A 288,358-nucleotide genomic window follows, 5' to 3' on the forward strand; every position below is an offset into this window, starting at 1 on the left:
TATTTTGAGACTCTGAAAAACTTTTGATGCAACATTGGTAGAAATATAATATCTTTGTCAAAAAATGAAAGCAGAGCACTCGTGTACTGAGCCTGGACCAGGAGCCAGGAGCCTGGACTGGGATCCCAGAGCTGAGAGCTGGGAACCGGGCAGGTGCATGGAGAGGCCTGGAGGGCACAGTGGCACAGAGATCAAGCCCTGAGCCTTTGGAGTGGGAGCACTGACTCCAAGACCCTAGACTACAAGAGAACTAACCCTTCAAGTTCAAGTTCAAGTTCAAGTTCAAGTGAAAGTCGCTGACCCATGTCTGACTCTTTGTGAACCCATGGACTTCTCCAGTCCATGGAATTCTCCAGGCCTGAACCCTAGTGAGTATCAAATAGTGAGAATGCATACAAAAGACACCACTTGAATAAAACACTGGGCATCACCCAACCACCAGTAACACCCTGTGCAGGACTCCTTATCTAAACAACAAACAAAACAAAAATACAAACCCAATCATCAGCAGACAGGATTGCCACCTCACTCAGCCTTACCATTCAGAGGAAAAACAATCAAAAACTCTGCACAAAACATATAGGTTTTGCTTACACAAACCTATATGCAGCTTACACAAACCACTGGATCAATCTTAGGAAGGCAGAAACCAAAAGAAAGAAAGAATTCAAACTTGAAGCCTGGGAAAAGAAGACCTCAAACACAACAAGTTAAAAAAAAATAATGAAATGCCAGAGAAATACTACACAAATGAAGGAACAACTTAGAAACACAAAAGTCCAAATAAATTAAGAGGAAATAGGCAAACTACCTGAAAAAGAATGCAGAATAATTATAGTAAATTTGATCAAAAACCTTGAAAACAAAATGGAGAAAATGAATCAATTAACAAAGAATTAAAAGAATCAATTAACAAAGACCTAGAAGAATTAAAGACTAAACATACAGAGACAAATAACACAGTTACTGAAATTAAAAATACTTTGGAAGGAATCAATAGTAAAATATCTGAAGCAGAAGAATGAATCAGTGGGCTAGAAGATAAAATGGTGGAAATAACTTCTGAAGAGCAGAATAAAGTAAAAAGAATGAAAAGAATAGAGGATAGGCTCAGAGACCTCTGGGACAATATCAAACACAACAACATTCGAATTCTAGGGTCCCAGAAGAAGAGAAAAAGAAAGGGTATGAGAAAACTTTGAAAGAGATTATAGTTGAGAATTTCCACAACATGGAAAAGGGAATAGTCAATCAAATCCAAGAGGCACAAAGAGTCCCATACAGGATAAAACAAAGGAGAAATATGCCAAGACACACACTAATCAAACTAACAAAGACTAAACACAAAGAAAGAATATTAAAACCAGCAAGGGAAAAGCAACAAGTAACATTCAAGGGAAATCCCATATGCTTAACAGCTGATCTTTCAGCAGAGACTCTGCAGGTCAAGAGGGAATGGCAGGATATATTTAAAGTACTGAAAGGGAAAAATCTACAACCAAGATTACTGTACCTGGCTGGCATGGATCTCATTTGGAATTGATGGGGAAATAAAAAACTTTTCAGACAAGCAGAAGTTGAGAGAAATCAGTACCACCAAACCAACTTTACAACAAATGTTAAAGGGACTTATATAGTGAAGAAATACAAGGGAAGGAAAAATAACAAAATCAACCCCAAACAATTAACAAAATGGCAATAGGAACATATATATCAATAATTACTTTAAATGTAAATGTATTAAGTGCTCCAACCAAGAGACAAAGACTGGCTGAATTGATATAAAAACAAGACCTAAATATATGCTATTTACAAGAAACCCACTTCAGACCTAAAGACACATATAGACTGAAAGTGAGAGGATAGAAAAATATATTCCATGCAAATGGGAATCAAAAGAAAGTGGAGTAGTAATCCTCATATCAGACAAAATAGACCTTAAAGAAGATTACAAGAGATAAGGAAGGACAATACATAATGCTCAAGGTATCAATCCAAGAGGAAGACCTAACAATTGTAATTATCTATGCACTGAACATAGGAGCACCTCAATACATAAGAAAAACACTAGCAGACATAAAAGGAGGAATTGACAGTTACACAATAATAGTAGGAGACTTTAACACCCCACTCATACCAATGAACAGATCATAAAAACAGAAAATTAGTAAGGAAACACAAGTCTTAAATTATACATTAGATGAGAGGAATCTCACTGATATTTTCAGGACATTCCATCCAAATGCAGAAGAATACACTTTCTTCTCAAGTGCACATGGAACATTCTCCACAGTAGACCACATCTTGTGTCACAAATAAAACCTCAGTAAATTTAAGAAAATTGACATTGTATCAAGCATCTCCAACCACAAAACTATGAGATTAGATATCAACTATAAGAAAAAAGCTGTAAGAAACACAAATACATGGAGATTAAACAACAAATTTCTATGTAACCAACAGGTTACTGAAGAAATCAAAAGGGAAATAAAAAACTTTTGGAAACAAATGACAATGAAAACATGACAACTCAAAACTATGAGATGCAGCAAAAGCAGTTCTAAGAGGGAGTTCAGTTCAGTTCAGTCACTCAGTCATGTACGACTCTTAGCAACCCAGGGAAAACAGCACGCCAGGCCTCCTTGTCCATCACCAATTCACGGAGTATACCCAAACTCATGTCCATTGAGTTGGTGATGCCATCCAGGTATCTCATCCTCTGTCATCCCCTTCTCCTTCCACCTTCGAACTCTCCTAGCATCAGGGTCTTTTCCAATGAGTCACCGCTTTGCATCAGGTGGCAAAAGTACTGGAGTTTCAGGTTCAACATCTGTCCTTCCAGTGAATATTCAGGACTGATTTCCTTTAGGATGGACTGGTTGGATCTCCTTGCAGTCCAAGGGACTCTCAAGAGTCTTCTCCAACACCACGGTTCAAAAGCATCAATTTTTTGGAGCTAAGCTTTCTTTATAGTCCAACTCTCACACCTATACATGACTACTGGAAAAACCATAACCTTGACTAGATGGACTTTTGTTGGCAAAGTAATGTGTCTGCTTTTTAATATGATGTCTAGGTTGGTCATACTTCTCCTTTCTAAGGACTAAGTGTCTTTTAATTTTATGGCTGCATTCACCATCTGCAGTGATTTTGGAGCCCCCAAAAATACAGTCTGCCACTGTTTCCCCATCTATATGCCATGAAGTGATGGGACCAGATGTCATGATCTTAGTTTTCTAAATGTTGAGCTTTAAGCCAACTTTTTTACTCTCCTCTTTCACTTTCATCAAGAGGCTCTTTAGTTCTTCTTCACTTTCTGCCATAAGGGTGGTGTCATCTGCATATCTGAGGTATTGATATTTCTCTCCCAGCAATCTTGATTCCAGCTTCTGCTTCATCCAGCCCAGCATTTTTCACAATGTACTCTGCATATAAGTTAAATAAGCAGGGTGACAATATACAGCCTTGACGTACTCCTTTTCCTATTTGGAACCAGTCTGTTGTTCCATGTCCAGTTCTAACTGTTGCTTCCTGACCTGCATATAGGTTTCTCAAGAGGCAGGTCAGGTGGTCTGGTATTCCCATCTCTTTCAGAATTTTCCATAGTTTATTGTGATCCACACAGTCAAAGGCTTTGACATAGTCAATAAAGCAGAAATAGATGTTTTTCTGGAACTCTCTTGCTTTTTTGATGATCCAGCAGATGTTGGCAATTTGATCTCTGGTTCCTCTGCCTTTTCTAAAACCAGCTTGAACATCAGGAAATTCACGGTTCACGTATTGCTGAAGCCTGGCTTGGAGAATTTTGAGGATTACTTTACTAGCATGTGAGATGAGTGCAATTGTGTGGTAGTTTGAGCATTCTTTGGCATTGCCTTTCTTTAGGATTGAAATGAAAACTGACCTTTTCTAGTCCTGTGGCCACTGCTGAGTTTTCCAGATTTGTTGACATATTGAGTGCAGCACTTTCACAGCATCATCTTTTAGGATTTGAAATAGCTCAACTGGAATTATATCATCTCCACTAGCTTTGTTCATAGTGATGCATCCTAGGGCCCACCTGACTTCACATTCCAGGATATCCTGCTCTAGGTGAGTGTGAGTGATCACACCTTCATGATTATCTGGGTCCTGAAGATCTCTTTTGTACAGTAGTTCTGTGTATTCTTGCCACTTCCTCTTAATATCTTCTGCTTCTGTTAGGTCCATACCGTTCCTGTCCTTTATTGAGCCCATCTTTGCATGAAATGTTCCCTTGGTATTTTAATTTTCTGAAGAGATTTCTAGTCTTTCCCATTCTATTGTTTTCCTCTATTTCTTTGAATTGACCACTGAAGAGGGCTTTCTTATTTCTCCTTGCTATTCTTTGTATATCTTTCCTTTTCTCCTTTGTTTTTTACTTCCCTTCTCTTCACATCTATTTGTAAGGCCTCCTCAGACAGCCATTTTGCCTTTTTGCATTTATTTTTCTTGGGGATGGTCTTGATCCCTGCCTCCTGTACAATGTCACGAACCTCCATCCATAGTTCTTCAGGCACTCTGTCTATCAGATCTAGTCCCTTGAATCTATTCGTTACTTCCACTGTATAGTCGTAAGGGATTTGATTTAGGTCATACCTGAATGTTCTAGTGGTTTTCCCTACTTTCTTCAATTTAAGTCTGAATTTGGCAGTTGAGTTCATATCTGAGCTACAGTCAGCTCCCGGTCTTGTTTTTGCTGACTGTATAGAGTTTCTCCATCTTTGGCTGCAAAGAATATAAGCAATCTGATTTCATTGTTGACCATCTGGTGATGTCCATGTGTAGAGTCTTCTCTTGTGTTGTCGGAAGTGGGCTTTTGCTATGACCAGTGCATTTCTGGGAAAAATTCTGTTAGCCTTTGCCCTGCTTCATTCTGTACTCCAAGGCCAAATTTGCCTGTTACTCCAGGTGTTACTTCCTACTTTTGCATTTCAGTCCTCTATAATGAAAGGACACATTTTTGGGGTGTTAGTTCTAAAAGGTCTTGTATGTCTTCAAAGAACCATTCCACTTCAGCTTTTTCAGCATTACTGGTCGGGGCATAGATTTGGATTACTCTGATATTGAATGGTTTGCCTTGGAAATGAACAGAGAACATTCTGTTGTTTTTGAGATTGCATACAAGTATTGCATTTTGGATTCTTTTGTTGACTATGATGGTTACTCCTTTTCTTTGAAGGGGTTCTTGACCACAGTAGTATATATAATGATCATCTGAGTAAATTCACCCAGTCCAGTCTGTTTTAGTTCACTGATTCTTAAAATGTCCACATTCATTGCTGCCATGTCCTATTTGACTACTTCCAATTTGCCTTGATTCATGGACCTAACATTCCAGGTTCCTATGTAATATTGCTCTTTACAGCATTGGACCTTGCTTCTATCACCAGTCACCTCCACAACTAGGTGTGTGTGTGTGTGTGTGTTTGCTTTGGCTCGGTTTCTTCATTCTTTCTGGAGCTATTTCCACTAATCTCCAGTAGCATATTGGGCACATACTGACCTGGGGAGTTCGTCTTTCAGTGTCCTTTTTGTTGTTGTTGTTGTTATTCTTTTTCCAGTTGTTTTAGGTGTAAAGTTAGGTTGTCTATTTGATGTTTTTCTTGTTTCTTGAGGTTGGATTGTATTGCTATTATAACATTGAAAACACGACAACTCAAAACCTGTGGGATGCAGCAAAACAGCCCTAAGAGGGAAGTTTATAGCAGTACCATCCTTCCTCAAGAAACAAGAAAAACGTCAACCTAACTTTACACTTAAAGCACCTGAAAAAAGAACAAAAAGAACCCAAAATTAGTTCAAGGAAAGAAATCATAAAGATATGAGCAGAAATAAATGAAAAAGAAATGAAAGAAAAAATAGTAAAGATTAATAAAACTAAAAGCTGTTTCTTTGAGAAGATAAACAAAATTGAAGAACCTTTGGCCAGACTCATCAAGAAAAAAAGAAGAATCTAAACAACAAAATTAGAAATTAAAAAGGAAAGGTTACAACAGACAATGAAGAAATACAAAGGACTATAAGAGACTATTATGAACAACTGTATGGTAATAAAATGGATAACCTGGAAGAAAAGGACAGATTCTTAGAAGTTTCATACCTTCCAAGACTGAACCAGGAAGAAATGGAAATTATGAACAACCCAATTACAAACATTGAAATTGAAGCTGTGATCAAAAATTTCCCAAGAAACAAAAGCCCAGGACCAGATGGCTTCACAGAATTCCATCAAACATTTAGAGACGAGCTAATGCCTATCCTTCTAAAACTTTCAAAAAAGGGGAGAGGAAGGAGCACTTCCAAACTCATTCTACGAGGTCACCATCATCCTGATACCAAAACCAGACAAAGATAACACAAAAAAAGAAAACTATAGGCCAATATCACTGATGAACATAGATGCAAAAATCCTCAACAAAATTTTAGCAAACAGATGTCAGCAACACATCAAAAAGCTCATACACGATGATCAAGTTGGGTTTATTCCAAGGATGCAAATGTTCTTCAATGTACAGAAATCAATCAGTGTGATATACCATATTAACAAATTGAAAGATAAAAACCATATAATAATCTCAATAGATGCAGAAAAAGCCTTTGACAAAATTCAGCATCCATTTATGATTAAAACTCTTCAAGAAATGGGCATAGAAGGAATCTAACTCAACATAGTAAAGGACATATATGATAAGCCTACAGCAAACATTATTCTCAGTGGTGAAAAACTGAAAGCATCCCCCCTAAGATTAGGAACAAGACAAGGGTGTCCACTTTTCTCACTATTATTCAGCATAGTTCTGGAAGTTCTAGCTACAGAAATCAGAGAAGAAAAAGAAATGAATCCAGATAAGAAAAGAAGAAGTAGAGCTCTCACTATTTACAGATGACATGATGCTGTACATAGAAAACCCTAAAGATGGTATCAGAAAGTTACTACAGCTAATCAATGAATTTAGCAAAGTTGCTGGATACAAAATCAATATGCAGAAATCACTTGCATTTCCATGTACTAACAATGACAAATCAGAAAGAGAAATTAAGGAATCAATCCCTTTCACTATTGCAACAAAAAAATTAAATATCTAGGAATAAACTTACCTAAGGAGACAAAAGAGCTATACACAGAAAATTATAAGACACTAATGAAGAAATCAAAGATGACATAAACAGATGGAGAGATTTTCCATGTTCCTGGATAGGAAGAATCAATATTGTGAAAATGACTATACTACCAAATGCAATCTAAAGAGTCAGTGTGATCTCTATCAAAGTACCACTGGCATTTTTTGCAGAACTAGAACAAAAGATTTCACAATTCATATGGAAACACAAAGACCCCGAGTAACCAAAGCAGTCTTGAGAAAGAAGAATGGAGCTGGAGGAATCAACCTTGCTTACTTCAGATTATACAACAAAGCTACAGTCATCAAGATAGTATGGTATTGGCACAAAAACAGAAATGTAAACCAATGGAACAATCAGAAAGCCCAGAAATAAACCCATGCACCTATGGGTACCCTGCTTTTGACAAAGGAGGCAAGCATATACAATGGGACAAAGACAGCCTCTTCAGTAAATGGTGCTGGGAAAACTGGACAGTTATATGTAAAAGAATGAAATTAGAACACTTCCTATCACTATACACAAAGATAAACTCAAAATGGATTAAAGACCTAAATGTAAGACCAGAAACTATAAAACTCTTAGAGGAAAATATAGGCAGAACACTTGATGACACAAATCAAAGCAAAATCCTCTGTGACCCACCTCCTAGAATAATGGAAATAAAAACAAAAGTAACCAAGAGGGACCTGATAAAACTTCAAAGCTTTTGCACAGCAAAGGAAACTATAAGCAAGGTGAAAAGACAACCCGCAGAATGGGAGAAAATAATAACAAATGAAAGAACTGACAAATAATTATTTTCCAAAATATACAAGCAGCATACAACTCAATGCCAGAAAAACAAACAACTCAATCAAAAAGTGGGAAAAATGCCTAAACAGACATTTCTCCAAAGTAGACATACAGATGGCTAACAAACACATGAAAAGATGTTCAACATTGCTCATTATTAGAGAAATGTAAATCAAAACTACAATGAGATATCAGCTCACACCAGTCAGAATAGCCATCATAAAATGTCTACAGACAATAAATGCTGGAGAGGGTGTGGAGAAAAAGGAACACTCCTGCACTGTTGGTGAGAATGTAAACTGATACAGCCACTATGGAAGATGGTATGGAGATTCCTTAAAAAACTAGGAATTAAACCACCATATGACCCAGCAATCCCACTCCTAGGCATATACCCTGAGGAAACCTAAATTGAAAAAGCACATGTATTCCATTGTTCATTGCAGCACTATTTACAATAGCTAGAACATGGAAGCAAGCTACATGTCCCTCAACAGATGAATGGATAAAGAAGTTCTGGTACATATACACAATGGAATATTACTCAGCCATAAAAAGGAACACCTTTGAGTCAGTTCTAATGAGGTGGATGAGCCTAGAACCTGTTATACAGAGTAAAGTCAGTCAGAAAAAGAAAGATAAACATCATATTCTAATGCATATATATGGAATCTAGAAAAAATGATGCTGAAGAATTTACTTACATGGCAGCAGTGGAGAAACAGACATAGAGAATAGACTTACAGACATGGGGAGAAGGGAGGAGAGGATGAGATATAAGGAAAGAGTAACATGGAAACCTACATTACCATATGTAAAATAGATAGTCAATGGGGATTTGCTGTATGGCTCAGGAAACTCAAACAGGGGCTCTGCATCAATCTAGAGGGGTGGGGTGGGGAGGGAGATGAGAGGGAACTTCAAAAGGGAGGGGATATATGTATACCTATGGCTGATTTTTGGTGAGGTTTAACAGGAAACAACAAAATTCTATAAAGCAATTATCTTACAATAAAAAAATAAATTAATTAAAAATAAATAAATATGACTTTTAAAAACAAGTTATTTGTGAAAAAAATAAACTTATTGAAAATAAAAAAGTAAAAGCATTGCATGCATAAATATGCCACTGCAAAACATATTAGCTATATTTAATAAAATTTTAAATGCAGGATTTTTTTTAATTTTAGCCTTTGCATAAGCTAAAATTGTTTGATTCATTACTTAAAATTGAATATAAAGACAAAGAGAACTTTGAAATGCATACCTTGAAGTATTAACAAGTACTCAGCTCTTGATGTAAATGCCAGAGGAAAAAAAAAAAGTTCTGATGAACTCTCTACTGCTGAAAAACAATTGTTGCTGAATAGAATTATAAATGCCACTAAGATAATGTTTTATCCTAAAGCAGAATAATTTTAGTGCCATTTACTTGCTATGTGAATTTTGGCCCAATAGTTATAAAATATTGCTCTAGAAATCATTTAGGAAGGTGGTACCACTGTGTAACTTTCCAGTTCACTCTTGTGTCATAATGTTTTAGGTTAGAAATTGTCCAGGAAATAATATGCTTTAACTATTGGAGTCTTTTTTTTTCCCCATCAAATTATGGTGCCATAAGTTTTCATTTTCCCCAGTGCCTTTTCTGCTATAATAATGGCTTGAGGATTTAAATCCTGTGCTGTTATTGTGACTTCAAAGCCTTAAAACTGCAATTGAATGAGGCAGTTCATCTGTCATTATTCAAATATGAAGCAATTATGATGAAATAAAGATAAAATTCCATTGAGAAATACTCCAATCAATTTTCACTTATATTTAACTAGAAACATAAAACCACTCTTAGAAGAGTAAGTTTAGGTAATAAAATTGAAGAATAAAAAAGCATGAATTACTGATCTATAACTGTGTCATTTATGGAAGTTGCAAGGCATGTAAATAAAAATGTCACCAATATTGAGTGAAACTTTGGTGCATGATAAAAACAAAAGAAAACAAAAGCCAAAAAACAAAACAGAACAGAACATAAAACTCCACTTATTACTTAACTGCTCAAAACAGTACCTAAACCTATGTTCCCCACCAGAAGTCTTATAGATTATTTATGTTTTTAACAAATACACCCACCCTAGTCAAAATAAAATTCAGTGAATTTATGGGATGTTTGTTTTCTTTGAAAAGATGCTAAATGTGGTGAAGGACATGGCATGACATCAGACAAATGAACTTTTTATTTTTTTAATCTGACTTAGTATTTTATATTCCCTCACTTGTACCAACTTCATTGTTTTATGACTCTGTTATCTTTCACTTTAATATTTCTTTTTTTAATCTAAATTTCAGTATTCCACTTGCTTAAATTAATAAAATCGATCCAAAGAGTCATCCAATGGAATGCTCAACTATGTTCTAAAATGAGCTAAAAATAGAAGAAAAGTAAAATACACAGCACTGTGTCATATAAGAATACTATAAACATGTCTTACTAACCATTCTTCCATTAATTTAGAACATTTTTATTAAAAAAGTTTTCATGTTCATCTTAAGTTCTCATGCTATTCAGTCATATAAGTACAGTGTTCTACTTTTAGTTAGCATAATTTATTTTTATTTTTGCTTTACATATATAATTTCTGAATATAGCATGTGTCTATTAAAAATTTGTATCTCAGTTATCCAAAGATTACATTCAATTAATAAAAAATATCATAAGTATATTTAATATTTCAAGTGAACAAGGCATTCCATGAATGCCTACTATGTTCCAGATCTCTGTCCAGTACTTAGTAAATACATCAGGACCAATACAATAGACAGGAATGAAAACAGGGAAGTACAAAACTACAATGGAAACACAAATAACTACTTAATTTTACTATGAGAATATTTAGATTGCTCATATTTTCCTGCTATGGGATGTAAGGATAATACCCTTTAGCAACAATTTCAATAGCAAATTAAGCAAGACTCAGGCAACACTTTGAAGAGTAGAAATTAACCAGGGGACAAGGCATGAGTAATGTCTTCTAAGTATAGACTCTCAGATGGCACACATCAAGAGAAAGCACAATTAATTCTGGAAGAGCAGTTTGGAGGAACAAATGAATGATGAAAAAAGAGGTTTGAAAGGGTTTCAGAACCAGATATTTACTCTGTCCCCAAATCCCTGGAAATAGTGACAGTTCTAAAATGGAATTCAACTAGAAACTACTTGCTTGTTATAATTTGGCTATAATGTGGAGAACTCAAAAGGTAGGATATGCCTCCAGACAGGGAAGTGTGTAAGAGGATCATTTTCATGAATCCAAGGCAAAAAAAAAAAAAAAAAAAAACAAAAAACAAAGAAACTGAATAAACTATGATTCTGACAATGGAAATGGAATATTATAAAAATAATTATAGAAGTGGTAGGAGGTTTTGTTGTTCAGTCACTCAGTCATGTCCAACTCTTTGTGACCCCATGGATTGTAAATGCCAGGCTTCCCTGTCCTTCAGTATCTCCTGGAGTTCGCTCAAACACATGTACATTGAATCAGTGTCATCCAATAATCTCATCCCCTGTCACTCACTTCTCCTCCTGCCCTCAGTCTTTCCCAGCATCAGGATCTTTTCCAATAACTTGGCTCTTTGCATCAGGTGGCCAAAGTATTGGAGCTTCAACCATCAGTCCTTGCAATGAATGTTCAGAGTTGACTTCCTTTAAGATTGACTGGTTTGATCTCCCTGTTGTCCAAGGGACTCTCAAATGTCTTCTCCAGCATCACAGTTTGAAAGTATCAGTTCTTCAGTGCTCAGCCTTCTTTATAATCTAACTCTCACATACATACATAACTACAGGAAAAGCCATAGCTTTGACCATACAGACCTTGGACAAAAAAGTGATGTCTGCTTTTTAATCACTGTCTAGGCTTCCCTGATGGCTCAGGGGTAAAGAATCTGCCTGCAATCCAGGAGACCAGCTTCAATGTCTGGGTCAGGAAGATCCTCTGGAGGAGGGCATGGCAACCCACTCTAGAATTCTTGCCTGGAAAATTCCCATGGACAGAGGAGCCTGGCAGGCTGCAGCCCATAAGGTCGCACAGAGTAGGGCATGACTGAAGCAGCTAAGAAGCAGCAGCAGCAGCAGGTTTGTCATAGCTTTTCTTCCAAGGAGCAAGCATCTTTTGATTTCATGACTTTAGTCACCATCTGCAGTGATTTTGGAATCCAAGAAAATACAAGTTTGTCACTGTTTTCAGTTTTTTCCCCATCTATGTGCAATGAATTGATGGGATCTGATGCCATGATCTTAGTTTTTTACAGTGTTAAATTTTAAGCCAGCTTTTTCACTCTCCTCTTTCACCTTCATCAAGAGGCTCTTTAGTTCCTCTTCACTTTCTATCATTATAGTGGTATCATCTGTATATCTGAGGTTGCTGATATTCCTGCAATCTTGATTTCAGCTTGTGCTTCTTCCAGCCCACCATTTTGCATGATGTACTCTGCATTTAGGTTAAATAAGCAGGGTGACAATATGCAGCCTTGACATGCTCCTTTCCCAATTTGGAACCGATCCATTGTTCCATGTAAGATTCTAACTGTTACTTCTTATCCTGTATTCAGGTTTCACAGGAGGCAGGTAAAGTGGTCTTGTATTCCCATCTCTTGAAGAATTTTCCAGTTTGTTGTGATCCATACTGAGAAAGGCTTTAGTGTAGTTAGTGAAACAGAAGTAAGTATTTTCTGGAATTCCATTGCTTTTTCTATGAACCAACCAATATTGGCAATTTGATCTCTGATTTCTCTGCCTTTTCTAAATCCAGCGTGGACATCTAGAAGTTCTTGGGCATGTGCTGTTGAAGCCTAGTTTGAAGGATTTTGAGCATTATCTTGCTAGCATGTGAAATGAACACATTTGTGCAGTAGTTTGAACATTCTTTGGCATTGCTGTTTTTTGGGATTGGAATGAAAACCGACATTTTCCAGTTCTGTGGCCACTGCTGAGTATTCCAAATTTGCTGGCATATTAGTGCAACACTTTAACAGCATCATCTCTTAGGATTTGAAATAGTTCATCTGGAATTCCATCACTTTTGCTAGCTTTGTTTCTTAGTAGTGCTTCCTAAGGCCCACTTGACTTCACACTCCAGGATATCTGGTTCTAGGTGATTGACCACACCATTATGGTGTATCAGTAAGACCTTTTTTGTACAGTTCTCTGTGTATTCTTTCCACCTCTTATTAATCTCTTCTGCTTCTGTTTAGTCCATACCATTTCTGTACTTAATTGTACTCATTTTTGCATGAAATGTTCCCTTGGTATCTTTAGTCTGTCTCATTTTATTGTTTTCCTCTATTTCTTTGCATTGTTCACTTAAGAAGCCTTTCTTATCTCTCTTTGTTGTTTGGAATTCAGATGGGTATACTTTCCTTTTTTCCTTTGCCTTTTGTTTATCTTCTTTCTCAGATATCTATAAGGCCTCCTCAACAACTATTTTGCCTTCTTGCATTTTTTTTCGGGGGGAGGTGGTGGTGGATGGTTTTAGTCACTGCCTCCTGTACAGTGTTATGAACCTTTGTTTATAGTTCTTTAGGCACTCTATCAAATCTAATCCCTTGAATCTATTTGCCACTTCCACTGTATAATCACAAGAGATTTGATTTGGATCATACCTGAATGGCTTAATGGTTTTCCCTACTTTCTTCAATTTAAGTCTGAATTTTGCAGTGAGGAACTCATGATCCAAGCCACAGTCAGCTCCAGGTCCTAATTTTGCTATAACTATATAGAGCCTCTCCATCTTCGGCTACAAAATATATAATCAATCTGATTTCTATAGTGACCATCTGGTGATGTCCATGTGTAGAGTTGTCTCTTGTGTTGTTAGAAGAAGGGTAGCATTGATAGAATTGGCACTATTGATTAAATTCAGTTATTGATTAAATCTGGAAACTTGAGGCTTAAAGGACATTCCATCAATGACTGGCTTGGGCAAATGAATAGCTGGTAAGGTTATTAAATGACATAGAGGACACAAGATGAAGAATAGAAACAAAGTTTATTTGGGAGCAGTTATAAAGACAGCAAATTTAATTCCAACCATATTGAGGATGAGATGTCAGTAGAGTTTCACTGTAGATTTGTGTAAGGATAGGAAAAGGAACACAGGAAAGTTGTGAAGACCAACTGGACGATAAAAAGACTAGGTGTTTGGAGGGTAAGTGGTGCATTAAAATTGGGGTTGGAGGTAATGGAAATAAATGTGGCATTTATTTAGATTTCCTCAAATGCCTGGTTCAATATGAGTGGTATTACATTCAAATCAATTTAGTTGAAGAATACAAAAACTTGTTTAAAAGGTTCTACTAAGAATACTCAGCATTTTGGTAGAGAATAATTCCAACATTAAGGATCTTTCAGTACTCTCTGTATGATCGGAAGAAGAACTGTTTCCTTTTACCACTGAAATCAGACACACTGGGCTCTAAAGTCTGGTTGTTCCTAAGACTTTGTCTTTATCCTTTGTCAAGTTCCTTAACTTCTTTAGTGGCTCCACAGCAATAATACTAGATAGAAGTATTGCAATGACTCTTTGCAGGTTATTGAAAAGCAGGAATGAAATAAAGTATGTATAAATGCCTAGTGTATTTTAGAATTAATGCCTAACATATAGAAGTGCTGAAAACTATACATTGCTAAAGGGTTCATTTTCCCCTTCCTCTTCAAAAAAATATCTCTTCTGCTTTAAGTACTAAATAACATAAATCTGTGTTGCCCTAAAAATTTTTTTTGCTCCATTCATTCAACAACTATTTTCATAGGAGTTTCCACATGTATAGGGTAATGTCTCATTCATCTAGGACTTGCAAACAGTGCTTGCAACAGCTTATTATATACTAGATAATATAAATTCAGCAAAGACAAAATAACAAAACAGCAATAAAAGCTCATTTTAGGAGGATAAAAAAAGGGATGGTGAAAGAAATACCTGTGTAACAAGATCTGGATTGTCCACGAGATCATCTGTTTCTTGTTTGCCTAGAATATTTATAATAGATGTTTAAAAAAAGAAAACACGCTTGAGGTCCATCAGATCTGGCTTTAAATTCTCGTTGCACCAATATTAGCAACATAACTATGGGCATAGCTTAGCAATTGTCAATCTTCTAAAGTTTATAGAATACCAAGATAATGTGAGGAGCTTTCAAGCTCATAAGTCTTCAGATCTTGATTGGAGACACTTTTCCATAGGAAAAAAAAGCAAAATCAAATTTAATTCTCAGTGTGGCTTATAGACCTTGTTTCATTGGAAAATTTGGTAATGATATGACTTAAATCTAATAACATGGTCTAAATGTCAACACTTTTTAAGTTAGGAAGACTGTTGAATCCTCTTTATATACATGGGGAATCCATTAGAATCCCAGATAAGGATCTATTCCTTTATGGTCAATATATTCACACTAGAAAAGTGAAAGCAATTCCAAAAATTTCAAGGGAAGGTAACCACCAAAACCGAATTGGGTGACATAACTGAGTCATTATTTGTAGCACTTTTTTAAACCTGAGAAGATATAAAATTACTATATAAAATGTTTTAGAAAAACATGTCTATGATATTTTGCCATTGTTGTTAAGTAAACTATGCACACTTGCTGTTTTAAATATCTGAAATGTTTTGGAGAGTTTAGCAGATTTAGCCAAAGAATTGATGCTTTTGAACTGTGGTGTTGGAGAAGACCCTTGAGAGTCTCTTGGACTGCAAGGAGATCCAACCAGTCCATCCTAAAGGAGATCAGTCCTGGGTGTTCATTGGAAGGACTGATGTTGAAGCTGAAAGTCCAATACTTTGGCCACCTGATGCGAAGAGCTGATTCATTTGAAAAGACCCTGATGCTGGGAAAGACTGAGGGCAGGAGGAGAAGGGGATGACAGAGGAGGAGATGGTTGGATGCCATCATCGACTCAATGGACATGGGTTTGAGTGGAATCCAGGAGATGGTGATGGACAGGGTGGCCTGGCGTGCTGCGGTTCATGGGGTCGCAAAGAGTCAGACACGACTGAGCGACCAAACTGAACTCAACTGAACTGATACTTATGACTCTAGTTAAAATATACAAAGTGAAAACCAATTTCAACTTGAGATCTTAAAATCTCAGCAAGCTCATGTACAGTATTGGAATGTGCACTGGCATAGGTTTATTCTATATTAAAATTTGATTTAGTAAATTTTATAAGAATTATATAATTACTTACATTTTTTTCGGGCAATGTAAGTCTTTAAAAATGAAATCAAGTATTACTGAATAAATTCACAACTGTAGTTTAAAATGTTTAGAGAATCTAAATGGAACCAATATTAATGAAATACTTCTTATTTGAAACTTTTTTCCCCTAGAAAATTTAGTTATGTACACTAATCAGATTTTATTTTTAGATTATTAAAAATTCTAAATCAGACAATTTTAAGCTTTTCTTTTGATATATATACATGGACATACACATAAACATATACGAAAGAGTGTAAGATGTCTTTTTTAAGCCATTCACAGAAAGGGAAAGATGTTTAGTGAAAGAGGTGAAAGATCATTGAACTCTTGACTACTGTTTGGCTGAGTGGGATGACAACTGGTTTCCCAGAAGAGGTCTTAATACCATTAACAGTTTATCTGAAAATTGCTTAAGCAGTTCATCAGGAATGCTAATTTCTTCCCAGAAGGAGGTTGTGAATTAAAAAGTCTGTCTCAGACCAGGTTAAGGATAATTTTCCCTTTATAAATCTTTTTCATTATTAAGTTTATTAAATTTTATGGAAACACATAAAAAATAAATTTTGAGAGCTGATTCTAGTAATTAAAAAAGAACTAGATTAAAAAAAATTTCTCTTTTAAACAAAAGAAACTTCAGATTAGACTTTTAGTTATACCAAAACCACCTTCAAGGATATGCCACATCCCCAAAAGCTATGGGGATGTGGCATAGAGAGATAAGCTATGCAAAAGATATGGCAAAAGAGATAAGATACGCACTTATCTCTCAGGGTTAGCTGTTTGCATAGACTTCTGAATATGTGTTTCCATGAGTGTGTATACCTGTGTTTGTGTTTGTGTGTATACATATATATGTATGTATATACTCAAATATATTGGCTCTGATAACAGTTTTACATGAAATGTGAAGTTTTGGTGGCTTGTCAAAAAATACACACATGTACCCAGGCTTGTTAAAAGATCAGAAACCATTCAGGGAAACGGGGAATCAAGATGGTGGTGGCAGGAAGGAGATCATTAACCGACTTCTTTTCATGATAGCTGAACCTGACATCTCTCATACATCTACACACCCAAGCTACAGGAACTAGAAGTGATTGGTATAGGAAATACTAGACTATCCCACTTATATTTGATCCCAAATCTTTGATCTTGTTTTTCTGACCCAAGTGTTTTATCTTTGTTCTCAGACTTTGATGTCTATTTCTTACTCTTTAGCTGCAAAACTCTCATTCCTCAAAACAACGGTTAGTGGATTGTTGGGGACAGACCTCTCTAAGTGAGTTTCTGTGGCTAGCTGAGGTTGGGCCTGCTCCTAATTGAGCTCTCTGCTCTAGCGTCTTGTCTCTATGACAAGGATGTTGGGACTCCATACAAGGGACCGCGATTGGAAGGCAATTCTGATGGGTCACTGTAATCTAGACTCCCTGTGCAACTGGTTCAGAATTTTGTTTAATCTGTATTAAATTTCATTTTCTCCATCAGCACAATCCTGCTTCCTCTACCGTCCCTCCACTCCACACCCACAAACACATGTTCATCTCAAGAGCATTTCACATAAAACCCTTACAGATAAATTTCCATCTGAGCCTGTTTCCTGCAACTTTGAACTTCAAAGAGAACATGGGTGACCATCTAAAAAATTCTTTTCAGATTTTTTTAAATGTAAGTTTCCATGTTACTTTTTCCATACATCTCACTATTTTCAGATTTTTAATCATAAGAGCTAATAATTATGTAGCTATTAAAAAGGAAGGGGCTTCCCTGGTCACTCAGATGGTAAGAATCTGACTGCAATGCAGGAGATCCAGGTTCAATTGGTGGGTTGGGAAGATCCTCTGGAGAAGGAAATGGACATTCCAGTATTCTTACCTGGAGAATTCCATGGACAGAGGAGCCTGGCAGGCTAAAGTCCATGGGGTTGCAGAATCAGACAAGACTGAGCTGCTAACACTTTCACTTTTCATGCCAGTTAAAGTTGACAAGTTACCCCTGTGAGGATGTCTGGAAAGAGTTGGTGATGGAAGAAGACATTATTTTTTGAATTTCTAATATGAAATAGATTAAAAATCAATTATAGATTAGATGAAAGTTTGTGGGTAGAGTATGACTACTCTGTTTCTCCTAATTTCCTGCCTATACATTTATTTCAAAACTTGGTGGGCTACAAGAAAAAACTAGTGTATACCTGAGGACTGAGGGACTTAGGGTCTGGTGAACTGAGGTTCAAGGTGGTACTGATTCTCAGAGAATATCTCCACTTTTCCATAGGCTTCAGGAGGTGGGGCTAGGTTAGTTTCACATATTTTGAATGGAAAAATGCTAAAATTATTCATTCCTTCTCCTCAAAGATAATGCGAGAGTAGTGGAAACAGGTGTGGGGAGACAAAGCAAGGACTCTCAGAGGTGGACCACCTCTTCCTGGCTGAGATGGAGGCTCGTGTATGGAAAGAGTTTCTCCTGCACTTCCAGAAAATCAGTGAATAGATCTTACTTTCCAGGCTGACTCTCCCATATTTGAAACATGTAGTGATTGAAGCCAGAGAATCCCCTGAGATGCTGTTCTGTTTTCCAACAGTACGGAAGCAAGTTTCTCAGACAGCAAACAGAATGACCAAGAAGCACCATTTGTTATTTCCACTGAGAGGGTGGTGTAGTAGTTGAGGACTTTGGAATCCTTACATAAATAGTATAGAAGAAGGAGGAAAAATAGCATGCATAGAGTGGCAACTTCAGGGTTCTCATGCTTGACTATGCTGGTCCTGAGTTTGTACATCTTTAAGATGTGGGTAGTAGAATGGATGTAAGGGTTCCACTGACCCCTAGTCTAACTGCAGATCTTCAAAGAAGGTGACATTTCAGAGACTTATTTTCTTTTTTTGTTTTGTTTTTATTTTTAATTGGAGGATAATTGCTTTACATTGTCGTGTTGGTTTCTGCCATACAAAAAAGCGAATCAGCCATATTATGTATCTATTCCCTCCCTCTCCACCCTCCTTCCCACACCACCCTCATCCCATTCATCTAGGTCATCACAGGTGAACACTGGGTTCCCTGTGTTATATAGCAGCTTCCCACTAGTTATCTATTTTACACAGGGTGTTGTGTGTATGTCAGTGCTGCTTTCTTGATTTATCCCACCCTCTTCTTCCCCCACTGTGTCTGCAAGATTGTTCTCTATATGCAGACCTACATTCTCTATATAAGTTCAGTATGGATAGTTCTTTTCTGCATCATTGGAAAATGAGATACTTTGGTTGACTTCTACATAAAGTTTATGGCTTATATGTTGGAAAACTAAATATTTGAAAATACTTATAAAAAATAGACCTTGTCTTCAAACACTAGAATCCCATCAGTGTGGGTCATGCTTGTGTACCAAGAAGCATCTATAAGGTGAGGGATTGCTGTCAAATGTCACCTTCCACCTGGGTCTTCAGAATATTCAGTAGAGTGGAGGGCTGCATCAGTCACCCAAACAATTAGACTGTTTTGTATGTTTAGTCTTTTTTGTTTGAGTACCATTTAGTTGTTTTTGAAAGTGAATCTTGGTAGACGCAGTGACACCTCTGTCTTTATGTAATGCTGTTTCCTTCCTCACTCTCTTGCTTCTTCCATTAATGATAACCAATGAGGCTGGGACCTCTGAGAATTTCAAGCAACTATAAAAGAGAAGATGTCATTTATCACCTTAGGTGGGATTAAAACTCTTCCCCCTGTTCACTTTCATAAAACTTGGTACAATAAATGCACTTTTGTTTAGCTCCTTCTGGCTTAGATTTAATCATATTAATGTCTATTTCTGATTTTCACTTCTCTGGAGTAGCGATCATGTTTTTACTATTTCAATATCTATTTACAGTGTTGAACGTATGGCATTTTAAAATATTTAAAAATTCCAAAACAAGATGTTTAATGATGCCATAAATTAGTCCCTTATAGTTCTGTGTCTAATTTTCTATCCTTATAAATAATATTTGCATAAGTCTGCCTGAAGATATACTTTGTGAGTATATCTGCATTTTCTTGTTATCCTTATTTTGCAAATGGGGAAATTAAGGTACACAGAGACTAAGTAATTTACCCATGACCCTAAACTAGTAAGTGACAGAGTTGAAAATTTAACAGAATACTATAACTCCTAAAATGACATATTCAATTGCCACATAATATAGACTCTCAGCACTTAATCTGATATGTTTGGGTCTACTTATTATTTAGAATTTAGAATTTTTTTGGATTTATAAAGCAATAAGATATATTCATCACATATTGCATATCACTTCCAGTAGGTCTAAGACAGTATCACTTGGGCTCAATAAAGGACAGAAATGGTATGGACCTAACAGAAGCAGACGATATTAAGAAGAGGTGGCAAGAATACACAGAAGAACTGTACAAAAACAATCTTCAAGCCCCAGATAATCACGATGGTGTGATTATTCATCTAGAGCCAGACATCCTGGAATGTGAAGTCAAGCGGGCATTAGGAAGCATCACTACCACTCCAAAGCTAGTGGAGGTGATGGAATTCCAGTTGAGCTATTTCAAATTCTGAAAGATGATGCTGTGAAAGTGCTGCATTCAATATGTCAGCAAATTTGGAAAACTCATCAGTGGCCACAGGACTGGAAAAGGTCAGTTTTCATTCCAATCCCAAAAAAAAACAGTGCAAAAGAATGCTCAAACTACCACACAATTGGACTCATCTCACATGCTAGTAAAGTAATTCTCAAAATTCTTCAAGCCAGGCTTCAGCAATACATGAACCGTGAACTTCCAGATGTTCAAGCTGGTTTTAGAAAAGGCAGAGGAAACAGAGATCAAATCGCCAACATTCGCTGGATCATCAAAAAAGCAAAAGAGTTCCAGAAAAACATCTATTTCTGCTTTATTGACTATGCCAAAGCCTTTGACTGTGTGGATCACAATAAACGGTGGAAAATTCTGAAAGACATGGGAATACCAGACCACCTGCCCTGCCTCTTGAGAAACCTGTATGCAGGTCAGGAAGCAACAGTTAGAGCTGGACATGGAACAACAGACTGGTTCCAAATAGGAAAAGGAGTACGTCAAGGCTGTATATTGTCACCCTGCTTATTTAACTTCTATGCAGAGTACATCATGAGAAATGCTGGGCTGAAGGAAGCACAAGCTAGAATCAAGATTTCTGGGAGAAATATCAATAACCTCAGATATGCAGATGATACCACCCTTTTGGTAGAAAGTGAAGAGGAGCTTTTCTTTTCATCAAGAAAAGCCTCTTGATGAAAGTGAAAGAGGAGAGTGAAGAAGTTGGCTTAAAGCTCAACATTCAGAAAACTAAGATCATGGCTTCCGGTCCCATCACTTCATGAGAAATAGATGGGGAAACAGTGGAAACAGTGGCTGACTTCATTTTTTTGGGCTCCAAAATCACTGCAGATGGTGATTGCAGCCATGAAATTAAAAGACACTTACTCCTTGGAAGGAAAGTTATGACCAACCTAGATAGCATATTCAAAAGCAGAGACATTACTTTGCCAACAAAGGTCCATCTAGTCAAGGCTATGGTTTTTCCAGTGGTCATATACAGATGTGAGAGTTGGACTGTGAATAAACCTGAGCACCGAATAATTGATGCTTTTGAACTGTGGTGTTGGAGAAGACTCTTGAGAGTCCCTTGGACTGCAAGGAGATCCTACCAGTCAATCTTAAAGATCAGTCCTGGGTGTTCATTGGAAGGACTGATGTTAAAGCTGAAACTCCATTACTTTGGCCACCTGATTCGAAGAGCTGATTCATTGGAAAAGACCCTGATGCTGGGAGGGATTAGGGGCAGGAGGAGAAGGGGACGACAGAGGATGAGATGGCTGGATGGCATCACTGACTCGATGGACATGGGTTTGGGTGGACTCCCGTAGTTGGTGATGGACAGTGAGGCCTGGCATGCTGTGGTTCATGGGATCACAAAGAGTTGGACATGACTGAGCAAGTGAACTGAACTGAACTGAACCAAATATATGAATATTCACACTAAGTATAATAAATAGAAGCAATAGATATAGCCTTCTGTAAATACTGATCAACTGAATTTGGACCAGATCTGGTTTTGTGCTCAAATGAGTTAACACCCTTAATTTGCAGGTTTGAGTTCCCTCCCAACCTTATTCCCAGTTGCTTCATAGGGCTTTCAAGCAACAGACTTTTTGGAATCGGGGGTAAGAATGTTATATATTTGACTTGACTGAGTCATAATATTTAAATTCTTACTCTTTCACTTTACCAGCAAGTTATAATTTATATGCCAATTTAAGACTTTTTGAATCCTGTCTATAGTCCACAACACTAGGGATTGACCCAAGTGTTCTAATTATCTTTAGGTGTTTAACAAATCATCTCAAAATCTAGAGGCTAAAATTAATACACTTCAGGAATGCTTGGTCCAGAGTTTGGTATATCTTATATTCTTTGTGACTTCAACTGAGGATATAGTTACATTCAGCTGGCAAGTGGACTCCTGTAAATGGGTCACATTTTAAATGATTTTATTTTTTCTCTTATGAGATATCATAAAGAACATTTCAATAATACAGAAACCAAGAAAAAAAAAAAAACACAGAACAAGCATTATAACAAAATTAAAATTTTCCAGTGAAATTGTTGTCTGTAATAATACTTTTTCATCTTCACACACTTACTAAATAATATGTAAAATACTGACACCTAATGTTAACTTTATGTATTATGTCAGAGAAAAAAACCAGTATCCTGAAATAGAATTTAGAAAGCTACTGAAACTTATGGTTAAACAAACAAAAAAAATCCTAGTTTTTCAAAATAAAATTATTTGACTATCTGGTGTGCTAATAAGATACTGTTCTAAAAGTTAAAAGTAGAAAAGGCAGCTTGTATACATTTAATGTGTACAGTGAAAACCATGGGTGCACAACTGAACTGGAGATTAATGTCATGAATGTATTATTGATAACACCTCAACAAAGTAATGTTTTAACGCAGAAGTCAGTGAACTTTTTCTGTAAAGGACTAGAAAGTAAATATTTGTGGATGATGGTATTGTTTTGTGGATGAAAAGGTCTTTGTGACAACTATCCAACTCTGACCTTAGAGATTAAAAGAAGCCATAGATAAAACATGGCCAAGTGAATGTGACTGAGTTCTCACTCACCAAAAAAATAGTTGGCAATGGAATCTGAATTTTATATAATTATCATTTGCATGAAATATTGTTCTTTAAAAACTTTTTAGCCATTTGAAAATATATTAAAAAATTTTTTTTAGCTTACATGCTAAACAGAAGTAGATGTTGGACGGGATTTGGCCCACAGGCCATCGTTTGCTGACCCTGGTATATGCCTTGTAGTTGAATTGTCAATGCAGGACAAATAGAGAAACACTTCTCTCCCTTGGGGTGAGAACTGATTGAATAAAAGGAACATTCAAAGATCCAGTAGATGTTTTGGTTGAAAATAATTACTACTCATCTCAGCCTGATGTTGCCTTGTAGGCTATTTTATGTTCACTGGATTAGCCACAGGAAAATTCAAAACTCATTTTTAAAACTGCATTCACATATATGCGTTAGTATACTGTATTGGTGTTTTTCTTTCTGGCTTACTTCACTCTGGATAATAGGCTCCAGTTTCATCCACCTCATTAGAACTGATTCAAATGTATTCTTTTTAATGGCTGAATAATACTCCATTGTGTATATGTACCCAATACAGTATACTAACGCATATATATGGAATTTAGAAAGATGGTAACAATAACCCTGTGTACGAGACAGCAAAAGAGACACTGATGTATAGAACAGTCTTATGGACTCTGTGGGAGAGGGAGAGGGTGGGAAGATTTGGGAGAATGGCATTGAAACATGTAAAATATCATGTATGAAATGAGTTGCCAGTCCAGGTTCGATGCACGATACTGGATGCTTGGGGCTGGTGCACTGGGACGACCCAGAGGGATGGAATGGGGAGGGAGGAGGGAGGAGGGTTCAGGATGGGGAACACATGTATACCTGTGGCGGATTCATTTTGATATTTGGCAAATCTAATACAGTTATGTTAAGTTTAAAAATAAAATAAAATTTAAAAAAAAAAAATTAAAAAAAAAAAAAAAACAAAAAAAAAACTGCATTCACAAATTAATGTACTTTTTCACTGTTGTTTCATCAAACTATGTAATAGGAAAACTGGAAAAAATATTTTAAAATGTTAGAAAAAATTTTTGACCTTTTAAATAGGAAATTTTGTCTATTATGTTTCTCAAAAGACAAGCTAATTTCTACCTGAAGCCCTTTCAGACCTTTGTTTAGAATGTTCTTTCCCCACCTTAGGTTCCTTGTTTCTCATCCTTCTGGTCTCATTTAATCAATTCCTCAGTGGAGACTGTCCCTGACCAAACTGTGGATGGAAATTTATCTTGGTCAGTCTTCTATTGCACTCTCTGTCCTTTTTCTTTATGACCCTTACCAAAACTCTACTCCTTTACTATCTCTAGAGTGTATCTACATTATGGCTGCCTCCCCAGATTCTGAGCTCCCTGCAGCTGGGATGATTGTCCTTTTTCTAATCCCTGAACTTAGCATGGCGATGTGTCTGTAACCAGGGCTCAGTTAATAAGGGCATACCTTGGAGTATTATGGGTTCAGTTTTGCTGTTGCTGCTGCTAAGTCACTTTAGTCGTGTCCAACTCTGTGCGACCCCATAGACGGCAGCCCACCAGGCTCCCCCGTCCCTGGGATTCTCCAGGCAAGAACACTGGAGTGGGTTGCCATTTCCTTCTCCAATGCATGAAAGTGAAAAGTGAAAGTGAAGTCGCTCAGTGTGTCCTACTCTTTGCGACCCCATGGACTGCAGCCTACCAGGCTCCTCCGTCCTAAAGTGAATATCATAATAAAGCTAGGCACATGGAATTTTTTTTCTTGTGCATATAAAAATTATGTTTACACTACAGTGTAGCATATGCAATCGCATTATGTCTATAAAAAAGTACACATTTTAATTTTAAACTATTTTATTGCTAAAAAAATGCTAAGCATCATCTGAACCTTCAGTGAGTCATAGTAACATCAAGGATCAATGATCACAGATCACCATAACAAATATAAAACAATGAAAAGGTCTGAAATAGTTGTGAAGATTACAGAATGTAATCAGAAACAAAGTAAGCAAAAATTGTTGGGGAAATGGCCCCAAGTAACTTGCTCAATGCAGAGTTTCCATAACACTCAAGTCTGTAAAAAAATATATGCAATGAAGTGAAGTGCAACAAAACAAGTTATGCCTGTACTTCTAAAGGATGAATACGTGATTCATAGAGTGTTTAGTTGAAATGCATCTTCTTTTAGAGAGATGAAGTCTGAAAGACTAATATAATTAAGGCTAAATTAAGAAATAGAAAGATGGCAGATCAAAAGGGATAAGGTAGGAACATGGCAAGATGACTTTAAGGCAGAAAAGAAACCAGATATATCATTGCCTGTGAAAAAGGCCTTATGGTAGAACTTCAAAGTTTACAAAATGTTTATTTTTCTGAGAAGTGAATAAAGTAAGTAATTTTATTTTAGTTTACATATGAGGAAATGAACTCGCAAACTTAGGATTTTATGAGTTTACCATGCATATTAAGAAAGGTGGGGAAACTGCAGAAAATAAAATACATCAAATTATCAGTGTGCTTCAAGAGAGGAAATAATGGATATTGGTTAAGTATTTGAGCTCTAGAGACAAACCCAGAGTTGGGTCCCAACTCTGCTATTTTTCAGTTGTTTGATCTTATCCTCTCCTGCTTTATCTAGAATTTGAACAAAATAATAGTATAAGAACCCTATATCTCACAAGGTTGTGATAGGGATTAAATATAACATGTTTAGACAAGTCTGGCACATGTTAAGAAAACAATTAAGTAAAATCTTTATTGAGCTATTATTTATCATGATATCCATTAGATAGCTATTAGATAAAATAATGAAACCAGTTAGAAAAATGTGAAGTTTTTAACTTCTATGATCAACAGAAATGAGTAAGAAAGAAACAAAAGTAATTTTTGGTTGGACAAGAGTTTGTTTTCACTAAGGACTTCTCATTTTTTCAAATATTTTCCATATCTCAGAGATTTAATCACTTGTGCTACAGTGATTCGCTCACTCATTCATTCGATATATTAAGCTCTGTGTTAAAGACATTCCCAAGTGAATGACTATATTGTCAAAGATACTCAACTTGTTCTAGAAGGAGAAGCTTCCAGGCAAAATAAAAGTTTCTATCGATTGGAGAAAGTGAATTTAAATTAACTAAAGAGGTAAAGATAAATGAGCAATATTCAAGGTATTGGTGTACCATAGCTTGTTTGATCATTCATTTGTTTAAAGATATTTGAGTTGTTTTCAGTTTTTATCTACTATGAATAAAGTTGTTATAAATACTTGTGTAACAATTTCTTTACATGAACATAAGTTTTAATTTCCCTAGTGTAAATTTCCCAAAGTACCATTACTGGTTGTATTATATGCATATTTTAAGTTTTAGAAGCAACTGCTGAACTATTCTGCAGGGTAGATTTACTATTCTATATCCTAACCATTAGTGTATTGGGGATTAAATTTCTATGCAGCCTTAACAGCATTTGATATTACATCTATTTTTTGACTGTAGCCATTTTGTACTTATTTTTGTATTAACATAGGTTACACAGCTTAGGCATTCAATATATAGTAAATATAAAAATACCTACAGTATGCAGGATTCTGTAATAAGAAATGATTCTTTGCTAAATTTCTAAACATTGCAAATAAAATGAATTTTATTACAAATGTTTCAAAACAAAGAAATTTACTCTCTCAGTTCTCTTAATCCATTGTCACTTCTTTTCCCCTACATTATTCTTTTCTGTCTTTCATTTTCTCTATGTAATAAACTATGAATATAATTATGAAATATTCCATAAGCTATAAATAGCTCATATTGAGTTGGATGAACAAAGGACTATAAATATTTTTTTATCATATAGTTTTCCTGTACTCAAACTTTGCTTGCTAGACATGTCTTTAAATGTTGTCATATGTTTGACAGCAAAGACTGGATTAAATTTTGTCCCTCATTCAATTTTCTCTTTCAGTCATCACATACACATATACAAACTCACTCAGGTTAATCTTTTTCATAAAATGTATCTTATTCAAAATTTTCAGGATGTACCTAGATTTGCAAAGATAAATATATTTCATTGAGATTCTTCCTTGAGTTTCTGATATTCAGAATAAAAGCATTTCTATTCCTGCACTAGATATATGATGTTATACATTATCATTCCCTATCTCTCCTCTTTTTCAGATTATGCATGTTAAACACATAAAAGGAAGAGTAGGTTTCTATTTATATGACACCATACCTCCTAAACTTGCTCAAGCTTGGATTACAGTATGTTGTCTAGCCTTCTCCAGAAATCTTCCTTTTCGTTTACAATAATAAAAATTCAATTTTTGGTCCACATGTTTAAAATGTTTTAAAGCTGCCATTCACTAACAGCCTTAGTTTAGTTACACACAAACTGTTTGAATGCCATCAGAACTTAAGTTACAGCTTTCTTTCTAATTATGAGCCATACATTATTGTCTATATCATCCATGGAATAAACAGCTTTTGTACTTGCCAAAAGAATATCTGGAGGTGTTCTTATTTACATTGTATGTTGAAAATATAAATACAAACAAAATCATGGTTTAGTATATGTTAAAATTAATAAAACCACCACAAACAAACATTACCTCTTATTTTTCCTTCTAATTAGCATGTCTTTAAACATAGTTGGTTTTTGAAACAAACCAAAAAAAGATGTCCTTAACCTCTAATGAGGACCAAAAAAAAAAAATAGTGTCAGTTTTGTTGAAATTTTGGACTAATTAATTGTATATGAAAGAATAAGGACATATCTTAAAGCATGTTGAGAATTTAGGATTATCTTAATATTAAATTGAAGCATAGAGGGCATACATGCTATTATATGAACATACCAAAGCAGATATAGGACCAATATTCATCTGAAAGAATAAATATTCACATAAGTATTTATTAGCCTTCTGACAAATATTAATTAGTTTGAAATCAGTTTTACTGTCTTCATTTCTTTGGTGAATGAGATTCTGCTTTTTAGAAATCCATTTTAATTCATATCTTAGGCATATGTTCATATACTGATAGTTACAATAGACAGAAGTTAATCTTTCATAATTAAGCATAATTAATGAATGCTTTTGTTTAGAAATTAAATAGTAAGAAACATAGTTTAAGATAGTTTTATTCTAATGATAATTCAACTTTTAGTTTTTAAAATAATTATTCTTATTTCTTGACTAAATTCTTTATATTGCACAGTGTATCATGTATTTTTTAAAATTATTTTGTCAAAGTAACTCATGAAAATAGTTAACAGTAACCCTGAACTGCCAGCACTACTAATGTGTGCCACACTCTATTTAAATTATTCTGTGTATTAAACTGATTAATATCTGACAACCCTGTGAAGTAATCCTATTATTATTGTCAAATTTTACAAAAGGGAAATGGGAGCACAGAGCATTTATGTCACAAGATCACATAACGAGTAGGTGGTAGACCCAATATTTGAACCCTGTATCTTGGTTTCAGAGTCTGTGAACTTAACTCTTACAGCACACTTCTTTGCATGTTTCAACTTTTATATCCAAAACAGCAGTCCTCTGACCCATCAACACTTACTATTAATTCCTGTCCTGCTAAACAAAGGGTGGCAACTCTGAAACACTTTAGCTGTCTCTACCTATATTGAGTTCCATATTATTCCATAAATATGAATTTATAGCTATTTCTTCATCTTCAAGTTTGCAACATTATTTTTTCCTACCATGAAAATTGAGGGTTTAGTTATAGATCTCCCTCCTCTACGGCCCATGAACACATATGCACAAACATACACATTTTCTCCCCCCATCCTCCAAATACAGTGAAATTATAATTTATATTACATCAGTATTCATTGTTTGCATGTTTATAACTTCATAGATATTATTTATAGCTGGTGTTGTGTGCATATGAAAGAGTCACGACATATGTTAGAATATATTGAGAATGTAGCATTTTTGTAATATTAAACTGAGAAATAGAGGGTTTATCTTCTATACCACATGGTTTACTCTAATAATGTTTCTTTTATTGTATAATCTTATTTTTAGAGTTAATAATTATCTTATTTTACATTTGTTCAGTATTGTTGTCTGTTTACTAATTTGAATTCTCAAATTAGTTCTAATAGAATTTTAAACTCTTATCAGGATAGTGAAATAAAAGAAGTGTTAGGTATTTCATCAGTTTGTGTATGTGAGAGAGAGAGAGAGACAGACACAGAGAGAAGTAAATATCCGCATCTTGGAGCCCTTACTCCAGTCTGGAGTGGTTCTGCTCTAGGACTGTGGTCATGAGACCTCTCTTCATGCTCATTAGGGAATCTCATTGCCTCTGTGTGTGTGTGTACAGAGGCATGTGAGTACAGGCTGCTCAGGCTTTTCCAGTAGCTTCTGAGAACTAGTACATGGAAAGAAAACATTCTAAAACCTTGCTTACCTGAAAACATCTTTATTCTGTCTTCACGTTTAATTAACAGTTTGGGTTGCAATCAAAATCTCAAATGGAAATAACTTTTTATCTAAATATCAAAAATATCCTCCATTATTCTCTATCTTTCAGATTTGGTAGTAAGAATTTCTTCATCATGATTGCTGATATTTTTAATGTAACAATTTTTTTCTATAAAACTTGTTAGAATCTTCTTTATATCCCCTGTGTCTTACATTTTTCCCATAATGTGATTTATACTTAAAAAATATATTATGTTTATTACTTATTGAGCCTCTTCTGAAAGCACATCTTTGTTTTGGGAAAAGTTCTTGGGAGGAGTTTTCTTTTTTTGATAATTTTTCTTCTTTTTGTTTTCTCTCCCCTTTTATTTTACAGCCGCTATTAGATGGGTGTTGACCTCTAGTTACCTCTAACTATCTTTTTGTTTTACTTTTGAGACAGTTCTTCAATTTTATAGTCTAGAATTTCCTTTGAATTTTTTATTTATGATATTATATAAATTTTCTTAATTTTCAAGGACTTTTTTCTTATTCTCTGAATCCTTTTAATTATATAGTTTTCTTGTTTAAAGATTTTTCCTTTCTATTGGATGATTTTTAACTGCAGCTTCCCCCCCCTCCCCCCCTTTTCTTATTCTTTTTCTTCCTTTTTCATTGTATTGCTTATTTCCTGTTTGTTCTTTTGGGTTCTATTCTGAATTTTGAATGTTATTGTTCAGTGTATGGTGATACTTCATAGCTGTTCATTTAAAACTCGGAACTCTAAAAATCAAGGGCAACAATTTTGTACAGGGGCAGAACTTTCTGATTGGTGGGCAGCACTATGTCACAATGAGACCCATGTAAAGATTTGTAGTTCCTATCAATTGGACTAGACAGTTTTCCCAGTGAGAGCTCTATAATCCTATTCCTGGGTTGGGCTGGAAGGGGAACTGAACAGGACCCTGGGTGCATGTATAATTTCTTGGGAACCAAGCAGAGAAAAGAGAACAAGGGCTTTCACCATTATTGCAAAATTTTACCAGATCACTCAACTTTTCGTTAAATGGTTCGTCTATCTTCTCAACTGTCCTCATGCCCCTAAGTCTTAGAGTTACGAGAGTTGATCCTTTCTAGAAAGTGAACTCTTGTCTTTGTGGGTGTAAGAAGGTGGGATTTACATGCGTATATCCTGGTATACATAAATAACAGGCACCTCCAATTCCTAAACATTTCAATGGCTTTGACCTGAATTAGATTAATATTTTTTGATAGCCTCCCTTCTCATTTTGGCAACTATATTTCAGTTTTCTTTGTCATGGTAAGTCAGCTGACTTTCCAGTTTTGAAAGTGTACTGATATCTTCCATACACTCTTGACCCTTATCATTTTGAGGGTATTTCTATGTTTATGCACATTTATTAATTTGCTATCATTTTGTGAGATGGATGGCTATTACCTGGAAATATAGATTAGTATACAGTAATTTTGCCCCCCTAAAATGATGTTACCCAACTTTCCCAAAGAAATTAATTTAAAACATTTAGTTTTCTCTTATTCTTATTTTATTTTTGCTTTTCTAACACAAATACACATTGAAATCTTTAAAGAAGAGGGAGTTTTCTGATGGATAGGTAATCACATGGGTACTGGGTATTGAACTGCACAGAGTGCATGAGTTGATCACAACAAATGTGCCAGTTTTGACTGGATTGAAAGCCATTCACAGGAAGCTTTTCTTCAATCCTCCTAAGTATTGTTGAGAGAAAGAGATATAAGAAAGAGAAAGTTAACAAATATAGGTTATAAAATACATGTAACAAGTTTGTTATAAAGTAAGTTAGTATGGCCATCAATACAACCAAATAACAGTTATGAAATAGCAATATTATTTAGAATTCAGTGAAAAATGTGACATTTGGAGTCAGTTCCCAAATTCAAACAGTCTGGTTCTGTTGTTGCCACCTAAAAAAAGACTGTCTGCAATTCTCTCTTTCTGTTCTTTTTTTTTCTTCTTAATTGCCATTTTTTTCCCCAGACCAGCTGTAGCATCTATGTCCTGACTTTGATCCAGCTACTTACGTTAACCCATAGAGAAAATGTCTCCCATAGACTCTGCATATATCACTGCAATGTCTCCATTCTTGACAAGCTTGCTGTTTTAGCACAATAGAGTGCAAGAACAGCGGCATGAAATGAAGCTCCCACATACTGGGAAAGAGTAAATTAAGACCTCTGTTTAGTAAATATTGGCACTCAAATGCAGTTCTTTTCACCTAAAATAATATGAGTATATGTGATTGAAACTGCAACTGAGGCCCAGAAATCCAGTGTTAGTTAGCTTCTTTGTTTTTCGTGAGAAGTCATGCTTTAAAGTATTATTCTCATTTGATTTAGGATATTAAAGTAGGATGAAAAAAACAAATATGCAAATACCATGTAAGATATAATATTCCTTGCAAAAATCCATCATAAGGGAATTATGGAAAACAACTTTTTGACACATGGGGGCAGAGGAGATTGTTTCTATCATGAGAATATGTAGTGGGGGATATTAAAAAAATGATCTTATTAAAAGCATGAATTTTGAGGCAAATATCCTGGATTCTCAGCTAAGTCATCACTGTTGATAGTTTTTTCTTAATTTTCAAACATTAAAAAAGTATAGAGAGTTTCAAACATTATCGTCTAGTTTTAAAATTGTCAAGATTTTGCAACACTTTCCCCCTTCTTTCTTTCTTTTCTTCCATCCATTCATCATCTTCTTGGGATAGGATAATAATGACCCTGAAAGATGTTCATGCCTTAATCCCCAGAACGTGTGTATATCTTATATTATATGGCAGAGTAGAATAACGATTGCAGATGGAATTAAGGTCGCTAAAAATAGGGAAATGATCCTGGCTTGTCCAGCTGAGCTCATTGCAATAATAAAGGCCCTTAAAAGCAGAACAACTCAGAAGAGGAGAGTTAGAAGGAGTTGTGATTATGAAAGAGCCATCAGACAGATGCAACATTGCTGTCTTTGAAGACAGGAAGGAGACCAGAGCCAAGGACTGGGACAGTCTCTGGAAGCTGGAAAAATCAAGGAAATGGATTTTCCCCTGAAGTCTTCATAAAGAGATATAATCCAGTTAAAACCTTGAGTTTGGTCTAATGAAGACTCATGCTAGATTTCTAACCTGCAAAACTCTTAAGATGATAAATGTGTGTTGTTAAAGCCACTAAGTTTGTTGTGACTTGTTCAGCATCATTCTTTTTTGGAGGAGCACTGAAGGGGACCAGGGGAATTTTAAAACAAATTCCAGACTTCATGTCATTTTATTTCTTTGTACATGGTATATATATTTAGATATATTAGGATCTTCTTATATCCACAGTGGCTATCCACAGCTAACAAATTGAATAAAATTATTTTCTCATTCAAATGTTATCTCAGCAACATATTTTTTATAGTTGGTCTTTGAATGAAGATCCAAACCAAGTCCACACCATATATTGCATTTGCTTGCTTTGTCTCTTCAGTCTTATAATCCAGAGTAGTTCTTTCTCCTTTACCCTTTCCTTATTTTATTCATGCTGTGATTTGTTGAAGAAATCCAACCAGTTGTCATGTAGAATGACCCGTAGTTGCTTCTCTGTTGGGTCATTTAGCTTGTTCTTCCATTCCTTATGTTGTTGTAAAACTAGAAAATAGCCCTAAATGTTTTACTGGACTCAGGTTTATTATTTCCTAAGTATATAGCTAAAGAGCCTCTTGATGAAGTGAAAGAGGAGAGTGAAAAAGCTGGCTTGAAATTCAGCATTCAGAAAACTAAATCATGGCATCAGATCCCATCACTTCATGGCAAATAAATGGGGAAAAAATGGAAATAGTAACAGACTTTATATTCTTGGGCTCCAAAATCACTGCAGACAGTGACTGCAGCCATGGAATTAAAAGACACTTATTCCTTGGAAGAAAAACTATGACTAATGTAGATAGCATATTAAAAAAGCAGAGACATCACTTTGCTGACATATGTCTGTATAGTCAAAACTATGGTTTTTTCCAGTAGTCATGTATGGATGTGAGAATTGGACCATACAGAAAGCCGAGCGCTGAAGAATTGATGCTTTCAAACTGTGTTGATGGAGAAGACTCTTAAGAGTCCCTTGAACTGCAAGGAGATCAAATCAGTCAATCCTAGAGGAAATCAGTCCTGAATATGCATTGGAAGGACTGAAGCTGAACCTCCAATACTTTGGCTACCTAATGTAAAGATCTGACTCATTGGTAAAGATCCTGATGCTGGGAAAGACTGAGGGCAGGAGGAGAAGGGGATGACAGAGGATGAGATGATTGGATGTCATCATCAACTCAATGGACATGAAATTGAGCAAACTCAGGGAGATAGTGAAGGACAGGGAAGCCTGGTGTGCTGCAGTCCATGGAGTTGCTAAGAGTGGGACACAACTGAGCGACTGAACGACAACACTATATTGCTTAAGTGGTTCTATCTGCTTAATACTGCATCACCTCAGGCACATAGTAAGAAGTTGCTCCATTTTTAGCAGTACCAGTGGTAATCAGTGAGTTTAGGTGGTAACAAGCCAATTCTCCCACTATGGACTTTCTTATCCACTTTTCCTAAAATGTTTGATCTTTGCTGAACTAATTATTCTAGTAATAACTGAAAATGAGTTATATCCTAAATCTATTATTCCTCAAGTATTAACTTTAATTTTTTTGTTTTATAAATGAATGTTTTTCCAAAGTGGAAACAAGTATTTGCAACATGCTACTATATTTACTACATGTAAAAGAGAGAAATATACATGTATTTACCTATGTGTATATCTATCTATCTATCTATATATGTAAAACAATAGAAGGGGTAAACCAAAGCATAAAAGATATGTATAAATAGGGGGAGGAAATAGGGAAAAGGGAATAAGGAGAGAATCCAGACTTTTCTGAGTATAGCTGGCTTGCAGATTTGGGTTCAGATGGGAAACGCGTGTATACCTGTGGTGGATTCATGTTGATATTTGGCAAAACCAATACAATATTGTAAAGTTAAAAAATAAAATAAAATACAAAAATTTAAAAAAATAAAATTATCTGAGTATATTACACAATTCTAAAATAACTTTTAAATTTAAAAGGGAATTTATAAAGATTGAAAAGTTGATTCCAAAGTGGTGAACCTAACTATGTATATAGTTCTATACATATAATCATACAGAGCACAACCACACAAATAAGAGTTATTACAAGTGCCTATTAAACACAGTAATCTGACTATTCCTAGTGAAACATATTCTAAGGAAAAAACAAAAAGTTTCTAAAACTTAACTCTTAACGTGTTTTCCAAAACTTAGCTCTTAACGTGTCTTCACTGTATTGTTTATAATAGCTTTAGTATTACTAATTCTAAAACTATATATATATAATATATATGCATGTATTGAATATATATACAATAGTATATAGTGTATATGATAAAACTAAGAATTAATATATAATTAGAACCAAGGTTTCCAGCACAATAAATAAAATATAAAGTAGATTAAGTAAAAGTTTTGTTATCCTAGGTTAAATTGAAAATATGAATATGAAATAAAGATGTAATTTCTCTTAAAAGATGTTTATTTCCTATCCTCTTTAACTCAAAATTGTGGAAGTAATGATCAACCCAATTATAATGAGAACTCTTACAGTTAAGATTATAGTTTCTAAATACCATTTTTTTTCAAAAGAGATGGAATATTTTTAAAGAAATTGGTGATGTCAAGTTTGAAGTAGGAAATATTCAAAGTAAGCCTACATCTTGTCAATTAAAAAGCAATGAAGCTATCAAAAAATAGCCAAGGTAATGTCAAAAGGATTCAGGAGCCACTTGAAACAGTCAAAAATTGGAATACTAGATCATTAATAAAAATAATAATTGCAATAAGCCAAACCACAGCAAAAATGTTTAAATCCTTTAATTTATACTAATCCTCTTTATCATTTTGTTCTTTGAGAATATTTTGCTGAGATTAAAAATGAATTTACTAGAGGGCCAGGTACATATCTCACAGCTTTATCAAACACATAATGCAGATGCTAACGGTTCACAGAAGCAACCTTCTCAGTAAGAGAGTAATACCCCAACCCAGTGATTGCTGTGTTGTTTTATGATGTGCTTTCGTGGTGTGTGTGGATTTTTTTCTTAAGATTATGCCAAAATCCATTTATAAATACTTAAAAATAATTACTCGAACAATCTCAATTTATGAAACAAAGATATAATGGAATTTGAATGTAAACCCATATAGTTTTGGATGAAACAATATGTTGAAAGTTATTGAGCAGAAAATAGCTGTAGAGAAAACTTATTTCTTTAATTTGAAAATAAGTTATTGACTTTACATCCAGCCTTTTCTCCAGTAAGTTTTGTATAATAAATACAATTTAGCATTACATAAACAGACCTGTGTATTACTATAGCACCCAAGGGTATCGTTATAAAAGAATTGATATTTATATAGATATGCATGAGTTATTGAAAAAGTAAGATTTATTTGTCACATGTTATACTTAAGAAAACAAGAAGCATATACACTGTTTTGGTTTTCAGTCATAAACCCGCACTCGACTGTTCAGCATGTTGTAAGGGATTCGATACCAGATAAAAAAGAACAAAAGAAAAACAACCACCAAAAAAGCCTTCTAAAATGAGATGGCATGAAAGTGAGAAATTCTTAGAACCCCAAAATGAATTAAAACAGGAACCTGGGAAGTAAGCAAAGATCAAAGTAAGCTCAGGATCAAAGCATGGCTTTCATCCTGAGTATGTGCCAAATCCCAGAGTCACTGAGCTTCAGAGCTGATAACTAAATAGGACATGAGATAGGCCTAGAGTGGTCAAGGTAAGTATGCTGATAGTAGAGCCTGGCATAATATTGACAACCAAAAGGGATCAGCAAGAAAAATTAATTATCTTCTGAAGATTTGTAAATATTAATTGGTCCCCACATGGATTAGCCTGTCCAGTTCCATGCTGTTCATGTGATTTGAAAAGCCTGAAAAAAAGTCACAAGTGACCCAGGGCAACTGGCCAAAGCAAGCACAAATATCTTTCAAATAATACACTTTAACCCAGTTCTTGAAGAATTTCAAAAGGTCAAGATAAAGGAGCACCATAAAGTTAACAATTGCAATATATACAAGGAAACTAGCATTTTATGTGAAAACCAACAGAAACAACTGTAAATTCATCATATATTAGATATGGAATATAAAATTCTTGGGCTTCCTTGATGACTCAATGGATGAAGAATCTACCTGCAGTACAGGTGACACAAATTCAATCCCTGGGTCAGGAAGATTCCCTGGAAGAGGACATGGCCACCCACTCCAGTAATCTTGATGGGAAAATCCCATAGCCAGGGAAGTCTGGCAGGCTATAGTCCAAGGGATTGTGATGAATTGGACATGACTGAAGCGACTGAGCATGCACACACATAAAATATTAATATTTATGATTATTAAGAGTAGCTAACGGAAATGCTGTCTTAGACTTAGTTCCCAAGGAATAGACCTTCAGACAGGGATTTGGATAAATATGTTTTACTGAAACAATTATCACTTATCACACACACACACACACAAAGGAGAAAACAGAAAGCAAAAGAGGCTAGACAAGTGTAAAACCCAGGAAAAAATTCTGGTTCTGGTTTAATCCACAAATTAAGAATGTTGTCTGAAGCATTAACTGGTGTGGTTTGTGTGTGTTCATTTTTTTTTTCCTTTTCTTTTTGTGTGGAAGCTAAAGATTTTATTCTCTGTTATTTTAATAATAATAATAATAATCACCTTGGCTGTTTTAACATGCACACATGACGAAGGCAATCAACTGCTACCAGTGGCAAAGGTAAGGAGCATGGAAATCTTCATGTTCTACTGGTTGGCATGGAAACTGGTACAATCACTTTGGAAAAGTTTGCCAGTACACAGCGAAGTTGAACATGTGTTTGGCCTGTGACTCAGCACTTTCACAGTTGTGTGTCCTGGTTGTACTGTTGAATGTGTACACTAAGATTGTTAATAACAGCATTGTTGCAATATTACAGATGTTTGGAATAACTCACGTCTTCATCAGTAGTAAAACGAATTAACAATTTCAATTATATAATAAATTACTGAGCAGCAATGAGAATGAATGAAAAATTATGTCTAACAAATGAATGAATCTCCAAAAATAAGAAGCTGAACAAAAGAAGCAGAAGAATATATACAGTATGATTGCTGCTGCTGCTAAGTCGCGTCAGTCGTGTCCGACTGTGCGTCTGTCCATAGACGGCAGCCCACCAGACTCCCCCGTCCCTGGGATTCTCCAGGCAAGAACACTGAAGTGGGTTGCCATTTCCTTCTCCAATGCATGAAAGTGAAAAGTGAAAGTGAAGTCGTTCAGTCGTGCCTGACTCCTAGCGACCCCATGGACTGCAGCCTACCAGGCTCCTCCTTCCATGGGATTTTCCAGGCAAGAGTACTGGAGTGGGTTGCCAGTGCCTTCTCCGACAGTATGATTAAATTTATATAAAGTTCACACAGGCAAGTTTGGCTAGTATATTTTTATGGGTAAATATGTAGTTATAAAATTTTAGAGAAAGGAAATGATTAACACAACATTTAATTCAATGATTATCTCTTTAGGGAGAGAGGGGGATGCAAGTGGGAGAAAGTTAGTTTCTAATACTGTTTCTCACCTTACCTGATGAGAACAGAGTGCTAATTATGCTTTGCAAACACAATTTGATGTAATTCTGATGTAATTAACATGAAATACTTTGGAACTGAAACTGATAAGTGCCTTCATACACCTTCTTTTACTCAACCATTTAGTGAATACCCTTAAGATTTTTCTCTCATAATATCACCATTTATCTTCATAGAAGAAGTTATAGTTTGTGAGTGTATATTTACTTGGATGTTTATAGGTTTATAATCTATTTCCCCACTAAGCCACCTGTCCTCTGCGAGCTGAAGCTATGTCTTTTTAGTGTACCACTATGAGGTTCAAAAACTGTTTCTTCTAGATAAAGTCATTTATGGTCAGATTTTAAGGTCTTGAGAATTTTTCCATCTATGAGGAGGAGTTTTGCCAAAAGTGGAGGTGGAAAGCACTTCTAAAGTAATTATGCAACTACTCAGCTAAATGAGATAACATATAAATAGAATAGCAGAATACATGGTATGTAGGAAGTACTCCATAAATATCAGTAGTTGCTGGTGTTGGTGTCGGAGCTCTGCAACTTTTTATTTAACTCTGCCATTCAAAGTGGTTGGCTAAGTTAATTTGTTTCATCATGGGCAATAATTACATCGTACTTACTTTTTCTTGCTGCTTATGTACAGAAGTGTGGAATATTTTGCCAATTCATGAATAGTGTTTATGGCATCAACAGCTAAAAACTAAGGGAATCTTACAGGGCTGAATGTAACTGCAGTTTTTTTTTTTTTTTTTTTTCACAGTGAATAAGAAAAGTCTGTAGATTTGGGACAGGGCTTCACAGATGAGCACTTTTTTCCTAACTCTGGTCCTCAACTGCAAGAATCTTTCTGTGATTTATTTCACTCTTTTACAGAAGAGAAACATCTAAATAAAGTCTTTTATCCAGAGTGATTCCTGTTAAACAAAAACAAGAGATTATGATAACATTAAATAAAAGGACATCCATGAAAAATGGATTAGGACACAGGAGTGAGTAAAGAAATCAATTTAATGAACTCCAACCAACATTTGTTGTGATGACATAAAGTAATGAATATTAAAGCACAGGCAAATAATTTATGCAACTTTTGCTTCTACTATGTATACAACTTTAAAACCAGATCTAGGATGATATATACTCAGTATTGGAGAAGGCAATGGCACCCCACTCCAGTATTCTTGCCTGGAAAATCCCATGGACCGAGGAGCCTGGTGGGCTGCAGTCCATGGGGTCGCTAAGAGTCGGGCACGACTGAACGACTTCACTTTCATTTTTCACTTTCATGCATTGGAGTAGGAAATGGCAACCCACTCCAGTATTCTTGCCTGGAGAATCCCAGGGACAGAGGAGCCTAGTGGGCTGCCGTCTATGGGGTCGCACAGAGTCAGACACGACTGAAGAGACTTAGCAGCAGCAGCAGCAGCAGCACACTCAGTATGAGAATCATGGCAGCATCAGGGATGGTAACATGAAAGAATGGCCAGTGGCAATTTTAAGAAGCTGTTGAATGAAAGTTGAAAGATATTTCTTCTTTATTGGATGTTAAAATGTGGTTAAAAGTTGTGTATTAGAATCGATGAAGTAAGGCATGCACAAATTACCCCCTGGTATTAAATGCATTTCTTAGTATAGATCATGACCAAAGTATTTGAACGCCACTGCCCTAGAAAATGTATTTTGTGTCCCTTAGATTGGCCTTAGGTGGAACATTGTAAAAAGCATACATTCTTCAGACTGTTCAATGGCAGTACCTATAAGAAATTGCTTGGAAAATTAAAATTAAAGTAATATTTCTAAAATTGATACAAAAATTTCTACATACATATGAAGTTGTCATTCAAATTATAATTAAACCAACAGAAAACATTTCATTAACTATGAAATGTGACAGATAATCAAGACTGTGTACATGATACTTGCACCAATAAATATTTTGATTCACCAAACACCAAGAAGTTCAACAGCCATAGAGATCTCAAGACCACAGGTCCTTAGCAAAATTGTCATGTTTTCTATAAAGTATGCAATTCATTTCCAGTTAATTGTAATCAGTTTTTAAATACTTCCAATAATTAAGACTTGAATAATAGTAATCAAGTAACTGCAGGCTTTCCATTTTATTTGCTTTAGTTGCTGTGGAAAATACTGCTATTTTATGTTTCTACAGAGCCAAGTACAGAAGTGAGCAGATTGATAAATTTATAAACATCATGGAAAGAATTGTAGAGAGGAACTGGAGCCACTCGAATGCCATCTGGCTCCCGTTTGTCACACTGTAGGGGAAACAAAAAGTAAAGCCACAATAATGTTAGCATTTTTCACATAATGGAAATCTGCATTCAAGAGAAACTTACATAAAACATTCATACTGATTACGCTAAAATTTAATATGTAAGAATTTTTTCACTTTAAGTAAAACATCATGTTTGGGTTATTTGAAGCTATCCTCTTAATAATAATTAAAATATTAATGGGTTGGTACATTAATGTCTGAAGTGCTTTCCTGAAGTGCACTCATCCTTTATAAGCATCCAATAGTTTGGGTATGTAGTTTATCTGCGGGGAGACCCTGAAGAGACTGGAACCCTTGCACACATTTCAATGAATGAGAACTTCACTGAGATCTGGAGAGTTTTAGTCAATTATATTTCCATTGAATTCAATAATCCTTAATCTCATGAATTAGATAATTCAGCTGTCTGAAGATCACTGTGACTCTGTTGTTAAGAAACACCCCTACAGGCTAGACAACATAAAAAATGATTTGTGTTTGCTGGCACTTTTAATTCGATAACAACTTTTGAGGTAAGTATATTTGATTCCAATATGGATGAGAAGTCTCAAGTCAATAGATGTTTACCAACTTTCACAGGAGCACATGGCTTGCAAATGGTAGAATGTTATTTGGATTGCTGATATTCTATGTGTCTCCAAAAACTGGGGAAATCTCTCCTAAAGGTTTGGAAAACTGAGTGCAGTATTTTCTAAATTATATTATCCCTGGAAATAGATATCACTATTTATCCTGTAATTGCTCATTAAACAATTATTAGTTCTCTTCAAGAGACAAAGAGGACTATTTTAGGCACAATAGTAAAAAAAAACAACAAAAGAATATATTCCATACAATGTTAATACTCTTAAGATGTGTCTACATGTCTTTCTTGACTGCAGTGAACAGGTTAAAAATAACTCATTTCAATCAAACTAAACAAGACTAATTTACTTTTTCTTCCTCTACTATATTGATGTGTTCTTTAATTCCACTTACTCCACAAATTTATATTGGGGTTTTCACTATTTTTTTTTTTCTGCCCAATCTATAATGAAAAGAATGGATAAGTTACAAAATACTGTTTCCTACAACAAAATCTGTCGTGTTTTCCCTTTTATCAGAAATAACAGATCTCTGTGTCTTTAGTTAACAGAGTGCTGAATACTTAGTTGGCACTTAATTTATCCTCACTGATCAAAATTAAGTATCATAGAAAAATGCATAAACTGAAAAATTCAAATTTTATCCTCAACATTTGCAACCCATAGAGAAAACCTGGTAGGAAAACAAGAGATACACTTACAACCACTCCTCTTTTTTCTAGTTCTTGGATAATGTGTTTTATTGGAATAGAAAATGTTAGGGTTAGCTGGCAGCCACGTTCCGCTATACAGGATGGAGTAATTATGTTCACGACTGTTTTCTTGCTTTCTGCTTTGTCCTGGATAAAGTACTGCTTGATCATGTATTCCAGATAACCAGTTAGCAAAATAGATTTTCTCCTCAGTGCTTTCATAGTTGCTTGTTTAAAGATCTGCAGAATGAGAAACAATCAGGTTCACAGTTTCTTGTTGATTTATCAAGTAAAAATTAACTGTAAATCACATATAAAAAGGAAAGGCCTGCTTCTGACCTTTCCAATAAAACTTTCCAATTTAGATAATCTTTTCCTAAAAAACATGTCTTTTAAGTACGGTGCCATTAAAAATTGAACACAAAGTTTCCATGATAGATTAGCTGTACAAATGTTGTTTAAACAATACTTGCAAAAGCAGAAAAAATAAGTTAACATAATGTTCCTTCAGAGCTATTTTAAATTAGCTTCATAGAATTAGTACAAGTAAAACATACCTTAATAAATGGATTTAAATTTTATAAATGTCAGACTTTTTCCTCCAAACATTTTATACAATTATAGTCAAGAACATTTTTGTCTATTCCTGTATAAAGTTTGTTTAGTCCACAAAAAAGTACAGTAAGAGTTCAATGCTTATGTGGAAGGCAATGTTACCAATATTATTCATAATCATTTTAACAATTTCTAAATCTCTTTCAGTTTAACAGTAAGAAAACAAGGAGTTAAAAATGATGCTAAGTTTTGTCAGGCAGGAAAGCAAATAATGTTAGATAGTGCTTATATGTTACTGAAGCATTTGTATTGAAAGCATTGAAGTCTTTCTTTTTTTCTTCTTTCATCATTTTTTTTTTCTGCTGCTAAACTCTTAACACTGGTGTGAAAACACTGCCACTTGCTTCTTGAGGTTTCTTATATTAAGATGAGTGACAAGGGCACACAATCACTGGTGTTGGAACATTAGGGGTCAGCACAGACATGCTTTTTTAGCTTATCTCTTAAGGTCAAGTAGAGTTTAAAAATATATCCTACATATAAGAACTGAATGAACTGCAAACAGAGAATGATGCACTGGCAGGCCACTTAATGTCCCTTTTCTGTATCATGGTAGGCACAGAGCAAAAATAGGGTCATTTGGTGATATCTATACTTTATGAAGTCTATGAAAATAGTTCTTTCTGTATATACACATGGCATGTGTGGGTAGGCATTCTAATAGGACTCAAACTGTCCAGGCATAGATTTTCTTGACCTATTGCAGAGGGTATGTATTTGGCTGAAGGAGAAGATGGGAGTTATATTTAAGTTAATATATTGAAAGAAGAGAGGAGTATCAGACAGTAGAAAGGTATCTGTCTGTTTCCCCAACCAGACCTCATGGACTGTGTCTGCAACCTGGAAAGACCTCAGCTGAAAGTAGAAGCTAATATCTGACATATTCAGTGCAAAAAATGCTGCTTTAGTATTCAGGTAACCCTCGTTACATGGAGTTTGGTAGCAGGCATCTCTTCATTTCCTGTGTAAAACAAAATGGCCATCAGAGAGCCTGATTCAAGAATCAACTTTCTCACAGAAGACAGGAGCAAGGAACAGATAAAGTGTGGTCCACCCAGTGGTCTGTCAGGCTTGGAATTAAAAACAAAAACAGGAATCTTTCCAAGCTTCTCTTTGGCGATTCATAGTACTTTGAAGACATTTTAATTATTTAAGTAATTCTAGTAAACTTTCTGGGTCTGCTTTGGGTCCCATAAGGTGCAGATGGGGGCACTGTGTAAATTAGTACTTTTAATGACATTTCACTTGTATTCATAAGTCAGTAAGACTTTGGGGGATATTAAGATTATAGGGTTTTTTAAATGAAGTTTTGCTCTTGCAGATTTGATAACAAGAAAGCAAATGTTTTTCATGACAAATATCTTGATTTTAACATATCAGTACTCTTTGTTAATAATCAAATAATGTTTAAATGTAAAACTATTTTCCACATTACAACTATAACAAGAGAAGCTGCATTCTGAAGTGGCTTTAAATTCTTCTCACAGGGTGTAAAAGTCTCTTCAGAGGCCTCAGTTAAACATATTAAGAGGGGATAATAGGAGTTAACAGTGAAGTAGAGTAAATGTCCCCCACAGCCTTTTTTTTTTTTTTTTACTTCTCATTATTTTCGTGCTCTCAACAGTGTGGAAATCTTTTTTTCTTTTATTTAATTAGGAAAAATGAAAAGTGTAGTTTGAAAATATTCAGCTTATAACAGAACTCTTGGCAGAATTTCCACTACTTAGGTTATTTTTCTTACTAGCTAAAATAAATTCAAAGTTAGAAAAGTTAGATAATTTTAAATAGGAAAAATAAGTATAACATGATGTTCTCAACTCTTAAGTTCTGAAAATTGGGTGCCTAATAACTTTCTGAGGAAATGCAGAGTACATTTCTTCTGACTTGCCCTATATTTTAATTGAATGCTCTAATTTTATATTTTGAAGCTATTTAAATAATTATATTGCCTACCTGTTGTTATGTATAAATAGGATCCTTCGAAATAAAATATAAGTGCTGTTTAATGTCATGTTTACTAATTGGAAGATTGAGGTGACCTCTGAAGTAATCTGGTTCAAACATCTTTATTAAAAGGTTGAGGCAAAAGAATTCAAGAGTAGTTATCATTTGTTTAAGGTCATACTTAGTGCCACAGTAAGGGATGGAGTATTTGCCTCCTGCTTCCTACCTTATTCTTCCTCTTTATCTACAGTATTTTTAAAATTGTTGCATAAATTATTAAATAGATAACAGTATAAAGAAACCCGATTTCAGTTTGAAACTGATTATAAGGTGTTATTTTTCATCACATGCCTCAATCAAATACACATTGTGAACAATGCCATAACTCATTTAAAAAAATTCTTTGTATTACAAATCTGTAATCATATCGATGTGCATCAATTCATTTTTTTTGCAATTTTTATTTAATATTTATTTATTTGGCTGTACCAGATCTTTGTTTTCGCTCACAGGAATGTCAGTCCTCGTTGCGGCGTGCAGCATCTTTAGTTGTAGCATGCAAACTCTTAGTTGCAGCCTCTAGGGTCTAGCCAGGCCCCCTGCATTGGGAGCGTGTAGTATTAGCCACTGGACCACTATGCTATGCTAAGTCGCTTCAGTCGTGTCCGACTCTGTGTGACCCCATAGACGGCAGCCCACCAGGCTCCCCTGTCCCTGGGATTCTCCAGGCAAGTACGCTGGAGTAGGTTGCCATTTCCTTCTCCAATGCATGAAAGTGAAAAGTGAAAGTGAAGTTTCCTAGTCGTGTCCGACTCTTAGCAACCCCATGGACCGCAGCCTACCAGGCTTCTCTGTCCATGGGATTCTCCAGGCAAGAGTACTGGAGTGCCATTGCCTTCTCCAACTGGACCACTAGGGAAGTCCCAATATATATCGATTCTTAAGTATAAAATCTCTCCTTCAGTTGGCATTTTACTGTGTAAGAATACTTTTCGAATGGGAAGTAGAGATAACAAATGTTTGATTTGTGTGTTTATTTCTTTTACTTACTCAAACTTCGACTAATCTCCTATATTCAAAATTTTTAAATAAATAAGCTAAGTGCTGAATCTGCTAATTCATTGATAGTCATATAGCAAATTCAGAAGCATTTGAAAGACTTTAAAGTTACCTAGAGAATGGGAAATATATTATTTTGTAATTTCAGAATTTTGCAATTTATAATGGGGAATAAGAATTTAGAAAATACTTTCTTTAACTTAAGGTTTGATTATTTAAAGATAATTTTGGTAAAAACATAGCCTCAACAGTGAATTGTTTAATAAGGTATTTCCATGAGGCTGCAGAGAAATACTTAAGTGATGAGAAACTCAAGAGAAGTGTACATCCCTTTTCTGGGGCTTTAGGGTCATTTTCTTAGGTTTAAGTTTAGATATTAAAGTAGAAGATACATCAGTTTTCAGATTCCAGCTGAGAATAAAAATCATATCTAGGTGACTGTTATATAGTGTGGAGCAAAACTATTGGTAGGGAAAATAGGAATCTGTTTTTTTCTGTGGCAGAAGAGGTGAATACTGAAGTCAGTCCACTGCAAAGAATACCGATGAGTGTCTAAAAGACATTTTCTAGATATGGCTAGGAAATAATTTGCAAAGATGAGTAAAATCAGAGGAAATAACTTTAAGTGCTACTTCTTTCTAAGGTATGCTTTTGTGCCTTATTTCTTTTCTCCTTATTGTATTAATAATTCATCTTCTCCCTGATATAAGTTTGCAAAGTTTGCAAAGCGTTATTTTCTTAAAAAACAAAAATGTTTAATGGAACTGTGCCTCAGGCTGAATATTTTAAAAACAAGTCAAATATCATTATTTGGTTTGCCAACCAGATTTAATCACTTCCCCACCCTTCCCCAAATATAATTTGTATCACTGAGAAATCTTGTTACTGGGTCTATTTCAATGCAAAACAGAAAAATCTGCCAAAACCTGAAAATAGCACAAGCTCCATCTAGTGGTCACATTGAGTAGGTGTTTTTTTTTTTTTTCAAATTGGGATGAAATGAAACAAGTTGATTACTACTATCTACTGGTGAAGCTGTATAAAAACAGAGGAACTTGACACTGCCGTCCAGTGGCCAGAATGAGAAGTTGCTGAGAATTATCACAGAGTTCTAGAATTTTAGATTTGGAAGAGATTTTGAAAGTCTTTATCTAGTCACTCATGCTGGAATACGGCACAACAGAATTTCCTAAACGAGATGATTTTAGGAGGCTTTCAATACTTTTAAAAAATAAAATTTTTATTTTAATCTCTATATATTTAAGATCTCTATTAGAAACATATATGTATATTTACTTAAAATATACCTTATGTATATAAAATATGCATTTCTTTAATATGTGTATTAATACCATTATCATATTTGTTGTTGTTTTAGTCACTAAGTTGTATCTGACAACTCTTTTGCAACCCCGTGGACTATATAGCCCATCAGGCTCCTCTGTCCATAGGATTTCCTAGGTAAGAATACTGGAATGAGTTTCCATTTCCTTCTCCAGGGAATTTTCCCAACCCAGGGATTGAACCCAAGGCTCTTCCTGTGTCTCCCGTATTGCAGGCACACTTTACTACTGGGCCACTGGGGAAGCTCATTATCATAGAGTATATAATTATTAACAATATATATTTACTTAGATAAATTTTTGTCTCAATCTAATGAATATGAAATGAATGAAACTAATTTATGAAATTAATTAATTTATAAATGAATGAAACTAATGAATATCTGATATCCAAATAATTAGAAGACGTGTATATGTATATGCATATACATGTATATGCATTATTCAGTTCAGTTCAGTTCAGTCGCTCAGTCGTGTCCGACTCTTTGTGACCCCATGAATCTCAGCACACCAGGCCTCCCTGTCCATCACCAACTCCCAGAGTTCACTCAGACTCACGTCCATCGAGTCAGTGATGCCATCAAGCCATCTCATCCTCTGTCGTCCCCTTCTCCCCTTGCCCCCAATCCCTCCCAGCATCAGAGTCTTTTCCAATGAGCCAACTCTTTGCATGAGGTGGCCAAAGTACTGGAGTTTCAGCTTCAGCATCATTCCTTCCTAAGAAATCCCAGGGCTGATCTCCTTCAGAATGGACTGGTTGGATCTCCTTGTAGTCCAAGGGACTCTTAAGAGTCTTCTCCAATACCATATTTCAAAAGCATCAATTCTTTGGCGCTCAGCCTTCTTCACAGTTCAACTCTCACATCCATACATGACCACAGGAAAAACCATAGCCTTGACTAGACGGACCTTTGTTGGCAAAGCAATGTCTCTGCTTTTGAATATGCTATCTAGGTTGGTCATAACTTTCCTTCCAAGGAGTGAGCGTCTTTTAATTTCATGGCTGCAGTCACCATCTGTAGTGATTTTGGAGCCCAGAAAAATAAACTCTGACACTGTTTCCACTGTTTCCCCATCTATTTCCCATGAAGTGATGGGACCGGATGCCATGATCTTCGTTTTCTGAAGGTTGAGCTTTAAGCCAACTTTTTCACTCTCCACTTTCATTTTCATCAAGAGGCTTTGTAGTTGCTCTTCACTTTATGCCATAAGGGTGGTGTTATCTGCATATCTGAGGTTATTGGTATTTTTCCTGGCAATCTTGATTCCAGCTTGTGCTTCTTCCAGTCCAGCGTTTCTCATGATGTACTCTGCATATAAATTAAATAAACAGGGTGACAATATACAGCCTTGACATACTCCTTTCCTATTTGGACAGCCTTGACATACTCCTTTCCTATTTGGAACCAGTCTGTTGTTCCATGTCCAGTTCTAACTGTTGCTTCCTGACCTGCATATAGGTTTCTCAAGAGGCAGGTCAGGTGGTCTGGTATTTCCATCTCTTTCAGAATTTTCCACTGTTTATTGTGATCCACACAGTCAAAGGCTTTGGCATAGTCAATAAAGCAGAAATAGATGTTTTTCTGGAACTCTCTTGCTTTTTTGATGATCCAGCAGATGTTGGCAATTTGATCTCTGGTTTCTGCCTTTTCTAAAACCAGCTTGAACATCAGGAAATTCATGGTTCACGTATTGCTAAAGCCTGGCTTGGAGAATTTTGAGGATTACTTTACTAGCATGTGAGATGAGTGCAACTGTGCGGTAGTTTGAGCATTCTTTGGCTTTGCCTTTCTTTGGGATTGGAATATGTATGTATAAATGAATAGTTATAGGTAAGTACCTAGATATATAGAAATAATAGACATATGCATGTCTAGAAAACCAAACTGACCCTTTGAGTATTATAATTTCGAATGAGACTACTTCAAGTAAAAATATGAATGAACTTAAAGAAAAATACTAAGCCAGTAACAGTAAAGATTACACATGGATATAATGACATAGAAACCCCAATAAGGGGGAGAATATACCCTATCTCATGGGACAAGCTTACTTAGTCTCTGCTTTACTCTGACTATTCATACTTCCCTCACCCCTTAAAGTAAGTCCTCCTATAATTTTGCCATATGGCACTTTGTCAGCTCACTGACTCACAGAACTAGAAGAAATGAGGCCCCAGTAATCACAACATTGTCCAACACATGATAATTTTTTAATAAATGTTTGAATGAGTGAATTAACCAAGACTTAAATATTTCAGGCTTATTTTCCATATAGAAAGACTAATAGAAGATCCAGTGACTCATTCAAGTTCACACAAATTCTAAGTGGAACTAAATATACGTCTCCCCAACTAAGTTCTATTGAACATTAAGTACCAATACTGTGCCAAGCCTTGTGCTGGGGGCTGGAGATATAAATAAAGGGTGACATGAGCCACAGTCACTCTCCTGTAGGAGAACCCTGCCCTTTGTTCAATGTTTATGCACAGTGCATACTAACCTAGCTGATTAACAGATAAAATATGACAGCATGTCAGAATCAGATAAAGAAAAGGTGACAATGTGGGAAGTTTGATGCATAGATCACTTACCTCTAAACTAGCATGTAAGGAACAGACCAACAGAATGGGAGGATTTGAGATTCGGAATCCATTGACTCCAGGGATTAACTGCAGTTCTGAAAAATTAATATCACTTTTATAGGATGTATCTAAAAAGTGTCCTTTATGGATATTTTAATGACAGTAAAGTAGAAGGAAAAAAATGTAAGACTTAAAAGCTTTTATTCCCAAGAGTTTTGAGATAATTAAAAGAAACTTCACAGACCTAAAATACTGGTATATTTTTCCTTCACCTGCAACTTCCATCTTGTCTGCCCCTGTAATAGGGGCAGGGTGGGCACACAGCTTCTAGTGCGAGATTCTTAGCAGGCAGTTAGAGGTCCCGCTGTGTTAACAGTCAGCCTGGCAGTGGTGCTCGTAGAGGAGAGCACAGTGAGAGACGGATCGGTGCCTTAGGCCTTGGAACTGGCAGGTGAACTGGGGGCCCCAGGGCTGCATTCCACAGAGCTCCAGCGCTCTCGCTACAGCCGTCCGCCAGTCGGGCCCAGGCCTTGATGCAGCAGCAAACCTCTCCCTCATCCCCACCTGAGACCTAATGGCGGTGCAGTCTCCATGGGTCACAGTCCACAGAGGCTTCCAAACCAGAAACCATGTCAATGACAGCAAAATATCAAGACTTGAATGGCTTGTAATTGTAATACCCTCCAAAGGCAGAAATGTGAGTGAAATGATGTATGAAGCTGACTTTTAACGCTAGAATTACTACATCAAGTGACTTCTCTTAGAAAAGAGGAAAAAATGTGGTTTACAAAAATGATCTGCCTAAGAATATATTGAAAAGGTAAGTTAATAACAGACAATATTGTCATATAATTAATTATATTGAATAGCTGCAAGCTAAATCCAATAGTTAAAATGACTAGTTAGAGCAAATTGAAAACTAATACTGACTTAGAGTGAGAGAATTTTCTGGGTCTTTAGATATTCATCTAATGAGGGCTAGTCAGACTGCGTCCTATGGGTCACATCTGGCCCGCTCCTTATTTTGTAAATAAAGGTTTATTGGAACATAGCCCTGTTCACCTATTTATATATTTCTATGGCTGCTTTAGCACCACAATAGCAGAGCTGTGCACTTGCCACAGTTAGCCTCCAAAGCTTAACATATCTACAGTCTGAACCTTCACAGAAAAAAACACTTTGCCCACTCCTGATCTAATCCAACTTCCTTATTTACAGATAAGAAAACCTATTACAAACAATTTAAATAACTGTATAAAAGAGCTCATGATTCAGCAGCTAAGATAAAATATAGCTTTCCTGATTTGACTCAAAGGACCCATCTTTATCCTTTGCATCTTGGTTGGTGCAAATGTGTATATATATAACATCAAATCTCAGGATTGGAAGCAGTCTAAAGGATCAAGTTTAAGATGATTTCTCAGAACATTTAGGAAGTTTTCTGTATCCCATGTGACGGAAGAATAAAGTCACTCAGGAAAGAGAAGTAGGGCAGTTTAAGAACTCCCTGCACTAATTATGTACTTTAATTTCTACCCACTGGGGTTACTGTTTGGTATGTGGTGAAAGTGGGCTTATCAGGTGGTACTAGTGGTAAAGCACCAGCTTGCCAATGCAGGAGACATAAGAGATGCAAGTTTGATCCATTAGGAGGGGGTAGGATCCCCTGGAAGAAGGCATGGCAACCCACTCCAGTATTCTTGTCTGGAGAATCCCACTGACAGAGGAGACTGACAGGCTACAATCCATAGGGTGGCACAGAGTTGGACATGACTGAGTGATTTAGCACACACATAAGCATGCTGGTGGCAAAAGCCACAAAAGGAGGACAATTTGGGAAAACAGAGGGATAAAATTGAACATTTATTAATTAGTATGCTTCTTGGTTTACAGCTTTGAACATGTTTTACCCTCAAACCAAACTCTGAAATAGATATTATTATTCACATTAGATACATGAGGAGAAAATTAAAAGTCCAAAATGATCAAATTTGTACAGCATCACGAAACCAATAAACGTGATACCTAAGTCTCTCTGGGCCTGACTATAAGGACAATGATTCCTTTCTGTCCCCGCTGTCTGATGGTTTAGGTACTCCGTATTGGTGAGACCTGAATTCTGTATTTTAGATTTTGCTTCTTCTTATTTCCCTATAAAAGGATAGACTCAAAATCATGCTAAAATCTATGAATACTTAGTCTTACATTGAGGAAATGTCATTCCTTATTTTAAGTATTCTTAGTGGCATTTTCAAAGTGCACTTTCCATGAGGCATGCATATTACATATCATACAAAGATGAAAACTGAAATAAACTTAAAATAAAATGCTTGTGAAGTAAAGTTGAATATACTTACTGTTATCCATGTTAAATCTGGTGCTTAGTTCATGGCCGAACCATCCCACTAACCTAAAACATATATAGTAACATTAGAGATTTTGGTCTATAAATATAGTCAGAATTAATATAGGACTCTTGGGCCTTCATATTAAAATCATTTGTGATATGAGTCATCAAATACTTAAGCATATAAATGCTATGTGATATCATAATACAGTTAATATTTATAACCTCAGAGAGAGAATAAAAATCAATTTTTTTCATATTACTGGTTATATACTTGCAAAGTTAAATAATCTGAAGAGCTATATTTAATGACCTTGTTGTTTAATATAAAATGAACAAAAATGTTGTTTCTTTAGATTTTAAAAAAGGTGAAAACAAAGAAAAGTGATTAATACAGTAATGTATTCTTTTTACAATAGGAATCCTAAAGGGAAATGACATAAAAATAACCTCTAAATTGTTGAAATTTTAATAATTTTCTAGAGAAATTGGTTACTTTCAGAGTTTCATAAGAATGTTAATTGGCCAGACATAAAGTATAAAATATACAGGAAAAATCATATGTATGTGTGTGTACTTATTAGATAAAAATTACAAATAGTATGAAGAAAATATAAAGTTTGAGAAAGAGACAAATACAGTATTCTTGATATAATCAACTCTTCCTAAATAAAATGCTAGTTTTAACACTGCCAAAATTAAAAATTCCAATGTACTTTTTTTTTGAAGTTGGCGTTTTTTTTATGTTTATATAGAATACATGAGTAAAAATAATAAATTTTGAAACAGAGTATAAAGGTGAATATGCTCTACATTACATGTGAAAGTGAAAGTTGTTTAGTCATGTCCGACTCTTTGCGTTTCCATCCATGGACTGTCCATGGAATTCTCCAGGCCAGAATACTGGAGTGGGTAGCCTTTCTCCTCTCCAGGGGATCTTCCCAACCCAGGGATCAAACCCAGGTCTCCCGCAATGCAGGTGGATTCTTTACCAGCTCAGCCACAAGGGAAGCCCAAGAACACTGGAGTTGGCAGCCTATCTGTTTTCCAGGGGATCTTCCCGACCCAAGAATCTGAACTGGGGTCTCCTGCATTGCAGGTGGATTCTTTACCAAGATATCAGGGAAGCCCATATTACAAAATTCATTAAATAAATGAGGATAGTACTCTCACGAGAAGCATCAGGGAGACAAATGGAGAGTGACAGAAAATATAAATGGTCCTCAGATCATACAATTATATAATAAGTGATAAATGTAACATTTGAAAAAATGCAAATGTGAGGAAAATATATTCACATATTTATTTGATTTTTAAAAGTAGAATCTATGAAAACCAAATAAAATATAAAGGATAATATCATATATTCATACACATTTAAATTCTGTATTAAAAAGATGGACAAAATTAAAAGGACCCAATGATGGGGAGAAGGACGCTATTTGCCACATTTAAAAGAGTTTGCACCAAGTTTTTTCATCAGAGAAAGGGTAGTATCCCCAAAGCTGCCCAGTCGCAAAGCATGCACGGACATTTATAAAAAGAGAAGTGCAAATGCTCCATGAATTCCAGGAAGAAAAAAGCTCAATGTTAGTAAAAATTGAAAAATATGAAACCACATAAAGATGAAAGATACTAAATTGGCAAAGTTATTTAAAATTTAGATGTCTTTTTTCATCAGGGATTCAGTAAAAAATAAATAAACTCTGTTCAATAATGAGTATAATAAGTAATAAAATCTTTATGAAGTACAGTTTAAAAAATATAAATTAAAGCTATGTACAGTTTTCTAAGTACTTTTACTTTTTCAGATTCATGCGAAAGACTACTTGGATGCACTAAATGTGTGTGCTAGGACAATGAGCACAGTACCCTTTACCGTGTCACAGCAACCCCAGCATCTTGTAAGAGAGATAAAATAAATTATACCATGCTTATGTTATGAAATATTATACCATTTAAAAAATCATATTTGAAAGAATATATATTCAAAATTATAAAATAGAGATAACAATATTTAGAGTTTGATCTTAGGATAAACATATATTGCACGCATTTATATGTAATTATGGCCAAAATTTTAACTTCTGCTTTATTCACATCCAACTCACACCTGGACGTAATGGGGAAACATCAAAAGTGCTTTCTTTAATGTTAATATTTTGCAGCTGAAAATTGAAAAATAGATAGTTATCACCGCTTTAAAATTTTACAGTTGTGGACCTGGTATGTACAAAAAGATAACTTAGCATGGTAGTCTGGTACAAAATTAATATGAGAACTAAATATCTGTTAATAAATTAATATGAGAACTAAATTTAAGAGTGAAATTAAAAATTGAAATTGAAAGCAAACTGGTATATTAACAAAAAATATTTCAGATTTACATAAATTTTTTAAAATATTCCTGAATCTGAACAAGAACATCGAGTTGAATAATTTTCAACATCAAGAAAAATGTCAGTTCTCCTTGAATTGGTGTATACATTACATAATCCCAATAAAATATACAAATAGATTTTATTTGTTTTCATTTAGGACTTGCAAGCTAATTCTAATGCCATATGGGAAATAAATAATAGTAAAACATCCCTAAAAAATAAGAGCAATGAAGTTGAATATTTCTACAAAACATTATAACATTATAAAATGTCAAAATGAAAACAGTGATCAAATCTATTAATATACTATTCATCATATTAATAAAACTAAAGAGAAAGTTATAGGATCATCTCCATAGACCAATAAATCATAGGAAAAAGTTGTATCATGTGACAATCTCTTTTTTAAAAATCATTTGCAACTTATGTCATAAGAAGCTAAACTTTCTAGTATAAAAATACCTAGAGATCATAATGCAAAAGTAACAGCCCAAGAAAAATGACCAACATAGACAGAAAAAGGAAATGGCTCTCAATTATTTTTTAAAAGGGCCATCCATTTATTGTTACGAAAAATACAAATTAAAGTTAAACTGAAATGCAATGGACTTGAACGTGGGCAAACTCTGGCAGATGACAGGGGACAAGGAGGCCTGGCATGCTGCAGTCCACAGGGTCACAAAAAGTCAGACATAAACTTGGTGACTGAACAACAACAAATAACCATTGCCTACCTCTTAAAGTGGCAAAAATTCCAAAGTTTTATTAAGAACTCTATTGATATTAACACATTTTATAAGTTTCTGTCATGTATTCTTGTTGGAATACGTATTATAGATGTGTCCCTCTAGAGAACAAATGAATAACAGTTGTGGAATTTGCAAATACATATAGTCTTTGACCTGGAAAATTTACATCTGGGAGTTCAGCTCTTCAGAAGAACTTGTCCAAGTACGAAGTGAATTTTGCATAAGTATAGTCATTGTATAACTTTCAGTAATAATCGAAGATTGAAAATAGCCTGATCTGTCTTCAATAAAAGACTAGTTTTATAAATTATGGCAAATTTATATTGTAAAATATCATATAGGAATTACATCAGAAGTGAATAGAAAAGGATTCTGTGTCTTGAAAGGGAATGATTACAAGAGACCAGAAACCAAAAAATATATTAGGATAGGACATATAGTATTTTTATGAACTAAATAATTAACTTTTTAATTTTTTCTTCCTCAACTAGAATGTAAGTTCATGAGATCAGGGACCAGCTCTTAATGTTTGTAGAGGAGTGTTTTTAATGCAAATGATGTGAGGTATGGTAAATGGTTGATAGGGGAAGCATGAGTTAGGACAGCTGAACCAGGGTGGTGATGGTCAGGGGAAGCTCTGATGAGCAAAAGAATGTGTATATTTCAGCACAGAGAAAGGAAAGAGTGTTCCAGATAATCAAAACAACATGTTCAAAGACCGAACACATACATAGACAAGGAGGGCAAATTTCCCACCACCTTCCTTCTCCACTTTTATTTTTTTTCTTTCTATACAGGTGGATTTTAAATGAATCTTCTGATTTTTAAATCTGGTTTACTAAATTTCTAGATGTGCATTTAATATTCAACTTAGGAATTGTTGTCAAATGATTTTTCCAGAATAAAATACTAAAGCTTACTAGAAAATTTATAGTCCATTTTAGGTTCTACTCCTTCTTTGTATGATATTTCTCAGTCCAGTTCAGTTGCTCAGTCATGTCCGACTCTTTGAGACCCACAGTGCATGCACCCATGCACTGGAGATTGCTCAAACTCATGTCAGTCGAGTCGGTGATGCCATCCAACCATCTCATCCTTTGTCGTCCCTTTCTCTTCTTGCCTTCAATCTTTTCCAGCATTGGGGTCTTTTCCAATGAGTCAGTTCTTCACAACAGGTGGCCTAAGGATTGGAGCTTCAGCATCAGTCCTTCCAATGAATATTCAGGACTGATTTCCTTTAGTATTGACTGGTTTGATCTCCTTGCAGTCCAAGGGACTCTCAAGAGTCTTCTCCAACACCACAGTTCAAAAGCATCAATTCTGGTCCAACTCTCACATCCATACATGATTACTGGAAAACTCATAGCTTTGACTAGACAAATCCTTGTCGATAAAGTAACATCTCTGCTTTTTGACACGCTGTCTAGGTTGGTCATAGCTTTTGTTCCAAGGAGCAGGCAGCTTTTAATTTCACGACTGCAGTCACCATCTGCAGTGATTTTGGAGCCCAAGAAAATGAGTCTCTCACTGTGTCCATTGTTTCCCCATCTATTTGCCATGCAGTGATGGGTTGGATGCCATGATTGCCAGTTTCCCTTGTTTGAAAAATCTGCCTTCAGGGATAATGTACTGACATATATTGTTTGGAAAAAAATATTTGGGGTGGTAAAAGAGAAAAACTTTGAAGGCTTTAATTAAAATTTTTCTCATCATTTACAAATATTTTCCTAAACTTTCTTATCCAGAGTGAATCAAATTTTACTGTGTTAGGTTCATTTGTTAGGTGGAAAGCTCCAAAGGATATATATAGTACCCAAACCCCTTTTAACTTTGAGTTCCAAGACAAGATTTTGAAACTTATACAGAGTCAGTAGTATTTAAAAGCCAAGGCTTCTGACTTGCAATATATAGACATTTTTGAATTCTGATTATCATATCTCATATGGTAGCCCAGAATAAAGTTTATGCTATGAACAGCAAAAAGAAAAGAGAGTGGAAGAAACAAAAAGTATTTCTTCCATTTCCTGTTTCCCATGATTAACATAATGTTCTGAATGCTGAGGAATGAGAAGCTTCAGAATGGGAAGAGAAAGACTGGATTCATACTCCTAATACAGAACTGGCTACACTCCCTGCCCAAAGTTAAGTTCTAGGGGATAGGAGTTGGGAAGGTTGAGAAATCAGTGGGAACTCCAGATACATTCAGGGGATCTATAGATAGAAAACTCTTGCAACATATTCCCTCAGACCTACTAGGCAATAAAACCATTTGTAAGAATTCTTCCAGGCCAGGTTGGTGCTGTAGTCTTCATATAAAAATGTTAGCAGAATGGACCTGTGATAGCACTTTTACTTATAACTTAGGATCATATTAACTCAATAGACCCAAGGTAGTATCCTGAAATTCCAGTGCCACCAGAGAAGAGAATTGAAGGGACTAAGCGATTCAGTATCCCCAGTGGAACTTGAGATAAAGGGCATATTGTCATGATAGTTCCATAGACATCTTGGAGGGTGCAGTAGTAATGGAAGCAGATGACCAAGGGAGTGCCAGGCACAGTTTAATGGATCCCAGAGTTGGCTGTGGACTGGATATCTCTCTTTTATCTATGTCTGTGTACATCATTCACCTTTGCAATCTTAAATGGTATCCTAAGGAGAAAAGGACAAAAAATAAAACAAACAAACAAACAAACAAAAACTCTGAACAGACAGAGCTTAAACTCTGTAATTACTGAGAAAAATAACAAAAGTCATTAAGTATACCTCCAAGTTACAAGATTGAATTTCCTGCATCAAATGAGTTGATAGACGAAAATAAAGAAAATTACTTGTGTACCTAAGTTTGTAACCTGATGACATTTACAACTTTTAAAACAATTATCAAATTTCTGATGATAACTGGAATCAATAATAAAATGAAAAATATATTTGTCAAAGCTTTCACGTGCTTTGTATTAAATACTCAGAATCAGGACATATCTTAAGTTAATTTGAACATGTAACTGAGCTATACCAATGAGATAAAGTGAATGGAAAGCAAAAGCACTGTGCAATTTGTTTGAGGTACTTATGTTTATCATGATGTGAATTTATTGAAAACTTATTCTTTCAACAAGTAGGGAACTATGCTGTGTACTGAGATTAATATTCAGTTCAATTCAGTCACTCAGTCGTGTCCGATTCTTTGCGACTCCATGAATCGCAGCATGCCAGGCCTCCCTGTCCATCACCATCTTCCAGAGTTCTCTCAAACTCATGTCCATTGAATTAGTGATGCCATCCAGCCATCTCATCCTCTGTCGTCCCCTTTTCCTCCTGCCCCCAACACCTCCCAGCATCAGGGTCTTTTCCAATGAGTCAACTCTTCTCATGAGGTGGCCAAAGTACTGGAGTTTCAGGTTTAGCATCAGTCCTTCCAAAGAACACCCTAGGCTGATCTCGTTTAGAATGGACTTCTTGGATCTCCTTGCAGTCCAAAGGACTCTTAAGAGTCTTCTTCAACACCACAGTTCAAAAGTATCAATTCTTCGGCACTCAGCCTTCTTCACAGTCCAACTCTCACATCCATACATGACCACAGGAAAAACCATAGCCTTGACTAGACAGACCTTTGTTGGCAAAGTAATGTCTCTACTTTTCAATATGCTATCTAGGTTGGTCATAACTTTCCTTCCAAGGAGTAAGCGTCTTTTAATTTCATGGCTTCAGTCACCATCTGCAGTGATTTTGGAGCCCAAAAAGATAAAGTCTGATACTGTTTCCACTGTTTCCCCATCTATTTGCCATGAAGTGATGGAACCAGATGCCATGATATTCGTTTTCTGAATGTTGAGCTTTAAGCCAACTTTTTCACTCTCCTCTTTCACTTTCATCAAGAGGCTTTGTAGTTCCTCTTCACTTTCTGCCATAAGGGTGGTGTCATCTGCATATCTGAGGTTATTGATATTTCTCCTGGCAATCTTGATTCCAGCTTGTGCTTCTTCCAGTCCAGCGTTTCTCATGATGTACTCTGCATATAAGTTAAATAAACAGGGTGACAATATACAGCCTTGACATACTCCTTTTCCTATTTGGAACCAGTCTGTTGTTCCATGTCCAGTTCTAACTGTTGCTTCCTGACCTGCATACAGGTGTCTCAAGAGGCAGGTCAGGTGATCTGGTATTCCCATCTCTTTCAGAATTTTCCACAGTTTATTGTGAAGGAATTAAGAAAGGAATTTTAGCTTTAATGAAGTAGATTTATTCACTTTCATTTAGTATAGAGGCATTGATTATTGTTTTATTACTTTTATCTTTTGAAAGAAAAGAAAAATACTGCAGTTTGTTTGTGAAAATTTCTGTAGTTACAAATTAAAAATCAATGTATAAGCAGTTTTGCACATAAAGCTTTCTGTTGGAAATGAATTCAAAATTTCCTCTTGGCATTATGCTTTTTAAAAATCTGAGGCAAATACAGTGGCTGTGAAATAGGGTCATAAATAACGGCAAATTTTCCCTTTTTTTCAACGGCTTCAAAATAAACATTGGGAGAGTACTTCAATACTTTTTTTTTTATTATTTAGCAACTTATCTCTAATTTTCTGTATTCATTAAAAAGACTAGGTATTTGTCATTTTTGTTTGTGTAGTGCTACTAAAAAATTCAAGAGTATGAATTATGATTGCTGGATATATCTGACAGAAACAATCAAAGACCTAGTGTATGAACATGGTATCACAGGAGGAAATAATAGCCAATGCTTGAAAGTACTGATGGGAGAAGGCAATGACAACCCACTCCAGTACTCTTGCTTGGAGAATCCCATGGACAGAGGAGCCTGATAGGCTGCAGTCCATGGGGTCGCTAAGAGTTGGACACAACTGAGCGACTTCACTTTCACTTTTCACTTTCATGCATTGGAGAAGGAAATGGCAACCCATTCCATTGTTCTTGCCTGGAGAATCCCAGGGATGGGGGAGCCTGGTGGGTTGCCGTCTATGGGGTTGCAAAGAGTCGGATATGACTGAAGTGACTTAGCAGCAGCAAAAGTACTGATGACATATTCATAACCCAAATCTGAAAGGAATAAGTAGGAAAAATGTGTTCTTCTTTAGAAAAAAAAATACTTGGATCTGATTCTATAACTGCGATCAAGGCGTCATTTTTATGCTTTATTTACTGAATCCATAAAAGTACTTTAAATTTTTATCTGAAAAAGTACAAATATAATATTTTAATTGTTTCCAATTTGCCTCATTAGTTGATGATGATATACCTCTTTTGAATTTATTCACTAAAGAGATTGTGTTTTACTATCCAGTGGCTTGGTCTTCCCAGGTGGCTCAGTGGTAAAGAATCCACCTGCAGTGAAAGAAACATTGGTTCAATCCCTGGGTTGAGAAGATCCCCTGGAGAAGGAAATGGCAACATACTCCAGCAGTCTTGCCTGGGAAATCCCATGGACAGAGGAGCCTGGCTACAGTCCATGGGTTGCAAAAGAGTCAGACACAACTTAGCAACTAAGCGACAATAATCCAGTGGCTTATTACAAAAGATTCTGGGACTAGTGCCGTTGAAGATTCTAATTCTTTATCATCCATCACCCTTGGCCCCTACATCTATGTCACTTTTGGATGAAAATTATATCATCCTATATAACATTTCAGAGTAGTCTAGCTAATCAGATTATCTGTTTTCATGCCAACAGGAAATCCTATTCAAAAGACATGACTGGGCAAAGCTTTTGCATAGTGAACTGCTAAGAAAAAAAGGGCAGAAATGAAGACATGTTTGCTGGAAAACTGGGCAAGATTGTCTCAGTCACTTTACTTAATCTGCAACAACATACTGAGGTAGGTATTGTTTCTCTCATTTTATGTTTGAAAAAGTAAGGCTTGCAGAGTTTGAGTGATCATCTAAAGGAACATAGCTAGTTAAGCCCATATCCTACCCAGTAAGTGAGCAGGAATACTGACCCACAGTTAGAAACTGTGTTTGATATACACATCCTCAGAAATAAGTTGAAGGAGGGAGTTCAAAACAAGTGATATACACATCCTCAGAAATAAGTTGAAGGAGGGAGTTCAAAACAAGTATCTTAACGAACCAATAAACTAGTAGAACCCGTGATCATCAGGGCCTAGAAGCTGAGCAGAAGAGCAGAAGCTAAAATTAAATAGAGTAGACTCAACTAGAGTAGAGTAAAATAGTTTAATGGAAGTTACCATGAAGCTAGAGTTGATGCTTTTAATAAGTGACTCATTTCTGTAATTTATAGTACTAATTAAATTACATTAAAAAATTAGGCTTATTAGAGTTTTCCTATATTTCAATCATTAATTCTTCAAAAGTAGTTAATGACACACCTTGCTAGAAGCAAAAGATAGAAATAGTAGAGTGAACTAAAATAGAAATTGTTCCTTCCCACAAAAAGCTTAAAGTCTTTGGGTATGGGTGAGAAGCTAATTAAACAAATATTAATTCAACAAAGGGTGGGTGCATAGTCCCCCATCTTTGTTTCCTGGTGTTTATGACATTATGAGGCCCAGTATTAAGAACTGTGGGTGGGACCTGTGACTTTTCATCAATAATAATGGATTCAGGTGAAATAAAGTGGAAAGAACTGAGAGAGGGAAAATGGACCAAAACCTAGGCATTTGATAGTAAACAAGAGCTAAAGAAAGCAGAGTTGTTGACAGATTTTGTTAGGAGTGAGATATTGAGTGGATTTAAATACTGAAAAAAATGAAATTGGAGACTCAGAAAGGGTGAGGAGTTTCAGTTTCATCAACCTAGTTATTGAACTCATTAAGAGAAGTGGAGTAAGAACAACAGAAGAAAGAAAACAATGACTCTTTATAGAGGCTTTTTATACCGTAATTCCCTAATGATTATCACTCTGGGTCAGAGTGCTTCAGAGCCGGAGGATCAAATGTATGGCAGGAAAGTCTAATATCTAGATGTGACAGTAACATCATTGAATTCTGTTAACAAAGCAATAACTTGAAGAAAATATTCATCAGAAGAATTCAACAAACCATAATATAAACACTTTTACGATTATGAAAAAATAGGATGGAGGAGATCTTCCATGTTGTGTGTGCTTCAGAGTCCTGAAGTCAGTAGTGGTTAATGGTTTCTGTTACTGATTTTTCACGTGATGCTTTTCTTCATTGAATATTTATTCTGATATAAAGTATTAATAATTGTCATATTCTTGTAATCGTTTGTAGTATAAATAATCTTAATGAAATTCTAAATGTTATTTCTATGAAAATAATTGCAGCTTTCTAAATTTAATCACTCTATACTTTTACATGATAAAAATAATAATTTAAATGGCATATTACAACAAGAGAATGACACTTTGTCTTATTAAAATTTCTTTTTACACTTAATTCCTTGTGAAGTAAAAAATCTTAGAATCTCTTCTTTACTTTCTGAATATTCTGAATATTTTCATGATAAACACCATCAATGATATATTTTTAATATAAGACCCCATACTCATATAACTTTTACCATAACTAGATTAAAATTTTGAAAATCACTGTTAATTTAAATAAGAAAAGGAAAATATATTTTATTAAGATAATATGTTTGAGAGATAAATCTTTTCCCCATATTATTTTCCAAATAATAAAAATGAACAATGTGAAAACAAGTGATTGACTGTCCTCAAACCTTAAGCAAAGATCTTGTAAAAATACTCAAAAAGAATTTGACTTAGGAATATGTGAGTTCTTCCTGATTTAGGTTCTCATAAGTTTTTTTGTTAATTTTGAGAGCAACAAAAACAAATGTTAATTGAGATTTCATTATGTCAGACATAGTTCTAAACAATCACTTAATCTTCAAAAGAATCATATAATGTAGATAGTGTTATCATCCTCATTATAAAATGAGAAAACTGAGGTTCCAAGACTCTGTATAAATTGTCGAAGATAATACAATTATTGGTCCTTGAAGCCCAAAATGTAGATATGGCCCATCATGACCAAGTATATTCATAAACATATGCAAAATCACCTGAGACAGTTTTTTTTTTTTTTTAATTCATCAGGGATTCTTTAAAAAAAAAAAAGCAATATTCCTTAGATTACTTAAATACTACACTTGGGGTTCTGACCTAGCAAAACACCAGGCTAGATGACAGCCACATTCTATTTACATACAATGTTTCTCCTGCAAAAAAAAAAAAAATATTCCTTCTGATCTTTGATAATCTCTGTAGTCATTTCCTCTTCTTCAAGGAAGAGGTTCAATGTGTGAACCTATGGATCTAATACAGTGAATCTGAATAAGCATATCAATCATATATTGCACCTTGAAGCCTCAACAAATGAAATGGGGACTGTTTAAAGTCAATAAAGAAATGATTATTTCAAAGAATATTTATTCAAACTCAAAATACATTTCAAAAAACCTCTGGGAAAGTTAAATTCATTTTAAAACCCTCACCACTTGGAATATAGGAAAGGTAAATCAAAATGCAAAAGAAATGTAATAAAAGCTTCTGCACAACAAAGGAAACTATAAGCAAGGTGAAAAGACAGCCTTCAGAATGGGAGAAAATAATAGCAAATGAAGCAACTGACAAACAACTAATCTCAAAAATATACAAGCAACTCCTACAGCTCAATTCCAGAAAAATAAATGACCCAATCAAAAAATGGGCCAAAGAACTAAATAGACATTTCTCCAAAGAAGACATACAGATGGCTAACAAACACATGAAAAGATGCTCAAAATCACTCATTATCAGAGAAATGCAAATCAAAACCACTATCAGGTACCATTTCACACCAGTCAGAATGGCTGCGATCCAAAAGTCTACAAGCAATAAATGCTGGAGAGGGTGTGGAGAAAAGGGAACCCTCTTACACTGTTGGTGGGAATGCAAACTAGTACAGCCACTATGGAGAACAGTGTGGAGATTCCTTAAAAAACTGGAAATAGAACTGCCTTATGATCCAGCAATCCCACTGCTGGGCATACACACTGAGGAAACCAGAATTGAAAGAGACACGTGTACCCCAATGTTTATCTCAGCACTGTTTATAATAGCCAGGACATGGAAGCAACCTAGATGTCCATCAGCAGATGAATGGATAAGAAAGCAGTGGTACATATACACAATGGAGTATTACTCAGCCATGAAAAAAAATACGTTTGAATCAGTTCTAATGAGGTGGATGAAACTGGAGCCTATTATACAGAGTGAAGTAAGCCAGAAAGAAAAACACCAATACAGTATACTAACGCATATATATGGAATTTAGAAAGATGGTAACAATAACCCTGTGTACGAGACAGCAAAAGAGACACTGATGTATAGAACAGTCTTTTGGACTCTGTGGGAGAGGGAGAGGGTGGGATAATTTGGGAGAATGGCATTGAAATACGTATAATATCATATATGAAACGAGTCGCCAATCCAGGTTCGATGCACGATACTGGATGCTTGGGGCTGGTGCACTGGGATGACCCAGAGGGATGGTATGGGGAGGGAGGAGGGAGGAGGGTTCTGGATGGGGAACACATGTATACCTGTGGCGGATTCATTTCGATATTTGGCAAAACCAATACAATACTGTAAAGTTTAAAATAAAATAAAATTAAAAAAAAATATATATATAATGAAGAAAATTAAAAAAAAATAAATGAAACTTTAGCATGAATTCTAATAAGCAAATATTCTAAAGCTAATGAAGTAAAATTAAAAACCATTAAATTAGGTTATAAGTAGCTATTATCACAACAGGCTCATAAATAATGTCTATGAGCTGAATATGAATAACAAAAATTAAGATGCTATATCATCATACTTGGATAGAAATTTTAATCTCTTGCCATCAAAAATTAAAAATCAAACAGGGAGTTAATTTACTTGGAATGAAGATATTAGCAGAATTTTGAGAGGAGTTGTTGGAAGAGATCCAATAAATAATAAAAAAGTAAAGATTTTAATAGGCTTTTTGTTCTTTGAACATCATAAATTTCCTAAAAGGATTTTCAAATAAGTATTATCAAATGGAAAGCAGCACTTATAATAAAGGCATCTTTGAGACGTGATATTCAGATTCAGTAAGAGGAAACCACCAGGGATCCACCGAATATGATTTTGGATGCTAAGAGTTATAAAATGAAATATCCAAATGCTCCTTGATCTCCTTAGCAAGACTTTAATGGCAGAATCTCCAGTATGAATCCGTAAATATTTCATGCGCTGAATTAGTTCAAATTATTCTGCAAACCCCTTACCTCTCCTCACTCTATAACTCACCAAAACTAAACAAAACAGCTTATACCAGTTTTCCTGACTTCTGTTAAAAATGCAATTAATCATTGGAACACATTCCAACATATAAAGAAATTAGATCACAGTCTTTTCTAAGAAAGTATATTTGCATAAAAACTGCTTTCATAATGTCCTTTATTTGGCAGTTTATTACCATACATTTAATAATTTAAGTCTGTGCTTAGAAATGTAAACTTGATTGGGAGCAAGTTTCTTCTTTTTTCCCTTTTCCTTTACATCTTCTCTTCCCTTTTCCTCATTTTCTTTTTTCCTACCCTCCCACCCCTCTTCTCTTATTTTTCTTTCTCTCTTTGTCTCTTGAGGTCACAAGTTAGAATTAAATACAATTGTCTTACTGCTTACATGACTTCAAAAAATGTGTTGAATCAACAAAACTGTTACAGCATTACAAAAAATAGAACATTTGGGGTATAGCATAATTGTTTATTTTTAAACAAAATCTGTAATAGCAATTGTAGATAAGTTTGAATGCCTGTCATATCCTAATGTCCTCTAAAAGCTAGTGTGTGTGTGTGTGTGTGTGTGTGTGTGTGTGTGTGTGTGTTAGTCACTCAGTCATGTCTGACTCTTTGTAACCCCATGGACTATAGCCCACCAGGCTCCTCCATCTGTGGAATTCTCCAGGCAAGAATACTGTAGTGGGTTGCGGTTTCTTCCTTCACTTCTATAAGCTAACCTCAAGTGAAAGGGTAGTACTTAAAATCCTCATCAAATAATCAAGTTTCACAGAATCAAAAGTTTCTTAAAGGTTGTTTTATTCAGGACATAATGAGAAATTTATTCATTCAGGACATAATGAGAAATTTATTCATTCAGGACAGAATGAGAAATTTATTCATTCACATCGCTTTTATATAGTCTTAATTTTCATAATAAAATTTTTTGGCAGCTGAACTTTAAGAAATGGGAAGAGGGCACTCTTCCATACTTGAGAAAAGACAAAGATGAGAAGATTACAGTAAAGTTTGTTACAAATTTGTCTCAACTTACTGGGCTTTACTGTATCCACCTATTACATAAAAAAAAAAAAAAAGGAAGGGAAGAGGGTCATCAGACTCATAAATATGCATAGATTTCCATTAAACTGGTTTTAGTTTCTGAGTTATCCTTATCAGCAGTTTGCCTTTTTCAAAGCTTCATATTTATTCCTAGAGAATCAGAGTTTAAAAACTGGAAGCGAATCTTAGAGATGTCCAGGTGTAACTATTTATTTTTCCCATAATTAAACCAAGACCTGGAAAGGTGTTGAGAGTTGAGCCCATTTGTTTTTAAGATAAAAATCAAACTTCTAACTTGAAACACAAGGACCTCGATGATCCTGCCTAGAACACCCACCACTGCCTGTTCCCTCTCAGTCTGACTAAAAGTTAGGATTTCTCCAGTCAATAGGAAAAGGTTTCTCCAATTTCTCTCTCTCTTTTCCCTGTCACACTGAATGATAAATTCCAAGACGATATTTCTGAATTCCGAGTGTTTTCATACTGCTTTGCCTAGTAGATGCTCAAGAAATATGTTTGTAGTTGATAAATGAAACAATAGTATGCCATTTGAGTAACTTAGCATCATTTGAACAGACATAAGTCTTTAATTCTCCCCTCATTCCTGCCCCTCTAGCCAAACTTTTCTCTATGTCCTCCCAGTTCATTTGCTCAGTCATGTCTAACTCTTTGTGACCCCCTGCACCGTAGCACGCCAGGCTTCTCTGTCCATGGGGATTCTCCAGGCAAGACTACTGGACTGGGTTTCTATGTCCTTCTCCAGGGGATCTTCCCAACCCAGGGACTGAACCCAGGTCTTCTGCATTGCAGGCGGATTCTTTACTGTCTGAGACATCAGGGAAGCCCTAGAAGCCTACAAACGTCTCATCACTTCCTCTGCTCTCCCCTGCTTTAAATTGTCACCTCTTGTCTTCTTTCCTCAATGGCTCCCCAGCAGGTTTTCCAAAGTCCACCATTACCCTCTTACAATCTGTTCCCAAGAAAGCCACCAGAATGATCATTTTAAATTTGCTACATCATGCCACTTTTCAGGCAAAATAGGAATGGATGCCAAGTCTTTACATTGCCTTATAAGGATCTGCACTTCCTGGACCATTTTGTCTCACTAATATACAATTTGCTCAATCTGCTCCAGCCATGCTGGCTTTCTCAACACACTCGTGTCTTTGAGCTTTTGATAAAATACTCCCACTGCCTGGAACCCTCTTCACTAATAATTGTTTGGCACACCTCCTTCACCTCTTCATCCATATCATATTTCCCAATGATGAGCCTTCTTGAATGCCTTTTAAATACTGTGCATGGCCAAGTTTTCTAGATTATTCTTATACCCCCTTTTCTGTCCTGTTTTTCCAATTATCCATAGGACTTATCAATTTTAAATGTATCATGCAATTTGCTCTGTACATACTCCGTCTGTCCTTAATGGAATGTAAGCTCTATAAGAGGAAGGATTCTGTGCTTTATTTATCCATATATCCAAAAGATTTTTTTTAAATGCCTGGATTATAGTAGATGTTCAATAAATATTTCTTTAATGAAGGTAAATGTGGTACAGGGACATAATTCAGCCATGCCTGAAAGGATTATAAGTCAAAAATTTTCCATAATGTTCAGTGACAATATTAACTTCTTTTCATGTACAATTATATACTTTTTTTCCTGTCTTTCTTTTTAGTTATTCCAAGTTACTGTATCTCACACGCTAGTAAAATAATGCTTAAAATTCTCCAAGCCAGGCTTCAGCAATACATGAACCATGAACTTCCAGATGTTCAAGCTGGTTTTAGAAAAGGCAGAGGAACCAGAGACCAAATTGCCAACATCTGCTGGATCATCAAAAAAGCAAGAGAGTTCCAGAAAAACATCTATTTTTGCTTTATTGACTATGCCAAAGCCTTTGACTGTGTGTATCACAATAAACTGTGGGAAATTCTGAAAGAGATGGGAATACCAGACCACCTGACCTGCCTCTTGAGAAACCTGTATGCAGGTCAGGAAGCAACAGTTAAAACTGGACATGGAACAACAGATTGGTTCCAAATAGGAAAAGGAGTATGTCAAGGCTGTATATTATCACCCTGCTTATTTAACTTATATGCAGAGTACATCATGAGAAACGCTGGACTGGAAGAAGCACAAGCTGCAATCAAGATTGCCGGGAGAAATATCAATAACCTCAGATATGCAGATGACACCACCCTTATGGCAGAAAGTGAAGAGGAATTAAAGAGCCTCTTGATGAAAGTGAAAGAGGAGAGTGAAAAAGTTGGCTTAAAATTCAACATTCAGAAAACTAAGATCATGGCATCTGGTCCCATCACTTCATGGCAGATAGCCGGGGAAACAGTGGAAACAGTATTAGACTTTATTTTTGGGGGCTCCAAAATCACTGCAGATGGTGATTGCAGCAATGAAATTAAAAGATGCTTACTCCTTGGAAGGAAAGTTATGACCAACCTAGACAGCATATTAAAAAGCAAAGACTTTACTTTGCCAACAAAGGTCCGTCTAGTCAAGGCTATGGTTTTTCCAGTGGTCATGTATGGATGTGAGAGTTGGACTATAAAGAAAGCTGAGCACCGAAGAATTGATGCTTTTAAACTGTGGTGTTGGAGAAGACGCTTGAGAGTCCTTGGGCTGCAAGGAGATCCAACTAGTCCATCCTAAAGGAGATCAGTCCTGGTTGTTCATTGGAAGGACTGATGTTGAAGCTGAAACTCCAGTACTTTGGCCATCTGATGTGAAGAGCTGACTCATTTGAAAAGACCCTGATGCTGGGAAAGATTGAGGGCAGGAGGAGAAGGGGATGACAGAGGATGAGATGGTTGGATGGCATCACCGAGTCGATGGACATGGGTTTGAGTGAACTCCGGGAGTTGGTGACAGACAGGGAGGCCTGGTGTGCTGCGGTTCATGGGGTCACAAAGAGTTGGACATGACTGAGCGACTGAACTAAACTGAACTGAACTGACTGAAGCTCTATCCTTCTATAATCGGCCAAGGTGTTTCTTCCGCCTCCACTGACAGTCTTTTCTAAGCAAGCAATCCAGTTGTATGCCAAATGCAAACAAGGGTGGTCTGAGCAACTTGCCTTCAGGGAAGTAAGATCAGTGGGTATGACATGAGCATGGTTTCACAGTACATAAGTATCCCAGTAAATTTTTAGGTCATCTCTCACAGTGAAGTATTAATATTGTTAAGCTACCATGCAGAAGGAGAAGAAAGGCTTGGGAAAGAGGAACAAAATTGCTAAAGTTCAAGTTGATATTAGAATAGGAAAGGTGGAGCTACTGTATAGGAATGAGGATCAGGGAAAGCAGTAGATATAAACTATAACAAACAACAAAAACAAAAACAGAAGCTCAACTAAAAATAAAAGAAGGAGCAGTGAGAATCTAAATCTAAGCAGTTAGCAAAGAGCATATTTGAAGGAAAAGTAAACTTATGGCTAAGTGATAGAACAGACTCAAAGGCGCTAATGACGATGAAAATCTTGACAAAATGGGATGTTTCAGCTTGTGAATTGTGCATTCATTCCTTGTCAGCAATGAGTTTCCAAGCATGACTATTTCAAGGCTCAATATGGCCATAACATTAGATAGGTAAAATATTAGCAACTCACTCTTAGTAAAGAAGGTCTTTATCAATTCTTAATTTGTTAAAAAAAAAAAAAAGAAAAAAAGTATTCACAATAGCTCTGCTGTGTTCTAAGTCAACTGATTTAATGCTACTTTGGAAAGGAGTTTGAGGAGCTATGGGGATTCAATTCCTTTTCATCCACTCATTTGCCCAATCATATGGAAATATCATTATGAGAGAGTGCTTTACTTGGTTCTGATACATATTCAATTACATCTTCAAATCTTACTCAAAAGAAGGCTTGTTAAAATATGTCCAGTGAGCTAACAGTATGATAAACATAGTTACAAAAATTCCTGATATTATAAATTTTGGTTATTGAAAATTGTTTCCTGAAGATTCAGAATAGTATGTTGTCCTTACATGAGCTAAATCAATATTTTATTGGTGTGAAATCTTCATTAACAAAAATTTTCTGCTTATCATTTCTTGAAATCTACTATTATTTTAAAATATTGGTTTATAATCCTCTATGGTGATATTGATGCTAAAATCATAAAACACATCAAGATTTCTGAACTTAGGACTTTAGAAAGAACTATTTGCAATGTTGATTAAAGTTGATTAATACTCATGAAGGATTTTTAAAGTTGTCTATAGCTGGTTTCATGGATATATTTAGTCTTTGTAGAAGCATATGGAAATGCATATTAAATTTGACAGTATTTTGCAAATCATACTCACTTCAGAGTAACTTGCAAAGTAGAAATGCTTTCATATGCTAGAAGATGGTTTGTCTATTATGCTGAGAGTAAAGAAAGAGCTATGTATTCAACAACAAAATAAAGAGATATATATATATATATATATATATATATATATATATATATATATTCTCTGGCATTGTGGCTTATGATAATAAAGGAAGATCAGAAGGACAATGTCCTGTACTTTAACATTTAGAATTATGTGATGGTCACTTTTTCAAACCATCACACTGGACATACTAAAATGAATTCTCACAAAGATCACAGGCACCCTTAAAAGAAAACAAAGAAGATTCAAATGGTCATTTTCTGTCTAGGTTTCCATACTAATGCCAAATCTTCTGAGACTTTGACCAAATCTGATTGGAACAGAGATTTAGAAGAGAGTAAAGGCAATCTATCTTTACATGAACTTATCATGATGAAGACAAACCTCAACACTAGATAAAAGGATAATTTCCACTCAATCAAATTCTCTCCTCTGGGGTGGAGTTAAAAAGAAGTGACCAAAGAGAAACTGATTCATAGGAATTCAGACCTTTGTTTTGAGTTATGCGTTACAAGCATTTTTGTGGCCTGTGAAGTTAGCCCAGCTCAGTCTTGAAAGCATCAGGACCCAGTGGCTCTTGTGCAATGAGTAGTTTCCCACGCTGCCCCACACAACATGTATCACTGCACCTCTTATAGAGTCAGATGGATACATGTGTTTTCTCAACAAGAACAAATAAAGTTTAGTAATGCTGCTGCTAAGTCCCTTCAGTCGTGTCCGACTCTGTGCAACTCCATAGATGGCAGCCCACCAGGCTCCCCCATCCCTGGGATTCTCCAGGCAAGAACACTGATGTGGGTTGCCATTTCCTTCTCCAATGCATGAAAGTGAAAAGTGAAAGTGAAGTCGCTCAGTCGTGTCCGACTCTTAGCGACCCCATGGACTGCAGCCTACCAGGGTCCTCTGTCCATGGGAATTTCCAGGCAAGAGTACTGGAGTGGGTTGCCATTGCTCTTCATATTTTATATTAAAAAAGAAACTTTTCATATTCTGAAGGTCATTTTAGGGACAAAACTTGAAGTAATTAAAACAAGAGCTGAAGCTCTTTGACAAGTTTATATTTTGTGTCTAAAGGAGTCACTGACCTGATAAATCTTCAGGGACACTAGACTGCAATTTTCGAAGAGAAAATAAATTTTGAGGTTTCAAAGGACTTCAATTTTCTCATATTAGTGATTATGTCATCATTATCCGAGAATAGTGATTTGCAAACAACATTGACTTTAATGTAGTTTTATACTGATAATTACTCTTCCTGTTTTCTATTAAGAGTCAGGATTCCCTTATCTCTTGAGTTGAGAAAATCAGATTATTTATTGAAATTATTCTCAACTGTGATCATGCCTCAGTACATAAACATTATTTTTATGATCACAGCTTAAATTCACCACACTCAAAAATTATCTGGATGATTTGCATAATAAAAAAGTCAAGCTTTGAAGGTGAGGAGTAAATTCTAAAAAAATAATTTTTAGAATTATTGATCTAAAATGGTTTCTGAATGAAGATAGGAATGATTTATGTGTCATGAATCCATAGGTGAGTTTTCTCCAATCATATTGTCTTCCTTTGGATCCTTTACACTGATGATTTGGAGACTAGGATTTCTCATAGGTATAAGCCACTCATGAGCATGGCTCTGGAACTAAGTGAGACTATGAAGCAAACCTGCTTTTACTACTGTTTATAATTTCTAAAATACTGTAGAAAAGAGATAAAGAGCAAGATTATGATCCTAGGCAGACTTTTAAATGTTAAGTCAATAACTCAGATTCCGTAAGAATTCTATCAAGTGTATAAAAAGATCACTTGACATATCCTTTAAAGAAAGGCCATTTAAGTAATTCATTATACTTCCTTAGATTTATGAAACTAATCGAGTGAAATCTCTCTCAGAGGCAACAATTTTAGCTTTCAAAGTAACAGATTAAATTTATGCACTTAGTTAACATAGCATTCCATTTTGCAGAGGAACAGTATCTGTAAATTTCACCACAAACTTCTTCAAGCTTGTCCAAAGGAGGTCTGAGTTATCTATCCCTTCACTGTTCCTATGGTGATACATGAGAATTCACCCAGCAGTTATTTAGGAATTGCCTTGTGGCACATATTCTAACCCTATATTACCTATCATTTAAATTGTTTATTCAACTATTGAAACAACATCTTTCCAAATGGGTTGTATGATTTAAAAAAAAATGCAGCATCCTATATGTATTTCTATATATGAAAGTCTCCTGTACAAAAATAAATGGTTATATTTGCTCATGCCTCCTCAAATGACTGAGAAACATTGTCTTTACTTGATAAAGCAGTGAGCACCTTAGAAAGGATATTTGTGTTGGAGTAGGATAAAATGGAAGCTTCATCATGCTTAATTCATAAGATTGGAAAAATATATGGATCTATTAGAAGTCCTCATTATTTGCTAGGCTTCCTTTCTGACTCAACTGGTAAAGAATCTGCCTGCAATATGGGACACCTCCCTGATTTGGGAAGATCCCCTGGAGAAGGGAAAGGCTACCTACTCCAGTATTCTGGCCTGGAGAATTCCATGGACTATATAGTCCATGGGGTCATGAAGTGTCGGACAGGACTAAGCGACTTTCATTTTAAAGAATCCACCTGCCAGTGCAGGAACTGCAGGAGCCCTGGGTTTGATCCCTGGGTGGGGAAGATCCCACAGAGGAGAAAATGGCAACCCACTCCAGTATGCTTGCTGGGATAATGCCACGGATTAAGGATCCTGATGGGCTAGAGTCCATGGGGTCTCAGAGTTAGGTATGACTGAGTAACTGAGCACGCATGGAATACTGGGAAAAGGTCTTTTAAAATAGAACTATTTTAAACCAGTAACCATACTTTTGTAGTAAATAATGAAGGAAAAAAATAAAAGATTTGATTGGGATGCTTTTGAAAAATAAAACTTTAAATTGTATAACAAATTTAATTTATAATTTGACAAAACTTACATTAAAATCATAATATGCAAATTATTAAAAAGAATGAGTAGTAAATCAAATGTTGATTTTTTTTTGGTGTGCTTGACAAATGTCATGGTAGCAAGCTAGAATCTTTTTTGTGTTATATTTAACTTTTTAGCATGAGCATAAAGATGATCATTTCCACAAAAGTTTTGAAGCATTCATCAGTTCCTCTTAATCCCTCATATTCAAGTCATTTGATTTTGAATTACCATGCCCAATTTCCTCTACTTCGTTTGTTAATGCTTTTGACTCTAACATATTCTCATTGTTCATGATTTTGTGATTCAGCAGTTCTTCAGTATAACTTGCATCATGAAATGCTGAATCTCTTGAAAAATTTTACTTTACAATTCATTTGCATAAAATTTTTACTGTGTTATAACATTCTATAATCAGCAAGAGACCAAAATATTTTTTATAATAATGCATAGAGATAAATGTTAATACTAATTGAGAAAGGGTGTTTGGTAAAGGTTAATTTTATAAGTGAGTACTTCACAGTTTTTACTTTCCTACATTGTCATGTATCTTTCGGGATTAGAATAATACTTTGATAATCAGAAGGTCTTGCAATTTGCAATCGGATAAAAGTAAGGGATAGAAAGTAAGCAAGTCATAAAGCTGGAAATACAGTTGGTATCTTCTGCAATTGTCTGTATTTGGTATCATTACAGAGGATGAGATACACCTGAGTTAAAAGGACCAAGGGTTGAGGCATTGAGGGAATCAATGAAAAAGTGAGAGAGTCAACTTATCAAATACAGAAAAGCAATCACATATATTGGAGCAGAAGCAAGGGGAAATGATACACTGGAAGATTAGGGCTGTGGGAGGTAACGTAGGGCTGTGGGAGGCAACATTAAGGACAAAGGGGTGGCCAAGTACATGTAATATGGCTGTCTGACAGGGCAGGAAGTTGTGGCTAAGATGCCATCCACGTTAATTCATACTGAACATCTAACTCCAGAAACAAGCTAAATGCATAGAATAAATGCCCTGGGAGGTCTGAGTCATAGTTTAAGGATTCTGTGAAAACTTTCACTGAGAAATACATTGATACTGGCCTATCCCATTTGCAAGTATCTGGAGTCTGGTGAATTCACCCACCTTGCTACCACCACTGACACTCCCTCATTCTCCCAGTCTTTAATACCAAGACCTTCTATAGATACTAGAAAAAGCTGTGATAATTAGTATGTCAGAAAGAATCACAGAAACCAAAACAGGGTTTAAGTTATAGATGAGTTTGGGTTTGTGGTATTCTCCAGCATTGCCTGGGGAAGGAAGTATAATCAGATATATCATCATCACACCCCAGAACAAGTAGATGATCTCTCTCTATAACATTAATTTTTCCGTTGGGTCAAGCGTGAAACATGCTTATAATTTTTAAGCCATTTTTATAAATTTTCTTGATGCTGATTTTTATCCTTAGACTTTCTTATATTGTTTTATGTGTCTATTTTTTAAGTTCCCAAATAATAATAATAGTAGTAATAATTTATACTTCTGAATTTAAAATTTGCCTTTCCCATGCACTGATGCAGCCAGCCTCTTCTGCTGGTTCTTTTTAACCTGCAAATTACTTATTACAATAAAGGAGATGACTCAAGCTCTTAATAAAGCCTTAAAAAGTGTCATCTCTACTTAAAGCCTTCAATCAAATACCTCTAGCTGTTTATGGAAATGTATTGGCATGATTTGAAATGCTAGCATTTTCAAAAAATTATCAGTAGGCTCCATTCTTGACCACTCAGAAAACTTAAAAAAAAAATATACTAGGGGAAGCAAGAATTTCAGGAGAGCTAATATATGAGAGCATTTGAAAGATTCTTTATGTCAGCATGGAAAGTGAAGAACAGTAATTTTCTAGTATGTATGATTTCACTGGATAGAGTAAAAAAAAAAAAAGTAAGCCACAGAAAGAATCTTAATAACTCACTCCTGTTTTTTGCTAGAGTCTCTCTAAAAAAACCAAGAAGCGATGGGTGGTGTCTTGAATTGCAGTCTGTGGGCTTTTACAAAAGAATCATTTTACAGGCTTCACATATGTTTGAATCTTCTAAAATAAAAAAGGTTAAGTATTGATCTAAAGTCTTTCAGGAAGGTCAACACTTATAAAGTTAAAAGAAAAATGCAAGATTTTTAAGGACCTGAAATTCAGGAGACTTGGTTTCTATCTCTGGGTCAGGAAGATTCCCCTGGAGAAGGGACTGGCTCCCACTCCAGTAATATTTTCTTGCCTGGAAAACCCCATTGACAGAGGAGTCTGGCAGGCTACAGTCCATGGGGTCGCGAAGAGTTGGATATGACTGAGCGATTAATGCTTTCACTTGAAGGATTTCTTTAAAAGGTGATATGTTTCTAATGTTTGAATTCTTACAGCTAAAAGTATTTCCTTCAAAGTGCAGAGCAATAATTATTAACTGTATACACTAAAATTGTCAGACATGAAGTACAAAAAACACAAGATGACATTTACTCAGAACCAGTCCTTATTTAGTATAATTATTAGCTACAGATAAGGTTTAGAATATGATACTGGAATGGGAAAAACGTGATGATAAACTAGGAAGAAGTCAGATTACAGCTGAGATTAATGATTTGAATTATAATGCTTAATACAGTAGATTGACACTGGCCTCTACTCATTATTTTTATTGACAAAGTGTTCTTGGAAAAAGTCTTAGGTCACCAATTTTGAACAATGGCCAAAATGCCTATTTAAATAAACAAAAAATGGTGAAATTTCTTGGTACAGATGTAATCTGCCAGTTGCTAATGGGAACATCATATAAAAGATATTTTTAAATTATTCACTTAATATTAAACTTTCAGAATTCAGGGTTACAAGTTCCAGGATCCACTCCCATAGTACCCTTCTTCTCAACCTTGATAAACATTTATGCATTTTGTTTAACGTTGTACCTAAAATGCATCTAACGTTAACTTCCACCTCCATCCTGTCCTACCTCTTTATCAAAGGCTTTGGCTACATGATTATTGCACTATAAATATATGGTCAAATGATAGAAAAAAATTATACTTTAAGCATAGATAAAGAATGAATGGACCAGGAAAGTTATGTGTACTATTTATTTGAAATAACATGTTTAGCCACTAGATGTCACCCTTTTTTAAGCACAAAGTTTACTCCATAAAGTTAACAATAGTAATTACATTGCACTTAGGGTAGAAGTTGGTACTATTGGAACTAGTCCCTCTAATGTCACATAAAAAGAAACTTTAACAACTGATAAACAAAGAAACAACAACCAGTGTTTCCTATAAGAAGGACTACCTGAGTCAGACTGGTTTGAGTCTTGTTGATCTCCCAACTAGATACTTAAAATGCAACAGAAATTAATAGCATGTGATTTTCAAGCTGTACAAATAGAAGATTGTACAAGCATGGCTCTTGTATAAATATAACATGAACACATATAAAGATCTCAATCAACTCATAATTAGCGGATGAGCCAGTAAGATGGTGAGGCCAGTACAAGACAGAATTCCAGGAATAGAGGCTTACAGGCGCAGTCTGAGCTTGGCCATAGGTACAAAATTCTTTAATATCCCAAAGGTCACAAACCATAACCTTTAAGGGTATGTTTCCTGCTTGAGGAGAAATGATCTCTACTAGGCAAAATTCTACAAATTAACATGCAACTTCACAGCAAGGCAAAAAGATACTTACCCTAGATGTATGGATCACCTATCATGCTTCAGTGGCTGTGCTGTTTTACATGCATTATCCTATTTTAACCTCATGATAACTTTCTATGAGGTAGATGCTTATGTTCTCTTTATCAAGAGACTAGAACACTGAGAAATCAAGAACATTCTTCAGGACCAGCAGGTGAGTGATCAGGTTAGAATGTAAATCTGCTCTGTCTGTATGGTCTTTCTCTTGGGAGCACAGACTTAACACTTACCTACTGGAGAAGGAAATGGCAACCAATTCCAATATTCTTGCCTGGAAAATCCCAAGGACAGAGGAGCGTGGTAGGCTACAGTCCATAGAATCACAAAGAGTTGGACACAACTGAGTGACTTCACTCACTGGGTCTAGAGGATGTTGGGATTCTATACGATGAGGCACGTGCAGGCACACTACAGCCCTTCTGCTCTCTCTCTCATCCATGAAGGTCAAATAATGGTAAAAGAACTCTGAAGTGCAATAGAGATGCTGTAAATTCAGAGTTTAACTGCTAATGCTTGCATTCTCTAGAATTTGTGTACATTACTTACCATATCCCTGCTTCCCTTTGCCGATTCCTCTAGTGCAGTTTAAAGAAGTGGAGAGTTGGAAATGCTCAGGGTGGTGAGTTTTCACACAAAGGCAGGCAATATCTTACATACCATCTATGTGGAAAACACTTAGGCTAGGTAAAATGTTATCAATGGGGTTGTTTATAAATGAAAAAAAAAACAGACTTTTTAAAACTTGCATGGTAGTCCTATAATATACATTTTATATTCTTTTCAGATAATTTGGGACAAGGGGAGAAATCTAATGTTGTCATTGTTTAGTTGTTCATGTCCAACTGTACTACCATGGACTGTATCCCTCCAAGCTCCTCTGTCCGTGGGATTTCCCAGGCAAGAATACTGGAGGGAGTTGCCATTTCCTTCTCCAGGGGATCTTCCCGACCAAGGGATTGAAACTGCGTCTCCTGCTTGGCAGGCGGACTCTTTACTGCTGAGCCAACAGTGAAGCCCATAGCTAAGATATTCTTTGCAGAATTTGGAACAAGGGGAGAAATCTAATGTCCTGACAATATATTCAAGGTAGATGAGTACCTAACAAATATCTGTCTAAAAAATGCTCTATTGAATTTTAAAACTTTAAAATCTTGATGAAATTTAGGTATAATTAAACGAGCTGTAGAAAATGATCTTAAATTTGTGTGATTTATGTGCAGAGAATCTCAAAAATGTGAGGGGCTCCAAGCTTTATTACTAATTCACTTTCAATTCTCATAAAGATTATACCATTCAGCCAGTGACTGAGAAGATTCGGAAAATTAATCAAACATTATTATAGTACCTATTAGGAGTCTAGACAGTCTCCTCATCACACACATTCTGATACAATTTTGAAAGGATTATTTTTTTTTACAGAATATTTTTATTCTCCATACCAGATAAAAATAATAGAAACACTTAAGAGTTCCCAAGTCAAATAAAAATGTTAAATTTGTTGGTGTATCAATTTGCATTTATACTTGCTCTAAAAAATGAAGAGTGCTATATAAAAATCGAAGAGTATTTCTTTTTATGTAGTCAGTCTGTTGTTCAGTGTTCAGCTTCTTCAGTTTTCATGGTTTATAAAATCTTTTAGGACAGAAGATATTCCTTACAAGACCATATTATAAGTTTCCAGCTTTAAAGGTAGATGTAATTTTAATAATCACGTACCACTTTTAAGCTCTATTAGGCACAGCTCTGTGTTGCCTTTGATTTATTCATCAATGTGAGAAACCCGGACTTTTCTAAAGTCTAATTTTTGAAAAAAAGTTAAGTAGTCTCTTTGCATTAAACCATCTGCTCTACATGATTACAGGGACTCGTTTTTAGCATTGAAGCTTCCCTTTTGTGATTAAATTTCTTGTTCAACCAAGTGAACTCTTTGGAAATCGTTTATTTCCGGTAAAGCATATCATTGTTCACAGACTGGTAAAATAATTATAATCAACCCAGATTCTTATTGGATAGCATCTTAAAGAACACATGTAAATTTAGCACACTAATTAATTCAAATTCATTTAATTCATTTATTCATCACCAAAGAAAATCTGAAGATAGTACTCACGCAGGTTTAATTGTATAGGCATGTTTTTCATGGACAAAGGCACCAGCAAGACCTCCTGCTCCTGTATTTAAATACTGGATAGAGAGTAAATTAAACTGTGTAGGTTTGCCTAAATATACATGATAAAAATAATAATTTGACCTTTTTGTTATGAAATCAACTTTGATAAGATCAAAATGTGTGATTATTTTAACTTTTATTATAAAACAGAATTTGGGGTTACTTTGTTCAAAGAAAAACAATGAAATGTAGCATTATTAATTATGAATAAATAGCTATTACTCTTTTGGCCAGTTTTTGCTCCAACTGGTAGATAACAGTTCAGTTCTACTGACAGTTATCTGATTTCAAAGCTCATTTATTTCAGTTATTTTGCCACAAAATATTTAAATAATAATAAAATATTATATTTTTAAAACGCTTAAGATCACTTCTATTTCTATGCTCCCTGTCAATAAACTTGTTTTCAAATGTCAATACAAAGTTGATTCCATAAGAATTATCTCTAACTTATGTAGAAATTTCTCAACATATTAACAAAAAACTAGATTAAATTTGAATTAAGTTCTAAGTATAGAAGTATTGTCCAGAACTTCCTGATTTTTTCATAGAAGTCAGAGAATTGAAGGAATAAATACTCTATAAAGGATGGAAATACCAAAACATAATAACCTATACTATTCATTAAGTGATTCTACAATTAACTAAAGTCACAAAATACAGTAATGAAGGAAATAGAGGAAAGTAATTCAAACACCTAAAATTGGTCATTTTTACAATACATTTTTAAATTGGTCATTTTTACAATTTTTAAATTGGTCATTTTTACAATTTTTACAATACATTTTTACTGATCCATTTTTACATTTAGATTAATGTTAGTGTGGACTAAAAGGATATAAATATATTAACTAATCTGTTGATACCTTGTAGGAGCACCAGCAGGCAAAATCAACTCCCCAGTCATGTAAGTGAAGTTCAACATTTCCAACTGCATGTGCTAGATCAAAGCCAACAAAACAACCCTGGGGAAGAACATAATAACATTTTGAAAGTGCTTAATGATTCAAAATAACAAATACAAGTATATTTAAGAAAATTGTTGAAAAAATGCTGTACCATAAATGCAGTTTATCCTTTGGAGCAATGACTCACAAAGTGTGAATCATAAAATCTTGGGCATTCTCAAGACCCTTTCAGGTCAAAACGGTTTTCATACCAGGAAGAAGACATTCTTTGCCTTCTTCACTGTGTTGACTTTTGCACTGATAATGCAGAAGCAATGATGTGTTAAATTGCTGACATCTTTGCACAAATCAAGGTAGTCCAAACTTGTATTGGCATTGTGTGCATTCAGTTACAGCATGAAAAGGTTAATTTGAGTTATATATCTCCTTGGTACAAGTATAAAAATAATACATTTGTATAAAATGTCAGTACCTTAATTTTATTCTTTTAAGGTTTAATATGGGAATTATTCATAAAACATTTAACAACATCCTGAAGTAGGATGTCTGTCTCATAATGCACTTATGCAATTATTTGAGTTGGAAGCTAAGTTACCCACTTTAAATTCATAGAAAGCCATTTTTGCATGAAAGAGCAACTTACAGACAAATGATAGTAAATCATACTTAGGTATTTGAGACATATTTTGAAAAATGAAGTGAGTCTATCAATTTGAGAAAAATAACTTGAAGCATTTGTTGCCAAAGGAAAAAAGTAGTTACCAAGAGAAACTGGAATTTTGGAAAAATTGTGTCCATTTCCATAAATATGGTCATTTCCCAGTATTTAAAGATATTTATGGTGAGTTTAAAACTAACATATAATTTTTAAAAGAACATATAATGAAATATGCAATATTTAGAAAATATACATAACTTAATGAAAAAGCAAGAGAGTTCCAGAAAAACATCTATTTCTGCTTTATTGACTATGCCAAAGCCTTTGACTGTATGGATCACAATAAACTGTGGAAAATCCTGAAAGAGATGGGAATACCAGACCACCTGACCTGCCTCTTGAGAAATCTGTATGCAGGTCAGGAAGCAACAGTTAGAACTGGACATGGAACAACAGACTGGTTCCAAACATGAAAAGGAGTACGTCAAGGCTATATATTGTCACCCTGCTTATTTAACTTTTTGCAGAGTACATCATGAGAAATGCTGGGCTGGAGGAAGCATAAGCTGCAATCAAGATTGCCAGGAGAAATATCAATAACCTCAGATATGCAGATGACACCACCCTTATGGCAGAAAGTGAAGAGGAACTAAAGAGCCTCTTGATGAAAGTGAAAGAGGAGAGTGAAAAAGTTGGCTTAATGCTAACATTCAGAAAACGAAGATCATGGCATCTGGTTCCATCATACCATGGGAAATAGATGGGGAAACAGTGGAAACAGTGGAAACAGTGTCAGACTTTATCTTTTTGGGCTCCAAAATCACTACAGATGGTGACTGCGGCCACAAAATTAAAAGACACTTACTTCTTGGAAGGAAAGTTATGACCAACCTAGATAGCATATTAAAATGCAGAGACATTACCTTGCCAACAAAGGTCCATCTAGTCAAGGCTATGGTTTTTCCTGTGGTCATGTATGGATGTGAGAGTTGGACTGTGAAGAAAGCTGAGCACCGAAGAATTGATGCTTTTGATCTATGGTGTTGGAGAAGACTGTTGAGAGTCCCTTGGACTGCAAGGAGGTCCAACCAGTCCATCCTAAAGGAGATCAGTCCTGGGTGTTCATTGGAAGGACTGATAAGAAAGCTGACACTGCAATACTTTGGCCACCTGATGCGAAGAGTTGACTCATTGGAAAAGACCCTGATGCTGGGAGGGATTGGGGGCAGGAGGAGAAGGGGAAGACAGAGGATGAGATGGCTGGATGGCATCACTGACTCGATAGACATGGGTTTGAGTAGACTCCGGGAGTTGGTGATGGACAGGGAGGCCTTGGTGCTGTGATTCATGGGGTCGCAGAGTCAGACACGACTGAGCAACTGAACTGAACCGAACTGAATGAATTGATATTTTCCAAATGATCAAGACATATTGTTACATATTATGCATGGATAAAAGATCTGTAAAAATGAAAAATCAGCCCATAGATTTTAATGTAACAAAGCATAGAAAGATCATTGATTTGGTTTCACATTTCATACTAAAAATCCCAGGATGTTCTTGTCAAATTCTGGTATAGGATCAAAGAATATTCACAGTTAACTGAAAAAGCTATTATATTACTTGTACTTTTTCTAAATATATATCTGTACAAGGTCCAATTTTATTCTTATATTTCACAAAGGAAAAAAATCAAGAGATTAAATGCAGAAGATATATAAAACCAGCTGCCTTCTATTAAGTCAAATAACAAAGATTTATATTTCTATATAAAATATATGCCAAATATAAAACATTCTTTTTTTGTTTCTTTTAGAAACTGCGTTTTTACCCCCTAACAATGTAATATTTATTTCAGTATGTAATGGTTTTTTTTTTTTTTTTTTTTTTGTCCCAGATGGTGACTGCAGCCATGAAATTAAAAGACACTTATTCTTTGGAAGGAAAGTTATGACCAACCTAGATAGCATATTTAAAAGCAGAGACATTACTTTGCCAACAAAGGTTCGTCTAGTCAAGGCTATGGTTTTTCCTGTGGTCATGTATGGATGTGAGAGTTGGACTGTGAAGAAGGCTGAGCACCGAAGAATTGATGCTTTTGAACTGTGGTGTTGGAGAAGACTCTTGAGAGTCCCTTGGACTGCAAGGAGATCCAACCAGTCCATTCTGAAGGAGATCAGCCCTGGGATTTCTTTGGAAGGAATGATGCTAAAGCTGAAACTCCAGTCCTTTGGCCACCTCATGCGAAGAGTTGACTCATTGGAAAAGACTCTGATGCTGGGAGGGATTGGGGGCAGGGGGAGAAGGGGAAGACAGAGGATGAGATGGCTGGATGGCATCACTGACTCGATGGACGTGAGTCTGAGTGAACTCCGGGAGTTGGTGATGGACAGGGAGGCCTGGCGTGCTGCGATTCATGGGATTGCAAAGAGTCGGACACGACTGAGTGACTGATCTGATCTGATCTGATATAATATATTTTAAAGTTGTTTTTATTACAAATACATACAGTAAATATAGGTATACATAAACAATATTATAACCTCTTTGAGGAGTTCAATAATTTTTAAGAATGTAAATATTTTTCCCAGAATTGAAAAAGACATATGTACCCCAATGTTCATTGCAGCACTATTTACAATAGCTAAGGCATGGTAGTGACGTCAGCTTAAAGTAGAAGCATCCCTGCAACCACGTCCTGCCTAGTTTGGTTAACGTAAAGTTGACCAAGTTGCATTAGTGGTAAAGAACCCACCTGCCAATGTTGGAAATGTAGGAACTCAGGTTCGATCCTTGGGTCGGGAAGATCCCCTGGAATAGGAAGTGACAACCCACTCCAATGTTCTTGCTTGGAGAATCCCATGGACAGAGGAGCCTTGGTTGCACACAGTCCTTAGAGTTGTAAAGAGTCAGACATGGCTGAAGCAACTTCAGTTCAGTTCAGTCACTCAGTTGTGTCCAACTCTGTGACCCCATGGACTGCAGCACACCAGGTTTACCTGTCCATCACCAACTCCCGGAGCTTACTCACACTCATGTCCATTGAGTCAGTGATGACATCCAGCCATCTCATCCACTGTCTTCCCCTTCTCCTCCTGCCTTCAGTCTTTCATATCATCAGGGTCTTTTCCAATTAGTCAGTTGTTTGCATCAGGTGGCCCCAAGTATTAGAGTTTCAGCTTCAGCATCAGTCCTTCCAATGAATATTCAGGACTGGTTTCCTTTAGGATTGACTGGTTGGATCTCCTTGCAGTCCAGGGGACTTTCTAGAGTCTTCTCCAACACCACAGTTCAAAAGCATCGATTCTTTGATGCTCAGCTTTCTTTCTAGTCCAACTTTCACATCCATACATGACTACTGGAAAAAACATAGCTTTGACTAGATGTATCTTTGTTGGCAAAGTAATGTCTCTGCTTTTTAATATGCTGTCTAGGTTGGTATAGTGTTTCTTCCAAGGAGCAAACATCCTTTAATTTCATGGCTGCAGTCACCATCTGCAGTGATTTTTGGAGCCCCCCCAAAATAAAGTCTGCCACTGTTTCTCCATCTTTTTGCCATGGTGTGATGGGACCAGATGTCATGATCTTAGTTTTATGAATGTTGAGTTTTAAGCCAACTTTTTCACTCTCCTCTTTCACTTTCATCAAGAGGCTCTTCAGTTATTCACTTTCTGACATAAGGGTGGTGTCATCTGCGATTCTGAGGTTATTGTTGTTTGTCCTGGCAATCTTGATTCCAGCTTGTGCGTCATCCAGCCCTGCATTTTGCATAATGCATTCTGCATATAAGTTACATAATCAGGGTGACAGTATACAGCCTTGACGTACTCCTTTCCCAATTTAGAACCAGTCTGTTGTTCCATGTCCAGTTTTAACTGTTGCTTCTTGACCTGCATACAGATTTCTCCGGAGGCCTATAAAAACAATGCTATTTTTGAATCTATGTTGTGTTCTTCCTGTACATTGACTTGAGACCTGGACAATTTCTTACTGACTCTATTCTGTCTCAATTATTTACTTGTATGGTTTCAAGTATTTTGTATGTCTGCCTGGTAGAACTCAGTGTATTAGAATATAAGACTCTACACTAAATTACCAGAAGGAAATCATGGAGCAATACATTTATATTATCCAAACTGTACTCAAGTAGTAATTTCCTAATTTAATTGCTTACCATCAAAACCACTTTCCTCTGTAGATCAAAATGTGAAAACATTTAGCTAGATAATATAGTGATTCATTCCACATTAAGACAACTTTGTACATGAAGATTAATTTTTTTAAAAAGTCATTAAATGAGGGTATTCATTTTGCAAACATGTCTTACCTCTGAGTTCTTCTATTGTTAGCTTACTAAGAGCACATATAATAATTACCTTCTTAAAACATTAGACTTCCTGCAACTTTGAAGAAATACATCTATTGACTGATGTTTTTTGAAGTTAATAATTGCAGAAGGACCCACTTTTTGATTGTAACACCTCTTAAAAATAACTCCGAACTGCTATTACAGGTACTTTCCCCAGAATAGGGACTTCGCTGGTGAGTGGCTCAGACAGTAAAGTGTCTGCCTACAATGTGGGAGACCTGGGTTCAATCCTAGGGTCAGGAAGATCCCCTGATGAAGGAAATGGCTACCCTCTCCAGTATAACTCTTGCCTGGAAAATCCCATGGATGGAGGAGCCTAGTAGGCTACAGTCCATAGAGTCGCAAAGAGTCAGACATGACTGAGTGACTACACTTCACTTTTCCCAGAACAGAGGGATGCAAACAATGACCTTCTTAATGAATAAAGTAATATTTGAGGACAGGTAATCTCATTTGTTTAGATATTGTCTATGGTTGCTTTTGCAAGCACAAATGAATCATTGCAACAGAGATCACATGAAAGGCAAGTCTGAAATATTTGCTATTTTGGCCATTACAAAAAAGATTTGCTGACCCCCAACCCTATAACATCGGTTTCCATGAAGAAAACTCAATATACTGGAGAGTCGGTTAATTAGAAAACTTACTCATTATAATGTGACCAAAACTAGAATCTTATAAAAGAAAAAAGGTTCTTATAGGTATTTTATTTCCCAAACACAAAAAATGAGCAACATGACATAAAACATAAAAACCTTACATATCTGTCATGAAAACATGACAGATACTTCACATTAACATAAGTTTTTGGAGCAACAGGAAAGAAATACAATTAATCTCTTTCAAGATTTAGAGGTTTTGGCTTCTCAGGTGGCACAGGGGTAAAGAATCTGCCTGCCAATGCAGGAGATGTGAGAGACTTGTGTTCAATCCCTGTGTCAGGAAGTTCCCCTGGAGTAGAAACTGGCAACCCACTCCAGTATTCTTGCCTGGAAAATACCATGGACAGAGGAGCCTGGCAGGCTACATTCCATGGAGTCACAAGGAGTAGGATATGACTGAGCATTTGAGCACACACACAAAAACCAGGTTTGCAGACTAATGTTTAGGTTTGTAGTGAAGTTGCTCAGTCATGTCCGACTCTTTGCGACCCTAGACTGCCCACCAGGCTCCTCCATCCATGGAATTTTCTAGGCAAGAGACTGGAGTGGGTTACCATTTCCTTCTCCAGATAAAAGTGCACATACATGTGCAATTTGTTTGTATTTTAAGACACAATTTTCATAATTTCAATGAAATTAAATGTGGGGGAAAAAAGTTCTGAATTTAAAATTCTCTTTTTTTCTCACCAACATTTCTAATTGAAGTGATTTTTTATGAGGTGATTTTTATTCCTCAGCCTCCCATAGACAAGTTTTTATAGCACAATTTTTCTTAGGAAACTCAAGGAATAAAAAAGCAGCACTTATATTATCAGTTATTTATAAAGAATAGCCTGATGAAGAAACTATGTAACTTCCCCCACATACCATGTTTTTAAAGGCCCTGTGGTTACATATGTGGCACAATATATAAAAAAAATCACCTGTGGCTCCTACAATATATTTTAATGCATGTGCAATTCTTTCCCCATGGATGGCAGAGAACATAAGTTATTTACTGCGATTATTTTGAGTAAATGACCTTAAGATACAAACTTGAATGTGATCATCACCAAGTGATTTTACAGAAGTTTCACTAGATGGCAGCATCTTAAAGAAAACACTAAGAGTTTCCCGAAACTTTGTATAGCCATTCAGTTAATATTTTTATTATTTTAAGAAAAATAGTAGGTAAAACAATATGAATATGTGAAAACATACACTGCATACTTGAGTGCATACTTTATGCAATGCTAAAATGGAAATTAAATATTTTCAACAGATTTGGATTAATTACCCACAATTGTTCAGAATCTCATTGGTAAATCCTGGAGAAGGGAACATCTACCCACTCCAGTGTTCTGGCCTGGAGAATTCCATGGACTGTATAGTCCATGGTATCGCAGAGTTGGACATGACTGAGTGACTGTCACTCACTCATTGATAAAAGAGAGTGACAAATGTAAATGATAAACAATATTACAAGCACAGCGGTTTTCAGCCACCATGTCACCTGGGTTTATAGTCAATCCCCAAACTACGGAAGTAATCTTCTAACCATTCTGACTCCTGCCATCCTGCTTTCTTCCAATGAACTTTCTAAATCATACATTTGATTTTAAGACTTCCTGTGTCCCTTCAGTGATCCCCCATTCAATTCAGGATGTAACTTATTTTCCTTGGTATGGTTTTTAAAGACCTTTATGGCCTGATTCTTTCCAGCTTTGTATCTCAGGTGCCCTACACCTACTTTCCTCTTCTTGCATAAATATTTCTCTGTCTCTAGAGTATTCTTTCCCTTCCCATTTGCCTGAGTAGCTCAGATTTTGATCACAAGATAACTTCCATAGGAAGATACTTCACCAAACCTCTCTCTTCTCTTATAGTTCCGGTTACATAAATCTCTTCTAGCAATTTTCCAATCTTACTATTTTTCTATTTTTACATAATATAAATTCAAGTATTCAATTGTTGAATGAATAAGTAAACAAAAGAACATATAATAAAGCCAGACAATTGTCAATAAATATTATGTAAACTGAAGCTAAATGTAAAAGAATATTATTTGATATCCTTTATTCTGTTGCAATATTATTGCATAAATCATTTATTCAGGCTTGGGATCTTTTAAAATGAAGTTTCTTGGGCAATCAATAGTAGCTTAAAATATATTTAAAATTCTTTTCAATAAAACAAGGCATATGATGAGTTTTTGTTTTGACCATCTTCAATAGCACAATACTAAGAATTTTTCTAACCAGTATAATAATACACATAGGGCCTGTGTTGAGATTTCTAGGTAGCTATCTCACTGTCTGTTAAATTTAGTTTATTATTTTTTATGTATTAAAATGAAATATGGAATAGTATGGCTTAATTTTATCCCTTGTAGCGTTCAAGTCCTCATAATTTTGTTGCTTTATCCTGTAACAGATTGACTTTGGCCTGATATCATTATTTTCTTCTTTATTCACTCCCCAAAACTCCTATAAATTATGAAGATCATCAATAAGTAACAAATTTGGTGTGAAAAGGGTAATTATATAAGACACTTGTACCTATACACAGAACTGAAAGCCAGGTTGTATGCATTTGTATGTTCATATAATTGTTAAAATAATAAAATACTTAAGATAGGTAAGTAGCCTTTGGCCCACTTGAGTAACCACCTAGGTTACTTTGGCAGTACTTGCAAAGGATGCATGTCATGTAGACTGTGGCCATTCATACGTGCGAGCTGGGTGCATGTCCAAACTTCAGGCTGCCCTTGGAAGTGGCATTAGCATCATGGTGGGTAAATTATAGGTGCCTGCAAGATTCCTTCAAGGTTAGTAATTGGATACTAGTATTAGGAGTATGACTGCTCTCATGACTGTTTATGGGAACTACAGTTTCCACACCATACCAAGCAGATCTTTATGTATTCTAAATGTTACTCCTGGTTCAATATAAAGTCACAGGAAACAATTGCAGAAGTACACTGCTATACATTTGAATAATGTTACCTTAAAAAGAAAAACTGGTGGGAAAATTTGAAGACAATGAATGAAAATTTTTTAAAAAAATGATAGGAGTGTGTGTGTGTGTGTGTTCATCTCTAGATAGATAGGATAGACAAAGTGGGGATTAAAAACAACTGGTTGGCTAGTTTTGATCCTGGGACTTCCCAAAGAAGCTCATAATTAAGGAGATGTTGAATTGTACTGGGGCGGGGTGAGATTGAGGAAGAGGCAGGTGAAAGGTGGCAGGGTTTCTTGCCACTGTCTTGAAGCACTAAAATTTGTAAAATTAATTCAATTGCTATGGTTCAAAATAATGCACAGATATTAAATAAAAAAAAAAAAAGAAGAAGAAATACTCTGTAAGAGGGGCCTCTACCAGTTCTGTCAATATAGTATATCATTTCAGAGTGAATTTTTATCCTGAAAGTCTTTCCTTTCACCCAGCATAAATTTATTATGATTTTCAAGTATCCTTCTCACTTTTTTTCCCTTTCATCCAACTCTGGTTACAAGCAGGAGTGAAGTCACTCAGTCAGGTGACCCAATGGACTTTAGCCTACCAGGCTCCTCTGTCCAAGGGTACTGGAGTGGGTTCCCGTTTCTTTCTCCAGGGAATTTTCCTGACCCAGGGATCAAACCCATGTCTCCCTCATGGCAGGCAGATGCTTTACTGTCTGAGCCATCAGGAAGCCTATAAGCAGGAACTATGCATTAATTCTTGCATGGTGTTTATTTTTCACTTAAAGTCAAAATGTAATCTGTATAACATTTTCCTTCCCCTAATTATCTAACAGAGCTATCTACTATTTTGTTGTTGTTGTTTTGAATTGGTATGTTAAGCCTTCTCTTATTTACAGCAAGAGATTGATAGGAATGGCTGTTCCTCAATACTAAAACATATAGCAGTACAAAATGCGAATAAACTCGTAAGTTAAAAGTACACAACACAATCTTCCAAGTGGAGCTGTGGTAAATATTCTAGAAATCAAGTAGCTTGGCAACTAGAACCAATGTCTAAAATTTTAAGGCAGAAGCTGAATGCTACTCAAAGTTATTTTAGCTCTGAGGCTCTTAAAGATAACATATGATTCCAGAAGTAAATAATCAGCATATGTACTGCAAGAGAAAAACTACACACAATATCCCATCCAGGAAGCTGTGACTTGATAATTATAAATGCTCATATTTAAGTTCAGCAGCAAACAGGAACAGAAACAAGAAAAACTGGGAGGGTAGACAAGATTTTACTCTAGATCATATGATGAATTATTCTAAGGTTAAGGTATAATCATTTGAAATGTATCTTCTATCAAAATATTATTTTAAAATGTAAGTGTACAGAGAAGGATGATTTCCCAAATAGCCCTTACACTACATGATAATTTGAGTAAGAAAACTACCTTTTTCTCCTAGAGCTATTGATTGATGGTATTTATGCGAAAATCTGTATAGAGGAGACAATAAGCACTAAAAACCAAACATCTGTGCCTCTCATGTGGGCTGTTCCTAGGGATCTGGGGAGCCATGACTCTACTTGGGAGTTTCCAGAGAACTGGATTTTGAAAAAATAAGATATTTAACAAGGGGGAGTTTTGAATCAAAAAAGAGTCATAACAAAGGCTGGCACAGATATCAAGGAGTTCATTAAATTAAAATGAGTACCTTTAACTTGAAATCAAAATCAGAATGAATGCTTTCACTTGATGACTTAAAGATTCTGGTTTGGATTTATGGATTAACTAAGGAGTGAAAATGGAATCCATTCTGAAATATGTATGTGTCAATCTGTACAAATTAGAGTAAAATGGTATTAGGATTTTGTTACCTTCTTACATCAAGCCATACTTTCATATTTTCAGAAAGTATAGTAGCTTACAGCTATAGTTAGCTAAAAGAAAATATGTTTATGAAGAATGTGTTCTGTTGGAAAAGTAACCGTGAAGTGACAGGAGGTGGAATATTGGGAAGAAGAGAATGAACACAGGCACGTCCTAAGGAGCTCGTCTTTGTTTGGAAACCCCAGAGTCCTGAATGGGGTGGTAGAACTCCACTCACTGAAGATGAGTAGACCTCCACTCCGCTCACTGAAGATGGCCAACCTGGTGCATTTTTAGACACCTTTCCAGGCTCTATTTATGTCACAGGAAAGACAGCCTCTATTTTCTTTTTTTTTTTTAATTAATATGTATCTCAAGGTACTCTGTTTAAATTCCAGAACTGATTTAGCTATAGAGTTTACATAGCTAACCAGGTAGCCTGTGGGGAACACTGGCAACTGGAGTCTGGAAAAATAGCTCTGTCTTAATAGCTATGCACTCTAGTTTTGTGAATAGATGCCTGGAGGAAAATGATAGTTTCTGAACTTGAGTGAGACTACATCTCCCACGCTATCTGACTTATTCTTGAGTCAATTTGCAGTGTGTGGTTTTGACCCAATCATTAAGATGAACTGGAACATGCACAACTCTACTTTTTGTGGTATTAGGCTAGATTGATATTCTAAGACATTTTCACAGATTTGTTTTTACCTTTGACAAGTACTAACACAGTCTAGAGCAGTTTCCTTTTTATGTGCCTCTATGCCCCATATGACTCTTTAAAGGCAGAGACAGTGGAGTTTTTCTTAATCTATTCTCTCTGTCCATCTGTCTGTCTGTCTCTTTCAAATCCTGGAATCTGATATTAAGTGAGGGGTCAATATACCTGTGACAGAATGAAATTTCTAGAGAGTACTCTGTAACTCAGCTACCATTAAAGGGTTCAGTGGACTTTCCGTTGAAATTCTCCCCAGTGTCATGTAGATTAGCTTCCCAATCATGTGTAAGTTGGTAAGCTCATTTAATTAGAGAGAAGGCTTGTGCAAACACATCTAAAAGCCCCAAAGAGCTGCTAACAGGAATGCAATGACACTGCCATTGGTGAGAGCTATTACCAGTGAACTACCTGAGACCCGTCAGGAGACCCATCCGTGTCTCGGGGCATCTCTTAAAGAGAGCAGTTGGAAGGAGTGTTTTTGAAGTTCTGAGCTGGGGTACTGTTGAATGCTGGCACTGACAGAATCTTATTCAGCAATAATTCTGATTCTTATCCTTGACATCTGCTGCTGCTGCTAAGTCGCTTCAGTCGTGTCCGACTCTGTGCGACCGCAGAGACGGCAGCCCACCAGACTTCCCCGTCCCTGAGATTCTCCAGGCAAGAATACTGGAGTGGGTTGCCATTTCCTTCTCCAATGCATGAAAGTGAAAAGTGAAAGTGAAGTCGCTCAGTCGTGTCCGACTCTTCACGACCCCATGGACTGCAGCCTACCAGGCTCCTCTGTCCATGGAATTTCCCAGGCAAGAGTACTGGAGTCGGGTGCCATTGCCTTCTCCACATCCTTGACATCTAGGGCAAAGTAAAAACTGCGGTTTTCAACATTCTCTAAACTGAAGAGATGATCATGCAACCCTGAAGACAGGGGCCTCAGTTTCCCAAGGAAAAATAACCAAGAAAGAGGGCTATAAATATTTTCTTAGACTTTCCAAATGTTAAGACTGCTTTGTCATTACACATTAAGTTTGCAGATGTAAAAGGAGAAAATATAGTGGAAAGAGAGGTATGGAGCCAGACTCCAGTTTCCCAGATGGCTAAGTCAGCTTGAACAAGTGCTTAACTTCTCTCAGACTCAGTTTCCCTCAGTGAATCATGGGAAAAGCTCCCTGTTAGCATAGCTGGGAATATTGTAAATACTACATCACAAGCGCTTGAAGCATAGAAAGCCATCAGCAGCACCTAGTATTATTACCTTTGTACAAAGCACTCTTGCAGAAACTAGATTCATCCTTTTAGCCTGACTTTTTTAAAAGTAAAGATTGATGAGACTGACAAATCCAGAGATGAGAAATAGAAAGTAGGAATATTGGGAGCATTTTGCTAATGAAATTTAAGTTGGGGGGGAGGGGTGGTGTCAGTTAAGAAGGTCTGAGACAGAGCTAAGAGCTAACAGCTACTTGGGCAGGAAAAGTAAAGGATTTGAGAGAAAGGAAAAGAGAAAAACCCTTCAGACTCTAAAGTGTTGTGTAATTTGCAGGTAAAAATGTCTTACTACCTAACAGAGTGTGCTTTCAAGAGTAAATTTCAGCTATTTCTTTTACCAGAAAAAACAGCTATTGTCTCCTCTATTTATTGTCACAAGTAAGTGCAAAACCAAAGAAGAAAAATAAAACAAATTGAGTAATACTGTTCTCTTCTAGAGTCTTTCTCCAGCTGGCAAGGTTCTCACACAAAATATAGTTTGTTTGATTTATTTCGGATACCCAAGATGGGAAAAATAGCTCAAGGTAATTTTTCAAGCTTAATTTAGTTTGCTTAATGTTTAATAATTTAATGGAGTTGTCTGCATGCCCTAAGTATGTCAAAGAGTAGAAATGGAATTTGAAAAAGAACTCAAATTTTACAACAAGTATTTTGATTTTTTAAAGTAATTAACCATTATAAGTAATTCTTCAGAATTTTCTGATTCTAATAAAATGGGAGCATAGTTATGCTTTTTATGCAATATGTGATCCATAAAACAGCCTAATCCATCCTTACTGATATACACATTTATCCATTCACTGACCAAACAGGTATCCATTTAATGATAAGTAATTATGTATATGAAAAGCACTGAGTTATGTATATGAAAGCACTAATTATGTATATGAAAAGTATGAGCCTGTAAAGTTTGTAAGATCTACCCTCAATCAGTCATTGAACATTCTACTTACCAAAGCTTCCTAAATTTTATAGATATGCATATAAATAATTACAAGATAGTGCAAAATGGGACCAATAATACATTTTCTATGATGCTATGGAAATACAACAGGAAGATTGATTTAGCTTGACACAGAGGAATGAGAAAAATTTTATGACAAAGATCAAGGATCACCTCCTCATGCTTCCACAGGAGTTAGTCAAGAAATATTGTGAGTTGAGCCTATAAGAAATACTCCCCTTTACTCAGTTTTGTAAGAATGCTGCAATGTAAGTAGAAATATATATACACCAGCTGTCACTCTGCTTCAGTGCTGAGGTCAATAGGTAGAAATGGGAGTTGTGTTGAAGAACTAAAGTTCCATCTAGTGGGCAGAGCTATGACTCAGTCTTACCACTTGTTATCCTAGGTTAATGATGGTCTAATGTTGCCAAACATGTCACTTTTCAGAAGGTATTTAAAACTAGGAGTTTTTATATGAAATCTTTTGATCTGTCATTATTGGCATGTGATTAAAAAATTTTAATGTACCACATTTGCATATACAAAGAGGGTCAGCAATTCTCTAGGACCAGTCATAACCTGTGAAGCAGATAGTGGTTGAGCTGGGATAGAGGCATAGAATCTTCATACGTGGAAGTCCAAAGACTAAGGAAAACTAAGAATAAAGGCATGGCAACAGTGTGACATCTGTACAGAAAACATGTGAAATATTTGGTTTAGCTTAAATATAAGTTTGTGAAGGACAGCAGAGGAAATACAATATTAAATTAAGTATATGCATAATTATAAAAAGGCTAAAATGGTTTGAACTACATTCCACAAATGGTAGAAGAGTGATGGGCATCATGTGGGAAAAATGAGGCAAGGGATCAAATAGCAGACACCAGGACCTAATCACAACCTCCCAATAATGGGCAGTTACTTTTCAGGTGAGTGGAAACCTTTAACCTTTACATATCTGTTTTATCTACCTATCCTGTTATACAGTGGTTTTAAAGCAGCTATTTAATTTATCCATCATGTGGTAATGGTGCTCTATATCGAATAAAGCACCATTTTGATTAGAAATGAAAGTACACTCTTCCCTAATATGGTTTTCTAGTGATTACTATGTCACCTGAATGCTCATTTTCTCAACCAAATTTGCTTTTGTTATTAAGTTTACTACATACTGAACTTGATAATATTGCAAAGAAGTTTATGGGATAATTCTTAAATACATCATTCTTTAATTTCTTCCCTTAAATCTAGTTTTTATAGACAATGCTATGGTTATCCTCTTTGTTCACCACCTTACTTAAGATAATTTCCTAAGAAAATGAACATTGCCTTCTCAGCTCAGTTTTTGATTTTGTTTGCATACATAATTTACCTGATTAAATAAGGATAACAAGAAGAAGGACATTAAGAGAAATCTCACATTTTATTGGGGATTTTTTTTTCCTGCTTAAAGATCTTTTGAAATTCCACCTACATTGTTTCCCATGAAACACACATTTTTCTTTCCATTCTTATGGTGGTTAGTGATTAAATTAAAATGTACGTGTACATTTCATGTTGAAACACTTTCATTTTTCAGCTTAACAAAGACTTAAATCACCCTTCCTTTGTTTATCAAGTGGCTAAAAAACATAGATCTTAAACCACTCCAGTATTTTTGCCTGGAGAATCCCATGGACAGAGGAGCCTGGCAGGCTACAGTCTATGGGGTCACAAGAGTTGGACATGACTGACCACAGCCTTAGTCTAAGGCAACTTAAGTATTTTGTAAAATGTATATCATCTAAAAGAAACCCTAAGTATACACTTTCATTTGGGGAATGCTGGGTTTGGATGGGGCTAGATCAGAAGAAATAATTATCCACCATGGCTTTGATGAGAGTGGTTGCCAAAGCAACAATCCTGATTGACAATTTGGAGTCTTGCTTTTCTCAGATCTGTAATCCTAAAACATCTTGAGTGCAAATTTCTCTTCTATTGAGAATTAATCAATCTTCCTCACATGGTCCATTTAATGAAAAGCTTAAATTAGATAAAACATCTGATGAAAACTTCTTAGGGACAGCTCAAAATTTTTAGATTCTTGGGCATTGATCCTCATAAACATTGACTCCAGGCTCCTACTTGGATAAACTACAGAGAGTGTATTTTGTATTTCTAAACAGAATAATCCTTTGCTATTCCCCAAGTAAAGTATGCTTAGTTAATGAGATGGTCCATCTAAAATTTAGGTCATTTTCCCCTTCTCTCTCTCTCTTTCTCTCTCTCTGTCTCTGACTGTATGTATGTGTGTGTGTGTGTGTGTTATTATTATTATTATTTTTAATCCTTGTATTCTGTGGATAGATTGAAATCTAGGTGAAATCAGAGTTTAGTACAGATCCTTCATTTCTGATGCTTATACAAATTTTGTCTTTAATATCACTAACATAAAATGTTTAAAAAAGAGTGATCTATGAAGAGATCAGAAAATATTTCATTTGGTAAGAAATGGATCTGTCCTCTGGTACCCCTATCTTTTGAACTGTATCATGACAGAGAGTTTTAAACTTTTTGCATAGAGACTGAAGATGACTCTTTATTCATCTTATCCCTACCCATTCCTGTAAGTAGGGCATATCTTTTTAAAATTAAAACAAAACCCAGTTTGTTTCATTGTCTAAAAGCTTTCAGTGGCTCCCTATGTCTTTAAGAGAAGTTCAAGACACATAATATAGCTTAGTGGGCCCTTATTTACCCAGCCTCTGTCTGCTTTATAGACTCATTTTTTATCATACCTTTTCTATCAAATCATACAGTGTTTTCTACAATCAAATTATACTGAAGTATTTGCTTCCTTGCAATTCTAACTTTTTTTTTTTTAATATCTAGAATGGTTCCACCATATTATCTGCCTCCTGGAGGGGTTTTTACCTAGTTAATTCCTACTCATAATTTTAGGATTTGCTGAGGTCTCATCTTGTCTAAGAAGGTCAGTCTAACATTCCAGGCTAAATTAGGAGTTCCTATTTAGAATTCTATTATTATAATTTACTCTTCAAGTATTTGCTGATAGAAATAATGGATAAAAGATTCGAATGTGTATTGCTCTATTACAGAGAATATAGAGACAAGATTCTTTTTATGCACTAAGGACAAGATCCTGTTTGGTGAACCGGCAGAGACTTTAATAAAATAATGGCTGTGTGTACTACAATTTCTAGTAAAGATTACTTAATGTTGAGCATCTGAATACTAAATCTTTTTGGAAAGGGTTTATTCATTATATATAAACATTTCCTACAACATGCCAGTTTATGTTATAGTTGTATATAAAAGTATCTGGTACTGATTTTTCCTAACTGATTCACTGCTCAAATCTTGATCTCATGCAAGTATTATTGATATTATTCTTCTGTAATAGTCCATGAGAGTTGACTCCTAGTCTTCAGTATTAGAAGCATCTCAGCCAAGTTTCCTGTTGAATTTTGAGCTTTGATCAATTATTTCTCTCCTAAAAAGTCTCAAAAAATTTAACAATAATTTAAACCTTCCCTGAAGATAAGTGGATGCATCAATGAAGTGATCATTTATATATGAGTGTTATTTAGATACCTCAGTTTTTATTAAATGATGTTAAAACTAAAATATGTCTTTCTTTATTATAATGAGGTCTTTATTCATATTTCTGCTTTTGTCATGTATTATTCTGAATCCAGAATTAATTCATTCTGTATTTAAATTTTGTGGTTATAATTGCAATTATTATTTATTAATAATTTAGGCAGCTTATAGTTGGGTCTAAGAGATGTTCATACTCACACCCCCAAAGAGTGCCACGCAACAAAGGAGAAGCTAATAAAACAAAACACAGGGTTGCAAAATTTAGTCTCCTTTTGGCTGTTATTTGCATTTCAATTTTCTTTAGGCTAAAAGAAACTAACATTCCAGCATCCATATACAGTAAAATAGTGTAAAATATATGATAAATAAGATAATTAATCATTCATTCGGTCAAAAAATATTTATTTGGAACCACTGTCTGTCAGGCACCATGAGTTCCAGAGTGCTGAAGGACATTTTGTACGGCATTGGAGAGGGAAAGTGGAATACAAGCATTTGGCAATGATTTTTTAGGGATAAGATTATTAAAATTGTTAGTTTATTACATAATTAAAAAAAAATTTCGGTCTAGTCTGTTGAATCCTAACCACGTTGCTTCTTGTTTTCTTTCATAATCTAGTGTAGAAGTGTCCAAGTAGAATAAAGTTCTGAATATTTCACTTTCTAAGGATGCATTATTTCTTTGTTGTTTTTTTTGTAGGTTGGATATTACACTGTGATTTTTTTATGTATGGTGATAATGTTTACTTATTACTTGCAATGCACTGTGTCAGGAATAGTACCTTGTTTCTGCTTAGAACAAATACATGGGCACTGTTACCTTCCCCATTTACTAAGTGGAGAAATGAACTCACATTGGTAAATGAATTAAGCCACTTAAACTATGCTAGAAGCTAATAGGAAGGCATGGGTTCAAGGCCAAGTCAGCTCTGTCTCTACTATCTAAATATTTCATTAATGCAAATGCTTTACTACTTTCAGAATTATAGTATAATACTCCATCAGCAAGCAAAAATACCTGAATTCCAGGTGGCAAAGCTAATAGCTGTTCTTCTTGAGCACACAGATATACTTCATTTCCCAACAATGACTATGCATTAATCAATGGAATACAAGTGGAAATAAATCCCATTCCTTTGGCTGAGTATTAACAGAAGTTCTAGGATATGAAAGCCATAGGATACAACCCTGAACCCCTGGTAACCTGATCCTTGATTGCTGCATGAGCAACTAATAAACATTTATCACAGTGAAGGCATTTGTGGCTCTATCTGCTGCTGCTGCTGCTAAGTCGCTTCAGTCGTGTCCGACTCTGTGCGACCCCATAGATGGCAGCCCACCAGGCTTCCCGTCCCTGGGATTCTCCAGGCAAGAACACTGGAGTGGGTTGCCATTTCCTTCTCCAATGCATGAAAGTGAAAAGTGAAAGTGAAGTCGCTCAGTCGTGTCCGACTCTAGCGACCCCATGGACTGCAGCCCACCAGGCTCCTCCATCCATGGGATTTTCCAGGCAAAAGTACTGGAGTGGGGTGCTGTGGCTCTATCTACTTGTTACCAAGACTTAGTCAATCTTCTCTACCAAGAGTTTCCATTGACAATAATTTCTAATTACCTGTTTCTTATCATAGTCCAGGTTGAGAAATTATTATTTGTGAGAATTATTATTCATTCCACCAGATGATCTAGATTTTCTTTTTATTTCTCTCTCTTTACATTTCATTATGTTGCCTGTTAAATTGCCCATGAATTGGTTTCAAAAGCTTTGTGAAATGGGGCATAAAACAAATATGAAAAAAAGAAGGAAAGAAGGAAAAATTACAGAGGGCTAGAAGAATAGAAGTAATGATGTTCCATGGGGGTATAATTGGAAGATGCAAGAAGTACTATGGGTTTGTTAACCCAAACTCCTTCCCAGCTCTGTTTTTAGCCTCCCTTTGGTTTAGGTCCATAAAAACTAAAAACTCCTTTACTCATGCTTCCTCAAAGCTACTGCTTCAAAAAGCATTGAATCATAAACTGGAAACTGCTAGTTTTTTCTGGGAAAGACTTTACACTTTGGATGAAAGGGATGGATAAAACTGTAGTGCTCTTTCTCCTCTCTTCTTTCTTTATGCTTTAAAGAGAACTGTGATATCTGGATTTGGGACAACTCTCCTAGTGACTATGACATGAGAAATCTGAAGGACATATCAGAAAGCCCTGGAGATGTCACACCAATGTTACTGAACTGCTTAGTGCATCCTAGCAAACTCCTGCCTCAAGTCTTCTGTTGTGAGAAAAATAAATTCCTAATTTTCAGCTATTTTTTCCTCTGGGACTTTTTTTTCTTGCAGCTGAAAACCTTCATAATTGCATCCTAGCAAACTCCTGCCTCAAGTCTTCTGTTGTGAGAAAAATAAATTTCTAATTTTCAGCTATTTTTTCTTCTGGGACTTTTTTTCTTGCAGCTGGGAACCTTCATAATTGATTAAGGAATATTAAAGGAAAGACTAACCCTGAGAGGAAATAATTAAGGAGTGATTGGTTGAAAAGGTAAAGAACAGGAAAATGTCAGGGTTGAGTCTATAAAGGACTATAAGGATAGTGGTGTGAAACAGTAGTGGTATTTTGGAGGGAGACAACTCTGGAGCATACTGATCTCAAGGTGCATATAGAACTTCTGAGTGTAATAGTTAGGTGATCATATATAATTTTCAAGTGTAGGAGTAGCCTGTAGCTTTTACTTGGTAGTGAAAGTTGACTGGTGATAATAGTCAAAATCTCTAGGGACAGTAATTCAGAGGAAAATAGGGAACACCCAGTGAGTGTAGATGAGAAGAAATTATTAGTACAAACAAGTAGTAGAATATGAATAAATATATATATGGCAGAGCTCCAAGATAGTAGGTTGGCCAATAATACAAAATTAAGTAGATAGCTTCAGAGACAAAATACGAATATGATGTCTCTTTTCACATGCTGGCCTTCCCTTATAATATGGCTCTCTAACCTGATCTTATGCTTAGTTTTCATTGGCCTCACACATTTGTCATGATCCCAGGTCTTCTCCTCAGTTAAGTAAAGCCTCAGCATTCTCTAAATTCATTATGTGAATACAGGCCATACTACACTACCAGTTGTTGTTTGATTAATTTATTAGTTTTCCTTTTAGATGATCACTAGAAATCATTTATCTTCTCCTTACATCAGAATCAATTTCTATACTATTTATAACAAAAAGATAACCAATTGAAAAATTGGACAAGACACTTGAACAAGCACTTCATAACAGAAAAAAATAAACTTAGCAAGTACACATTTGAAATATCTGCAACTTCACCAATAATTAGAGAAATTCATATTAAAACTGCAATGCATTATCATTACAAACTAATCAGATTTGCTATTGGTGAGAATGTAGAGTTACAGAAATTCATGGTGAGAGTATATGACCAATTGATATAAACCTTTGGAAAGTTGTCATTGTTGATCTGGATTTAACATACACCTACATTATATTCTAAAAATGCCAATTCTACATACTCAGCAGAGCCACAGGACTGGAAAAGGTCAGTTTTCATTCCAATCCCAAAGAAAGGCAATGCCAAAGAATGCTCAAACTACCACACAATTGCACTCATCTCACACGCTAGTAAAGTAATGCTCAAAATTCTCCAAGCCAGGCTTCAGCAATACGCGAACTGTGAACTTCCAAATGTTCAAGCTGGTTTTAGAAAAGGCAGAGGAACCAGAGATCAAATTGCCAACATCCGCTGGATCATGGAAAAAGCAAGAGAGTTCCAGAAAAGCGTCTGTTTCTGCTTTATTGACTATGCCAAAGCAAGAGAGTTCCAGAAAAGCGTCTGTTTCTGCTTTATTGACTATGCCAAAGCCTTTGATTGTGTGGACCACAATAAACTGTGGAAAATCCTGAAAGAGATGGGAATACCAGAATACCTGACCTGCCTCTTGAGAAACATGTATGCAGGTCAGGAAGCAACAGTTAGAACTGGACATAGAACAACAGACTGGTTCCAAATAGGAAAAGGAGTACATCAAGGCTGCATATTGTCACCCTGCTTGTTTAACTTCTATGCAGACTACATCATGAGAAACGCTGGGCTGGAAGAAGCACAAGCTGGAATCAAGATTGCCGGGAGAAATATCAATAACCTCAGATATGCGGATGACACCACCCTTATGGCAGAAAGTGAAGAGGAACTCAAAAGCCTCTTGATGAAAGTGAAAGAGGAGAGTGAAAAATTTGGCTTAAAGCTCAACATTCAGAAAACAAAGATCATGGCATCCGGTCCCATCACTTCATGGGAAATAGATGGGGAAACAGTGGAAACAGTGTCACACTTTATTCTTTTGGGTTCCAAAATCACTGCAGATGGTGACTGCAGCCATGAAATTAAAAGACGCTTACTCCTTGGAAGGAAAGTTATGACCAAACTAGATAGCATATTGAAAGGCAGAGACATTACTTTGTCAACAAAGGTCCATCTAGTCAAGGCTATGGTTTTTCCAGTGGTCGTGTATGGATGTGAGAGTTAGACTGTGAAGAAAGCTGAGCATGGAAGAATTGATGCTTTTGAACTGTGTGGAGAAGACTCTTGAGAGTCCCTTGGACTGCAAGGAGATCCAACCAGTCCATTCTAAAGGACATCAGTCCTGGGTGTTCTTTGGAAGGAATGATGCTAAAGCTGAAACTCCAATACTTTGGCCACCTCATGCGAAGAATTGACTCATTGGAAAAGACCCTGATGCTGGGAGGGATTGGGGGCAGGAAGAGAAGGGGACAACAGAGGATGAGATGGCTGGATGGCATCACCGACTCTATGGACATGAGTCTGAGTGAACTCCGGGAGTTGGTGATGGACAAGGAGGCCTGGGTTGCTGCAATTCATGGGGTTGCAAAGAGTCGGACATGACTGAGCGACTGTACTGAACTGAACTGAATTAACAGAAATGGGTGTGAATGCATACCCAAAGAAATTTATAAGGATATAGATTTATAAGGTTAGAATAAAATTTATTGTAATGGCTCCCAAATGATTAGAATAAAAAAATTTAAATGGTGATCTATTTCATATAATACAGTAATACACTGAAATGAAAAGGAAAACACTCAAAACTGTTTGAACAAAAATGGATGAACTTCAGAAATACAGTTGTGAGCAAATAAAAAGACATAAAACAGTGTATGTTAATCCATTCATATGAAGTTCAAAGATGGACAAAACTAATATGTATATATTTATATACATGGAAGATTCTGAGTTTTATAAATGTTCTAGAAATTTCTTCAGATGGTTGTAAGAGTTCAGAATAACTCATCTACCCACTTATAATTTGTGATCTTTTTGGTATGTATGTATTTCTTTAATATATTTTTCAAAAATCCCATCTCCCTCTTCTCTTTCATTTGAAGTTTCTACTTGAAAATCTACTAATGTTGGCTTTTATTAATCAGTTTTTGTTCCAACCATATTTCTGGAAACTTTCCTTTTTTTTTCTTAATCTCACTTAGACATTCATAATAGTGACTCTTTAATGGCATTTTTCCCCCTCAAATTTCCCAACTCTTTCTTAATTGACACCTTTAATTTTCTTTCTCTCTCTTTAGCTTTATCTTCATAGACCACCCAAGAGAGCTATGTAAATCTACATTTTAAATACTTTTTCTAAATCTTCATTGAAATTGAAGGGAATTGTCTAGCAAGAGTATAAATATCTGTTAGAATAATTTTGATAATGGATAAATTGAAGTCAGCTAGATCACCATTTCACTCCCATAGTATCCATCACTTCTGTACAGTTGCATTTATATGGAACTACTCATTCCTACCTTGCTTTCTATGACTGAAAACTCAATGAGAGTCTTACCTAGTAGGTGGTTACTATATTTTGTAAGTGAAAGAAAGCCTGCAAAATACTGAAAGAATGGTTTCAGCATCAAAGTAGTTGAATGGGAGTTACATATAATATGTAGTAAACAAGTTTATTTTGCTTTTTAATGAGAAATGAAAGAAAATGTATATTTAAGCCACTTTCTTAACTTCATGCTTGTTGAGGACAGTGGAAAGTGGGAAGTAACCACTATTTAATAGCAGAATATGTGCAATCTAATAATTTCATAATCTTCATAATCAGCACTGCATTCATCAAGTGGATTCTGTTATTCCAACTAACGCTTTTGAAAACAAAGACTCAGAAAAGTCAAGTAACTTGCCCAAGTTCATATAAAATTAACTGACCTAGCCAAGATTGGAACCTCAGACTGAGTGATTCCAAAACCCACCATCTTTCTTCTCTACCTTCCTGCCTCATTTCTATGAAAATTAATGAGACATGCATGTATAGTAAGGTGATCAGAGACTTCTAATTACTTGCATAACATTTTAAAATATGGTATTTTATTGAACTATGTTTATTTTGGTGCTTAAGCTTTAATATCTAAATTAAGAAGACATCATCATTATATCTTTTGTAATGCACCACTTTCACATTTATCAAATCATTTGGAAGTTGTGGTTGGAAATTCCTAGAGACCACTGGTAATGGTGCTAAATTTCTTTTCATTAGTTCCATTCATTAGCTTCAATAGCTGAATATATTAACTAGATCTCAGTTATGTATTAATCCCATAACTTACTAATGTTAAGAATATAATTTGATTGTTAATATATATTGCTTTTTAAATATATGGCTTGATTGCTAAATCAAATAGAACACTTAAAGATTTTAAATACAAATTGTAACTGTTAAGTGTTTTCCCTCTTATTTTTTCAAGCAAACATACTAAAACACTTTTTCACAAGACACATATAAAGAGTTACTGTTTCATAATAGTATACTATGTAAGTATTATTCAGTAGTATTTAAGGAAAATTACTCATTATAGGCAGTATAATGGCTTCCTTAGAGTAAACTGGGTAAAATCCCATCTATGATAAACTTTTATTCTTCATCTCCCCTTCAGGTACATAGGGTTAATGAGCATAGATTATATTTAGAATGAGTTATATGATTATATTTAGAATGAGTTATAGTTATAGTTATAACTGTATTTAGAATATAGTTATATTTAGAATGGAATAACTGGAATAGCTCAATTCCAGTTGAGCTATTCCAAATCCTGAAAGATGATGCTGTGAAAGTGCTTCATGCAATATGCCAGCAAATTTGGAAAACTCAGCAGTGGCCACAGGACTGGAAAAGCTCAGTTTTCATTTCAATCCCAAAGAAAGGTAATGCCAAAGAATGCTCAAACTACCACACATTTGCACTCATCTCACAAGCTAGTAAAGTAATGCTCAAAATTCTCCAAGCCAGGCTTCAGCAATATGTGAACCATGAACTTCCTGATGTTCAAGCTGGTTTTAGAAAAGGCAGAGGAACCAGAGATCAAATTGCCAACATCCGCTGGATCATGGAAAAAGCAAGAGAGTTCCAGAAAAACATCTATGTCTGCTTTATTGATTATGCCAAAGCCTTTGACTGGATGGACCACAATAAACTGTGGAAAATTCTGAAAGAGATGGGAATACCAGACCACCTGACCTGCCTCTTGAGAAATTTGTATGCAGGTCAGGAAGCAACAGTTAGAACTGGACATGGAACAACAGACTGGTTCCAAATAGGAAAAGGAGTTCGTCAAGGCTGTCTATTGTCACTGTGTTTATTTAACTTCTATGCAGAGTACATCATGAGAAACGCTGGACTGGAAGAAGCACAAACTGGAGTCAAGATTGCCGGGAGAAATATCAATAACCTCAGATATGCAGATGACACCACCCTTATGGCAGAAAGTGAAGAGGAACTCAAAAGCCTCTTGATGAAAGTGAAAGAGGAGAGTGAGAAAGTTGGCTTAAAGCTCAACATTCAGGAAACGAAGATCATGGCATCCGGTCCCATCACTTCATGGGAAATAGATGGGGAAACAGTGGAAACAGTGTCAGACTTTATTTTTCTGGGCTCCAAAATCACTGCAGATGGTGACTGCAGCCATGAAATTAAAAGACTCTTACTCCTTGGAAGGAAAGTTATGACCAACCTAGATAGCATATTCAAAAGCAGAGACATTATTTTGCCAACAAAGGTTCGTCTAGTCAAGGCTATGATTTTTCCTGTGGTCATGTATGGATGTGAGAGTTGGACTGTGAAGAAGGCTGAGTGCCAAAGAATTGATGCTTTTGAACTGTGGTGTTGGAGAAGACTCTTGAGAGTCCCTTGGACTGCAAGGATTCCAACCAGTCCATTCTGAAGGAGATCAGCCCTGGGATTTCTTTGGAAGGAATGATGCTAAAGCTGAAACTCCAGTCCTTTGGCCACCTCATGCGAAGAGTTGACTCATTGGAAAAGACTCTGAGGCTGGGAGGGATTGGGGGCAAAAGGAGAAGGGGACAACAGAGGATGAGATGGCTGGATGGCATCACTGACTCGATGGACGTGAGTCTCAGTGAACTCTGGGAGGTGGTGATGGACAAGGAGGCCTGGCGTGCTGCGATTCATGGCGTTGAAAAGAGTTGGACACGACTGAGCGACTGATCTGATCTGATATTTAGAATGAGTTATAGAAACTCAACTCAGCACCAGAGTTAAGTTTCTAATAGTCCTAATACTATCCTAAGTATTGGCTACTTCTGCTGACTGAGCAGTTCTGTACCAATGACAACACTTAAGGAATCTCACTCATCCTGCTGATTAGAGGTAGACATTGAGAGAGCAGATGCTAATAACGAGGTATGACCACAGAAGTAACAAAAGAGGTTTAAATAGAGATGCCTAAAGCTAAATATCCATATTTTAAAGTGTATTTAATAAACTTATATTTTAAAATATATGTATTAAATACATATATATTAAATATATTTTAAAACATAAATATTTTATTTTAGGCAAATATATATATATATATATATATATATATGTCTCATATGGGGCTTCCCTGGTGGCTCAGACAGTAAAGAGTCTGTCTGCAACATGGGAGACCTGGGTTTGATCCCTGGGAAGGGAAGATCTGGAGAGGGGAATGGCTACCCACTCCAGTATTCTTGCCTGGAGAAATCCATGGACAGAGGAGCCTGGCAGGCTACAATCCATGGGGTAGCAAAGAGTCAGACACAACTGAGTGACTAACACTTTCATATATCATATATAGACGTGTGTGTGTGTGTGTGTGTGTGTGCGTGTGTGTGTGTGTATATATATAGGTGTTCTGGACAAAGTGGGGAGGAGGAAATGGTGCACATACCTTTGCTTGTCCTGCTTTTGTGATGGCAGGTATATTAAAGAGCTGTCCAGTATAAAAATGCAGACCACTGAAAAGGATCACTGCAATAGAGTCACCTTCATTCTCAATTACTTCAAGGATATCCTCTAATCTCAATGTGTCTTCCCCCTAAAGTCGTGGTAGGCATAAATTACATAATATCCACAATGACAACTTTTCCGTTTATATTTCCCAATCCAAAAATGACTTTGGGATCTTTCTTACCATAAGAAAAAGCAAAGGTATTTTTTTTCAAGTTAAGAGTCTTCAAAAATCTGGCAAGAACATGCATTTGAACATGCTTTTTGTTATTAAAAAATGATAATACAATAGTAGAAAGTATTTTATAAAGTATAAGTTTTGCAGAACTCTATTGCCCGATTTTATTCTTCAGTTTTTCAATTAATCTTTACTATTTAGATACTTATAAATTATTTCATTTTTATTCCCATCCAATAAAATACCAGAAGAATAGTATATCCATAAAATATTAAATACCAAAACTGATTTCTTGCAAATTAGTATTTTACTTATCAATCTAAAATCATTAATTTTTTTCCAGATAAAAGACACATATACATCATTATCTGAGTGAAACTTAGCCTAATATTTTCTATTAATTTAAGAGTAATATCTATTCCATACCAATCTGAAGGTAAAGATCCAAACACAAAGAAACTATCAATAAAATTCAATATTATCAAGGTTACTTTTCTCCCACAATTCAGTGATCAGTTAGTTTGTGAATATTGTGAATGATTTAATTTGGTCTTATAAACAACTTGAGTGAAAGGACTCTGCCAGATACAAATTATAAATTGTAGCCTAATAATTCTCATCTATTTATGAAGTCTTCATGAATTTTCTACACTGCTCAATCTGACATGGTCTTGAAGTCAAAGCACCACTAGCTACATTAATATTTGGGGAAAACTCATTACAGTATTAATGGATTTTTCTTCAATTGTTTTTAATTTTGGTAACTCTTACTATTTGCCAATTACTAAGTCCCACATTAGGCATATATAATATGTATCACACATGTAATAATATGCTAATTTCTGCTAGTAGTCTGAGACTTGTTTGAAAAAATGATAATCTATAAAAATAAGAGTGATAAATTGTACTGGTCAATCTACTTGAAGGGCAGGATAGAGATAAAGACATAGAGAACAAACTTGTGGACACAGTGAGGGAAGGAGAGGAGTTGAGTGAATAGCTCTGAAACATATCCATTGCCATATGTAAAACAGATAGCTAGGAGAAGGTTGGTGTATAGCACAGGGAGTTCAACCTGGTGCTCTGTGATAACCTACAGAGGTGGGATGGGGGAGAGGTGAAAGGGAGGTCCAGGAAGGAGGGGGATATACGACTGATTCAAATTGTTGTATAGCAGACACCAACACAATATTGGAAAGTAATTATCCTCCAGTTAAAAATAAATTTTAAATTAAAAAATAGAGTTGACAGTGAAATCTCTGAATTTCTAAATGATGTGTATTTTATACATGAAGAAAAGGATTTCAGTAATTCTAAGAAAAAAATTTAAAGTAAAATTAGTAACATGACAACCCCAACCTCTTTTTTTTTTTTCCTTTAGAGGAGGCTAATACATTTTGTCCGTTATAATTGTTTAAAAAAGTAAGGAAAGTGCTCTATATACTAATGCTTTATTTCTTTAAAGAATCGGTACTAAGAAAATTAGAAATTTATTTTTCAATGATAAGATATGGTTCTGTTTCATGTTGACCTGCTTCAATCTAGTAACGCTAAAGAGTGGTCCCAAATATATGATTAAGTCATACAGCTCCACAACACTTATTACTTAAAAAAAAAAAAAAAAAACTTGTGATGGCTATAGTCATTTTTACTAGAATAAGCAGTTTATATATAATATATGAAACATATCATTCCAAAGCTGTGAGAACTTTCTGTTCCATTAATAACATGTTGCCAAAAATAAGTGACTAGAGTAGATCTTTAATTTCTCAAATTGGTTTTGGGTTGAAAGAAATAATTGTGCAAACATTGACTTGGGAGTGTCGTACATACATGAAACCTAAAATTTATCCTGTGTGGATCTGTTGGTGCCAAGTTACACAAGCTGCAGGGTTTAGATATCAAAGCCTGTACAACTTAGCCTTACAGCTTTATTAATATAAAGGGCACAGTATTTTAGATCTTAAACATAATGGTCAAGCCCAACTGTTTCCTTTGTAATCTGTTTAAATATAAAGAAATCTCAGAGATAAAATAAGTAACACAAAGTCAGGGGGATTTCCCTGGGGAGTAATAACGAGATTGTAAACCTAATTTCCTTCTGCTACACTAAGTCCCTTTCAATACCCAGACTAAACTCAGAGGCAAACATTTGGTACTTAGATTAAGAGGGGCAAAAAGATAGGCATTATTCAACTTCAACAAATATAACTGATTTTTAATGTGATTTTAATGGCATCCACAGGCAATGGCATTTAAATTTGAAAATGATATATGCAAGTTGCTATCTCCTCCCATCCCACTGAAGAATATGGCAGACTCTAGTGGTGTTGATAGGAAAATAGTTTGCTTATAATATGACAAGCCCTTGAAAAAATTAAAATAAATACACTTCTGATTTTATTTTAAGCAAATCAAGTTTCTATTTTAAGCAAAATGACCTAATAGTAACAGAGTATAGGTCTTTTATACTTTCTTGAAAGTTCCATTAAAGTAATGAAGATAATAAACTTTTGAAGAAAATGAAGAAAAAATCAATACTAAATAGAAGCATGATGAATATTTATTTCTCTTTCTTATATACCTCTCTTGGCTTTATAATACGCATACTTTTCTCAGTGTTAAGTCCATGAAGTTGAAGCTGTGACTCAACAGCATACTGGAAAAGAAAGATGATTTATTAAATCAAGTCCAGTGCACAGAAGTACATTAAAATATCTCAAAAAAAGGTAATAAAATAACAATAAAAGCATATTATCATTTTAGATTCAAGGTCAAGGTTAAAAGTGACTAAACAGAATGTATCAGAGAAAAATTTAACATTATTTACATGCAGCAATCTGAACAGAAATATTATAGGGATAGAAATGTAAGGGTCATTTATTCCTTAGAAATATAAGACATTTTTTTGAGTAAGATATTTAATTAATCTAATTTGAGTCAAAACAGAATTTACAAAATAATCAAAGTGAGCAGTGAAGACTTGCTAGGCTTCAATACAGGATACAAAAATGGCTTGCCCTAAAAAGAGTAAGCTAGTATAAGAAAAGGATAAAAAAAGTTCCCTTCATTGACAGCCCCAGATGAAAATGGGAACCAGAAATTTTAGGGACCCTGAATTTTTTCAAGATAAATATTCTTGATCCTTTTTAGTAAGATCATGGCTATTAATTTGAATGATGAAATGCCTTGAAATTATAAGATATAGGCTAGAATACTTAAATAGTGATAATATAAAGATGGAAATCAAGTTTCTCTAATACTAAAACTGAAATATGCTTTTAGCTGTGTTGGTGTCTGTAACAGTCAAATTTCTTATCAACTGAAATTGCAGAAAAAGTAGCATGGTTTTTTTCCTTGAACCACAAAAAATTCTTAAAGCCTTCAATGCATTTTTTAAATTAAAAACTACCAATAATTATGCTAGTGTGTTATGAAAGCAAATGGACAGATAAATGTTTATATTCCTACTTTAAGTAACTAAAGGGTTAAGTACTGGGGTGTGTATTGATTTAATTTCATAAAATCAAAAAGCAACAAGAATTAATAAAACATTTATAACTGCACTTGATTTAGACCAGTGGTTTGTTCAGTGTCTTTAAAAAGACTAATAAATCAATGTTCCTATTCAATTCTTTCTTCCCTTAACACATGTTTTACTTAAACAAAAGAAATAAAGCTACAATTTATAAAAATGCATAAATCAAAAGCATCTGACAGATCTTTTTATTATAAGGTTACTTAGAAAAGACTAGTGAATAAACATTCAAGTCAGGCAAATGATATGCTCCTTTAGGAAGAGTAGAAAGAATACAAATATCATTTGAAGAATCCTTACATGATCTGAAGGGAAGGCTTTGGCTTCTAGGAGAATTTTATACCGTTTGGGTGTAGGCTTGAAAAATGATAACTGCAATGAAATGGATTTATTGAGAAAAGCATTAATGTACAACTTAGACATTTGTTCATTTTTATACCACACTTTAATTTTATAATCTCCAGCATTTTAAAGGAATTAATTAACTACACAGTTAGATGCCTATCAAAGGTACATTTTTCCAATTAGCGTTGTTTCCAATGAATTCTAAAAACAAGATATTTGCTCACTATATTTATCAGTAGGAAAGCAAATTTGAGAGAAAAATGTGAATCAGATAAAAATGAATTCTCAAACTTTACTTAAATGCTAATTGAAAATTAATTGAAAATTGAAAATCTCAATGCACTTAATGGCAATTGCTCTGATACTGAAATATCACAATCTATCTACTGCCATCTGGGAAGCTCTGTATGTATGTCTTATTCATAGCTGTAGATTTGGTTTTTAGTACATAATATTTCTAAAGTTTTATGATTGTATGAAATCTAATTTTAGGTCCAACTGAAAATTCCTTTGCCCTAATGAAACATTTGGGATTTCTAGATTCACCAGGGAGAAGTAGCTCATGTGTTCAGTGGAGCCTTTTCATTTCTCCATGCAGTTGTTGGAGAATACTGACAGACAATAATAACAATAAGGATGATTGCTATTGTTAATTGCATGTTGACCATTGGCTGGGGTGCTAAAACAATTTTCACATATTATCATGTTTTATATGTATGAGGTAGATATTATCATCCTCATTTTTTACAAAGGAAAAAATTAAAATTAGAAATGCCAATTGTTGTTTAGTTGCTAAGTTGTGTCTGACTCTTCTGCAACCCATGGACTGTAGCCCACCAGTTTCCTCTGTCCATGGAATTTCCCAGGCAAGTATATTGGAGTGGGTTGCCATTTCCTTGTCCAGGGGATATTCTTGACTCAGGGATCGAACCTGTATCCCTTGCACTGCAGGTGATTCTTTATCATGACCCACCTGGGAAACCCAGAAATGCCAATACCCTTGTCCAAAATCAAACAGGTATTTAAGTAATCTAGCTGGGAGCCAAACCAGAGTTGTCTAAACTGAAAGTCATGCTGTTTACCTTCATACTTAACATACTCCATAAGCACTTTCCTTCAGCCATGTTTAATAATCATGTCTGTATATTATAAAAATAAAATATCAGTATCTTAATAGTCCATCTTTGTCCTATGGACATGTTTTCAAAATCTTACTTAAAAATGAAATACAAAATTTTAATGACATCAATTACTCTAGGCACCATATTTCAAACCAAGAATATATATTTTAAGGTATATTTATTACCAAATTCTTAAAATGTAAGAAATACCTAAGCAGAGTGACTCAATGTTTGTTATTGTTGTTCAGTCAGTAAGTCATGTCTGACTCTCTGTGATACCTCAGACTGCAGCAGGCCAAGACTCTCTGTCCTTCACTGTCTCCTGGAGATCGAGCGATTTCATGTCCATTGAGTCGGTGATGCTGTCTAACCATCTCATTCTCCACTGCCCCCTTCTTCTCATGCCCTCAATCTCTCCTGGTAACAGGGTCTTTTTTAATCTACCCCCTAAAATCAATGTACAGAAATATAATATTCCATAGTCCCACCCCCTAAAACTCAGCATATTGGAAAACTGTCTTTCTGAAAAGATCACTGCTTGCTACCATTTTTACATCGTTATTTTGTGTGCTTGCAGCAATTTAGCTTTTTATCAACTGTGACTCTTATTCCTTATGTTCTAAGATAAGAGCTCAGTATTCTAAAGCTGTTTGTAAAGAGACAACTCTCCCATGATTATGAAGAAGCCATTCTAGCAAGGCCCAGCATTTCCCGGAATAATTGAAAATAATCTCACAATTTATTTTTAAGTAAGTAAAACTCCAAATCCTCATGAATTAAAGATAGAAAAAATCAGATTCTGTAAATGAGTGTATTCTAAACACTGGTGGGAAAGGAGGCTTACCAGTAGAAGATGTAAATTAACAGTCAAACCATTCATTAGGGCTATTTCTTTCTCATTGGCTCCTGAAAAATAAATATACGATAATTTAGGTTTTCCTGTTAGTTTTAAGGGTGCTTGGAAAAACAAAGTATCACTATCTCATCCTTAATGTTTTAGTGATAAGGACATATTCGATGTGTCATCACAAAGAAGTGGACGTTTTCCCACTTGACTAATTTTATCAAACGATATTTGGACTCACATGCACATAGCTAGCTAAAAATTACATTTTCTTTTTGACATAATAAATAATAACAACATAATAGTGAAGCATTTGCTTTCTCCTGTAAACTAAAAATGATCTATCCTATCATCAGCTAGGTTGCCAAATTCCTACAGAACACATTTTTGTGGTAAGTGCATCTCTAAGAGGAATCTAAAAAGAATTGAAGGCCAATCACATCTTTAAAGCTGGTTGTTTCTAACATTAAATTAATGCACTTTAATAAAAGAAGGCAATGCTTCTAAACATAACTCACTGTTATTACAGTGAAATATACAGTAGTTCCTAAGACAAAAAAAGCTAGCAGTAAAATAAATGCTAAATAGCTCTGGGTTTTCTTTATTCACACTGATATGAGATAATTAATATAAATATGTATTGTTTGATAAAGAAAACATGCAAAATTAAGATAACCACATCACAATCATAATCTGATCTAATTCCTATTAACAAGGGTTTTACCACTAGAAACAGACCCAGAGAGAAAGCATACAGTGGATACTTAAGAACTCAGAGCACAAACAAAGGTAATACTTTCCCCCTTCTGCTTCTTATGATGTCTCTTGAAGGCAATTAAAATAGTATCTCTTTACCATTGCTGAGAAAAAGAGGGTATGAGCTTTAATGTTTGTAAGGCTGTACTAAGTGTAAGAGAAAATGCTTCATAAAAGTCTTGCACTTTGTATCCAATGAGATATTTCTGATAGAATCCCATTTTACTCAAAAAATAGACTGTAAGTAGGATAATTATGCTAATAACTAGACAGAGTTTTAGGTTAAATTCACTTGAGGGGAGGCCACTGGAGATAAGTGGAATTTATATTTCAACATAGTCATTTAAGGAAAGGCCCGTGCTTTGAACTAGTCAAGAAAAACTTGTTGCATTTGATGGATGCATTTCCCCACTTGCTATGCAAGTTCAGTTCAGTTCAGTTCAGTCGCTCAGTCATGTCTGACTCTTCGCGTCCCCATGAATCGCAGCACACCAGGCCTCCCTGTCTATCACCAACTCTGATATGCAAGATTGGTAAACAAATGGTGGCTGTTAAATATGTATCTCTGGTCATTGTAAGGTGAATCGTGTCTCAAGTCCAAGGACAATAACAACCTCATACTGCATATATATCTATAAGTTGCTCAGTTGTGTCCAACTCCTTGAGACCCCATAGACTGTAGCCTGCCAGGCTCCTCTGTTCATGGAATTATCCAGGCAAGAATACTGGAGTGGATTGCCATTTCCTTCTCCGGGGGATCTTCCAAACCCAGGGATCAAATCCAGGTCTCCCACATTGCAGGCAGATTCTTTACCTTGTGAGCCACAAGGAAGTTCTTCATACTGCATTCCTTGCACTAAACAGGTATCTCAAACATGCTAGATAGCTTATGTTGTATATGGGGGCATACATCTTCTATGGTATGAGCATCTTTTTGAAATATGATGAAAGAAATGCTGCCAGATTTATTTGCATTATGGTATGAATTTTCACTATTACTTATAAAACAAAACATCATCTAAGACATCAATCTGATATTATTCTTAACTTCCGGTTAGCTCTTTACACACATCTTTTCTGAAAACTATTAATTTTAATAAAAAACATTCTGGCAGGGAATGTGGAAGGAGAAAAGGAAGGAAAAATAATACATTTCACCATCCTTATTCATGGATGTGAAACCCATGGATATAGAGGAAGGAATGTATTCATGGAACAACCCATTTTATGTTAGGGACTTGAGCATACACCTATTTTGATATCTTGGAGGGAATATCCTGTGTGGACTCCTGGAAGCAATCCCCAAAGAAACTGAGGGGTGACTGTATCAAGAAAGAGCAGAACTAATAGAAAGAAAAGCATTTGAAAGACTGTGTTGTTGTTTACTTGCTAAATTGTATGTGACTCTTTTTGCGACCCCATGGTCTGTACCCTCCAGGCTGCTCTATCCATGGGATTTCCCAGGCAAGAATACTTGAGTGGGTGCCATTTCCTGCTCCAGGGTATCTTCCCAACCCAGGGATCAGATCTGCATCTCCTGCATCACAGGGGGATTATTTCCCACTGAGCCACTGGGGAAGCCAGAAATAATGTAATGAGAAGAAATCAAAAGAGGATAAAATAATTTATAAATTTACCACAAATGAAAACAAAGATATGGAAGATGCAGAAAAAAAAGAGGTAGAATTTCTATATAAGGCCAGGCATTCCATTTTTGCTTAATAATTACCTTTTGATTAAAATAATTATCCTTGCCTAAGAAATGTTAGTCCTTCAAAGAATACAGTGTTCATTTTGGATCACCTAATTTTTTTCATGCATGGAATGTGATGAACCACAGGTGCTTGGGCTGAATTAATCTAGACATACGCTTGGCCCTGTGCTTTGCACCCTTCACTCTCAACGGACTGCTAAAACTTGGATCACTTCTTTATTTTATTTATTTTTTTCTCTGTTTTGCTATTTATTTTTGTAATGACTTATATTTGACATTAAAGTAGAATTAGCATAATTGAATTTTTTTTTAATTTTATTTTATTTTTAAACTTTACATAATTGTATTAGTTTTGCCAAATATCAAAATGAATCCACCACAGGTATACCCGTGCTCCCCACCCTGAACCCTCCTCCCTCCTCCCTCCCCATACCATCCCTTGGGTCGTCCCAGTGCACCAGCCCCAAGCATCCAGTATCGTGCATCGAACCTGGACTGGCAACTCGTTTCATACATGATATTTTACATGTTTCAATGCCATTCTCCCAAATCTTCCCACCATCTCCCTGTCCCACAGAGTACTAACGCATATATATGGAATTTAGAAAGATGGTAACAATAACCCTGTGTACGAGACAGCAAAAGAGACACTGATGTATAGAAGAGTCTTATGGATCAGTTCTTTATAAGTAATCCTTCACTGACTTGAATTTGTCTGCCCACATACACAAAAATTATCCCACCTTAGCACTTTAAATTCAATCAAGTTCTTCACAAATGCCCTCCTCACCTGCTTATGAACTTCGTGAAGGGGAAGCTCAGTGTGTTTAACATGTGTGCATGCACACCCCAGTATAGCTAAGGATGGTGCATGTATTAAGGCTGCAGAACATTAACAGAAACGCTTATTCCAAATATGACCTAAAGCACCTAAAGAATCAAGTGTTCTTAACATTCATGGGCTACAAATCAGATAGATTTTTAACATATTTTCAAAAGAAAAGTTACTTAATTGACCTATTTCTTTTGGTCCAATTTGTATTTCTGAAATTCATGTTTGTACCTTTAAGATATTTCAATACTATCAGCATTCCATATGACAATAAATCTTCATTTAAAGCAAGTTGAAATTCTCTCAAGTTGCTTTTGTTTGTTCCTTTTGTTTTTCCTAAGAGCTTTTTTTGAACTAATGTTGAAACATCAAAAACTGTAAGTATGGGCTATAATTTCCTGTGCTATACAATATATCCTTATTGCTATCTATTTTATACATAGTGGTTTGTAACTGCCCTAAATTCCTCCCCCCACTTCCCTCTCCCCTTTGGAAACCACTATTTCTTTTCTACATCCCTGAGTCTGTTTCTGTTTTGCATATACCATCTTTTGTACTATTTTTTAGATTGTGCTTTGTCACTCAGTTGTGTCTGACTCTTTGCAACCCCATGGACTGCAGCCCACCAGGCTCCTCTTCTTTGTTTTCTGCCATAAGGCTGGTGTCATCTGCATATCTGAGGTTATTGATATTTCTTCCGGCAATCTTGATTCCAGCTTCTGCTTCATCCAGCCCAGCATTTCTCATGATGTACTGTGCATATAAGTTAAATCAGCAGGGTGAAAGTATTCAGCCTTGACGTATTCCTTTCCCGATTTGGAACCAGTCTGTTGTCCCATGTCCAGTTCTAACTGTTACTTCCTAACCTGCATACAGATTTCTCAAGAGGCAGGCCAGGTGGTCTGGTATTCCCATCTCTTTCAGAATTTTCCACAGTTTGTTGTGATCCATACAGTAAAAACCTTTGGCATAGACAATAAAGCAGAAGTAGATGTTTTTCTGGAACTCTCTTGCTTTTTCGATGATTCAGTGGATGTTGGCAATTTGATCTCTGGTTGCTCTGCCTTTTCTAAATCCAGCTTGAATATCTGGAAGTTCATGGTTCACATACTGTTGAGCCTGGCTTGGAGAATTTTGAGCATTTCTTTACTAGCGTGTGAGATGAGTGCAATTGTGTGGTAGTTTGAGCATTCTTTGGCATTGCCTTTCTTTGGGATTGGAACGAAAACTGATCTTTTCCAGTCCTGTGGCCACTGCTGAGTTTTCCAAATTTGCTGGCATAGTGAGTGCAGCACTTTCACAGCATCATCTTTCAGGATTTGAAATAGCTCAAGGGGAATTCCATATCCTCCACTAGCTTTGTTCGCAGTGATGCTTCCTAAGACCCGCTTGACTTTGCATTCTGGGATGTCTGGCTCTAGGTGAGTGCTCACACCATCGTGATTATCTGGGTTGTGAAGCTCTATTTTTGTGTAGTTCTTCTGTTTTTTCTTGCCACCTCTTCTTAATATCTTCTGCTTCTGTTAGGTCCATACCATTTCTGTCCTTTATTGAGCCCATCTTTGCATGAAATGTTCCCTTGGTATTTCTAATTTTCTTGAAGAGATCTCTGCTGCTGCTGCTGCGTCGCTTCAGTCGTGTCCCACTCTGTGCGACCCAATGGATGGCAGCCCACCAGGCTCACCTGTCCCTCGGATTCTCCAGGCAAGAACACTGGAGTGGGTTGCCATTTCCTTCTCCAATGCATGAAAGTGAAAAGTGAAAGTAAAGTCGCTCAGCCGTATGGGACTCTTCGCGACCCCATGGGCTGCAGCCTACCAGGCTCCTCTGTCCATGGCATTTTCCAGGTAAGAGTACTGGAGTGGGATGCCATTGCCTTCTCCGAAGAGATCTCTAGTCTTTCCCATTTTATTGTTTTCCTCTATTTCTTTGCATTGATCAATGAGGGAGGCTTTCTTATCTCTCCTTGCTATTCTTTGGAACTCTGCATTCAAATGGGTATATCTTTCCTTTTCATCTTTGCCTTTCACTTCTCTTCTTTTCACAGCTATTTGTAAGGCCTCCTCAGACAACCATTTTGTCTTTTTGCATTTCTTTTTCTTGGGGATGGTCTTGATCACTGCCTGCTATACAATGTTATGAACCTCTGTCCATAGTTCTTTAGGCACTCTATCAGATCTAATCATTTGAATCTATTTGTCACTTCCAGTGTAAAATCATATGGGATTTGATTTAGGTCATACCTGAATGGTCTAGTGGTATTCCCTACCTTCTTCAATTTCAGTCTGAATTTGGCAATAAGGAGTTCATGATCTGAGCCATAGTCGCCTCCTGGTCTTGTTTTTGCTGACTATATAGAGCTTCTCCATCTTTGGCTGCAAAGAATATAATCAATCTGATTTCGGTGTTGACCATCTGGTGATGTCCATGTGTAGAGTCTTCTCTTGTGTTGTTGGAAGAGGGTGTTTGCTATGACCAATGCTTTTGCTTCACAAAACCCTATTGCCTTTGCCCTGCTTCTTACTGTACTCCAAGGCCAAATACCATATAATATTCAGTATTTGTCTTTATCTGTATGACTTATTTCATTAAGTATAATATGTCCTAGGCCCATGCACACCCTGCAGAAGGCATTATTCCATTATTCTTTATGGCTGAATAATATTCCATTACCTAGTGGCTCAAATGGTAAAATATCCACCTGCAATACAGGAGACCGGGGTTTGATCCCTGAGTCAGGAAGATCCCCTAGAGAAGGGAATGGACATTCCAGTATTCTTGCCTGAAAAATTCCATGGACAGAGGATCCTTGCCAGTTATAGTCCATGTGGTCACAAAGAGTTGGATATGGCTGAGCAACTAACACTAATATTTTGTTTTTCTTTATTCATCTGACTATAATTCAATAAAAATTACAAATGAAAGTACTACATTATTGGAGGCCAAGGATTTCTAAAAAAACTTCCTGAAATCTTATCAGGATTTGAAAGAGTCTTTACTTTAGAAGATGGGCTTCTCTGATAGCTCCGTTGGTAAATAATCTGCCTGAATTTCAGGAGACCCCTGGGTCTGGAAGATCTGCTAGAGAAGGGATAGGCTACCCTCTCCAGTTTTCTTTGGCTTCCCTTGTGGCTTAGCTGGTAAAAAATCTGCCTGCAATGCAAGAGACCTGGGTTCTATCCCTGGATTGGGAAGAGTCCCTGGAGAAGGGAAAGGCTATCCACTTCAGTATTCTGGCCTAGAGAATTCCATGGACTGTATAGTCCACAGGGTCACAAAGAGTTGGATACAACCGAGCAACTTTCATTTTCCCTTTACTTTAGAAGATCATGTACAACTCACTGCAGTAAGTGTAAAAATTTGAATTATTTCATCTAAGATGTATGTGAGACAGGGTTCTCATTTGAAGAGTGAGAACTACTTGTTTATTTATTGAACACAATTTTTTGCTTTACCAGAAGGTGAAACTTATATACAAGCACTACCTTCTTCTATCCATGCCTAGCACACTAATGTTCATTGAGCTCTTATTATGTGCCAACACTTCTAGTGTGACTTGTATTATCTTCACAGTAATCCAATAAGGTATCTACTTTATTTTCCATTTTATCAGCGAGGAAACTAATGTGCAAGCAGATGAACTCACTTGTCACAGATAGGAAGTAGAAGACAAAAATCTTTCTCTCTCAGAAAAATAAATAAATAAAATCTTTGTTGAAGATAACATTTGGAAGTGTTGTCCATGTTATCTGCTCTCTGTACATCAAATATAGGAAGCCCATGTTCATTACTAATATCCTTCTGCATCTTTCTCATCCTCATTTAATTTCTTTTTTTTTTGATTATTGTGTGTTTATTTATTTTTTTATTTTATTTTTTAAACTTTACATAATTGTATTAGTTTTGCCAAATATCAAAATGAATCCACCACAGGTATACATGTGTTCCCCATCCTGAACCCTCCTCCCTCCTCCCTCCCCATTCCATCCCTCTGGGTCATCCCAGTGCACCAGCCCCAAGCATCCAGTATCGTGCATCGAACCTGGACTGGCAACTCATTTCATACATGATATTTTACATGTTTCAATGCCATTCTCCCAAATCTTCCCACCCTCTCCCTCTCTCTCAGAGTCCATAAGACTGTTCTATACATCAGTGTCTCTTTTGCTGTCTCGTACACAGGGTTATTGTTACCATCTTTCTAAATTCCATATATATGCGTTAGTATACTGTATTGGTGTTTTTCTTTCTGGCTTACTTCACTCTGTATAATAGGCTCCAGTTTCATCCACCTCATTAGAACTGATTCAAATGTATTCTTTTTAATGGCTGAGTAATACTCCATGGTGTATATGTACCACTGCTTTCTTATCCATTCATCTGCTGATGGACATCTAGGTTGCTTCCATGTCCTGGCTATTATAAACAGTGCTGCGATGAACATTGGGGTACACGTGTCTCTTTCCCTTCTGGTTTCCTCAGTGTGTATGCCCAGCAGTGGGATTGCTGGATCATAAGGCAGTTCTATTTCCAGTTTATTAAGGAATCTCCACACTGTTCTCCATAGTGGCTGTACTAGTTTGCATTCCCACCAACAGTGTAAGAGGGTTCCCTTTCTCCACACCCTCTCCAGCATTTATTGCTTGTAGACTTTTGGATCGCAGCCATTCTGACTGGTGTGAAATGGTACCTCATAGTGGTTTTGATTTGCATTTCTCTGAAAATGAGTGATGTTGAGCATCTTTTCATGTGTTTGTTAGCCATCTGTATGTCTTCTTTGGAGAAATGTCTATTTAGTTCTTTGGCCCATTTTTTGATTGGGTCATTTATTTTTCTGGAGTTGAGCTGTAGGAGTTGCTTGTATATTCTCGAGATTAGTTGTTTGTCAGTTGCTTCATTTGCTATTATTTTCTCCCATTCTGAAGGCTGTCTTTTCACCTTGCTAATAGTTTCCTTTGATGTGCAGAAGCTTTTAAGGTTAATTAGGTCCCATTTGTTTATTTTTGCTTTTATTTCCAATATTTTAACAAGGACTTAGAAGAAATAAAAAAGAGTCAATATGTAATGAATAATGCAATGAGTGAAATTAAAAACACTCTGGAGGCAACAAATAGTAGAATAACAGAGGCAGAAGATAGGATTAGTGAATTAGAAGATAGAATGGTAGAAATAAATGAATCAGAGAGGATAAAAGAAAAATGAATTAAAAGAAATGAGGACAATCTCAGAGACCTCCAGGACAATATTAAACGCTACAACATTCGAATCATAGGGGTCCCAGAAGAAGAAGACAAAAAGAAAGACCATGAGAAAATACTTGAGGAAATAATAGTTGAAAACTTCCCTAAAAGGTGGAAGGAAATAATCACCCAAGTCCAAGAAACCCAGAGAGTCCCAAACAGGATAAACCCAAGGCGAAACACCCCAAGATACATATTAATCAAATTAACAAAGATCAAACACAAAGAACAAATATTAAAAGCAGCAAGGGTAAAACAACAAATAACACACAAGGGAATACCCATAAGGATAACAGCTGATCTTTCAATAGAAACTCTTCAAACCAGGAGGGAATGGCAAGACATACTTAAAATGATGAAAGAAAATAACCTACAGCCCAGATTATTGTACCCAGCAAGGATCTCATTCAAGTATGAAGGAGCAATCAAAAGCTTTTCAGACAAGCAAAAGCTGAGAGAATTCTGCACCACCAAACCAGCTCTCCAACAAATACTAAAGGATATTCTCTAGACAGGAAACACAAAAACGGTGTATAAATTCGAACCCAAAACAATAAAGTAAATGGCAATGGGATCATACTTATCAGTAATTACCTTAAACGTAAATGGGTTGAATGCCCCAACCAAAAGACAAAGACTGGCTGAATGGATACAAAAACAAGACCCATACATATGTTGTCTATAAGAGACCCACCTCAAAACAGGGGACACATACAGACTGAAAGTGAAGGGCTGGAAAAAGATTTTCCATGCAAATAGGGACCAAAAGAAAGCAGGAGTAGCAATACTCATATCAGATAAAATAGACTTTAAAACAAAGACTGTGAAAAGAGACAAAGATGGTCACTACATAATGATCAAAGGATCAATCCAAGAAGAAGATATAACAATTATAAATATATATGCACCCAACATGGGAGCACCGCAGTATGTAAGTCAAATGCTAACAAGTATGAAAGGAGAAATTAACAATAACACAATAATAGTGGGAGACTTTAATACCCCACTCACACCTATGGATAGATCAACTAAACAGAATATTAACAAGGAAACACAAACTTTAAACGATACAATAGACCAGTTAGACCTAATTGATATCTATAGGACATTTCATCCCCAAACCATGAATTTCACCTTTTTCTCAAGTGCACATGGAACCTTCTCCAGGATAGATCACATCCTGGGCCATAAAGCTAGCCTTGGTAAATTCAAAAAATAGAAATCATTCCAAGCATCTTTTCTGACCACAATGCAGTAAGATTAGATCTCAATTACAAGAGAAAAACTATTAAAAATTCCAACATATGGAGGCTGAACAACACGCTGCTGAATAACCAACAAATCACAGAAGAAATCAAAAAAGAAATCAAAATTTGCATAGAAATGAATGAAAATGAAAACACAACAACCCAAAACCTGTGGGACACGGTAAAAGCAGTCCTAAGGGGAAAGTTCATAGCAATACAGGCACACCTCAAGAAACAAGAAAAAAGTCAAATAAATAACCTAACTCTACACCTAAAGCAACTAGAAAAGGAAGAAATGAAGAACCCCAGGGTTAGTAGAAGGAAAGAAATCTTAAAACTTAGAGCAGAAATAAATGCAAAAGAAACAAAAGAGATCATAGCAAAAATCAACAAAACCAAAAGCTGGTTTTTTGAAAGGATAAATAAAATTAACAAACCATTAGCCAGACTCATCAAGAAACAAAGGGAGAAAAATCAAATCAATAAAATTAGAAATGAAAATGGAGAGATCACAACAGACAACACAGAAATACAAAGGATCATAAGAGAGTACTATCAACAATTATATGCCAATAAAATGGACAACGTGGAAGAAATGGACAAATTCTTAGAAAAGTACAACTTTCCAAAACTCGACCAGGAAGAAATAGAAAATCTTAACAGACCCATCACAAGCACAGAAATTGAAACTGTAATCAAAAATCTTCCAGCAAACAAAAGCCCAGGTCCAGACGGTTTCACAGCTGAATTCTACCAAAAATTTAGAGAAGAGCTAACACCTATCCTGCTCAAACTCTTCCAGAAAATTGCAGAGGATGGTAAACTTCCAAACTCATTCTATGAGGCCACCATCACCCTAATACCAAAACCTGACAAAGATGCCACAAAAAAAGAAAACTACAGGCCAATATCACTGATGAACATAGATGCAAAAATCCTTAACAAAATTCTAGCAATCAGAATCCAACAACACATTAAAAAGATCATACACCATGACCAAGTGGGCTTTATCCCAGGGATGCAAGGATTCTTCAATATCCGCAAATCAATCAATGTAATACACCACATTAACAAATTGAAAAATGAAAACCATATGATTATCTCATTTAATTTCAAATGTTTTGCAAATAAGAATGACAGGGTCCCTAGCTGCTTAGTGTTTGATAAGAAGGTTCTCATAACTGCCATGCCATGTTCTGTATATTTTATTAAGCAGATGCAAATGTTGTTTTGTTCTAAGGTTTGTAGTTAAGCTAAATCTGAGAACTTTCCACTCTATTTTACAAGTAGCAAATTCCTGTGGTCCTTAGTGGTGTCTCGAGTGTGCTTGATGATCCATGGCTATTTGGAGAGAGCTCCCAGGGATATTACCTCTCTGAGGGTCAACCTCAAGTTTCATAAAGCAAATTTATGTTCATATTACAATAGTTTTATAAGCCAAAATGAATATATCTAGTCCTCTGTAATGTTTATGTACCCAGGGAGAAGTAGGCTTAATAATAATATTAATAATATTCCTCAGCAATTCTATTTCTAGCACTCTGATAATGTGACATTAATTATAAGGGAAAGTTATTCCATGTTTTGCAGTTCTACCTTTAGCGACTTTTGTGTCTTTTAAATACCATACAAAGGCACGTAACATGTATGTGATAAGCTTCATTTGTTTTTATATATATGAAAAGTGAAAGATGTATATAATGTTTGATAACATATATATAAATGTTTTATTAAAAGTTTTTCATCCCATATGGAATGGGAATTATTTTCTCTATCTATGAGTAAATAGGGTTGCTCATTACCTCTTTCTCCTCTCTATTCACTCTATCAATTTGTACCCATAATAATAATCTTTATTATTATTATGGGTACAAATTATGGGTACAAATAATAATTTTTATTATCCTCCTGTTCCTTCTTTATCAGAAGTGTTATGACAAAATAAATGCTGTGGTTTTAAGAACCTGGAAGATTCCATCGTAGTCCAAAACTTACAGCTTGTCTGTCTGCTCCTGACTCATTTCGACAGCCCACAAGTAGCAAAAATCAATTTGACTTCTGCTCCTGTTTTCTGTAGTTACCATATAATTTAATTTTTTTTATTTATATAATATCTACCTCCAAAGAGGATGTTAGGTTTCTTGCATTTAAGGTGAGAAAGAATGATTTTTAAAAATTACAACAAAGTACAATATATGCTGATGGGAAACAAATTAGAAGCTATTAAATGTTTCTGGTACTTCATTCTATCAGATTTTTTCATAACTTACTAGTAACCAAGGCAAAAAGGAAACCTGGGATTTTCAGCAAAAAAGACAAACATGAACACATACACAAATACCTTATAAAAGAATCAGTTCCTACTAAAGCAAACAAAGTAAACTCATTCATTTTTAAACTTAAATTAAGAACCATTTATTTGACTAATATATACAATTTTAAAAGTAAATAAATTGGGGGATAGGTATTAGCTACTGAAAAAAAATTAAAAAAACGAGCTTTTAAAATCATGCTCATAGTCCTCTTTTGCAGATACTGTCAACAACAACAAAAAAGGTAGAATTATTTCTCCTGATAAAACATACATTGTAGAGAACAAAATAGACATTTAATAAAATAATCATTAAAATAAAGAAGCTACTTTAGATTTAATGATGCACTGATAATATTTCCAGTTAAATATGATAATTCATTTGTCATATTAAGGCTTGAAACTTGAGAAATATATATATATATTTAAAATAAATAGTACATATACTGTTTACTGAGTTCCATATAAACTGAAGTTTATCCCATATATGTCACATGCCTTTGTGTGGTATTTCAAAGACACACAAAAATCCCTAAAGCTAGAACTGATAATTATTGTTTAAAACATTTTTAATAAGTTCAATTTTGTTACTTATCTAAGTAATCTGAATATTTATTCTTTTTTTTAATAATCTTATTAACAATAATGAGAGGTGGGCTGCTTTGAAATTTCATTGATCTTTGTGACATATACATATTTGCTGGGCAACAAAATGTATGCTCATTTAATAAGTTGCAGTGGAACTATAAACTTTTAAATGGTGAAAGGAAATCTTTTTGCAAGTTTTATGGGTTTTATAAATCTCACTAAATAATTGCCTTACCACTTCCCTGGCCTAACACCCTAACTCCTCTTTAGAGCATGATAAATATTAATCACAAAATAATAGAATTAGAATGCAATTTATGTTCTGAAAGCAAATCTAGCAAAGAAAAAACAGTCCACATCTAAGGAAAACATAAATGCTCAGGTCAAATTAGTTCAGGATTTTTTGAGTATTTTTTTTTTTTTTAGATTTACATGTTAGGCATTTGAATGAATATAATTGGCTTCAAAGAAATGAACACAGATTAAAAGCATTATCAGACAACTAGGCAACACACTTATAAATGCTATCCAGGATTGTTCAGGTGAGAATCCTCTCCATAACACTATACACATACGTATACATATCCTCTGGGTTATGCTGGCAGTCTGATCAAGTGCTCTGTGCTCCCAAGATCCTGACTGGTTTGGAAGGAGAGGCTAAGCTTTCACCTTTAGCCACCCTGGTTAAAATGTCCTGACTTTGGGTTTGAGTCCCAAGCATCCAGAGCTCTGTAGATTCACCCTGGGGCTTCTTGTGTGAGTCTTGTACTCAGACCCTACATACTCATGCTGGCTCCATGCACTACTCCTCAAATACTGTGCTTCCAGCTTCCAAGTACTTCTTTCTTCAGCAAATACTATATTTCTGATCAATAAAGATTTCTTTTTAATTTTTAAGTGTTGCTATGTTTGTTAATCTAATTTTTTTTCTATTTTTCTGTGTTTAGAACAGAAGGGAGCATTTCAGTTTGTACTTAACCTCTTATTTTAAACTAGAAACTGATATTCTGATCCTGTAATATAACCACATAAAAGAGGTAGAAATGTGTATAGTGTAGTGATTATTCAAAAATAAATAGCAGCAAACAGAATTTGCTTTTGCTTGCAACCTTTCTATCTAGGTGCTTATTTATTTATTTATGTTAACTTTTTTAATAGAACAGGTTACATATTCATATAGTTCCTAAACTAAGAACTTATTTTCCTTAAAAGTCTAGCAGTTTGGGCTATGTTAAGAATGAGTGTGTTCCATGCTCATTCATGCTTAACACAGTTGATATATAGACCTGGATGTCTGTTTCTTTTTCCAAGTTAGGGAGGTTTTCAGGTATTATCACTTCTAATTCATAGTCAACTAAATATTTAAACTTGAGGGGTGGCTCTGTAGCCCAGACTGAGCCATCTAGAATCATCTGGTTCTCGATCATGTTGAGGCTTTTTGGGAAGACAGAAACTTTAGGCAGCTTTAAAGAAAGCTGAGCACCGCACTGTTTATAATAGCCAGGACATGGAAGCAACCTAGATGTCCATCAGCAGATGAATGAATAAGAAAGGTGTGGTACATATACACAATGGAGTATTATTCAGCCATTAAAAAGAATACATTTGAATCAGTTCTAATGAGGTGGATGAAACTGGAGCCTATTATACAGAGTGAAGTAAGCCAGAAAGAAAAACACCAATACAGTATACTAACGCATGTATATGGAATTTAGAAAGATGGTAACAATAACCCTGTGTACGAGACAGCAAAAGAGACAATGATGTATAGAACAGTCTTATGGACTCTGAGAGAGAGGGAGAAGGTGGGAAGATTTGGGAGGATGGCATTGAAACATGTAAAATATCATGTATGAAACGAGTTGCCAGTCCAGGTTCGATGCACGATACTGGATGCTTGGGGCTGGTGCACTGGGACGACCCAGAGGGATGGAATGGGGAGGGAGGAGGGAGGGAGGTTCGGGATGGGGAGCACATGTATACCTGTGGCGGATTCATTTTGATGTTTGGCAAAACTAATACAGTATGTAAAGTTTAAAAATAAAATAAAATTAAAAAAAAAAAAAAAAAAGAAAGCTGAGCACCGAAGAATTGATGCTTTTGAACTGTGGTGTTGGAGAAGACTCTTGAGAATCCCTTGGACTTCAGGGACATCCAACCAGTCCATCCTAAAGGAAATCAGTCCTGGGTGTTCATTGGAAGGACTGATGCTGAAGCTGAAACTCCAATACTTTGGCCACCTGATACGAATAGCTGATTCATTTGAAAAGACCTTGATGCTAGGAAAGATTGAAGGTGGGAGGAAAAGGGGACGACAGAGGATGAGATGGTTGGATGGCATCACCGACTCAATGGACATGAGTTTGAGTAAACTCCGGGAGTTGGTGATGGACAGGGAAGCCTGGCATGCTGCAGTCCATGGGGCCCCAAAGAGTTGGACACGCTTGAATGACTGAACTGAACTGAACTGAAAATGCAAAGTCATTTCCTGTGGATCTATTTTTGGGGGTCTATTTGGGACAGAAGACGGTCCTTATGCTGGGATGAGTCCCATAAATACATAAGAAGAAGTTAGAAACATAGTGTTCCTAAATTATTTGTGGTCTGTTTACAAACTATATTAACATAAATTGTTTTGACAATGATAATTTTGAATCTCTCCTTGCTAAACACAGAACGAAAGCTAAAGCTTTCTTCCCTGCCTTGCTGTCAGTACAGAGGGTGTGAATGGTGGCTAAGGATTGAGGAAGCTTCACCTGATAGATGTGGGTGCTAGTCTCTTGTCAAATGTGTCCGTAAGCTTCCTTCTCGCAGGCAGCACCCCAACCAAGCATCTAAAGCAAGATATGCTGCTTTCTTCCTCTTCTCCCTACATGGGGTTACCGGCAAAGCTAATATGACCATTACTTAGAGTAATGACTTCTGCAAATACAAGGGTGTTCTTTCTCCCAGTCTCTCCTGTTTCCTTCCTTTAGAAACACTCTGCCCTAGACAACGTGTCCGCAACATGCCCAGAGGGTCTCTGCTTACCCTTCTCCTGTGGTCTGGTGATACCGCCACCTTGAATGTGAACTGCTATTCTTATTACCCTACTAAAGAAGAGCCAACTGGCATGTTGTCAGAAAGCACTATTTAGAATGTGAATCATTACAGAACAAATGAATACTGTGTATAGGACATTTAAAAAAGAAACATTTTTCCTTTTATAATTTTTGTGTTTCTACTTGTGGCCTTTTCTTCCCACCTACAGAAGTCTCATTAACATTTCCTGTAAAGCATATTTAGTGGTGCTGAATTCTTCTAGCATTTGCTTATTTGTGAAATGCCTTCACTCTCTTTCAAATTTGAATGATAGTCATGCCAAGCAGGGTATTCTTAGTTGTAGGTTTTTTTTTGTTTTCACCACTTTAAATATATCATGCTACTCCCTTCTGGCCTGCAGAGTTTCTGCTGGAAAGTCAGCTACTGTTTTTTTGGGAGTTCTCTTATGTGTAATAAATTGCTTTTCCCTTGCTGCTTTTTTAAGATTTTCTCTTTATTTTGTTGACATTTTAATTACAAATATGTTTTGGTGTGGACCTCTGTGGGCTGATCTTATTTGGGACCCTCTGTGATTCCTGGACCTGGATGTCTGTTTCCTTTCTCAGGTTAGGGAGGTTTTCCGGAATCATCACTTGTAATAACTTCTCTGCCCCTTTCTTCTCCTTCTGGGACCCTTATAATGTGAATGTTAGTATACTTGATATTGTCCCAGATATCTCTTAAACTGTCCCTCTTTTTCAATTCTTTATTCTGTTTTTCTGCTTAGCTGGAGAAATTTTTACTACTCTGTTTTCCAGTTCACTGATACATTCCTCTGTATCATCTACTCTATTGTTGATTCCTTCTAGTTTATTTCAGTTGTTTCCTTTGGCTTCATTTGGTTCTTCTTTATATTTTCTAACTCTTTGTTCAACTCCTCATTATTTTCACCCATTTTCCTGAATTAATTGAGCATCTTTATAATCATTACTTTGCATTTTTTATTGAGTAGATTATTTATTAACACTTCACTTAGTTCTTTGCAGTTTCCTGCCATTCTTTGGAAAATATTCCTCTGTCTCCTCACTTTGTTTAATTCTCTGTGGTTATTTGTATATTTTAGGGAAGATTTTTATTTTCCTGATCTTAAAGAAGTGTCTTTATATAGGAGATACTATGGGATAGATATGTGTGTGTATATGTATATATGTATACACACATACATATATATATATATATATATATATATATATAGTTTAATACCTTAAATTTCATGTAAGACTTCTTTAAGCAATGCTGAATAATCTACCCTATTAAACAAATATTTTTTTTCAATATGATAACACATTTACCATTTAAAACTATATTGAATAGCTTTACCAACAGTATACAGAACTCACTTTAGGAAATACATCATAGACTGAAAATACAGCATTAATATTATTTTCAACAGCACTCAGCCTAATTTTAAAAGATCATCACAGATTAAGTTGAAATGAACCTAAACATATTGGTGTTTTAGGCCTTTAGCATGTGAAGGTTAATGTTTATTTTACCGTATAATAAACTCTCAGAAAATTAATTGAAGTTGATTTCTATGAAATTTCCTTAATTATAAGTGCAGATGTTTTTCATTGATGAGTAAATAATAGCCTTAGAATATATAAGAAAAAAAAAACATTAGCAATCGAGTCTCAGTTAAAAGCACATTTACTCTTTAGTATTATAGATTAAAATAAAAAATCAGGATGTTCTTCAATAAAATGTTTATCTTATAACCTATGTGTATAACCAAATGATTATGTCTTTATGAGTTTTTTGGAAAAAATTTACTTTGTACTTACCCACAATGTCAGCCATAAGTCCTGAAATAGTCTCATCTCCTATAATCCAAGGACGTTTCCCTACACTGTGACCATAGGCTCCCCTGAAATTGAAAAGGGATATAACAATCTTAGTTTTGGTGTGCATCTGTGTGTATAGTGTGTATCTCTGTGTGTATGTGTGAGTGTGTGTGTGAGTTTTCAAATATCAACATTAGTGACTGAACATTTCTAAGTGAGTCTTTGTAATGTTTTAATAAAAAGCATGCTTTTTAAAAACCAAAAGTAATATTTGAGAACTCTGCTTTTTAACTTGTAATTTTAAAATATTTCTTTGTTTTCTTTTGTTGGTGAGTATAGGGGGAGTTGACCATATAATATTTCATTATCTTACCTTATTTTGGAGTCTAAGATATTATTTTTTCTCTTTTGAAAATTTTAAGGCTATTTGAATATCTTACCTGTATACCATTCCATATAATTGTATCTATACTACAACATTTTACAGCTACCTGAGGCTAGATATTAAAATGATTAATAATTGCATTTTAAAATATAATTATAATCTATGAATTAAATAGAAGTATATAAAATGTGACTATACTCATGATGACATTTTAAGGTAATAGTGAAACTTGGCAATAATCAGAGACAATACTATATCTTCATCTGCTTGTGTACTCAGTCCTGTCTTATTCTTTGTGACTCTATGGACAGTAGCCAACCAGGCTCCTCTATCCATGGGATTATCCCAGCAAGAATACTGGAGTGGATTGCAATTTCCTCCTACAGGGAAACTTCCCGACCCTGGGATCACTCCTGTGTTCCCTGAATTGACAGGTGAATTCTTTACCACACTGAGCCACCTGGGAATCCCATATTTTCTAGCAATTTCATCTATCACATTCTAGCTCAATTTTGTTATTCTAGTAAGTATCTCAGTAGGCATAATGGAAAAAACACGCTAAATACATAAGATAATGTCAATCCTCAAGTCACTTCTATCAAATGAGGAAGGCAAATACATTTGAAAAATAGGAGAAGAAATCAAGAAAAGAGTGACTTTGTGTGCTGTTACAAACTTGTATATTAGAAAGTTCTGGAATAGACTGTTCTTAATTCTTTTGGAATCCAAAGACTATGTAAACTTGGAAGAAAGGAATAAGCATGTGCTCTATGTATAGTGTTAACTGTGATGAATATATATTCTGGAATTAAATAAGCTGGTAGTGGTGAGCTGGAAAACCTTCTCTTAGAGGTGAAGAGTAGTAGAATACGCCATCCTGAAACATCATTGTGGCACATTCATCGTATTGTGCTATAGGCACTTGAAGAAACAGAAAATCCAAGAAGAGGCTTTCTCTGAACTTTGCTATCTGCCTAAAGACAGATCCTTCAGAAGAAACTTAGTTATCATAAATCTTCCCAAGAGTTTCATCAACTAAAGAAGATTGACTCTTGGCACAGTGTGTGCATGGCAGTTGCTCAGTTGTGTCCACTGTAGCCTACCAGGCTCCTCTGTCCCTGGAATTCGTCAGGTAAGAATACCCGGGTGGGTTGCCATTTCTTTCTCCAGGGAATTTTCCCAACCCAGGGGTCAAACCCAGGTCTCCTGTACTGCAGGCAGACACATTACCATCTGAGCTACCTGGGAAGCCTCTTAGCAAGGAGAGACTACAAGCAACACCACCCCCCCGGATAAACTTCAGAACTATTCCTCCTATCTATTCTTCAGGGATCCATCCATCTTTCATAGAAGTCCTTAACTATCCCCTAAGAGGCCTGCATCTTTCTTCCTCTTTAGCTATTAAATGAGATTTAAGCTTGAATTCTCAGCCACCTTCAGGAGTCATTCATTTTTCCCTGAATATTCCCTATGTATCCTTTAGGTATTCATGTTAATAAATTGTGTTAATAAGCAAAATTCTTTTTTTATCTTGTTAACCTCTCTTTTATTACAAGGCTATCAGTTAAAACCTCAGAAGGCCAAAGGATTGTTTCTCCTCTACAAAGCAGTGGGGAAACTGGAAAGGAGGATCCCTTGATGATTTCTGTGATATGAATACCCCCCATCAATGAAAATCCTGAATGTTTAACATTTGACTCCATCACCTGGGATGGGCCAGTTCCAGGTCAATACTACGTACGAGGCTACATTTATTAGAGGCTTATAGTACTTAATTTCCCACTTTTATAACAGTAAATGGGTTATAATATGTACCTTAAAGGCTTTGTATGAAAAATAAATAAGATACCATGTGAAAGATCTTGGTACATGGTACCCCTTTTTTGAGTTGTCTTTCCTAATGCAAATCTAATGTTAAAACTCACTTCATCAGCATGTGAGGGCTTCCCTGGTAGCTCAGAAGGTATCTGCCAGCAATGTGGGAGACCGAGGAGACCCGAATTCAATCCCTGGGTTGGAGATCGATCCCTTGGAGATGAAATAGCACACACTTCAGTATGCCTGGAGAATTCCATGGACAGAGGGGCCTGGCACCGGGCTACAGTCCATGGGGTTGCAAGGAGTCAGACACGACTGAGCGACTAACAATGCGCTACACATCAGCATGTGGTGCAAAGCACAGTGTTTAAACTAATACTTCAGTTACCATATAAAGTGAGATGAAGGAAGAAGACTTTGAGAATAAACAGACTATAAGAACTAAGGAGGAAGAGAAAGACAATTGTTAGTGAGTATTATTCATATTATTGTTAGATAGCCTGCAGCTTGCCTCTTTCTTGACTTCCAATATAAATGCTAAAGACAAAAATCTTTATCATTAAATAGTAGTTAAAGGCAGATACTTGGATCCTTTTTTATTTTAATCACATAGAGCTCCATGGCCTTGCTGATAGCACAATACATCTTATTGCGTTTAGGCAGTAAAATTCTATGTTCTGCTTCAGAGAATTTATATCTCAGAATATTATGCCACCTACTTCTCACCCTTGTAGACACCTTGGTAATAGTCTTTAAGGGTCCGTTTCTTCCTGCAATGCTTTTGGCATCTTCCTTCCTTTAAGATGTCACACACAGAATCAACTTCTTCATTTTGCCAGTCTACTAGCCTGGGGTAGTGAAATGTATTTAGGAAGTGTTACCCAAATAAACTCAAAGTGGCCTGTCATTAGAAAGAGCTGATTGGATCACAGTGCAGTTATAAACATACATATTCAATTGAAGAGAAAGCTTATGTTGTTTTCATTCTAAACTGCTTAACGCAGTTGCAGTGTAGGTGCAATCTTCTTTTACTAATGCTGTGAAGGGAAAGAGAGCATAGGAAAGAGTTCACTCACTACCATTGCATCAATCATTGCTGTGAGTCGGCTGAGATGTCTGCAGAGCGGTATTTGCTCATGAAATTAGATTTCAGGATATAAAATCTAATTAGGAAGTTAATAGAAATGTGGATCCTCTTTGAAATAGGACTGCGCTTTAACCATCCTACAGAATGAAAAGTGCCCCTGCTTTTAAAAGCTCCCCCCAGTAAGCAAATAAATAAGACTTCCAAGAGTCTCCCTTAATGATATCACAACTTTTTTCTGTGACCTAGTTGACGATTAGCCAACAGAGATGTCAGGAAAAGCTCTGTAACATGTCATACCATGTACTTCTTTATTCATACTGGAGGCAGAATATGCCACACTAAAACTTGCCACTTGGGCATAAGGATTATTATGTGCTGGAGGTACTTGAAAAAGAGCAAATGCAAGGGGAGGATATCTCTGAACTCGCCTTATCTGCGTGAAGACAGATCCTCCAAAAGAACTCAATTGTCATTAATTCCCTCTTTGGAAGTTTCATCAACAAAGGAAGATTGACTCAGGTCTCAAGAGAGGAGACGAAGTCAGCACCACAGCCAGATAGACTTTGTCATAAACTACCACACTTCCCATCTATTCTTCTAACAGCCTATTCATCCTTCCTAAAATTCATTTACTTTTCTCAGAGTGACCTGTATAGCTCCTCCTTAGCCCTTATTAAGACAATATATAAGCTTTCAAATCTCATTGCTTTTTTTGGATGATCATTTCTTTTTTTCCTGTGGTGCCCTCATGCATGTAATATTAAAAAATAATAAAATTTTATGCCTTTTTCTGTTAATCTGCCTGTTACTTTATTTCCTAGGCCTAGTAATGGACCTATGGAGTAGGGGGCAAGTCTTTCCTCCTCTACAATACACCTTTAATTTTTTAAAGAAAGAAATCCTTAAGTTGAACGAGACTGCAGGTCTGCAGAAGCATGTGTATCCCCTGTGCTTCACCAGCACCCTTTCTGCACACATATTACCATGTAAGCTAAGTCACTGCAAACCAGGCAGTTTGTTCCTACTGTGTAATTCAGTGTGCTATTTTTCTTTTTAAGTAATTCTACCTAAAATGTATCAGTTTTTATAAGAATCCCTATAAAGACGCAACTGTGGCAACATTTTGCTCCCATAAAAAAAGAAAGACATTTATTTATCTAGCAAATGGGATAACCCAGAAGACCAATAATATAGTGATTACTACCTAGGGACACAAAATACATCTTTCAACTTACAATGTGCTCTTTAGGACTGATATAGCTGAATTTTACCACTATGATTACTAACTCATTCTCCTTTAATTGATTTGGGTCATTAGTAAATATTTAATATTAAATATCCCCCCAAATTAAGTTTATTGCCTATCTATCTTGGCAGACCAACAATGAACAAGCATATGATAATGCTGCTTCTTATTGTTGTTATATCTTCTTGCTGATAACTAATTATTATATATCAAAGAGTGAAATTACACTAAAAGTTTTCTATTTCAGAAAATTAAAATAATATAAATATTATTATTTCATCAAACAAATAATTTATTCTCCAAATAAAGTGTTATTAACCTACTTTAGAAATCATATACAGTTGAAAATGAATTTGGAAAATACTAATAAGCATTTAAAAAATACAGAGGTAAGCATTTTAATTTCATAGTCTTGCTTGAATCACTTGAAGTTTTAGAAGAAATCAATTGAGTCCTAAAATATTTCTAAGTGTTCCTGTATTCTTGACTTTTCTTTAGTGTAAAGTAATCAAATATGGCAGTCACATGAATTATAAGATTGAGCTGCATTATGACTAGTGATGGTTTATTTTATAGATAAGTAGGTAATATGTCTACAATAGTCCATGAAAGATGATGACTTAGAAGATAAAAAACATAAGTCAAAAGTTATTTCCCATGTTATAGGTCATGGATGCCCAGAGATTTGATATCAATATCCCAGGGCAATATTTCACTTAGAACACTCAAATTTCTCAGTTACTGTTAAGATTATAAATTTTTAATATTATTTTCCTCTGTTAAGCAAATAATTTTAAGGTACATTATTTAGTGACTGTGTAGCTCTCTTTGACTCAGTTCTCAAAATCTCTCACTGGTCAGGAATGGGGGTGGGCACTGTCTTGGTTTGGGTATCTGCTGAGAAGTAGGGCAGAATTAGGGTTGGAGGAGATGAAGAAGAACAGATAATCAGATAATACTCATTACAATAACAAGTGGCTCCGGGTCCAGAGGCAAACCAAACATACGCAGGGGAAATTTAGTACAAAAACAAAGGCAATAGTTAGAAAGGCAAGTGAAGGAAACAACGGGCCACCAGAGTGGCAGGAAGATTACTTTAAAAGCATGTTTGACCTAAGAAAGAAATCCTAAGAAAGAAACATTGTCCAGACTTAAGGAAAGCCTCCTGAAAATACCACCACCACTGACCCACCATCAGAAAAGAATGGCCCTTAGCACTAGGAGTTACACATTTACTTTCCCTCAGTCTTTCTCTTGGGGAACTCCCAAGCAGTAAAGATTTGCTGGTTATTATCAAGTTGGAAAAGCCCAGTAGAGCCGACCATACTTTCCTACTGAAGCCTAAAACTGCCCACTTTTTGTTAAATTGGTTTTAATCCCTTACTCTGGCTGATAAGTGAATCACTGTAGTGTGTTTTGGTACCCATGTAAAATAAAGTTTACTCCTGCTAATCTGTGTGTGTGTGTGTGTGTGTGTGTGTGTACGTGCTGCATGATGTGCAACTCTTTGTGTAGCCCGCCAGGCTCTTCTCTCCATGGGATTCTCCAGGCAAGAATACTGGAGTTGGTTATCATTTTCTACTCCAGAGATCTTCCTGACCCAGGGATTGAACTGGCAGACAGATTCTTTACCACTAGTACCACCTAGAAAGCTAATCTATCTGTTGTCAATTAATCCTCAGGCCCCCAACCACTGGAAGGTAAGTCGATAGAGGAAAGTTTTCCTTCCAGCACAACATTAGCTGAAAAGGCTAGAGTGGAGTTTTAAGCTAAATATTTAGGAGCAAAAAAATGAATAAAAAAACCCATTTGAGATTAAAGATTGGGGGTGGGATGGAAGGAAACAAGACCATATTCATGAACCTCAAATACTACTGATATCGCTGGGCTGGCAGCACCATGATGTTGACTGGGACACCACAGTTTACAACAAAAAGACTAAATAAAACCAACTAGGTATCTAATCTTTTACTCAGAAGAAGTCTTTTTAAAGTCCAGTTTACATTGCTTGAAGCATTACAGCATACTTCCTTGCTAAATCGTCTGTCTGATGAAAAATTGGTAGGGGGGGTTAAGAGTATGTAAGTTTCTGTTGTCACAATGTAAAATATAAAATTGAAAGGTAGCAACAATAGGAGGATATTATGACAGAGAGGCACCCTGTCTGAACATAACTGGAGTAAGTTTTGAGAATAATCAACCAGTCTTTTAATAAAGTAGGATAATTGAAAGGATACAAATAGGATAGCAGAGCAGCATATTTTAGAGTATACATGAAGGATAAAAATGCACAGTTTGCTGAACAAATATCTAAGAGGCAAAGACACTCTCCAAATTTCAAGTTCAATCTAATTATCTACTATATTTTACATTTAGGCCAAAAATGAATATGAACCATTTTTATAAACTCTGACCCTCATATTTTAAAATACCAAAGCCTGCAAGTGCAGAATGCTTCCAAATGTAGTGATATTTACTTTTCAAAGTATGCATAAATGTTATGCAAATAAAATTATAATAGGCCTAATAAATTGTGTAAAACTCTATTATTCTTGCACTGAGTTGTGAATTTACATTCTTAACCACTAAAAATAAGAACTCTGCAGTGTTATCTAATAACCATGGTAGTAATCATTGGCACAGTCAGTTTAAACTTAACTTTAAAGAAGAGGTTTTGCTCCCAATAGAAAAGACCACTGACCTGAAGAATATAGAAAGCTGGAAAAGTCATTTTGAGTTTCTATGAGAACTAAATAACTTGCTCAGAATTCTTATCTGGTATGGTTTCATATTCCTGAATTTCTTTTTTCCCTTGTGCTTTAGGTTTAGCTTCCTGCTCATCCTTTTTCTCAGAGAAAATTTTCTCAGAGAATTCTGAGCAAGTTATTTAGTTCTCATATTTTTGCAATCCCACTGCTGGGCATACACACTGAGGAAACCAGAATTGAAAGAGACACGTGTACCCCAATGTTCCTCGCAGCTCTGTTTATAATAGCCAGGACATGGAAGCAACCTAGATGTCCATCAGCAGATGAATGGATAAGAAAGCTGTGGTACATATACACAATGGAGCATTACTCAGCCATTGAAAAGAATACATTTGAATCAGTTCTAATGAGGTGGATGAAACTGGAGCCTATTATACAGAGTGAAGTAAGCCAGAAAGAAAAACACCAATACAGTATACTAACGCAAATATATGGAATTTAGAAAGATGGTAACGATAACCCTGTATACGAGACAACAAAAGAGACACTGATGTATAGAACAGTCTTTTGGACTCTGCGGGAGAGGGAGAGGGTGGGATGATTTGGGAGAATGGCATTGAAACATGTATAATATCATATATGAAACGAGTCACCAGTCCAGGTTCGATGCACAATACTGGATGCTTGGGGTTGGTGCACTGGGATGACCCAGAGGGATGGTATGGGGAGGGAGGAGGGAGGAGGGTTCAGGATGGGGAACACACATATACCTGTGGAGGATTCATTTTGATATATGGCAAAACCAATACAATATTGTAAAGTTAAAAAATTAAAAAAAAAGACTTACAGGCAAAAATAAATAAATAAATAAAATACTTATACTATTTTTAATATTCAAATAATATAAATATTTAAATAGTTAAGATATTTTTTAAAAATCCAGTTTTAGCTGTCATGAATTATTAGGGAAGGATAAGAAGTATATAAGACTAAGTTATTTTCCTTAAGGGATTTATAATATAGCTAAAAATATGAAACTAATGTAAGTAGATACCTCCAAACCGCCTATTGTAGAGCAGTGATTACGATTACACTAGATATTCCGCAAGGGGTAATGAGTGGTTGAGAAGGTTGATGTTTAAGAGATGAGAATTGAGGTAAGTAGAGAGTATGGAGGGTTTCATGACCAGAAGAGTAAAAGCAGGACAGAAAAATGGAGAAAAACATGAATCCTAATGTAAGATTCCTACACAATTAGAGTGAACCTGCTAAACAAAGCCCCAGTGGAGCATCTACTCAATGAAAGTTATAGTTGCTTAATCGTGTCCAATTCTTTTGCAACCCCATGGACTGTAACCCGCGAGGGTCCTCTGGCCATGGGATTCCCCAGGCAGGAATACTGGAATGAGTTGCCATGCCCTTCTCCAGGGAATCTTCCCAATCCAGGAATTGAACTAAGGTCTCCTGCATTGCAGGCATAGGCATGAATCTTTACCATCTGAGCCAACAAGGATATGCATCTGCTCAATAATCAAGTTCAGTTTGGTGAGGGAAGTACTGTCTGTTTCACTCAACCTCTTGTCCCCCCTCAACAATTTTTATTTTCTTATTTATAAAAATTGGTGTGCTAGAGTTTAGCCAAGAACTAACCATGAAAACACTAAACTGAATCCTAAATATTAACTCCTTTGTTAGTAATTAAAAAAAATAAAATAATTGCTTATGACATAGATGTGCCAATTCAGAAGAGGAGCTTAATTTTTAAAATATTTTAAAAGCTTTACTATTGATTCTACCACTAATTTGCCAGATGACCTTATTTACTGATCCTCAGTTATTTCGTCCATAAAATGAGAATATTTTATCACTCATTGAACACAATTTTTATCACTGATTGAACACAATCCCTCTGGTCCTCTCTGATCTAATATTCTAAGATTCTGCTTTAAATCTTTTCAAATATTAGACAGTCTAGAGTGATTTTTACAATTCTTGTATGAGATGTTGATTGTTAGCTTTTGAAATAATACTTACATTTTGGCCCATTTATCTAGTTCCTCTTCCAGGTATGTTTTAACCATTTTTGGTTGAAGGCCAAGAGAATTTCCCGAGAAATAGATAGCTTCTTCATCCTTATTCACTAACGATAAATCAACTGAAATAGAAGAAAATGAAAAAAAAATACTATTCAATTAATTAACATTATTCCATTTGACATTGTTTATCCACTACAAACAATTAATGTACTTAACTCCAAGAAGGATGAGAAATATCTTACAATTCCTTCCAAGTATAGCATCAGGTTCTCTTAAAAATAATATTTTACATTTATATTTTAATATATAATTTAAATATTTAGATGCTTCTGTTTAGATCTGTCATATGTATTATGCTCCACAAAGAAATCTAGATCAACAAGTACTTCCAATAGTAATAGCCAATAGAAAAAAGTTAAAACAAGAATTTCTACAGAAATTATATCAGCCTATCTAGTTATAGCAGAAGGTTATCAGAATTTGACAAGTAATGATACTCTGCAATAACTGGTGTTGCAGCATATAGAAACAATCTAAATGATTATCGATATATCTGAAGTGGATATAGTAAATGTGTACATTTTTATTCTCTCTCTATGCACACATGTTTAGGCAAAGGCTCTTTTCTTTATTCACTTCTTATTCAAATAAATGAGAGCTACACTAATTTTTATTTCTACCTTGGTTGCAATAAATACAATTTCAGCAGTAAATCAATCCATATGGTTAAAGTATTTCCTAGAAATGCACAAGTTTATAATTATGTTCTTCTAAGTTTTATCTTAATTCTATTGAAAGAAAGATTAAACTTCTGCTAAAATTTTACTGGAATAATTTGGTTGTATTCTTGTCTTTATTTAGATTACTTAAACCTTTGCTGACTTTTTAAAGGCCACCATTTAATTCAACCTGACAGCCTTTATAGATACTGTCTCTGTTTTTCATTGGCATCTCTTAAGTCTGACTCTTTCTCAAATTGGAACCAGTCCATTGTTCCATGTCTGGTTCTAACTGTTGCTTCTTGACCTGTATACAGATTTCTCACGAGGCAGGTAAGGTGGTTTGGTATTCCCATCTATTGAAGAATATTCCAGTTTGTTGTGATCCACACAGTCAAAGGCTTTAGCATAGTCAAGGAAGCAGATGTTTTTTTCTGGAATTCTCTTGCTTTTTTGATGCTCCAACAGATGTTGGCAATTTGATCTTTCATTCCTCTGCCTTTTTTGAATCCAGTTTGAACATCTGGAAGTTCTCAGTTCATATACTATTGAAGCCTAGCTTGGAGAATTTTGAGCATTACTTTGCTAGTGTGTGAGATGAGTGCAGTTGTGCTGTAGTTTGAGCATTCTTTGGCATTCCCTTTCTTTGGGATTAGAATGAACACTGACCTTTTCCAGTCCTGTGGCCACTGCTGAGTTTCCAAATTTTCTGACATCTTGAGTGCAGCACTTTCACAGTATCATCTTGTAGGAATTGAAATAGCTCAACTGGAATTCCATCACCTCCACCAGCTTTGTTCATAGTGATGCTGCCTAAGGCCCACTTGACTTCTCACTCCAGGATGCCTGATTCTAGGTGAGTGATCACACCGTATGGTTATCTGGGTCATTAAGATCTTTTTTGTTTAGTTCTTCTGTGTATTCTTGTCACCTTTTCTTAGTTTCTTCTGCTTCTGTGAGGTCCAAAAGTTTTCTATCTTTTATTGTGCCCATCTTTGCATGAAATGTTCCCTTGGTATTTCTAATTTTCTTGAAGAGATCTTTAATTTTTCCCATTCTATGGTTTTCCTCTATTTCTCTGCATTGATCGCTTAGGAAGGCTTTCTTATTGTTCCTTGATATTCTTTGAAACTCTGCATTCAGATGGATATAGCTTTCTTTTTCTCCTTTCCTTTTTGCTTCCCTTTTTTTCTCAGCTATTTGTAAGGCCTCCGTTTTTGCCTTTTTGCATTTCTTTTTCTTGTTCAAGAAGCAACAGTTAGAACCAGACATGGAACAACAGACTGGTCCAAATTGGGGAAGAGTATGTCAAGGCTGCATATAGTCATCCTGCGTATTTAGCTTATATGCAGAATATATCATGTGAAAGGTCCAACTGAATGAAGCATAACCTGGAATCCAGATTTCTGGGAGAAATATCAAACACCTCAGCTATGCAGATGACACTATCTTTATGGCAGAAAGTGAAGAGGAACTAAAAAGCCTCTTGATGAAAGTGAAAGAGGAGAGTGAAAAAGCTGGCTTAAAACTAGACATTCAGAAAACTAAGATCATAGCATCTGGTCCCATCACTTCATGGCAAATAGATGGGGAAACCATGAAAACAGTGACAGACTTTATTTTCTTGGGCTCCAAAATCACTGCACATGTTGACTGCTGCCATGAAATTAAAAGACGCTTGCTACCTGGAAGAAAAGCTCTGACAAACCTAGACAGAATATTAAAAAGCAGAGATTTTACTTTGCCAACAAAGTTCCACATAGTCAAAGCTATAGTTTTTCCTATAGTGATGTATGGATATGAGAACTGAACCATAAAGACAGCTGGGCACTGAAGAATTGATGCTTTTAAACTGTGGTATTGGAGAAGACTCTTGAGAGTCCCTTGGACTGCAAGGAGATCAAACCAGTTAATCCTAAAGGAAATCTGTCCTGAGTACTCATTGGAAGGACTGATGCTGAAGCTGAATCTCCAATCCTTTGGCTACCTGAGGCAAAGAGCTGACTCTCTGAAAAAAAGACCTTGATGCTGGAAAAGTTGAGGGCAGGAGAGAAGAGGGCCAGCTGGTTTGATGGCATTATCAACTCAATGGACATGAGTTTGAACAAGCTCCAGGAATTGCTGATGGACAGAGAAGCCTGGCATGCTGCAGTCCATGGGGTTGCAAAGAGTCAGACACGACTGAGTGACTGAACTGAACTGAAGCCTGTCCCAATAAACAGATGTAAATATTGTTCATACATTTAAATTGGATTAATCTAACAGTTCTTTGTCAATCTAGAGAATAAATTTTGAACGATTTTATTCAGAATTCAGAAGTTTCAGTCAGTGCACCATGGCTTAGATTTCAACTGAGCATTCTAAAAGTAGTTTAAAGACTAAATATGTTCTGTGTGTGTCAGCCTTATCAACAACCCAGGAAGAGGAGGCAACCACCCAGATATCTGCTCCCATGTTTTGTTTTTGTCTTGTTTTTTCTTAGTGGTGCTTTTATAGACAACTAAGTATTGGGTTTGGCATAGTCAATAAAGCAGAAGTAGATAGTTTTCTGGAACTCTGGCTTTTTCGATGATCCAAAGGATGTTGGCAATTTGATCTCTGGTTCCTCTGCCTTTTCTGAATCCAGCTTGAACATCTGGAAGTTCACAGTTCACTTACTATCAGATCCTGGCATGGAGAATTTTGAGCATTACTTTGCTAGTGTGTGAGATGAATGCAATGTGCAGTAGTTTGACCAGCCTCCTGAGAAATATATATACAAATTAAGAAGCAACAGTTAGAACTGGACATGGAGCAAAAGACTGGTTCCAAACTGGGAAAGGAGCATGTCAAGGCTGTATATTGTCACCCTGCTTATTTAACTTATATGCAGAGTACATCATAAGAAATGCTGGACTGGATGAAGCACAAGCTGGAATCAAGATTGCCGGGAGAAATATCAATAACTTCGGATCTGCAGATGACATCACACTTATTGGAGAAAGCAAAGAAGAAATAAAGAGCCTCTTGATAAAAGTGAAAGAGGATGGTGAAAAAGTTGGCTTAAAATTCAACGTTCAGAAAACTAAGATCATGGCATCTGGTCCCATCACTTCATGGTGAACAGATGGGGAAACAATGGAAACAGTGACAGAGGGCTCCTAAATCACTGCAGATGGTGACTGCAGCCATGGAATTAAAAGACACTTGCTGCTTGGAAGAAAAGTTGTGACCAACTTAGACAGCATATTAAAAAGCAGAGACATTACTTTGCCAACAAAGGTCCATTTAGTCAAAGCTATGGTTTTTGCAGTAGTCATGTATGGATGTGAGAGTTGGACTATAAAGAAAGCTAAGCACTGAAGAATTGATGCTTTTGAACTGTGGTGTTGGAAAAGACTCTTGAGAGTCCCCTGGACTGCAAAGAGATCCAACCAGTCCATCCTAAAGGAAATCAGTCCTGAATAATCACTGGAAAAACTGATGCTGAAGCTGAAACTCCAGTCTTTTGGCCACCTGATGCGAAGAACTGACTCATTGGAAAAGACCCTCATGATTCGAAAGACTGAAGGCAGGAGGAAAAGGGGATGACAGAGGATGAGATGGTTAGACAACATCACTGACTCAAAGCACATGAATTTGAGTAAACTCTGGGGGTTCTTGATGGACAGGGAGGTCTGGCGTATTGCAGTCCATGGGGTCACAAAAAGACAGACACCGCTGAGTGACTGAACTGAACTGAACTGAAATATTGGGTTACTGTTATTTAGAAAATCCTTTTAAAAATGTGTTCTTATGGAAGAAAAGCAGAATTGTATTTTGTCACATGTCTTCCAAAAGTGGGTTCCCCATTTTCTTTATTTTCCTTTTACTTGGTTACATTTTTTTTTTTAAGTCTTAAAGCACATCTAATGACATCAGAAGAGCATTCCATTGGCATTAGGTAAAGAAGTACAACAGAGTATCAAGAAAGTACCTTTTATAATAAGAATGATGAGATAACATTCAACTCTCCAGCCCAATCCCATCAGATCTTTGCAACATCAAAGACCTATAGACCTTTAAGCTGTGGGGGCCTCAGCTTCTCTTGTGCCAGAAGAATGATAAGAAAATTTGGTATTGAAATTTGGTGCTCTTGGCTGTCATGGGGTTCTGTACTAATTTCTAGAAACATACAGCCTGCCAGAATTGAATTAAGAAGAAATAGACAACTTGAACAGACCAATCATTATTAGATAAAATGAGTTTGTAATAGGAAAAAACAAAATCAAATCAATACCTCCCAGCAAACAAAAGTCCAGGACGGGACAGCTTCACAAGGGAATTCTAGCAAAAATATAAAGGATAACTAATACCTATCCTCCTCAAACTATCCCCCAAAGTTGAAAAGAACACTCTCAAATTTGTTTTATGAGTCCACAATTGCCCTGATATAAAAACAAAACAGACTACAAAAACTACAAAACAAAAACTGCAACAACAGCAAAAATGCAGATCTGTATCTTTGATGACTATAGATGCAAAAGTACTCAATGAAATATTAGCAAATGGAATCTAATATAAAAAATGATCATACACCATAATTGAATTGGATTTATTTCATAGTCACAAGGATGGCTCAGGATTCACAAATCAATGTGATGCACCACATTAACAGTAGGAAGGATAAAAATCTCATGATTATCTCAATAGATACAGCAAAAACTTTTCACAAAATTCAATATCCACACATGATTAAAAAAAAAAAAAAAAACTACTCTCATCAAAGCAGATCTAGAGGGACAATATCTCAACATAATAAAGGCCATTTAAGCCAAACTCATACTAATGACTCATCACATCAGAAAGAATAAAACACCCAGAAAACAAAAAAATAAATAAATAGCTAAAATAGGGAAAGACCTATACTCTGAAAACATTAATGAAGGAAATTGAAGGTGATGCAAATAAATGGAAAGTTATCTCATGAGGTTAAGCTGAAAGAATTAATGTTGTTAAAATGACCATGTTACCCAAAGCAATCTTCATATTCAATCCAATGCCTATCAAAATACCCATGAATTTTTTCACAGAACTAGAATAAATAACCCTAAATTTCATATGGAATTCTGAAAGGCCCCAAATTGTCAGCAATCTTGAGAAAATAAACAAAGCTGGACGTGTCACCCTCTCAGACTTCAGACTATTTTATAAAACAACAGAAATCAAAACAATGTGGTTTTAAACAAACACAGACATGTATCAATGGAACAGAATAGAGATCCCAGAATAGAGAATTGCACAAAGAAAACACTCCCTTAAATTCCTAACTCCTTGTTACAGTCCAGGAACTTTTTCCATATACCATACTTGAAGGGTCAAGTATGGATGTGAGAGTTGGACTATAAAGAAAGCTGAGAGCCGAAGAATTGATGCTTTTGAACTGTGGTGTTGGAGAAGACACATGAGAGTCTCTTGGACTGCAAGAAGATCCAACCAGTCCACCCTAAAGGAGATCAGTCCTGGTTGTTCATTGGAAGGACTGATGTTGAAGCTGAAACTCCAATACTTTGGCCACCTGATGAGAAGAGCTGACTCATTTGAAAAGACCCTGATGCTAGGAAAGATTGAGGGCAGGAGCGGAAGGGGACGACAGAGGATGAGATGGTTGGATGGCATCATCGACTCAATGGACATGGGTTTGGGTAAATTCCAGGAGTTGGTAATGGACACGGAGGCCTGGCATGCTGCGGTTCATGGGGTCACAAAGAGTTGGACACTACTGAATGACTGAACTGAACTGAACCGATACTTGAAAGGAAAAGGAAATATGTTGAACATAGGATTTCCAAATTGTTATCAGCTTCTGAATTTTCCTCACCTACAGGATCCATTGTTTGTTTTCTGAATGTCTGGAGCTGTTCTTCATTTGTGCCAAGAGAAGTCCCTTGGTTAGAATGTCCATTATTTTCTGGACCTCAGATTCAGTCATGACTCATTGATTTCCATCTTTAAATTATCAATTGTCATGTCAATTATTCTTGATTGTCTTGCTGATCATTGCTGATAATTTTCTGCTGCTTCCTAATAGCTTAAGTCCAAGTCTAGAGTCTTCTGAAATAAAATCATGAGAATGGATAAGATCCAGGTATGTTCATGGTCTGGGAAGAGTTCCTTTTCCGAAAATATTCATTGCATTTATTCTTTCTTCCAAAGTCAAGTTTGACATAAACTGGTCATTTTTATTCTTCAGGATATTTTCTGTGTGTTTAAAGTTTCTTAGCATACTAAGGATTTGGTATTCTGCCAAAATATGTATTTTGGAAATGATGCATTCATATTACTTTTCTTTGAGTAGGAGATATCAATTTGGACATACATTTTTTTGTAATTTCTCAACAGTTCTCTTGCATATGTTGCCATTGGCCTCCAGATATTCCCTTTCATATTGTATTAGTGTACATCTTATCGAGCTCATTTTAGCCTGATTACATCTATACACTCTATCTCCCAATAAGGTAACTTTCTGTAGTACTTGGGGTTAGGACACATAAGCTTTTAGGGATACAATTCAACCCATAGCATCCTCCTTGAAGGTTCACTTGACTTTAAATAGTCTAAGAACTCAAGAGTTTCAGCTTTCTACAAAAAGGCCTCACCTTATTTGTCTGGAAGTCTCATCTGTTGACAAAGGTTGTTATATGATTGATATAGAGTTCATGATTTTGGATATTCGTTTGCTTCTTAGTAATTTCAGTGCATCAAAAATGTGTATCACTCCGGAACTTAATTGCATATTCTTTAAGTTCATTCATATGTCTCAAACCTAATCCAAGAACCAATTTCATTTTTCCTTCTTAAATATAAATCAAAATTTCAACATCACTTCCAATTCAAAGCTTTATGCATTACCAGCTCAGGGTTGATCTAATTCAGAAAAGTATAGTTTGAAACAGAGGAATATGTTGACTGTAGTTTGTTCTTGTTCCTCACTGCTGCTACTTTTAATTTCGTAAATGAAATGAGGAAATAAAGACAAGAAAAACTTAATCTAGCTTTAGTGCCTTTATATTAGTAGATCTTTCCTTTATGGGTTACTTTTTTTGTCCTTTTTTTCTGTAGCAGTGCCTCTTACTGGAGACTTCCTATATTTAGTTACCTCAAGTAGTGAATGCACACTTCAGCTGATGTCTTTTGATCCTATTTACTATCACTGCCTGCCACCTTTTCCAGTATATTTCAAGACCGTTACTGCTGTAGTTAAAATAAGCCAACAAGTAGCCCTCCCAGGTCAGGTGCTTTTGAAGTGATTTAAATTCTACTATATTTCACTAGGTTCAGCTACCTGAAAGGAAATATGCCCCCTAAATATATTAATTATTGGCATTCTAATGAAGCTATTTTAAATTTTTAGTTGTAACTATTTTAGTCTTTGAATAGAATTCTATGTCTTCAACATATATAAATTTTCTACTATAATGCTGTCCACAAAAAGAACACTCAGTGTGTTTAGAACAGCCAACTAATATTACTAGAGTTGGCCAAACAGCATCCTAATTGTAAATATGTTGGTAGATACCAGTATTGGATATTATGTCTTTGGAAGAGATAGTCATTTTAAAATCATAAATATGTGGGTATAATACTCTTTATACCAGTTATTATAATCTATTCATGAAAGATTAATTTTTAAGATTTATATATATATGTATATGTATGCTGCTGCTAAGTCGCTTCAGTCGTGTCCAACTCTGTGCGACCCCATAGACGGCAGCCCACCAGGTTCCCCTGTCCCTGGGATTCTCCAGGCAAGAACACTGGAGTGGGTTGCCATGTCCTTCTCCAATGCATGAAAGTGAAAAGTGAAAGTGAAGTCGCTCAGTCGTATCTGACTCTTAGCGACCCCATGGACTGCAGCCTACCAGGCTCCTCCATCCATGGGATTTTCCAGGCAAGAGTACTGGAGTGGGGTGCTATTGCCTTCTCCATATATATGTGTATGTGTATGTGTGTGTGTGTGTGTATATATATATATATCCTTATGATCTTTATATAAAGAAAGCTGAGCACTGAAGAATATATGCTTTTGAACTGTGGTGTTGGAGAAGACTCTTGAGAGTCCCTGGACTACAAGGAGATCCAACCAGTCCATCCTAAAGGAAATCAGTCCTGAATATTCATTGGGAAGGACTGATGCTGAAGCTGAAACTCCAATCCTTTGGCCACCTGATGCAAAAAACTGACTCATTTGAAAAGACCCCGATGCTGGGAAAGATTGAAGGTGGGAAGAAAAGGGGACAACACAGGATGAGATGGTTGGATGGCATCACTGACAATGCACATGAGTTTTAGTAAACTCTGGGAGTTGGTGATGGACAGGGAGGCATGGCCTGCTGCAGTCCATGGGGTCTCAAAGAGTCGGACACGACTGAGAGACTGAACTGTACTGATGAGCTTTATGTATTTCAATTTATTAATAATGTATGTGCCAGTCTATCATATAGTCACATTTCAGAAGGCCTGGACATAATCCTCTTATTAAAAACAGAGCAAAACAATAACTTGTGGCTTCCAAGTGAAACAGAGTAGTCATCAGTTAGATCCATTAAATGATAACTTGCTTAATGACTAATAAGCTATAATCTGCCTTTATCAATTAAGCTGGCTTTCATTGTTTTTTTAGACACACTTGCACATCCTCTAAGCAGCATGTAGCTGAAACAATGTTTTCCCAAGTTTTCATTCAGGAACTTGGCGTCAACTCAGGCCAGTTTGAGCTCAAACCAGTTAAAACTGGTTGAGATCACTGGGCATGTGGCAGCATCTGATAGGTGAACTTTTGATGTTAGAGGGCCAAAAAGTCCACTCTCAGGTCATGCTGCTACTGCTAACTCACTTCAGTCATGTCCGACTCTGTGCGACCCCATAGACGGCAGCCCACCAGGCTCCCCCGTCCCTGGGATTCTCCAGGCAAGAACACTGGAGTGGGTTGCCACTTCCTTCTCCAATTTGTGAAAGTGAAAAGTGAAAGTGAAGTCGCTCAGTCATGCCCGACTCTTAGCGACCGCAAGGATTGCAGCCTACCAGGCTCCTCCATCCATGGGATTTTCCATGCAAGAGTACTGGAGTGGGGTGCCATCACCTTCTCAGCTCAGGTCATGCTAAGCTCACCATTTTCTGAACATGTGTCCCAGGAAGAAGAATGTAGCTCAGTTGTGCCTCTGCAGATCATTACCTCACTTTTTCTTATCTCCAATTACATTTTTTCACCCCTCCCCCATGCCTCAGACTACCCTGCTTCTTTATCTCATAGTATCTAAAACCCTTCGCCTTCAGGGAAGAGGATTTGAGATTTGCTCTCCTGTCTCCTTGCTTCACTCTCTCATGAATAACCCTTTTATTGCTACAAATCTCGGCATCTCAGTGTTTGTCATGTTGCAGATGAACCTGATTTGGTACCACAAGCATAAAAATCATATTTTACACTCAGTCTTCCCTGCATATTGATGGGATCATGGCAGGTAGGTAGGTATGTAATAAGCCTACTTCTGGGAGCTTTCTTCAAGGGAGAGCACACACACACTTTTCTTCTTTGACCTTATCTGCTCCTATTATTTGAAATATAGCTTGTAAAATGTTCTTCTCTCTGAAGGATAAGACCTTATTGGCTGCCTTCCCACTGGAGTCTGCCTAGATGACACTCACTCAAACATAGAGAAATCAGTCTCTATTTCTAGGGAGCAGATAGCCTAATACAAAAGAAAAGAGAAGGATACAAATAAGTCTTAACTGTTCCTCCCTAAAACGCAGAATACAACTGCCTCTAGAAGTTCAACATGTCTACAAAATTTAGCTTTTAATTAAGAGATACTCCATTTTTTTCTTATGGATATTAGATATTTAAGTCATTTTTAAAATCACGTGTGTGTGTGTGTGTGTGTGTGTGTGTGTGTGTTAGTTGCTCAGTCATGTCCGACTCCTTGCAACCCCACGAACTGTAACCCGCCAGGCTTCTTTGTCATGGAATTCTCCAGGCAAGAATACTGGAGTGGATTGCCATTCCCTTCTCCAGAGGATCTTCCCAACCCAGGGATTGAACCCTGGTCTCCTGCATTACAGGCAAATTCTTTACTGTTTGAGCTACAGGGAAGTCTTTATTAAAATCACATAGTCCTAACTACATGTCTTTTATAACTGGATAAACCTTTGTTTAACACAGTGTTAACTGTCCTTAAATAAAGCATTCCAGTTTATGTTGAAAAGCATACTTTCCCTCATTTTGTTTACTGTTACCTCCTACTCATCACTGTTCTGAGACTACCAATAGCTGAACTGAAGAGCCTACATTATGTTATGTGAAAGCCCTGGATACAAACTCAAGCATGACAGTTTTCTATGTCAGTTTTATGTAACCAGTGCTAAATATGACAAAGTCAGAATAAGAGTAGATCTTATTTAGATAGCTTAAATTTAACTTACTAAAGATGGTTGGCAGTGCCAAATTGAAGGAGCCATCAGGCTTATCTTCATCGCCATATTCTTGAGTTTCACTTCCTCACTTAATTCTTAACTTCTGTTCAAATATCATCTCAGCAGTGTTTCCTTCCCTGAGCCCCCTGAGTAAAATGAAACTCCTCCCGCCCTCCCAGCCCTTATAACTCTTAGAGAACTATCTGACAGAGTACACCTAACATTGTTTGTAATTTGTTTATTAGGTCTCCTCATACTAGAATAAAACATTCAGGAATGTGATAATGTTGCTCTTTAGTCCACTGATAAACTGTTTTGAGAATAGTGTCTCAAACAGATTAAGTACTTAATAAATATTTGTTGAAAGGATGAAACTTCAGACAGTAAGGAACTCCTAGAGTGAGAATAATGAGAGCAGAAGTTAATTAGTCTAGCTCTCTCTGACACAACCCAAAGTGAGCTAGTACAGATGACTGGATTCCCCTGTGTCTGATTTAGTAATTCTGGGGTGGTAACCATGAACTGGCAAGTTCTGGTTAGTTCCCTGGTGATCTTCACATGCTGGTCAGAAGGTCACACTTTGACAATAACTAATTTAGAAAGACTCTTGGAGTTAATGAAGTAAAACTTTGTATCATTCAAAACTATACTTTTTAAGAAATCAATTGTTTAGATTGATTGAATTTTTACTGAATCAATTCACCTTCTTTACCTTTCTATATATATATATATAATTAAAAGTTAAAATTATTAAAAATCAATAAAAATTTAACCAAGTTTTTAGTTTTTAAGTTATTTTCTATTTATAAAAATGTGATACCCATAATCAGGATACTTGAGTCAGCTTTTAAGTATAATGAAGTGGTTACATGTGCATTGCTATATTTATCTGGGTTCTGATTAAATTATCTCAAAGCCTAGTAAAAGAGCCCTATGTTGATCTGTATTAAAATCAGACCACAGAGCCTCTCAGGATAAACACTGTGAGCATGTTTCAAGGCATGAGGGGGATTGTGTAAAGGTAACTAATAAATGTTTGTTGAAAGTAAGTGATTCAACATGAGGATGTGAGTTATGTTAGTTAATAAGGCTTAAGTTCAGTAACAGAAAAAAATGATGAATTCAAAATAGCATTTGAATTCACTTTCTGTCTATGCATTCATTTCAATAGACTTTTGTCCTTGAAAACCCAAATCCCTAATGGTACTACTTTGAAGAAAGACATCTTAAGAAAAGAAAGATGACAAAGAAGTCAAAACTCCTATTGTATCACCTTCAATGTTGAGGAAATAGCCATTGTGTCTAGATGTAGCCATTATTTAGCATTATTTTCCAAGAAATCTAGGCCCAGGCTGCAGCTATCATGTACCACTAGCCATTTTCTTTTCTTATTCTTCCTTGTCTCTGATACCATTATCTACCCTCACTGGAAAGGCTTTGTTGCTTGCTTACTTTGTTGTGTCTGTTTTTCTTATCATTCATGAAAAGGAACAAAATATTTTTTTAATCAAGAGAAAATTAGAACTTGCAATAAGTAGCATAAAGTTCGAGAGCCTTGACTCCCAATTTATAGTTCTGTTGTGTGTGGAGGGCAATCATAAACTCTGGCACTCCAGGGTTCTGCTGTCATCCCTCATCTAAGTGAAAGAAAGTGAAAGTGAAGTCTCTCAGTCATGTCCGACTCTTTGGGACCCCGTGGGACTGTAACCTACCAGGTTCCTCCATCCATGGGATTCTCCAGGCAAGAATACTGGAGTGGATTGCCATTTCCTTCTCCAAGGGATCTTCCCGACTCAGGGATTGAACCCAGGTCTCCTGCATTGCAGGCAGACGCTTTACCCTCTGAGCTACCAGGGAAGCATCCCTTGTCTAGGGGCTCATTAAAGCCCCAGGTAGCCCAGAGGCTGGAGAGTGCATTGGGACAACAGGGTCATAATGTGTCTTAAGTGGGTCCTTGGAATTTTCAAGGACTTCCACACTATGTTCTGTATGCTACCATGTCCTTAACTTCCCATCATGATAGAATATTCTTAGACTTAATTTCATCATTTTCACACATTAATATTCCTTTTTATCCTTAAGTTTCAAAGCAAAATGCACTTACATTCTAGATTCCAGAAAGACATAGAAGATTTTTTTTTCTTATGATCTCAGATCACTTCACTTACAACCCCATTTTATTTGGTCTCATCAATGTCTTCTTCAGTTAATTGTAAGCAACTTTAAAATGGATATAAATCCTCCTCTTATTGTGTGTGTGTGTGTGCACTCAGTCTTGTCCAACTCTTGCAACCCCATGGACTATAGCCCACCAGGACTCCTCTGTCCATGGGGTTTCTCAGGCAAGAGTACTGGAGTGGGTTGCCATTTCTTTCTCCAGAGGATTTTCCCGACCCAGGGATTGAGCCACATCTCTGGTGTCTCCTGCAGGGCAGGCAGATTTTTTACCACTGAGCCAGCTGGGAAGCCCTCCTCTTATTGTATCCTTCCATAATTCTACAAGGTGCCATCCCATGTTGCATAATGAAATATAAGCCAAATAGGAAAGTTATGTGACCTAATCTCATTTTAAAATCATATTAGGTAATGCTCTTGGATTACAAGTATCCAGAATTGTACCTGCCACAATTAATTTGAAGAAAAAAGGAAATTAGACTGAATTAGAAAGTATGTGAAATCGATTTTGGTAGATCAATTCCATTCAAACTGGTAGCCTTTTTCATTGATATAAAATGAAGCAAAGCCAAATACAAACTATTGCTTCATTTTTTTAAACCTGTTACCTATTTTTTTTAAACAGAACATCCTCCAAAATAAGAGTCAGTTTCTTTTTTTAAACAGAACATCTTCCAAAACAAGAACAGATTCAGTATTACATTTTTAAAAAGCAATATGCATTTCTTAGGCATTTTATTTATTTATTAAGTAAGTCTTATACATGTCACAGCACACAGAGTTAGATATCTATGTAATATCCCTCCTAATATATCCAAGTTCCAGAATAATATCCCGTCTTAGACTAATGTGCTGTCATGAACTAGGTACCAGAAAATAAAAGATATTCTAATACTGTATTGAAAAGGAATTGTTTTGAGCTCTAAGTGAGTAAGAGAACAAGTAAATGCATCTGCTATAATTTTCAATCAGGCATTCTATTGTTCAGAGAACTAGATGACAATATAAGAACACTGAAAGTATTTTTCTTTTCAGCAGAGGAGAGGAAACATATAGGATCTGTGACTAAATTAGGCTGACAGGTTGATTTAATGCCGCCAGGAACCTGCTGTTTGCAGGCATGATTGCAATGGTTCTATTATGTAACAGAACAATGATTTTCAAAGATTTGTGATAAACACATCCCGTAGAAAATATAATAACAAATTGATCAAGGAAAGTAAAACCCTTTCCAGTGTTCTTACTTGGAGGCAGATCCTGCATTTTGGGAATATAAAAACACTCCCTGAAGTGCCTCAGCTCGTCTTCTTCATCAAGGCGGAGAGCAACTCTCTCATCTGTTGGGTGACATCTAAGTTCAGATGCGATGCGTTGCAATGTATCAGCTGGTAACTCAAGAGGTGAAGGCTCCATTACAAGTTCTCGTCTAAAAATACATTTGAAAAAAAACTAAAAATAATCAAGCCACTGTCATTTTTCTTCAGTAGAAAATTAGCCTTTTAGGTAAAACACCTTTTATTTTAACAAAGTTTCTAGTCTTCCCAACCTGACAAATGATATAATTAACAATTGGAATTCAAACCCATGCCTGAATTTTTCTTATGTAATGAAAATAATAGTAACTTAGGGATTTGAAAAAGCTGAATTAGGTAATGATGCTCAAGACAAGGTCAGTTTTCAATAAATGTTAGCTCTTTTCTTTGTTATTTTCCAAGAAATGGTCCCAATTAATGATTTTCAAACATATATAATGTTGGCATCTTTTCTTTAGATGTCTTACTTACTAGGAGGTGAGAGTAAAGAGGCTTTTGTGAAAAGTGTAGAAGAGCAGTGCTCCACTGAGCTCATCTTCCTTTTCTCTAGCTCTCCTCAACTCTCCCATCCCCAGTAATTTTTGGATCATAGTTTTACAAATAGAGACATATACACAATAGAACCCTAGCAAATTATTTACTGTGAATAAAAACAATATCAATGAAAAATATTTAAATACTTTAAATAATGTTAGTGATTTTTTTTTCCCCATATGAAGACCAATGAGATCTACGAACTGCTGATAATGAAACATTTCTCCTCTTTCACAATCATATAGTCCATCCTTGAACAAAGCAGGGACCTCTGGTGTTACTTGAAACCACATCCTGCTTTATTTAATCATCATCTAACACTTCCTACATTTTTGGAAAGAAAACTTAAATTTCTGAAATGGATAAATAGCAATGGAGATTTCTATTTCTTTTTTCAAAAATAATTATATTTCCCAAAATTTCAGTTTTTTTTTTTTTAAATTGAGCAAGAATTGTACAGGCTTCCAGTTCAAGATAGCAGTGCAGGTATATACTGAACTCACCCACCACCATAGACACAGAGTCTAGAGCCACATATGCAGCAATGTCCTCTGAACAAAAAAAATGTGAAGGCTGGCTGAGCATCAAATACACATTGGAAAAACAAAGAGAAAACCACACTGAAGTGAGTAGAAGAGGCTAGGATACAGTCTGGCCTTAACACCCCCTCATGCCTGTGTGGTGATCTACCTTCTGAAGGAAATCAAAGCCTGGATCTTCTCCCTGAGGCACAAAGGGTTTTGCTCCCACATCAGATACTTCAAATTTTAAGACATGTATTTAAGAAAGAAGCCCCCAGAACATAAAACTGTGAAAACCAATAGGGCTGAAGTCCCAAGGCATAAAAGAGTAGGAGCCTGAGTAATAGCTCTTAATGGGCTTGGGTGCTCAAACTTATCTGTCCCAGGGCCTGGCTCAAAGGTGGCCAATTGTGCTTAGACCTAGTCAAGGAGGCTTATCTGCTTATATTTAAACTCTGGCCTGAGGGGTTGGCATCTAATTTAACACACACATCTAGGAACCTGCTAGAACACTCTCTGAGGTTAGAGACTGGTGGGTGTCAAGAAATTTTCTCAAGCTAGTTTTATTTAATACTTATACTATTGTTGACCCCATGTATACAGTATTTCATTTTTTTTACTATTTCAACAGATATTTATTGAGCACCTGTACTATAGCCCCAAGTACTATAGAACAGCAGTGTCTAACAAAGTATATAAAAGTGACTTTGTTGAGTTTGATTTTTAGTGCAAGAAGGGAAAAATAAATAAATTAATACAACTTTAGATAGTTTCAATAGCTATGAGTAGAGATAGCAGAGAATGGAATAGAGTCACTGGAGCATGGAATTGCTACCTTAAGGGGTGGGTCAAGTGCATCTCTCCTAGGTAAAGACATAGGAGAATTTCTGAATCCTGTTAGAAAGTCAGACATGTGAAGAAGACCTAGACCTGGAGGAAGATGATGAAATGTGCAAAGGTCCTGAAGTGTAGACAGGTTTGGGTTGTTCAACTCATGGAAGCAGAGAGAAGGGAAGACTATAATGTAAGAGAGGGTGAGGTGATAGTTTATCATGACGATTCTGAAGGCCAGGAAGGAATTTGGCTGTTTTTCTATGTTTAGTGGCAAACCACTGGAGTATCTTGAATAGCAGAGTTATATAACTTTAAATAAAAATCATTTTTCTGCTTTTGATGAGTTATAAGAGTAAAAAAGAGATTATTTTAGTAGTTCAGGGGGAAAATGATAGTAAATTAAATGTGGTGAGGGGAAAAGAAATGTGTGGATTTATGGTATATTTTGGAGAGAAAATTAAAGAAAGTATCTATGGTGAGGACAAGAAAGGGAGCGACCTTTAGCTTTGGGATCTGAGTGAATATATTCAAAGTGATGAAATAAGAAATACCTAGGAAAGAAACAAATTCAGGAGGAAAATCAGAGTTATGTTTAGGACATGTTAAGTTTGAGATGATTATTAAGAATCCTAGGTAGAAATGTCAAGCATTTAATGTTTGAGTCTGTAGCTCATGAGAAAATTGAATCATGAGATATAAGTTTGATACTTTTCAACTCATAGACAGTACATAAAGTTGAGAACTCTAATGGACCAATGGAAACTAACAGAGATTGCAGTTCAATCAACTCTCTCCTATTCCTCACTCTCTCTCCCCTGCCACCTCAACCAACACAGAGTGTTAGGCAATTAAGAGTTGCATATCTCAATGTTTTACAATGCCAGCTAAGTAGACATACCTCCTGTACTCTGTACTTAAATTCTCCTTATTTATTTGAACTCTTCCTTTCTCAGTTGCCAGTGGTCTCCCCAGAAGAGCCATCCTTTATATTCAAAGGTAAGAATGCTGCTGCTGCTAAGTCGCTTCAGTCATGTCTGGCTCTGTGTGACCCCATAGGCAGCAGCCCACCAGGCTCCCCCATCTCTGGGATTCTCCAGGCTCCCCTGTCCTTGGGATTCTCCAGGCAAGAACACTGGAGTGGGTTGCCATTTCCTTCTCCAATGCGTGAAAGTGAGAGTGAAAGTGAAAGTGAAGTTTCTCAGTCGTATCCGACTCTTAGCAACCCCATGCACTGCAGCCCACTAGGCTCTTCCATCCATGGAATTTTCCAGGCAAGAGTACTGGAGTAGGGTGCCATTGCCTTCTCTGAAAGGTAAGAATACTGACCTTTAAATGTGTATGTTTTTTAGCTTTGGTGCTCGTAGTAGTTTTCAAGTGCTCTGATCTATGCTTTTTATAAGAATGTTAATTGATTTTGTTATTAACGTTTTTGGTTCTTTTAATACCTGACCATACTAAACTGGGGTTTCCCAGGTGGCACAGTGGTAAAAAATCTGCCTGCTAATGCAGGAGAAGCAAGCAAGAGACACAGGTTCGATCCCTGGGTCAGGAAGATCACCTACAGGAGCGCATAGCAACCCATTCCAGTATTCTAGCCTGGAAACTTCCAAAAACAGAGGAGCCTGCTGGGTTAAAGTCCATGAGGTTTCAAGGAATTGGACACAACTGAGCACATGCTTACACACACTTTAGGGCTTCCTCGATGGTTCAAGGTGTGATGAATCCACCTGCAATGCAGAAGATGCAGAAGTTATGGGTTCAATCCATGGATCGGGAAGATCCCAATCCACTCAGTATTCTTGCCTGGAAAAGTCCCATGGACAGAGGAGCCTGGAGGGTTACTGTCCATAACATTGCAAATAGTCAGACATGACTGAGCACACGATGGCAGGGTGGATGGATGGACACCATATTAAATTAGTTGTCATCTTCATGAAACTTTCTATCTCTATGATTTTTATTTATTCCCTTTGCCTAAAATATTCTACCTTTCCTTTTACATATTCAAATCCTGGTCACTCTTCTAGCCCTAGCTCAGATGTCATTGTTCTTCATGAGTTCCATCATGTTATCTGAGCTAAAAGTAGTTTTTTCCCCCTCTGAATACCTGTAACACTTGTGAGCATACCTCTTATAATAAATAATACATTCTGCTAGTTACTGTAGTTATTTAGATACATATGTATATATGGGAAAAACATGCATGCCATGCCTACAACTTGATTTTATCTGCATTTCTAGCTATACTTTTCTGATGAAGGAACCTGCCCATTAAATAGCACTACTGCTTGACATTATCAATTGCCTAGTCATAGTAGATCAGACTTTTGCTGGACACTTGGTGCACTAAAGACAATGCACTATTTTATCAATGGTCTGTGAGTGACTTGCTCATAAAAGCTCTAGCCCAACAGTCCTGATGGTGTTTAGCTGAGCATATAATCCAATTCTTTCAGGAATCTGAGCTGTGAGATATAGCTATTCATTCATTTAGAAACAAGCACAAATTTAAGAGAGAGAAGCAATAAAATGGTAGGGTTTGCAAGGAGTATTGTCATGAGTGACTCATTTTTTCAGAGTCAAACTGAACCACTGATTGTTAAAACATGAAGTGACTTCAAAGGCAAGTAAGAATCACTTAGTTACATGGATGGCAAGAGATAAAATAGCTATGGCTCCTGTAAAGGTGACAAGACAAGCCAACCGGGAAGTCATTGAATCTTTCTGTGCAACATACTATTTACAAGGCCTGGGAGGTTGCCTTCTTGGCTGTTCCAAGAATCCCATGAGCTGTTTTTCTGTCTACCGAGTGTGTCTTTACTATAAGCTCGCTACTTACGATAGCTTGATTGAATTGCTGGTCTATTGTACTGAACTATATTTAGTCGGGGGACTGAATCTCATGTAATTTATCTTTGCAGCCATCCCATTCCTGATCAGTGCCTTTAAAATAGAGTAATCCCTTAAACTGGCAATTGAATAAGACGCACAAAATAGATGAATTATTTGACAGGATAAATGACTGTTACTTTAGGAATACCCTTCTCATTTCAACCACAGGGGAAGTGATTTTAAAAAGAATTTTTTCAGTGGGACTCTGCATGATTTCCTTTGGAGAGTCAGCACTTTGTGAAGCACTTTGACTCTAAACTCTAACGGGTTATGAGTTTGGGTGAACTCCGGGAGTTGGTAATGGACAGGGAGGCCTGGCATGCTGCAGTTCATGGGGTTACAAAGAGTCGGACACGACTGAGCGACTGAACTGAACTGAACTGAAACAAACATATATTCATTTTCTTTTGTGATATCCCCTGTAAAATTTAACTTTGTTTGTTTAACAAAAAAGATATTAATATTAACTCATGGGCCTCTTTATATTTGTTTCTTGTTTCATCCCTGTACCAGTTCTGAGGGATTAGAGTCGTTTTTCCTCTATTTTGAGACCAAACTCTGGAATCAATAGAGTAGAAACAAAAATGAAGGAGAAAGATAACAGAGCTCACAATCTGGGACTGCACTTTGCCTGAGGAACTGAGTCAAGCTGAACTTGTCATTGACGGGACATGTGGGTGGAATATGCAGAGAAAAATTCCTGACACAAGGCTTGAACCTTTCATTTCTTCCATCTAATTATTTAATTCTTTTTGCAGTGTTTCTTTGGCTCATTCCCTTTCTTTCTTTTTTTAAACCCCTGTATTCACTCTGCAAAGCCCCACAGGCTATAAATCCATCTACTCTTTTTAATCAATCCTTTCAGCCCTAGTGAGGGCAAGGTTGAAGTCCACGCCTGCTTCTGAACCTGTCACAGACTGAGTATCAAAACCTCACCTGCCCTGGTAGTAAGATACTTGATGGTGAAATACTCTTTCCAGAAGAGCACCCAGGATGCCACCCTGCCAACAGCCCCCAACAGGAGTAAATAAATTCACAGTGCCCTCACTCTAAGAAAGCAATTTATTAACTCATCATAAATGATTCCTGCTACATTCTGCACTCACCTTGCCACTAAGTCAGTTAGTACTTCACAAACCAGAATGTTATACCTTGTTTAGGTTTACCATTTACAGGTAAATTGACATGCTCTGATATTGAAATAAAGCAATTCAAGCCAGATTTAAAACTTCCAAATTTTATATTTCATATATTTAGAGCTAATTTTATTTAAAAAGTGGTTATGTACACAGATGGATAAAAGTCTCAATATTTTTTTTTTCATATTAATACCTTATGGTGGAAATTACCATTTACCCTCAATGGAAATTTTGTAAATTGTGTTTCCAATTTTATTTAGACAGCTAAAATTTTAAAGAAGAAACTTCTATATTTATAAACACATTTTTGTGGAATCGTGGAATTCAAGATCTCCTAGTTACCCACAGGTTCTCAGGTTAGATAGTTAAATAAATAAACTAGTAAGCAAATTAAATACTTTAATAAGTGACAGTCGATCCCTGGGTTGGGAAGGTCCCCTGGAGAGGGAAAGGCTACCCACTCCAGTATACTGGCTTGGAGAATCCCATGAACTGTATAGTCCATGGGGTCACAAAGAGTCAGACATGACTGAGGGACTTTCACCTCACCCAGTGGTTAATCTTTACACAGTTTCAGATTTCATGGCTGAAATGAGCAAATTATTCACATGAGTTCAAAGTTTAGAACCTGGCAAAGCAAATTAAAAAGAAAGTGTGTAGCTTGAGAAAGAGAGTATTATTTAATACATGTGCACAGAACAATGTTCTTTAAATGTATCGCTGTTTGAGGAATGAAGAAACATCACTGACACAGCTGCACACTTTATATCTAAGCTTATACGAATTACATGCTGAGTTTCAAATTAATAAATTCAAGGCGTTTGGTCCAATACTACTATCTAAAAAATACCTCACCCTTCTCAAAATAAAAACAGGAAAGAAATAAGTAAACTCTTTTAACTATATAGAAAAAAATATTTCAACTTTCCATTCTTAGGCAAACATTTCACAAAGTGAAAGCGGAAGAAACCTTATTCAAGAAATAGACATTTTCACTTCTCTAAATAAAATTGAATATAACTAATATCAACATAAGACAAATAGAGTCCCCAGAAAACACAGGATCTAAAAAGCTTACTTCAGGATCTGAATTTTCATCTAATCTTACCATTTAAACTCAAGAAATGGCAATCCACTCTAGTATTCTTGCCTAGAGCCTGGCAGGCTACAGTCCATAGAGTCGCAAAAAAGTTGGACACGACTGAGCGAGTATCCACACCACAGTAAGATTAACTTATTCAACTATAACTATCTTATAGTGGATGTTTTATACTATATATATATATATATATATATATATATATTTTAATCTGTTCATTTAACCCACAGGGTTAAAGGGTCTTTAGTGGTAGAGATCCTTAGAGTGTTGCACTATTTTTATGAAAATAATTTGGAGAAAAAAAAAGAAAGAGAAGAATCTAGCAGAAGAAACTGCTAAAGCATTATGACAAAAATTCTAGCAGAAGGAATATCCCTTTAGAAAAATCATTGAATGTATATTTGTGTAGAGTATATCAATGTCTCAGAACTTACCTATTAGGATTCCAGTGGGGTCCACAGTTCCCAGTGTCTCTTTTCAGCAAAATGAAACCCCTCAAAAGTAGCTTACAAATATAGGCTAGACTTCTGAGTGAGAAAGTCAAAGCACTTTTGCTCAGACTCCACCCTATGGGGAATTTGTGAGCTAATTTTAGTTCATCCCACTCTTGTGTATTCTGACGGTAAATTGCCAGTCACTGACAGACATCTGAACAAAATGCTGCTCCTGCTCTGTATTTCAAACACTAGGGGCTCTGCTTAGGGCACTGTCCCCTGTGAAGCTCTGCCCTTTAGACTTAGGTAAACACTTTCTTGTTCACTAAGATCTTTGGGAATGTGAATCATATCCTATAATAATCTTGTAGAGTAAATGGATTATCCTCTTTTGTGTGTGAGCTGAACCAATTAGTTTGTCTAGGAACTAAATCCCCAAATTCACATTTCTCCTTGCTTTGGGCTATGAAATACACCAAGAACTGGAGAAAAGTTATTTCCGAACTCTGGAGGTAATCCAGAAGACTTGGATTTTGAGGTAGTACCTCACTGTCAAAAGCATTGTGAGTTTCTAGTCTAGAAAACAGAACTCTGTTTCTAGAAACAGAGTTTGACACTCAATGAATTAAGTTGAAAGTTTAATATTGGCCCCCAATTCTAGGATATACTTTATAACCTGCTGCTGCTGCTGCTGTCACTTCAGTCGTGTCCTACTCTGTGCGACCCCATAGACGGCAGCCCATCAGGCTCCCCCGTCCCTGGGATTCTCCAGGCAAGAACACTGGAGTGGGTTGCCATTTCCTTCTCCAGTGCATGAAAGTGAAAAGTGAAAGTGAAGTCGCTCAGTCGTGTCCAACTCTTAGCAACCCCGTGGACTGCAGCCCACCAGGCTCCTCCATCCATGGGATTGTCCAGGCAAGAGTACTGGAGTGGGGTGCCATTGCCTTCTCTGTTATTGCCTAATAGGTGGATTTTAAAAAGTCCTAAATCATCAATCTAGATGGTTAACAAAACAATCAAGAAGAAAAAGTCAGTGTTAGAAGATCATGTGGAAACTAAAGTAGGAAATTGTAAATGGAAATTATTTAAGCTTGTGGGCTATCTATCATTCTACCTTCATTATCTCTTTATGTTTATTCCCAAGCTTGGGTCTTTTATTATATATCCTTTTAGGTATTAAAAACCACAAGCAAAATGTTTCAGAATTAAGACCAAAGATAGAGACTGGGGCTGAATAATTAAATCACTTGTATTTACTGAGATTACTGAGATATATATAAAGCAATGCATGTAGAGAGCCAATGTACCAAGACACACAAGTTAATAAGTAACACATCCTTAAAAAAAAAAAAAAAAAAAAATCCAGAACAAAAGCATTACCCTCCAGTGTCCAAGAAATGGGAATAAAAGACATACAAAATTACTTTTGTACAAGTAATTGTACAATGAAAAGAAAATATGTTTTATCACATGAATCTTATCATTAAAATAATACTATAGAATAAGAGGAATGTCTTAATTTTATTAAGTTGGAAGAATAAAACTTTGAATCCAGAGTATCTCAAATTTTGTATTTTTTTTTTTCTATTTCACTTATTCCTTGTACTGTAAGAATGTTAGATAATTTGCCAAGTTCTAATATCCAGGAAGTAAGTCTGAGGGTGAAGTCTGTGTCATTTTTGGTAGAAAAATTATACTCCTTTTTAACTACAGGAGACAGATATAGATATATACAAAAGTAGAGATAAAGTGTCTTGCTTTCACTTCTTCTTCTGAAGTCTTTTGACAATGTTAAAGACCACTCCATTAAAATATTGTCTTAAAAACTATTGTTTAACATAGCCACTTTTAAAGAACTCACTTGGAGGTCTAATCTATCAACCTATATCTTATATTTTATAAATCTGTCTTTTAAAAAAAATGTTCCCTTCATTCATTTTTTTAAAGTATTAAGCATATTCTTTGTAGCTGGTGATATAATGGTTTTCCATTATAAAATCTTTATAATATTCACATTGTTGTTTAGTCATTACATCATGTCTTACTCTTTGTGACCACTGTAGCCCTCCAGACTCCTCTGTCCATGGAATTATTTTGGTAAGAATATTGGAGTCGATTACCATTGCCTTCTCCAAGGAATATTCCCATAAGCACCTAAAAATATAAAAGGTTGTGAGAAAACAAGTTGTGGGGGAGTGGTGAATGCAAGATCCACTGCAGAGCCAGCTGTAAAGGGAAAAGAGAGAACAGAGTGAGCTTATATTTATTCTTTCTTGGAAACTGAAAGAAGAAACATATTGCCAGGTTAAACTGTTGTACCAATTCAGAGCCGTCTACTAATTTCTGTGTATGACATCTCACCTACAACATATGTTTCTGAAAAGCAGAGAATTTGATTTTATCCTCCTCTGAGATTACCCATGAATAAAGCTAAGAACATATCTGTTGAATTTTTTTTTTCTAGAAGCTGATTCAGTTCTTTCTATCAAAATTCATGATTTGGAATATGAGAGAAATTCTCTTTTCTCAAAAACTAATTCTTAAACTGTTCTTAAACTGTGAACTCTATCTTTACTCTTCAGGGCTTATTCACTAAGACTGGGCCAGTGCCTGACATAGAGTAGATTTCAGTGAGAGATTGTGTTATTATTAATCAAATTAAATTCAGTGTGGCACACTATTCCTGTAAGAATCCAAGGGTATAGATGCAGCTATGAAACTCTTATGCTAAATGTTCAATAAGTAAAAATGAATATGAGATTGAAGACAAAGATGCTGACTCATGGTCAGTTCAGGTCCAACTATTAGAAGTGATCTGTAGAAATAAAATATGACCAACATAGACAGCCTATTAAAAAGCAGAGACATTACTTTACCAACAAAGTCTGTCTAGTCAAAGCTATGGTTTTTCCAGTAGTCATGTATGGATGTGAGAGTTGGACTATAAAGAAAGCTGAGCACTGAAGAATTGATGCTTTTGAACTATGGTGTTAGAGAAGACTCTTGAGAGTCCCTGGACTGCAAGGAGCTCCAACCAGTCCATTCTAAAGGAAATAAGTCCTGAATATTCATTGGAAGGACTGTTCCTGAAGCTCAAGCTCCAATCCTTTGGCCACCTGATGCGAAGAACTGACTCATTGGAAAAGACCCTGATGCTGGGAAAGATTGAAGGCAGGAGAAGGGGATGACAGAGGATGAGACAGTTGGATGGCATCCCCGACTCAATGGAAATGAGTTTGAGTGAACTCCGAGAGTTGGTGATAGACAGGGAGGCCTGGCATGCTGCAGTCCATGGAGTCATAAAGAGTTGGACCCGACTGAGCGGCTGAATTGAACTGAATTATATAAATAAAAGAGAACCTCAGGGGCCAGGGAGGATGAACTCATAAAAAACTGCAGTCTCAAACTCATGTGTGGAAGTATAGCAGAATATGCTACCCCAAAAAATGATTGTAGGAGTTCAGGATGTTGTTGTTCAATTGCTCAGTTGTGTCCAACTCTTTGTGACCCCATGGACTGAAGCACACCAGGCTTCCCTGTCCTTCACCATCTCCTGGACCTTGCTCAAACTCCTGTCCATTGAGTTGTAATGCCATCCAACTGTCTTATCCTCTATCGTATCCTTCTCCTCCTGCCTTCAGTCTTGCCCAGCATCAGGGTCTTTTCTAATGAGTCAGCTCTTTGCATCAGGTGGCCAAAGGATTGGAGCTTCACTTCAGCTTAAGTCCTTCCAATGAATTTGCAGGGTTGATTTCCTTTAGGGTTGACTGGTTTGATCTCCTTGCTGTCCAAGGGACTCTCAAGAGTTTTCTCCAGTACCACAGTTTGAAAGCATCACTTCTTTGGCACTCACCCTTCTTTATGATCCAAATCTCACATCTGTACATGACTACTGGAAGACAATAGCTTTGAGTATACAAACTTTGTCAGGAAAGTGTTGTCTCTGCTTTTTAATATGCTGTCCGTGTGTTACCATAAACATGCCACTGTGGTATATTGACTAGTTTGAGCTGTAGCACTTGAAAAACAGCAAATTCAGGGATCTGAAAGGAACTCAGTTTTCATAAATTTCCTTCTCAGAAGTTGGATTAACCAGGGAAGATTGATTCTTATCACAAAAGACACCAGAAGTTCACACCACACCAACAAACCTTCTCACAAACTATCTTCTCTTTCACTTTTTCTTCTAAGGGTCCATTGATATTTCCTAAAATCATTTGTTTTCCACAAATTGTCATACAAACCCCTTACCTTTTCCTGTTACGATGGACATTTAGCCTGAATTTTAAACAACCTCTGAGAGTTTTTTTTTTTTCCCTCTTGGGTAGTTCCTATGTATACATAAGGTATTTATATTAATAAACCTCTGTTTTCTCTTGTTAATCTGTTTTTTATTGCAGAGGTCCTAGTTAATAACTCAAAATGGTAGAGGGAATATTATTTTTCCTCCTCTACACTATATAGTAGCTTTTACATTAATTTATATTTTAATTAAATATGAATATTTTAAGAGATCACTTTTTACTCTGTGGAGGGAATTTAATCTGTCATTATTTGGACTCTCCTTCCTTCTTTAAAGGGGGTATTGGAAATATCCCAGATGTTTTACACACAGCAGATCTTTAGCCTGGTAGCCTCCTTTTCACTTTTCCTTCTGCCCCTCCTTTCCCAGGAGAAGGCAATGGCACCCCACTCCAGTACTCTTGCCTGGAAAATCCCATTGGTGGAAGAGCCTGGTAGGCTGCAGTCCATGGGGTCACTAAGAGTCCGATACGACTGAGCGACTTCACTTTCACTTTTCACTTTCATGCATTGGAGAAGGAAATGGCAACCCACTCCAGTGTTCTTGCCTGGAGAATCCCAGGGACGGGGGAGCCTGGTGGGCTGCCATCTATGAGGTCGCACAGAGTCAGACACGACTGATGTGACTTAGCAGCAGCTGCTCCTTTCCCAGCTTCATCACTCTGCACTCCCAAGCACTCTTTCCCCTTCCTCTTGGGGTTAACTAATATAACATGGGTTCTCTCAAAACCCAGGTCAGGGGGTTCTTGTCTAGCAATTTCCATTCTGAGCCAAGGAATGCTGGATCTTGGTTACATGGGTAGGAGAAAATAGAAGGAACAGAACACACACACCTGGATTTCTCTCTGTTTTTTTCCGTCCCCCTTTTTTTCTCTCTCCTTTCCTCTCTTTCCTTGCTTTATCCTTTACTTATGCCCTCTCCTCCTCCTCTACTCTCCTTAATCCTCCTCTTCTGCCTTTTCTCACTCTCTTGCCCCCTTCCCTATTCTTCTTCCATATTCCTTCCCTTCTGTCCTTTCCCCTCATCTCCTTCTCCTCCACCCCTTACCCCTCTTCTCTTCCCTTTTTTCCCCTCTTCCTTACATGTAACGGGGATAGAAAATAGCAAATCACTAGGCTAAATAGATAATCTGTTCTCTCTTTCCTATGAGGCATACATTTGGTTATTATAAAAATTAGAATTTTGGTAATTAGGAAAATTCCCCAGTGATGAGCACAGGCTTTCCTGTCCTCTATATGTAGTTCTTCTTCTTAAAAAAAAAAAAATACAAGAGCCTATTATAAGCAAAGGCCATTTTGCCATTTGGTAATTATAATTGTAAACTAAAATTCCTATAACCTACTCACTTTTTATTGGATTACATTTTCTCCCTTACAGTTAAATTCAGAGGCATAAAGGCAGTCTATATTTGTGCTCTTCTGGGGAACCTGAATATTTTCTATTATATATGTTTACATATCAATTTTCCCAAATCTCTGTTTACATGAAAAACTGGAATTATCAAAAGTATCTATTTTCCCCTCTGTATTCAGATAGTTAGCTGATAAGAGAATCAGAGCTGAGCTACAAAGAGTTTTCAAATTAGTCTGGAAAAGATAAATGCTTTCAAAATAGTTTTGAAAAAGGCACATTTGCTTTCAATGAGTCATCACATCTGAATAGAGGAAAATTAGATGATTAGAAGATGAACATTAAGGATTTTAAAACTCCCACTGTAGAGAAAGATTTGCTTTCAAATAAACCATTTTGTAATAGTAGTTATTGCTTGTGTGTATTTGTGTATACACGCTCAGTCATGTATGACTGTTTGTGAGCACATGTAGTGTAGCCTGCCAGACTCCTGTGTCCCTGGAATTTTCCAGGCAAGAATGCTGAAGCAGGTTGCCATTTCCTATTCCTTTTACTATTTGTTTATTTAATGTCAAATTTTCTCAAAGTAATATTGTTGCTGCAATCATTGTTCTCTTGATTAGGAGAGATGTCCTGAGGTTTCCATTGATATAAAACAGAAGGCACAAAGTAATAAGTATATTGGCATCATTAATTCAATGACAGCAGTATTGAAATTGTGATAACTACAAAATGGGAACAGGTGATGCAAAAGTTATTTTCTTCCTTTTTTTATCTCTCTCTCTTTTTCTTTGTTTCTTTATTATCTTTTTTTTTTTTTTTTTAATTTAGGCTCACTTGTTCAGCCGCGCTGTGGGGAGGGAGGGAGGGATGCTGCAAACAGATAACACTGGCGTGCGCTCGAAGTGCCTCAGCCACACTGGGTCTGCCCCCGCTCACGGCGAGTGTAGCCTCCCTGCCCACACTGCTCGGGCTCTAGGTTGTTCCGCCGGGAGCAATCAGAGGCCGGCCCTGGGCTGAGCTCCCAGGTCCAAGCCGCTCAGGTTCAGGCACTCGGGTAGTCCTCAGAGGCGCAGACTCGGTTGGGCCTGCGTTTTGTGTTCTTCCCAGATCCGAGCAGCTCAGGTGATGAGGTGTTTGGCGGACGCCAATGCTGCGACTTATCGCCTCCCCGCCACTCGGTTATCTGGGTGTAAAACCGGCGCACCTTCTCAGGCAGCTGTTGACCGTCCGGACCCCCAAGAAGTTTTAGTTAGCAAAGAAGCCTGCTTACAGTTTTATAGATAGTGTCTCTCTGGGGCTGCGATTGCCCCCTTCCGGCTCTGGCTGCCTGTCACCGGAGGGGGAAGGTCTGCAGCCGCCTATCTCTGTTCAGTCCTTTGTTCTGTGCGCGGGCCTGGCGGTGTCTTAGGTTAGGGCTGGCTTTTCGCGTGGTAGATATCCCACAGTCTGGTTTGCTAGCCCAAATTATTTCGCTCAGATAGCGCTCAGGACATTCGGCCCGATTCTTACTCTAAGGGACACAGCCCGCGCTGCACTTCCCTGCCCAGCCCCCGCTTGCTAATGCCGTGTGCAGGCGTCTGCGCTGCTTCTCCGCTGGGGGAGTTACCGTAGGGCTCACAATCCGCGATTTTTAATTGTTTATTTTTTTTTTTCCCCTCCCTTTTATGTTGCCCTCTGTGCTTCCAAAGCTCGGCACAGATTCGGCAGTGAGAGGGTTTCCTGGTGTTTGGAAACTTCTCTCTTTTTAAGACTCCCTTTCTGGGCCGGAACTCCGTACCTCCCTCTTTTGTCTCTTTTTTTGTCTTTTATATTTTTTCCTACCTCCTTTCGAAGAGTTGGGCTGCTTTTCTGGGTGCCTGATGTCCTCTGCCAGCATTCAGAAGTTGTTTTGTGGAATTTACTCGACGTTTAAATGCTCTTTTGATGAATTTGTGGGGGAGAAAGTGTTCTCCCCGTCCTACTCCTCCGCCCATCTTGGCTCCAGCTCTCTTTATTATCTTAACATTGGTTTATAACATTATATGTTTTATGTGTACAACATCATATTTTAACTTTTGTATACACTCCAGTGTGCTTACCACCAAAAATTTAGTTTCCATCTTTTATGACACCCATTTGGTGGTTTCATTTTACTCATTTTGGTCTTTTGCCACACTCCTTCTCTGGTAATCACTACTTTGCTCTCTCTGTGTGTGTTTGTTTTTGTTAGGTTTAGTTTGTTCATTGATTCTGATTTGTTTGTTTGATGTATGTTTTTTATATTCCACATGTGAGTGAAATCAAATGTTGTCTTTCTCTGTGTGACTTATCATAATAGCTTAACATAATACCGTCTACATCCATCTATCTTGTCGAAAATGACAATATTACTTTTTTATGGATGAACTATATTCCTTTCTGTGTGTGTATATATGTATGTGTATATGAAACTGAAACTTAAACAGTTGCTCCATCATGTCTGACTGTTTGTGACCCCATGAATTGTAGCCCACCAGCTCCTCTGTCCATGAGATTCTCTAGGCAAGAATATTGGAGTGGGTAACCAATCCCTTTTCCAGGGAAGCTTCCCAGTCCAGGGATCCAACCTTGGTCACCTGAAATGCATACAGATTCTTTACCATCAGAGCCACCAGCAAGCCACATATATATATACACATGTATGTATATATACATATATACACATACACACACACACACACACACACACAAACCACATCTTTATCCATTCATCTATAAATGGGCAATTAGGTTGTTTCTGGGTTTCCCTGGTGGCTCAGCTGGTAAAGAATCTGCCCGCAATCTGGGAGACACCAGTTTGATCCCTGGATTGGGAAGATCCCCTGGAGAAGGGAAAGGCTACCCTCTCCAGTCTGGCCTGGAGAATTCCATGGACTCTATAGACCATGGGGTCACAAAGAGTCGGACACAATTGAGCGACTTTCACTTCACTAGGTTGTTTATCTATCTCAGCTAATGTAAATAATGCTGCAATGAACATAAGGGTGTATGCATCTTTCTGAATTAGTAATTTTGTTTGCTTCAGGTAAATATTAATACCTGGAAGTGGATTAGCTGAATTGTATGGTAGTTCTATTCTTGTTTGTTTTTTAGTAATCTCGCTGTTGTTTTCAACAGTGGCTGTACAAGGCTTCCCTTTTCTCTACATTCTCTCCAACAGTTATTTCTTGCCTTTTTAGTAATAGTCATTAAAATGGACATAAGGCGATATTTGTGGTTTTGATTTGCATTTCCCTAGTAATAAATAATGTTGAACATCTTTCTATGTATCCACTGGCTACCTCTGTTGTTGTTATTGTTGTTGTCGTTTTGTTTCTTTGCTTGTTTGGGGGGAAGTAGTTTGGAAAAATGTCTATTTGGGTTCTCTACCCATTTTTTTAATTGGCTGTTGTTTTTTTTGTTGTTGTTGTTGAGTTGAATGAGGTTTTCACATATTTTGGATACTACCCCCTTGTCAGATACATGGTTTGTAAATGTCCCATTCAGTGAGTTATTTTTTCATTTTGTTGACAGTTGCTTTTGCTGTGAAGAGCTTTTTAGTTTGATGCAATCCCACTTGCTTATTTTTGCTTTTTGTTTCCTGCCTCAGAAGACAGACATACATTTTAGCATATTTTTTTTTTTACTTTTTTTTTTCTTCAACTTATTTATCTGTTTTTATATTTTCTTTTTATTTTATGTAGGCTGTGCTTTTTGGAGCAGTTTTAGATTCACATCAAAAGTGAGCAGAAAGTACAGAGAATTCCCATATACTCCTTCCTTCTCAACTTATTTTTTTAAAGTCCTTATTGAATTTTCTTACAGTACTGCTTCTGTTTTGTTTTGTTTTGTTTGGCTACAAGGCATGTAGGGTCTTATCTCCCTAACCAAGGGTGGAACCTACACCCTGCTGCTTTAGAAGGCGAAGTCTTAACCACTGGACAGCCAGAGAACTCCAACTTATTTTTTCATATTAATTTTTTCCAAACAAATTTCTTGCTTTAACTTTTCAGTTTTGCACAATCTGATTATGTTCACTTATTATTTATTACTCCAATATTGATTCTTTTATAATTTTAATTATTTTACTTTTTAAAATGTCTTTCCCTACTTTATTTCCTAAATGACTTTTAATTTTCAGTTTTTATTTATTGTAATCTATTTTAAATGATTTTCTTGACATGGTCAAGGATTTGTTATTATTTGCTGTGTCATTTACTATTGATTATTATTTATTTTTACTCAATTTCTTATTTTTTTGTATTCTGTTCTTTCACATAATCTCACTGGTTTTATTTCATAATTCTTTCCCAGTTATTTCAAATATTTATTATGAACAGTTGCAATTGCTTTTAATTTTATAAATTACCTTTCTAGAGTATATAGAAAACAATCAAATGTGGGTGGTGGCCCAAGCAGGAAGAGTTTGTAATAGGCAAGAAGATAAAAGAAGAGTGAGACAAAGAAGCTGAGTGATTGTTCATGTTACTGTCCTACAATGTAAACCTTTTTTCTACCTAAATTTCCAGCCAAAAGTCTTATGTCCATGTTACAGCTGTTGTTGTTTAGTCACTAAGTCATATCTGACTCTTTTGCCACCCCATGCACTGTGTCTTGCCAGGCTCCCCTGTCCATGGAATTTCCCAGGCAAGAATATTGAACTGGGTTGCCATTTCCTTCTCTGGCAGACTTTCCCAGTCCTGAGGTCAAACCCGTGTCTTCTGCATCCGCAGGTGGGTTCTTACTGGTGAGCTAACAGGGAAGCCTGTCCATGTTATACTTGGTGGAAATAAAAAAAAATAGTGTTGGTGTTCAGCACATTATGATTTGGTAAAGAGAGAACCTCTAATGGACTGAAATAGTCTTCTAAATGAAAGATATTTATTCAAGTAGGAATACAGGAAAGAGGTGATTAAAAGTATATTTTCCCTCCTACACATATCCTTGGAACAAAGGAAGGCATTCTGAGGATGAATATTCAAGGAAAGCATTAGCATTTAAAAGTATCTGGGGAAATCAGTGACATCTGAGTGACTTTTCAGAATCTTAAGACTTTACCTTAGGCTTCACACTTGAACGTCATTTCTTTTGGCTCTTAATGAATTTGGATCTTATAGAACTCCGATTTGATTTACTGCCTCAGTGTGACTTGATTTGACTTACTGCCTCAGTGTGACTTGAGAGAAGCAAAGGCAGAATCATGCATTTCACTTTATGTTTTTTTACCTCACTGTTTTGATTTTTCTTTGAAAAATTATAGGAGAAATATCATTCAAATCTTAGTTTTTTGTTTGTTTGTTTTTTTTTTTAAATCAAGAAGAATTGCACTACTGTTTGGCTGCTGGGGAGGTTAAAATCAATTTTTTGCCCTACCTAAATGTCAGCCCACTCCAGTATTCTTGTCTGGGGAATTCCATGGACAGAAGAGCATGGTGGGCTACAGTCCATGGGGTCAAAAGAGTCAGACATGAGTGAGCAACTAACATTTAAGCCTTCTGTGAGACTTTTCATTTACATCACTCAGTTCTAATTTTCTCTTATATTTACTGTACAATAATCTGTCTATGGCATCAATATATTTATTTTTCAGCCTACATGTAACCTTTTAATTGATAATATAAATTAGCCAGCCTAGTTAAATAATAATGGATAAATAAATATGAAGGCAATTTTATTGCTCCCATACTAATTTACCTTGTCTCACTTTGGCTCCTAATTGCTGCTCAGTAATTCAGTTACTCCTTACCTTTTGATTTAGTATTATGGGCTCTTGAGAATCTATTTAAAATATTCACCCTCATGGCCCTTCCTCCAAGGAAGCCTTCAAAATGCAGGGTCATATCTCCTTAGCCCTCCTTGTTTGATCAGATATTTTATAAGACAAGAAGCCTTTACTGTCTGTATATTTACTGTGGTATCCAAGCCAGGAGGTAACTGTAAAGTGGTCAGTAACTAGCTACTTCTTCTGTCCAGCTTACATCAGACCTACTTTCAACAGGGCAGTTTATAAATCCTCTAATCCTGTAACTTCTAACTTTTTAGTTCTCTTTGTTCTTTGTCAGAATATAGATAATCTTGTGTAATTATTCCTAAAGAATTCCTTGTAACTATTCCACTCTTGTGAGACTCCTGTAAATTTATTGTGCCTGCAAGAATGCACTTTTGGACTCAGTGCCCTAACACAGGATGGATGCAACAGGATGGATGCAATTGGAGATTACTGTTTTATTAACAGCTATTAGTAGCCAAGCAAGATGATCTTAAATTGAAAATTTTAAAGGACACTAATAGAAAACAAAAATATCATCAGCAGAAAACAATGTGCAGGAGAAATATTCTTAATTTCCTTTTATCTGTGACTCTTTATGAGATCACAGAATTGTCACTCTACAGGTACTTTACAAAAAGTACCTATGGAGTCCTCAATTTTACCAAGTGTTGTCTAGTCATTCCTTTTATCTCTTTCTACCCTCACTGCTTGTCCGAGTCTAACATGTCATCATTTTATGACTTTTTAAAAATTTCCTTTACACAGTATCTTAACTTGCTTCCTTGTCTAAATATTTCCCTTGTAATCTAAATTCCTTGTCATTCGCAGATTAATCTTTCAAATCATGTGTTAAATGCTACTTAAAGACCTTTTAAAATTGTGTGCCGGAGGAATGAAATTATTGACATGACATATGAAGCACTTTATGCTTTGGCCTGTGCCTACTTTTGTAACCTCATTTTGGATCCTTCTTCCCCATGGGTACTATAATCCAGCCATGCGAAACACACTTTGAGAATCTGACGGCTCCAAACTCTCCACCCACTTCTCTTTTCCTCTATGTAGTTTCTTCCTTCTATTTAAAATATTCTTTTCTCTCTTGCTTGCTCTCTTCCAAAAATGAACTTATATTTTTGCCTAACTTAAAATTTTCTTTATATTCCAAAGTTTATTGTCTGTTTTATAACGCTTCTTATTTTATTTTATTTATTTTTATTTTTTTATTTTATTTTATTTTATTTAACTGACTGATTATGCTGAAAGAGTTCAAGTCCTCCGTAATTCAGAAGCATGACTGAGGTATTCAGGAGATGTGAGGGGATTTATCTGCCCAGTATGTTTCGATTCTTTTTTGTTGTTGCTGAAGCAGTAAATCAACATTGCTTAGAATTTAGCGCCAGGTGACACAGGTTTTTGTGTTGTGAAATGACTTAACTAACTTTTATCATCATCAGTAAAGTGAATTGCTCCTTCTCTTTCCTCCCACTACCATACTGACTGCAATTTTGTGTGATGATGGCGGATCTATGTACTTTCTCTTCCATTCTTACGTCTCTTTCTATATTCAGAGTAGAATGGAGCTTAGAGATTGTTCTCCAGCCTATTCAATTTTCCAGAATTACTTTCAGGATAAGATATTCTTTGAGGGACCCATAGGACCATAGGACCATACCACCTGCCTTGGGAGAACTTCAGGGCTCAAATGAGATGAGTGCACTCTTTGCACCCAGACATGTTAGGTCTGAGACTGTGTATTCAGCAGCTATTCATCATAATTTTGGTTTGCAATTATAGCCAATGCCCATTTTATTAAAGAGAGATTTCTTCTCTATTTTCTAAGAAGTTTTCAGTTTTCTCTTGGCTTCAAAGAGAACAGAGTAGAAACACCTTTAAAGTGCCTCCTTAACTGTGAGCTCTTCTTAAATCTTACTTCCACTTCTGCTGTGTCACTTCTCTAGTAACAACTTTAATGATTTCCTAATTGGCAAATCCAAACCGCCTTCTCTGCTGACAGCCTCTACATTGAAAGCTCTTGTTTTTATCAGTTCTTCTATAGTACAAATCTGTTTAATCTTTTTTCTCATTCTCCTTTGCCTTTTCTTCTTTTCCAGTCTCATTCTATTTTCCCTTTGCTGCTAATAAAAATGCATGCCTTCATTTTTGTGCCTATAACACTTTCTTTATTGCTGTTAATAGCCCTTAGCACAGGCGGAGTTCTTAATGTATCCGTATGCATGATTATCTTCCTTTTAGAGTACTGTTACTTGAGCATAAACTTTTATCTTTCTTTACTTCATTTTTCATAGTATATAATATTTTTTTCTGAATTCAAGATATTAAAATATTGTCTCTGCACTGCTTTTATTCATCAGGATATATTATTAACCAGTTACATTGATAATTAAATATATTAACATATCATTAATTGTAATCAAGAGCAAAAGGGAAAAGCATTATGGCAACGGAATATGAAACTAAAAGCTAAAAACAAAACAAAATTCGGAACCATAAGTCTGGGGATCTGTTTACCATGTAGACCCAGCATTGTCAGAAATGAACATCAGGTCTTAAGTAGACACAAGGCAAACTGATGAAGGTGAAAGTTATGTTTATTTTTAGAATGTTAAATTTTTAGGTTTTCTAATATTCAAAGATCTACTTGTGGTCTTCAAATAGAAAACAATGTTGAAATACTACCATTTTGTGTCAATGCTCTGTAAAAACTATTTTCATGTATACATCATTGTCATAAAAATTATAAGTTAAACATGATAGAGGTATGCAGTTTTAATTAAAATGAAGGAAAATCCACCAAAAAACAAAATATTCTTTGAGAAGCCATCGGACGAATAAAAATACCCACTAAATACTAAACTAGCTGTAGAAATACTAGAAAGAAAAATATGCTCTATTGGAATTTCTTTCTTCATTATCAAAACCTTACAGCCCACTCTTTCAAAAATGAAGTTGCTTCTGTTATAAGCAATCATAAGGATGATTGGGGAAATACATACATATCAACAGAATTAGAATTAATCATTTCCCTGTATAACCACAAAATGATTGTTTTTTACATTTTCAGCTAAAGAGACTTTATGAAAAGTTTATTTTCTGCAGTTCTGCCTGTTAGTCTAAGAGTTGACCCAAAGTCTTTGCTTATTAAAGATCCCATTCATAATTTTTGAGATACAACTAATGTTTTTATTACTAAGCTTCTTGTGCTCTACATATTGATTACAGTATAATTACACAATAGGAGAAATACTGCCTATTATGTTTGTGAAACTTGGAGTTTATAGAACAGCATGCAATACCTTTGTAATAATCCAAACATGATAGAAGAACACACATAATGCTCACTGAATTATATTAGAGGATAAGCTAAGTTTAGATAGCCATAGCATATGCATGGCCCTTACACGATTTGTACGTAGTAATCCACTTGATTAATTAATTTAATGTATTGATTAATGTAATAAAGGATTAACTGGTCTAAAAAGCTTCCAAGAATAGTAGCTATTTCATATTTACATTTGACAAATTAAATCACGAGAGAACTTGAATATAATTTAATTATTCAAAATATCCTGAAAATCCATCCTCATGGAATTGGGAAGAAGTAATGATGATTCTTGGAGAAGGCAATGGCAACCCAATCCAGTACTCTTGCCTGGAAAATCCCATGGACAGAGGAGCCTGGTAGGCTGCAGTCCATGGAGTCACTAAGAGTTGGACACCACTGAGAGACTTGACTTTCACTTTTCACGTTCATGCATTGGAGGAGGAAATGGCAACCCACTCCAGTGTTCTTGCCTGGAGAATCCCAGGGACAGGGGAGCCTGGTGGGCTGCCGTCTATGGGGTCACACAGAGTTGGACACGACAAGTGACTAGCAGCTGCAGCAGCAATGGTGATTCTGCTTGGGGAAATGAGTGATTATTTAAAAGAAGTGTCTATACCCACTTGAAGCTCCTCCTTTCTTCCTTGCTGGTGGCAGTCCCTGTTAATGGAGCTCACACTGTGCTGCTTTCACCTATGCCTCATTGTGGTCTTTCATCTCCTTAACAGAGTACTTTAGGAACTAATTTTTAAAGGCATGGAATGTTTTTACCAACCTAGGCAGTATCATAGACAAACCTGATATAGATAAGTGAATATAAAATGCTCCCCAGAATTCCTTGCTAGTGAAGAATCTGGCCAAGAACAGAGGTATTGATTGAAGGAGTCACAGAAGGGCAATGGAGTAAGAATTTATCAAACACTAGCCATTTACTTTAATGATCATTTCCTGAGAAGTTCTAAAATATTTTCAATGTTTAGAGAATATGTTTAGGAACTAAATGGAAAAGTTTCTACCAAGAGAAAACTCCATGCACTTATAAGAACATTCCACTTGCCCCTTGTTTTTCATATTTCTCTGCCAATATCTATGATAGATTTTAGAAAACATATTTTGCTTCATGAGTTTGTGAATGATTCCACTTTCTATCATGACATTAACAGTGTAGTTTTTTTTCCCCCGCTAGAGTTTTTCATCAGTAAAGAAATAAGATACAACTCTGTATTTCATGGTATGTTCCTCAAAATGGCTTGAAAGTTTGGGTGATAAATCATGCACAAGGGGCAAGAGTAATGGTGATGAAAATGTTGCAGGTTTGAAACTATAAATGTATGGATTCAATGGATATATTTGGCACAGGTGAAAACATGCAAGTTCCTCCATCATCAGCAGGTCAGATGCTTGTTGCACAAAGGCAGGTCAGCTTTAAGGGCATAGTCTGCTCTTCACAGAGGCAGGTGTGCTGTGCTTAGTCGCTCAGTCATGTATGTCTCTTTCCAACCCCATGGACTGTATCCCATCAGGCCCCTCTGTCCATGGGGATTCTCCAGGCAAGAATACTAGAGTGGGTTGCCATGCCCTCCTTCTTGGGGATCTTCCCAACCCAGGGATCAAACCTAGGTCTCCCACAATTCAGGTGGATTCTTTACTCTCTGAGCCACCAGGGAAGTCCCAGAGGCAAGAGTTCCAAGCTAACATGGGTTTAAGAGCAGATTAATGGCTCCTAGTTTCTTAGTCACATCTTCCTCCATCTATCACCAGAATCTACATTCTCAGTTTCCTGTGTCTAGTCTTAGACTTTGGTGAGGGAGTTAACAGAGGATGAGATGAATTATTCAATTTCCATTTAGACTAAAATTAAATTTAAATCTCATTTTATATGTGTATCTAAGCCCCATTACAGTATCAGTTCAATTTGAAACAAGCTTAATAAATAGCTAGTTTATATTTAATCCTGAGTGTGAAGTAATGTACTAGTGTTTCATCTGTATTTTCTCCCTTAATCTTTAGATGGAAAAAAAAAATGTTAAGGTACTGTTAGTGCTTCTGCTTCTACTTTATAGAGGAGGAAAGTGAAGTGAAATATTATAGATCAAGCCAACAGAAAAGTGACAAGTTCAGTTCAGTTCAGGTCAGTTCAGTCGTTCAGTCATGTCTGACTCGTTGTGACCCTATGAACCACGGCGCACCAGGCATCCCTGTCCATCACCAACTCCCAGAGTTCACTCAAACCCAGGTCCATTGAGTCGGTGATGCCATCCAACCATCTCATCCTCTGTCATCCCCTTCTCCTCCTGCCCTCAATCTTTCCCAGCATCAGGGTCTTTTCAAATGAGTCAGCTCTTTGCATCAGGTGGCCAAAGTATTGGAGTTTCAGCTTCAACATCAGTCCTTCCAAAGAACACCCAGGACTGATCTTTAGGATGGACTGGTTGGATCTCCTTTCAGTCCAAGGGAGTCTCAAGAGTCTTCTCCAACACCACAGTTCAAAAGCATCAATTCTTCGGTGCTCAGCTTTCTTTATAGTCCAACTCTCACATCCATACATGACCACTGGAAAAACCATAGCCTTGACTAGATGGACGTTTGTTGACAAAGTAATGTTTCTGCTTTTCAATATTCTGTCTAGGTTGGTCATAACTTCCCTTCCAAGGAATAAGTGTCTTTTAATTTCATGGCTACAATCACCATCTATAGTGATTTTGGAGCCCAGAAAAATAAAGTCTAACACTGTTTCCACTGTTTCCCTATCTATTTGCCATGAAGTGATGGGACCGGATGCCATGATCTTAGTTTTCTGAATGTTGAGCTTTAAGCCAACTTTTTCACTCTCCTCTTTTACTTTCATCAAGAGGCTCTTTAATTCCTCTTCACTTTCTGCCATAAGGGTGGTGTCATCTGCATATCTGCTGCTGCTGCTGCTGCTGTTAAGTCACTTCAGTCGTGTCCAAAATCTGTGTGACCCCATAGATGGCAGCCCACCAGGCTCCCCCGTCCCTGGGATTCTCCAGGCAAGAACACTGGAGTGGGTTGCCATTTCCTTCTCCAATGCATGAAAGTGAAAAGTGAAAGGGAAGTCACTCAGTCGCGTCCGACTCTTTGCAACCCCATGGACTGCAGCCCACCAGTCTCCTCCATCTATGGCATTTTCCAGGCAAGAGTACTGGAGTGGGGTGCCAGCGCCTTCTCAGCTGCATATCTGAGGTTATTGATATTTCTCCTGGCAATCTTGATTCCAGCTTGTGCTTCCCCCAGCCCAGCATTTCTCATGATGTACTCTGCATAGCAGGTTAAACAACATATAGCCTTGATGTACTCTTTTGCCAATTTGGAACTAGTCTGTTGTTCCATGTCCAGTTCTAACTGTTGCTTCCTGACCTGCATACGGGTTTCTCAAGAGGCAGGTCAGGTGGTCTGGTATTCCCATCTCTTTCAGAATTTCCCACAGTTTATTGTGATCCACACAGTCAAAGGCTTTGGCATAGTCCATAAAGCAGAAATAGAATTTTTTTCTGGAACTCTCTTCCTTGTTTGATGATCCAGTGGATACCCCACATCCAAGGTAAGAGAAACCCAAGTAGGATGGTAGGCACTGAGAGAAGGCATCAGAGGGCAGAAAGACTGAAACCACAATCACAGACAACAGACCAATCTGATCACATGGATCACAGCCTTGTCTAATTCGATGAAACTAAGCCATGCCATGTGGGGTCACCCAAGACGGACAGGTCATGGTGGAGAGGTCTGACAGAATGTGGTCCACTGGAGAAGGGAATGGCAAACCACTTCAGTCTTCTTGCCTTGTTTACTCCATGAACAATATGAAAAGACAAGTTAGGTAAAGATGAATATTAAGAATATCTAAAGAATTCCTCAGGAAAAATGACCAAAACACAATAAAAATAATAAAAAAATAAACAGGGGATTAAATACACAGTTCACAATGGGAAAACCTGAATAGCTGATACATTTTGAAGAGATACACAAACATTTTAGAAATCAGAGAAGTGTATAGTAACAGAATGATAAGCTACCTTTAGCTATCATGTTGACAGAAATTCAAATGATATCTAGAGCTGAGGAGAATAAGGAAAAGTGCAATGTCCTGTGGCCTTAGGTCTAGAAAAGACATTGTATAGACCATTTCTGGCAATTTATTGAAACGAAACAGGAACACCCCCTATGATTTAGCAATTTCACTTCTGAAGAGAGATCTGTAGTTATGTTTTTTCCCCCATTTTGAATATTTGAACTGAGTTAGCCCAGTCACAGAGTGTACCCAGTGGAGGATTTTCTCTAGAGAATGCAGGCAAGCCTCAGAGCTCTCAGAGATGTCCATAATGTGAACCCCTGTGGGCCCAATCTCTATGCTCTGGGACTGGGCTGAGTCTCTGACTTGAACTGCCAGGATATGCACAAGGAATTCTATCTTGGGAGAGTTCCTCCCCAGAGGTCTCAGTGGTTCTTTATGTAGATAAATCAGGCTCATCAAACTGGTTAGGCCAGTTGCAAACTATCAGTAAAGAAGCTAACTTTGAGTACTGTCAGGGAGACCATACTCTAAGCAGAATATCATATATCTACTGCCTGCCCTTATTTTGGCCAAGTCGAAAATCAGATATAGCTCTTCTTATTCAGCTGGAAATCAGCTCTATCTCCTATCCAAATGCTCCCACACTTACATGAAGAAATGTATCTTCATATCCATTCTAACATGTTTTGCATAGCAAGGATATGGAAATGCTGTCAAGGAAAGGAAATTATGGACAAATGTGTGACATGCATAAGATGGAATACATAAAATAGTAGAAGAACAAGATTTATCTCTATCAAAAAAGATAGAGATCAAAAGTGAAATGTTCAGTGAAAACCAAAATTATGACATTTTCCTGAGCTGTATTACACAATGTGCCATATTGAATAATATAATTTGTGAAAATAAAACTAACAGACACAAACTATATATTATTAAACCCACATGAATGTAAATAAGTCATGAATGGTGGTTTGAAAAAGATGCAGATGATGAATAAAAAAATGAGTGCTTATAGGGGAATGAATTAAAATTTGACCAAATGTTTCTACTTGGGTGTGCACATGAGCATGCATGAGTGTGTGTGTATGCATGGGAAAATTCTTCCATGTAATTTAGAGACAATTACTAAATTGTCTCTCCCCAACCTCTTCATTCCCTTTTTTTTTTTAACTCCTATATTTCACATGTCAGACATCCTGGTTTATCTTAATAGGTTCCTTTTTATTATCTTTGCATTTTTTTGTCATTTCAAGATTTCAGAATACTAATTTCATTTTTAACAATGACCATCTCCTTTCTCAATATTTCTGATATTTTTAAATTTAAAAATTATACTTCCATAATGATGCCTTATTATGATCATTGAATTAATCTCAGTATTCCTTTTGGTTCCTGTAACCATTTCATCTGTTTCCTCCAGATTCAGTTTCAAAGTGATATTCAAATTCAAATTCCAGATTCAGATTCACTAGAAGACCCAACATTTTTGGACTGTTTTCCTTGTGTGTTCTGTGCTTTATGCTAAATTTCCTTGAGGCTATATTTACCCTCAGCTTTATTTGCCTTTGTGACTCAGATCAAGCTGTTGAGCTATGCTGAGGGATACAAGTGGTGGGAGTTGCTGCAGTATCTACAGCTGGGTATTGGTGATGTACCACCCACAGTCTGTCTGCCCTCTGATGAGGCTCCATCACAGTCTCTTTTGCTGAAAACTTTGCTATCCTATGAGATTTAGGTTAAAGTGTGTCCAACGGTATGTTGCTCCAACATTGCTCCCAAGACAAGAGTATTCCTGGCACTACACAGTTGTTCAAATGCCACCTTCCTTCCCTCCCCAGCAGTCTATGGGTTTCTGCAAACTGAGCTTTCTCCAAGAACCTAACAACTGAATTCTCACCACAAGACTGTCTGCCCTCTGTCTCCAGGCATCCTTCTGGATAAAAGAAGATAAATAGTTTGTGTATAGCTTCTCTTTCTTTCCAGATCCAAATTTGAGTTTCAATTTGAAGACAAGAGTTCTGTTTTTCTAGCCTCAGGCTTTCATAGGGAAAAACTTCAGCTTGTTACTGTTTCACTGCAACCACTTCTACGTTTTCTTTATTTTAGAAGTGATCATCTGTGCAAGAGTTGCATTTTATACAGTTCACCTATGTAGTTAAGCTTACCAGGACAGGGTTTTGAGCAAAAAGGAGAAACACCTATGTTTTTACAGGGGAATAGATTTGATGCAGTGCCAAGGGATAGGAACCCACTGCCTCTACACTTCAGACCAGCTCTGAACAGTAATAGAGCTATTCTGAACATAGAGTTTAGATAGTGGTATTCTGTTTATTCATTTATTTTAATTGGAAGATAATTACAATATCGTGATGGCCTCTGCTATACATAAACATGAATCGGTCATAAGCATACATGTGTCCCCTCCCTCCTGAACCCCATCCCATCTCCCTCCCCACCCCATCCCTCCAGGTTGTCACAGAGCACCAACTTTGGATTCCCTGTGTCATACATCAAACTCCTACTGGCTATCTATTTACACACTGTAATGCATATGTTTCAATGCTATTCTCTCAAATAATCCCACCCTCTTCTTCTCCCACTGTTTCCAAAAGTCTGTTCTTTACATGTGTGTCTCCTTTGCTGCCTTGCATATAGGATTGTCAGTACTATCTTTCTAGATTCCACATATATGTGTTCAGTTCAGTCACTCAGTCATGTCCGACTCTTTGCGACCCCATGAAACACAGCACGCCAGGCCTCCCTGTCCATCACCAACTCCCAGAGTTCACTCAGACTCACGTCCATTGCGTCAGTGATGCCATCCAGCCATCTCATCCTCTGTCGTCCCCTTCTCCTTCTGCCCCCTATCCCTCCCAGCATCAGAGTCTTTTCCAATGAGTCAACTCTTCGCATGAGGTGGCCAAAGGACTGGAGTTTCAGCTTTAGCATCATTCCTTCCAAAGAAATCCCAGGGCTGATCTCCTTCAGAATGGACTGGTTAGATCTGCTTGCAGTCCAAGGAACTCTCAAGAGTCTTCTCCAACACCACAGTTCAAAAGCATCAATTCTTTGGTGCTTAGCCTTCTTCACAGTCCAACTCTCACATCCATACATGACCACAGGAAAAACCATAGCCTTGACTAGACGGACCTTTTTGGTAAAGTAATGTCTCTGCTTTTGAATATGCTATCTAGGTTGGTCATAACTTTCCTTCCAAGGAGTAAGCGTCTTTTAATTTCATGGCTGCAGTCACCATCTGCAGTGATTTTGGAGCCCAGAAAAATAAAGTCTGACACTGTTTCCACTGTTTCCCCATCTATTTCCCATGAAGTGATGGGACCAGATGCCATGATCTTCATTTTCTGAATGTTGAGCTTTAAGCCAACTTTTTCACTCTCCTCTTTCACTTTCATCAAGAGGCTTTGTAGTTCCTCTTCACTTTCTGCCATAAGGATGGTGTCATCTGCATATCTGAGGTTATTGATATTTCTCCTGGCAATCTTGATTCCAGCTTGTGCTTCTTCCAGCCCAGTGTTTCTCATGATGTACTCTGCATATAAGTTAAATATATGTGTTAATATACTATATTTGTCTTTCTCTTTCTGATTTACTTCACCGTGTATAATAGGCTTCAGGTTCATCCACCTCATTAGAACTGACTCAAGTGTGTTCCTTTTTACAGGTGAGTAATATTCCATTGTGTATGTATAACCACAACTTCCTTATCCATTCATCTGCCCATGGACATCTAGGTTGCTTCCATGTTCTAGCTATTATAAATAGTGCTTCAATGAAAATTGGGTATATGTGACTTTTTCAATTATGGTTTCCTCAGGGTATATGAGTTTCCCTGGTGGCTCAGATGGTAAAGAATCTACAAGCAATGTGGGTGACCTGGATTCGATCCCTGGGTTGGGAAGATCCCTTGGAGAAGGAAACGGCTACCCACTCCAGTATTCTGGACTGGAGAATTCCATGGACAGAGGAGCCTGGCAGGCTTCATCCAGTCCATGGGGTCACAAAGAGTCAGACATGACTGAGCAACTTTCACTTCACTTCATTTCATTTCAGGGTATATGCCTGGTATGGGATTACTAGATAGTGGTATTCTCAATTATTTCTTCATTAACTCAATACCCAACAAAGCCTAAAACTTTAACAATCTATTCAATAGTAATTCATATGAGAGCAATAGTTGAGGATATTATTGCAATTGAGAAGACTGGATAGTCAGAACATCCATTCAGGCATCTTTTTTCCAAAATGCCTTTCGTGTTACTATGTTTTTACTTGATTTTTGTGGAGTTCCAGATCTTTTCCTAACAATAACAGTACATGGTATATCCATTTTCCATAGATATGTTACACTGATGAATTCAACTACTTCTTTTGGTCATCATTGCATAGAGGGATTAATCTAGTACCTATATTTTCAGATCTATCAGATTTTCTTTTCCCAAGTCACCTTACATTCATTCAGTTAAGTTCAATCTCTCAGTCGTGTCTGACTCTTTGTGACCCCATGAATCACAGCATGCCAGGCCTCCCTGTGCATCACCAATTTCTGGAGTTCATTAAAACTCATGTCCATTGGGCTGGTGATGCCATCCACCATCTCATCCTCAGTCATCCCCTTCTCCTTCTTCCCCCAATCCTTCCCAGCAACAGGGTCTTTTCCAATGAGTCAACTCTTTACATGAGATGGCCAAAGTATTGGAGTTTCAGCTTTAGCATCACTCCTTCCAAAGAACACCTAGGACTGATCTCCTTTACAATGGACTGGTTGAATCTCATTGCAGTCCAAGGACTCTCAAGAGTCTTCTCCAACACCACAGTTCAAAAGCATCAATTCTTTGGCGCTCAGCTTTCTTCACAGTCCAACTCTCACATCCATACATGACTACAGGAAAAACCATAGCCTTGACTAGATGGACGTTTGTTGGCAAAGTAATGTTTCTGCTTTTTAATATGCTGTCTAGGTTGGTCATAACTTTCCTTCCAAGAAGTAAGTGTCTTTTAATTTCATGGCTGCAGTCACCATCTGCAGTGATTTTGGAGACCAAAAAAATAAAGTCTGACACTGTTTTCACTTTTCCCCATCTATTTCCTATGAAATGATGGGACCAGATGCCATGATCTTAGTTTTCTGAATGTTGAGCTTTAAGCCAACTTTTTCACTCTCCACTTTCACTTTCATCAAGAGGCTTTTTAGTTCCTCTTCACTTTCTGCTATAAGGGTGGTGTCATCTGCATACCTGAGGTTATTGATATTTCTCCCAGCAATCTTGATTCCAGCTTGTGCTTCTTCCAGTCCAGCGTTTCTCATGATGTACTCTGCATATAAGTTAAATAAGCAGGTTAACAACATACAGCCTTGACATACTCCTTTTCCTATTTGGGACCAGTCTGTTGTTCCATGTCCAGTTCTAACTGTTGCTTCCTGACCTGCATACAGTTTCTCAGGAGGCATGTCAGGTGGTCTGGTATTTCCATCTTGCCGGGAGCCGGCGAGAGACATTCCACTCGTGACAAAGGTCATGAGGAAGGAGGCTCGGCATACGCAAAGGCGGGATCGAGCCTCGGGAGTGCCCCCGGATATTCTCGAGCATCTACCCCCCAAAAAACCAGAGTCTGCCTACTTTATTGCTTTGTGCTCTCACCTCTGACTTTACTGGGGGCTGTCCCCCACCACCATCTCGCTCTCTCTGTCAAAGAGTTAACTTACAGCTCCAATTAATAAAGTTCCTGGGCAATTAGGAGTGTTTAAATCCAAACCCCTCAGATGGCTCTCTAACTCGCCTGACAAGTTTACCCGGACACCTACAGCTATGCATACTATTGTTTACAGTCTCCCAGCCTCCAGAGGCACGGGAAGCTTAAGATATTCAAATAGCTTAGAGCCTCTCAGAGAATTAGAAACTGTCAGAATAAAACTAGTAAAAGATTTCATTGATGAGCCAATGTTTGTTGCCAAGTTTTCACATCCCCTGAATTGTATCCTTGAATGTGCATTAATTAATATAGTTGGTATGTAGAAAAAATAAGTAGTGGCCTTGGTGTTAGTAACTTTAGACCCTTAAGGTAGTAAATTCTTTCCTTTGTAAACCCATTACACATCCACCCTATAGGAACGTAATCTTATCTTCGGAAGATGGCGCCAAACCTTAAAATAATTACTCTTAGAGAAAATAAGTCTTTGTTGATAAGTCCTTGTCAAGAGTCATAAAATGTTAATAGGCCTCTGGCCAGAAGATGATGTAAATCACCTAAACCATTTGTATACGATAAATCTGCAGGAAAGAAACCCTGGTTTTTGATAAGCATCAAAGACTGCTGATTTTGCACTCCCTATTATCCTCTAAGTGTAACTTAGGGTATAAAAGCCCCTGTTGAAAATAAAGCTATGGGCCTTGCTCACCAATGCTTGGTCTCCCCATGTCATTCTTCCCTTTAACTTCCAGCTGAGTGTCCATCTGGAGCGCGGATGTCCTCTGCGACCATTTATTTGCCTGGGCTTCTAAGACCCACTCGAGAAGGTGTCTAAGGTGGGGCACCTTCCGCTATTTGAGAGGGCGCCTGCGGCCTCCGTGGTCAGAGCTAACCTGGTGTCACGGGTTATATTGATTTTCCGCGTAAACCAAGCCACTCAGCTTCTTTTCTCCACTGAATTTTCCTACTGAGCTATCCTCATTTTATTACTCTTTATTATCTCTAATTAACATTTGAATAGGTCGCCTAGCCGTCTCTCCTTCGAATACCCTGGATCAGCCGGGGCTGGACCCCGGCACCATCTCTTTCAGAATTTTGCACAGTTTATTGTGATCCACACAGTCAAAAGCTTTGGCATAGTCAATAAAGCAGAAATAGATGTTTTTCTGGAACTCTCTTGCTTTTTCGATGATCCAGCGGATGTTGGCAATTTGATCTCTGGTTCCTCTGCCTTTTCTAAAACCAGCTTGAACATCTGGAAGTTCATGGTTCACATATTGCTGAAGCCTGGCTTGGAGAATTTTGAGCATTACTTTACTAGCATGTGAGATGAGTGCAATTGTGTGGTAGTTTGAACATTCTTTGGCATTGCCTTTCTTTGAGATTGGAATGAAAACTGACCTTTTCCAGTCTTGTGGCCACTGCTGAGTTTTCCAAATTTGCTGACATATTGAGTGCAGCACTTTCACAGCATCATCTTTCAGGATTTGAAATAGCTCCACTGGACTTCCATCACCTCCACTAGTTTTGTTCGTAGTGATGCTTTCTAAGGCCCACTTGACTTCACATTCCAGGATGTCTGACTCTAGGTCAGTGATCACACCATCGTGATTATCTGGTCATGAAGCTCTTTTTTGTTCAGTTCTTTTGTGTATTCTTGTGACCTCTTAATATCTTCTGCTTCTGTTAAGTCCATACCATTTCTGTCCTTTATCAAGCCCATCTTTGCATGAAATGTTCCCTTGGTATTTCTAATTTTCTTGAAGATATCTCTAGTCATTCCCATTCTGTTGTTTTCCTCTATTTCTTTGTGTGTGTGTTTTTTTTTTTAATAAATCTAGCTAACAAACTACTATGTAATATGTGTACTGTCCTCCTTCTTTGAAAAACACATTTCATAATCATCAGATAAGCAAGTTTGAATTTAGAATTTTTGGATTCCTTGGAGTTTTTTTTTTTAATTTTATTTTATTTTTAAACTTTACAATATTGTTTTGGTTTTGCCAAATATCGAAATGAATCTGCCACAGGTATACATGTGTTCCCCATCCTGAACCCTCCTCCCTCCTCCCTCCCCATACCATCCCTCTGGGTCATCCCAGTGCACCAGCCCCAAGCATCCAGTATCGTGCATTGAACCTGGACTGGGGACTAGTTTCATACATGATTGTATACATGTTTCAATGCCATTCTCCCAAATCTTCCCACCCTCTCCCTCTCCAACAGAGCCCATAAGACTGATCTATACATCAGTGTCTCTATTTCTTTGCATTGATCACTGAAGAAGGCTTTCTTATCTCTTCTTGCTATTCTTTGGAAGTCTGCATTCAGATGCTTATATCTTTCCTTTTCTCCTTTGCTTTTCACTTCTCTTCTTTTCATAGCTATTTGTAAGGCCTCCCCAGACAGCCATTTTGCTTTTTTGCATTCTTTTCCATGGGGATGGTCTTGATCCCTGTCTCCTGTACAATGTCACGAACCTCTGTCCATAGTTCATCAGGCATTCTATCTATCAGATCTAGTCCCTTAAATCTATTTCTCACTTACACTGAATAATCATAAGGGATTTGATGTAGGTCATACCTGAATGGTCTAGTGGTTTTCCGTACTTTCCTCAATATCTTCATTACAAAATATCTATTGAAAAAATAACCAGTGAAAAGTACTACAATCATGCTTCATTTATCTTCTTCAGAAATAGCTTCAGAAACTCTCCTCACAGCTTTCTACAGAACATTCCTGTAATTATAGACACTCACTGTGGCCCCAAATGCTTTAACTTCAAAGTGTGATTGAAATCAACTTGTTCTTACACCACTGGACTATTCTTTATTACAAAGTTTTCGTGTAAATGCTTCTGAGTTATAGTGTTCATCAATTTCAAAGGAGGCCTCTCTAGTGTTTTTTTAGATATAATATCCATAAAATTCTTAATGATGGTAATTATAGGCCATGTTATAGAGAAGTCTCAACTACTGGGTCACAACTGAAAATTGTTCAGATATACAGTCTCTATAGTGAGAATTTGATCTTACTTTTAAAATTCATTATTGAAGAACTCTAGTCCTAGTATTTTTGAATTATCTTTGAATTCTTTGTTCAATTTCAAATTTTGACTTTTTCCTTAGTATTTAAAACATGCCTAAATGCTTCTATAGATAACATCATAATAAGCCTACATCAAATGTTACAAAGAAAGAAATTACATAGAAATACAAAACAATCTTAGCTATAGTTTATATAAATCCATTTCCTTAAAGGTCAGATTTGTTCCAAACATTGTGGAATATTTCACAGAACTCTCATTAGAGGAATAAAATGAGTTTTACAACTCAGAAAATAAAACATATATATATATATAATCCCTTGGCATCAATATTCAATGTAATATTTTCTCTTAAAAGAAAATGATTTACATTTAAAATATACAAACATTTGAAGGCACCTGCTTTGTACCCTAAAGAAATATACTATACTTTCTTCTATTTTGTGTTACAGTCTATTATCTAGCTCCTGTATGAAGACTATTCAGCTATACTGCTTTCAAAATTAAACTATTACACTTTAGCTCAAGCAAATTATAGGTCTTAAATTCAGTATTCCATATATTCTATCTCTACCAGTGATAGAAATTGATCATTTTAAATCTCCAAAGTCAGAACATATTCAGGGGAGAAAAGTCTTAACTTGACTTTTAAAATGACATATTTCATTTTGCCCAGACAATAATTCTCTAGTATTATTTGGACACCTCTTATGTGCAGAATGTCAACAGACTATCAGTAAGAAACATAATTTTAAATCTGTTTTAATTGATGAACTCTATTTCAATTCTTTTTACACTCTGTCCCTTGAATTGTGACCCCTTTGCCTCAGCTGAGTGATTCATGATATTTCCAATAAAAGCTGGTCTTCTTTGGCCACGTGATGAGAAGAGCTGACTCATTTGAAAAGACCCTGATGCTGGGAAAGATTAAGGGCAGGAGGAGAAGGGGACGACAGAAGATGAGATGGCATCACTGACTCAATGGACATGGGTTTGGGTGGACTCTGTGAGTGGTGATGGACAAGGAGGCCAGGCCTGCTGTGGTTCATGGAGTTGCAAAGAGTCGGACAGGACTGAGCGACTGAACTGAAGTTCTTGTTATTTCTGGATTGCCTTGATGGAGTCTTCCCTTGAGTGAGACCTTACTATTTCCAAAATATTCTACCTTTAGTCTTTATTTACTTTCTCCACTTCATTTGTTCCCACTTCTTACAATACTTTGCATATTTGTTTTTGAAACTTCCTCATCTTAAATCCTGCTACAAACTCCTACCCAAAAAATCTTTCCCTAAACAATTCAGACTTAGTGGTTCCATGTAACATTAATATCTAACTATTTTTAATGTCACTGTTGGCTTTTAAAAGTTTAATTATTTAATAAATATTAGAATTTTGGAACATTGGAATAAATATTTGGAAATATGGGAATAAATACGAGATTTCCAAATCAGATGTTGTAAGGCAAAGCACATGTTATCCCTCTGTTTGATGCCAGGCACGGACTCTAGTAGGAATACCATATATCAATATTGACTGATTAATTGGTTGTTGCTTCTATTTGTCATGTTATCTGTCATTTCTATTCCACTCCCTGCACAGGAGCTCACTAGGTTCATTGCTCCTATCCATCTTTAGAGCTACACCATATGGTGAGGCTGGGTACAGAAAGGATTTGTCCAGCATTATATGGCTGGGACTCAAAGTTCTCATATTGAATGTTGTATCTAAGCATGGAATAAAATTATATAGCCATAAACATTTGTAGAGAAACTCACAGAATTTTTGAATTAATTGATGTAGAGGAAGGAAAATGTCTTATTTTACCCATCTGGGTTCTCTAGCTGGAGCCCTTTAAATTAGACTGGAAAAAGAAAAAAAAATCAACAAGAGAAAAACAGAAACAGAGTTTATTAATATGTACATCACATGTGGCACATGGTAGTACTCAGATATGAGTAACTCAAAAATTTGGTTAGAACTTGGATTTACACAGCATCTTAACAAAGAAATAATGCATTTCTAAAGAAGTGGAAAGGACCTAAGTCTCTAGGGGCAGGAAAATGTGGAAAGGTAAACATATGAGAAACTCTTCAGTTCAGTTCATTCTCTCAGTCGTGTTTGACTCTTTGTGAACCCATGGACTGCAGTATGCCAGGCCTCCCTGTCTATCACCAACTCCTGGAGTTTACTCAAATTCATGTCCATTGAGTCGGTGATGCCATCCAACCATCTCATCCTGTCATCCCTTCTCCTCCCGCCTTCAATCTTTCCCAGCATCAGGGTCCTTTCCAGTGAGGCAGTTCTTAGCATCAGGTGGCTAAAGTATTGGAGTTCCAGCTTCAGCATCAGTTCTTCCAATGAACATCCAGGACTGATTTCCTTTAGGATAGACTGGTTGGATCTCCTTGCAGTCCAAAGGACTCTCAAGAGTCTTCTCCAACACCACAGTTCAAAAGCATCAATTCTTTGGCGCTCAGCTTTCTTTATAGTCCAACTCTCACATCTATACATGACTACTGGAAAAAATGTTGCTTTGACTAGATGGACCTTTGTTGGCAAAGTAATGTCTCTGCTTTTTAATATGCTACATAGGTTGGTCATAGCTTTTCTTCCAAGGAGCAAACATCTTTTAATTTCATGGCTGCAATCACCATCTGCAGTGATTTAGGAGCCCCCCAAAATAAAGTCAGCCACTGTTTCCACTGTTTCCCCATATATTTGCCATGAAGTCATGGGACCGGATGCCATGACCTTAGTTTTCTGAATGTTGAGTTTTAAATCAACGTTTTCCCTCTCCTCTTTCACTTTCATCAAGAGGCTCTTTAGTTCTTCTTTGCTCTCTGTGGTAAGGGTGGTATCATCTGTGTATCTGAGGTTATTGATAAACTAATGGTAGATAAAGCCTAGTTAGTATATCTTGTCATGTAGGTTCCTCTGATGCTATTTCCAGGCTATTATCAAAACCTTTCTTCAGTAATTAGCTTTTCTTTCTTCTTCTTTTTTAATTGCAGTATAGTTGATTTACAATACTATATTAGTTTCAGGTTAGAGCATACTGGTTCAAAAATTTAACAGATTATACTCTATCAAAGTTATTATAAGATAATGGCTAATTCCTTGTAGCCTTGTTACTTATCTATTAAGGGAGCAGGGACAAACTAGAGGTATGGGATTAAGAGGTACAAATTACTGTTTGATGGTTAACTTTGCTCTTCCTATTGATAGGAGAGTAGAGATACCTCTGTAAATTTATGTTTTGCTTCTAGAGAAAAAAGAGCAAGGCAGAGAACTTTTTTGTATCTAATTCCTCACAATTGACTTCAGTTCAAAATAACCCCTGTGCTTAAGTGGCATATTTTGAAATGGCATAGTCTGTAGTCTGCCACCCTACAGCAATTAAGCACTTTGCCTTGACCATTTACTTATAAGGCCAAGTTTAAAGTATTCAGATTTCTAAGATTTCTAAGTATTCAGATTTCTACCCCAATCAGTTTCTTAGATCGGGATAATTCAAAGCTAGGACCTCAACATGTATACACAGTGTATGGGCTTTTCTTTTTTTCTTTTTATATCAACTCTGTTCAAAAGATCCTCCAAGAGAAGTTTAAAAAATCCTCTCTCTCTCATTTTAGAACACTGCTATCCAAAGGACAAGATGACACATGCAGGCCACTAAAGTTAAAAAAACAGGACTAAAGCTTCAAAACTAATTGAAGGAATTAACAAGGAAATAGTAAGAACTCAACTCATCTGATGAGTAATAAGATTCCTTAAGCAGGAGAAAGATGGCAATAAATCCAAACAGATCATCAGAAAAACTCTGCCTAATTTTTTCCATTACTCCTTTAACATGAGCAACTAAACATTAAACCAAAACCTCCTGTGTGGATATAGTTCATTGCATATAAATATTTAGAGTAACATAACTTAACTCTCATAACAGATATGAGTTCACCTGTTTTATATATATTCTTTCTTTCTCTTTATGCAATTGTTCCCAAAACACCTTAAAATTTTACTATAAATATAGAGTGTCCTGGTCTGACTGGACACGGACTTTTAGATAGGTTACACTGAATTTCTATTATATTCTGGTATATAAGATGTTGGGTGGCTTCCCTGGTGGCTCAGTGGTAAAGAATCCGTCTGCCAATGCAGGAGATGCAGAAAATGTGGGTTCGATCCCTGGGTGGGGAAGATCCCCTTAGGAGGAAATGGCAACCCATTTTCTTGCCTGAGAAATCCGATGGACAGAGAAGCCTGATGGGCCACAGTCCATGGGACACAACTTAATGACTTAGCATGCATGCATACAGAGACTGAACAAGCGTGAAAGTCACAACCTAAACAGAATGCTCACTTAATTCTTTCTCTGTGTGCTAAAAGTGCTATAGTGCTGAGATGTCAAATGTGATATAAAAAAAACTCCAATTATGGTATACAGTTACTTCACCGAATTCCACAGTTTTAAAATGATCTCCTGTTAGTTAGCAACATGAACTGTTTCAATAAGACTAACCTTTTAACTTTGCAAAATATTTCTCCTTTTTCTTCCACCACAGGCAACCTCCTCCAAACACAAGACACAGATGTCATGCAGTCATCATCTTTCCATACTATCTGTTCCTACTCTTCTCAGATGGCTTCTTCTTTTCTCTCAGCCCATCCATATCCTGACTGTCCTTTGGGAGTCCTGGGTCAGGTGCCAATCACTTGACAACACTGATGTCTCTTTTCTCTAATTTCTTTTTATTATTGTCAGTCAATTATATCAAACACAGTCAAGCATATGTACATAGGACACACTCAGTCAACTTTATGATGATTTATTTCTCTGCAGATGGCATCATAAAAGCAGAGGCCATGCATATGAGCCAAAAGTATGATATTTGCTAGTCTGAGTCAGTTGAGTACTGCCCCTATCAGAATGCTGTCACTTAGTAGGGCACAAAAGAATCGCTGTGAGATGTGGTTGTACCTGATGCTAACCCGAAATGTTAAAAAAAAAAAAATGAGCTTCCAAAACACCATTTTTTCCCTTGAAAGCCTGTATGGAACTGTCATCAGTGTCTTTTTAAAGATATTAATGATGCTATTTATATTTCTAACTTGTACAGTTATATTTATGAGCAAGGTCAAATGTAAACAAATAGTGAAATGAAGAGGGCTCTTTATAGGTACCCTCCTTCATTCTCCTCTTTCTCCCATTTCAGTTTCCCCAGTGCTACCATACTCTTTTCAATTATGTAGGAAACTTAAATAGGTAATGCCAATTTCAGTGCCCCATTTGTTCCAGATATATTTGCAACTAGAAGCATGAGAAGGAAATGCCTCACATGTATTAATGGATTAAGATTGGTGGACTTTGAAGCTGTCAGGGGAAGGCCACTGAAGATGGTAACATTTAAACATTTTTGAATTGAAAAATTATATATATTACCACTTATTCTAATGGGCACAAGACTGACTCTTACTGCTTTCTACCTTTCTTTTCTTATCTTCTTTTTTTATTTTAAAGCAAGAACTGGTGCTGTGTAATCTGGCCAAAAAGTTCTTAGAGGCTGAATAACAGAACCCAGTAGTTCATTGTGCTTTGCGGATGTTGCCAGCTGTGCTGAGGTCTGCTTTAGAGGCTACGTGATATGGAGAGAATGTGGATTTTAAAGTCAGAACACACAGAACCCTTAGTGAGAAACTGCTGCTTTCTAGTATGTAGTCTTGTGAGAGGCAGCCTCTGTTGGTCTCAGGTTCCTCCCATCTGTAGTAATATATCATGTCTCCCTTCCTCACGAGACAGCTGCGAGGATTCCATGAGATAATATTCATGTAAAAATACTCCTACAGGAGGCTCACTGAATGAGTCATGGCCTGCGAACAGTGTGCTCACAATAATATGCTCAGGGATTATTCCTCCTATATTCCATCCATCCCTTAATAGATGTATAAGATAAGAAACATCAGTCTGGATGGAGAAGGGATGTATCCATAAAGAGTTCACCTATAGAATATGAGTAAATTTTTACTGTCTCCTTTGAATCAAAGGCAGTGTGCTGTTTTGCTTTTAATAATATGAAGTGAGCTAGAGATAATAAACTGCTATTCTATCACTCCAATTCTAGTCTATATTTGTAAGTCAATAGTAAAATGAAGGAAAGACAGAAACAAAAGGGACATATACAACTTATCATTTTTTTCTCAGTGTTTGATGAAACATGGCTTCCCTGATGGCTCAGTGGGTGAAGAATCCACCTACAATTCAGGAGACACAGGAGCCGTGGGTTTGCTCCCTTGGTTGGGAAAATTTCCTGGAGAAGGAAATGGCAACCCACTACAGTATTCTTGCCTGAAAAATCCCATGGACAGTGGAGCCTGGTGGGGTCCAGTTCACGGGGTCACTAAGAGACAGGACTGAATGACTAAGCACTCACATGAGGCTTTCCCGTGATCATGCCAAACAAACAAATTCCCCCAATCCACTGACCACTTAAAATACACACACACACACACACACACATACACACTAATTTATAAATGTGAATACTGATAGGTGACAGGTAAATAATGGGTGTTTATAAGAACCATACTCATCTCTGAGAGATGTATAAATTTTATCTTTTTGAATGTAAACTTAGAATTTCTACCAAAAGCAACCTTACATATTGCAACATATTTTTAATTTAATCAGTTAAAAAGCCAAAAAACAAAAAAACAGTACTTGTAACAGGTATGTGTTTGTTTGATCACTGATTTATGTAATCAGGGAATTCTCTGAATGGGTTGTGAATTTTACTGCAAATGTTTACTTTCTAATTTAGGAAAGTTAAAAATGGATAAAACAGTATATAAAAGTTCTGCTAAGCTTTAGTAGACATACTGGAGTGATTTTAGAAAAAAAAATGAAACAGGTCAAAATTAAATTTCAATGCTAAATATACTCAAAATATTAAAGGAGATGAATGAGTATAAGTAGAAGGAATAGCATGGCAAAGTGGTATCAGTTCAGTTCAGTTAAGTCTCTCAGTCGTGTCTGACTCTTTGTGACCCCATGAATTGCAGCACACCAGGCCTCCCTGTCCATGACCAACTCCCGGAGTTCACTCAGACTCACGTCCATAGAGTCGGTGATGCCATCCAGCCATCTCATCCTCTGTCGTCCCCTTCTCCTCCTGCCCCCAATCCCTCCCAGCATCAGAGTCTTTTCCAATGAGTCAACTCTTTGCATGAGGTGGTCAAAGTATTGGAGTTTCAGCTTTAGCATCAGTCCTTCTAGAGAACACCCAGGACTGATCTCCTTCAGAATTGCCTGGTTGGATCTCCTTGCTATACAAGTCATCAGATGTAAGAACCAGAGGCTAGGGAGAAACAAACTATAATAAATATGGATGAGCATAAGGAGATCTATATTTAAAACTGCAAATTTTGAGACAGAAAATATAAAGGTCAATAGCTAAATGGATAAATAACTAAATTAATATTGATTAATAGCTCTTAGAATCAGCTAGATTTGAATATCTTATACCAGGGACCAACGTGCCACACATTTTTCACATAATCCTGTATACTCCATTTTATGTTCTGAAAGTATGTCCTATTTGTCAAAATAATAATGTTTTTACATAACTTTATGCTAAATAACATTTACAGAAAACTTTCCATAGAATCAAAACTTGTTGTTTCTCTGCAAATTATTCTTGAAAATTGTAGTCATGTAAATAATCAAAATGTGGGAGAAAAACTACCTGGAGAATTCAGTATTCACTTTATTTTTTTGTGTGCAAATAATGGCTAAAGTTACCCCTAACACATGGATGATTGTCATGAATCTTGTCAGGAAGCTCAACTGCAAAGACAATATGAAATCCAGATCAAACACTCCCAAATTTGGTTGGACACCTGTCATCATCATGAAGACTTAGAGTTAATCCTACAACTTAAAGAGGTGACTAAATGGACATTAATGTGTTACACTTAATTGTGTTTGAATCACAAGTTGATTACCTTCTTTGACAGTCTGTCACTGGAAGCTCAGTGACCCTAATTCTAGCCCTCAGTGTAATTAATGATGGCAGTTTCCCTATATCTACTTGCTGATGCCATCTACTGCCTGTGATGTCTCACTAAGATAAATGACTTAGCCAATTGCAGATAAAAATACTTTCCGTCAGAAGTAGGCTGTGACATTACAATGGAGAAGAAGCTCAACCTGACTTTATGAATGGTTAAAATTTCCTGGCCAGAACATGCAATGGTAAATGATATTGTTAATATTGATTTCTATCCATACAAGGGTAGGGATGTAAACAAGATCAATTTTTTTAGTCATATCTGTTGTTGTAGGATAAAAAATATCTGCTGATTGCCAAAACTGAATTTAATATAACAGTGTGATTTAGATTTTAAATTTATTTTAGCCCATCAGGTTTTAGTTTTTCAGGAGGAATGACAAGTGAAATATTGATGAGTTTTACCCATTGCTATCTGCTAAAGTTAATGTGCAATTGTACTGGAAAAAACCCCCAAATTTAGAATATTTCTATCAAAAGTAATATCTGTGGACTGGAATAACAGTCATTAAACCCCTCTCCCCACATTCTGCAGAACTGAGGTTAGTTTTAAAGAAGTGTAGACTTTTTGACAAACAATAATGATCAGTAAAAAAAATTTGTAATTGTGGTACACATGAATAAAATTACAAAGCTGTGACTTTTAAAGCATGGAAGGCAAGACATGTAGAATTGTAATAGTAGTTCAATATAGTATCTTTTTCACTGAGAGATTTCATAGGAAAAAGAAAATTACACATGAGGGAGATATTTTTCCCCACCAGTGCAGGTTTTTTTCTGTACACAGCTAGGGGTATTTTTTTTTTTTAAACACAAATAGATCAAATTGTGTTACTTTCAAGATGAAACCTTCCAGCAAAATACAAGTGAACAAGAAAGGCTAACCACTCTCTGTGGTCAACAAGGCCCAACATGATTGAGGTTCCTGAGACCTTTCTGACTTCAACACACATTGTATTCTTCCTTCTTCAGTGGCCTCCAGCCGTCCTGGTCTTTATTCCTTTCTGTAACTGTGCTCATGTTGCCTCACTCTAACCTCTCATACTTGCCGTCTCTCCTAGGAAACTCTGTTCTCCTATCTTCCTATTGAGTGTGCAGTCTCTCCATTTTGGTCTCAATCCGAAAGTTACCTCTGATGTAGACTCTCCCTAAATACCTTGACTGAGAGCAAGATCCTCACCCCTCCTCCATTTTAAGTTTCATTACATTTATCATTCTCTGAAATAACTCAGTTTGTTTACTTGTTTACATTGCTCCCATGAGGTCAATAATATTGTCTTCCCTTTCAAAAATATACTCCTGACACATAGCAGATGCTTGAAACACATCTATTGAACTGATGAATGAGTATGTTGACCATCATATTAGAATATTACAAAAATCCCTATATTTGCTCATATAAATTACAACCCCAGTGTTTTCAACATCATCTTCTTATATTTTAATAAGAGAAATAAGTAATCAAAATTAGAAATGCTGCTGCTGCTGCTGCTAAGTTGCTTCAGTCATGTCCAACTCTGTGTGACCCCATAGATGGCAGCCCACCAGGCTCCCTGTCCTTAGGATTCTCCAGGCAAGAACACTTGAGTGGGTTGCCATTTCCTTCTCCAATGCATAAATGTGAGAAGAGTGAAAGTGAAGTCACTCAGTCATGTCCGACTCTTAGCGACCCCATGGACTGCAGCCTACCAGGCTCCTCTGTCCATGGGATTTTCCAGGCAAGAGTACTGGAGTGGGTTGCTGTTGCCTTCTCCACCATAAACAAACAAACAAACAAACATGTGTAGCAACAGAGATGCAACTACAGATGATCATACTCAGTGAAGTAAATCAGAAAGACAAAGACAAATACTATATAAACATATTAAAAAGCAGAGACATAACTTTGCTGAAAAAGGTCTGTATAGTCAAAGCCATGGTTTTTCCAGTAGTCATGTACGGATGTGAGAGTTGAACCACAAAGAAGGTTGAGGACCAAAGAGTTTATTTGGTAGTGGAAAAGACTTTGAGCCCCTTGGACAGTAAGGAGATTAAATAAGTCAATCTTAAAGGAAATCAGCCCTGAATATTCATTGGAAGGACTGATGCTGAGGCTCCAATACTTTGGCCACATGTTGTAAAGAGTCAACTCATTGGAAAGGACCCTGATGCTGGGAAAGATTGAGGGCAGGAAGAGAAGGGGGCAACAGAGGATGAGATGGTTGTATGCATCATCAGCTCAATGGACATGAATTTGAGCAAACTCTGGTAGATAATGAAGGACAGGGAAAGCTGCAGTCCACAGGGTTGCAAAGAGTTGGACATGACTAAGCGATTGAACAACAAAACACCAAATCACTTACATGTGGAATCTAAAATATGACACAATGAACCCCTCTAGGAAACAGAAACAAAATCAGGAACACAGAATAGACTGATGGTTGCCAAGGTGTGGAGTAAAAGAGAGTTGGATTGTGAGTTTGGAATTTGCTGATGCAAACTGGTATAACAATATACAGAATGGATAAACAGCAGTCCTACTGTAGCACAAGGAGCTATATTCAATATCATGTGATAAGCCATAATGGAAAATGATATGAAAAATAATGTATATACATAACTGAGTCACTTTCCTGTACAGCAATATTTGACACATTGTAATTAAAGTTTACTTCAATAAAAATAAGTAATCAAAATTACTTATATGTAGAAATTATACCAGGTTTTATTAGGAGAAAGGGAAAAAAGGCAAGGTTAAAGGGGTCTACTTCAGAGTACTTTAAAAAGCACAATCAGTTCAGTTCAGTTCAGTCACTCAGTCATATTCAACTCTTTGCAACCCCATGAATCGCAGCACGCCAGGCCTCCTTGTCCATCATCAACTCCCGGAGTTCACTCAAACTCATGTCCATCGAGTTGGTGATGCCATCCAGTCATCTCATCCTCTGTCTTCCTTTTCTCCTCCTGTCCCCAATCCCTCCCAGCATCAGAGTCTTTTCCAGTGAGTCAACTCTTTGCATGAGGTGGTCAAAGTATTGGAGTTTCAGCTTTAGCATCTGTCCTTCCAAAGAACACCCAGGACTGATCTCCTTTAGAATGGACTGGTTGGATCTCCTTGCAGTCCAAGGGACTCTCAAGAGTCTTCTCCAACACCACAGTTCAAAAGCATCAATTCTTTGGTGCTTAGCTTTCTTCACAATCCAACTCTCACATCCATACATGACCACTGGAAAAACCATAGACTTGACTAGACGGACCTTTGTTGGAAAAGTAATGTCTCTGCTTTTCAATAGGCTTTCTAGGTTGGTCATAACTTTTCTTCCAAGGAGTAAGTGTCTTTTAATTTCATGGCTGCAGTCACCATCTGCAGTGATTTTGGAGCCCAGAAAAATAAAGTCTGACACTGTTTCCCCATACAATTCCCATGAAGTGATGGGAGAAGATGACATGATCTTAGTTTTCTGAATGTTGAGCTTTAAGTCAACTTTTTCACTCTCCGCTTTCACTTTCATCAAGAGGCCTTTTAGTTCCTCTTCACTTTCTCCCATAAGGGTGGTGTCATCTGCATATCTGAGGTTTTGATATTCCTCCCGGAAATCTTGATTCCAGCTTGTGCTTCCTCCAGCCCAGCGTTTCTCATGATGTACTCTGCATATAAGCTAAAAAGCAGGGTGACAATATACAGCCTTGACGTACTCCTTTTCCTATTTGGAACCAGTCTGTTGTTCCATGTCCAGTTCTAACTGTTGCTTCCTGACCTGCATACAGGTTTCTCAAGAGGTAGGTCAGGTGGTCTGGTATTCCCATGTCTTTCAGAATTTTCCACAGTTTATTGTGATCCACACAGTCAAAGGCTTTGGCATAATCAATAAAGCAGAAATAGATGTTTTTCTGCTTTATTGTTGGAACTCTCTTGCTTTTTTGATGATCCAGTGGATGTTGGCAATTTGATTTCTGGTTCATCTGCCTTTTCTAAAACCAGCTTGAACATCTGGAAGTTCGTGGTTCACATATTGCTGAAGCCTGGCTTGGAGAATTTTGAGCATTACTTTACTAGCGTGCGAGATGAGTGCAATTGTGCGGTAGTTTGAGCATTCTTTGGCATTGCCTTTCTTTGGAATTGGAATGAAAACTGACCTTTTCCAGTCCTGTGGCCATTGCTGAGTTTTCCAAATTGGCTGGCATATTGAGTGCAGCACTTTCATAACATCATCTTTCAGGATTTGAAATAGCTCCACTGGAATTCCATCACCTCCACTAGCTTTGTTCATAGTGAAGCTTTCTAAGGCTCACTTGACTTCACATTCCAAGGTGTCTGGCTCTAGGTGAGTGATCACACCATCATGATTATCTGGATCCTGAAGCTGTTTTTGGAAAGTTCTTCTGTGTATTCTTGCCACGTCTTCTTAATATCTTCTGCAGTGTGAGTTATATTTGGAATTCATCCAACAGTATTCATTTTCTAATTATTAGATTCCTTATTGGTTCATCTGTGCACTCATTTACTTAATGTTTCTTGATTTAATGAATATTTATTGAACACTTTGATGCATATGGTACTATTCATGGTGCTTTGAAATTTACCAGGTGGGAAAACCCTGATCTTATAATTTATGGTTTATGGGAATAAATATGCAAAATACCTGGTAAATAAGACACATGTATAGGATTGTTGGATGTTGTTTAAAATTCTGGAAAAACAGAGCAGATGGGGGATGAGGGAATAGCAGACCCCTCTTGCTGGTTATGGCCTTCTGTGTAAGTGCAGTACTTTTCACATGATGTATGCTCTGCTATTTGCTTCTCAAAATGGATATTATATTCAACAGATTCACACCCAACATGCTAAATTTGTCACTTTTGTTTACATTTTTAATGATTTTTATTGATACCACTTTTAGTTTCACCACAGTCTAACACTTTTTTTAAAACTAGTATTTTCAACATTAACCCAGTCTGTACTCTTTAGATATAATGTAGTAATATTTTCAAAAACAAAATCATACCCAGAAAACACTATTTCTGAGCAAACCACACAGTGACTGAAAGGATGCCATATCATCACTAATGCCGTCTGCTGTTATTTTGCAGAGATCCTTGTTTCTTTCATGAAACTTACAGCCATCTATAATATTTTGGTTTTAACGTATTCATTAATCTAATGCTAGAGTTTTAGCTTCAGAAGACAGGCTCATGTTTGAAATTTATTCCTTAATTGTTTTTATTTCACAATTCCAGGTATATCATAAGCAATTAAGGCAATTTTAAAAAATTATTTATTTTAATTGGAGGTTTATTAATTTACAGTGTTGTAGTGGTTTTTGCCAAACATTGACATGAATCAGCCATGGGTGTACATGTGTCCCCCATCCTGAACCCCACTCCCATCACTCTCCCCAACCCATCCCTCAGGGTCATCCCAGTGCACCAGCCCTGAGTACCCTGTCTCATGCATCGAACCTGGACTGGCAATCTGTTTCACATATGATAACATACATGTTTCAATGCTATTCTCTCACATCATCTCATCCTTGCCTTCTCCCACAGAGTTCAAAAGACTGTTCTATACATCTGTGTCTCTTTCACTGTCTCACATATAGGGTCATCATTACCATCTTTCTAAATTCCATATATATGAGTTAGTATACTGTATTGGTGTTTTTCTTTCTGACTTACTTCACTCTGTATAATAGGCTCAAGTTTCATCCACCTCATTAGAACTGATTCAAATGTGTTCTTTTTAATGGCTGAATAATATTCCATTGTGTATATGTACCACAGCTTTCCTATCCATTTGTCTGCCAATGGACATCTAGGTTGCTTCCTTGTCCTGGCTATTATAAACAGTGCTGCGATGAACATTGGGGTACATGTGTCTCTTTCAATTTTGGTTTCCTTGGTGTGTATGCACAGCAGTGGGATTGCTGGGTCATATGGCAGTTCTATTTCCAGCTTTTAAAGGAATCTCCACACTGTTCTGCATAGTGGCTGTACTAGTTTGCATTCCCACCAACAGTGTAAGAGTGTTCCCTTTTCTCCACACCCTCTCCAGCATTTGTTTGTCGAGACCAGCTCGACAAGCAGGGTTTCTGAAAGCACGATACAGTGAGAGAATGAGAAATGAGACACAATAATTCAGAGAAAAGCGAGGATCAGGGGACCAACACTGCTCCAAGGTGAAGGTGCCAAAACTGAATCCAAGGCAGCTTAATTATACTTTCAGCTGAATGAAAGAATAAGCGGGGAGTTAAACTATAACTCATGTGGCCTTCAGGGCCAAAGAACAAAATGATCATTAACCATTGAGTAATTAGGAAACAGTAATCAATAACAAATCAGTAATTAAGACTAATATTCTTATCTATAGATTTTCCACCAAATACATAAAACATGTGACTCTGAGATACCAGTTGACAAACAGTCTGGTGTCAGTTTTTTGACCCCAGGATAATATCTTGTTTTCAAGATTATGAACTGTTCCCTCTGGAATTGTTCCAAGAGTCTCATGCCTTATAACACCCAGTTTATCAATAATTATAAATTTCTTTTGTGGCCTTGCTGGGGCCTTCTTTTCTTTTATTCTTCCTGTCTCTTACTTTTATTGTTTGTAGATATTTGGACAGAAGCCATTCTGACCAGCATGAGATGGTACCTCATTGTGGTTTTGATTTGCATTTCTCTGATAATGAGTGATGTTGAGCATCTTTTCACGTGTTTGTGAGCCATCTGTATGGTGTGATCACTGACCTAGAGCCAGACATCCTGGAATGTGAAGTCAAGTGGGCCTTAGAAAGCATCACTATGAACAAAACTAGTGGAGGTGATAGAATTCCAGATGAGCTATTCCAAATCCTGAAAGATGATGCTGTGAAAGTGCTGCACTCAATATGCCAGCAAATCTGGAAAACTCAGCAGTGGCAACAGGACTGGAACAGGTCAGTTTTCATTCCAATTCCAAAGAAAGGCAATGCCAAAGAATGCTCAAACTACCACACAATTGTACTCATCTCACATGCTAGTAAAGTAATGCTCAAAATTCTCCAAGCCAGGCTTCAGCAATATGTGAACCGTGAACTTCCTGATGTTCAAGCTTGTTTTAGAAAAGGCAGAGGAACCAGAGATCAAATTGCCAACATCTGCTGGATCATGGAAAAAGCAAGAGAGTTCCAGAAAAACATCTATTTCTGCTTTATTGACTATGCCAAAGCCTTTGCCTGTGTGGATCACAATAAACTGTGGAAAATTCTGAAAGACATGGGAATACCAGACCACCTGACCTGCCTCTTGAGAAATTTGTATGCAGGTCAGGAAGCAACAGTTAGAACTGGACACGGAACAACAGACTGGTTCCAAATAGGAAAAGGAGTACGTCAAGGCTGTATATTGTCACCCTGTTTATTTAACTTATATGCAGAGTACATCATGAAAAACGCTGGGCTGGAAGAAGCACAAGCTGGAATCAAGATTGCCAGGAGAAATATCAAAACTTCAGATATGCAGATGACACCACCCTTATAGCAGAAAGTGAAGAGGAACTAAAAAGCCTCTTGATGAAAGTGAAAGCGGAGAGTGAAAAAGTTGGCTTAAAGCTCAACATTCAGAAAACGAAGATCATGGCATCCGGTCCCATCACTTCATAGGAAATAGATGAAGAAACAGTGGAAACAGTGTCAGACTTTATTTTTCTGGGTTCCAAAATCACTGCAGATGGTGACTGCAGCCATGAAATTAAAAGACACTTACTCCTTGGAAGGAAAGTTATGACCAACCTAGATAGCATATTCAAAAGCAGAGACATTACTTTGCCAACAAAGGTTCGTCTAGTCAAGGCTATGGTTTTTCCTGTAGTCATGTGTGGATGTGAGAGTTGGACTGTGAAGAAGGCTGAGCACCGAAGAATTGATGCTTTTGAACTGTGGTGCTGGAGAAGACTCTTGAGAGTCCCTTGGACTGCAAGGAGATCCAACTAGTCCATTCTAAAGGAGATCAGCCCTGGGATTTCTTTGGAAGGAATTATGCTAAAGCTGAAACTCCAGTACTTTGGCCACCTGATGCGAAGAGTTGACTCATTGGAAAAGACTCTGATGCTGGGAGGGATTGGGGGCAAGAGGAGAAGGGGACGACAGAGGATGAGATGGCTGGATGGCATCACTGACTCGATGGACATCAGTCTGAATGAACTCCGGGAGTTGGTGATGGACAGGGAGGCCTGGCGTGCTGTGATTCATGGGGTCACAAAGAGTCAGACAAGACTGAGTGACTGATCTGATCTGATGTCTTCTTTGAAGAAATGTCTATTTAGTTCTTTGGCCCATTTTTTGATTGGGTCATTTATTTTTCTGGAATTGAGCTGCAGGTGTTGCTGCTCTATTTTTGAGATTAATTCTTTGTCAGTTGCTTCCTTTGCAATTATTTTCTCCCATTCTGAAGGCTGTCTTTTCACCTTGCTTATACTTTCCTTCTTTGTGCAAAAGCTTTTAAGTTTAATTAGGTCCCATTTGTTTCCTTTTGTTTTTATTTCCTTTACTCTGGGAGGTGGGTCATACAGGATCCTGCTGTGATTTATATTAGAGAGTGTTTTGCCTATGTTTTCCTCTAGGAGTTTTATAGTTTCTAATCTTATGTTTATATCTTTAATCCATTTTGAGTTTATTTTTGTGTATGGTGTTAAAAATTGTTCTAGTTTCATTTTTTTATAAGTGGTTGACCAGTTTTCCCAGCACCACTTGTTAAAGAGATTGTCTTTTTTCCATTGTATATTCTTGCCTCCTTTGTCAAAGATAAGGTGTCCATCAGATCAGATCTGTCACTCAGTCGTGTCTGACTCTTTGCGACCCCATAAATTGCAGAACGCCAGGCCTCCCTGTCCATCACCAACTCCCGGAGTTCATTCAGACTGATGTCCATCGAGTCAGTGATGCCATCCAGCCATCTCATCCTCTGTCGTCCCCTTCTCCTCTTGCCCCCAATCCCTCCCAGCATCAGAGTCTTTTCCAATGAGTCAACTCTTCGCATCAGGTGGCCAAAGTACTGGAGTTTCAGCTTTAGCATAATTCCTTCCAAAGAAATCCCAGGGCTGATCTCCTTCAGATTGGACTGGTTGAATGTTCTTGCAGTCCAAGGGACTCTCAAGAGTCTTCTCCAGCACCACAGTTCAAAAGCATCAATTCTTTGGTGCTCAGCCTTCTTCACAGTCCAACTCTCACATCCATACATGACCACAGGAAAAGCCATAGCCTTGGCTAGACGAACCTTTGTTGGCAAAGTAATGTCTGTGCTTTTGAATATGCTATCTAGGTTGGTCATAAATTTCCTTCCAAGGAGTAAGTGTCTTTTAATTTCATGGCTGCAGTCACCATCTGCAGTGATTTTGGAACCCAGAAAAATAAAGTCTGACACTGTTTCCACTGTTTCTTCATCTATTTCCTATGAAGTGATGGGACCGGATGCCATGATCTTCGTTTTCTGAATGTTGAGCTTTAAGCCAACTTTTTCACTCTCTGCTTTCACTTTCATCAAGAGGCTTTTTAGTTCCTCTTCACTTTCTGCTATAAGGGTGGTGTCATCTGCATATCTGAAGTTTTTGCTTTCTAAGGCTCACTTGACTTCACATTCCAGGATGTCTGGCTCTAGGTCAGTGATCACACTATTGTGATTATCTGGGTCATGAAGATCTTTTTTGTACAGTTGTTCTGTGTATTTTTGCCATCTCTTCTTAATATCTTGTGCTTCTGTTAGGTCCATACCATTTCTGGCTTTTATCGAGTCCATCTTTGCATGAAATATTCCTTTGGTTTAGGTGCATGGATTTATCTCTGGGCTTTCTATTTTGCTCCATTGATCTATATTTCTGTATTTGTGCTAGTACCATACTGTCTTGATGATTGTAGCTTTGTAGTATAGCCTGAAGTCAGGCAGGTTGATTCCTCCAGGTCCATTCTTCTTTCTCAAGATTGCTTTGACTATTCTAGGTTTTTTTGTATTTCCATACAAATTGTGAAATTATTTGTTCTAGTCTGTGAAAAATACCACTGGTAGCTTGATAGGGATTGCATTGAATGTGTAGATTGCTTTGAGTAGTATATTCATTTTCACTATATTGATTCTTCCAATCCATGAACATGATCTATTTCTCCATCTATTTGTGTCATCTTTGATTTCTTTCATCAGTGTTTTATAGTTTTCTATATATAGGTCTTTTGTTTCTTTAGGTAGATTTATTCCTAAGTATTTTATTCTTTTCATTGCAATGGTGAATGGAATTGTTTCATTAATTTCTTTTTCTGTTTTCTCATTGTTAGTGTATAGGAATGCAAGGGATTTCTGTGTGTTAATTTTATACCCTACAACTTTACTACATTCATTGATTAGCTTTACTAATTTTCTGGTGAAGTCTTTATGGTTTTCTAGTAGAGGATCATGTCATCTGCAAACAGTGAGTTTTACTTCTTTTCCAATCTGGATTCAATTTATTTCTTTTTATTCTCTGATTGCTGTGGCTAAAACTTCCAAAGCTATGTTGAATAGTAGTGGTGAGAGTGGGCACCCTTGTCTTGTTCTTGACTTTAGGGGAAATGCTTTCAATTTTTCACCATTGAGGATAATTTTTGCTGTGGGCTTGTCATATATAGCTTTTATTATGTTGAAGTATGTTCCTTCTATGCCTGCTTTCTGGAGGGGTTTTTTTTTTATCATAAATGGATGTTGAGTTTTGTCAAAAGCTTTCTCTGCATCTATTGAGATAATCATATGGTTTTTATTTTTCAATTTGTTAATATGCGGTATTATGTTGATTGATTTATGAATATTGAAGAATCCTTGCATCCCTGGCATAAAGCCCACTTGGTCATGATGTATGATCTTTTAAATATGTTGTTGTATTCTGTTTGCTAGGATTTTGTTAAGGATTTTTGCATCTATTTTCATCAGTGATATTGGCCTGTAGTTTTCTTCTTTTGTTCCATCTTTGTCTGGTTATGGTGTTAGGGTGATGGTGGCCTCATAGAATGAGTTTGGAAGTTTACCTTCCTCTGCAATTTTCTGGAAGAGTTTGAGTGGGATAGGTGTTGGCTCTTCTCTAAATTTTTGGTAGAATTCAGCTGTGAAGCCGTCTGGTCCTGAGCTTTTGTTTGCTGGACGATTTCTGATTCCAGTTTCTATTTCTGTGCTTGTGATGGGTCTGTTAAGATTTTATACTTCTTCCTGGTTCAGTTTTGGAAAGTTATACTTTTCTAAGAATTTGTCCATTTCTTCCAAGTTGTCCATTCTATTGGCAAAAAGTTACTGATAGTAGTCTCTTATGATCCTTGTATTTCTGTGTTGTCTGTTGTGATTTCTCCATTTTCATTTCTAATTTCATTGATTTGATTCTTCTCCCTTTGTTTCTTGATGAGTTTGGCTAATGGTTTGTCTATTTTATTTATCTTCTCAAAGAACCAGCTTTTGGCTTTGTTGATTTTTGCTATGGTCTCTTTTGTTTCTTTTGCATTTATTTCTGTGCTAATTTTTATGATTTCTTTCCTTCTACTAACCCTGGGGTTCATTTCTTCCTTTTCTAGTTGCTTAAGGTGTAGAGTTAGGTTATTTATTTAACTTTTTCCTTCTTTCTTGAGGTAAGCTTGTATTGCTATGAACCTTCCCCTTAGCACTGCTTTTACTGAGTCCCATAGATTTTAGTTTGTTGTGTTTGCATTTTCATTCATTTCTATGTAGATTTTGATGTTTTTTTTTTTTTTAATTTCTTCTGTGATTTGTTGGTTATTCAGAAGCGTGTTGTTTAGCCTTCATATGTTGGAATTTTTAATAGCTTTTTTCCTGTAGTTGCCATCTAATCTTACTGCATTGTGATCAGAAAAGATGCTTGGAAGGATTTCTTTTTTTTTTTTTTTAATTTACCAAGGCTAGATTTATGGCCCAAGTTATGATCTATCCTGGAGAAGGCTCTATGTGCAATTGAGAAAAAGGTGAAATTCATTGTTTTGAGGTGAAATGTCCTGCTGCTGTTGCTTTGCTACTAAGTCGCTTTAGTTGTGTCCGACTCTGTGCAACCCCAGAGACGGCAGCCCTCCAGGCTCCTCCGTCCCTGGGATTCTCCAGGCAAGAACACTGGAGTGGGTTGCCATTTCCTTCTCCAGTGCATAAAAGTAAAAGTGAAGTCGCTCAGTCGTGTCCAACTCTTAGCGACCGCATGGACTGCAGCCTACGAGGCTCCTCCATCCGTGGGATTTTCCAGGCAAGAGCACTGGAGTGGGTCACCAGTGCCTTCCCCAGAAATGTCCTATAGATATCAATTAGGTCTAACTTGTCCATTGTATCATTTAAAGTTTGTGTTTCCTTGCTAATTTTCTGTTTAGTTGATCTATCCGTAGGTGTGAGTGGGGTATTAAAGTCTCCCACTATTATTGTATTACTGTTAATTTATCTTTTCATACTTGTTAGCATTTGCCTTACATATTGTGGTGCTCCTATGTTGGGTGCATATGTATTTATAATTGTTATATCTTCTTCTTGGATTGATCCTTTGATCATTATGTAGTGTCCTTCTTTGTCTCTTTTCACAGCCTTTATTTCAAAGTCTATTTTATCTGATATGAGTATTACTACTCCTGCTTTCTTTTGGTCTTCATTTGTATGAACTTTTTCCAGCCCTTCACTTTCAGTCTGTATGTGTCCCTTGTTTTGAGGTGGGTCTCTTGTAGACAGCATATATAGGGGTCTTGTTTTTGTATCCATTCAGCCAGTCTTTGTCTTTTGGTTGGAGCATTCAAAACATTTACATTTAAGGTAATTATTGATAAGTATGATCCTATTCCCATTTACTTTTTTGTTTGGGATTCGAGTTTATACACCTTTTCTGTGTTTCCTGTCTAGAGAAGATCCTTTGGCATTTGCTGAAGAGCCGGTTTCGTGGTGCTGAATTCTCTCAGCTTTTGCTTGTCTGTAAAGCTTTTGATTTCTCCTTCATATTTGAGTGAGATCCTTGCTGGGTACAGTAATCTGGGCTGTAGGTTTTTCTCTTTCATCACTTTAAGTATGTCCTGCTGTTCTCTTCTGGCCTGAAGAGTTTCTATTGAAAGATCAGCTGTTATCCTTATGGGAATCCCTTTGTGTGTTATTTTTTGTTTTTCCTTTGCTGCTTTTAATATTTGTTCTTTGTGTTTGATCTTTGTTAATTGGATTAATATGTGTCTTGGGGTGTTTTGCCTTGGGTTTATCCTGTTTGGGACTCTCTGGGTTTCTCGGACTTGGGTGGCTATTTCTTTCCCCATTTTAGGGAAGCTTTTAACTGTTATCTCCTCAAGTATTTTTTCATGGCTTTTCTTTTTGTTTTCTTCTTCTGGGACTCCTATGATTCAAATGTTGGGGAGTTTGACATTGTCCCAGAGGTCTCTGAGGTTGTCCTCATTTCTTTTAATTTTTTTTTCTTTTTTCCTCTCTGCTTCATTTATTTCCACTATTCTATCTTTCACCAAACTTATCCAATCTTCTGCCTCAGTTATTCTACTGTTGGTTCCCTCCAGAGTGTTTTTGATCTCAGTTATTTCATTATTCATTATTGATTGGTTCTTTATTTCTTCTAGGTCCTTGTTAAACATTCCTTGCATCTTCACAATCCTTGTCTCCAGGCTATTTATCTGTAACTCCATTTTGTTTTCAAGATTTTGCATCATTCTTACTATCATTATTCCGAATTATTTTTCAGGTAGACTCCTTATCTCCTCCTCTTTTGTTTTGTTTGGTGGGCATTTATAATGTTCCTTTACCTGCTGAGTATTTCTCTGCCTTTTCATCTTGTTTAGATTGCTGTGTTTGGGGTTGCCTTTCTGTATTCTGGCAGTTTGTGGTTCCTCTTTATTGTGGAGGTTCCTCCCTGTGGGTGGGGTTGGATGAGTGGCTTGTCAAGGTTTCCCGGTTAGGGAAGCTTGAGTAGGTGTTCTGGAGGGTGGAGTTGGATTTCTTCTCTCTGAAGTTCAGTGAAGTGTCCAGTAGAGTTTTGAGATGTTTATGGGTTTGGTGTGACTTTGGGCAGCCTGTATATTAAAGCTCAGGGTTATGTTCCTGTATTGCTGGAGCATTTGCGTGGTATGTCTTGCTCTGGAACTTGTTAGCTCTTGGGTGGAGCTTGGTTTCAGTGTAGGTATGGAGGCTTTTGGATGAGCTCTTATCAATTAATGTTTCCTGGAGTCAGAACTTCTCTGGTTTTGGATTTAAGCCTCCTGTCTCTTGTTTTCAGTCTTATTCTTACAGTAGCCTCAGGACTTCTCCATCCATACAGCACTGATGATAAAACATCTAGGTTAATGGAGAAAAGATTCTCCACAGTGAGGGACACCCAGAAAGGTTCTAGATGGAGAAGAGAAGAGTGAGGAGAGAGATAAAGGATACCAGGAGAAAGAGAAGGGGAATCAAAAAGGTAGACAGCAAGCTAGCCAGTAATCCTGTCCCTATGTGCTCACCACAGCCTGGAACACCCAGAGAAGTTCACGGAGTTACTAGAGAAGGGAAGAGGGAGGAAGGAGATAAAGGTGACCAGGAGGAGAAGGGTGGGGGGATCAAAGGGAGAGAGACAGATCTAGCCAGTAATCAGTTCCTTAAGTGTTCTCCACAGTCTGGAATACCCAAAGAGATTCACAAAGTTGGGTAGAGAAGAGAATGGGGAGGGAGGAGATAGAGGTGACCTAGGGGAGAAAAAGGGGGAGAGGGCAATCAAGCCAGTAACCACACTCCTAAGTAAAAATGGGTACTGAAGATTGGGTTCTTCAAGGTACAAAATTGATAACAAATAACAAAAAGCAAAGATTAAAAATCTAGAGCAGATGTTAGACTCTCAAAAATACAATGTTAAAAAAAATCACAAAAATTATTAAAAAATGAAATATGCTTAAAAACAGGGTCTTTTTCTTGTAAGGTAACAGTAGGTTATAAAAATGAAAATTAAAGGCATAATAAAGGGCTTAAAAATAAAAAAAATTTAAACATTAAAAAAAGGATAATAGTAAAAATATATCTAGGAATTTCTCTGGAGCTGTTGCAGGCAGTGTGGGGGTCAGTTCAGTTTCAGATAGTTCCTTGTTCCAGCTTATACTTCTCAAGTTATACTTCCAATGTAGTCAGTGCTAACTACAGGGTTTTAATCTGTTGCACCTGTCACTTCCGAAGTGGATCCCTCTGTTTATTTTGGCTTCTGTTTGCAAATCTCTTCAGTGTCTAATTTCTGCTCTGACACAAGGGGCGAAGGTGGTCACTTATTTAGGCTCACTTGTCGTGCTGTGGGGAGGGAGGAACACTGCAAACAAATATCACTGGCGTGTGTGTGGAGTGCTCGCAGCATCTTGGCCACACCGGGTTTGTACTCGCTCATGGTGTGTGTGCTTTCCCATTCTACACTGCTCAGGCTCCAGGTTGCTCTGCAGGGGAATTGTCTAAAGCGGACCCTGAGTTGCATGCACTTCCCAGGTCTAAGCCACTCAGGTACAGGTTCTTGCGTACCCCACAGAGGCCTGCGTTTTGTGCCCTTCCCAGGTCCGAGAAGCTCAAGTGACCAGGTCCTTGGTGAGCGCGCTCTCCCCAGGTGGGGCAGGGAGTCTTATCACTTGCCCAGTCCCAGCCACTCACTTTCCTGGGTGTGCAGCAGGAGTGCTGTCTCAGGTGTGCCATGTGTCTCCTCTGGAGAGCTGATCTCTGGCTGTGACCCTCTCGACGGATGTCAACTGGCCAGGGTCCCAGGAAGACTTGGTTAGCAACTGGGAGCCTGCTCGCAGTATGGTAGAGGATGCTATCTCTGGGGCTGAGATTGTCCCTTATGTTCCGGCTCTGGCTGTCACATGCCTGCCTCTCTGCCTCTGGTGGGGGGTGGGCTGGTCTGCAGCTGGCTAACTCTCCTCTGGTATTCACTCAGTCCTTTGTTCTGTGAGCAGGCCCGGCAGTGCTTTAGGTTAGAGCTTTTCCTGGGAAAGTTCTCTCTCTCTCTCTTTTCTCTCTTTTTTCTCTCTCTCTGGCTATCCCACTGTTTGGGTTGCTATCTCACGTTAGCTCCCTCAGATTGCCCTCAGGGCATTCAGGCCCATACCCTAAGCAATGCAGCCTGCGCCTCCCTGTTCAGCCCCCGCTTGCTGGTGGCAGATGGCGAGCATGTGGGCTACTTCTCCGCTAGGAGTTGCCATTAGGCATGTAATCTGTGGGTTTTCTTTCTTTCTTTATTTATTTTTCCTCCCAGTTACGTTGCCCTCTGAGATTCCAAAACTCCCCCACAGACCTGCTGGTGAGACAGGTTACTGGTGTTTGGAAACTTTTCCTCCTTTAGGAATCCATCCCTAGGACAGCACTCCATCCTTAACTATTTTGTCTCTCTTTTTATCTTTTATATTTTGTCCTCCTTTTGAAGACAATGGGCAGTCTTTCTGGGTGTCTGGTATCTTCTTCCAGTGTTCAGAAGTTGTTTTGTGGAATTTGCTTCACGTTCAAATGATCTTTTGATGAATTTTTAGAGGAGAAAGTAGTCTCCCCATCCTATCCCTTCACCATCTTAGGACCACCCCCCCAAAGCAATTTTTGAAATAAATTGACAGCATCTGTAATTGTTTATGATATTCCATAATGTTCGCAGCTATTGTTCAATGGAAAGAACTGAAATGTTGCAACTCTATACCTAAATGATTTAGATGAAGAAGTAAATGTTCAGCTTTGCAATATGAAATTTTGTACATTTGGCTGTGGAAGAGTTTCTATCCCTGTTGACTTTGTTGCCTGGATGAGAAGGCAGGAAGAAACAGATGGTAGAAATTCTTCTTTTCTTTAGAAGGCTTAGAATGGATTAAGCTACATTAAACTATATTGTTATATTATAGAGATGAGAGTTTTGTTGAACATGATTTAGAGGAAAAGGTGGATTCTGGGAAGAGAAATGAGAAATTGAGAGACAAGCCTTTTTTGGGATAATGGGAGAATTTTTCTCTCTGGGCCTCATAATAATAAAATGTAGAACAGAGTGACCCACTGTTTTTTTTTTTTTTTCTTTTTAATAATGAGAGCTAAACTAACCTTGCTGCATGTAGGCCAAGTTGTCATCTAGAGTGCTAGACTGTTAGGAAATCCATGAAGGTCATCTTGGGCTAGTGGGCTTGGAAATGAACCACATAAACTGTAAATAACTGCTGGTTTTATACCCCTTTGTTAACCATGCACTTTCAGTTAAATGTTTTTAGAAGTTGCAATTTAGTCACAATCCTACCAAGGGGGTTTTAGGGGATGACCTATTTTTATTCCTCATGTCAAAATGTTGAAGTGGAGGGCTCTGCCTTCCCCACCATTACGCCCCGACTCCTACCTGCCTTTAGGTTGACAGCTGCAGTGGTCCAAAGGATTTGGAGGCTGGAGACAGAAAGGGAGGATGAGGCAGTCATGCAGGCTGGTGTTCAATATTGATAGTTATAATGTCGACAGCCACAGCAAGAAGCAAAAAGGTAGAGTTATTAATGCTCATTGAATGCTTACTTGGGGTTGAGTAAACATTAGGAGTCAATGCTTCTTTTGTTCTAAATACTGTAATGTATCAATTAACTTAATTTTCCCAATACTGTGGTTGACTTTAAATAAACAGATTGCCTAGAACAGTCTTATGGACTCTGTGGGAGAGGGAGAGAGAGAGAAGATTTGGGAGAATGGCATTGAAACATGTAAAATATCATGTATGAAACGAGTTGCCAGTCCAGGTTTGATGCACGATACTGGATGCCTGGGGCCAGTGCACTGGGACGACCCAGAGGGATGGTATGGGGAGGGAGGAGGGAGGAGGGTTCAGGGTGGGGAACACATGTATACCTGTAGTGGATTCTTTTTGATATTTGGCAAAACTAATACAATTATGTAAAGTTTAAAAATAAAATAAAATTAAAAAAATAAAATAAAATAAAATTCTAAAAGAAAAAAAAAAAAAGATTGCCTGATAGTCTCCCCAAAATATGAATTTATTTTGGATCAGCTGAGAATTACAGTTTGGGGTCTGCAACAATGGCAGGCCACATGCAAGTTCCCATCCCACAAGGGAAGGAGAAAGCTTTTATAAAGAGGTAAAGGGTGTTGGTAGTTCTATTGTAAATAATGAGTCCATGGCTTTTTACTGAGTCCTTTGCAACTCTATTTAATTGAGGCTTTGGTTTATTAATTTTAAGCTATAAAGTAGTACTATCCTTAACATATGAGTCATAACCACATTGAACAGAGGGGGAAAAAATTAAACAAGAGGCTGCCACTCTGTGGTTCAGAGTTATCATGTTGACAGTACTCCCTGTAGAAGTCCTGTTTATTGAGGTCTTCTTTGTAACAGCTTATAGGCAAGATTAGACTAGAACAAAAAACCATGAGACAACTTCTATTAAAATCTAAGAATTGTGAACTATCTACTGTCCACTAGGATTAGGACATTTTTCCAGATGGTTGGGAAACCCAAAGGACTTTTTCTCACTTCTTAGATAATCTGCATCTCCTATTCTTCTGAGAGCTTCTTTGCTAAGAAGAATAAATACTGACAGCAAGACTGTAATTTATTAAAAGTTTTGCAAGAAAAAGATTGTTATCTATTTGCTCAAAAGGCTTTCCTGCCGAGCATGAACCTTGCTGAACAGTTCACTCTGAATATAAGAAGAGATAGTTATAGGCTAGGTGCCTTGGAGATTACTCCATTTTCAGTCTTTGTTACCATGTTTAATCTCTAAATCTCGTCAGATTCTTTATGACCCCGTGGACTGCAGCCTGTCACACTCCTATGTCCATGGGATTTCCCAGTCAAGAATACTGGAGTGGGCTGCCATTACCTTCTCCAGGGGATCTTCCTGACCCAGGGATTGAACATGAATCTAATGCATTGGCAGGAGGATTCTTTGCCACTGAGTCACGAGGGGTTTCCATCTTGCAGTCATTACTACATATCAAAACCAAGGTAAATTTAATGAGGACACTTGAATCTTCTATGCCCCTTCCCATCTTGACCTGGGTATAGGAGAAAGAAAGAGACCTTTTTACCTTTATATTAGCATAGTGTCCAAAGTGGGCTACATAAATCTATTTTTTATAAAATATTTGTAGATAAAAGATAATGAAGGAGAGAGAGAGTGACAGAAAGTTCAGTATCTGGACAATGGCTGCATAGCTTAAACAACTGAGGTAGGATGCAGTATAGTTCAAGGAATGCTTCTGACAGTCTTTGCTTATTGACACCAATCGCTATGGTTGAATAGATTTGGCAGTGATCTCAACTGAATATTAAGGTGGCTTTGTAAGCAGAATCAACTAAGCTTTAATGATGTTTTAGTATACATCCATAAATCCATCTGTTTATTTTCATTTTCTTGGCATTTTATCAGAGGGAAAATATGTGTTTATTCTCTGCATATGGTGCACTAGTTTAACCCCTTCATAAGTAATTTCAAAATAAAAGCATTTATTACTGAAAGATATAAATATCAACCAACAGGCACTAAAATGGATAAACACAAGGGGCCTTCTAAGGTTATTGGGGTGCAGATTTAATGGAGCAGAGACTTCATAAACACTTCAGGATAAAATATGAGATGTGATGCTTACATTGATACATTGACTTGTGTGTTGTGAAGCGTCTTTTTGTTTTTAATTTATTTCTCCAAGCAAACATAAAGTATCACAGAATTTTAAGGATGTATGATATATACACACTAAGAAAAACATTAGCAAGTATCATCTAATTATGTAGGCTTTAACCATAAGAAAAATTTTTCATTAGCTTGCTAACTGCTTCACTTTTTTCTTGCATGTGTCTTGGGCCAGTGCACCAAAAATCAAACCAAGTCAAGGGCTTGGTCTATGTACTTTCATGTAGATCCCTAACATCATGTCTACAGGCACAACACACAATGAGTTTGCTGCTACTGCTGCTGCTAAGTCGCTTCAGTCCTGTCTGACTCTGTGCAACCCCATAGGGGTCCCCACCAGGCTCCCCCGTCCACGGGATTCTCCAGGCAACAGCACTGGAGTGGGTTGCCATTTCCTTCTCCAATGCATGAAAGTGAAAAGTAAAAGTGAAGTCGTTCAGTCGTGTCCGACTCTTAGTGACCCCATGGACTGCAGCCTACCAGGCCCCTCCGCCCATGGGATTTTCCAGGCAAGAGTACTGGAGTGGGGTGCCATTGCCTTCTCCCACAGTGAGTTTGCTGCTGCTGCTAAGTCACGTCAGTCGTGTTGGACTCTGTGCGACCCCACAGACGGGCGCCCACCAGGCTCCCCCATCCCTGGGATTCTCCAGGCAAGAACACTGGAGTGGGTTGCCATTTCCTTCTCCAATGCATGAAAGTGAAAAGTGAAAGTGAAGTCGCTCAATCATGTCTGACTCTTAGTGACCCCATGGACTGCAGCCCACCAGGCTCCTCCATCCATGGGAGTTTCCAGGCAAGAGTACTGGAGGGGGTTGCCAGTGCCTTCTCCGACAGTGAGTTTAAATATATTTAATTCTTCTTTCCATTATTTTTTCTGTTAGCATATGCTATAATTATGTTACTATGCAGTTAAGAAAAACAAAAATAAGAAAATAAATAACCTGAATGTCTGGGTAGTGCTAAGACCTGGGAAATACAGAACTGAATATTTCCATACCCTCTGTCAAGAACCCAAGCCACTTGCCTGGAAATGGAATTTTAAAAAGAAAGTAAAATATGAAAAAAGAAAGGAAATTCACATTATGCGTAAAGAGTAAAAAAAAAATCATATTTTACTTTTATCCAGTCAAATATATTTTTAAAAAGAGTGTCACCTAAGATAATTGGCATGTGCTCAGTTGTGTCTGACTCTTTGTGACTCCTTGGACTGTAGCCTTCCAGGCTCCTCTGTCCATGGGATATTCCAGGCGAGAATACTGGAATGGATTGCCATTTCCTTCTCCAGGGGATCTTCCTGACCAGGGATCAAACACATCTCTTAGGTCTCCTGCACTGGCAGGCAGGTTCTTGACCACTGCTGCCACCTGGGAACCCCTTTTAGCTTTCATAGGGGAAATTATGTGATTCCAGACCTTACAAACTTCCCTCCCCTAAGAATTTTTAATTTTTCCCAAAGTTTACATGCACATTACATATGTCACCATTTTTTGTAAACTCTTTGAAACAAGAGACTGATTACATCTTTTGCTCCTTAGAAACAACTGAGACTTCTACAAGCAGCCAGTAAACACATATTGTTAATGCACGCTGGCTGAAAACTCATGTGTCATAAAATTTTTTTAAAGGGAACTTTTGTATCTGTGTAATTTTATTTGTACAGTTTGGACAAGTAGCTCACATTTGAAATGCTTTCAAGTATGTTTTTTCAATCAATCAATAAATATTTACTGAAAGGTTTCTGTGTGCTCAGTAAGGTACTGGATGAGTCATAATAAGGTTGAGCAAATCTTTGAAATCTAGTTTTATCCCAGTTCTGTAGAAAACATTTCTCTCAATATATTTATACCAATCTCCAGATGACTCTTTTTTGCACCAAATGTGACATTTTTCTAATGTGGTCTGAGATAATAATTTAATATTGTTATTTTAAGAATAAAAAAATAAAATATTCAATAACTTTTTGAAAACAAGGGTAAAAATAGTGCTTTGTTTTAGAATATATCAAAATATATATGTAAAGTTGAGATGCTGTATCTAGTTATTTAATTTGGTTACTAAATAAATAGTAAGTAACAATTTAATGACTAATATAATATGTAATTTTATTTTATTTAATGAAAAATCATTAAGAAGTACTATTATAAAGGTTAATTGTGTATCAATTAAACAGAGTAAAATGCTAGATAAATAATGAAAATCTATGGTATAGCACAAGGAACTCTATTCAGTGCTATGTGGTGAAGGAAATATAAAAAAAGAGAGGATATATGTATATGTATAACTGATTCATTTTGCTATACAGCAGAAACTAACACAACATTGTAAAGCAACTATACTCCAGTAAAAATAAATTAACTTTTTAAAAATAGAGCACAATGTCTAGATCCAAGGGTAAAAGTGTGTATGTACTGAATTCATGAATATTAATTTATTCATTTTATTTAAGTATTTTATTATTGATATCTTAAAGCTATGGGAAAGCTAATATTATAAAACATATATGATGATTGACATTCAAGAAATGATAATTTGGATTCTCTATTTACAACATAAATCAAAATAAATTCTCATGTATTTAATACATTTTAACAGTAACATGTTAAGATGACAAAAGAATTGAATGCACCTTAGGATAGGGAGTTACCTTCTAAACATGACATATCAAGAGAAGCCATAAAGAAGATTTAACAGTACAAATTCAAACTTCAATATGGCCACAAATTTATAATAAAATAAATGTCAAAAACCTTTAAAATATGTACATATGTAATAAAGATTTACTAATATTACTGCAAAATGAATATGTAAAATACTTTGAAGACAGTTTATAGTAGAAAACAACAAACCTGTTAAGGGTATGAGCAAGTTGAGAACAAAAGATACCACTAATATTAATTTTCTTCACTTATATAGAAAGAGATGACACAAAAAACAAATTTGATTTAAGCATTGATAAAAATAAAATAATTTCATATTTATTGTTCATTTTAGAAGTTAATCAAAACTTGTAATATTTTACAAAGTGACTTGACTTTTGTAAAAACAAAACCAAAAACATGTATTTGCTATCATTTCCAGTCCTCAGACATGAGGCCCTTTACTAGTCTCTGCATGTCAGTGACTTTGCAAATGTTGTAATTGTATTCTCTTTCTCTGCTTAGTTAACTTCTACTTATTTCTTCTTCACTTTCTTCATTTCTTCAGGTGTGATTTTGCTTTGTAATTTATTATATTATGATACACACTGAAAGAATAAAGTAAAAAATAATGTACAGAAACAGCGAATAACAAAGGAATATGAAATTACTAATGTGATCAAGGAGGGCCTCTCTGAAAAGGCTACGTTGACGTCAATCATGGCCAATCACGAGAAGAAATAACCAATCTAATAAAAGAGAGAAGAGTGTTTCAAGCAGAGGTGAGAAGGTAGCAAAAATAAAGGCCACTAAGGAGCTTAGATTTTTCTGGTTTGGGTTTTTAATGGAAGTATATTTGATTTATGGGGCTTTCCAGGAGGCTTAGTGGTAAAGAATCCACCTGCCAATGCAGGAGACACGGATTTGATCCCTGGGTTGGGAAGATTCTCTGGAGAAAGAAATGGCAACTCATTCCAGTATTCCTGCCTGGGAAATCCAATGGATAGAGGAACCTGGCAGGCTACAGTCCATGGGGGTCACAAAAGAATCAGACATGACTTAGCAACTAAACAACAACAACAAAAATAGTTGATTTACAATATTGTAATAGTTACAATAGTTATTTTCAACTATACAGCAAAGTGATTATTTGGTTATATACATATGTGCACATATCTATACTTTTTAAATTCTTTTCCATTATAGGTTATTACAAGATAGTGAATTATAGTTCCCCATGCTATATGGTATGTCCTTGTTTATTTCATATATAGTAGTGTTATTTTTTAAGAGTTGCAAGAAGGGACATGTGGCTAAGTAACTGAAAAGAATGTGCAATAGAGACTCTAGGTGAACCAGGCCAGACAGGCAGAGTCAAATAATGCAGTCCTTTTAGGTCAAGGCTAGGTATCTCAATTTGTTCAAAGTGTAGTTGGAAGTCATTGAGAAATTTTAAGGCTTGGGTAAGTGACTTAATAAAATTTATGTTTTTAAAGATTGTGCACTGGTAACCTTGGTTCTAGCTGCATCCTGGAAATAATTACTGAATATGGAAAAAGCCATGCAACTGAAGACAGGCTGGGTGTAGGGCTCCTTCCTTTAAGAGAAAGGGAGTGAATGATCTTATTCATGTATTTTGGCTTTTTCATCTAAAGGTGTTTTGCAATTTTTAGTTCCTGGTGGTAGTGGTTTAATTGCTAAGTCGTGACCAACTCTTGTGACTCCATGGATGTAGTCTGCCAGGCTCCTCTGTTCATGGGATTCTCCAGCAAGAATACTGGAGTGGGTTGCCATTTCCTTCTCCAGGGGATCTTCCTGACCCAGGAATCGAGCCCGGGTCTCCTGCATTGCAGGTAGATTCTTTACCGACTGAGCTATGAGGGAAACCCTCATTTCCTAGGAATAGAGCCAAAACAAAAAATGGCCAATTACAAGTAAGAGCCTAGAACTGAGAAAATGAATGGAGCTTGTGGAAGAAACATCTTGGAGAGAAGGAACTCCAGAAAAGTGGATACAATAATCTGTATGCAAATTTTCTTTCAAGTAGTCAGCTGATTCTTCAACTATGCCTACATAGAGCAAGATTTCAAGACACCTGGCAGAAAACAGTGGCTAAAAGCTCCAGAAGTTGGTGATGGACAGGGAAGCCTGGTGTGCTGCAGTCCATGGGGTCGCAGAGTCGGACATGACTGAGCGACTGAACAGAACTGAACTGAAAAACCAAACAGGTAATCAGGAATTTCAGGTACATAGTACTAGGAATGCAGACATTGTATTTAGACACTGACAGAATGGAGGAGCCAAGTACTTCCAGCCATGACCCAGAAAGTTCATGAAGAGCAGTAGGAATCTGTTGTAGAAGCTTAGCCTGAGTGAATATGGTCTCAGAGTAGGGACAAACTAAAATAGCTAAGGAGATGTAGATTCCACAGAGGATAGCGAGTCAGAACCTTTAGGAAGGAGAAAGTTGGCAGAATGAAAGCTCAAACTTAATTTTCCCAGTAGCTGGATTATGCAAGATTCATAAAGAAAAATGGAATAGTTTTGGTTTCCCCGATGGCTCAGTGGGTAAAAAATCTGTCTGCTATGCAGGGGACACAGGATATGTGGTGGGTTGAATTCCTAGGTTGGGAAGATCCCCTGGAGGAGAAAATGGCAACCAACTACAGTATTCTTGCTTGAAAAAATCTCTTGGACAGAGGAACCTGGTGGGCTACAGTCCAAAGCATTACAAAGAGTTGGATACAACTGAGCACAAACACAAGTTGTACACCCTGGATTCCCTTGTATTAACATATTGTTTCTAGAAAATTTGCTCTATATTATTTAATGAACTTGAGGTATATATTAATATTTGCCAGAGAAAAAAATAAGAAGTGTGCTTGTGTATATGTATATATTTATACGAGGGGAAGAGAGAGATTTAGTTAGGAATTAGCTCACACAGTATGGAAGCTAGCAGGTCCACAATTGGCAGGTTAGGCCAACATGCTGCAGAACAAGGAAAGCCAATGGTGCAAATGAAGTCTAAAGGCAGTCAGCTGGAGAAATGCACTCCTCTTGCTAGGGATGCCAGTCTTTTTGCTTTATTCAGGCCTTCACCTAACTGAATGAAACCTACCCATATTATGGAGAGCAATTGACTTTACTCAAACCACCAGTTTATATGTTAATCTCACCAACAAATAACTTTCAAGCTGACACATAAAATTAGCCATCACAAAGTGTAATTTGGATAAAAAGCATAGATGTGAAGTTTTCAGTGGAATGAGTTTCGACAAATAAATATCTCTATGTGACCACACTATAAGCAAAAACATTTAAGTCACCTCAGAGCATTTCCTCATTTACACTTTTACATTCAGTCTCTTATATTTGGTTTCTCCCCAATGCAAGGCAATAATTTATTTAATTTCTATTACCAATTTTTCCTGTTCTACAGCTATATTTAAATTAAAATGTGAATATCTGGTTTGATTTGCCCTAAATGATTTCTGTGAAATTTGTCCATATTGTTGTATGCCTTCATTGTACTTTCATTTATAATTCTAGCTAGTATTCCCTTGTATTAATATCCACAATTTGTTTACTCATTCACATTTTGTTTCCAGTTTCAGTATTATAAATAAACCTGTAATAAATATTCTTGTACCAATATTTTAGGGAGCACAGGTTTTGATTTATCTTGGGAAAAGTATTTTAGAGTGAATTTTCTCAATCATGGGATAGGTATATTTTAACTTTATAATGAACTGCCAAGTAGTTTTCCAAGTGATGGTACCAGTTTCTATTTCACCAGCAAAAATGGGAGTTCCAGTGGCTCCATATGCATTAACCCTTAGTACTGTCATTCTTTTTAATTTTAGCAATCCTAGTAATGTGGCTTTTACTTGCATTTTCATGATGAATAATACTGAACTGCTGCTGCTGCTGCTGCTAAGTTGCGTCAGTTGTGTATGACTCTGTGCGACCCCATAGACGGCAGCCCACCAGGCTCCCCCGTCCCTGGAATTCTCCAGGCAAGAACACTGGAGTGGGTTGCCATTTCCTTCTCCAATGCATGAACGTGAAAAGTGAAAGTGAAGTCGCTCAGTCCTGTCCAACTCTTCGCGACCCGATGGACTGTAGCCTACCAGGCTCCTCCATCCATGGGATTTTCCAAGCAAGAGTACTGGAGTGGAATACTGAACTGCCCAAGTTTATTGGCCAGTTTGTATGTTCTTGAGGAAGTGTCTGTCAAGTTGTTTGCCCATTTGTTTTTTTACTATTGAGTTTTATAAATATATATTTATATAATATATATTTGTGGTCATGTATGGATGTGAGAGTTGGACTGTGAAGAAGGCTGAGCGCTGAAGAATTGATGCTTTTGAACTGTGGTGTTGGAGAAGACTCTTGAGAGTCCCTTGGACTGCAAGGAGATCCAACCAGTCCATTCTGAAGGAGATCAGCCCTGGGATTTCTTTGGAAGGAATGATGCTAAAGCTGAAACTCCAGTACTTTGGCCACCTCCTGCGAAGAGTTGACTCATTGGAAAAGACTCTGATGCTGGGAGGGATTGGGGGCAGGAGGAGAAGGGGACGACAGAGGATGAGATGGCTGGATGGCATCACTGACTCGATGGACGTGAGCCTGAGTGAACTCCGGGAGTTGGTGAGGGACAGGGAGGCCTGGCGTGCTGCGATTCATGGGGTCGCAAAGAGTCAGACACAACTGAGCGACTGATCTGACCTGATACATATATATTTTCTAGATACAAGATATCACATATAGATACTAGATACTATATCACATATAGTTACTGAAAATATTAATATCCAATTCTTTGGCTTATGTTTTTATTTTCTTAATTTTTCCTTTCAATGAATATACATCTGGTTGTGGTTTAAGTCTTATTTACCATTTTTTGGGGGCCTCTGTGTTCTCTAGAAAACTTTATCTTAACATCACAAAAATATTTTTCTCTTTAATTCTAGAAGTTTCAAATTTTTATCTTGTACATTCACCTTGTAAAATCATTCACCTTGAATTATTTTTTATTCAATATATTTTATTCAAGGTGAATAAAAAATGATATTTTATATCATTTTATATCATTCACCTTGAATTATTTTTAAGTTTTATTATATCATTCACCTTGAATTATTTTTAATAGTTTTATTATAATAGGCATACATTAAAATGCCCATATGTAGGATGCCAAGTTTGAAATTTCAAGGGAGTATGATGTCTCAATCTAATGGAAATTATGCTGTTTCACTTTTTAAAAATAGTTCTAAGCATATATTTATAACATATACTTGATTTGCATTTTTTTATTCCACCAGTTTGGTGTATACTTTAAAGTCTTTAAGCATTATTTTATTCAGTCATTTATTCCAAGTCTTTAAGAAAGGCAGTGGTTTTGATATCTCATTCTACTTGATAAGTCACACATTAGTTAGAACGAGAGATTGCTATGAGGGCCACGCTGCTTTCCAAAGACTCAATTCCATTTTTTTCTTTTTTAATTGAGATTTTGGTAAAATACAAAGACATAAAACTGATTATTTTAGCCATCTTAAGTATACAATTTATTAGTATTATATACATTCAGATTGCTGAGCTACCATTACAACTATCCATTTCCAGAATTTTTTCACCATCCCAAACTGAAACTCTTATCCATTAGACAATATCTTTGTCCTCCTCTCCTGCTAAATTCCTGACAACTATTGTTGTACTTTGTGTCTTTATGAATTTAACTATTAAATTATTTTTTGTGTATCATGTGAAATGGAAATTTTTCCTCATATGTATGCTTGGTTATTCTAGCATCTTCCAACTTCCCAATTAAAAAAAAAAAAGTCTGCTGAGATTTAAAGTGAGATGAAATTAAATCTAAATTATCGATCAATTCAGAAAGAATTGAGAGCTTAAAAAAATATTGAAGCTTTTAATCTATGAGGGGCTTCCCTGATGACTCAGAAAGTAGAGAATCTGACTGCAGTGCAGGAGACCTGGTTTGATCCCTGGGTTGGGAAGACTGCCTGGAGGAGGACATGGCAACCCACTCCAGTATTCTTGCCTGGAGAATCCCATGCACAGAGGAGCCTGGTGGGCTACAGTCCATGGGGACACAAAGAGTCAGACACGGCTGAGAAATTAATACTTTCTAATTTATGAACAAGGTAAATCTCTTAAATTTACCTACGTATTCTCTAATTTATTCTGTAGGTTTTTGCCCTTTACTGCACAGATATCATGCACAGTTTTCATTAAATGTGCTCTTTATTTTCATTCTCTGTTGGAAGAAATGGGATTTTTTTTTTTAAACTTTGGTTTCCATTGCTTGTTTCTAGGCGACTTTAAATCTTTCACATCAGTCTCCTTCAAGTACAGGATAAAGCATGCCTCCAGATATTGCGAAACTACACCATAAATATATGCCTGGCACTTGAAAATGATTTTCTGGCCTATTTGGTGTAGCTGTAATATATGTCTTAAAAAATGTGGAAAGAGAAGAGAGGGAGGTTAAGTAGTATTTCTAGAGTAATATGCTAAGGCAGAAACAAGTTGAAAAAAGAATCTGAAGTTGCTGACTCCCTATTCCGGGTTCTCATGAGGGGCAATTGTGAAAATATCACTTTAAGCAATACTAATAAAGCTGCCAATAGAGACATGTTTATTTGCAGATTGAAAGGACTGAAGTACTTTCAATTATATTTACAAAAGGGAATGACTTTTTATATTATAAATGTTCTTAATATTTAAAGGTCATTCTAATACAAGGCTCTTGGTTAAATACAAAAATGCATCAACAGGTCCATTATCACCAGGAGCACTACCTTTAAGTGACTCTGTGTTGCAGAAAATATTTGGATACCTCTTTTACAGGGATTGTTTTTAAAAAAATAATAGGGAGGAGGTAGATCTATTAATTGTGTAATACTTGACCTCATTCATGTTTCAGCTTCTGAAATTCTCTGTCAAAAGTAAGTGTTTTAACCGTTTTGAATGATTTCTCATCAATCTTGTGTTTATTACATGAGTCACACAATACTTTACAAGTTATGACTAAAAGTAAATAATCATAAAGAAACAATCTTTCACTGTTCCCAATATAGATTCAATACAGGCTAGATCTTCAGTCTCAGATTTGGTCCAGTTCCAGTACATTTCTGATTAATATAGTTTGTGGCCACTTTGAATTGAAACCATCTCAGTTTAGAAAATAGTCCAATTCTATTTAATTGTCCAAATTTTGAGTTTACTTAACATCAGATCTTTCTACTCTCCCAGGCTGAGATCAGCTTCAGCTGATTTGCAATAGGAAGGAACAAGAGGTTGGATTTCCCATCTGGCCCTTTCACATCTGTAGCTTTATCAGCATATGTTGACGTTAATTTTGTTTTAGTTATTTTGATTGAAGAGTGATGATATCTCATTGTGGTTTTAATTTGCATTTCTCTAATCTCTAAAGATGCTTAACATATTTTCAACTGCTTATTTGTCAGCTATATATTCTTTTCAATGAAATGACTCTATGTTTTTTGTCCATTTTCTAACTATATTATTTGCTTTTTTACTGTTGAGTTTTGAAAGTTTTTTATGTTCTTTAGGTATTGGTCTTTTGCCGGACAAATGGTTTGCAAATATTTCTCCCACTTTGTAGAATGTATTTTCACTCTTTTATCAGGGTATTGAGCAGAGCCAAAGTTTTTAATTTTGATGTAGTATAAGTTATCTATTTATATTTTATAAAATCTGATTTTGGCTTCAAGTCAAAGAACATTTTTCGAAGTCTTAGCTATCAAAAATCTCCCTTAGTTCCCCACCCCACCCCCCCCAGGTATTTTATAGTTTTACATTTAAATCCACAATCCATTTTGAACTAATTTTTTATAAGTCATGAAACTTTGGATCTGTTCTTTTTTTAAAATCTAGAGATGTCCAGTTCTTCAAGCACTATCTCCACTGAATTAGCTTTTCACCTTAGTAAAAATCTTTTTGGACATATTTGTGTGGGTCTATTTTGGCGTTTTCTGTTCAATTCCATGGTCTATGTCTTTTTATCTGGCACATATTCTTGATTGTGGGTGCTGTGTTAACCCACTTCAGTCATGTCTGTCTCTGTGGACACTATGGATTGGAGCCTGCCAGGCTTCTCTGTCCATGGGATTAACCAGGCAAAAATACTGGAGTGGCTTGCCATGTTCTTCTCCAGGGGATCTTCCAAACCCAGGGATTGAACCCACATGTCTTATGGCTCCTGCATTGGCAGGCAGGTTCTTTACCACTAGCGACCTGGGAAGCCCAGTCTTGATTATTGTAGCTAAGGCTTAAATTGACGAAAGTAGGGAAAAACACCAGACCATTCAGGTATGACCTAAATCAAGCCCCTTATGATTATACAGTGGAAGTGACAAATAGATTCAAGGCATTAGATCTGATATACAGAGTGCATGAAAAAACTATGGATGTAGGTTCCTAACAATGTACAGGAGGTGGTGATCAAAACCATCCCTAAGAAAAAGAAATGCAAAAGGTCAAATGGTTGTCTGAGGAGGCCTTACAAACAGCTGAGAAAAGAAGAGAGATGAAAGGCAAAGGAGAAAAGCCAAGATGTATCTGTGCATGGAACTCTGAGTGAATGTAGAGTTCCAAAGAATAGCAAGGAGAGATAAGAAAGCCTTCCTAAGTGATTAATGCAAAGAAATAGAGGAAAACAATAGAATGGGAAAGACTAGAGATCTCTTCAAGAAAATTAGAGATACCAAGGGAACATTTCACACAAAGATGGGCACAATAAAGGACAGAAACAGTATGGACCTAACAGAAGCAGAGATATTAAGAAGAGGTGGCAAGAATACACAGAAGAACTATACAAAAAAAAAAAAAAAAGATTTTGATCCAGATAACCATGATAGTGTGATCACCCACCTAGAGCCAGACATCCTGGAATGCGAAGTCAAGTGAGCTTTAGGAAGCATCACTGTGAACAAAGCTAGTGGAGGTGATGGAATTCCAGTTGACCTATTTCAAATCCTAAAAGATATGGTGTTAAGTGCTGCACTCAATGTGCCAGCAAATTTGGAAATCTCAGCAGTGGCTACAGAACTGGAAAAGGTCAGTTTTAATTTTGATCCCGAAGAAAGGCAATGCCAAAGAATGTTCAAACTGCCACACAATTTCACTCATCTCACAGGCTAGCAAAGTAATGCTCAAAATTCTCCAAGTTAGGTTTCATCAGTAGGTGAGATGAGTCTTCTGGATGTTCAAGTGGATTTAGAAAAGGCAGAGGAAACAGAAATCAAATTGTCAACATCCACTGGATCATTGAAAAAGCAAGAGACTTACAGAAAAACATCTACTTCTGCTTAGTTGACTACACTAAAGCCTTCAACTGTGTAATCACAACAAAGAATGAAAAATTCCTGAAGAGATGGGAATACCAGACCACCCTACCTGCCTCCTGAGAAATCTGTAAGAGGGTCAAGAAGCAACAGTTAGAACTGGACATGGAACAATGGACTGGTTTTCAAATCGGGAAAGGAGTATGTCAAGATTGCACATTGTCACCCGGCTTATTTAACTTATATGCAGAATACATCATCCTAAATGCCAGGCTGGATAAAGCACAAGCCAGAATCAAATTTGCCAGGAGAAATATCAATAACCTCAGGTATGCATATGACCCCACCCTTATGGGAAAAAGTGAAGAGAAAGTAAAGAGCCTCTTGATGAAGGTGAAAGGAGAGTGAAAAAGCTGGCTTAAAACTCAACATTAAGAAAACAAAGATCATGGCATCCAGTCCCATCACTTTATGGCAAATAGATGTGGAAACAATGGAAACTTTGAGGGACTAGTTTTTAAAATCTTTCCAAAATCCCTGCACATGGTGACTCGATGGACATGAGCTTGAGCAAGCTCTGGGAGTTGTGACGGACAGGGAAGCCTGGTGTGCTGCAGTCCACTGTGCTGCAGAGTCAGACAGGACTGAGTGACTGAACTGAACTGAACCAAATAACTGACATTCAGTTCAGTTCAGTTCAGTCGCTCAGTCATGTCCGACTCTTTGCGACCCCATGAACCGCAGCATGCCAGGCCTCCCTGTCCATCAGCAACTCCCTGAGTCTACACAAACCCATGTCCATCGAGTCAGTGATGCCATCCAACAATCGCATCCTCTGCTGTCTCCTTCTCCTCTTGCCCCCAATCCCTCCCAGCATCAGGGTCTTTTCCAGTGAGTCAGCTCTTCACATCAGGTGGCCAAATATTGGAGTTTCAGCTTCAGCATCAGTCCTTCCAATGAACCCCCAGGACTGATCTCCTTTAGGATGGACTGGTTGGATTTCCTTGCAGTCCAAGGGACTCTCAAGAGTCTTCTCCAACACCACAGTTCAAAAGCATCAATTCTTCGGTGCTCAGCTTTCTTTATAGTCCAACTCTCACATCCATACATGACTACTGGAAAAAATGTTGCTTTGACTAGATGGACCTTTGTTGACAAAGTATTGTATCTGCTTTTTAATATGCTGTCTAGGTTGGTGATAACTTTCCTTCCAAGGAATAAGTGTCTTAATTTCATGGCTGCAGTCATCATCCGCAGTGATTTTGGAGTTCAGAAAAATAAAGTCAGCCACTCTTTCCACTGTTTCCCCATCTATTTGTCATGAAGTGATGGGACCGGGTGCCATGATCTTAGTTTTCTGAATGTTGAGCTTTAAGCCAGCTTTTTCACTCTCCTCTTTCACTTTCATCAAGAGACTCTTTAGTTCTTCACTTTCTGCCATAAGGGTGGTGTCATCTGCATATCTGAGGTTATGTATTCTGATTCTTCCTACTTTGTTCTTTTTCAAAACATTTTAAGCAATTTAAGTTTCTTCCTTTTTCTCTGTGTATAAATTTTATAATAGTTTTGTCTATTTCTACAAATCTTTGATTACTGATAATAAATGCATTTAACTTAATCAATTTGGGAAGAATTGATATCTTTACTATGTTGAATCCTCCAGTCCATAAACACACTATGTCTCTCCATTTATTTAGTTCACTATTTTAATCACTGATTTTCAGTTTTCAGAATAACAAACTCTGGACATGTTTTATTGGATTTACTTCCTAATAACTTCAGTCTTTTTGAGCACATCTATCTCTTCAATCTTGAGATCTCTAGCCATTGTGCCTTCTTTCTATCTTTCAGAAACTCTTTATATTTGCTATGGATATAATGTACAGAATGCATAGCTCCATTTAATTGAGAAGTAGAAAAAAAATCACATTTGTTTCATCTTTCTAGATGTGGAAGTTGTGATTATTTTTTTATATTTAAATATTAAAAATAAATCATATATTTATCCATTTAGTTTTAAGTTCTGGTTCTTTTTTTGCCACCTTTGTGTAGATTCTGTCTTCTGCTCAAGGATGTCTTTTACCATTTTTTATAATACATGTCTGTTGGTGAAGAATTATTTCAGCTTTGAATATCTGATGAAACACCTTTCTTTCCCCTTTGTTTTTGAAATATATTTTTACTCATAATAAGCTGATTTTATTTTTAACTCAGTATTTGAAGACATTAATGCATTATTTTCTCACCATGCATTATGTCTGATGAGAACTCTGCTAACACAATATCTTGTTTCTGTGTAAATAATGTGTCATTTGTCTTTGGCTGTTTCTAAGTTTTTTTTTTTTCTTTCTTTCCCCTCCCTTGCCTTGTTTTATCTATTCGGTTATATTCTGTATGGTTGTAGCTTTCTTCAAGTTTCTTGTATTTACAGTACATTATATTTGTTGGATTTATAGGTTTACAGTTTTAATCAAATTTAGAACTTTTTCTTCAAAATTTTTGTCTCCCCACTCTCATCTAATTAAGAAATATCAGTTACATGCATTAGATCATTTGAATTGTTACACAGCTCTCATGTTCATTTTCTTAATTTTTTCCTCGTGTGTTTCACTTTGGATTATTCCACTAGATGATAGAATTTGGCTACTTCTATGACTATATCTTTAAGTTCACTAATATTTTCTTTTGTTATTCCCGAAGGCAATGGCAACCCACTCCAGTGTTCTTGCCTGGAGAATCCCAGGGACGGTGGAGCCTGGTGGGCTGCCATCTCTGGGGTCGCACAGAGTCGGAAACGACTGAAGCCACTTAGCACTTAGCATACTATATTAAGCTAATGTTGTATATTTTTCATCATATGCATTGTATTTTGTATTTCTTGAAATTTGATTTTAGTCTTTAAAATAATATTTTCTAGGTCTTAGCATTTTGAACATATACAGTACAATTACAATGGTTTTAAAATTCTAATTTCTAATATCAGTGTAAATTGTGTCTGATTTCAATTGATTGGTTCTTTCCTCATTGAATGTTTTATTTTTCTACATTTTTCATGCCTGGCAATCAATCTAACTAGATGTCATTCATTCTGAAATTTATTGTGTGTGTATTTTTTTAGAATAATAAAAGAAAATATATTGGAGTTCTCGTTATTCAACTTAAAGATCTGCTTATACTGGCTAGTATACTTTGGTATTTTCTCAAGTCTACATCAGTTTAAGCTCTCTTAAATTAGTTGTTTGAGACACAGTATTATTAGGAATAACTATAGTAGTAGTTTTAACTAGTTACATTTCATTGTAATAAAAATTTCTATGTAAGTGACACAGTTGTATTTTGCAAAATTATTAATTATTCATGGAATTTCTTTATAGCATCCATGTCAGGTTCTGGGATCTAGAATTGGAAGTACCTGTGTTTCAAGTACTTTTAAGGTAAGTCTCATTGCCTCTTGTGAGGTAACAGAATATGGGTTTGTGCTCCTAGTTCTTGACACAGAGTTCCTAACACCCTTGTAATTTCTTATATAATAACACCAGGAACACATGTTCTACTGTAGTGACTCTAGATGAGCCCCTGGATAGTTCTTAGATATGGGGTGGTCATCAGAAAGATCAAACCATGACTGAAAGCTTGGTATTTTCAGCTTTACAACCATCCTCCAAAGAGGAGAGTGGGGCTAAAGATGGAGGTAGCAATGAATTATGCCAGTAATTGATTATTCTGATGTGAAGAAACCTCCAAAAAATTTTATGAGTAGGGGTCTGGAAGCTTCCAGGTTGATGAACACGTCCATATTCAGGGTGACACATCCCAGCTTCACAGGGACAAAAACTCTTCTACTTGGGAAACTCCCAGCCTATGTATCACTTCATCTGGCTGTTCATCTGTATCATTTATCTTACTCTTTAATAACTCATGAATGTAATTAAGTGTTTCTCTGAGTTCTGTGAGCCACTCTAGCAAATTATTGTTAATCAAGGAGGGGATTGTGAAAATTTCAGATGTGTAGCCAAGTCAGACAAAAGTTGTGGATACTCTGGGAACCTAGTATCCCTTGGTATCTAAAGTGTTGTGGAAGCATTCTTGCGGAACTGATCTTTAACCTGTGGTATCTGACCCATTTCCAGAACTGAGTTAAATTGTAGGACACCCAGTTGATGTCATGAATTGCTTTGATGTGGGGGAAAAAGCCCCACACATCTGGTGACCTAACGTGTCAGTAATGCTGTTCTGTGTATAAGTAAAGGAGTGTGTGTCAATTATATCTCAATAAAACAGAAAGAAAAAAAAATAAAGGAGAAAACAAAGGACAAAACCTGTAGGTTTTTTTCAATATGTCTCTTCACATCACTGTACCTAGACTCTAAAATATTACCCTACTTTATAAGGTTGTTTGCAGATTCAATGAAGGAATGTATATAGAGTACTGAGTGCCTTATTATGCATAGTTGTGTTGGTGCTTAGTGACAAGTAGTTAGGACATAAAAATGTTGGTTGTTGTTAGCACTATTTTTATGGCCTGAATAATTTAGACTTTTGATGAGAGGAAAGAGCATGTTCAACTTTTGTTAAATCCTTGAGGAATATGCTTAATGCATTAATGTTTACCTCAGTGGAAGTAGTCTGAGACCTTGTTTGGTCTTGTTGAGTCGCTAAGTAATGTCCAACTCGTTGGAACCCAAGGACTCAGCACACCAGGCTTCCTTGTCCTTCAGTATCTCCTGGAATTTGCTCAAACTCATGTCCATTGAATCGGTGATGCTGTTCAACCATCTCATCCTCTGCCACCCTCTTCTCTTTTGCCTTCACTCTTTCCCAGCATCAGGGTCTTTTCTAATGAATTCATTAGAAACTCATTAGGCTGCTCACATCAGCTTGCCAAAGTATTGGAGCTTCAGCTTCAGCATCAGTCCTTTCAATGACTATTCAAGGTTGATTTCCTTTAGGATTGACTGGTTTGATCTCCTTGCAGTCCATGGGACTCTCAAGAGTCTTCTCCAGCACTTTTCATACTGTTCATGGGGTTCTTGCAGCAAGAATACTAGAGCAACTTGCCATTCCCTCCTCAGTGTATTGTCAGAACTCTTAACTATGACCCATCCGTCTTGGGCGGCCCTGCACGACATGGCTTATAGCTTCATTGAGTTACCAAAGCCTATTCACCAGGACAAGGTTATGATCTGTGAAGAGACTGAGACCTTGAGATAGCTTTGAAAATTATAAAGGTTAACTGGCAGACCTTCTTTAATGTCTTCTCTAATAACTTGCATAATCAGAAGAAAAAACATGAAAAATGTTTGTCTGACAGTTTAAAAATTTGACCAATTCTGTAATTATGATTAAATACATATCCAGAAGTGAAATATCATCACTTTGCAATGTATTTATTGCAAACCAAACAAAACACTTCAAAGATCAATTTTCTCTAAATGTCAGTGTGTGTGTGTGTGTGTTGGTTCAGTCACTCCATTGTGTCTCCCATAAGGCTCTTCTGTCTATGGGATTTTCCTGGCAAGAATACTGCAGTGTGATACACATTATTTATTTAATAATGACTTTTTCTAAATTCTTTACCTTAAGGTCAAGCATGTACTACAAACACAAAGACATATAAAATTATTAATAATTATTTATATATAGATTATGCAAAGATATAAATCTAAAGAAAATAGTTAAACAACAACTTGTTCAAATTCAATTGTTTTGAAAATAGATTAGTAATTTCACTGAGAGCTAAAATGCATATTCCAAAATTAAGCAAGACACAGAACTACAAGGCAGTAAAAAACCTCTCATTTTGAGAGTCTATAACAGAGACACATCACCATAGCAATTTAAAAGAAAACAGAGTAATTTAAGTTTCAGTACATATGACATAAAAATTACTCTCAAAATTCTTCTTAAAGCCATCACTAACATGTTCCATTTCATAGAATATATGACATTAAAATTTCTTTTAAACTATGTCAGAATATGATGGAAAACAAGAGAAGGAAGAATAAAGAAGAAAGATCAAGTTTGATTTTCTTAACTCTTGTCTTTTCGAATGAAAACATCTCTGCTGGACATCACAGATAAGTGGACTTACTCCCAAGTAAATAAATATACCCTATACATATTTGTCTTTGAAAATATAGAGTAAGGTTCATGTCATCCTTTGTGTCATTCTCACAATATATTGTATTTATATAGTGCTCAATATTTTTGCTTAAATATCTAATTTATTAGACCATTACACACAGTTTTTTTTTTAATTGAAAATACCTTTCATATATCAGACACTCCTTAGGAGAAACAAAGATACAGTACTAAAGAAACCTGACCAGTCTTTTGCTTTCATTGTGTTCTTGATTGAGAGAAGGACCATAGTTAATAAAGACATAATGTAAAATGCTTATATAATACATGTTATGACACATTAAGATAGAGGCACATAACAGAGAGTATCAAGGATTATACTTCATATATGATAGTCAAGGAAATGACAACACTTAGTTTCTATTTGATTTTAATAATTTCTATTTTTCTATCATCACAGAAACAGGGGCATATGTTATTTGTTTCCATAGATTTTCTAAAAGGATCATATTATCTCTAGTACCTAAACAGATAGCTTCATTGACTTAAGAGTTGGTACTGTATTTTAAGAGCTTCTCTGGTATCTCAGCTGGTAAAGAATTTGCCTGCAACGCAGGAGACCCCGGTTCGATTCCTGGGTCAGGAAGATCCACCAGAGAAGGGATAGGCTACCCACTCCAGTATTCTTTCCTGGAGATTCCCATGGACAGAGGAGACTGGTAGGCTCTATTCCATAGGGTCCACAGAGTCAGACATGACAAAAATGACTTAACATGCATGACCAATAAAATAAAAAACAAAATTTAATTGCTACTTAAAGTCTTCTAACAAGTCAGTGTCACACCTCGACCTCTTGATCACCACTCAGTGCTTTTCCTGGGATATCACAGTTTCTAGAGATAACTTTATCTTACTTCTGATAAAAAGTCATCACTCTAAAGAATATACTGTTTTTTATTGAAGGCTTCCTAGGTCGTGCAGTGGTAAAGAATCCACCTACCAATGCAGAAGACACAGGATATGAGGTTTTGATCCTTGAGTCAGGAAGATCCCCTGGATGAGGAAATGGCAACTTGTTCCAGTATTCTTGCCTGGAAAAATCCCATGGGCAGAGGAGCATGGTGAACTACAGTCCATACAGTTGCAAAGAGTTAGACATGACTGAGCACGCATGCATGTATTTCATTGACTTGAAGTTACCATTGCATCTAAGATGCCCTATTATCTTTACAGAAGATGTTTCCAATTAAACTCTAATTCAGTGCTTATTTTCACTTAGATTCATATTTTATAATTTTATATTGAAAGAACTCATCTAGGCTTAATGAGATGTAGGGTTTTATCTTTTATCAGTCTTATACATGCATATAAACAAAGTGTAATTGAAGTAAATTCATTGACTTTTTCCTGAAAGTTTTATACAATCAAACTATAAGTTTTCTAGAAAATTTTTAAATTCAGTTATTAATGTCCTCAAGAACATTGATGATACAGCATTTCTTAAAATCATAAGATTATTAAAATCTTTTAAAAATGGCACTGAGACAACTTTGCTGTTATGTAGCTTTAGATTACTTTTAAATACATGTTAGAAACTTTTATAAGTACTATCTGATTCAGTGTTTTTACTGATGATTTCTAAGAGTTTAAAAGAATGCACCAGAATTACCTCTCAGCCTTTCTACAAGCCACTGCCATCTTTTCAGTGAGTTTTGATCTAGCATTTTGATGGTTTCCCATACATAGGCAGTGGCATTAGACCATGATTGCTAACAGGCTGACAGCTGTTTGGAAATGTTATTGACTTTAATAGACATCCATTGCAAAGATTAAATATAAAATTAAAATGAAAAAAAATCAGTGTCTTGTGATCATGAAACAGAATAATAGAGTAAGCATAGTTTGTTGTTGCTGTAGAAGTAGACCTTTCTTGATGCTCATTCCTAAATATAAAAATTACTAATTTGTCCTAATAGACCTTGCATTCTCTGGAGAAAAATATACTGTGAAATCTACTTCTTTCCTTTTTTTTTTTTTAATCTATGAAAGTTCTAGAAAACAAAATCCTTAGTAGCAACTGTTATAACTACATTTTAATCTGGGATGAATTTAGTTGGCAAAAGATGCTTTGTTTAGTTGATTTTTGCTAGAGCTATTGAAGTAGCAAAGAAGAAAAAAAGTCTTTAAGAATATACGGAAATTCAACCCAAGGCAATTGAATTTGATAAGACTACTTCCTTGTGCTTCAGCCCTCTGGAAGATATGTGTGAAAGGTGGTCAACCACAATCAAATCCAAGTTCATAGCATAGTTCCCCGTTTGCTATTTGTTCCTGCCTGCTTAGTTCGGTTCAGTTCATTTCAGTCTCTCAGTCGTCTCACTCATTTCAGTCTCTCACTCTTTGCAACCCCATGGACTGCAGCATGCCAGGCCTCCCTGTCCATCACAAACTCCCAGAGTTTACTCAAACTCATGTCTGTTGAGTCAGTGATGCCATCCAACCATCTCATCCTCTGTCATCCCCTTCTCCTCCTGCCTTCAATCTTTCCCAGCATCAGGGTCTTTTCCAGTGAGTCAGTTCTTCGCATCAGGTGGCCAAAGTATTGGACTTTCAACTTCAACATCAGTCCTTCCAATGAACATTCAGGACTGATTTCCTGCTTAGTACATCTTACTAAATAATACCTTTGGAAGATTAAGCCCATGCCCTTGTTCTCCTTCCTTTTCTAAGTGAGTGGTAGATTAGGTTCATCAAGTCTAAGTTCCATGTTACTTTCACCATAATTTAAAGTTTGAAAGCAGATAGATGCTGAAGCATAGATGCCCCTAGAAAATGTCATGTGACAGACTGGCTGACTGCTCAGGGACTCTCTAAAAAACTCTGTCATTTCCTTTTCTTTGTAGTTTAAATTCATGATTATACCTGTGCACTGAGAGTGGTACTATGTTATTTTTTAAAGTCAAACTTAGAATCAATGATATGATAACTAGAACTTCTATTATTAATTTACAGTGAGAATTAGAAATATAAAACACAATTTAAAAATGTTCAGTACCCAGTCATCAACCCAAATCTTCTCCTACTTTAATGTTACCAATTTGAGTCAATTGTCACTGGATTCTTATAACATAAAATAAGAGCCTCAAATTCATCTTTGACTTCCTTGTTTCTTTAAGTCCTCACAATCATTCTACATACAGCAAAACCTTTGGACTTTATGTTAAAAACGCATTAGAACATTTCATATCATCTCCCTTTCTATTACATTCATTCCAATCACCATCTTCTTGCCTAGGTTACTATTGTTCAGTCGCCAAAGTTGTGTTCAGCTCTTCATGACCCCATGGACAGCAGCATGCCAGGCTTCCCTGTCCCTCACCATCTCCCAGAGTTTGCTCAAGTTCATGTCCATTGAATCAGTGATGCCATCCAACCATCTCATCCTTTGTAGCCCTCTTCTCCTTCTGTAGTAACTTATTAAACATTTTAATTTCCTCTTTGCTCTTTTTTTAGTGTATTCTCAGCACAACCCCTAAAGAAATCCTAATAAAATCACCTTTACTTAAAACTCACCAACCTCTTCTCATCTAACTCAGAGTAAGATTTAAAATCTTGAGACTAACCTACAACAAGTTGATGATCCTTGTGTTCACCTCTCAATCTCAACTCCTCCCTCCTCAAATTTTGCATCCTCCTTTTTGCTTCATTTTTCCCATAATGTTTATTCCTACCTAACATTTTTATACATTACACTGCAATATAAGTTACACAGGACAAGAACCATGGTCAGTTTCTTTCACTGTTATAATCTCACTATGCAGAACAGTGACTGTTGCATAATAAGCATGCAGTACTTGCTGAACAAATGAATTTATTCTGTTAAGCTTAGCATATTATTTCCTTGAAGATAGATGTCAGAACTATAAGATGTTAAATGAACATAGACTTCAAACGAAGAACAATTATTTTCATGTTTCATCTGATGCATCCATTTCCATGAAGATACAATCTATATTAGATTTAGAGTCCAGATGGAGTGTGGACTCCCACTTTTCTTAAAATGCCTCAATCTTATTTAATATTATTTTTATTTAAAAATTGATTAGACAAGTAATGTATTATTACATTAATGCTCTTAAATCCTTTTTGATCACCATGCTCCTTTCTCCTCATCCTTGCCAAAATTTGTCATGAATCTTTCCAGTAGAAACTAAAATTATGATTTATATATCCAAATACATGGATGGAAAGTATATATAAAATTTAGTTAGATTTTTATTTTTACAAAAATAATACCATAGTGCACATATTACTTTGCATCTTGCTAATTTTTCACTCAAAATGTTTTCAAGCCATGTTAACTTGTATATGTCTAGTTGATACCTTATAGATGTTATATAAGGTCAACTAGATTTAACTTTTTCTGTTATTATAGATATTATATAAGGTCAAACTAGATTTAACTTTTTCTGTTATTAAGCTGTGGTTGTTTAGTTTTTAATTTTGGCACCTTAGAATGTCTCCATATGCATATGTGAATTTACTTTCTCTGTCTTAAATACTTAAAATTAGAATTGCTGAATAGCCACGTATTTTTAGTGTTAATGTATACTGTCAAATTCTTCATCAAATTTACTGCTTTATTTCTTCCTTCAAACTTGAAAGAAAACACTATTTCCTCACAATCTGTCAAGGCATTGTTGGCATATTAATACTACTTTTTTCATTTTATTCTGATCTAATTAATGATAAAGTAATAGGACTTCCATAAATGTAAATGCCTATGATTACTACTGCTAGTCAACTTTCATATATGTATAGGTCATTTGAGTTTCCTTTTTTATGTACTGCTTATTTATATTCTTTGTTGATTTTTCACTTTACTTTTATTCTTACGTTTTAGCAGTTATACACATAGGTAGTAAGTGTTATCACTTACAGTATACCTTTTAAGATTATTTTTCCTACTTTTTTATAAAAGCATAAAATTTTGCTGTCATATTTATCAGTCTTTTATTTTGACACATGCATATATGATAAAATATATTTTATAATGAGATAAATGATGACCAAAAAAATCAATATAATGATAAAATCAAATAGGAGCACACAGATATGAAATGTTCCAGTTATTATTATTGGACCAGCTCAGAGGTTGCTTTTTAATGTATGTGTTTTTTTTAATATATTAAATATTACATAGTATTTAAGAAAAATCTCACTGTCTTACATTAGTTTTCCATTTCAGTTTTTAGTTTTTCACATACGTTTTAATTATCACTAGTTTGTACTGTCATCATTAAGATGGTGTGAATCTTGTTTTATTTTTCTCCCTGTCTCTACCATGAGACCATTCTTCCCCCTCTGTTGCCTTCTGCATGGAACTGGTCTTGATACTGTTTTATTTACCTCTAATATTCCCAGAACAAACACATTTTTTGACTTGCTTCCTATGATTTCCTTTAGCAGTTGGTAGTTGATAGAGAAAGCAAAGAAACAAAGGTAGTGAACTGCAGTAAAAAGATTTTGAACAGAAATAAAGTGAGTTATTTTGTGCCTTATGAATATTTAACACAGGAGGAAAGATCAATTTTTCCTTACCTTAGAATTCTAGCTTGCATTGCCATCAATATAAAATTAGTCCTGTCTCTCCCATTTCTTTTCTATCTACATACTAACTGCCTGGGTACTGTATGTGTGATATCTGCTCTGCTTGGGTCACTTGTTAGTTTCTTTAAAACAAAACAACAACAACAAAAAAAGTGTGCTCAGTAATCTCTTGAAGGACAAGGGTTACGTCTTGTAGTTTTATTTGTTTATTTCTTTGTTCATCAAAATCCTATTGACATGAGGATTTTCTGTAATTTCTACTTTGTCAGAGTAAATGATGGTTTATAAGTCACCAGAATTTTCTTCTTTCCTTGTACTGTCATGTACTCAAATATCAAGACCTCTGGCCATACTTTTACTGGAAAATATTCTGAATTTTGAACAAGTGATGCTTTTGAATCTCACTGCTGCCTTTATGAATTTAATACTAACAAAACATATGAGGATGTCAGAGGAAAGACTTTATGAATTCAAACATCTTTATTCAATATTTATGAACTATATTGTGTTGGGATTCCCATGGAGTTATTTAGCTATCAATCTGCCTGGAAAACAATATTTTTACTAGTTTAAAAATCTCAAACTCAATATTGGGGAAATTCAAATATGCCACTTTTTAGTGAGGAACTATATAAATTTATTTTCTATGTCTTTTCAATACATATAAAAAAATTAAAAACACATTTCTTGTGTGTCCCAATTTATAAATTACTTAAATATACAAAACAAATTTTTATACTTAATAGAAGTGATTACTGTTAATAGAAACAGTCTAATTCTTAAGTGGAGAGAAATCTATGAATAATCAATTTCCAAAATAGAACAATAGGTGAGCATGATCCTTGGAAAAGTATGAAGTTAATCGTTTCATCTCTATTCCATACGTTATTTTTTTCTATTTTCAAGAAATTTTTCCTTTAACACTCATTCCCAAACCCCACCCAATGGGTTATTAAAATTGAAGAAGTTTTATTAAGTAAGCAATATACCTAGAGCTTATATCATCAGCTGCAGAGAGCATAAAACAGTGATTCTCAAAGTTTAGCATGCATCAAGATCACCTGAAAAGCTTGTAAAGAAACAGACTTCTAATCCTCACCCTAGAGGTTCTTCTAATTCAATAAACTGGACCTGATCTGAGAATTTATTTAACACATTCACAGGTGATGCTGCTATTACTGGTCTAGGAATCACACTGGGAATCACTGATATACAGAAGTTCCAAGCTTGGGCAAGGATAACAAGATTTCCTTTGCTAAGAATTTAGAATCATGAGAAATGCTGGGCTGGATGAAGCACAAGCTGGAATCAAGATTGCTGGGAGAAATATCAATAACCTCAGATATGCAGATGACGCCACCCTTATGGCAGAAAGTGAAGAACTAAAAAGCCTCTTGATGAAAGTGAAAGAGGAGAGTGAAAAGGTGGGCTTAAAGCTCAACATTCAGAAAACAAAGATCATGCCATAGGGTCACATAACTTCATGGCAAATAGATGGGGAAACAGTGGAAACAATGGCTGACTTTATTTTTGGAGGCTCCAAAATCATTGCGTGCAGCCATGAAATTAAAAGACACTTATTCCTTGGAAGGAAAGTTATGACCAACCTAGACAACATATTAAAAAGCAGAGACATTACTTTGTCAACAAAGGTCTAGTCAAGGCTGTGGTTTTTCCAGTAGTCATATATGGATGTGAGAGTTGAACTATAAAGAAAGCTGAGCACTGAAGAATTGATGCTTTTGAACTGTGATGTTGGAGAAGACTCTTGAAAGTCCCTTGGACTGCTTAGAGATCCAACCAGTCCATTCTAAAGGAAATCAGTCCTGGGTGTTCTTTGGAAGGACTGATGTTGAAGCTGAACCTCCAATATTTTGGCCACCTGATGTGAAGAGCTGACTCATTTGAAAAGACCCTGATGCTGGGAGGGATTGGGGGCAGGAAGAGAAGGGGACGACAGAGGATGAGATGGTTAGATGGCATCACCAACTCAATGGATATGAGTTCGGGTAAACTTCAGGAGTTGGTGATGGACAGGGAGGCATGGCTTGCTGCGGTTCATGGGGTCGCAAAGAGTTGGACACAACTGAGCGACTGATCTGACTGACTGAAAACAGCTAGTGGCAGTCTAAAGATTTATGTGTTTATGTTTTAATATTTTAGAATCTATCTTCACTTTTAGAATCTATCTTCATCTCTAGAATAAGAGCAAGGGACTTCATTTTGTTTGCTGCTCTATTCCACATAACTGAAACATGATGAACAAATCAGTGAATAAAGAATACCACATTTTAGTTTAGCCAAAGTTCAGTATGTTTTTTGAGAATTATTATTTCTTTAAAGTGTTGATTAAGCCTGGTATTTGCTTTCAGTGTTATGAAATTCCTTAATATTTATCACATTTTCATTTTCTCAGGGTTCTAAGTGAAATCGCTAGATGTTATATAGGTTATAACAGGTCAGGTTACAACAGGAAAAGGTCAGTTTTCTTTCCAGTCCCAAAGAAGGGCAGTGCCAAAAATATTCAAACTATTGCACAATTGAGTTCATGTCCCATGCTAGCAAGGTAATGCTAAAAATCCTTCAGTGTAGGGCTCAACAGTACATTGACTAAGAAATTGCAGATATACAAGCTGGGTTTAGAAAAGGCTGGGGAACCAGATATCAAATTGCCAACATCTAATGGGTCACAGAAGAAGAAAGGGAATTCCAGAAAAACATCTACTTCTGTTTCATGGACCACACTAAAGCCTTTGACTGCATGGGTCACAACAAACTGGAAAATTCTTCAAGAGATAGGAATGTCAGATCACCCTACCTGCCTCCTGGGAAACCTGTATGCAGGTCAATAAGCAACAGTTAGAACTGGACATGGAACAACAAAGTGGTTCAAAATTGGGAAAAAAGTATGTCAAGGATGTATATTGTCACCCTACTTATTTAACTTATATGCCAAGGACATCATGCGAAATGCTGGACTGGATGAAGCTCAAACTGAAATCAAGATTGCTGAGAGAAATATCCTTAATTTCAGATATGCTGATGATACCACCCTAATAGCAGAAAATGAAGAGGAACTCAAGAGATTCTTGATGAAGGTGAAAAAAGAGGTTTAAAAAGCTGGCTGAAAACTCAACATTCAAAAAACTGCGATTATGTATCTGGTCCCATCATTTTGTGGCAAATTTATGGGGAAATAAAATGCAAACAGTGACAGACTTTATTTTCTGGGCTCCAAAATCACTGTGGATGGTGACTGCAGTCATGGAATTAAAAGATGCTAGCTCTTTGGGAAAAAAGATATGATAAAACCTGCTGCTGCTACTACTGCTAAGTCGCTTCAGTCGTGTCCGACTCTGTGTGACCCCATAGATGGAAGCCCACCAGGCTCCCCCATCCCTGGGATTCTCCAGGCAAGAACACTGGAATGGGTTGCCATTTCCTTCTCCAGTGCATGGAAGTGGAAAGTGAAAGTGAAGTTGCTCAGTCGTGTCTGACTCTTCGTGACCACATGGACTGCAGCCTACCAGGCTCCTCCGCCCATGGGATTCTCCAGGCAAGAGTACTGGAGTGGGTTGCCATTGCCTAGACAGCATATTAAAAAGCAGAGACGTCATTTTGCCGACAAAGGTCCATATAGTCAAAGCTGTGGTTTGTCCAGTAGTCATGTATGGATGTGAGAGTTGGACCATAAAGAAACTTGAGTGCCAAAGAATTAATGCTTTCAAACTGTGGTGCTTGAGAAGACTCTTGAGAGTCCCTTGGACAGCAAGGAGATCCAGCCAGTCAACCCTAAAGGAAATCAACTATGAATATTCATTGGAAGTACTGATGCTGAAGCTGAAGCTCCAATACTTTGGTTACTCTTTGAAAAATACCTTGATGCTGGGAAAAATTAAGGGCAGGTGGAGAAAGGGGTGACAGAGGATGAGATGGTTGGATGGCATCATCAACTCAATAGATATCAATTTGAGCAAGCTCTGGAAGATAGTGATGGACAGGGAAGCCTGGAGTGCTGCAGTCCAAGGGGTTGCAAAGAGTCAGACATGACTGAGTGACTCGACGAGAACAACAGGTCAGAATGGTCAGATCAGAGTTATACAGATATTGATTGCAGAGATTATCTATGTCAGCAATTATATCAACAAGGTAGGAAAAAATATAGTAGAAATCTGTAGCATATGTGGCTTTGTACATGTATCAACTGATTGCAGACTCTTGATGGCAAGTAATAGTTTTATTCTCATGCTCATGAGAATGTGGGTTAGCACAGGTGATTCAGTTTCATGCTTCAGGTCCATGTGTGTAGGTCCATGTGTGTGTTCTGATGGTTCTGTTCCATGCATGTTTATGCTGAGTTCCTAGTCTAGAGGGGTAGAATCCAAGTGGTGTGTCATTTCTTCTGGCAATGTCAGGAGTTCCCCAAGGGGCTGGAAGAAATATTTGGGTGCTCCAAAAGGCCTAGGTTCAGTACTATACTTTATTGTGACTACAAACTTCTGTGGAGCAAAGAAATATACTCCCTATGAGGAGGTTAGAGGGAAATCATTTTTTGTTGAAAAATATTCCAATCTACTACAACTGGTTTTGTCCGAAAAGATGAATTGATAATATGACTAATAAATTCGAAGCAAAAATTCTCCTTGGTTACTTAATAGTTTAAACCAGAACTGGAACCTAGATTCTTCCGTGAAGTGTTGTCCAGTTATATGTCTCCCATCTCCAATTGCAATGAAGGATTTCACTTATATAGGGCTGTGAGTCAGGATTGAGTTAGAAGTAGAGATCAACTCTAGTAAGCTAGAGGAAAATTAATCTGGAGAATTGGTTATCCAAGTGTTGAGAGTCTATGAAGAGTGAAAGGGAAAAGATAGTTGTTATATAGAGAAATAAAGGGAAAAAGATATGATATATAAAGATCAAAAGCTGCAAAAGTCATTATGTTGGAGTCTATGAGCTTATGCTGCTGCTAAGCTGTTGGAAATTGTTGTGGGTGCTGTTTTATCCACCAGAGAAATTCAGCTCAACCAAGACTGATGCTAAACAAAGTTTGGCATTATTTTTTAAAAAGGAGCAGATTCAATAGTTGAGTGAATCGAGAAATTCCATTTTGTGTATTTAAAAAGTTGAGATAACTCAGTTTGTGAACTGTTCTATGAGAACCCAGGAATGATCCTTGGTGTTTCAAGGTCATCATGATACTCTGCAAAACATACAGCACTTGCAAGTATTTCAAGGATTGACAATTTGTCTCAGGACAGATATGTCCAATGCCTGGAACAGAATGCCAAAGTAGAAAAATTATATTAGAAATGTCATAACACATGTGAGATACCACCCACCTTCATATTCTCTACAAAAACAGGATGAAAGAATAAAGATTTTATAAGAGATAAATTTATCACTTAAACTGATGAATGTTTAGAGCCAATAGAGATTAATATTTAATGTAATATAGTATTTTACTATAGCCTGATGAAATATGAGACAGCTTACAAAACTATAGAGCTTAAGAGATGGAGTGAAACCCATCCATCTAATCTAAACTTTACATATTATGACCCACCAGAAGAAATATATTATCTTGGAGTAAATATGCAAACTTAAAAAAAGTTACATGAAACAATACTTACCCTCACTATGGGATAAACTTTGATATTTTATCTATTCTACACTATTTAATTTTATAAAAAGAATGCCAATTGTGACCCATTTAATTGATTTCGTGCTACTAAAAGGGGTGAAATAGTCCCTTTTAAGTTTAAAAAACACTGAATTCTCACCATATAGTTAAGGAAACTGACACTCAGTTCAATCAATAACTCTATGAATTTCCTAGTGTTCCTTATGAACACAGTTGTATCATATTGTTTTAAGTCATGAAATCCTTAAGTAGTGAGGCAATAGTTGAGTTGTATTCAACAGAAAGAAGATTTTTCATTTATATTCTTAGCAAATGTTTCACAATGATTGCAACTATGTATTTGAACCATGATGCTTCATAGGTTTATCTTGCCTCCTCAGTGAACTTAGTAGCTGTTTGAGACAGAACCATTTCCAGTAATTCTTTTTATCTTCTGCAGTAATAACATGATTTGAAGCTGAGAATCCTAGGACTCAATAAATTATATTTAATTGAATAACAGAAAAATAATTATAAAGAAGTTTTAAAATTCATGTGTCACTGCTGCTGCTGCTGCTAAGTCGCTTCAGTCGTGTCCAACTCTGTGCGACCCCAGAGAGGGCAGCCCATCAGGCTCCCCCTTGCCTGGGATCCTCCAGGCAAGAACACTGGAGTGGGTTGCCATTTCCTTATCCAATGCATGAAAGTGAAAAGTGACAGTGAAGTCACTCAGTCGTGTCCGACTCTTAGCGACCCCATGGACTGCAGCCTACCAGGCTCCTCCGTCCATGGCATTTTCCAGACAAGAGTACTGGAGTGGGTTGCCATTGCTTTCTCCACATATGTCACCGAGTGATAGCTTATAGGTTGTGTCATCTTTCCAAAAATAAAATAGAAATCATAGGGTTTTTTTTTTCAACAGCATGGAAAACCCAACATTTCATTTCTGTGTTCAGTATAAACTGTTGGCCCAATGACTTGAAATATTTGGGATTTCCAGTGCATTTGTGCTACCAAAAGCTTCTTATAGGTTTATAAGAACAGAATTTGGGAATAGGCAAGCCTTCAGACATTAAGGCCAGCTCACATTGTCAGAGACTGGTAGAATACTGATATACCTTAACCACTTCTTAGTTATCCAAGATTCGTGTTCTGCTAAAACATTTGGATTCCATGAAGAAAATAAATAAATAGGCTGGTTTTATGTGAAAAGGGAAGAAAACAATCTCTACAGAGATTTTCAATTCTGCCTTTCTATCAAATAGAATTTTTATGGCTTTGGCATAAATCCTTGAAAAGCCGAGATTTTAATAGAAATGCCAATGTAGTTTTAAATATAGCACCCCTGGGCTGTGCTTGTATTACAGGGAAATCCAATGTCCCTCACAGCAACCAAATATTGGAACTCTAAATGGCAGCATTCCATTCAGTGTTTAGCTATTTGAAAACCTCTCTGTGATAGAAATGTATTTGTCACAATTTAAATTTGTCAAGTATTGAATGATTTAAAATATTGCTATAATCATTTTAGGAATATGTACTTGAAGTTACTACTTATGCAAATAAAAGTTTTAAAATCCATAAATATGGTAAAATGTATTTATTACCAATGAACTATTATTCTTCATATGCTGTCAGCATAATGTAGTACAAAGAATACTGCACTCTGAAAAGGAAAACATGATTGTTAGAAATACATTTTGCATTCACTGTGTGTGAGATATTGGCAGATTTCTTCATCAACTTATGTTAGTCTTCGGTCAGAAAAATAGAAACCATAATGACATTCTTAAATTATTATTGTGAAAGTCATGTGAGACACGAGTGAGAAATGATTTTTAAGCCTAGAAAGTGGCTTAACAAAGTAAATATTTTTACATATGATTTTTATTTTAAAATATAATTATAGTACATATAAATATTGAAATATATCTTAAAGCTAGATAACATAAAAATTAGAGAGATCACTAATTATTTGAGAAGCATCTGTAAATTCTATAGATATTGCTATTTCTTTATATAGTCATTCTTTTTTCCTTATATATAAATTGCATCTTTTTTATTATCAGCAGACACCTTTATAAATGAGTGTATATATATGTGTGGATGAATACATACATCTGTATGCACACATACATACAATTTTTTCTTTAAGAAAATACATGAAGTGTATTCGTTAAGTCATCTGAGTGAAAATATTTATAGCTGATTGCCTTCTATAACTTTGTATCAACTTTTGACCCCATAACTATGTAGTCACAACTTCTGGATATTTATCCTTTAAAAAAAATCTTTGGTAATTTGGCAGTTAAAAAATAATATTGTTCTTTTAATAAGTATGTATTTTTATCTAAGATAGTTAAATATTTAAAAATATTTACTAGGTATTATTTTTAATGTTCTTTCTTCATTTTTCTGTCAGAGAATTTGTCTCTTTTTAAAATTAATTTGTATGTATTCTTCATTATTTGCCTGAATCTCAGTTTTCTTATGTGCAACATGGGTAGCATTATAATTCATGGGTTTTTTTAATGTGATGATTAAATGAAGTAATATAAGCTAGAGTGTGGAAATAATTATTAATAAAATATCAAAGTTTTATACATAATAAAAGATAAAAATGTAAGTTTAATTATTATGTTCCACACCCATGCTGGTTTTGAAATAGATCTCTATAAAACAAATTATGACAATCATTACTATATATCACTTCACAAAAACCTAATATCATATTTCTATTCTTCTTTTCTGAAATTGATGCAACCAGTAAGTATTTATTAATCTTTGCATGGTTCTACTCATCTTCCTAAGAGTTGATACTTTGAGGGAGCACATGTACTCTTTTACAATAGATACGCATAATTTATATTCACTTTAATAATATAAAAAAGTAAGTGAAGTTGATCAGTCATGTCTGAATCTTTGCGACCCTATGGACTGTAGCCCACCAGGCTCCACTGTCCATGGGATTCTCCAGGCAAGAATGCTGGAGTGGGTTGCCATTTCCTTTTCCAATAGTATAAAAAAATCTATTATTAAATATTTTTCTGTGGGTAAATATGTAAATTATGATACACCTATGCAAGAAAATACTACTTAGCAATAAGAAAAAGCAAACTACTGGGACATTCAGTGACTTGGATAGATCTTGAGGGCACTGTGCTGAGTGAAAAACTCGATCTCTTTAGGTTTCATATTGTATGATCCACTCATTTTGGAAATCATAAAATTACAGTGATGAGAAGGGGATCAGGGGTGGGTCAAGAGTTAGTATTGTGCAGAAGATGTGACGAAATGTAGTAAGAGGAGCTTTGTTAGAAGTGAAGGAATTTACTGTATCCTGATTGTGGTGGTTATGGATCTATACATGTGATAAAGTTGTATAGATGATACACTCACACAGTGAATGACTATAAAACCTAAAGAAATCTAAATAAGGTGTGTAGTTTAGTTTATAATATCATGCCAATGTCATTTTCCTATTTTTTAAAGTATTGTGGTATAATTGACACAACATTGTGTTAGTTCCAGATGTATGACATAGTGAGTCCATATTTGTATATATTGCAAAATGATCAAAACAGATAAGTCTAGTTAACATCTATCACTATACATAGTACAAAATGTATTTTTCTTATAATGAGAACTGTTAAAATTTATTGTCTTAAGAAATTTTCAAATATGTAGTATACTCTCAATGTCCTCACCATGCTGTACATTATATCCCCATGACATTTATTTTATAACTGGGAGTTTATACCTTTTGACCCCTTTCACACATTTAGCCTCCTACCTCGCCTGACTCTGGCAACTACTGATCTGTTTTCTGTATCTATGAGCTTGTTTTGTTTTGTGTTTTAAATTCCACATGTAAAAGAGATCATATGGTATTTGCCTTTCTCTGTCTGACTTATTTCACTTAGCATGATATCCTCAAATCCACCCTTGTTGTTGCAGATGGTGGGATCTCATTATGTTTTATGCCAGAAAAATATTCCACTGGTGCTTTCCAAGTAGCTCAGTGGTAAATAATCCACCTTCCAGTGCAGGGGACACAGGAGATGTGGGTTTGATCCTTGCATTGGGAAGATCCTCTGGAGTAGGAAATGGCAAGCCACTCCAGTATTCTTGCTTGGAAAATTCCATTGACAGAGAAACAGGTGGGTTACAATCCAGGGAGATCACAAAGAGTCAGACATGACTGAGCACACACTTATAGTATTCCATTTCTTATATGCCACAATTTCTTTATCCACTTATCCGTTGGTAGAGACTTAGGTTGCTTCTACAATTTGGCTATTGTAAATAATGCTGTGATGATCATGGGGAAATATATATATATTTGAGTTGGTGTTTTCATTTTTTTCGGATAAATACCCAGAAGTAGAATTGCTGGATCATAGGCTAGTTCTATTTTTTTTATTTTATTTTATTTTTAAACTTTACATAATTGTATTAGTTTTGCCAAATATCAAAATGAATCCGCCACAGGTATACATGTGTTCCCCATCTTGAACCCTCCTCCCGCCTGCCTCCCCCCTCCCCATACCATCCCTCTGGGTCGTCCCAGTGCACTAGCCCCAAGCATCCAGTATCGTGTATCGAACCTGGACTGGCAACTCAGAGAAGGCACTCAGTACATGCTTGCTAAATAAATAAATTGGTACAAAATTTTATCAAGTAGGTGTATCTGAAATAAGTAAGCTATTTGCATATTACTGGAATTTTAGATTATTTCTAACATCTGCCAATGTAAATGTTACCATACAAAGAGCATATTTATTTATATAATTGATCTCCCATTCCTTATGAATTATATATATATGTTTTAAGAATCAGTTCTCAAGAATGACATGACTGGGTTTAAAATATTTAGCTTTTTTGGAGCTTACAATTTGGCTTATCAATTTACTTTCTTAAATATCATAATTACTGTAATTATGTTGCTGAAACTGCTTCATTTCTCACTCCATCTTAAAATCACTCTATACCTGAGTCTCTTATACCTTATATCTGCTACTCAGCTATTTACTCAATTCCTTACCCAAACGTGAATTTCATTTTAACATTATGATGTTATACATTAAGATAAAGGCATATGAGAAGCTCTGGCATGAAGATTACATGGCTGGAGTTGTGTTTACGTCTGTATGTGTATGTGTTAGTTGCTCAGTTGTGTCTGACTCTTTGAGACCCCATGGATTGTAGCCCACCAGGCTCCTTTTTCCATGGAATTCTCCAGGAAAAAATACTGGAGTGGGTAGCCATTCCCTTTTCCAGGGGGTCTTCCTGACTCACGGATTGAACCTACATCTCTTGCATCTACTGCATTACAGGCAGATTCTTTACTGCCTAAGTCATGAGTGAAGCCCCATATCATATATGGGTCAAGAATTAGACAGATAACAGTAAGTTACCTCTATGAAATGAACTTTAGGAATGTTTCAGTTGAGTTGTATGTTAAACAATTTACTTTCTCTGTTTATTTCAGTGTTGTCAAAACTGACAAATTCATATTTAAAATACTGAGTAAGTCTTGATGATGAATTCTTATAGTGATATTAATTAAAATGTAGAGGCATTGTATTTTTTAGATAATTTACTGTCAGCAAAATTAGGAAAATTTTATTATTTTCAATATTTTCTCATTTTTCTACATTGCTTCTTTTCTTAAATTAGATTTTATAGCATTTATTGTATCCCTTTTGCCAAAAAAGTCACTGTGTAAATCATTGCCTTAACATTTTTGACAATTTTAGAAGGAAGCCGGTGTGTATTTGAAAATTTCAATTTTAAAAGCACCTTATAATTTTCTTTAAATGCATATATCAGTTTTTACCTTTTATTAAAATCATTCTTAATTGAATATGATTTTTATCTGAATTACAGAAACCTTAATTACTGAGACCTTATTAATTTTAGAAGTAAAGTTTACTGGAAATTATTTTTAACTTTTTGAGTCATGACCCTGCAGTACCTAAGATGACCCGTTGTGGTCAGGACATTTCAATTGTAGTTTAAAGTGATAGATGTGCGCACCACAGTGAATTTCCTAGTAGCACATATTAATCTAGAAAACATTTATGAGTTAAAGTTGATTCATTTTCCATTAACATTGTGTAAGAATTTACTTTTAGAAAAATTAATCATTACTTCATTTTAATGGGACTTTGTGAAAAATAAATTGAAAATGTGTTTAGTTCCTTTTATAGTCTATGGAGGAGCCACCATTTCTCATCTATGTTAGCAAAATTTAAAGAACAGTTGACTGGACAGCAATCATGTAATGGTTGAAAATTAAGCTCCTTAATTTATATCACCAGATTTTGTGGCAGTCTATCCAGGCAGGATATATTTATTCAATAATGATAATGTGCTTCAAATGTGTTTACTAACTATAACCACAAATATGCACAATATTTAATATTATAAAACAAGTCTAAAATGAACAGATTACTGTGGGAAATCATGATAATTTTCTGCTTTTTCTTAGCAAAGCAGTGATTATTAGTCTGTTAATTAATGAATTATCTCCATTGGTTAGCACAGATAATTTCTTGCCACATACTGTTTTTCTAATTCTGATGATTGGTCTCTCAAAGTATGCATTATTAACTGAAGGAAATACTGAAAGTAGGATGGATGGATAAACTTAATCAGTATTAATTAAAATAGTGTCCAAAACTTCTTCTATTTGATGACATCATATTAGTTAGTTTTCTGCATGTGAAATGAGATGTTAATGAAATCTTAAGAGGATGACAGTATTGTTTCAAAACAATGCAACTAGATACATAAATACATTACCAATAAGAAAGGTTTTGTTAAATTGATAGTGTGTTCCTTACCAGCTTTTCCTCCTCCAAAATGAACAAAAAACAGAACCTAAAGATCTAAATCATTTAGTTGCCTTTGCATTAAACTTTAATGCAAATGAGGACCTACATATCTCATTGCCACATTATATTTACTTCTGTTTAAGATAAGTTGTTTTATCTTTTTTGATAACCGAGTTTATAAATATTTTAAATTGTTCTTGCCTTATGCAAAATATGAATAATACTGTTATAATCTGACTACCTTAGAAAGAGATTATGAGGAGGGTTGACGAGGCACTTAGAAGGAATTCTCAGCTTCTTGCAAGAGGGAAAAAGCCTCGCAATTATACATTTTGGCACCATAAGAATAGGTGAACATTAAATATAGCATCAAAGATGTGATGCTGTTAAGATACTATAGTATTCATAAATGGGTGCCGAATTTTTTCAAAGGATTTTTCTGCATCTGTTGAGATTATCATATGGTTTTTAATCTTTCAATTTGTTACTGTGGTGCATCATATTGTTTGGTTTTCATATACTGAAGAATCCTTGTATCCCTGGAATAAACCCAACTTGATCATGGTGTTTGAGCTTTTTGATGTGTTGCTGAACTCTGTTTGCTAAAAATTTTGTTGAGGATTTTTGCATCCATGTTCATCAGTGATATCGGCCTGTAGTTTTCTTTTTTTGTGTTGTCTTTGTCTGGTTTTGGTATCAGGGTGATGATGGCATCATAGAATGGATCTGGAAGTTTTCCTTCCTCTGCAATTTTTTGAAAGAGTTTTAGAAGTATAGGCATTAGCTCTTCTTATAAATGTATAATAGAATTTTCCTGTGAAGCCATCTGGTCCTGGGCTTATATTTTGGGGGAGATTTTTGATCACAGGTTCAATTTCAGTGCTTGTAATTGGGTTGTTCATAATTTCCATTTCTTCCTGGTTTAGTCTTGGAAGATTGAACTTTTCTAAGAATCTGTCCATTTCTTCCAAGTTATCTGTTTCATTGCCATATAGTTGTTCATAATATTCTCTTATAATCCTTTGTATTTCTGCATTGTCTATTGTAACCTTTCTTTTTTCATTTCTAATTTTTTTGATTTGATTCTTCTCTTTTTTTCTTGAAGAGTCTGGAAAGGTTTTGTCAATTTTGTTTATCTTCTCAAAGAACCAGCTTTTAGCCTTATTAATCTTTGCTACTGTTTCTTTCATTTCTTTTTAATTTACTTCTACTCAGATCATTATGATTTCTTTCATTCTACTAATTTTTTTTTTTTGTTATTCTTTTTCCAGGTACTTTAGGTGTAAAGTTAGGTTGTCTATTTGATGTTTTTCTTGTTTCTTGAGGAAGGACTGTATTGCTATAAACTTCCCTCTTAGGGCTGTTTTGCTACATCCCACAGGTTTTGAGTTGTCATGTTTTCATTGTCATTTGTTTTTAGAATTTTTTTTTTATTTCTCTTTTGATTTCTTCAGTCACCTGTTGGTTATTTAGAAATGTGTTGTTTAATCTCCATGTGTTTGTTTCTTATAGATTTTGCCTTATAATTGATATCTAGTCTCATAGTGTTGTGGTTGGAGAAGATGCTTGATATGATTTCAAATTTCTTAAATTTATTGGTGTTTGATTTGTGACCAAGGAGGTGGTCTATCCTGGAGAAGGTTCCATGTGCGCTTGAGAAGAAGGTGTATTCTTCTGCATTTGGATGGAATGTCCTGAAGATGTCAATGAGATCCGTCTCATCTAATTTATCATTTAAGACTTGTGTTTCCTTATTAATTTTCTGTTTTGATGATCTGTCCACTGGTGTGAGTGGGATGTTAAAAGTCTCCTACTGTTATTGTGTTACTGTCAATTTTTCCTTTTATGTCTGTTAGTGTCTGTCTTACGTATTGAAGTGCTTCCAGGTTGGGTGAATAGATATTTTCAATTGTTATGTCTTCCTCTTGATTTATCCCTTGATCATTATGTAGTGTCCTTCCTTATCTCTTGTAATCTTCTTTATTTTAAGGTCTGTTTTGTCTGATATGAGGATTTCTACTCCAGCTTTCTTTTGCTTTCCATTTGCATGGAATATATTTTTCTATCCTCTCACTTCCAGTCTATATGTTTTTAGGTCTGAAGTAGGTTTCTTATAGGCAGCATATATATGGGTTTGTTTTTGTATCCATTCAGTCTGTATCTTTTGGTTGGAATATTTAATCCATTTACATTTAAAGTAATTATTAATATATATGTTCCTATTGCCATTTTCTAATTGTTTAGCATTGATTTGTAGATCTTTTTTCTTCTGTTGTATTTCTTGACTATATAAGTCCATTAAACACTTTTTGTAAAGCTGGTTTGGTGGTACTGAATTCTCTTAACTTTTGCTTGTCTGAAAAGCTTTTTATTTCTCCATCAATTTTGAATGAGATCCTTGCTGGGTACAGTAATTGTGGCTGTAGATTTTTCTCTTTCAGTACTTTAATTATATCCTGCCATTCCATTCTGGCCTGCAGAGTTTTTGCTGAAAGATAAACTGTTAAGTGTATGGGTTTCCCTTGTATGTTAATTGTTGCTTCTCCCTTGCTATTTTTAATTTTTTTTGTATTTAGTCTTTGTTAGTTTGATTAGTATGTATCATAAAACTCTTCGAAAACTGGGCATAGAAGGAACCTACTTCAACATAGTAAAGGCCATATATTATGAGCCTACAGCAAACATTATATCAGCAATAAAACAAGGGTTCCAATTTTGCCACTATTCAACATAGTTCTGGAAGTCCTAGCTACAGCAATCAGAGAAGAACAAGAAATAAAAGAAATCCAGATCAGAAAAGAAGAAATAAAGCTCTTGTTGTTTGCAAATGATATGATATTGTACATAGAAAACCCTAAAGACAGTATAGGAAAATTACTAGAGCTAATCAGTGAATTTAGTAAAGTTGCAGGATACAAAATCAATACACAGAAATCACTTGCATTTTCCATATACTATAATGAAAAATCAAAAAGAGAAATTAAGGAATTAATCCCACTCACCATTGCAACAAAAATAATTAAATATCTAGGAATAAACTTACCTAAGGGGACAAAAGAACTGTACACAGAAAACTATAAGACACTAATGAAAGAAATCAAAGATGGCATAAATGGATGGAAAAATATTCCATCTTCCTGGGTAGCAAGAATGTGAAAATGACTATACTACCAAATGCAATCTACAGATTTAATGTGATCCCTATCAAATTACCAATGGCGGTTTTCACAGAACTAGAACAAAAAAATTCATATGGAAATATAAAAGACCCTGAATAGCCAAAGCAGTCTTGAGAAAGAAGAATGGAGCTGGAGGAATCAACCTTCCTGACTTCAGATTATACTACAAAGCTATAGTCACCAAGACAGTATGGTACTGGCACAATACAGACCAGTGGAACAAGATGGAAAGCCCAGAAATAAACCCATGCACCTATGGCTACCTTACTTTTGACAAAGGAGGCAAGAATATCCAATGGGGCAAAGACAGCCTCTTCAATAAATGGTGCTGGAAAAAGTGGACAGCTACATGTAAAATAATGAAATTAGAACACTTCCTAATACCATACACAAAGATAAACTCAAAATGGATTAAAGACCTAAATGTAAGACCAGAAAATATAAAACTCTTAGAAGGAAAGCATAGGCAGAGCATTTTATGGCATAAATCAAAGCAAGAGCTCTATGACCCACCTCTTAGGTTAATGGAAATAAAAACAAAAGTAAACAAATGGGACCAGATTAAACCTCAAAGCTTTTGCACAGCAAAGGAAACTATAATCAAGGTGAAAAGACAACCCTCAGAATGGGAGAAAATAACAGCAAATAAAACAACTGACAAAGAATTAATTTCCAAAATATACAAGCAGCTCATAAACTCAGTGCCAAAAAACCAAACAATCCAATCAAAAAGTGGGGAAAAGACCTAAACAGACATTTCTCCAAAGAAGACATACAGATGGCTAACAAACACATGAAAAGATGCTCAACATCGCTCATTATTAGAGAAATGCAAATCTAAGCTACAAAGAGATATCACCTCACACTGGTTAGAATGGCCCTCATCAAAAAGTCTAGAAACATTAAGTTCTGGAGAGGGTGTGCAGAAAAGGGAATGCTCTTGCACTGTTGGTGGGAATGTAAATTGATGCAGCCACTATGGAAGGCAGTATGGAGATTCCTTTAAAAAACTAGGAATAAAACCACCATATGACCCAGCAATCACACTCCTAGTCTTTACCCTGAGCAAACCAAAATTGAAAGAGACACATGTATCCCATTGTTCATCGCAGCACTATTTACAATAGATAGAACATGGAAACAACGTAGATGTCCATCAACAGATGAATGGATAAAGAAAATGTGGTACATATACACAATGGAATATTATTCAGCCATAAAAAGGAACACATTAAAGTCAGTTGTAATGAAGTGGATGAACCCAGAACCTATTATACAGAGTGAAGTGTCTCAGAAAGAGAAAGAGAAATACCGTCTAACACATATATACAGAATCAAGAAAAACGGTCCTGAGGAATTTATTTGCAGGGCAGCAATGGAGAAACAGACATACAAAATAGAATTATGGACATGGGGAGAGGGGAGGAGAGGGTGAGATATATAAAAGGAGTAACATGGAAACTTACACTACCATGTGTAAAGTGGATAGCCAACGGGAATTTGCTGTATGGCTTGGGGAACCAGAACAGGAGCTCTGGTCAGCCTGGAGGGGTGGGATAGGAAGGGAGGTGGGAGGGAGGTTCAAGAGGGAAGGGATATGTACATACCTATGGCTGATTCATGTTGAAGTTTGACAGAGGATGGCAGGATTCTGTGGAGCAATTGTCCTTCAATAGAAAATAAAAAAATTAAAAAAACTATATAATATTCAACTCTGTGTATTCTGATTTAAGTATTTTCATGTATTGCTCATAAGAATTCCACAACATTTAACAAATGTTTCCAGTCACTGCACTCTAGTGAACTACAAGCTAGTCTCCCAATTTATATGCAAATTTGTGGCACAATGTTTTGTTTTTATGAGTATATACATACATATATATATACATACATACACACACACACACACACACACACATTTTTATTGTTGTTTTTCAGTTGCTAAGTGTTGTCTGACTCTATGTGATTCCATGTACTGCAGCATGCCTGGCTCCTCTCTCCCCCACTGTCTCCCGGAGTTTGCTCAAATTCAGGTTCATGGAGTCATGATGCTCTTTCACTATCTCATCCTCTGCCTCCCCATTCTCCTTTTGCCTTCAACCTTCCCCAATTCAGTTCAATTCAGTCACTCAGTTGTGTCTGACTCTTTGCAACTCCATGGACTGCAGCATACACAGCCTCCCTGTCCATCACCAACTCCTGGAGTTTACTCAAACCCATGTCCATTGAGTGGGTGATGCCATCCAGCCATCTCATCCTCTGTCATCCTCTTCTCCTACCTTCAATCTTTCCCAGAATCAGGGTCTTTTCTAGTAAGTCAGTTCTTCTCATCAGGTAGCCAGAGTATTGGAGTTTCAGCTTCAACATCAGGGCTTCCAATGAAAATTCAGGACTGATTTCCTTTAGGATGGACCGGTTGGATCTCCTTGCAGTCCAGGGGACTCTCAAGAACCTTCTCCAACACCACAGTTCAAAGGCATCAATTCTTTGGCACTCAGCTTTCTTTCTAGTCCAACTCTCACATCCATACATGACTACTGGAAAAACTGTTCCTTTGACTAGACTGACCGTTGTTCGCAAAGTAATGTCTCTGTTTTTTAATATACTGTCTAGGTTTGCCAAAGCTTTTCTTCCAAGGAGCAAGCGTCTTTTAATTTCATGGCTGCAGTCACCATCTGCAGTGATTTTGGAGCCCAAAAAAATAAAGTCTGTCACTGTTTTCACTCTTTCCCATCTATTTGCCATGAAGTGATTGTACCAAATGCCATGATCTTAGTTTTTGGAATGTTGAGTTTGAAGCCAACTTTTTCACTCTCCTCTTTCACTTTCATCAAGAAGCTCTTTAGTTCTTCTTCGTTTTCTGCCATAAGGGTGATGTCATCAACATGTCTGTGGTTACTGGTATTTCTCCAGCAATCTTGATTCCAGCTTGTACTTCATCCAGCCCAGCGTTTCTCATGATGTACTCTGCGTATAAGTTAAATAAGTAGGGTGACAATATAAAGCCTTGATGTACTCCTTTCCTTATTTGGAACGAGTCTGTTGTTCCATGTCCAGTTCGAACTGTTGCTTCCTGACCTGCATACAGATTTCTCAAGAGGCAGGTCAGGTGGTCTGGTATTCCCATCTCTTTAAGAATTTTCCAGAGTTTGTTGTGGTCTATACAGTGAAAGGCTTTGGCATAGTCGATTAAGCAGAAGTAGAAGTTTTTTCTGGAACTTTCTTGCTTGTTTGATGATCCAACAGATGTTGCTAATTTGATCTCTGGTTCCTCTGCTTTTTCTAAATCTAGCTTGAACAAATGGAAGTTCACAGTTAATGTACTGTTGAAGCCTGGCTTGGAAAATTTTAAGCATTACTTTACTAGCATGTGAGATCAGTGCAATTGTGCGGTAGTTTGAGCATTCTTTGGAATTGTCTTTCTTTGGGATTGGAATGAAAACTGACCTTTTCCAGTCCTGTGGCCACTGCTGAGTTTTCCAAATTTGCTGGCATATTGAGTGCAGCACTTTCACAGCATCATCTTTTAGTATTTTTGAAGTAGCTCAACTGGAATTCCATCACCTCCACTAACTTTGTTCATAGTGATGCTTCCTAAGGCCCACTTGACTTTGCATTCCAGGATATCTGGCTCTAGGTGAGTGATCACACCATCGTGATTATCTGGGTTGTGAAGATCTTTTTGTACAGTTCTTCTGTGTATTCTTGCCACCTCTTAATATCTTCTGCTTCTGTTAGGTCTGTACCATTTTTGTCCTTTATTATACCCATCTTTGCATGAAATGTTCTTTCCCAGTATCAGGGCCTTTTCCAAAGAGTCAGCTCTTTGTACCAGGTCGCCAAAGTATTAAAGCTTCAGCATCAGTCCTTCCAATGAATATACAGGGTTGATTTCCATTCGCCTCTACTGGTTTCATCTCCTAGCAGTTCATGGGACTCTCAAGAGTCTTCTCCAGCACCTCCACAGTTCAAGAGCATCAATTCTTTAGCACTCAACCTTCTTTATGGTCCAACTTTTGTATCCATACATGACTACTGGAGAAATCATCTTTTTGACTATGAGGATCATTGTTGGCAAAGTCCTGATGTCTCTGCTTTGTAATGTGCTAAGTTTCTAATATCTTTCCTTTAAAGGAGCAGCCATCTTTTAATTTCATGGTTTCATTCACTGTCCACAGTGATTTTGGAGCCCAAGAAAAGAAAATCTGTCACTACTTCCACTCTATCCCCCTCTATTCGCCATGAAGTGATGGAACCAAATGCCACACACGCACTCTCTCTCTTTTTTTTTATTGTTGAGTTTCAATCCAGCTTTTTCACTACCATCTTTCACATTTATCAAGAGGCTCTTTGCTTCTTCTTCACTTCTGCCATTAGAGTGATATCATTTATGTATCTGAGGTTGTTGATATTTTTCCTGGCAGTCATGATTCCAGCTTGTGATTCATCCAAGCTGGCATTTCATATAATGTGCTATGGTTATAAGTTAAATAAGTAGAGTGACAATATACAGCCTTGTATTCCTCTCACAATTTGAAACCCGTCATTTGTTTCATGTCCAGTTCTAACTGTTGCTTCTTGACCCACAGATTTCTCAAAAGACAGGTAAGGTGGTTTGGTACTTTCATCTCTTTAAGAATTTTCCACAGTTTTTTGTGATCCACACAATCAAAAGCTTTAGTGTAGTCAATGAAGCAGATGTTTTTCTGAAATTCCTTTGCTTACTGCATGATCCAACAGATGTTGGCAATTTGATTTCTAGTTCCTCTGCCTTTTCTAAATCCAGCTTGTACATCTGGAAGTTCTGCTGAAGCCTAGTTTGAAAGACTTTGAGCAGTACCTTGCTAGCATGTGAACGTATACAGTATGCAATTGCACAGTAGTTTGAACATTCTTTAGCATTACCCTTCTTTGGGATTGGAATGAAAACTGCCTGTTTCCAGTCCAGTGGCCAATGCTGAGATTTCCCAATTTGCTGATGTAATGAACGCAGCACTTTAATAGCATTATCTTTTAGGATTTTAAATAGCTCAGCTTGAATTCCATCTCCTCTACCAGCTTTGTTCGTGGTAATGCTTCCAAAGGCCCACTTGACTACACATTCCAGGATGTCTGGTTCTTGGTGGGTGACTCCATCATGGCTATCATTAAGGGATCATTAAGACCTTTCTTGTATAGTTCTCCTATGTATTCTTGCCATCTCTTCCTAATCTCCTCTATGCCCTTTACGCCCTTGTTTCTGTCCTTTATCACACCCATCCTTGCACGGAATTGTTAGGTAGTTAGAATAGGAAACAGGAGTCTAAAATGGTGGTGGCTAAAAGACAAGGAAGGGAAAAGCCCATGAAAATAGAACAAAAGAAGGTCCGAGGTCCGGAGTGAGGACCTCAGGTGGGACAAAGAGCACTCCTGGCTAGCCCAATTTACATAGGGCAGGCCTGGGAGAGGAAAAAACATATAAAAAGAGGAGCCAAAGGGCCAGGTCTCTCTCTCCTGTGCGCACGTGTTCTCTTTCTCTCTTTCTCTGTCTCTCTCTCTCTCTCTCTTTGCATCTTTTGGGTCAGCATGCCCTCACACCTTGAGGATGTATTTTCCTTTATTTTCTAGATAAAATTGATCTGTTCGAGAGCTATAGCATGGCCTGTCCAAGAGCTGTGACGCACCGAGGGCTTTAACGTCTGTTGCTTCAAATTTGTGTTGAGGTGAGACAGAAACGAGGAGATTACACTCGCCTGACATCTATCCTACTTTAGGTAATACATTCCCTTCATAGCTCCAGTGTTCTTTAAGAGATGTCTTGTCTTTCCCTTTATGTTGTTTTCTTCTCTTTATTTGTGTTGTTCATTTAAGAAGGCCTCCATTTCATCTCTTCTTGGGATTCTCTGGAACTCTCCATTCAGTTGGGTCTTTCCCTTTCTCCCTTGCCTCTCACTTTTCTTTTTCCTCAGCTATTTGCAAAGCCTCCTCAGACAACAGCTTTGCTTTCTTGCATTTTCTTTTTCTTTGGTATGGTTTGGGTCACTGTGTCCTGTACAATGTTATGAACCCCTGTCCACAGTTCTTCAGGCACTCTTGTCTACCAGATCTTATCTCTTGTATCTATTTGTCACCGCCACTGTGTAATCATAAGGGATTTGATTTAGGTCGTACCTGAATGGCCTAGTGGTTTTCCCTGCTTTCTTCAATTTAAGTCTGAATTTTGCAATAAAGAGCTCATGATTTGAGCCACAGTCAGCACCAGGTCTTCTTGTTGCTGACTCATAGAGCTTCTCCAACTTCAGTTGCAAAGAACATATTCAATCTGATTTTATTAGTGACCATCTGGTAATGTCCATGTGTAGATATACATACCCACACATATGCATACACATGCACACACACACACACAGACACACACACATATCAACTTTAAAAGTTAATGTCTATTCAGAATAAATTAATTATTTTATTTTTTTGAGATGTAAGTGAATGGTATGGCTAGGGCTGGCCTGCCTATGTGTATTCAGTTAGCTCATATTTTCCCTCAAAATTACATTTCAGTAATGGTAAGTCAGATTTTATTACTAACAATATATTTTCCAATGAATTTCTTTTCTGCTGAATATTGAAAAAATTTTAGATTGCACTTACATATTCTACAGAGCACACTTGTGGTTTTCATTTTTTAGTTTACCTCCACATCTGGTTCTAGTCTGTTGTTTCTTGCTCTGTTCACCCATTGGACATTACTGCTCGGCTTTTCTTCAAGACCATGATATTTAGTGTTCCTCTGCCCTGAATACTTTTATTTTCAACCCAGTGCCTCAAGAGGCTGGCTCCTCATCATTTCAGGTCTCTGTTTAGAAGTCATATTTAATAGAGGCTGTCTTTGGCCAGCGTATCTAAATGATGTCCCTGTCATGCAGTAATTTATTATTTATGAACTGATTTTTCTGTTCTAATAAGCACTGGTATTATTTGCATTATTTGGTTGTTGATTTTTAAATTGTTAATTCTCCTTCTTTGATCTTTTAATATTAAAATATTACTTTTATCAGAGACAGTGTTTTACTCATCAGGACTGTTTTCCTCACCAATCTGTTCTCCACATACAGAATAGTCCCTGGTGTTGGGAACACGTGATGAACATTTACAGAACAAACAAATGAGTATGTTGTCTCTGAATGTGTTTTTCTCTCTTGCTCTGTCTCTCAAGCACAGGCATCAACTATCCCTTAATCTCCCACTGAGGGCACTGGAAATTAAAATATAGCAGAAAAGAAACAGTATTCAAGGAGTAATTTATAACTGGTACTGGACAGGTCAGCTCAAAGGTATCATCTAAACTAAACTTGGAGAAGGAAATGGCTACCAACTCCAGTATTCTTGCTTGGGAAATCTCATGGACAGAGGAGCCTGGTGGACTACCATCCATGGGGTCACAAAGAGTTGGCCATGACTGGAGAGACTTAGCAAACATGCAAACCTAAACTTACCATTTGTATACCTGTGGAGGATTCATTTTGATATTTGGCAAAACTAATACAGTTATGTAAAGTTTAAAAATAAAATAAAATTAAAAAAAAAAAGAAAAAAAAAAGAAAATAAAGTCACAGGGAGGACTGAAAAAAAAAAATGAAAAAAAAGAAAAAAAAAAAAAAGACATTTCTAACAGGATGGGTCCTGTTTAGCAGCCTGTCTCTATCTGTGTGGTAGTGGCCAATTTCCATCCCTTCTAATTCCTCTGTTAACCACATACTTAAAGAAGTGTTCTTGAACTTGACTGCTCTACTACCAACAGAAGGATAGAAAATGTCTTTCTTTTCTTCTAATCTGAGACCTACCAAATTCATTTTCTCTCTCTAGTTTGACCTTGTCATAGGATGATTGTCATGAGCATTTCTACTTACTTTAGGAAAACTCTATCTCCAACCACAGAGGTGCAGTCTGGAGCATTGTCTTCAAAAGAACAAGTTTATTTGAATACAACAGTATTCAAATCCTTTATCAGCCCCTTTCCTGACAATTTCTTGTCCTAAATAATAATATTGTGGGGCATCAGCAGTCCAGTTCAATAGTCCAATGATTATCCAAGCCTGATTTATTTCCACTGTAGAGTTCCTTTTCTAGCTCAAGTTAATTGGGCTTTCCCATCTTTCTTTAAGTCCTGAGAGGTCATAATTGCTTAAGTCTTGTGGTCATTGTTTCCACAAGAATTTCCCCCAAGGGCTTGCTGTAATTTTCAGAGACAGCACATTCTAAATCCATACTTGGAAAAAAAAATAAAAATCCGGCCCTAAGGGGAGCACAATCTGCAGATATGCAACTCTACTTGAAGCATAGCTATCCTGTTTATATTATCTAACAGAACAATTGCATCCCTTAGAGTCACATCTTTGCTTTAAGTCTTCAAAATTAAAAAGCACATTTTTAGTTCATGGTTTTCCTGGAACAATAAAACAGCCTCCATGAAAGTAGAATACAAGTCTCTAACAATTTGAATGCATAAAATATCCTGACTGCTTTAAAAGAGCAGATTTGAGGTTTGTTGAGTTTAGTTTGTATTTATTCATTTCACCATGCCCTCAACTTTGCTTATGCCAGCTTTAGATTTCAAAGCTATTAGCATGAAGTTCACATCTAGGCCTGAATCCGCATTTCTGGCATGCCCATCTTCTACAGAGATCTCTATGAATAAAAAAATCTATTTATGCCCTTGTGTGCTTGCTAATGGCACCCCACTCCAGTACTCTTGCCTGGAAAATCCCATGGACAGAGGAGCCTGGTAGGCTGCAGTCCATGGGATCACTAAGAGTCAGACATGACTGAACGACTTCACTTTCACTTTTCACTTTCATGCATTGGAGAAGGAAATGGCAACCCACTCCAGTGTTCTTGCCTGGAGAATCCCAGGGACGGGGGAGCCTGGTGGGCTGCCATCTATGGGGTCGCACAGAGTCAGACACGACTGAAGCGACTTAGCAGCAGCAGTGCTTGCTAAGTTGCTTAAGTCATGGCCGACTCTTTACCACCCTATGGACTGTAGCCCACCAGACTCCTCTGTCCATGGGATTATCCAGGCAAGAATACTGGACTGGATTGCTATATCCTCCTCCAGGGGATCTTCCCAACCCAGGGATTAAACCCATATCTCTTATGTCTACTGCATTGGCAGGCGGGTTCTTTACCACTAGCACCACCTGGGAAGCCCACTTTTTAGGTATCACTCCTTTTCTTTCTCCTGACCTGTTCTTATGTTGCAATTAGCTAGCTATATCACCTGGGGAAAGAATTTGGGAAGATTGTTAAGAGATTTTCATGCCAAAGTAAGATTTTTAAGTGGAATCCAGGTCCAGGCAAGACTGCTGAGTTTAATTTTTCACAAAAACTAGTATTTGTCTTACTGTTCTTCAGTAGGAGAGGCTGCTTCACAGGTTTAGCTTTAGTTGCCTTTTTCCAAATTGATAAATTCATGATGTTTCAAAGAGTGACAGAGGGATTATGGTTTTCTCAGGTCAGGAAAAAAAGTCCATTTTTTGCATATCAAAAGGATTTTGGAAACTGGTTGTCTATGGTGAAGAATTTATGCAAATGATCAAGAGTTCTGCTTGTATTAATAATTTATGATAAATTTCAGTTTCTCTAAAAGAAATTCAAATGTTTCCTCACTTGTAAATTATGAGGAAACTCCCCTCTGGGGAATATAGAGTCGTTATTGCTGGACTAGATATAATTTGGAGGCTAACATGAAGGAAGGTTAAGAATATCTTTTCCTTAAGCTTTTAATGATAAAGGCCAAACACTTGAACTTCTAGTTTCCTAACCTTTAAGACCAAAGCTCTTGAGAGAGAAGACCCCATGTTAATGGCTTAATGGAGACTTTTGACAAAGGGAATTCATTTTAGTAGCACTTTAATGAAGTGAAAACTTGGCAAAAGAAACTTAGGCTGACATGTCAAAGGTTGAAGTGGTAATGGACTTAGATGTCTCTTGAATTATTGGGACTTCAGTTTGGATGATTTAATAAAAGATACACTTAAGGCCATTATGGATAGAGCACTCAAAGTTGTCATTATCTCAATCCTCTCAACTCTACTACTGTAGAACTTCTTGAAAATGTTAGTTCCTCTCACCTCTTATTGTTCATGCCTGAATAATTACATAGACTATTATTATTTTAGGTGCCAAATTAGCATCCCTCATATCACTGTTCTCTGCCATAGTCCATCTTCCAAGTTTTACAGAGTCATTTTTCTAAAACAGAAACACTTAAAATCATATATACTTGATGAGAATGTAAATTGCTTCTACCTTAATGGGCCGTTGTGGAAATATCAATCAAAACTTAAAATTCACATATCACTTAACTGAACAATTTCACTTTTAGGAATTTATCTTATAGCTGTATTCAACCATGAAATTGTTGAATGTGTAAGAATATATGTTGCAGTATATCAATGATAGAAAAGAATTTGGAAAAGCTGAATATCCATCAGCAAAGAACTAGTTAAATGAATTATATTATTTTAATATGACAGAATTTAAGTAGCCATTAAAATAAATGAAACAGACTTGTATGTATAAAAATGCACTAGATTTATTTATTTGGGGGGATAAAGTGTAGAATAGTGTGTGTGGGAAAATATATAGAAAGAGTAGAAGGATAAACAAGAAAATGTTCACAGCAGTTATTTCCTCAGGGGAATCTAGGAGGAAAAACTAGAATGAAGGTCATTGTAAACATTTTGTTTGCTTAGAAATTGAGCTTTGTGCTTTAATGCTCATTAACACAAAGGTCCGTCTAGTCAAGGCTATGGTTTTTCCTGTGGTCATGTATGGATGTGAGAGTTGGACTGTGAAGAAGGCTGAGTGCCGAAGAATTGATGCTTTTGAACTGTGGTGTTGGAGAAGACTCTTGAGAGTCCCTTGGACTGCAAGGAGATCCAAACAGTCCATTCTGAAGGAGATCAGCCCTGGGATTTCTTTGGAAGGAATGATGCTGAAGCTGAAACTCCAGTACTTTGGCCACCTCATGTGAAGAGTTGACTCATTGGAAAAGACTCTGATGCTGGGAGGGATTGGGGGCAGGAGGAGAAGGGGACGACAGAGGATGAGATGGCTGGATGGCATCACTGACTCGATGGTCGTGAGCCTGAGTGAACTCCGGGAGTTGGTGATGGACAGGGAGGCCTGGCGTGCTGCGATTCATGGGGTCGCAAAGAGTCGGACACAACTGAGCGACTGAAAGGAACTGAACTGAACTGAACACAAAATTTATTTTTAAATATTATATTATAATAATAAATTATACATAATATAACATAATGCCATATAGCTGTGATGTCATCTGATATTAAAATTTATATATAGTAATATCATAATTTAATATCATGAAAGCTATATGTATTTTTCTATCTATCCCTCTAGTCATCATGGTCTGTAGGAATACTTACATTGCCAATTATAATTAAAATAATACTTCCAAATTTCCACCAACAGAGCTTTCTTAGTTTCCTACTGGTTATAGAGGTAGGGGCTTTGGTGTGGTGTTCATTATTAAGTAGTTCTGTGTTACTCTGAAGATTTGCTTCGAGTGAAGCTTCTTTAGCAAAATATTCTCTGCGTGGAGCAGTTTTATGATGTGTGTGTGTGCTCAGTTGCTCAGTTCTGTCTGACTCTTTGAGGCCCCATGGACCGTAGCATGCCAGGCTCCTCTGTCCATTAGATTTCCCAGGCAAGAATACTGGAGTTAGTTGTTATTTCCTATTCCAGGGGATCTTCCAGACCCAAGCATTGAACCCACATCTCTTGTGTCTCCTGCATTGGCAGGTGGATTCTTTACTACTGCAGCTGCTGGGAAGCCCCATTATATGATGTAGCTTTACAATTAATTTATTGTAGTATAATGCTGCTGCTGCTGCTAAGTCGCTTCAGTCATGGCCGACTCTGTGACCCCATAGTATAATAAACACACAGAAAATCACCTAAATAATAAGTACACAACCAAATAAATAAATATTGCATTGCTACCAACTTCATTTAGCCACCACCACACACACAAAAAATAATCGCATAACCAGGCTAAAGAAGGTCACATTGTCCTACTTCCTAGTCATCACAGTGTTGAAAGGAAGCTATCTTCCCTGACTCCTAATAGCATAGAATTAGTTTTTTCCTGTTTTAAAACTTTGTATAGTGGCATCTCGTCCAAGGCCATGGGAATCCTGAACTCCTTCGTCAACGACATTTTCGAGCGCATCGCTGGTGAGGCATCGCGCCTGGCGCATTACAAAAAGCACTCGACTATCACATCCAGGGAGATCCAGACCACCTTGTGCTTGCTGCTACCTGGGGAGCTGGCCAAGCACGCCGTGTCCGAGGGCACTAAGGCTGTCACCAAGTATACCAGCTCCAAGTAAATATAATATGCCTAGCCGCTGTTAACGGAGAAGGCAATGGCACCCCACTCCAGTGCTCTTGCCTGGAAAATCCCATGGACAGAGGGCCTGGTGGGCTGTAGTCCATGGGGTCACTAAGAGTCGGACACGACTGAGCGACTTCACTTTCACTATAGTAATATTTTGTTGTCATGTATTTCATTCAATGCATGTTTGTAAGATTTATCCATGTAGTTACATGTAAAAGTGGTTCATTAATTTTCATTAATGATTAACATTTCATTATGTGAATATGGTACAATTTATTTTGTTATTTTATTTTAACATGCATTTAAATAGTTTCAGGTTAGGAGCTATTATAAATAATGCTGCTATGGACATTTGAATGCATGTCCTTCATAACACACATGTAAACATCACTGTTGAAAAAATATTTATATGAAACTGCTTGGTCATAGAAGAGACATACATTCTGTTTTCTTAGATACTGCCAGATGATTATTATATTTTTGGTAGTGGTTTTATGAATTTACCCCCTGGCAGCCAACTATGGGATTACAAACGCTCTTGGTCCTCTTCAGTGATTGATACTGTCAGTCTTTCAGTTTACAGTCATTCTGAAGTGTACACTTGTATGTGTGTGAGAAAGAGAGAGAGAGGGAGTATGTGTGTGCTTGGAGTGGATCTGTGGATCTATTTTTTAATAATTTCCCTGATGATTATTGATGTTGAACATACTTTTGTGTTGATTGGAAATTTTCATGATGGAAATATTTCAAATCTGTATTAATAGAGTGGTCACTAACAACATGTGGATAACACATCTTGAAATGTGGCTAACACTATTGATAAACTGAATTTTAAATTCAAAGTTAAATAGTCACTTGTAACATGTATTAGATCAACAATACAGCTAGAATTTTGCTTGCTTATTTTTTTTTAAATTAACCTAGCAATATTTTGGAAACTGCATATTTTCCAAGTGGATTGCAGTGATATTTTTATAAGTATTTATGTGTAGGTGTTTTTCTTGTTCCATTGGTCTGTTTACCAATCCTATTACACTCTCTTTGTTATTGTAACTTTATATTTTTATTTTTATTCATGATGGCTTAACTCCAGAATTTCTTTCTTTCTCAAGATTATTTTGGCTATTCATGGCTCTTCCTAATTCTATATGAATTTCAAATCAACTTGTTTATATTTTAAAAAACTTGCTTGGACTTCAAGATTTCATTTAAATCTAAAGATAATGTTAGTATATTATACATATATTTATTTATGTGTATATATATATATTAGATCAAGTTGTTAATCATAGTTTTAAAATATTGGCCTTATTCTATGACATAGAAGCTTGGTAAATTATTCTACTATGCTTGTGGATTTGTTATTTCTTTTCTTGTTTTCTGGCTTTGTGATTTATACACACAATAATTTAGAACTCCTCTATCTTCTCCTGATTTGTTTTCATTATGGCATCTTCCTTTTTCTACAATAATGCTTCTTGATTTAAAATTTCTAGTTCCATCCATGTTATTTCAAATTACATTATTTCATTCTTTTTATGACTCACTAGTATTCCATTATGTGTATATACCACATCTTCTTTATCCATTATCTGTTGGTGAACATTTAGGCTGTTTCCATGTCTTGGCTATTGTGAATAGCGCTGCTATGAATATAGGAGTGCATGTTTATTTTTGAACTATAGTTTTGTCCGGATATATGCCCAGGAATGGGATTGTTGGAATGTTGGATTGTATGTCAACTCTATATTCAGCTTTTTGAAGAAACTTCATACTGTTTTCCATAGTAGCTGTACCCATTTATATTCCTACCAGCAGTGTAGAGGGTTCCCTTTTCTCTGTACCCTCTCCAGCATTTATTATTTGTAGACTTTTGATGATGACCATTCTGACAGATGTGAGCTGATACCTCATGGCAAGTTTGATTTGCATTGCTCTAATAACTTAGTGATGTTGAGCAGTTTTTTCATATGCCTGATCACCCCATCTGTATGTTTTCTTTGGAGAAATGTCTGTTTAGGCCTTCTGCCTATTTTTTTTGGTTGAGTTTCTCTTTCTTTCTTTCTTTCTTTTTTTTTTTTTGTTACTGAGTTGTACAAGCTATTTTATATTTTGAAAATTAAGCCCTTGTTGGGTCATCATTTGCAAATATTTTCTCCCAGTTTGTAGGTTATCTTTTCATTTTGTTAGAAGTTTACTTTGCTATGCAAAATCTTATAAGTTTAATTGGGTTCCATTTATTTATTTTTGCTTTTGTTTCTAATTTCCTTGGGAGATTGACCTAAGAAAATATTGGTATGATTTATGTCAGAGAATGTTTTGCCTATGTTCTCTTCTAGGAGTTTTATAGTGTTATGCTTATATTTAGGTCTTTAAACCATTGTGAGTTTCTTTTTATGTGTGGTGTGCAGGTGTGTTATTGCTTCATTGATTTAGATGTGGCTATTCAACTTTCCCCACACCACTTGCTGAAGGAAATGGTCTTTTCTGCATTATATAATCTTTCTTCCTTTGTTGAAGATTAATTGATGTGTGTGGGTTCACTTCCAGACTCGCTACTCTTTTCCACTGATCCATATATCTGTTTTAGTGCCAACACCATGCTGTTTTGATTGCTGTAGCTTTTTAGTATTGTCTGAAGTGTGAGGATTATGCCTTTTGCTTTTTCTTTTTCCTTAGGATTGTTTTGACAATTCTGGATCTTTTATGATTCCATATACACTTTAGGATTATATGTTCTAGTTCTGTGCAGATGTCATTGGTAATTTGATAGGGATTACATTAAATCTGTAGATTGCTTTGGGCATTTTAATTCTTCTAATCCAAGAACATAGGTTGTCTTTCCATCTTGTTGAAGCATATTCAATGTCCTTTATTAATGTTTTATAGTTCTCAGCATATAAGTCTTTCACCTCCTTGGTTAGGCTTATTCTTAGGTATTTTATTTTGTTTTTTGATGCAATTTTAAAAGAGATTTTTTTTTTACAGTTCTTTTCTGATATTTCATTGTTAGTGTAAAGAAATGCAACTGATTGCTGTATGTTAATCTTGTATCATGCTACCTCGATTAATTCATTTTTCAGTTCCAATAGTTTTTGTGTGAACTCTTTAGGGTTTTCTATATGTAGTAACATGTCATCTGCATGTAATGATAACTTATCTCCAGAACTACTTTTCTATACATCCAATTTCATATTTCTTTTTTTTTCCTCCAGAATACAAAAAGTTATCAGGAACAGGATAGCTAATTTATAAGTTAATAAAAGCAAATGAAAGAAGATTTAAAATATCTCAAAATGTAGCATAGAAGAAAAAAGAAAAAAAGTAGCAAGGAAAATCATGTAAATGTAACATATTTTTAAGAAATTATGGGACAAATTGAACTAATGGAAATATTTGGTTTTCTGCTAAACTCAAGGGAAAAGAACTATAATACTTTCATACTGATTCATACTTAAATAAGGATTAAATTAATGAATGATCAGGAAAATACTATGGCTATTAGAAAAGTAAGAAAAAAGTCTGGCTGATTAAAGAAAGGATATGACACTGTTGAAAGTTTTTCAAATATGTTTTCAAATAGTTTTTCACTCTTTCAAATATGACTGTCTTCTTTTATTGTAATATGCTTAAAATATATTAGTTTTTGACAAATAATAACATGATCAAAATCACTTTTGAAAGCATATATAAAGCAAATTATAAATATTTTAAATTGTTATAAAAAGATTTGATGTCAATACAAGACAGGCCCACTTATAAATCTCTGTGATCTACTGATAAGACTTTCAGAAATTTAGTCAGGAAACTATTCCATCCCTAATGGCATCAGACTCTACAGTCACCTAATTTATTTTCACGATATGTATATTCCCTACTCTCATCTGCAACTATTTTAAGGACTGGCATATTGTTATATGATATTGATGATTATCCCAAAAGGAATCATCTACATATTACTCACAAGTTAATGAGCTAATAAAAATCTACGTGATTTGTTTTACAAATATTTAGTGTATTTAAATCCAAGATATATTGTAATTTCTGTAAGCTGTTTGAAATGACAGTAAATAATTCATGTAAATTAAAATCAACCTTGAATGACTAGATTTACCAAAATAAAGCTAATATCCATTTCAATACTTGTTAAATCGACAAGATTCTAATTGCATACTTGTTGACATAATAGGTATATTTTTTGTCAATTGACATTTTTCAGTGGACAAAGACAAGTTGAGCAAGATATACAATGTAGAATATTTTGTTTAATATTGTGAATGCATTTAAACTTAATCTCAAACATTTATATGAAAACAGGTAAATGTGGTTTGATTGCTTGCTGTAGTATACATTATAGTTGGTCTCAGTCAAAAGACCTTCCTAATATGCTTTTCACTTATCTTCCTCTAAGTTTGGAGAGCTAAAAATTAAATTCCCCATCTACCTTTGTAGCCAGGGGCAGCCAAACAATACTTATGCATAATTTACCAGCACAGAGATGAGTGCCACAAAGCAAGTGATGGATGGGGAAGAAAGATAGAAAGGACATGTGTTCCTCTTGCCATAGTGAGCTGCTTCACCAGCTCTAGACTGCCTCCTTTCAAAATTTTATGTTATATGAAACAAACTGTAGTTTTTCAGGTTGCTTTTATGGTTTTGGTTATTTACACCCATATGCACTACTGAATAATAAAGAAAATACACATTTTAAACACTGTATGTTGATTTAGATAATTTTTAAAATGTACCTCTTTTCATGCAAATGTCACTGATATGAAAATGCAATTTGAAGAAATGTTCAATATAGAAATGACACATCAATATAATTAAGAATTCAGGCTTTTGAATTTCATATGTAAAATTTATTTGCTCTTCCAAAGGAGTTTCTTAACCTTTAATAATATGATGAAAATATAAATAACTATGAAGAACTACCAAATATTTTAGCTTCCCAGATGGCTCAGTGGTAAAGAATCCACCTGACAATACAGGAGATATAGGAGATGCGGGTTAGTTCCCTGGGTCAGGAATATCCCCTGGAGGAGAAAATGACAACCCACTCCAATATTGCCTGGGAAATCTCATGAACAGAGGAGTCTGGTGGGCTACAGTCCATGGGGTCGCAAATAGTTGGACACAACAAGCAGCTGAGAACATTGCACCAAATATTTAGTGTCTATAATGTAGCAAGTATTGTTTTAGTTACTTTTCATGCATCGTTTGTTTTTTGAATCATTGCTACAACCCTACAATGAGGTAAATATATATTTTACTTTACAGAGGACAAACTAAGATCAGAGTGGTTAAGCAATCTGCTATAATCCATGTTCTTTTCATGGTATCTCACTTCATCTGAACCTTGTTAATCCAAAGCAGATTTGGAAATTACTGTCTTTTTCTCCTCCATCACTAGCCAAATTAATATTATAAATATATTTGTCTATTTTTTTCATGTTTTACATTCTCATTTTGAAAAGAAAAGCAAATCCTTTCCCATGAGTAATTTATTTTTTTTTTAATGTATTGATTTATTTTTGACACACTGAGTCTTATTTGCATGTTGGCTTTCTCTAGTTGTGGCGAGTGGGGCTACTCTCTAGTTGCAATGTGTGAGCCTTGCATTTCAGTGGCTTTTCTTGTTGCAAAGCATGGACTGTAGGGTGCATGGGCTTTGGTATTTGCAGCACAAGGGCCCTAGAGTCCTGGCTCAGTAGTTGTTGCTCACTGGCTTAGTTGCCCTGTGGCATGTAGAATCTTCCCGGAGCAGGGATCGAAACTCTGTTCCCTGCATTGGTTGTGGATTCTTAACCACTGGGCCACCAGTGAAGTCCAAATAATTTCATATTAATGCATAATCTTTTTACATGAATCTATCCTATAAAGACTGATGGTGTGATGAATTTGTCAGTGGAGGGTACATGCCGTGACATAAAGAGACTTCTTTCAAAAAGAAGTCCCTATGAGTGTCATTTCTTCTTGTGTGTAGATTTCCATCTTGACATGTTTCACCAAATACTCACTCATTCAGTACCCATTTGGTGAGCACTTCTAGTGTGTCAGATGCAGTGCTGCATCTTCAGGGTGTGAATAAAGCAGAAATACTTTACTCAAGGTGCTTAGAGTTTACTTTGGAAACATGACTTTATATGGTGCAAATTAAAAATGCTATGAAAGGATCAGGACATCCAGAAATACTTTTGTGTATTTTGCAGATTGTGTGGTTAAAATCCAATCCAGTTCTTCCTCTCAGGCCTGCGCCTTTAAGAGGTTGTGTCCAGTGGGAGGAAGATATGCCTGTTTCTCACCGCATAGAGTGTCTTTCCTTAATTCATTAAAAGGCTAAGAAAGTGGTAGGATCAGCAGATATACATCACATAAAATAAACCCTTACCTCATTCTACATGGTTAAAGAGGCTTATATAAAATAATGACTAAGAATCTCATCCTTTCAGACAGTAAGAATTCTCTGGTCAAAAGGAGTAAGTTGCTTACCTTTGTGGAAAGTCAAAAAATGTGCACATACAAGTTGGAGTCAGGAATCTTTCTGTACAGAAAATAACATGATGAAGAGGCTGCAGATATATGTAAAAAAGTAGATCCTGAAGGCCTCATATTCCATAGCAATATGTTATAAGTGTACATTTTGTATTGAAACAGTCTCTGTCAATAAAAGATAGATAACCGTACCATAAGTTAAAGATTTAGTTACATATTTTACCTTACTGAATAAAAATATCTCATCTAGGACCAAGAAAGCAATAGTGACATAAATTAAAGTAGTCTCCATTTTCAAGATGAAACTGGGATTTGTCATTTTGCTATTGTAAAATGACATGGGTCATAATTTGGGAAGAAGCGAGTCTTTGAGAATCCGTATTTTTTTCAGATTTCCAATCCATGAAAAACATTTTTTCATGGGTAGAATCCATTTAATGTGCAATGAAGTCCAATGGATTTTAATGCAACAGAGCATATAAGGGTTAGTGATACACTTTGATTTTTCATATTTCAGTGCACCTTTAAGAAGCAGTCACTTGTTGAGTTTTGGTATAACATTGAAGAATATACACAATTATCTGAAAAGGCTATTAAAATTCTCCTCTCATTTCCAGCTATGCATCTGTGTGAAGCTGTATTTTCTTGAGATATATCAACTGATACAACATTTAGCAACAGCTTGGTTATGACCAACCTAGATAGCATATTCAAAAGCAGAGACATTACTTTGCCAACAAAGGTCCATCTAGTCAAGGCTATGGGTTTTCCTGTGGTCATGTATGGATGTGAGAGTTGGACTGTGAAGAAGGCTGAGCGCTGAAGAATTGATGCTTTTGAACTGTGGTGTTGGAGAAGACTCTTGAGAGTCCCTTGGACTGCAAGGAGATCCAACCAGTCCATTCTGAAGGAGATCAGCCTGGGATTTCTTTGGAAGGAATGATGCTAAAGCTGAAACTCCAGTACTTTGGCCACCTCTTGAGAAAAGTTGACTCATTGGAAAAGACTCTGATGCTGGCGGGGGGGATTGGGGGCAGGAGGAGAAGGGGACCACAGAGGATGAGATGGCTGGATGGCATCACTGACTCAATGGACGTGAGTCTGAGTGAACTCCGGGAGTTGGTGATGGACAGGGAGGCCTGGCGTGCTGCGATTCATGGGGTCACAAAGAGTCGGACACGACTGAGCGACTGAACTGAACTGAACTGAACTGAGTGTCAAAGCATATGAAACTGAATCCCCTTCTATTGTCAGATGTAATAAAAGATTTGCAAAAATGTAAATTATTATCCCTATTATAACTAACTTTTAATATTGGAAAAGAGTTTATTTAGAATAGAATGTTTTTAGTTTTTAGTGTTTTAGAAATTTTTAAATTTTCTAAAACTTTAGAAAGTTTTAAATTAAATTATTTAGTTCTTAGTTTTAGCATATAATGAAATTATTATAACAATTTTACATGAATAACAAAAATATTTTTAAACTTTCTCAATTTTAATCACCTATTCAGTAATATTGGTAGATATAATTGACATGAACAAAGAACTTTGGATTCTTGAGTAATATGTTTTAACTGCTTTTTGGAGATATTACTGGTGTACAATAATTAGTAAATATTAATATAGTCCAAATGGATAAATTTGACATAAGAATGCACCTGTGAATCTACCACTGCAATCAAGATAATAAATCTATCAACATCATAAAAGGTTCCTCATGCCCTGTTATAATCTGTTCATCTCTTCCTGTGTCTAATTTTTGTCTGCCTTGTTCTGTTCTGTTTCCTATTGTGTAGTATTCTAGCTCTAATTTCTTAAGCAAACTTTTGACATCAGTGAGTCTCAATACTAGGAGAGTGATCTCAGCTGTCTGCATCAGAGATGATATAAACTTCAGTTGTCATTGTTGTTCATCGCTCAGTCATGTCTGACTCTGAAACTCCATGGACTATAGCTTGCCAGGCTTCCCTGTCCTTCACAATCTCCCAGAGTTTGCTCAAATTCATGTTCACTGAGTTGGTGATGATATCTAACTATCTCATCCTCTGCTGCCCTTCTCTCCTTTTGCTTTAAGTTTTTCCCAGCATCATGGTCTTTTCCAATATGTTGGCTCTTCACATCAGGTGGTCAAAGTACTGGGGCTTCAGCTTTACATCAGTCCTTCCAATGAATATTCAGGGTTGATTTCCTTTAGGATTGACTGATTTGATGTCCTTTAGTCCAAGAGACTCTCAAGGGTCTTCTCCAGCACCACAGTTCAAAAGCATCAAATTTTAAGTGCTAATCAGAGTCAGTATTATTTCTATTTCAGGTTTTTGACAACTGGGAAGCAAATTAGGTTCACTAATTTTAATTATCAAATATTCACAAGGTACATGCATGGCTGGAATATAGGATTAGGGAATCACAGAATTCATGTATAGGGAAGGTTAGTTAACCTTGGACTGTGGAGACTATCTTGTCCATTCTGCATTGTTTTATATATGTGTGCTGTGCTTAGTCACTCAGTTGTGTACGATTCTTTGCAAGTATGGACTGTAACAAGTCAGGCTCCTCTGTGCATGGCAATTCTCGAGGCAAGAATACTGGAGTGGGTTGCCATGCCCTCCTCCAGGAAGCTTTATATACATATACATATATGTATATATGCCAACAAAAGTCTGTCTAGTCAAAGTTATGGTTTTTCCAGTAGTCATGTACGGATATGTCAGTTGGACTATAAAGAAAGCTGAGCACGGAAGAATTGATGGTTTTGAACTGTGGTATTGGAGAAGACTCTTGAGAGTCCCTTGGACTGCAAGGAGATCAGTCAATCCTAAAGGAAATCAGTCTTGAATATTCATTGGAAGAACTTATGCTAGCTGAAACTCTAATACTTTGGCCACCTGATGTGAAGAACTGACTCATTGGAAAAGACCCTGATGAAGGGAAAGATTGAAGGAAGGAGGAGAACAGGACAACAGTGGATGAGATGGTTGGATGGCATCACCAACTTGATGAACATGAGTTTAAGCAAGATCTGGAAATTGGTGACAGACAGGGAAGCTTGGTGAGCTCCAGTCCATGGGATCTCAGAGTCAGACATGACTGAGCGACTGAATTGAACTGAATTGAATATAAAAAAAATTTTTTTTCCCTCAGATTCAGTGTCTATAACATTTCAAATCATTGTTTTAAAAACAAGAGAACTAAATCAATATTATGCAATTTAAAAGGAACAAATGCCAGTTTCCACCTTTACTAGTTAGGATAAAACAATCAATTATGTAGGTAAAGACTGGGGAAAAAATGATATGATAGCACCTTTGAATAGAAAATTTTTGTGTCTTTGCTGACTATGACAAGCTCAGCATGTGTCAACACGCTGATCATACCTCTGAAAATATTAGCATGACATGGTAATACATTATGTTTATCAAAGACTCATGTCCAGATAAAGAAAATTATCCATTGTGTTTTTCAAAATCTCATGTCAAGAACTACTATGCAGTTCACACTGAAATAATTTCTCGAACACTATACACTATAAATATTATAAAATAAATATTGACAGAGCAGTATTCAGAACAGTGAGGCATCTGAAAACTCTTGACACTTTAAGAAAGATGAAAGGGAGTGGGGGATTTTAGTTTGGAGATAAAAAGGTTTAGGTGAGCCACAGCTGCTGCTTTTAAATATTTGAGTAGCTATTCTCTTGGAGAAAAATTAGATTCTATGTATTTTATATATCTTTCAGATATATAGAACTTATAAATGTTCATTAAAGTTTTAATGAAGCAATTGCTACTTCTTATAAGGAAAATTCTTTGCATAATTAATGATCTGCAATGATAGACTAGGCAGACATCTTTATTTGAAACATTTGAGTAGCACCTAATTCATTGTCTGTAGGGAATGTTTGGTTAACGCATGGGTTTAACAGTGGGGTTTCCATAATTCTGAGAGGGAATTTTTGAAAAAAATCAAAATGAAATTGATAGAATAGTGATTTGCTGAAATTACTCGAGTGACTGTCCAGTAATATTATATGAGGATGTGCAGTCTTAATAAAAGCAGGTTGTGGAGTATGATTTTTACTGAAGAGTCTAAACAAATCTCAGATCTCTGCTTAATAGTCTCCATGAAGGATGTTACCTAATTTACTTGATTGCAACATTTTTGCAGAGCTTGGAAACTATAGATCAGAGTTAGCAGTGACTGTATCAATTTAGAAAGATACAGACATGAAGAAAAGGTAAAACAGACGTGGAAAGAAGGAGATAATAAGAGCAGTTTAGTCATAAGAATGGCTAAGGAAATAGAGATGAAGACCCCTCTGAGAATATAAAACAGACTAGGTCACTAGACCTTTGGTTGGATCACCATGGTTGGTGTTAGACACGATGTCCTAAATAGTTATTTAAATTTCAAATTTTATAGGGATAGTTGTGCAGCTGTTAAAATAGTTTTCTTTGCTCCTCACCCTCCTGGATCACTTGATTCTAAATCCTGCAGTGATCTATGTCTATGTCTATTACTTAGAATTTAATATAGTTTGTGTATACCTTTATCTACCTACAAATTTTGTTGCTAAGTCACTTTAGTCGTGTCCGACTCTGTGTGACCCCATAGACAGCAGCCCACCAGGCTCCCCCGTCCCTGGGATTCTCCAGGCAAGAACACTGGAGTGGGTTGCCATTTCCTTCTCCAATGCATGAAAGTGAAAAGTGAAAGTGAAGTCGCTCAGTCGTGTCCAACTCTTAGCGACCCCATGGACTGCAGCCTTCCAGGCTCCTCCGTCCATGGGATTTTCCAGGCAAGAGTACTGGAGTGGGGTGCCATTGCCTTCTCCGCTACCTACAAATGGTTTGAGATAAATGGAAGGGGATTAGCACAGGGTGTAAGAAAAGGAAATGGGAGAGCTAAGCTTTAAAGGATATATGAAATTAATTGATTCTAAACAATCTTTAACTGCATCTCTCCTATCTAACAGTGGACTGATTTCTTTCTCAGCATACAGTTTTTTTATAATTTGGTCTTCCATGAAAATGTCTGCTTAACAATATCCTTATTAATGTGGCTGTGGACCACTTATATTGGAACCACAAATAATATTTGTTACATATACTTATTCCTAGACCTAATACCACTGAATCAGATTCTACTGAATCAGAATCTGGTGGTAATTCCAAAGAGTCTTCATTTTAAGCAATTGCCCATGCAACTTTCATGCATACAAAATTTGAGAAACACTGTCTTATATAAAAAGATTGTGCTGACCAGTTACTATGAAGAAGTCTGCTTTCACCAGATAACGTCCTCAGACCTGGTAAAACCACCTCCTCACTTGAGTATTTCATTATTTGTCTAGCCAGTTCTTTGCATTTCAATTCCTGTGGTTTATATATTCAAAGTGATTTCTATTTTAGCCCCAGTTGTGTCCTGGCACTATCTCTAGGATGGCCAGTATTCCTAGATGTCATCAGCCTCTGATCTCACCTTAATCAAAGGAAACCTACTTGAATCAAAGGTCATTTGAAAGAAATATTATCATTTGTTGACCCTTATTTGCCAGGAAGTCCTGTATACTTTCAGTGGCTAGTGGGGGTAGACAGATACAGATATAGATATAGATATATACAATCTAAATCCTAGCAGCTTTGAACAGGGGTAGATGTCATATTCCCCTAGATTCAGTATCTAGTCCTTTGAGACAATTATATAAGTCATCATTAGTGTAAAAGTCTAATCTACAGCCATGGAATGACCTTGTTTGCTGAGAATATATTCATTTTTTTGAGAAAAAAAATAAGTGTTTTTCATGTGCAGGCAATTAATTTAATGGTAGAGATACAGAGATTAGTAAGACATGTTTCCTGTCCTTGACAACTGAACTGTAATTGAAGGTATTAGGAGAGCAAACAACAGTAACACAAATGAATATATGAATAAATTTACCATTTTGTTGTTGTTGTTCAGTGAACTCTATGGGAAAGGCATAAGAAAGGAACAAGATGGGGGAGAACTGTAGTTGGAGTGAGAAGGCAACATTGTTCATAATTTTGTTAAGATAATATTATTTTTATCTTTCATCATCTAGCAATCTTAAGAAGTAGATTATAATTTGTGAAAATTAGCTTTCAAGTTTCCCTTGTAGCTCACATGTCATTTCGTTGATATCTAAATATTGAAGTGTGCTAAGTCTGAGACTTTAACCCTCTCTCTTCTCCATCTGTACTTCTTTTATTAGCTTTTCTCACTTTTTGTAGCTTTAAATATCGTGTCACCACTGTGCTGACTCCTCTCAAATTAAATCTCCAGTTCAGATATCTTCTCTACTCTGTATACTCACATATCCAACTGCCTAATTGATATTTACATTGGGATGCATAACAGGCACTTAAACTTAATTCATCCAAAATTGAACTTCCGACGTCTCTCATCTCTCAAACCACCATCTCTTGGTGTAGTTTCTGTTTGATTAAATAATAACTCCATCTTTCTAGCTTCTCAGGCTTAAAACCTTCAATTTCTTTTGATTTCTTTTTTCTCTTAAAGCCCACATTCAAACTCCTTTGTCTCCTAAAAATATATTCATCTTTTGATCATTTCTCATCACTTTTATTCTCTTGAGGTTTCTTTTACCTTTTAAAAAAGTATTTTTTTCCCTAAGATCTGCTACCTACCTTGCTACCCACTTATCTATGAAGTTGGAGCTGACTTCCTGTATGAGCAACCTCTGTAGTTTCAAAGAGTCCTAGGTTTTAAAGGACCTATGTTTAGGGTTCTGCCATCACCATCTTGAAATTCTTCATAATTTTATCTTTGTACTTATATTTTGTAAATGAAGTCCAATAGGAGAATGGAATATGCACCATAGTAGAGGAAATCCATGACATGTGTATGTTTATCGTCATTCCTTGTCCCTCTCATTCATAGGTGATGCTCTGAGAGCACAGAATTCTGGTGTGTTCACAGTGCAGCCAGACTCAAAATAAAAGAGAAACGTACTGTGTCTTTGACTGCGTAAGCACAATGCTGACAGCCTTTACAGGCCACCCTTTTGTTTGAACCAAATTGTTTTCAACAATGAAAGAAAGCAGTGGTGTTCTATGAAACATGCACAGCTAACGAACTCTAACATGTCTTTTCTTAGTCGTGTTCTTTGCTCTATTAGCAACCACTTGGAGAGGGAGATGGCACCCCACTCCAGTGCTCTTGCCTGGAAAATCCCATGGACAGAGGAGCCTGGTGGACTGCAGTCCATGGGGTCGTTAAGAGTCAGACATGACTGAGCGACTTCACTTGCAACTTTTCACTTTCAGGCATTGGAGAAGGAAATGGCAACCCACTCCAGTGTTCTTGCCTGGAGAATCCCAGTGACGGGGGAGCCTGATGGGCTGCCGTCTGTGGGGTCGCACAGAGTTGGACACGACTGAAGCGACTTAGCAGGAGCAGGAGCAGCAAGAAAATGTGACACTAAATGGGAAAGATGGGAAAGAATTGCTGAAGGTAGACAGTATTGAGTGCATTTTGTTGTTGTTGTTTTAGAAAAATGTCTCTTTATTGTGTGGTTGATGCTTCTTTCTTTCTTTCTTTCCTCCTTCTTCCTTCCTCCATCATTTCTTTCCTTCCCTTCCTTCTTATTTCCTCTCCCTTCTTTCTTTCTTGATAAGGTTCAAAAATAGATTATTAAGGAAATAAAAATCTATCAAAAATCAAACTTTGTAAATCAGTGTTCACAAGTTCTTTTTTGTAATGATGCTAAATTACTGACAAAATGTTTTTTGAAAACAAAACAAAAAAGTCTCAAAACCAGCACATGCCAGTGTTGCTGCTTATTTAAGCAACTGATGTTCCTCTGCTTTTGAGGCATTTCTTTCAGAGATGTACAAAGTTATCTTTTTGTCTTGAATATTAAGAGGTATTTGTCTTGACTATTAAGAGGTAAAAGAAAAGTTGCACAGTTCAGTCTGTGCATTTTTTCACTGTTCAGACAAACAAAATACATATGCATGTCTAAATGTAGTCCAATCTCTACACATAGAGTGTTAAACTAAACAAATCCAATTTTACATAAAAGTTATTATTTAATTCAGAGATTAAGGATTGTAGATATTGAATTCTAGCCACAAGTGAAAGAATATCTTGCAGTTACACATGACAGCTATTTTTTTTCCTGAGAATTGTAAGATTTTACCTGATAGCATTACTTATGAGGGGGCTTCATAGGTGACTGAGTGGTAAAGAATTTGCCTGCAGTGAAGGAGATGTGCATTCCATCCCAGGGTTGGGAAGATCCTCTAGAGGTATAAATAGCAACCCACTCCAGTATTCTTGCCTGGAGAATCCCATGGACAGAGTAGACTGATGGGTTACAGACCTTGAGATTGCAAAGAGTTGGATACGACTAAGCAGGCACACATTACTTGGGAGATGCTGTTTGACAGGATATATACCTTCATAATAAATAGAAAATATATATTATTTTGCTTCAGAAACCCCCGCCATAGAAATGATGTGGGCTATTCCATTCAAACTGGTTATTAAAGAAGGTTTCAAAAATGATAATCAAGAACTCTAGCAGAAACAAAAGCATTTTTCTTTTAGCCACAGGGGAAATGTGCAATAAACAAATTATGCTAGTCAATGAAATGTGAAACCAGAATATAATTAGTAGCATTATCATTTAAATTGTAACCTCATTGGGCATTTTACTGGAAATTTATCTTTTTAGCAGAAATAGCTAACACAGTTTCTGATTATGGGTTATTAAATGTATCTATTGCACTTGGATGCTTATATTCATTAACTAGGTCACCCAGTTTCTAATTTTTTTATCTGTCAAAAGTTTCTGGAACTGGCTGCTTATATGTTTCATATTTGAGGTACCTAAAATCCGTTTATTTTCCTTAGAAATCACATTTTATCACTGGTGTTTTCTATGTATTGTTTTACCATAACTTCATGGTTGGTATGGATTTTTATTCATATGGATTTGTTTTAGGATATTATGGTAGTGAAAATCTTGAGCTGTAACTTCAAAGATTAGATTTAAATCTTAACTTTGCAACTTCCTATTTTTGTATACTGGGAAAATTATTAAACTTCTCTACAACTCAGTTTTCTCACCTATAAAATAAGGATACTGAGTATATGATGCTTATCTTTTGAAATATCCTGTAGTTAAGGGACACGGTAAAAGCAGTCCTAAGGGGAAAGTTCATAGCAATACAGGCACACCTCAAGAAACAAGAAAAAAGTCAAATAAATAACCTAACTCTACACCTAAAGCAACTAGAAAAGGAAGAAATGAAGAACCCCAGGGTTAGTAGAAGGAAAGAAATCTTAAAACTTAGAGCAGAAATAAATGCAAAAGAAACAAAAGAGATCATAGCAAAAATCAACAAAACCAAAAGCTGGTTTTTTGAAAGGATAAATAAAATTGACAAACCATTAGCCAGACTCATCAAGAAACAAAGGGAGAAAAATCAAATCAATAAAATTAGAAATGAAAATGGAGAGATCACAACAGACAACACAGAAATACAAAGGATCATAAGAGGGTATTATCAACAATTATATGCCAATAAAATGGACAATGTGGAAGAAATGGACCAATTCTTAGAAAAGTACAACTTTCCAAAACTCGACCAGGAAGAAATAGAAAATCTTAACAGACCCATCACAAGCACGGAAATTGAAACTGTAATCAAAAATCTTCCAGCAAACAAAAGCCCAGGTCCAGACGGCTTCACAGCTGAATTCTACCAAAAATTTAGAGAAGAGCCAACACCTATCCTGCTCAAACTCTTCCAGAAAATTGCAGAGGATGGTAAACTTCCAAACTCATTCTATGAGGCCACCATCACCCTAATACCAAAACCTGACAAAGATCCCACAAAAAAAGAAAACTACAGGCCAATATCACTGATGAACATAGATGCAAAAATCCTTAACAAAATTCTAGCAATCAGAATCCAACAACACATTAAAAAGATCATACACCATGACCAAGTGGGCTTTATCCCAGGGATGCAAAGATTCTTCAATATCCGCAAATCAATCAATGTAATACACCACATTAACAAATTGAAAAATAAAAACCATATGATTATCTCAATAGATGCAGAGAAAGCCTTTGACAAAATTCAACATCCATTTATGATCAAAACTCTCCAGAAAGCAGGAATAGAAGGAACATATCTCAACATAATAAAAGCTATATATGACAAACCCACAGCAAACATTATCCTCAATGGTGAAAAATTGAAAGCAATTCATCTAAAGTCAGGAACAAGACAAGTGTGCCCATTTTCACCACTACTATTCAACATAGTTTTGGAAGTTTTGGCCACAGCAATCAGAGCAGAAAAAGAAATAAAAGGAATCCAAATTGGAAAAGAAGAAGTAAAGCTCTCACTATTGGCAGATGACATGATCCTCTACATAGAAAACCCTAAAGACTCCACCAGAAAATTACTAGAACTAATCAATGACTATAGTAAAGTTGCAGGATATAAAATCAACACCCAGAAATCCCTTGCATTCCTAAACACTAATAATGAGAAAACAGAAAGAGAAATTAAGGAAACAATTCCATTCACCATTGGAACGGAAAGAATAAAATACTTAGGAATATATCTACCTAAAGAAACTAAAGACCTATATATAGAAAACTATAAAACACTGGTGAAAGAAATCAAAGAGGACACTAATAGATGGAGAAATATACCATGTTCATGGATTGGAAGAATCAATATAGTGAAAATGAGTATACTACCCAAAGCAATCTATAGATTCAATGCAATCCCTATCAAGCTACCAACAGTATTCTTCACAGAGCTAGAACAAATAATTTCACAATTTGTATGGAAATACAAAAACCTCGAATAGCCAAAGCGATCTTGAGAAAGAAGAATGGAACTGGAGGAATCAACCTACCTGACTTCAGGCTCTACTACAAAGCCACAGTGATCAAGACAGTATGGTACTGGCACAAAGACAGAAATATAGATCAATGGAACAAAATAGAAAGCCCAGAGATAAATCCACGCACATATGGACACCTTATCTTTGACAAAGGAGGCAAGAATATACAATGGATTAAAGACAATCTCTTTAACAAGTGGTGCTGGGAACTCTGGTCAACCACTTGTAAAAGAATGAAACTAGAACACTTTCTAACACCGTACACAAAAATAAACTCAAAATGGATTAAAGATCTCAACGTAAGACCAGAAACTATAAAAGTCCTAGAGGAGAACATAGGCAAAACACTCTCTGACATACATCAGAGCAGGATCCTCTATGACCCACCTCCCAGAATATTGGAAATAAAAGCAAAAATAAACAAATGGGACCTAATTAACCTTAAAAGCTTCTGCACATCAAAGGAAACTATTAGCAAGGTGAAAAGACAGCCTTCAGAATGGGAGAAGATGATAGCAAATGAAGCAACTGACAAACAACTAATCTCAAAAATATACAAGCAACTCCTACAGCTCAACTCCAGAAAAATCAATGACCCAATCAAAAAATGGGTCAAAGAACTAAATAGACATTTCTCCAAAGAAGACATACAGATGGCTAACAAACACATGAAAAGATGCTCAACATCACTCATTATCAGAGAAATGCAAATCAAAACCACTATGAGGTACCATTTCACACCAGTCAGAATGGCCGCGATCCAAAAGTCTACAAGTAATAAATGCTGGAGAGGGTGTGGAGAAAAGGGAACCCTCTTACACTGTTGGTGGGAATGCAAACTAGTACAGCCACTATGGAGAACAGTGTGGAGATTCCTTAAAAAACTGGAAATAGAACTGCCTTATGATCCAGCAATCCCACTGCTGGGCATACACACTGAGGAAACCAGAAGGGAAAGAGACACGTGTACCCCAGTGTTCATCGCAGCACTGTTTATAATAGCCAGAACATGGAAGCAACCTAGATGTCCATCAGCAGATGAATGGATAAGAAATCAGTGGTACGTATATGCAATGGAGTATTACTCAGCCATTAAAAAGAATACATTTGAATCAGTTCTAATGAGGTGGATGAAACTGGAGCCTATTATACAGAGTGAAGTAAGCCAGAAAGAAAAACACCAATACAGTATACTAACGCATATATATGGAATTTAGAAAGATGGTAACAATAACCTTGTGTACGAGACAGCAAAAGAGACACAGATGTATAGAACAGTCTTATGGACTCTGTGGGAGAGGGAGAGGGTGGGAAGATTTGGGAGAATGGCACTGAAACATGTAAAATATCATGTATGAAATGAGTTGCCAGTCCAGGTTCGATGCACGATACTGGATGCTTGGGGCTGGTGCACTGGGACAACCCGGAGGGATGGTATGGGGAAGGAGGGGGGAGGAGGGTTCAAGATGGGGAACACATGTATACCTGTGGTGGATTCATTTTGATGTGTGGCAAAACTAATACAATTATGGAAAGTTTAAAAATAAAATAAAAATTAAAAAAAATTAAAAAAATAAAAATAAAAATAAAAAAATTAAAAAAAATACACACATACTTAATTTTTTAGTTTCTGTCCACATTAGCCTAATATCTATAGATTACTGAGAAAAAAATAAACCATATATTTTCTGTGCGATTAAGGTTGGGGTTATGCATTATGCTTCATCCTTATAGAGTATTATAAAAAATGTTTTTCTTCTGACAAAGCTTAGTGTTGGATAAATTTTCAGTTCACTCAAATATATAACACTTAAAAAAGTTTCACCATCAGGACCAAATGCTAAGAAAGCATACTAAAAGAAGATTTATAAGTTTGATGTTAATTAGCTCTTAAAGAGGAGCTAATAAATTTAAGGAAATTTTTATACTTGGGAAAATTGTCACCAATATTACCCTTAAATATCTGATGTGTCAATGTGGATTGTCTAGAGCTAGTGTATAGGCAACAGTCATCGAGCCTTAGTGACTGGTTGTAACATCGCCCATAGAGTCATACAGATTTCTACTTCGGGAACTTTAGACCATGATTTTACAGCTCACTAGATGAAAACTGTGCTGTTAATATAATAGTTCTATAAAATATATAAAATGTTTTGCCTGTATAAATAATATAATTT

General features: G+C 36.4%; 1 protein-coding gene across 10 annotated transcripts; it reads right to left on the reverse strand.

Annotated features, from left to right (window-relative positions):
- Positions 1-39,371: 39,371 nt before the first annotated feature.
- On the reverse strand, positions 39,372-169,467 carry KYNU (kynureninase). Of its 10 annotated transcripts, none has more exons than XM_055572682.1 (16): positions 169,324-169,467; positions 163,967-164,000; positions 157,968-158,009; positions 154,325-154,506; positions 139,757-139,877; positions 130,479-130,561; positions 112,926-112,987; positions 110,916-110,987; positions 109,662-109,736; positions 106,841-106,987; positions 80,547-80,645; positions 79,621-79,694; positions 52,000-52,052; positions 49,652-49,737; positions 42,107-42,337; positions 39,372-40,801 (listed from the first exon to the last, which is right to left on the reverse strand). In XM_055572682.1, the coding sequence occupies exons 1-16, from the start codon at positions 169,376-169,378 to the stop codon at positions 40,682-40,684; spliced, it is 1,536 nt and encodes a 511-aa protein (XP_055428657.1). In that variant the 5' UTR covers positions 169,379-169,467; the 3' UTR covers positions 39,372-40,681. The 10 variants fall into 10 exon arrangements, with proteins under 10 accessions (XP_055428657.1, XP_055428656.1, XP_055428659.1 ...); XM_055572681.1 differs by having other exon boundaries at positions 163,967-164,072; XM_055572684.1 differs by lacking the exon at positions 163,967-164,000 and having other exon boundaries at positions 157,964-158,009; positions 169,324-169,459.
- Positions 169,468-288,358: the final 118,891 nt, after the last annotated feature.

The sequence above is a fragment of the Bubalus kerabau genome, chromosome 3 (assembly GCF_029407905.1).
Source record: "Bubalus kerabau isolate K-KA32 ecotype Philippines breed swamp buffalo chromosome 3, PCC_UOA_SB_1v2, whole genome shotgun sequence".
NCBI classification, from domain to species: Eukaryota; Metazoa; Chordata; class Mammalia; order Artiodactyla; family Bovidae; genus Bubalus; species Bubalus kerabau.

Coding starts and splice junctions, on each gene's coding strand:
- KYNU (XM_055572681.1), bottom strand. CDS start 169,378: ATGCTGGCAGAGGACATCAGGCACCCAGAAAAGCAGCCCAACTCTTCG. Junction 130,562..139,756: donor CTAGATAAATGGGCCAAAAT/GTAAGTATTATT, acceptor TTTCAATTTCAG/GGGAGCCTATGGTCACAGTG. Junction 110,988..112,925: donor TTAATTTACATCTTCTACTG/GTAAGCCTCCTT, acceptor ATTTCATTGCAG/TTATCATTTTTCAAGCCTAC.